This window comes from Aythya fuligula, chromosome 1 (assembly GCF_009819795.1).
Source record: "Aythya fuligula isolate bAytFul2 chromosome 1, bAytFul2.pri, whole genome shotgun sequence".
NCBI lineage: Eukaryota > Metazoa > Chordata > Aves > Anseriformes > Anatidae > Aythya > Aythya fuligula.
Genome location: NC_045559.1, coordinates 179489826 through 179742675, shown reverse-complemented (window position 1 = coordinate 179742675; position 252850 = coordinate 179489826). Strand labels below are relative to the sequence as shown.

Genomic DNA, 252850 nt, shown 5'->3' with positions numbered 1-252850 from the left:
TCCCCGCAGGGCAGCCCCGGGCTGGACGCGCTCTCGGGGCGGCTGCCGGAGCTTCGGGGTGGGCTCACGCGAAGGTTTGACGGGCTGCGCCTCATTTCTGCCCCGTACTTATTTCCCTCCAGGGGAACCCAGTCCGTACCCCCCTCCCCAAGGCTCGTACCCCCTCCCCAAAGCGGTACAGGGTCCGGGACGAGCCCCCGCGACGTGCTGCCCCCCTCTGCCCAGCCCCGAAGCGCCCAGAGGTGCGTCCGAGGCGACACAGAAGCTTTCCATTGAAATTGAGACGTTCCCTCAACCTGGACAAGCGAGTTCAGGGATGGGAGTCCGCTCCTCAAACTGGCAAACGCTGTAGAAAATCTGCCTTGTTTTCGGTAGCAGAGGGCTTTTACCAACAGGCTGGGGGAGCCCCAAAACCCGCACCGTGGCACTCGGTGTCCCCGTCCAGGGCCCGTTCCTCATCCCCCCGAACCAAGGCAGCGAGTGGAAGTGTTATTTAACTGCAGCCCGTTGTGCCTCTACCAATATTTTTTCCAAAAATGCGGAACAATCACTAGGAGGGAGAGGACAAGACTGGACGTAGGCCCACAGCATGCAACTTAGTGCCAGGTCGTACGTCTGCATGCACACGCTGTTATGAAAACACTTCTTAAGGCACGTGATGACACCCAGCTATGTACTCAGCACACGTATGCACATGTGTGGAGTAACTGATCGAATCTGAAAGCATCTTTTTTTGCCATGTTTCTTTCCCCAGATGCCAAACCTGGTTATTACAGGCTGGCTGCGTGGCAGTTCTCAGAGCTGCGTTGCTTTAAAGCCGCTTCTACATTGTCCAAGCCCTGTGGAGGATTCAGCCCACAAGTCTGTATCACTTAGCCCAGAGATTTAAAAACAGTAATAGCAATTATATGTATATATATATATTAATTTTTTTTAATAGCAAAATAGTTCCTGATCAACCTAATAACATGCATGCCACGTTTCAGCTAGGAACAGCTTCATCCCGCAACGTTATCCAGCACCACTGCAGTCGCCCTGCAGCCCAGGCGAGCACCCCGGTGATGAGGAGGAGCAGGGACCACAGGATGCAGGTGTGCATGAGGGGAAGCCATGGCATGTGGCAATCAGGCACCTTTAAAAGGGAGCCAAAGCAAAAGAAGTGCCCGGGAGTACTGAAACATTTTCTCTTACTTTCCTGCCATTGGCATCTGAAAAAATAAAATCTAGGAGCCAGGCTGGCACCCATCCTACTGAAGGAAATGGATTTGTAATCAGGCTTTCTTCAAAGGATTTTTTTTTAGGTCTTGTGCTCATTGCTTCTTTTTTTTTTTTTTCTTTTTTTTTTTTTTTTCCTCTGGTCAGAAATCTAGCTGTTATTCCCTGACCTCTATTGGTATACACAGATGTTGAAAAAAATAGCTTTCCTAAGACACCAACTGGGCCAAGCGGGAAGAAAGCTGCTGTGATGGGCTTTCAGTGAGCCCTGGAGTGTCCTCAGCTCAGCATCCTCATGCAGGGCAAGCACTGCCTTGCTCCCTCTTGGCCCTGCATCACGTTGCCATTGCTCACCTCCCCTTCTCAGAGGGGCCCTCGCTTGTGCCACAGGTCCCACGCCTGCTTGCAGCAGTAAATACAGTTAGAAAACAGCCTGCAGTGAGAGGTGAGGGCTGGCAAGGTGAGGAGCAATAAAGGCAGAGTGTTCACATTGCTGCCTTTGCTCAGCAAGCCAGGCCGAGTGATTCACAGTGTGGCAGGTTTCATTCTGCAAGATGAGCATTGCAGGGGGTTTTGTGTCCCCAGCTGACCACCCGCTGGAAACCCTGCCACAAACCAAATGTCCCATTTGGCTGCTGGAGGGGAGCTTCCTCCTTCCAAAACAGCTCAGCACGGCGCTGGCTCAGTGCAAGAAATTTTACTGCATCTACAAATGACAGCGTTAAGTTTATCTCATCTCCCACAATGCCTAAATGCTGATGGATGCACCACAATTCATTTTGTACTCCCACGGCCCTCCTCCTACACTCCACCTTTTCATTTCTCTCCTCCTACTCCTGCTCCCATTTTCTACTCCTCTACAATGCAATTTCTCCTATCATCCTTAGCATCAACTTGTATTTTTTCAAATGAAAGACCTGAAGATTGCCTTTTATCATCAGTGGAAAAAAGCATAGCCTCTTATTCATATTCTGGGTTCGAGGCAGCCAAAATAAAGGATCTGCACTGTCTTTTTACTACTGTATGTATAATTCACCTTCTGAGGTTTTGATCACATTCAGCAGGAGATTACATGAAGTTGCGAGACTCATATTCTGTGTACAGCTCCCTTCTCTACATGTATGTGCACAGAGAGAGAGCACAGACATTTTAACAGAACAAAAAGCCGTGATGAAGTGTCATTTTTGTGCCTGGTATCACAGGAGCTGTTGTGTTGGGAGAAAGATGGCTTTCAGACAAAGGACTGGGGAGCTCAGCACCTTCCTTTTCCTCCCCCCTCTCTCATCAGTGTCTGATTTTATAGCACATTTTGTAGCATGTGAAAAATGTGTAACCACTAATTCCCCTGAAATTCCCAGGATTTTCAAGGCTCCGTCAGTGGCTGGTGGACCAGTGCAAGCCAGAAGTGATGGGCAGGAGACACTGCTGACCCCATACACCCCAGAAGGGCTGCAGCCCACCTGGATTCAACAGTGACCGTGCCCCAGAGCATTTGGCTAACAGGATAACCAGGCACCACAGAGAGATGCATGTGCAGAAACAGGCTTTGCATCCAGGTCCACTGAGTCCCAGTCCTTAGGCTTGAAAAAAATTCATTCCACCAAATAGTTTCTAGCGTACATGAAGCTACCCAGTCTCTGCTATGTACAGGTAGAAATCCTGGGCAGCAAGAACCACCTCCAGCCAACTTCTGCCTCCTTCACGGAGGCTGGAGGGCTCAGCAGCCATGACCAGGGCAAAAAGTGAGCTGCCAAAGAGGGGCAAAGATGGTACTGAGCTCACCAAGCCAGGAGATGGGGCTGCTGGGGGTGGGCTCCCAAAATCCAGGTACAGACCTAGCAACTGCTCAGGTTGGGCCACTCTAGCTTCAAGGAAATAAATAAATTTTATACATATATAAAACATTTAGCAAAAATAAGTCTGATTTTATTACAAATTGCTAGTACAAATATTTACTGTGCTTTTTTTCCTCCATTCCCTTTGATGTTGCTCTTACCTCTTTCATTCTCATCATCTGCAAAAATACGAAGCAATTAAGATTTGAAGACAAGATTTCATGGAAACAACATTTCTAAGTTTTATTGTTTGCAGGAATTGGAATTTAAATTTCCTTGTGTACGTTGTGTTTTTTTTTTTTCCAGTCAAAGAAAAGAAATAATAATATGACTTTACTGTTTGCTGTGATTAATGCGGCTCAGATTCCTACTGAGCGTGGCTTTAGAAGCATAGAACCATAAGAATATCCTGAGTTGGAAGGGACCCACAAAGATCATTGAGTCCAACTCCTGGCTCCACACAGGACCACCCCAAAATCAGACCACGTGTCTGAGAGCATTGTCCAACACTTCTTGAACTCCAGCAGGCTCAGCACTGTGACTAAGTATTAGTGTTAGGACAAAATCCTATTCACTGAATGAGCTGAAATGAGGTGTACGTTATTGGGGAACGCAAGCTGCTACCACATTTCTTAAGCCAAAGAGGAAGGCAATATCTGATGAATGAAATATCTGACACAAAAACTTCCCTGAGGTCTATGGCAGTCCAGTCTCCCAGGACCCAACATTTCGGTATGCATCATCTCACACCCACGTGCACGCACGCCGAGGTGAAAGACTGAAGTGCAATGTGCCCAAGAAATGATCCTCACCAGGATCAATACAATAAATACCAAAGGTAGCGTCTGAGCAGCTCTATCTGCTTTCAATGTGTCATGTGCAACCACTGGGCGCAATGTAAAAACAGAAGGCAAGAGTTTATCAGGTTTCAGATTCAGCTGAATCACCCGGCCCACCCCTATGCAAAGGCCAATGTGCCTGGAAGTAAACACAGCTCGAGCAGCACGTATGTTTTCCAGGGTGTTGGGTTTCTGTTTTGTCGTAAATACGATCCATTACAATATTCTCCCACATCCTCCAGTCAGTGTTTCAACATTTTCAGGTGCCTTTCTCGTTTGTTGTTTTCCTTTATATATTGCTTGAGGAAAAACTGACTGGCTTCATGTGATAGCTTTTGTATATTAAATAATTTTATTGTGTTTGAGCAACAAACTAAAAACAGGATGTTTGACAGTTACGGTATAATTCAGTGGTTTCTCTTGAGCCTGTGTGAAGGAAAATTCATGGCACAGCACAATGCAATGCTTGACAACTATTTCATCTTCTTTTCCTTTATTTCACTGGAAAAGTGATAGCTACCTGTCATCAACAAGAAAAATAATGTATATTCCAGAATCAGCACAGAGACAGTGGCATAATAAAGGCTCACTCGTAAAAACAATCGTTACTCCATTGTTGAATTCTCGCTTGAAAAGCATATTTGTATCTGCATTACAATGTATCTGCATACAAATCAGTGCATTATGTGTACGCTGCACATATGCATATGCATGGTATCATTATGTACATTTTATACTAGATTTATATAGATGGAAGCATGGGTAGACAATAATAGTAAGACTGTATTTTGACATACATGAATATATTCCTACTCTGCTGGTGACTAAGACATTAAAGAAGGCAGTGTTTGAATGGGATGCTCAATAGGTAAGGTACATCCCATACAAATACTGCCCATGCCATAAATGCAGCGAGGCCAAGGGGCCAGAGCAGAAGAATGACAATCCAAGCAGATGTACTCTCTTGGGGTGAATTCATGGTAGTTCTGCACTTTTGGTTACCTCTGTGAAACCTGTGTAAGTACAGTCTGTCTGTTGCAACCCTGTTCATTAATGGGTTTAAGTGCATTGAGATCTGGTGCTGAAAATGCAAACCTTGCTTAGCCCTGGTCTGCAGGGAGACAATACTGAAACCAGCAAGGTCCCAGCAGCAGGTTCTTCCTAAACTCAGAAGCACGCCCTATACCAGCATGAAAACAGATAGAAAGAGCAACCAGCAGTTTCAGTTTTGCACCTGCCAAGTACTGAAGTGTGAACCTTGACTAGGATCAGATGAGCTGACGCCACATCAGCAGTAATAAGAAGGCAGATGGCAGGAGGTAGCTTGGCTGTTTCTCATCCATGGAGGAGATGGGGATCATCGATGGGCTTTAGGAAGGGGCTCAAGGCAAAGAAGAGCATCAGGTGCAAAGGGGCCCTTCGGATCCACACACCCACACATTACAGAAATGCTGCTGCAGCTGCAGAGAAATCAGCAGTGGCTCCTTGAAAGCCACCCACTTTCACTCTTTGCTCAAGTTGTGGCTACCAACCTCGCTGGCTGCTCAAGCAGCTCATGAGAGAGAAAGAGAAAGAGGGAAAGAGAACAGAAGTGCAGGCTCAGGCAGCACTGTGGACTCTGATTACCTCCTCTTTGATGCTAGGGGATAGGTTCATTGGGGCAGAGGACCCTGCATCCTCCCCAGTGGATGCCAGAGCTGCTGGAAAACAGGAAACATAGTGAAAGGTGAGAAGGGAAAAGGTGAGCAGAGAGAAAAAAGATACAAAAGAAAGGGTGGGGGGAGATAAGGACATCATAAAAAGAAAGCACAACGCAGGGAATAAGCCACAAGAGAGGAAAAGGAAAAGGAAAAAGAAAAAAAAAATAGAAAGGAGGAAAATGACCAAGAAATGAGGAGAGATCAAACTCTGCCAGTCTGTGAAGAAAGAGGATGCAGGATATCAATGTATCAAAGCCCCCCATATTGCAGCTTTTGCAAAATAAAGAACCCACGAGAATACTCCAGGGTGCTGAATGAGCAACGTCGCAGACCACAGGCAAGCTCTGCAGGAGGCTGGCCGGTCTTCATGGGTGCCTCTTACAGGACTCACCCCGGCTACATCCACACACGAAGCAGCAAGTCCTCTCCACAGCCTGCCTTCCAGACATTTATCGGGTAGTAAATAGATTGAGAGCTGGAAGCAATTGTGGAGCTCTGCAGCCTCTGTGCTTATTCGTGCTTTCAGCAAGGCCAAGTATCAACCTCCATCTCTGAGAAGATGAACAAGCCCAAGGATCGCAGAATCACAGAACTGTAGGGGTTGGAAGGGACCTCAAGAGATCATCGGGTCCAACCCCCCTGCCAAGGCAGGCTCCCTAGAGCAGGCTGCCCAGGTAGGCGTCCAGACAGGCCTTGAATATCTCCAGAGAAGGAGACTCCACAACCTCCCTGGGCAGCCTGTCCCAGTGCTCCGTCACCCTCACCGTGAAGAAGTTCTTTCTCATGTTAATGCGGAACTTCCTGGGCTCCATTTTTTGACCATTGCAAGGTCAAAAGGATGAAGATGCCAGGGATCCCAAGGATGATCCCAAGGATGCCAGGGACTCAATGAGGTGATGTATCGGGCAGCCAGCTGCTCTCTCCCTGACCCACCTAAATAAATGGCAAGGCCCCATCAGTATTTCTTGCCAGTATTTTGCCCAGGAGCACTCAGGAGTGATGGCTACTCAGTGTTTAGATAGACACTCAAAGGAGGACTCAGAAGTCAAAATAAAGCGAAGGGACAAAAATGAATTTTAAAGAATTCCTTAACATAAGTGGATTTATTAAAAACTTGAGTCTTGCATCATTTCGTTGTAAAACTGCAATATACATGCAAAATCTGGTGCAGAAAAGCAGGACTGATTATTTTTTTCCACATCTGCCAGATGTGTTTTCCTTTCAGTTGATATCTTTTCTTTTTTTTTTTTTTTTTTTCCCCTCTTTTACTTATACACCTAATCTTTCTCTTTGTCAAACCTCTGGGGCGTGCTTGAGAAGTCACTTTGGAAACAATCAGGGAACACGCTTTTCCCACAAGACTCAACAGCGGTATTCTCTCTGTGCATGAAGCTCACTGCAAATGTAGACAGCATACCTCTATCACAAAACAGAAGAAATGCAGCTCTTGCTGCTGGAAGCACTGTGTGAAGGCTTCAGCACAGCCAGGCACAGCTCCCATCCCATTTGTTCCTGACCAAGCCTTTTCAGCCACTCGTGATGTCAGGAGGCACTGTTCAGACAGATAACAGCAATTTGCATCCCTCTGGATTCTCCTTAACCTCCATAAATAGGGACTTTCTTTGCTGCTTCATCATGTGAACCTAAAGAGTTGTGGTTTGTGTGTTTTCTGTTTGCTTTTTTTTTAATATTAGAACAGGGGTTTCTAGTTAAAAACTTTCAGGACTGCAATGCAATCAGCAGTCTGACCCTGTCTGGACCCTTCCTCCTCAACACCACCATCAGCAGTAGGGCACCCATGGTATGAATCAGGTGTACAGCCTCCTCAAGACCTGAAACCCAGCACAGCAGTAAGTAAACCACTAAAATACATTTCCCAAACCAGGCAGGTTTCCTGCTGCAGCTCTCCAAAAAGCACAGAAGGGTCTCATCCTCTCCAAGGCTGGGAGATGACTTGGTTCATCACTAACAATCTCCATTTGTCACCTTGGAGACTGAACAATGGGCAATAATTGCATTTTACACTTATCTTACAGTGTTGGCTCCTGCATCATTCAGACCCCTTCAATGCACTGATTTTAACCAGTGCTGATCATCTGCAAGCTTAAAGAGAGGGAGAAAGAGCAAAGAGGGTGGCATTCATGCATCTGGCAGAAGTCTCTGCAAAGGGTGGGAAGGAGGCTCAAGAGCAGGCTTATTTGCTGACATAAGAAAAGAAGAAGGACAAAGAAGCCCAAGAAGATGCCATCATATTCCTAAAAGACTATCAAGGTCTGCTAGTTGAGAAGGGTGATCGTAAAACGTACTGTGAGCACACTGAATTTCTTAGCAGCTGAATGGTTATCAACACCTGTAGGCTCCAGACAGCGATTGCCCAGTACTTCTGATTTGCCAAAACCCCTCTCATTTTTGTTAATTTTTCTAGCAGAAATTCAGGAATATATCTTTGTGATACTGCAGTTTGGTAGCACTGGGGGGTTGCATTAGAATCTTTCCCCTCAATTCTCGCTTCTCCAAACACAGGAAACTACCCTATGGCCTGACACAGCCCAGAGGAAAGTCCCTTTGGAAGGAGTGGCCCAGATCACCTCCATCCACTCTCTAGCTTTCAGCGTGATCCAGCTGCAGGTAAGAAAGGAGACTCAATACTTGCTGCTGCCGTGAAAGCAGCAGCCAAAGTAGCTCAGCAGCCAGATGGGTGGCTTGCAAAACGTCAGCTGTGGAGCACTGGCGCATTGATTTCACAACCCTTAATCCCTAATACCAGTGTTGCAGCATGGGTATTGGCGACTCCCCTGTGACTGAACCCAGAATTTTCTTACAGTAGTCATAAAAAAAAATAAAGAAAAAAAAAATAAAACAGCATCTATTTGACAAATTTATGTGAAGTTGTGCAAATGGGTCTTCAAAACCATCTACGTCAATGGATTCTGCCTTTGATATTTTAAGCAAACTCATGTGCCAATGTCAGATGAAATCAGCACATCTCTTCCTCAGTGGGGTTACTGTCTAGCTGACAGCCTGCTGCTTGTGCAACAACATTGGAGCCAGCCACCAAGATGTGCAGCTGAGCAAGGAAGTGGGTAACTACCATGGAGGTAAAAGCAAGGTCAAGACCATGGCTGCAGCAAGTGCAGAGGTAAATGCTAAGCAGAGAAGCGACAAGCATCCAGAAGGGATTTTTCACAAGCATGCTGGCATACTGTCTCGCACAGCTTGTTACGCTCCCATAGATTTCAAGCAAAAGCAGTCTGTGACAAATATTTTGAGAGTGCTTCGCAGAAATCGAAGCTGCGAGATGTTGAATCTTGCACTGGCAGAGCCAAGCACCAAAAGCTTAAAGTGAACTTTTTCCTCTACAGCCTGCACCACAGAAGAGCTTCCTGATTTGCAGAGGCTTTTTACACATCTTGTCACAGGCAACCCTGCTATGAAAAGAGTTACTTGGAAAACTTGCAGAACATGGGCATCATATCTTCCTTGAATTGATTAGGGGGGAATGCAAAAATACTGAAAGTCCTATAAATGACCCAGGGAAGCTGCTGACTGCTCGTGTTGGGCATCGCCTCGTAGCAGACGAAGCGAGGAGCCTGGCAGCTGCTGTGCTCAGCACGGTAGCAGCGCCGCGTTGCTCCCTTGTAGATGATTCACGAGGGCTTGGTGAGGGAAGCAGGCAATTCACAACAGGAATTTCTTCTAATACAGCAAGTTTAGTTAGAAACCAAAAGAGCAATCCGGGCCGTTGGAAGCGATTCAGAAGTGCGATTTTCCTTTTGAGAAGACGACTGCTTTTGTTAGCCATATCACTGCAGGCACAGCAAGAGCATGGGAGAAAAGCCCTAATTCTCAACATAGCGCATGTGGCTCTCACAGAACCTCTGCTCGGCTTCGTTGGGGGAAAATGGAGTTAATTAACTTCTTATGGCAGTAAAACGGGCCTTTGCGGCCTTCTAACAATATCTCCAGGCAAAGGGGAAAGTACCTGCAATCTTCACAGTCATGAGGTGGAAGAGCGGCTTTCAAACCATTTTGGGGCTAGCCAAGGCTTCTGGGGAGCACCCAGCTCCATCCGGCAGTTCAGTGTGTGGGTAAGATTCACCTGCTGTGACTCAGGCATCCGAAACTTGCCATTCACCTTCAGCTCTGCTTGTTGTTGAGGAAGAAAAACAGGTAAAGAAAATTCGCTTATCCAAATCCAGGAGAGACAAGCGGTCCCCTGGTGGTGCCTCTGTCTGTTCTGACTGAAAGGAACAACCTAGAAGAGCTAGCGCTGGCCTGGACACGAGCTACCTTCAAACCTCCACAGCCAAGTGCAAAAACAGCCCAAATTGTAGGCCATACAAATACTTGCAACTTTTTAAATAGCCAAACTGTTTCAATATCCAGGGGTAACCCCAATCCTCTCAGTCTACATAAAACCAGACATCACAGCATGTCAAGGAGCATGTTGGTAAGCTGTGGTTCTGGCTCAAACTTGACAGCAACACAACCGGCCGGACATTGACCAGGAAAGTCCTTCTTCAAAGCAGTATTTAAAAAGTTATCTGCCTTCACAGCTGTCAGTCAACTGGCATTTCTTTAAAGACCTGTCAAATTCTGGATCCAGTCTGCATCACGTATCAATTGATATTTCTGAGGCAACTTCTGTGCTTGACAGCGACATGTTGAGTAGCGCCATTTCTTCAGTTCTGGATGGAAAGCCTTCACATATTGGTAAGTTGTGAGATGACTTGCAGGTGCCCAACAGCAATGAAGACACGGCATTGGCTTTATACAAAAGTAAATCACATGACTGCAGAGAAGAAGTGGCCCTTCCAGTACACAGAGCAGGCTTACAAGAAAGGTGGGGAGGGACTCATTGTCAGGGACAGTAGTGATAAGACAAAGGGGAATGGCTTTAAACTAAAAGAGGATAGGTTTAGATTGGATATTAGGAATAAATTCTTCATTCAGAGGGCGGTGAGGCCCTGGCCCAGTCTGCCCAGAGAAGCTGTGGATGCCCCATTCCTGGAGGTGTTCAAGGCCAGGCTGGATGGGGCTTTGGGCAACTTGGTCTGGTGGGAGGTGTCCCTGCCCATGGCAGTGGGGGTGGAATTAAAGATCTTTAAGGTCCCTTCCAACCCAAACCATTCTGTGATTCTATGAAATGAAACCATGCTATATACAACAATATCTTAACCAGGAAGATCTTCAACTGGAACAACAAACTATCTCCTTTCCTGTGAAATGAATTCACAGCTAAACTTACAATTGTATGTTTGATCGTACTGTGTAATAACAGTATAGGTGGTATTAATAAAATACACTATTATTTAAAAACAGCTGTGTACATTGCTTTGGTTAAAGCTACGTTAATTAGTAATCTGGGAATGCCATGTCAGTATTGAAGCCTTAATAGTTACTTAAAAACTCAAGTGTGAACCTGGACTGGACCGGTGTTCCTGGAAAGGGCAGGAAGATTGTAGTAATTTAGTCATCAGTAATAAATTATTAATCTGGGAGTATTGTTCAACCTCTGCTACTAAATTTACTTTGAAATGCCACGCCAGCGCGGTAGACTTAATAGCAACTTAAAAATAAAGGGGTTGACCTGAAAATGAGCTGGTGTCTGTGGAAAGGAAGAGAAGATTGATCTTAAAGTGTGGTTATAGTCGGTGTCACCTGTAGCCTTCGGAGAGCAGACTGTTCTTGCCTGGAAGAGCTGCAGATGCAGCCAGTTGGTGCTACCAACTCTACAGGGTCAGGTAGGTTTCTCCCTCTCGGATTACCCACTTTACCTGTAAACCTGTTATTATAACAATGATTTGTCTTTGTTAGAAGCTCTGCCATGGGGCTCCCCTTATCTGCTAGCAGAGAAGGGTGATTTCCTATCAGAGGTGGAGACAGGGCAAAGAGCGGCTATGCAACCAGCGGTGGGGAGGAAGGGCAACCAGCCGAGAGGGAACCTCACACAGCAGCAACAGGGGCCAAAACATCCCAGGAATGCACCGACTGCTGTGAGAGGTTCTTTTTTGTTGTTGGTTGGTTGGTTGTTTTTTTCTGGGGTCTTTTCATGAAGACAGGAAGAACTACTTTGAAGCAAAGTGCACAGAAAGGGGCTACAGGCTGAGAATTCAGGGAGATGCCAGCAAGAAGCACTGAGAATGAACTTACAGGAAATGGTGTGAAAGACGGTCTAAAGCATAGAAAGAAATATACACACTAGCAGCGTATGGCTCTTCAAAGAGCTATTTCATTTAAAAGAAGTAAAACCTTTTTGCAAGAATCTTTAGACTCAGGAACAGGAGGATGCACAAGCTGCACAGTCACAAAGGGAAAGATTCAACAAGAGCAGGAGGGGCTTCAGAAGGCAGCTAGCTAGGCTTAGTGCCTGAAACATCATCTTGACTGTGAATGGGAAACCTCACTGCTAGAAGTGAGCTACTGATTCACAAAGCAACGCAGCACCAAGAGGCAGCAGGAGAGGTTCTGAAGCGCAAACCCCATTGTGCTGAACACAGCATCTCGTGGCCGGCTCAGAGCTGTCAGATTGTTCCAGCAGAGCATATTGATAGACTCAGAAAGGCAGAACACAGCCTTGCACATGCCAACCAAGGAACTGCTTGTGGAAATGGAGGAACAATGCTAGGATCAGATGTCAGGTTTCTCATGGAAAAGATATACGTGGGACATGGGCTTGTAGAAGTAAGAATAAACAAGTCACAAAGTCTCTAAAGCAGTGGTCTAGGTCCAGGATGAATATCCTCTGCAAGTCCATCCCCCTAACTGAGTAACACCTGAGGGTATAAACAGGGAATTCATACAAACACTATGAAAAATGAAGCAGAAAGTGTTCTGGGACACCACATGAGCACACTTTGGCACACTCAGAACCACATGCATGGCTGCAGGGATGAACCATAGGCTCACAAAAGCATTGGGTGCTTGTGGAGGTGCTCTTGATTCCTTTTAGGTGATTATTAAATCCAAGCAAGCCTATGTGGCCCTTCCACAGTTACAGAAGGCCCTTTGCCATGTTAAAACACTCTGGCTTGAAACAGCCCTAGCTCACATCAGCCTGCCAGCCCAGCCCCGATAGAGTGACAAATACAGGTTCTTCTCCCTAGGCTAGTTTCTTCCTCCTCAAATATTTTCTCATCCACTGTTCTAAAAAAAAAAAAAATGCACTTAACAGTTAGGTCATCACCTCCTTCACCACCACCAGCACCACTAACTAGGAGAGCCTCTGGTGACTGTGGCAGAGCCACTGGGACAATGCTGCAGCACCAGGGGTCACCAGAGGAGTGGGGCAAACCCACCCACAGCAGAGCAAGCCTTCCACATCAACGCTCACAGTGATGCACAAGTTGCTCTTCATCATATCACACCTACCTCCTTCCAGTCACTGAGAAGTAACTGCATCACGAAGCACCACTTTGCAGCAGTATCCTTCAGGGAGGTGTGTGGCACTGGATCCAGGTCACTTCTGGCCTTTGAGGGATGCCTGCTCTACCGGGATATGGGAGCATCCAAACAGGTACTGGCAGCTCTTCCCAACAGTGCCTTTTCCAGTGGCTGTGAAACCCCACCGAGATGCTGCCACTCACCATGATTCCAGACATGGTTTATTGTGACACAGCAGCTGATAGAGTAGGTGTTGAAAGACAACAGACAACAGGACAGCCGAGAGGACAGGTGGGTCCTGGGGAGCATGGGTTTTCTGTCATCAAGCATCCTTGTCCTGCACTGAGGAGAGCTGTGCAAAGCTATCTGACTACAGGGATGGGCTAAGGACCTCCTCTCTAAGCAGAAAAGAAACAAGTAAAGAGGGGAAGCACCCTAAAACAAATGTATACAGCAGTGAGCAGTAACACCGTGGTGCCCAGGCTTGTGCACAGGTGTCTACGCTCACATCTCCTGCCTCCCTCCACTCATATCCATCCCACAGGGGATGTTCTGTTCCATCTCCCATGCACATCCCACCTCCTCTGTCAGCTTTTTCTGGCTCCCAAGAGGATGGCTATTAAGAATTATAAGGATTATGCTTTATGGAGGCTTCCTCAGATGCTGTCAGCCATGAACAGGGCATTTGTGGCCCTCTGCTCCCACTCAGCTCTGGCCGACAATGGGATTTTGGCACCTTGTCACTCCTCTCTGCAGCCATGGGAACGTGCTCTGTCCTGCCCTGGGAAACATCCCCTGGGATTTGGTTCCTTGCATTCTCCCAGCAAAGAGAAAGTGGCCTCTGGAAACAATGTGTGCCAGTGCCAGCGTATTATGGCCCTTGTACTCGCCGTGAAGTAAACATTGAGGTGGAAGAGTAAGTAAATCACGGACTGAAGAGAAGAATAATCCTTTGTGAGCATTTCCACAAGAGGTTATTGAAACATCAAGCAGACACCATCAGAGCAGCTTAATAAGCTTCAAAATACTCCTGGGAAGTATCCAAGAAGAGTTAAATATACACTGGGTCACTTTATTCGCATCTTGGGTGGGAAGGAGCAGCTACTTGGCCATGCACAGCAATATTAACAGCAGCAGTTAGGCACAGGAAGTCAAGAAGAATACCACAGACATTTTAAATGTGAACAGATAAGTTAGCCACTCTGAAAGCATCATACCTGAGTCAGGGTGTTACTGGAGCACAGGGGACAATGTCACCTTAGGGTGTAGTCCCTTCATCCCTAAGTCCCTTCTTTCTCCGGAGACAAATGTCCCACATCCTCCTGAGAAGCTTCCCCTGGGAAGGAAAAGTCATTTACTGGGACATCGGCTCAAGGGAAAGCCTTCAGACACATGGGGTTGGGGGCTGGAACCAAGAACTGCAGTGCAATTTTAGTGTAATTTCTAATTCGTTAATGCAACTGCAGGAGAGATTTCAAACCTTTAATCACGTAGATCAATCGTGATTAGTAACGATTTGTTGCAGTGGTTTGCGGTGTATTTTCTTGTAATTCAGTTTAAATATAAATCTGCCTTGACAGTTAACGGGTAAAGAAGAGAGCCTGTAAGAATTGTTCCCGTGGGAGCAAAAATCTGGATATTGTAACATTAATTTCCATTGCAAGATGATTTTTAAATAAATCAAAGCAATTGTTCTCACTCAGGTCCTTGCACTGAAGCAGTAGCTGCTTCTCGCCCAGCCACTGAAAAACCCTAGCCCCATTTTTTAAAACAGCCTATTGGGACTAAAAAATTGCTACACAAGCTTTAAAGGAGTGAGTGGCGACCAGCTTGTCATAACACGACATTCATAACACCTTCAGGGAGCAGAACAAACGGTTAAAAGGAAAGTTAGCTGACTCATTCCGCGAGTAGCTGGTGTCAGTCGTAGCAGCTTGGAAGTTAACAGATAAAAATGTTATCACGGACAGCAGTAATATAGCCCTAACGACGACACAGGCTCGCGTGTGTAAAAGAAACCCAATTAACTGCCTTAAATACGTGTGCAATTTGTACTTGGTAGCGATATTCCAGCAGTGTACTGGAGGCCAATTGACAGCTTCTTTAGAAGAAGCCTTGCGCTTTCGTGCCTTCCGCAGGAGAATAATTTTATTTGAAGATATACAGAGACTTCAAAGCGCTGCTCCCTTCTGGTAAGTAGGCCAAATTTTGTATTCAGTCACACTGGTGGTATATATCGAGTTTACAGTAACTCCATTGACTTCATCAGCATAATTAACTGCTGGAACAACTTACCAGCGATGCCGTACGCTCTCCATCGCTGGAAATTATTAAGTCCCAAACGTCTGGCTTGCTTGTTTGTTTTTCTGGGGGAAAAATAATATAATAAAAAACTATGTTCTAGTTGAAGCTAATAAGCCAACTGGCTTGGGCTGCACATGATATCAGATGAGTGGGCTGTATTGCCACACTTGGACTTCACAAGCTATGAGCAAAAGGTCTTGGTGGACGCAGGAGCTCTGTGGTGGCACGGCATGGTGTGGACAGCCTTACCTCCAGCGTCAGTAAATTCATTCAGGGCCACGTTAGCAGAGGGTGAAGCAGACCCGTCCCATAGACGAGCCCTTGGTAGGGACCTTTGAACCAACCCGAGTTAGTCTGAGATGGCCTGGACTCAAAGCATTAGCTCTGCTCCTGCTAGGAGCCAAAACACGCAACCTGATACTCACAGTTCATTTGTCACAATCAGAAGGAAAAAAAAAAAAAAAAATGTTTGAGTGTCTTCCTGCGAGTTTCTAGGCAATTATTCACATATGTCACATGAATTATCAGATACCATGGGGTATTTGTTGATTTGTTATGTTTGGCTTCTGTGCAGAAAAAATCATATGTCACCGTTTGTGGGGGTGAGTAGGTCTCTCAAATGGTTCGGGAGGGTGTAATGTCTTTCCACAGGCCAATTAAAACACGCAACTGCTGCAGAGACTGTCTGAAGGGAGCCACAGAAACTATTCAAATTAGCAGTTGCTCTATATGGCCCAACTGCGAGAATCAGAGTGAGGAAAGGCATGTTAAGAGCAACATTTAATTTTTATCAGAGCTATTTAGTCCTGGGCAGTGTCACCCTGCCGGAGCAGGCTGTGCACGTTACATCCCACACCAGTTACACCAGACCGTAGCAAATTATGGGGGTTGTGCTCATAATAGGATAGGTTTGGAGCCAAAAGACCAACCTAAAGGCTTGTTGCAGTCTCCCAACCCACTGAGCTTCTCTTCTTTAAGGAGAACAAAAAAAAAAAAAAAAAAATAAGAGGGAAAACTTGCTGTAGGATTTTAATTTCTGCCCATATTTCACAGCCTTGGGTAGAAGGTGTTGGCACAAAAAGGAAACAAGCAGAGCCAGGCAGAACTGCAGCCCACGCACAGGTCAGGTTGGTCCAATGAGGAGCCCGGTGCTCTTACAGTACCTGCAGCCTTCCCAAACACCACGGACAGAAGCTGTGGTGGTAGCCCCATAGCTGCATCCAGACCTGCCTCCATAGGTCACCTTCTCCACAACGAATATCTCCTTCATCAGTGTGGGTTTGAGGTAAGGCTGTTTGCCCTTCTCCATGAGGCACTTGCTCTTCTCCAAGCACATACCCCTGGAGCTTCTGTCACCAACAAATTAATAGTTTTAGTTGTTGTTTTTTAAGATTTGGCAAGGATTAATCCAATCTCACCTCCATCTCTGTCCTGCTCAGCCCTTCCATGTCTTTTTAATGGCTACATTCAGTTCCCGTTCACCTGAGGTGTGGAGGAAATCTCGGTGCCTGCCAAAATGAGAATGGGAGGATTATGAAAAGAAAAAAGGCAGGAGTTCCCCTTCTATGTATTTATTTTTTAAACAGCTTCATGCCATTTGCTTTCCCAAGGCAGTGGTTCAAGCAGCCTTCTCTGACCACTCAACTAAATGTTACAAGTAGCACCCAGCAGCACCTGTGACAACCACCACAGATGGGACTGATTTTTCTCCGGGTTGCCTTCCTGGTTTGCTCTGTGTAACTGAATACCCAAGTCCTCTCCAAGTACGGGAGCCACACTGCAGACTGTTGCTCTTGTGTGCCAATTTCAGGTTTTAGTGGATCCCAGAGTGGTCATCAGCAGGGACCCCCCATGCCACAAGCTTCTGCTTTCTTCCTTTCCACATCCTCCTTTCTCCTCCTCCTCCTGGCTACAAGGCAGTGGAAAGTAAATGCTGCTTCTCTTTCCCATCACGGCCAGGAGAGGAGGGGAGCGGGTTTTCCCTTCCCCATTTCCACGTGGTGGTGAGAGCTGATTAACAGGGCTTTCCCCAGGGAAGAGGGAAGAGCAAGTGGGAAAGTACTGGTGCTCACCCCACTGCTGCTGCTGAGTCTCAAAGCACGGGGCTGGATCCTGGTGCAGACAGAGCACAGACACCCCCGTGGTCCCCTAATCAAGCACTACTCCAGCTTTGGTACCTACAGAGCAGTACCTGGGACTGTCCCACCATTCCCATCCCCAAAATGTGGGCTCATGTGCCCTCATATAGCCTCCAAAACTGCAGCTGCATCAACTGTGTCTGGAAGAGTCTTCTGGTGGCCACCGATCCATCTCCAAGTTGGCCATCCTTTCCTCACCTGTCATTTCTTTGGCATCAAACTCTTCCGCTGCCATGACTGCTGCCACCACAGCCTGCTGGGACAAGAGGCACACTGCAGGGCCAAGCATGGGGAATAGAAATTGAGAGAAGCTGCAAGCCAGGGCATCCCAGGGATGGAGTTTTGGCCTGCTCCGATCTCCAAAATAACACCTGAATGAGCCCCAGAGGTGGTTCAGGGAGGGATACAGGCCCCTTCATGACCCAGAATGGTTTAAGTATTCAAGGGCTGGTGATAGCACTAGTGAAAGCTGTCTGCTTGCCCCATGTGCATCTAATTAACTGCCCATCTGGGGGAAGCCTTGCAGAAGGAGAAGCGAAAAGGAACAAGCTATTGCCAACAGCTGGGGTGAATCAAAACGAGCATCACACAGCCTGTTTCAGACTCCAAGTGATGCTACTGCTGAGAGAAACACAATTTCCTTTTAAAATCTTCTGAAAATACAGGGATGGGACTCAAGGATCTGCATCCATGCACCCAAACCCAGTGCTAGACCCAAACATGTCCCTTCAACAGGTCACTGACTTTTCATTGAAAACTTTTCATGGGTTCAAGGCTCAGGGCTTTGTGTTTGTCCTGGATTTCAGGACACCCTTCTCACCACAGTTTTCAATGCAGAAAAGGAACAACTGCGCAGCCCAGCCCAGCCCAGGCAGAGGCTTCAGAAAACCTGCTGTCTGCAGCCCCACGTTTTGTGACAGCAAAATGTCAGGGCTGGGTATTTTAGCTACAGTTTTAGTCAGTCCTATTATCACTGCACTGCAGAAAAACTGCCTGGAGCGGCAGTTACACCAAAACCAAACCCCCGTGTTACACGGCATGCAAGTACCAGAGGATCAGCGCCGTGTGGAGCAGGCTCACCCCCTCCAACACTCCTCCTTGTTGCATGCACAGCCATGAGATTCCCCAGACAAACCAGCCACCACAGATACCACAGGTCTCCCGTAAAGATGTTTCCTCTGGCCATGGTGAGCTTCATGTGAGGCAAGACACGAGCAAAGTCTCCTTCAGCAGGAGCCCAGCAGTGGGGGTGACTCACGTCTGAAATCCCCAGCGTGGGTGTTGGTCGTTTTTCATGCAGGGATTGATGCTGGGACCAACAGCAGCAGTGACAAAGCTCCTGTAAAAGTCAACCAACAGTCAGGCCCCAGATGCCGTCTCCACGACTTCTCCAAGTGAGTAGTAGGACTTGATAGAGTTGAACCCTGTAGGGACAGAAGAGGCACACCAGGCACCTGGAAAGACCACTGAGCTATTTTTGCAACACCAGATCTTCAAAAATTACTAGATAAGGAAAGTAGCCTGGCTTCATTTGTTAACAATTTTCACACTTGCAAATGCTCCTCAAATTAGGTTCTTTCCTCTAAGTAGGGCGAGGACATGAGCTGATCAGCCTCCAAAGTAGCATCCAAAGCTTGCAAATCACTTCTAAGACATCTGCAGGAGTTTTCACTAAGAAGTAGGAGATCATTTGGGACCAGGAGATGGGGAGGTGGACGTTGGGTGGGACCACTGCCTCCTGAAGCATGACAGGAGACCTCTCACATCCTTGCTGCATCCCAGTGGGACACGGGGCAGCCCAGCCACCCACACCAGTGTGCTAGCTTGTGCCCTGGGTGGTTTTGGGCAGCTTTATCCCTCTGGTTAGTAAATCACACAGCTTGTGACAATAGCAAAACCAATTCCATCATGCACCTGGCAGCCACTTTGGCTTTCAGAGCCATTGGAAACCCTAATTTACACCCTCACAAGGCAGATCCTGGCACAGTATCTGGGTCTGGATAGCGCTGCTGGGCATCAATGCCAATCTGATTTAGCACTGCCACACTCCAGCCTGCCTATCTTGTGACTGTCCTAAAACAACCCCATAAAAAATTTGCAATATCAAGTTCCCCTCAGAAGGAAAAAAAATAATATCCAATAATTTAATCAGTGATGTTTTATGGACTTTTTGAACAGAAAACATCCACTGATCATGTTGAAACCAATGCTGCTATGATGTTCATTTATAGCTTAAAATTGGGATAAATTAGAAGTATTTGTTCCATTTTCCTCCTTTTTGTCTGATCACTTGTGAGAAACATGCACGACCAGATTTATACAAACAATTTTGTGTTCCCTGATATCTCTGTCCCCTTGTCCAAGAGACTCGGAGGTTTCTACAGCCAGCTTTTGGTGTGTGCCTACAGCTCCGTTTTTCTCCTTGGAGAGCACCCAGCAAACATCCCCTCTCCAGGGAGGCTTAGAGTGAGTTCACAGTAAAATCTTCATATATGCAAAACAGTAATTTGCCTGAGCAGTCCTTGATTTCAGGGGCTAATCGCCAACCTGAGGAGCAAGCTCACAGCTTTGCCCTGAAATCGGGGCAGCTGTTTTGTTTGCACCTTTTCCCTTATACAGTGAGTGGAGTAGCAAGATTCATCTTATTAAAAATCAGCTCCAAAGAGAAGATTACCTGTTAGTGGTGGGAACCACTGGGCTTTGCAGAGCATCCCCCATCCCAGGAGCACATCTTGGTTGATCTCCCCAAAACTCCACAGGGTGAGCTTTTAGATAATGTGTAGAGGGGAGAGGGAGTTTGCACCCCCGTCTCTAGCTGAGTTGCTTCATACAGCAGGGGGGCAAATTTTTGGTGGGCTAACACTTTGCTGGCTATTGGAGCTGGACCCCGTGAGGAATACGGGGCACTGCTTTTACCACAGGTTTTCCACCCCAGCTGCAAGGCCGGCCTGGGAACGGCGCTGCTCTCCCTCCCCCTGCCTCCCCACTTCCCCAGTGAAATCCGAAAGGCGGCTATTTCTGCCATCGCTGACAAATACTGTCACCTCTCGCTGCCTCCCCTCCCTCATGGGTGACAGGGTGCAGCGCCGGGGACCGTAAATGAATCATCACCGCCCGGCCGCTGCTGCTTTCGGGCCCGGGGGCGGGCGGCAGCAGGGCCACCCACGGCCGGGCAGTTGGGTTTGAGCAGCCCTAAGGCCACAAGGGATGTGAGGGAGGACAGGGCCCGGTCCCTTGGCAGTGTCCCACCTCGTCCCTATCATCGTAAAGGGGGCTTTTTGTATATAGGGAAACCAAGGGGGTGTTTGGCTACCACACCGTTAAGCTTCCCCACACAAGCGCCTTGATCCCATTGCCCTCAGAGCCTTCCTTCCACCTAGGCTGGCCCTGCCGCTTTTTGTTCAGGCTTCCAGCTTTACTTCGGACACAAAATTGAGCACTTTATCGCTCAAGTGACACCCACGAGACTCCTCCCCTGCTCAGATTGCCCGATGCAGTCTGGGCACCTTCGATTTTACCAAAATTTTACTCTTTTTTTGCACAGCCCCGCTCTCATTTCGGGGTGCCACGCGCACCTCTCCCGGTACGCCAGCGCACGCCGCCTCGCTCCTCCACGGGCGATGCATTCCCGAGCACAATCAACCTGATTGTGCTGCTCTGAAACAAGTTTTGGCTTCAGTCTGCCGGGGGAACAGCACAAGGATTTACTATCTAATCCAATAAATCTACACTGACATCTTGTGGAGATCACGGGACCAGAATGCCTGTAGCCACCAAGCACTGTGGTGAGACTCACAGCCTCGCCGCGTCCTGCTGGACACGGGGGGCTCTGAGGGACCTTCGTCCCTCACCCCGCCGTGCTGGGCACCCTGGTCCCACCTCACGGCCTTCCCGAAGGACCTTCAGGCCTGGAGGACGTCCATCTGCAGGCCCTTCAACCTCAGAAGTCATCGCGCTCTGTCCACAAGCAGTCAGGAAGAAGAGTTAAGCCAACTAAACTCACAATCCCGGCTAAAATGAAGCTATTTACTTTTAAATCGTTGCTGATAGCAATGGTGTGGCCCCTCTTTCATAAATGCCATGATGCTTCAGGCTTCACATCAAAGCACGAGCTCCTGAGGAGGAGCTATTTTCATGCTGGAATTTTATTATCTCTGTAAGCATTGGAAGAAAATGGACCTGAGTAGCACTCCAGGAATCCTTTACCACTCCTCTTCATCAAAAAAATATACGGTTTAAGCAATTAAAACATACTGCCTGCAGTTCGGGAACACACTCAAGACTTTCCTCCCTACTCACCCCGTTCATTTTAGCTCCTCTGCCAGGGTCAGAAGGGTTAAATTAAGTCACCTTTATTATAAGAAATCAGGTATAAGAAATTAATTTTTACTTCCAGTACTCAGGGAAGCATTCATCCTTGCAGTCAAGGAGCACGAAGCAGCATCAGTGCTGTTGATTGGTAGGGGTTAACACCAGGAGCTGAAATCCCACCACAGATGAAGCCTTCCAACCAAGCATCATTCCTCCAGCTTCCTTCTAACACCACACTGGGGAGCAAGTGTTTATGCTTGCTCCATAAGTGGTTAAAAAAAAATGAAACTGCTTTACATCTGGATTCTAGCAAACCACTCCTATCGAATAGGCTGGAAAAGACAGAGGGTGCCATCAGATGACAGAGACAAGGGCTGGGTTGGCATATGAGCAAAGCAGGTGGCATCTACACCCACCGTGTTAATGCAGGAAATTCAGCCCTTCGTGGGTCTTTCATCCACTCCCTTTGGGCAAGGAACCAGCCCTGAGAATCCTGGTTTTTCCCAGCCCAACAGGTGAAGTGGCCAGGCTCACACGTACCGTAAGCAGACGTCTGTCTCCAGGAGCATAAGCGCCTAGCAGAGTGAGGGGTGCTGAGAGCAAGAGGCACCTCACGTGGGATAACACACATTTGTGCCCTGAAGACAGCACCGCACAACCTTGTCTGAAGCTCTGAACAAAGCAAGGCTTGTCAGGAGAAGGAGCGCCTGATATTCCTGTGAAAACGAAGCAAACAAACCAAAAACCACCACAGAGTATCTACTCAGTACGCTACCCCAAAACCAGAGCAGCAAACTTCATCCAGCTAAGTACAAGCTAAAAAAAAACAGCTAACCCTAAGTTGCAACCATGTGCTTTGAATTTAAGCTCATTACAATAATCAATTAGGCCACTGAGGGGGCAGGGCAAGATCAGCACTTGGAAAGCAGAGATAAAGAAGCTGAACGGCAGAAATAGGGTGGTAATACATCCCAGGCCTTGAACCGCTTTGTTAACCTTCAGCCCATGGTTTAGTTTTTGATTTGTTTTCTTCTGGTATCCACACTGAAATAGAGAAGGGAACGACCGCACAACCCAGAATAATTACACCACCCTGCCACCACACCTCATCTTCTGGCCAAAGGCAAGCTCACCAGACCCAGTGTCTGTGTGGGTTTGGTTTGGGGCTGGGAACGGGCGCATAGGGGAACAAGCTGTCATGTTTTCAACACACACAGTTTTCGTGATCCACTCTGCTCAGCCAGGCACCGCGTCTCAGCCAGCACCTGGGATCATCAGCTTGCGTCTGGTCACAACCCTACCGACACCAAACCATAATGGCCAGTGTCTGCATTTCCTCTGAGATGGGCAGAAACCCTCTGAAACTGCGCTAGAAAACCCCACCACACCATTGCACCTCTGGCACAACTTTTCTGTGGCTCAGCCAGCCCTACTCAACCAGCGGCTCTCCTACTACGTACCCATTGCAGCTACAGCTCTGTACGGTACAGGGTATGAGGCATGCTGAGGTATGGCATTAGCAGCGCGTTAACATCACCTCAGCTTCACGCATAAAGAAGGAAGTCTGACTGCAGCACGTAACAAATGCTGTTTTGTGTTGGACAGATCCTAATGCCGAATCCATTCAGTTGCACGTAACACCACCCAGCCAGTCAAAGGAGGGAAAAGCAGCCATCGTAAGAAATCCCCAAAAGACTATAGTGAGGGAACCCACGGCTCCAGCACTAGCTCTGTTCTGAACACGCCAGCAGCCAGCTTTTATCCTTTGGGCTGAGAGAAAAATGGTATTTTTTATGCTGGCTTCTAAGTGACAAATCTGTAAGCAATGCCTTAAATTCCTACAAACCTTCCCCTTTGGGACTATCAAGAAGGGCACACCCTTCCCTCCTTCCCCCCCCTCAAAAAATAAAAAAAAAAAAAAAAAAGGACATAAAACTGCTGCCACTTGGGCTCTAACATGCTTTGAGCAGCCCCAATAAGCATACGTACATCCATGCAGCTAGGTCTGATTATTCAAATCCTGTTGCCTAGTATTAACTCCCAAATCTATATTTAAGCACCTAAGTAGGCATTACTACAGCTTTCCAAAGATCCTAAGCACCAAGAGCTCTTGTTAAGAGCTTGTCGAAGGAGTGACCTTCTAACGAATCAGTTTAAACAAAAACATTCACCTTGCTCCCAGTGCTGCAAAATTCAGGGCTTTCATACACAGCTAAAGCTCCCAAACCTCTTCCAGTGAGGGCACAACTTGTGAGGCTGCCCTGTCTTTCGTACCAAAACCCTGGACTGATGCAAAGAAAATACACAGATGGGCTGTTTCTAAAAGCCTGTGGTGAATTCAGTGCCTTGGTTTTAGAAAAAGACTTGAAGCAGAGCAGCATGCAGGCTTTCTGGGTCTCTTCAGGCAGCTCCCAGCATCATTAGCATGTAGGAAGGATGGTATTTATTAAGTAAAATGTAACTTGGCATTGAACTGAAAATTAAAACTATTCTAGGACTGAATGGAAATACTTTGAAATAATTCTTGCTTTCTCCATTCCAAAGCCAGGAAGCCTCTGAAGATTTCCACAGAAATTTGAACCTTGCTGCTCTTACAGTTAAAAAAAAAAAAAAAAATCAAAGAGCTGCTTCTCCCTTCCACGACCCCAGTCTCATCCTTTCCCAGACAAGCAAATTCACATCCTACAGCTTAGCATAACACAGCAACAATACTCTAAGTCATAGAAAAAGGCCAGCTTTTACTTTTTTTCCTTTGGTGCAATTCTGATTTGAAATAGTTTGCATGTGAAGCCAGTATTTTACCTTTGTTCCAAACTTTCCTCCTTCCTGCATCGATTACAAAGAAATACAGGGGAAAAACAAAGACAGGAGCATATTGATAGGGCAAATAACTACCAAAGTAATGGTTGTAAATGGGAGAAAACAAGCAAGAATTCAATGAACAATATTTTTTAAATGAAACAATAAAGATGATTAATGAAAGATGGTATTCCAAATACCATCCAAACACCAGTGTATAATGAGCTACCAAAATGAAACGTTACTGTCTCAGTAACAGCTTTTAAAAATTAAAGCTGTGTCAGGATTTTTGAGCTATGAAAGCATTTCAAGTTTTCAAGAACGTAAAAGATGAACAAACCTGTGAAGATACACATCAAATGGGAAGTGAGTAAGAACTGGAATTAGTCTTAATATATTCTAAGGTCAGAAGATTAGTTTCAAGTTTAAAAGATGATTCTGATAAGCTACATTTTAAACGCACGTTCTATTAGATCTATACTTTTCAGTTCCTTCTTTTGTTCCTAAAAAAGATCTGCATAAGCATGGACACACATGAAAGTATGATCTTTTTTATTTAAAATGCAACTTTCCGGTGACATGACTACTTTGCACCGACAGTATTTCGTTCATTTCATTTTCTTCATGTCAAGTTAAGCACTTTCCCAAGTCTCACATCTCTTGAAGAAATTCCTCCTTTTCGTCAAAATAATTCCGAAACCACTCAATGTGTTCGATCTTCTGTTTAACACTGAGGTATGGGTTTTTTGAAAGCCCGCAGATGACAAGTTCCATGAAGTGGCGAATAGGTCCTTCCTTGGGAAAGTCTTTGAGGTGTTTCTCCAGAAAGATATGTTCGTGAAATTCAGCATCATCATCCATCCCTACCAAAAGGAACACAAAATGACAAAGTCATTATCATAATACAACAGTGAATTTAACAAAATAAAAAAATACAGCCTGTAAATAAACCTTTAATTAGTAAAATTAATGGTTCTGTGCCGTTTAATCCTTTTGCATTAAACAAACCACGAAGTGTAAGAAACTTCAGAATTCTAAGATGTTAATTTCTCCCTCCACACAGAAAACGTCAGCATATATCCTATCCATCTACCATATTATCTCCACTTTGTGCTCCCGTTTACAAGGATATCTAATAGTAACACTGCTGAAGGCTGATGCCAAAAATCAATCTTCTTGAAAAAAAAAAAGTTTGCTCAATACATGAAACCTTTATTCATAAGGTGTATCACCTTTTAGACTCTCAACACTTTTAATAAACTATTTTTAAAAAGAATTGATCGTGTAATTCTACAGAGGGTTGAAGAATACAAACTCATCTTGAATGAAGGAGGCAACTTCCTGAAGTATCTGATACAGAACTGTTACAAAAAACTTGCATGTTCATTGCAAGTCACAGTTTTAGCACTCCAGTGCTACCAAATGGGTAGGGGAAACTGCTTTCCTAATGCTTTTCAAATCTGTGAGCATATTCTGATGCAAAAATGTTGTCTATCACACCAGCTGCTACTTGTAAGTAGTGACCAATGCAAAAAATGTTGCATTCAAAAGCGTTCAGTTGCACAGAAACATAGAACAGGGGATTATTGTAGATCTCTAATCAAATATAGCTCAGATCCTCTGGCAGTTTTTTGTCCTCCATCCTGTGGATTTCAGCTGTAGATGTTCATGTGATGATGCTAGCATACAGGAGAAGACTTAGAGCACAAATTCATTCATATAGAAGAAAAAAAGGTTGCTTCTGCAGTTCCTGAGATTTAATAAAATAAAAAATTAAAAAAAAAAAAAAACACAGAAAAATGGGATTTGCAATTGAAACATTTTCCTTCTGTTAGAGATGTATGAAAATCTTTACTTGATCCTAATCTGCTACGTATTTGTAAATGACACTTGCAACTTTGGGTAAAAATTTATCAGAGAAAACTATTGCACATGAACTCTTCCACACAACAAAAATGGGAAGCCTATGCCACTGATGTACATTTTTTCCCCTATAGTAGCTAAGGTATCATATGTTATTTGCCAACATTAAATCATCAGAATTAAAAATGAGAAAATGAAGCCAGCTCAGTCCTAGGCTTCCTTATATGTTAAAGTTTCTTCAATTTTAGGTGCATAATACTGGGATGGAGAAGACTCTCAACCTGTGTATCGCATTCATTAAGTTTGCATTCTGTCTTTCCTCCATTAGGTAGTGCACTGCCTGAAGGAGCTGGGAAACGCATCTATTTTTCCCTGCACATCTTTCCCAGAAATATGTGCAGTGTCTACCAGTGCCAGCTACACGCCACTCATCCTCTTCGTCTTTGAAAGAGAAAGTGTATTTCTTTCTTCCACAAGCTCTCTCCTGTTTCTGATATGTTAAAAGAAATAAAAAAAGATCACAGCAGCTTCAGAACTTGTATTTCTAAGATGCTTGAAAAGCTACATCTACTTAGAGAAGCACAGAGATGATCTTTTTACCATGCCACCCACACTGACCTTCCCCCAGCCCAGGGAGGTGGAATCTCCCCGTACCTAGATGCTGATGGTTGCGTTCACAAGCTACCATCCTTTCCAGATTTCATGCTTCTGTTGGTCACAAAAATCCAAGAGAAATAAACCAATGAACCCACTGCTGAAAGAATCTGAATAATGCTGCCAGTAAGTGTGGGCTCTTCTGATGCTCTTCTTTTGGACATAAAGGGTAGAGGAAGAGAGTATGTCTAGTTAATAGTTTCTCCAATTTTCATCTCTAATCTAAAGGAAATTAAATCGTTTATAGCCTCACACAAAAATTCAGGTCAGGAGGAACATTACATCATCTGTTGTGATCTCTCATTTGTCAAAGACATGATACATGGTTTGGGGATGAAGTGCTAAGTCCAAATACTTCAGCTAGACCACATGTTTCAGTCCTCAGAAAAGTAAAGCATGCATCACAAAGAGACCACAACTGCCCAAAGCATCAGAGGACGAGACCTCTGGTGGGAACTGATTAGCTGAGATACTTTCGCATGACTGCCCCACTCCCAGCAAGTCACACCTCCTGCTGCAGGGGACGAACAAGCCTGTCCCTCACCCTCTCTTCAGCTGTCCTCAGAAACCTCATTTGAAAGGACGTGCATGGTGGGAGCCTAAAGCAGAGGATTTTCTTTATCAATTTCAAAGCAAAAAGTCACTCTCAACCTCCTATTTCCAATTCCATGTGTACTGCAGAAGAGAAAGTCTAGAAAAATTTCTTTAGCTAACACATTAACCCTTCCAAAGGGTCAGCCTTCCCTTAAAGGCAACATCTCAAATGCAAATAGGGTGTTTTATAGGGTGTCTACTCTTATAGGGTGTCTGGATGACAAATTCTCAGTAAATAGAGGACCAAGTATTTTCTGAGCAAGATAAATCATGCCCTGACAGTAGGCCCCTAGAACAGACCAAAAATAAGCAAAACAATCCCTTCCCCTAAAATGACTGCGTAACATTTGCCACCTCTCTTGGTAAACTGCCCCAACGCTGGGAAAAGCATCTCAGCAGAACAGACAGAGCAGGACCTGGCAATCTTTTGCCTACAAAAGCCATCAGAGGCAAGAGGCAGTAATTTTCTACGACTTCCAATACAGCTATTGCTTATGCTATAACTATCTCTGGCGTACCAGCAGCATTTGTTCCTCAGGATGGGTTGCTAAAGCAAAGCAGCACCAATAACACGTGCTGGCCCTCCTAACCACTGCACTCCTCAGGATTTGAGTCATCGAGGCATGAATACACAGGCATCATTTTAAAAGGTCAGAAATCAACTTCTTCCCCAACTTTTTGCCACGGCAAATGACGGAGTGGAGCTAACCCTGCTAGAAGCAGAAGAGGCAACCAGACAGGAGGAGGAGCGAGAATGATGTTATGCAAGCCATGCTACTGGTTTGCTAATCTGGTAAAAATTAATCAGAGGCAGGAGAAAAGGAAAGAAAAAAAAAAAAAAAAGATAGTTTGCTGCCTAACAGTGACTTCAACTGTATCAGAAAAGGGAAAGAAACGCAGGCAGGAGCTGACAACAGGGCAAGGGGGAAGACTTACTGGCTGCTGCAGCAAGCCAGTAAGTCTAGCCACGTCTTCAGATGTTCCTATTAGGGCCAGACAAGTTTTAAACATCATGACCCTGCCCTGATGCCTCAAAGCTCAGCACAGTGTCTTGGTAAAGCACTCAGACGAGAACACTGGAGATGCTCTGAAGCCAAGAAAAGCAGTTATAAGCTGTCTTCCTTATTTTTCATATTTCATTTAAAACTTTAAAGGCTTTCATAACGCTAGAAGTTGAACACACAAGCTTTCTCAACAGAAAATTTAATTACAGAGACGTTTTCAGAGCCCCTTGCTTCTGCATAAAAGAAAAAAAAAATAATCACACATTTCTTGATGGAGAACAAGCTGAGGTAACATCCTCCTATCGAGGGAGCTCACTGCTACCAAACTGCAGAGCTAACGGTGGGAAGGGGCATCTTTCTTCTGCAGAGCCACTGGCGGTGCGGTGTGTGGAAATAACTGGAAGGAGGTTCTCAAGTTTTCGACTGTACTTGGACGTAGCTGGTCTGAGTACCAGCCTGCGCCAGGACAGAGCTGGCAGCTTGATCGAACCCAATTCACTGCCTTGATATTTCAACCTGAGAGGTGATAGATTTCGGAACGCTCCGCCGGCATTTTCCACATGACCGGTCTTTGTGGACAACTCAGTAAAGATTCCTGTCTAACTATCTGTGAAGGCTCTTTGTCCGCGTGCCATCCCAGCCCAGACAGCACGGTTCCGGCCACGCTGCTCCAAACCAGCGGCCGCCAAAGCCGCCCGGTCCGCTGAGGGCCCCAGACAGCAGGGTTCCAGCCACATTACAACAACAGAAAAACCATCGGCCGCAGCGGTTTTCAGCTTGCAAAAACACGACTGGAATATACTTGGACTTCTACATGACGGGACAGATCGATTCTGGGAGCAGCGATTAAATTCTGTGAAGAAACTGCCAAAATAGGATGAGCATAAATACGAAGAGACAATGAAGCACATTATTCAATTTGCAATTCAGCACAGGACAGATTTTCAAAGACTCCCAGCTTCAGATACTAACCTGTTTTGCTTTCAGTGACTGAATCACTCTCAAGTAGTTCTGTTTGATGTCTTTTTTAAAAAAATAAAGAAAGAAACCACTCAATCTCTCCCTGAAATTATGAAACCCCCATTCCTGAAGCGTACACATGCTTTCTGTAGTCCTTCCTTAACGTGCTCTCTTTTCTCTGCTGGCTTTACTTCAGGGAGGTGGCTTTTTTTGTTTGTTTACTTAGTGGTGGTGGTTGGGGTTTTTTTAATAAATGGAAATAGGATTTTTTTTTTTTTAATGAATGGAAATAGGAGCAAATACAACGCACAAAGATATCTAGTTAAGATAGATGCCCAGAATGAGTGAATATTTAGACTGTTTTTTCCTATGAAACTGATAAACCAGAGAGCAGATGACTGTTTAGCACTCGGCCAGTACTGATACGGAGCTGGCAAACAGCTGACTAGGCTTTGGCTAGTCGCCGTGTCCGAGAACCGCACTGAAGAACAGAATAAGCATTATAAAACCCACGGCAGTCTTGAGAGTCTCCTTCCTCTGCTAGAAGCTTCTTTTTCATAGTAAAAGGTATTACGTAACAGACTTGAATAGCCCTCTGGTGTTGAAAGCACCAGGACAGGGAGGGAGGGAGGGAGAACTCCCGGCACTGGCAGCAGGCAGCCCTCAGATCAGCCAAACCACCTGCAGGACTTCACCTGAGGAGTGCCAGAATGAGTTCAGCTGAAGAATCTCCGACTTGGAACCGTTCGAAAGCTGCATTTGTTTACTATCACATGCATGATTCATCATCCGAAACACTGTGTTAAAACAGTCAAAGTCTCAGAACACACACTAATTCCCCAAAATGATAAATACAGACAAATATTAAAAGTTAACGCTGCCCATACCTGCTTCATTGTCAATTGGAAACTCCCACAGTATTCCCTCTTTTGTCCACTGGATCATCTCCTCAAAACCATTTCGGGGAGGCTGGTCAGTCACTGCTGCAATCTCCTTTGCAAATTCCAGATCCCAAATCGTTGGTGAAGATACTAGAACACAAAAATTTTTTAAAGATCTATCAGCACGCCAAAAATTTCTCGTTGGCTAGCAAAATGTATATCCTTTAGCCTTAACCTTTCCAGAGACCAGTGCTTTCAGTTATGCAAATTTTTCTACCTTAGAGGCCAGCATCACTTTTTTTGTGTGAGAATTGTCTGTTGAAATGAAATTTCATTGAACTAGGAAACATCTAAGAAAACAATTCTGAACCAGTAAAGGACAGTATATTTTTAGGCTCCTCACCCAGAGTAAGATTTTTTCACTTTTTTTTTCTTCTCTTTCTGTCTTCCAGCTTGTATATATAACAAATTCTGAACCTGACTGGTGCATTCTGCTACAGCAACCTTGCTTACTACAGCAGTGCTCAGGTACTTCTCAACTCCACTCTCCTTCAGGAAGACAACTTTAAATCTATAAATGATGGCAACCCCTTCCCCAACCACCCTAGGAGGCCTGATTTCTGTTTCCTGGGCTTGAGAAATCCTGATGTCCTATTTTTCTGTCAGTCCAACAGCACCTTTAGGGATGTATCTAACCTGCTAAATAAATCCGAGTGTATTTTTAAAATCCAAGTGCATTCACATGGCAGCAGTCACTCTCAGGGAGTTCCTGCCCCTCCACCCTCGGAGAACTGGTTATGAGCCCAGACTGAACCGCATCCCTGAAACGAAGGGAACACAAAGGGAACAAGCTGTTACCACAGGACAGGGAGGAACAGCTGGGAGTGCCTTGGGGTGCTGTTTCATGAGCTGGCCTAAGTCCTGCTCCCCTCTGTTTTCTTGTCTTCCCGTTACCAATTCACCCTAATCTCCCCAGGACAGAGATTTTGGTGTGAATTCAAGTGTTACAGTCCATTTGAAGTGGATTATGGCCAATCAGTTATGATTTTACTACTCTTAAGTATTTGAAACGAAGACATAATTTCATTTTTGGCTCCGTGGCTTACAACTCATATTTTAAAAAAATAAAAATCTTCCCTCTCCTTTTAAGAAAACATTCAAAGTGCAAACAGTATTTTTGTATGCTGGAAAGCGTTTTCATTTTTTGCATCAAATCAGAAGATACTTTTTCAAATTACTTCTTACTTAGCAGGGAAAATTGCAGAACTATATTCCCCAGCTGCCTACTTTGATTTGAGGGCTGGAGGCAGGAATAAACAGATAAAAGACAACATGAGAAAATGATACCAGAATTAAATTATTGTCCACATCTTAAATAATACCTTCTAACAATGTGTTGCTAATAAATCTTCTAATAGAGGAGAGATGAAACTTATGTTCTCAAGCTTGCAGTAAAGGTCATAAATAAATGGTATTTTCACCTCTGTGCAACTGAAAATAATACTGAGATTTTACACTAACAGTTATGAACTATTTTTTCAGGATGCCAATTTACTTCATTAACATTCACGTTTTCCAAATAAATATTCATTATGTAACACAGAGCTTGCTTCTCTGTCATTTATAAATAATATTTTAACTCATGATCTCAGCTAACACGAGCCAAGAAAAGTGAAAGCAGATGAATCAAGGTATCATGTATCATGCTGGTATTTCCTGAGATTAAGGCTTCTTTTTTGGGGGAGGGAGTTTGTCAGGCTTAGTCAGTAAGCCATTTAATAAGCTTTCTGGCTTAGAATATATGGTAGATTTCCTCAAGGCTACCTGGAATAAAACAGGGAAATGCCACATAAAAAAGCTGAAAGAACCTTATTTCTTTCTATCTACTTATAAAGCCAATAAAGTCCCATTGCTCTCTTACACCGTTTCTAACAGAACTGGACCATGCAAAAATTTTGTATCTTCACTTTTTATTTGGTGTGACGACCACGTGCCAGCATGTCTACACTGTGCCATGCAAAAAAGAGAGATTAAGCTCTCATCATTTGACCTCAGTAAATTTGTTTCAACTCAAATATCAATTACTTGAGTACCACTTTGGTCTGGATAACTAAAATAAAACAAACAAAAAACAACAACAACAAAAACCCAAATCCTGCAGCATTCACTGTGGTTTTATCTGAAATAGAGACAGATTTTTAAGGAAGTTGACTGCGTTAAAAAAAACAGCAAACTGAATTCCATTTTAATAAGCAACTTTCGTAGTCCACCACAGAGGTGGCTACACTCAGAAAGCTCACAGCTGCTTGAAAATAGGCAAATAGCCCCATGTGACATTTTCCTAGAGAAATCAAATAAACCAATTAGTTTCTCCCTGTAGTTTCAAATCAAAAAAAAAAAAAAAAAAAAAAAAAAGAGAGAGAGAAAACTACTAAGCTGGAAGCTGACAAAAATTAATAATCTTACTCTTGAAACAGAAGAAAAAAAAAAAGAAAAAAAAAAGAGTTCCATTTTCTAAGCTACCAGAGAGGAAGAATGCTATTTCTTTTGCACGTGTTAGCTTTCTATACAGTTCTAAGTCATTACACTGCAATAAAGCATTTTTCCAAAGCATCTCAGGATAGTTTAGAGCAATTAGCGTACCAGAGATTAGTGTAGGAATGCAGTTTCATTGTTCAGAAGGCAAAAGTGAGGGAGAGACTTTAAATTTCTTGCCCATAATCACACACCCTTAGCCAAAACCCAGTCTGTGTTAAAGCTGAGTCATACTTCACGTGTGAAATCCATCCCCCTGATGTGGCAACTGAGACTCTTCCTGCAGAGATATACGGAGGTGGGTCATATCCATTTCACCAGTCTTCTTTTAGTTTAATCTCACAGGAGATTTGGTGTGGATTTTAAGTATTCATGTGTGAAACACTAGCCACAGTAGGTAAAGCAAGGTGTTGTTTGTTGGGCGCTACAGGATCTTTTAAGCAACCCACGTAACACCAGATGAAAGAAGCCCACAAAGCAACCAGGCTTACAGTAGAGTTTGTTTCCACACTGCTTTGGCACAGCCACCTGTAGAGCTAGCTTGTTTCCCTGACACCACAGCCTTGTGTTTCTTTGCCATTAAATGAATTCAAGAAGTTTGCAAAATGAACGAACACACCAACGGAGCCCACATACCTGTTCTCCAGACTGGTTTAAGGCTCTCCAAAGCAATCACAGTGACAAAGAGTTGGTTTTACCCTTCAAAGTTCAGTAAGAGAATGTTCTAATTAATACAGAAAACACCAACGTGTGACCCTGTGTGGAAGTTTTGTTCATTAAAAAGCAGAGTTCCATTAAAGTATATTTTTTACAGGTCTGAAAGCAGGAAGTTAACAGGTCATGAGTCTCTTTCACAACAGTGAATCCCTTGATATTCTAAAAATTCAGAACTTGGCTTCATTGGCTTTTTCATTATTGAATTTCCACTAACCTGTTTTCAGCGCGCTTTCCGTTTCTGGAGGAGCCTTAGTGAATATATTAAGCCTCTTTCCTTCTCTAAGACTTCTATAAACAAAAGAGAAAAACGATATTTAGTATTTCGCAACACTTCACAACACTGCCAGATACAAAATTTAAAAGCACAAAATATTCTTATGATCTAACAGATCTCTGGAGGAAAAAAAAAAAAAGAGAGAGAGAGAGATAGTGACTCTCTTTAAATCCTCAGGCTTTTAACCACAGTGTTTATGATTGGATTATTACTCTGTAACAGAGCTTCCCAGAACATTTCTATGTGAAAGAATGAGCATAAATCAATTATATTCGCAGTCATTTTTCACTTAAATATTTACAAATCTGAATGAAGTTAAACAGTATCAAACTACAGTCCTTAAACAATTTCACAAAGTTGCAACTAAAAAGGAGATTTGGTGATTTGTTTTTTTTTTTCCTGTAAATAATATTGCACAATTCAGGAAGAGAAAAGGCAACAGCGTAATGATACAATTCCTGCTTTCTGACATAAACAGCCTTTTTGGAAGATTACACAGCCACCTCTCGTGCCACATGGCAAACACACAAAACCTGGCTGTATGATATATTCTAAATAGCATCACCCTGGTGCTCTCCTTTCCAAGTATAAAAATATTTTATTCTGACCATCTATTTTTAAACGTATTTATCTCCAGCATTAGCCTATACTAAAAAATAAGGTCAAAAATTCCAAGGGTTCAACAATTAATCAAAATAAATTCTTCTACAAATGGAAACAAAGAGAAAACAATGCCTATACTGTAAAACACTGAACTTCAGAACAAATGATCCTTTTAATCACGCGATCTCCTTTATTAGTGCAGACCTCCACTGAGATTCTAATAGTTCCTACTTTATGTTAACACATATTTATTGCTACCTTGGCAACACCTGCCTTTCTTGACCATAAAAATTTCACCTCTCTGTTTTTACTGCTGATTTCTGATGGCCACAACTACTTCTTGCAAACCTGCTCTTGTCATATTACATTTTACTGATGTAACTACCCTGGATCTATTCCAGCATAGAGCAATCTAATTACACAGCCTTGAAAGAATGTTGATTTAGGATTATATTTTCCTATCTGTGTGTAACTCCCAAAAACATTGGCTGAAGATACAAGCATGGCTTGGAAGAACATTTGTTTTAAAATGACTAGTTCAAATTACTATAAAGCAACATCATCCCGTTCATTGAAACGCACTAATTCCATTTAAACATCTTCTTCCTAACCCGTTCTTTGCATATTATCAATAGATAAGTACACCTGCCAGAATTTCAGAGATGCAGAAGGAAACTTGGGAGTGAAACTGCCACCAGCTTGTTCATTTCAGAGATGTTAAAAAATCTTTTTAAGATTTTTTTTTAAAGTATTGTTCCGAAGGTGAGATGGCTCCTCAGATACCATAAATATAATAAATTTCTCAAATATGAGTGAAATCTGCTTTACTATGCAGTATATTAATAAATGAAAATCTTATCAAAGATACAATATACACTGTGTGAACACGTAGTAGTTCAAGCTTTCAGCATATACTTACAGATCATATTATTTCTATTCTTTCAAACTTGGAAAATCTTTTAATCCAACACCTTAAATCTCAACTATTTCTCAGTCAGTCAAGAATCACAGCTTAATAACAAAATGACTTTCACCTGACTACCAACCCTGTCTGATAATTATCCCTGGATTAAAAATATCTATCTATGGAGCTATTATTCAGCAACTGATAATGAGGGCTGTCCCCTTGCTCCTTAAGCAGTTCATAGCAGAATGAATGGAATGAATGAAAATCCCAGAGCAGAAATATCTAAGCTACCAAGGGCTTGGTCTATAACCTCGTTCCACTTCCTTCTTTCAGCTTCCAACAAAAGCAGCACCTCTTGCTCTTTACATCACAGAAGGATGTTCCTGGTCTTATAACAACAAGTCCCAGGACATACTGCACACCTTCTAACATACCTTAACGGTTTGGTAGCTCAAGAAAAAGGAAGTTAGGCAGAAACATCTCAGCAAGCAGGCAAAGTGATTCTAACAACTGGCCACACACACTTTGAGGTTTTTGCACGTTCTGCATGGCTCAGTGCATAAGCTCCAACTAGTTCCTTGTGGGAAGTCATAATTCTCTGTTTATGAAATACTGAACTAGATGTCTCAGCCAAAAAGGGCAGATTGCTGTACATCTTCGCACCTACAACTTTATGCTTTTTTTTTTTCTTAGTTATGCAAATTCTTTCTTCAGGATTATCCACCCTAAACACAAATTATTCCCTCAGCTTCCAGCCTCTAACCCCAAGAAAAAGGTGTCAATTTGCACGTTCATGATTAAAGTTAATCTCACTAAAAACAGAACCGCAAGAGAAAGAAGACACTGAGAAGGAACGTGATCATGAGCTGCCACGGGAAAATTAAAAGAACGCAGGCATGAAAGCACAGCTTATAGGAGTAAAAAGCACTCCTTAATGAATGAAGAAATAGACGTGCCAGGTAAAAACAGTGGCAGGAGAACTTTATGAAGTAGCCTGAAATCACCATGTAAATTATGAAGTCCATTTTACAGACAGTTATAATATCATGGGCAATCAAGGTAAATAAATAAATAAATAAATAGAAACACTCAAAATCTCTTTAAAACCCCAACAGAGCACACTTTTTTTCTGAACAGAACATTTATCACAGTTTTCCATTAGATGAAAGTAAGACTTCAAAGCACCCATTTCACAAAAAGTTAGCAAAGCGATATAAAATTATATTGTACGTGAGAATTATTTAAACTGGTTAAAACAGAAATGCAATTACCTTTCAGCACCACGCATTTTTTAACGAAATTAAAATCTAGTATCAGAAAGGCATTAATATGTTGATTACCTTGTTAACATTAACCAATGTGTTCTCACAGAAGTTGATTTCAATGTTAACAGCACTTCTTGCAAAATAATTTTAAATTTCCTTTAAAACTTGAAGCATCATGGTACCGTGAATACATGGGACTACATTTAAAATATTCCTCATTAGTAATTTTTTGCACACTCCTCCTCTGGGCAATGGAAGACAACACAACAAAAAATACCTTCTTGAGTCAAAAGAGCGAGATGAGAGTCTCTCAGGCTTGAGTCTTTGCCCATCCTCCTCCATCGCCAAGGAAATGCGATTGGATATCATCACACCTCTCTGAGCTGGTGACTGCCTTTTAATTGACATTTCTGAAATAACATTGCTGGAATTAAAAATGTAAAAGTAAAAAGTCAACAAACTGACACGGGAATGAAGCTTGTCACACGTATCAATCAGAAAATCTACTTTCCATAGGTTTCATAATTATACATTCCTCACCAAATACATCTATTTTTAACTCATCATATACTTAAGTCTTACTCTTTAAAACTATCTCAGTTGTTATATTCTAAGTGAAAAGTGCTATTTTAGCCTACAGTGAGGGCTTTCTTTGAAACTTATTCATTTCCAATTAGAAGAAAATTATCATTTATCTGCACACCCATATTCACAGAGTGTATTAGGTAGGTTTTGCTTAAGTACAAGAGAAACTTCTCTGGATACAAGGAATATCCTGAAATAAGGAAGTAAAAATAACCGATTCTTTTGGAGAGGAGTCAACTCTGCCCAGGGACAGAGCTGTGCTGCTGCAGCCTGAAAAGAAGCTTGCCTTCACACATCAGCTGACACAGGTCAATCATGCCACCCTAATAAGTAGGTCACCTTTCCTGATCCACTGCAATCTGTTGCATTGCATAATCATGTTACAGCACTACCAGGCCACATCTTCCTTCACAATTCTGTAGCCAAAATCACGCAGGAAGAACTAACGCTCCTATCTTTTCCAGTGCACTTTGCAGCACTTGTTCTGAACGTAAGGGATGAAACACACAGACTGCCTGCCCCCTTAAATGTTGTGTCTGTGGGTTGGTAAAGACCGAGGTGGTTATTCCTCCTTTCCTAACTGCTTCCGATAACGTGCAGACATCCAGAACTGCAGTGCTCAAGTTTGAAGACATCAAGGTGGTCTCAAAAAACAAAAACAGGCCGAGTAAAAAACACTGTGTATCCATTTTATGAAAAGCTTTATTAATTCAAACTATGCTTTTGATATCTTAAGTTAAAAGGGATTTTATTAGCAAGAAATACTTCTCCAAAATTGTAAAAGCTAATTGCCACAGCAACGCAATAAGGCTTTGTCTTCAGCGTTAGATGTGGTTTTGAATGGCAGAACAAGAGTAGCACAGCTCTTCAAGTACCTGCTCTGAAAGACAGGCATCCAAAAATAAGCTTTAAATCACTTCATTTTAATCTTAAAGGAAAAACCACCTCTGATGACTTGCGCCTCTCACACTACAAATTGCCCTCCGTAGTGCCTGCTGGCAGCAGCGAGCTGGTGTAAGGCCAGCGTCCCGACACGCTTCCAAGGGTCAGGCAAATGTAAATCCTAAGGTCAGCCCCACGGGGCCCAGCCCAACAGCTCGACTCGGCTGTGCTGTTCCTGTGCTATGGGGGGGATCAGGCTTCTTCCAAGAAGCTCTCCTCATGACAGAACTCGATTTAGTTGGGGTTTTGCATGGGGGGTCATCCTTCTGGACACGCTATGCCACCCATCTATTAGCACATACAGTCGACGGCATCGGATTGCTCATCAGAAAGTCCCAATGTCACCCCAGCCCTGGTACAGGCGCATTATTGGCAGCAATATTCATCACTCCGTAATTAATAGCACCCCTCCGTTCCCTAAAAATAAAACCACAAAGACATTTTCATTGCCTTCTATAATGAAAAACAGCAGGTTATAAATTCATATTCCAGCCCCAAAGTATCTACAGTGGTTGGATGTTGCATGATAAAACCTCAAGCCCCACGATGAGGCTAAGAACCTAAGTTCCCGGATCTCTCTGCTTTCCAGAGATGGGATGAGGCTGAGCCTTTATAACAAACACAGGTCCTCTCTCCATCCTGCTTACCAACTGTTAATTATGACCCTAAAAACAAAGATCCAGGAAGCTCGAGATATATTTTAGACTTAAGCTCCAAATTACTTATCTTTTTTTTTTTTTTTTTACCCAAAACAGGAGCTGAAATTTCAACTTGCGTTGCCATTGGTTTTATTTTGGTATAGAGCTGTTGTAATTTCCACTGCGTGAAACTTCATTCCACACCAAAATAAATAAATTCCTGTGTCATTAATATTTTCCCCTCCTTGTGAACAGGCTGTCCTCGGGACGGCTACAAAACAAGGCAGAGAGACAGCTGTGTACAACAGTGACCTCTGGAGGTCAGGCCACAATACTGGAAAAGAAATAGTACAAATCAAAAGATTTACAAAATATATATTTGATACTCTCAAAAATGGCAATAGAGGTCTCTTTTTTTTTTTTTGCCATTGAGCATTATTTGGTTCTAACACTTATGATGATATCTCATCTTTAAATTTTTTTAAATAAAAGGAATATATATTGGCTTTTATAATTTAATTATATTGAATACAAAAGCTTTATGAAAAGATCAGCAGCCATTATTCTCTTTTTATACAGACATGATTATTTTGTGATAATTCTTATTTGGAAAAAAAAAAAAAAGCAATTGCTTTCTAATATTTTAAAGGCATTTTGTGTGCTTTGTGTGGAGAGAGGTACTTTTGGAAAATGAAGTCATGCCCAAGCAAGACTGAGGGCTACTGGACCTTTTAAATCAACATTTTTAATACTGACCAGAAAGCCAAAAGTACCAAATTAATCTCAGATTCCAGCTAGGAAATGTTGCTGTTAGCCAAGTTTTCAGTCATGACAATCAGCAAGATTTATTTATCTTTCTAGACAACCCATCCACCACTGCTAGTTTCAAAGCATTACCCAACAACTAAGGAAAAAACCTGACTTTTCAGCGTATGTTAAAAAAAAATAAGATATTTTTCAAGGTGGAAACGAGCTAGTTCACAAAGCTGGCTCAGGGAGTCAAAGAAAGTGCCAACTCAAAGCACTGCAAGCCCATCATGACATTCCTCACCAACTAAAAGGCTGTGTGCAAAAGGAAATTTTTGTAACCATAGTGGCATTTGAATGTCTGCGTTTTTCTACCCAAAGCAATCCATCCACAAGATGTTAACCATCTTAACATCTTACCACCTCTACCAACTGCATAGAGCCGCACAAGGCAGGGACTTCAGCTTTTAAATTTCTTCAGAATTTAACAGCACAAAGCCTCTCTGCTTAGACTGTAACTTCCTCGGACGCTTTCATTTTTCCACAGCAGCCGCAGCTGCGTTAGGTCCTTCAGGATAAGCGCAATGGGTGGTTAGAGAGAGACCTCACTGCCAGGAAGCAAAACCACCAAATTTAGAGCGTGTGTATCTTAAGAAAGAGGTGCAGGTGCACATGAGGTTAGCCACCGCACGTATTAGCTTGGTCAGTAACAGCATGACCCTCCAACATCTTCTCTGGAACTGCTGCTGTAATTACACTGAAGCTGACCACCCACAGACTATACCATTATTAAGGCAGTTGTGTACTCTACTCTTCCAAAAACCCCAGGGACAGATATGGAATAACCTCACTGCTAATGACCAGTGTAATGAATATGTTCCTTATACAAAGCACTCCTCATTTGTTATTCTTATATTAGGAAGCGTCTCACATTTTTTGGTAATACTGAACAAAACCAAGAAGAATGCAGAAACGCGTAGATTTTACGTAAAGCATTCAGATCTTTAACCTTCAAAGCTATTCAGTTTGGCTCCAAAAGCCTGTGGAGGGAGAAACTTCTGTCAAGTTCTCAAGGTCTCTCATATTCAGACTGAGAGGAGGTTATGAAAACAGCACACACGCAGCCTTTGGAGATGCCTGTGTATATTACCTAAAAACGTACTTCAACGTAACAGCACGGACTTCACATGCTTGGAGAGAATTTCACTCTGCTCTCCACAACAACCGTTGGTGGAAAAATCCTGAATTCAGGCTAAAAGGGAAACTTGCAAAGCTTCTCCCTTTTTCTTTGACAACCCCTGAAGAACACACACTTTGTTTAAGCGAGTTTTTCACTGAGCATTGTGCTTCCCAATTACTCGATCTATTTGCAACCATCTGTTGTATTCTTCCTCAGTTTTCACTCCCTTAAAACGCAGACATCCGCAGCAAACATCATTAGTTTGTTGGCCACTCTGCTTGCAGTTCATTGATAAACACACAAAGCACAAACAAATCCCTTACAAATCCCTATAACAACCTACGTGGTCCAAACTTAAATCCTGGTTTGGGACAAATTCATTTCCACAGAATAAATTCAACCTAAGCTAATAACCATTCTTGCAGCTCACGCTGCAAAGAGCCATAAATAAAGGCTTCGCATTCTTATTTTGCTGAAGATACAGCTTTCTGTTTAGTTCAGCATTTCATCTGGATTTAATGCCTTATTTTCTGAGTAATTATCTGAATACTAGCCGAAAAAAACAGTCTGTGTTTAGCTGTCGTCCAAAAGAAGAGCAATATGCACAACTGTTTCAATTTCCAAACAAATGTTTCTCATCTGTTTGAAACCCACACTGGAAACGGACTGGAGCCAAGAGATGAGTTTCTTGGGTTGACTGGAAAGTTTTGAAAGGAAGGGTGGGGCTATAAATAGAGTTGCTCTAGGTCAGCTCAGTTCTTCAGAGCTGTCATGAAAATTCACCGGTCCAGACAGAGCGTCTGAAACGTCTACAAGTCCCTCCATTACGTGAAAATTTCTGAAACTAAAAAGAAAAGAAAAAAAAAAGAAGAAGAAGAAGAAAGAAGCCCTTATTTCACTAGTCTATCCAAGAAAATAATTAAATAATGATCCTGCACAGGAAAACAGTTCAATTTCTGCCAAAATTTATGGAGTAAACGAGACCAATGATAACCCCATTATTCATTAATTCCAAGGACAACCTGTCTTTTAGGGCCATCTTTCCAACACAGAATCCAGCCACCTTCAAGATGACGATGCCAAATCAAAACTTCAAGTATGACTGAGAACAGCGTTCAGTATACAGACCGTATGTTAATAGTTCCCCCCTTTCTCTGTTTATCTGTGGTTTCTTCATGTCTTCTTAGTTGTGCAAGTAGTTCTGATTCTGTCTGTTCCTTGCTGCGTGGTAAGGAAGATGCGACTGCAGAAACAGCTTCCACCAGTTCCCGATTCAAAGGTTTGCTTCTGTCAAGAGACACAACAGATATGGAATATAAAAGCATTAAAGCCTAAATATAATAAAAAATGACAATACAGAAATGGCAGTTATGGATGGGGCTTTGGGCAACCTGGTCTAGTGGAAGGTGTCCCTGCCCATGGCAGGGGGTTGGAACTACGTGATCTTTAAGGTCTCTTCCAACCCAAACCATTCTACAATTTACCACAAGCTGCAATTGTATGCTATGTTCCTTCACAAGGTTCTTTTCTGTGTTTGGTAACACCAGCTGATGCTTTATTTTGTCCTAGATAACAACAAAAACAATCTGAAAAAAAAGAAAAGAACATTGGTTAAGAAGCGCATATGTTATACTTTACCGCTGGGCGTCTTCTGCAGGTCCTTGAAACGTGCTACTACTGTCCAGGCCTTCCAGCTTGTCTGTGGCTTGCTTCTTGATCTCTTGCGTTTTTAGCTGTTGAAATTTCTTCTTGGTGGTCACTTCTACTTTCATGTTACCAATGATGTTCAACAACTTCTGCTTTGGTGTTTCTGCTGCACCCTCCGGACTCTTTGATGCCACTTCATTGGTGCTGCCTGTGGAAGTGGTCGATTTGTCCTTCTCTGTAGACAGCACACTGCTAGTGCTGAAGAGTTTCTGAATTTTGCTAGATAATACAGAAAGGTAAATAAATAAACAAATAAATAAACACATCTGAAGTTATGAACAGGCTCCGCAGTTGAATTTTGTAAGCCTACATTAAAAAAAAAAAAAAAACATTATTTACAACTGTCTAGGCCTAATTATGTGCAAACTGAGTACGTTAAGAACATATTAAATGTACTTTTGGTTCTTCAAGTAGGGCTAAAGCCCTTATTTACAACCCTTGGCTATTTATGGCTTCTTCAGAACAAAAAGCATATGAACAACTTTATTCCCTCTACAAACAAACTCTTGATTAATCTAGGAACTTAAACAAAATGTTAAGACTACCCAGAATCCCTACATTTTAACATTGTTGCTGGGTTTATTCCGTGCTAGGTACTATGACCTTATAAATGTAAATTTGCATGAGCCTAGGTTAAAAAAAAAGTAACAAATCGCATGACTATTCAAAAAAAAAAAAATTACTGGTACCTAATACTTAAGTTCATTAGTACTATAGAAAACTCACTGGAACTTTTAAAATATCGCAGTAGAGATCACTGCCACCATGCATAAAAAAAAAAAAAAAAGATTTGGCAACATCAGTGCGTATTCACACCCATGTCCTTTCACACTGATCCTTCACAGAATCACTAAGGTTGGAAAAGCCCTCCAAGATCACCTGGTCCAACCATCCCCCTACCACCACTGTCACCCACTAGACCATGTACCTAAGCATCATGTCCAACCTTTGACCACATCCAACCTTCGCAGTCCTACAAGCATGAAACTTATCAAACCCTACATCGTGCAGCCAGGCACTTGTGCAGCCATACGAGGAACCAGATCCTGCAGTAAAATCACCCGGCTACACGCAAAACAGCTTTTTTGGTTATTTTTCCATCTGGAAGAGCTCCCCTGCCCAGCTGACCACATCTCACCACCGCACAGAAGCCAAAACCAGCACAGTGCAGGTGAGTACAGGAAGCTGGGGCAGCACAGAGCTGCTTAGGATATTGCTGAAACATGGATGCAACTGGATTATTTAGGAAAAAAGTACCATAAAATCCAAAGAACGGCTCTCTTCAACCACATAAAATGAAACCTTTAAATCTTTCAATTCAAAACTGCTTTTTAGGAACCGCCTTCAAGTTAACGAAGAAAGAAAAATGGTTCAAAATACTTCAGCTGACCTACAGCAATTTTGACGTTTTCCCCCATCTCCCCCATATAACTCTCAAAAAAATAACAATAAATAACTAGTATTATCAGAGGGCACCTCAGTATTACTCCAGTCACTCCACACTTGATAAATCACTAAATTCCCAGCGTTAAACCCCAAATCTCACTGTTGCAATGCGGCAGGCTAACAGAGGCATGGTTTTGGGGCCACGCTGGTGAGGATCCCTGCTGCCTGACGGGGCTGCCCTCCGCACACCCTCCCCGAACACCCTCCTTTCCATGCCCTCAGGCTACACAGTGTGTAAAACCACTCAGGGATCCTGCTTACACCGCTGTAAAGCCCTCAGAGCGCAAGACATCCCCCCTACACAACCCCCAACAACCCCAAAAGCCGCCAGATCCCCGCCTTATGGATACAGCGAGGGGCTGCGGCGGCCTGCCCGCGGTCACCCGGCACCCTGCGGGCATTGGGGTCGCGGTGCCCGGCCCGGTACCTGCGAGGCCGCCCGGTGAGGAAGAGGAGGGAGCAGCGGGCGGCTCGCCCGGCCCCGCGGCCCCACATGGCGGCCGCTGCCCGGCCCCGAGCTCCCGGCCCGCGCCGCAGCGCCGCCGGCCGGGAACAGCAGCCCCGAGCCGAGGGTTCCGCCTTGCCCTGTCGCGTTTTTTGTCGCGTTTTGTCCCCAGCACGGCGAGAGCTTGGGAATTGATGGGAAGTTTTTAGTTTTTAAAGCTTTTACACGCTGCAGAGGCGCGGTGTGCTCAGGGAAGGCGCAGTGTTAAGGAGTCGGCAAGACCAGGTGCTTGTAGCGGCTTCTGTCTGCGGCCCTGCCTTTAAAGACTTTGTGGAGGAAAATAGATTCACGTTCATTTATGTCTCTGTTCATGAGCTAACTCTCAATTATTTCCATCACTGAATAGTCATCAAGTTGGCACTGGGATACCGACACCAATCATGCCTCAATGGGAGGATGGCCTACCAACGTCAGATCCCCCATAAGTATACGTTTCTCAATATTTTTGCTAACAGATTATTTAAATTCCAAAAAGTGTCTTTTTTCCTCTTTTTTTTTTTTTTTTTTTAACAATAATGGTATAAACAAATCAAAAAGATAACATCCAGAACAGTACTGCTATGGCATCCCTGCCTATGATCTTTGAGGTCCCTTCCAACCCAAGCCGTTCTGTGGTGACATCTGAAGACCAAGGTCAACCCCTCTGAAGGACAGATGATCTTGTATTTCAGAACATAAGTTGTTTTAAGAGATTTAAAAGTAATTTCATTTACAGCCAGCCTATTGAAGTGCTTCTCAGCTTTCTCCAAAATTTCTGGTGCTGAAAACATTAGATATAAGACCCCAAGCCACTAGTTTCATCCAGTTGTGCACTTGTGGTGTGTAGTGTATTTGTTTCCACATTTGCTTCCTCTGTTTTAGTGCCCAACCCCTGTTTGCTGCTTTGCTTCATAGGGTACATTTCTTCTCAGGTACCCAGGGAAGAGTAAAGGTCCTTTATGCCTCTGGAATGGCTTTTACACCTGTGCTCTCCTACCACATGCATGGCAGATGAGAATCACACTGCTCACATGTATAATGCAGAAAGCACATGCCACAAAGGGAAGGGGAAAAAAGTGACTTTGAGCTTTTTTCTTCCTCAGAATGGGTAGTTTCTGTGAATCAGAGATAATCAAATTTATACCACTGGCCACTTGGACCCACAGAGTAATCTGAAGTCCTAAAAAGAGCAAAGGTATCAATGACACTTTTTTTCTGTGCTCTGTGTGGGCTGCATCACAATTCCAGATCCTCCAGAGATCCCAAATTGCTTTTAACAAACAAATAAACAACCAACAAAAGCTGGATGGTGCTTTCTATATGTTAAAAAATCAGGACCTGACTATCTTCTTTTTCTGGACAAAATCTGTCTACAATTAAAGAATAACTGCATGGCCTTACATGCAGAAGCCATCTTACTTTTTCGTCCTTGTGCAATCCCCATGTGGCACTGTATGGGTTGACCTACCTCTCCAAATAGCCTGGGCAACATCTACTGCAAGGTGCTGGGCAAGTTTTGATGGTCTCGTTTCTGTAGCTTTGGCTGCTATTCCAGGAGGATGCTTCAGAAGAGCTGATGTTCATCCTCCTGGACAGTGAACATTTCCCTAAGCATTAGCAAAGGCAAAATAGTTTTCAGAGAATAAATGGTTTGCCTATGGTTGACGGGAGATGGTGGGCCCAGGAGATAGGCTTGGAGTGTTGGGATCCTGCAGGATGGAAAGCAATGCGTTTTACAAGGAGACCCTTGCATAAAGTACCTTTTGACTGAGCAGAAAGGGGTGCAGGTAACACAAGGAGCCGCATGGTGGCAATGTCCTCATTGCAGTGTGGCATTTCACAGCCCCAAACTCTCCCAGACATGTCAAGTACTTTCACATCTTTCGTAGAGTCCAAACTACAGCCCTTCAAGCCTGGCAGTCTGCCTGAAGTATATGTTTCTGAACAATCATGCTGAAACACCCAAGATCTGATGTTTCAGCTGACAAACAGCAACTGCATTAGGTGTTAGATAATTTTCACCAATTGGATCTTCCAACAGCACTGCAGTCCTATTAAAAACAACAACAAAAAAAATCAACTCACAGCTGAAAATTCCTTGCAATGAAAGAATGATCTCTAAGTGTTTCACATCATTTGAGATGCACAATTATTTTGCTGTCATTAAATGTTTACCACAAATTCAGCAATTATTTCTACACTAAAGCGATAGCCATTCACAATTTGGTAAGCCTGCTCTTCCTTAATAATTGCCATATTCTGAAGAATAGCCCCAAACCATTTAAAAGGACTTTTGACAAGAAGAGAACTGTATGGAAAAATCACCCATACCTGAAGCCTACAATTCATTAAATTGATGGTTAAAAAAAAAAAAAAAAAAAAAAAAAAGTGCATTTAACTTTATGGTGCATTTAACTTTATGGTATTTATAATGCATTTTTGTACAGGTTCAGTGGAGTAAAGTGAGTGGAGTATTAGACCTCATGGTGTTTGCTTAAGGTACTGTATTCCACCTCATATTCCCAAAAATCTAGGAGTATATCTTAAAAGTCACTTGCTGATCTGCAGCAAATTGCTTGCAAATGTCTGTCCATATCCAATATAATGTGCTACAGGTCACTGTCTCTTACATGCAAATAAAGCTAGTTTTTAGCAGACTTCCGAACAGGAACACCCTTTAGGTTGTGTCTCCACAATTATTTGAATATTCAATCCACCTAAATAGGAAGAGGAAAATCCTTTTTATTTTAGTCACTATCAATAGTGTCAGGGTTATCTTTATACCTTTAGATTTAAGACTTTGCACTGTTATGTCTCTTCCTGAAGTATAACATAGCTCCAAACCTCTACCACTTAGTCTTCCAATGCACATGTGAAATTTACCAGGGAATTTGTATTTTAGGAAAGAGATAATAGTCGTTTTTTGACAGAACCGTTATTCAGGAATATAGAATAAAGAATGGCCACAAGTTAATTTCTCTTCTCCTACGTTCCTTGAATGTCGTTGAAAAGTGCATCAAAATCTGCAAACAAGCAGGAGGCAGAAGAAAAAAAACTGCTCTGGTCAGGTTTTTGCTGCTGGATGAATGGCTGTCTTAGCAATTACAGCAATTTTGTGATTCCTAGAGAAATAACTCTGATGTTATTTTAAAGTACTTTAATTCCTAGCTAAATGCTTCTTAAAAAATAGGGAGGGGATTAAAATATGTATATATATATTACTGATATTTTAATTGATAAATTCAGTTATATTGTGCTCAGTAAGCTCAGAGAGAACCCCAAAATCACTTTTTGGGGGGGAGGAAAAAGGAGTTTACAAGAGAATTAGGTGCTATTTGAGCCGAACAGCCTTGGGCTTGAGCACCCCGTGGAGGCACACAGCACCTGAAGAACCAGGCTGGGAGCTGGGTTTCTTTTGGAGGAGAGCAGCAGCAAGGAGCAGCGTGGGGACGATGCTCCGGCCGCTGCAGCCTCCCCCTTGGGCGCAGCGGGATGCACGCACCCCCTGCTGCTCCCTGCTGTTCCCAAGAGACCCCAAAACCCCCTCCCCGAGCCGTGCACGATGCAGAAGCACACAGAGGCGGCGGGGAAGGCCGCACGCCGCCTCCCCTCCGCCAGGGGCACCCCAGGCCGCCGCCGCCGCCGCCTCCCGAGCCCTGCCCGGCCCCGCAGCCCGCCCACCGCTTCCCCGGGGCCGCGGGGGCCCGCGCCGCCTTCCCCCGGCCGCCTTTATAGGGCCAGGGGCGGCGGGGGCGAGCTGCGGTGAGTGCCTCCGCTGGGAGCACGGTGCTGGAGGCCGGGGAGGGAGAAAAAGGCACGGAGCGGGCCGCGGGGGGGTCCCAATGGGCAGCGGTTGGGTGCCGGCTCGGTACCGGGGCTGCGAGGCCCGGCTCGGGCGCTGCGGCTCCTTCGGAAGGGGTCGGGCGGCGGCGCGGCGGCGGGCGCGGGGCTCGCAGCCCCCGGCGGGAGCGGGCGGTGCGCCCCGCTGCCGGAGCGCCAGACCCTTCCCCGGTACAGCGAGCGGGACACCCGGGGAAACCGGGTCACCCCGCTCGCTCCCCGCTTTGTCCGCTTCAGAGCTGGCGGTCTGGGTGCTAAGAAGTGTGTTTGTCTGTGGAGAGGTCATTCCGGCTATTAAAAAGTGCGTTGCTGTGGTGGTGGTGATTGCACGCCACAGCCTGTCATGGCCCAGACCTGGTGTAACTCTGCTGCACGTGGTGCTGGCCTGCGGTGACCTTGAGGGAGTAGAATTACGGCCTGGCTTCCTTCAAAGGAGTGGTGCTGCCTCGTGGTTTTGTCTGCTTAGTGTGTGGGGAAGTCATCTGTGCCTAATGCATCCCGGGCTGGGGGTGGAAGGCTCTGCAGGACCTGCCAAGCTTACCGACACTTCTGTGTTTCCAGGTTTGGAGTTTGGATTTGCTTTAGAAGTAACAGAGCAGTTGTTGCCTCACAATACCTACACACAGGTTTGAATCTGATAGTGTTATTACAAAGAGGACTTCCCTGGAGAGGAGGTACGTGCGTGTCTAATGACAGAGTAGTTTTGACTAAGTCTTCTGAAAGTGCCAGTGTGCTCTTAAGGATCAGGAGAGTAAACTTACCTGACTCTTAAAACTTCTATATTTCTATATGCGTCTTTGTTTTCCCTTTTGCTGAGAAGCTTTTGGTGGGTATCTGTGGGTGATTCGGCATGTGCTCGCTTTGGGGGCTGGCAAAAGCTGATAAGCACTGGCTATGATGCAAGCAGTGTGTGTGTTACTGAAGGCAGGCAACTGTTGCTTCTCTGTGAAGTCCATTCATTCAGAGGCCTTCTTGAAGATCGTTCTTTCTTCTGTTCCTTCTAAGTGAGAAGCAAAACTGCAGAGTGCTGCATGAACTCTAGTGAAGTGTATCAGATAGTGAGGGGAGACTTGGTCCAGGAGCCTCTCTTCTGATTCTGAAATAATATCAAGCTTACAGTGTTGTCAGCAGTGAAACAGTTCAAACCTGTAACCACAATTCAGAAATAGCAAGTGTTAGTGTAATTTATTAAACAGCTACTGTTGCTTTTTTAACCTACTTCATTGATTGATACAACATACCTAAACAGGTCAGGCGTGAAATTGACTGACAGTATTTGGCCTACTGTTTTCTTGAAGCTCACGAATAATAAAGCTGTTCAGAGATAAGATTTTAAGAAAGCCTGTTTGTATGCAGGCCTGTGTCTGCTTGTAAGCAAGTGCCTGTGCTTGTAATCCAGAAGTTGTTTTTTAAAAAATAAAAAAAAATAGTTCACACAATATTTCTTATTATTCTTCCAGTGTGACTTACTGGAAGTTATGTTTCCAGTTAGTATTACTCAAAAATATGTTTTGGGAGGCAGCAGGCTTCAAAAGAAGGATTGCAGTGGGTATAAGAATGGAAAATACTGTTCCCTGATTTACTCTGCTTGAAAATAAGCTTAAGAGTCAATGAGGCACTGACTCATGTGTGAGGCTTTTTAAGACCCATGCAGCTTTTTTGACAGCACTGCCAGCCAAGTGTCTAGCTCAGCAATGTGGTTCTGAAACAGTGGGAGCTCTCTGGCTCAGTGTTCTTACTCCAAATTACTCCAAATGAGCAAGCTTGTCTTAACAGCTCACCCCATGAAATTACCTCGCTGCAAACTTGAAAACAGAATTCTTTTGAATGTTTTACTGGAAACCGTTGCCTTTGTATTTCTGCTTTCCAGCTGCCTTCCTAAGAGATGAGGTATATTTCTTATTTTACTTTATAATGCACTGTTGTGTAGGGACTTGCACTAGGAACATGACAGCCAGACACAATTCTAAGTGTTCATACTCATTTTTTTTTCTATTCGTATCTTCTCGGCGCCACATAGAAATACCTAATGTGCCTGTATCCTGTGTGATGATGAATATAATTTTCTGGGCTTGTGTTCACCATGAGGAGAACAATTCTCTATTTTGCTTTATAGGTGGGGAGCTGAGACAGAGGGGGAAGTACTCCTGCCAGCTAGCCTTGCACACCCGTTGGAGACGCTGTTTCTGTAATCAATAGAAAGGTAATATTCAACAGTGTTCCCTGGAGGTACTCTTTGATTTCATGTGAGAGATCCAGGAAGACTAGAGACTGGAAAGCTCAAATAAACCAAAGCTATGCAGTAATACTTCAGAGGGTTTGCCTAATGTGTCAGAAGTAGTCAAAACACAGGTATGCTACATCTCAGTTTAGTTCTGGGAGCAAGTGTTTTCTGTTACTAGCTGCTTTGAAACGAGTTGAATGGAAGTGAAAGTATACATCTGATGTTTTTGCCTGTCAGTTATTGTTGTAAATTGTGTGTGCTTTGTCCTCTTTTCCCTCAGGAGGAAAACAGATTGACATCTTCCAGGAAACGGGAGCCTTTTCACTCTAGTAACCAAGAAACAAGTGTGAGGCATGAGGATCAACTCTGCTCTTCAGGCTGCTATTGACCTCACAGCAGGAGCTGCAGGTAATGCTGGAGAACACTTAATTGCACTAAACTCCTGAGGGACGATTTTAATACATCAAAATGTTTAAAAGCAAATTCCCATTGCTTAGAGAACGGGGGAAATATCAGCTTCTGTATCTTAAGGATATGGGGGTGAAGCAGGTGACCTCAGCCAGTGGAAGTTGTGCTGTCTCACTGATATTGCCATACTGGTAATGCCCATGGCCAAGGGATGAATGAGTTGTTAATTACCAGGGCAAACAAGTCTTCCTGAGAGTCCAAGCTTCTTCTCAGGGGGAGGTAGGAGGGTTGAAAAAGCTATGTAGAAGCACTAGCAAAGCTTCTGTCTTGAGGGCAGGCTTAGTTCTGGAGGTACTAGTTATAGTTTATCACAAAAGCTTACGTGATGTTCAGAAGAGATTAAATATTGGGATAGAACAGTTAATTTGACAAAGTTTGTACTGAAAAGGTTGCAGGAGGGGTTTATCTAATGTCCTGTTGTAACAGGTTTAAACAAATTGATTTATTTTCTTTTCTTGCCCTTAAAATAGCTGTTACAGTCAGTCCTTTTATGACAGTGCTAATGGTGTTAAGTGCATTCAAGGCTAGTTATCGGAGGTCATTTGTCAGAGTGGAGTTAACCTTACTGCAGTGAGAAAGCAAAGGGAGACAGGCCATACAAACCCCATGTGACACCTTCATAAAGCGTTTGGTCTTCCAACATATTTTGCCCAACGAATACTTGCTTTATTAGCCGTGGCACGATGCCATTGACTAGACAACACCCTGCATCCCTGCGAGGAAAGAAGTGCTTCTGCTGTTATTCCTTCATTCCCTCAAGAAAATCTTTCTGTTAATCTGTTCATTCACATTTTTAGGGGGTTGAGGGAAGGTCTTTTTAAGAAAGTAGCTAACCTGCTCTGTTTTGCAAAGTAACAACTTAATGCGTGAGCAGTTCTTGACAGTTTTGCTGGTGTTCCTTGGTTATTAAATGGGAGATATGATTGCTTTCCCTCTCAGTACATCAGTTTAGGAATGCTGTTTTTAACATCCAGGGCAGTGGAGAAGTCTGACTTTGAGCTGAAGCCTTAGTGTCCTTCCTTGGTTACTGCAAGAGCTGAAAACTAGCTTAGAAATCCATTGCTTGGTGATACACTTCCATGTTGATGTAAACTGCATGCAGGTTTGCCTGTTTTCTTTTTGGCAGTAGAGATTAGAGAATCTCAAAACTTACTGTGCCACTTCTTCTGATACAGTTCCCCTTATTTCAGATAGGGTGGAGGAATTCAGACCTTTTTCAGCATGACTTCATTGTTCCCAAATCAGTGTTCTTGTTCTTTGGTTTTCTTTGCTACTTCTGTTGTAATCAATACTTTTACTGTTCCCTTAGTATTTATTTTCCATGTTCTTTCCACATGCTTGTTCAGTATTGGTTATGTTCATTGGTAGTGCCTGGTGCCGTGTTATTCTTGTGTCTCTGTGCCCTTTAGGAAGTGTAAACCACTACGCAAACAGCTTGTTCCTCAGCACATGCATAACCTGGTTTTACCTTCCTCTCCAGATACAGTCTCAATGAGCTGATAAGTGATGTCATACTGGGGCAAGTAAATTCTGAGCAAGAATAAATAAGTCATCTACCTGCCTGTGGGTCATAGTCCTTTGCCTAGGATCTTAGCAACCTCTGATCACTTCTTTTAAACAGGACTCTCTCCCACCACGCTACTGTTACTGTTAGGAGTACATTTGTCCAAACTTTCAAGCAGGGTTGTTTTTGGCTGGTTTAATTTTACAGACTCTACTTCTGGCTGGAAGAATTTTTTCTCTTAATGTTTGAGATATTAACCAGATATTTGAGATATTAATCTTTACCTTGAGGCTTACAAAGTTCGTTGTACTTTACTAAGCTTCTCATGCCCCCTCTAGAGATGCTGTAAGAAGAGCACTTTCTCTTTTTAGAACAGCTCAACTCCCAATTTTCTTGAGCTTCGGATGCTCAAGGCCATTACTGCTAGTCCTGCACTTCTTCCAACAGCCATTATTTTACTATACGAGATATTTTAGGTCTGCCTTTACACAGGAACCTAACACTTGTTCTGAAGGTTTCTATCTCCCTGACTTCCCTGGAGGTAGTGTTTGCTGTCTTTCCAGAGCTCTGCTCTGCTTTTCATCTGAGGCTGAAGTGACCATTGCTGTCCTGAGCCAGCTACTTCTCTCCTGGTTATCCCTCCCAGACCAAGTAGCTCTTCATGCCTTCTTCTATCACTTGCTCTTCAACTTTATGATTTATCTGGTTGAGTATCAAGTTTCATGGGAGCTGGGTTCCTGAATTCTTCTTAAAGACCTGAAGTATCTCTTTGCAGAGTAACAACAAATGGGTTTGCTAAAAGTAAAATCAAATAAGAATCACTGTGGTTAAACAAGCATTTGCTTAACTCTTAATCTTAGAAGAAAGTTAACTAATCTTAATTGGACACATACGTTTGTTCTTAATTCTTTTTTTTACAGTATCTGGATTTACAGATGGTTATTTCAGATACATAAATGAAAAAACAGCATCTTGTTATCTTGCCCTCTTTAAGGCATTTGCATGCCTACAGTGTTTTAAAGATCAGTTCCTGTATTAGGATGGTTCTTCTCTTTTTAAAAACAAAACCAGATAATGCTCACCTGTCATATGCTTCTTGTTAGGTATCAGTTCCTGACAGATTGCTGTCAGTGTACGCTGATATTTCATACCAAAACAGCGTATCTAACTTTTTCTGCAGGCAACTGAATTGAGTTCAATCTCATGGAAGAGTGTTATGCTGTGGGCTAAGAGGTTATTGACAATACCAATAGAAGTATCTCACAGGTTTTTAGGGTATTGACCTTGCAATTCAGTTTGGAAAAGATAACGGGTTAGGAAACTTTGCCCTCTTGCCCTTTTAAACTTCTCCTATGCTATTCCGGTATCTGGGAATAAATGTAAATAAGAGTCATTCAGACTATTGAAATGAAGGATTTGTATTTGTGGTTATCAATTTTTAAAGTGTTATCAGTTTTAGCACTCTCTGAGCAGTGTTCCTCTCGTCCTGGAGGTGTCTCACCTGATTACAAATCATTATTTGGTTGTAGAATTGGGGGGTGTCCGAACCACTGCATTAAGGAACAAGTGAAAACGCTGCTTAACTCATCGCAAATGACTTCATTGCCGAGGAATACCTCTAATTCAGTAGCTGTCTAAGTGAACTGACTAATTTAGATGCTCACCCTTATTAAGGTGAAAAAATGCTTAATGAGAATCACCTTGCACAGGTGGAACAGCATGTGTGGTGACTGGCCAGCCCTTCGACACAGCGAAGGTGAAGATGCAGACGTTCCCTGACATGTACAAAGGAATTGTCGACTGCTTTGTGAAAACCTACAAACAAGTGGGGTTTCGAGGCTTCTACAAGGGGACCTCGCCAGCACTGGTAGCCAACATCGCAGAGAACTCCGTCCTGTTCATGTGCTACGGGTTTTGCCAGCAAATTGTGAGAAAAATTGTTGGAGTAGACAGGAAAACAAAGCTCAGGTTAGTAAATTAAACCTCTTTTGTGTTCAAAAGGAATAGGGGTTGGGGGGGAAATCATGCAACTGCTACTAGTAAAGATTCCCCAGGTGCAGTTGGTGTTCCAGGCCCCTCTCCATCAATATGCAGCACAGGATGTTTTGGAGTGTAGATCCTTGTGCTAGGATGTGGCCAGCTACTTATCACTGCAGTTGGCTGGTTTCAATGATCACAACTCAACTGAAATGTTGAAGACCTGCAAGGCTTTACCAAAGGAACTGAGTTGCCTAGGTTGCCCTGCCTTTGCAGGGTGGGGAGTGGTTCCTCTTACAGTGAGGTGTACTAAGAGGAAAGGAGGCTGCTTCTTGTACTGTTTGTTTTCTTTGAGTTTCAAAGGCTCAAACATAATGGTCTCTAGACCAGAGGATCCCTTCAGCACAGCGTGTTGTCTACAGCACTGGCAATAAGTGGTTACCTAAAGGACAAGATGCAAGGAAGTATTAAATACTGAGTCCTCTGCCAGCTCGAGCTCATGTTCTTAGATCAGAGGATTTCTTGATCTTGGTGTGATTTTTTTTTTTTTTTTTTTTTTAATCAGTGGCTTTGGATCTCTTGAAGCACTTGTCCACTCTACCCTTGAGTTCTTGTAAGGTCGTGCAGTTTGGCAGGGAGTTCTGTGGGTGACAACTATTATTTCTGTAACTGGACGAGACAGGGAACAGCTGGTCCTTAGCCGCTGTCTCTGTGACACCTGGGATCTTGTAGATCTCTGTTCTGTGCCTCTCCTCCCCACCCAAGACTTGGAGAGCCCACAGACTTGGAGAGCTCCTAAGATCTTCTCTTGAGACTCACTGATGGAGAGATTGCATGTTTAGGGTGGAAGTAGTGCAAAAAATCTTCAAGTAATATATTTCAGTGTACTATTCCACATCCTCAGAGTAAGTACACACTGAGTTTTATTTGAACAAATGGTGTGACTGCAGCACTGAGCAGAGCTGTATTAGGATAAAACACTAAAGGATTTAAGTTTATCTGAAAGATGCTTCCCTTGGTGCTGCTGTCTTCATCTGGACTGTTTTGGGGGCACCTAATGAGGCACATCTGTAAGAGAATTGAGTTGACATGGTTTGCAGTTGTGCCCTGAGTATGGGTGGTCTGTCCAAGACATCACTGCCCATTCTCATTTTGGAAGAGTGAAGAAACACTTGTAGCATGCTGTAGAGAAGGGAAGGAACCGAGGTGGCTGTCCTCCAGCTGTGACAAGAACTATCACTGCCCTTATTGCCTCTGCTGTTTTACAAACTGCTGTGCTGTATGACCCTGAAGCAGAAGGGTGTGAAGTCGCACACTGAGGTGAACCTGAGCATTTTCCTTACCATTACCTAAGCAATTGCTACATTAATTAGTTTTTGCTTTTGGTTAAATTTTCATTAACGTGTTCTAATAAGTGTGGCTTGGGAATAGGTTTTCCTCCTTGTGTTTAGGGTCAGCGTGTGAAGCCTTACAAAACAGTTGCAAAACAACAGTTTTTCCAGTTGAAGGAATAAATGGCACTGGTGCGTGAGTCCAAAAGAAAACAAATAGGAAGAAAAGTGCTAAATTCCACTCCTTTTAATGTCCATTTAATCCAATCAAACTGATTTAACTCCATGCCAAAGTCTAAACTGAGACCACCCAAAGGACAGAAGTGCTAAATTCCTCTTCTTTTAATGCCCATTTAGCCCAACCAAACTGATCTCATCCCATGCCAAAGTCTAAACTGAGCGAACTATTATCCTTGTTCACCTCAAATTGACTTCTTCAGTACGTGACTGGCCATCTTAAGCAGATACTTTCTTTGAAAAACAAGATAAATGCCTCTTACAGATGAAGCAGCAGTGCTAAGAGTGGATGATTTTTGCTCCCGTGCTGTGTGGTCAAAACTTTCCTACCTGGAAAAGTACTGAATTACCCACTTGAGTGAAGAGGGAACAGGCTTAAGGCTCATCACTTGTGCAATGAGGCTTGATACATTAAAGACCAAAGCCTAAGCAGCAGGCCTAGTTAAACTGTTGGATGTAGAATTAAATATCAAGACAAGCAAAAGTAGAAAAGACCTGAATTATGGTGAAGTCTAGTTTTAGGTCTTTACCTCTGTTAGAGCTCTGAAGTCTGATAGCCTCTGATTTTTTCTTTCCTTGAAGGAGAAAAGATTCTGTGCACCCCTCAGCACAAAGCTGAAAGGCACCTTTCCCATATTTTCTTACCCTAATTCCTCAGTGTGTAACTTTTATTACCTTGCTCATCACTTAATGACTGCAGGGCTCATCCACATACTGTATTTTTAACTCTGCCTCGCTCTGTTGTGAGCTCTAGAGCACCTCAGATCCCTGTTACACCCAGCTGTGTGTGCTGCAGGAGGATTGGGTAATCAGTGTTGCTGTTTCCTATTTACTCAGTTGCTGCTCTGCAGACAGTTATTGATTTCCTCCAGTCTGACAGCTCTTTCACTGCAACATCTGAATGACACGGGGCTTGTTTTACGTCACCGCTTCAGTTTCATGATGCTGCTGTGAGGTGAAACGTTGTAGGATTAATCTCTGCTGTAGGTGTGTTTGCAAGATGTGTAAGGTCACCACGAGAAGTCCCTGTTTGTAATGCTGCGGGTTAACACAGATCACACCGCTGTCTTGTTCAGTGGTGTCATCAGTGTCTGCACTATCTCCAGCTCCAGATGTGTGTGAGTTGGACATGAAGATCGGGTGAGCTTTGTCCCTCATCTCCCTGGTCCAAGGAGCTGCCCTTCCCCTTGAGAGCCTTTCCCCTAGGACTGTCTTTGGTTTGATAATGCTTGTGGTACAGGTTCAAGAAGCTGATTGCTGGTGCCGTGGCCCTGCTGTGCTGAAGGCCGGTGCCCAAATACCCTGTGCAGTTTCTCTCTTGCAGTGACCTGCAGAACGCCGCCGCAGGCTCCTTCGCCTCCGCCTTTGCCACCCTGGTCCTCTGCCCCACGGAGCTGGTGAAGTGCCGGCTGCAGGCCATGCATGAAATGCAGCTGTCGGGGAAGATAGTGCAGGGCCACAAGTAAGTATAGTCCCTGTCCCATACCTCTGAATCCCTGCTCTGTGTATTTATTAATTCTGTGCTGGCTCAGCGGTGCCACGTTTGTTGTTAGCCAGAGAAGAGCTGTGACGGGCAGGATCGTAGCACATGCACTAGTAAAAGTGGATGCTGGTGACAGACTCCAGGCAGGATCTTGCTCAGAGTTTTGCTTGAGCCCTGCTGTCTACACACTGGTCTAACTCTGAATTGTTTTGTAATCTTTGCTATTCAGCATCACTAACTGGATCGATCTCTCTACCAGCACAGTTTGGTCAGTAGTGAAGAGCGTTATCCAGAAGGACGGTCCCCTTGGATTTTACCGTGGCTGGTCCAGCACGTTGCTGCGGGAAGTCCCAGGCTATTTCTTCTTCTTCGGAGGGTACGAACTGAGCCGCACGTTCTTTGCCTCTGGGAGATCAAAAGATGAATTAGGTACGGTGCCCGTCCTGCAGGCAGGTTCTGTCGGGCTGTGATGGGGCTTGTAAGGGGGGGGACACATTCCCTTGAGGGTATGCTGATGATGCACAGCAGATATGAAACACTTTTTAAACAAAGGGAACTGGGCATAGGGAATACAAAGATCTGCACTTCGTTTATATGCCGTAATTAATTACTGAAGTCATCCCTTTCTAATGGAGCAGGATATATTGTAAATGGAAAATGCAGTGAGCTAGCAGCAGCATTACAGAACTCATTAAATATCTGACACTGCAGCGTAACACCTCTGAACTACTTCTTTCAGCAGCTCTTCGGAGTGATATTCGAGTCTTCAGCTGTATCACCTTGAAGGGTGTACAAATGCATGCTGACCGTTAGATGTCATTGCAATGACATCTGAGGCTGAAAATCAGACCTTCAAAAAGGAGGAGATGCCAGGATAAAGATCATTTGTCTCCTTCTGAAAGACTGAACAAAGCTACTTTGTCTTGCTGGCATCTAGTATGTCAGCTGCATGTATTCCAAGCTCTTGTTTTTGCGAAACATCTATAAAAATCTGAACTGAAACACAAAATGAAAAACACATTATGAAAAATGACTGACCACAGAAATTCCACTGTAACAAAAAAATCATCTCTGCAGAGGTGATCAGCATCACTGTAACATCACTAAACTGTTTCATAACTAGCACTGGAAAGTGGTTATAAGTGTGAAAGGAGTAGAGTTAATTTAGTTAAAACAGTCACAATATAGCTCCGAGTTGTGTGTTCTTAGCATGGCCAATAAACTAAAAGGCACTCCTTACAACCTTTGAGCCTTTGGCTAGACCTGCAACTTAGCAGTGGCTTAAAATTAACTTAAAGTTTGTGGGGAAGCAGGAATTGCTCTTTTGCCATAAGCAGGGCCCTCTGCCTTCTCCTTGACTTCAGAAATAATGTGATATTTCTGTTGATGAATGTTCTGTGGTGTGCCTAAAATCTTGTTTCTTAACCTTAGGTCCCATTCCCTTGCTGCTAAGTGGAGGTTTTGGAGGTAGCTGTCTGTGGATTGCTGTGTATCCCGTGGACTGTGTTAAATCTAGAATTCAGGTTCTTTCCATGGCTGGAAAGCAGACGGGCTTTATGGGAACGTTTGTAACTGTTGTGAGAACTGAAGGTGAGCATGAAGCATAGCAAGTAAATCTGGGCTCCAGTTCCAAACCTATTTCCTCTGGTTCCAAGAACTGCTTAAGAAATCTTGTCTGTTGATGGTGTGTTAGAGACTGACAAACAGTTTCTAATAGAAATACTGATAATGATGTAGTTTGGAGGTCTTGGAATCCAGAAATTGAGACATTCAGCATTGTGCCATGTCTTTTGGTTCAGGAGACAAAAAATACGGCTAACAGAAGCTCAGTAAGCATTAAAAGCAGATGAATGAATTCCCTGTAATCAAACCTATAAATGAAAATTGAAGGAACCAGTAAAGTTTGGTAGAGAATTTTTCCTTATCTCTAGAAGCTGGTATATGGCTGACAGCAGTTTGGTAAATGAGTCTTAGACTGGCAACTTGGAGCTTCTACCTAAGCATCTCCCCTGGAAAAGGCCTGTACCAGGCTCTGCAGGAGGTGGTGTAAGAATGCAGCTAGCAGCAGACACAGCTCCTGGCCCTGCTATGGGGGAAGCTACTCATCAGAGCAGGAGTCTGGCTTGGGACGCAGCCCCAAAGTGGTTGTGCCCTTCTTTCTGCCAGCTGCTGCGAGCTGTATCCTCCAGTGAGCAATCCTTCTGAAGACCCTGTCACGCCTAAGCTAACTTCAGGTGTTTACATTAGAAGCTTAAAAGACTAAACTCAGGTTGCAACTCGAGATACTCCTGTAGCTACACCCAGTAGCACTCCAGTGAGCTGCTCCAGCAGAGGGTTCAGCTGTGTGCATGCACCTGCCCCTCTCGGCAGCAGCACTGCCTCATCAATATCCTTCAAAGATGAAAGAAGAGCGTTTGGTGCTGATGGGCGTTTTAATAAATGGCTAACCAGGTCTGATTTAATTTCCAGGTGTGCTTGCCTTGTATTCTGGACTGAAGCCAACCATGATCCGTGCATTCCTGGCCAACGGGGCGCTGTTCCTGGCCTACGAGTACAGCCGGAAACTTATGATGAAACAAGTGGATTCGTACTGACGCCTTCTAGCAAACGGAGAACAACCTTTTAAATGATCAAAAAACCTCTAGATCACATCGCGGTCTGAGCAGTGCCAGATCAGTGACCTAATTTTAAGAACTCATTTCCAGTTTAGGATTTGTAATCTTCTAAATTGAAGTGATTTTTATAGAGATGTGTACATGCTGTTTGAGTTGGACCAGCAGGGTCATCTCCAGCTTGCGGATCCTGCACTGGGTATGTTGCATGTCAGAAATGTCTTTTCCTGCCTGTAATGGTGCTAAAAAGACACCTTGACATGTTGGTTTTAATGGTACATGCGGGGGTGTGAGTGAGTTGTTTCAGCTCCTTTTCTAGCTCCCTTTTGCCCTGTGCCTGTCCAGGATCAGTGCAGTTGGTGTCTGACTGCACGCTCTGGGCCTAAAGAGTAGGAAGTGTTCACCCACTTGACCTAGAGCTGAGATACGCCCATATTTGAGATAAAAAAAAAAATGAAATAACTGGTTTTAAGGAGTTCATTTGTAACAATTGTTCTCTAAATCCTTCCAAGAAGTGCTAGAGTATATTAAACACTTAAGAGGAACTGCTGGAAATAGCTGCTGCTTCCAGGTACAAAGCTGTAACTTGCAGGCTTCTGGTCAGGTCACCTTTGTGGGGCTGAAGAGGAGCAGAAGTTCTTGAAGACAACTGACACCAAGGTTTCTGCAGTGTAGAACCGACTAACTGGAGCCCTGCCACATGTGCCACGTGCTGCGTCTCCTCAGCTGAGTGGAAACTGCTCATGTGAACGGACTGTTCGTATTACTGCCAGGCCTGGAGGGCGTGCCTGCTTCTTTTTTGCGTTACTTAATTCAACATGCAGCGTAAGGCCAGTTAGCATAAGCCAAAAATGATATTGTAACGCCTATTTTTCTAGCTGCCCCCTCCATTCTTGAAGTATGATTTTCATGTAAGCGTGCTCTGCCTTGCAAGCAGCAGCCTAGTGCCAGTCCTGGGAGAAGAAAAAGCAAGTCTCAGAGCAATGATGTTCATAACTGAGACCTGGCGTTGTACAGAGGGATGTTGTCTGTGTGGTGTAGCATAGCTGCCCTGGGGGAGGGCACAGACAAGCTGCCCTTGGGGTTTGCAGAGCTCTATAACCCACCAACATCAAAGCTGCACCAAAATGAGCAACTTATTTCTGGGCAAGTTACAGTTGCTGTGATAAATCAGAGCTGAAACAGCTGGGGTTTGTATGTTACAGCTTGTTTCATAGCCCCAGGCAGAGAGAAAAACTTCAGATAGATGAAGATGTCTCAGTATCTACTGCCTCTTGGAGGAAAGCCAGCGTAATCTTAAACTGGCTACTCCACTTCATGGCTATTGCCTGTTTGGAGGGGAGAAAAAGGTGCTGGGTGCAGTTCCCCAACCCCTTCTGGAGCCTTCACGTGCAGCACAGACTGCTCATACACATGTGAAAGAGGCAGCTAAAAGAGTGCACCATGGAAGAGGCTTCAGTGCCTGTTGTAATGATTTACCGTGACTGCCTAGCACTCTAAGGACAGTAGCACTGTGAATAACCCATTCTTTAAAAAGGAGTTTATGCCAAATGTTTGAATAATTCAGGTAGCAGAGTAGGACTTCCGAAGTCCTCAGCCTTCTCCTTCCCAAAGTTGTCTACCCAAGAGTTACACTGCATTTCTGTGTGGTTACAATAGGCATGAGAGGTTAAGGACAGAGTTCATAGCATTGGGATACTGAAATCTATTTCATAGATTTGTCTTTGGTCTTTGCTTTCATTTTTTAAAGCTCAGTTGCAGTTTTTAATACTGAAGTTAAGGCTTCAAGAGAAGCAGGATTTTTTTAAACCCACCTACAGCAAGAGGTTGGTGGCAGAAGCAGGCATGTGTTTTGAGAGTTTACCTTTCAGAGTCAAACTAAGTCATTTTTATAGCTACAGTCACCTGAGCTGTACACACACACCAATTGTTCACCTAAGGACTTTGCAATGTTGGTACAGAAATTTGTTGGAATAAAGTTTGATTCAGCTGACTGCCTGTTTGTGCAATACCACCAAGCTTAGCTAACTGCATACAGGGCAACGGGTGAAATGGGTGTCACCACCCCTCTGAAGGAAAACGGGAGTTCAGGAACCCTTACTGATTCCAAAAATCCCTCACACTTGAAGTGAAAACCACAAGTTGCTGTGAAGCAGCTGTAGATTTCACATACTCTACTATAAAGAAAAGAAAAGCCCTAGTTCAGCCCTTGCTCTGTTGCTTTGTTAGTATGAAAGGTATGAAAGCCAGTTCTAATATTAGGGTTTACCTCAAGACCCTAGCTTGTTGATTAATGTGCTGTAAGAGTAAGGTTCCAGCCAGAGGAACGCTGAGAAGAGACTTGGGTGACCTCAGCTCCAGGGGTGAAGGCTGAGTGGCCACGACCCTGCAGCCAGAGGTTACTGCTGCAGGAAGATCACCAACTGTAGAAAGGGGGGTGTTGGGTTTCTGACATGAGATGCAACAGCTCTTGACAGCTATTTTGCTTATTTCTTCCCCCAGCTGAAATAATGCAGTTCAGTAAAGCACACCGCTCATTTTGCTCTTGCAGCCCTTACTCTTGCCCCATAACCTGCCGAGCTTGCTTCACAGCAGGAAGAAGGTGAACCTGAACTGCCCCGCAGCCGCTCGGAAAGGGCAGCCCGGGGCAGCGCTATCCAGTTGCCAGAGCTAAGCTGAAAGGAACTTGGTCAGCAGCCACTGCCGGCAGCAATAAACGGCCTCATGTTCCAGCCCCAGGGCGGTCGGTCTAGACAAAGGCCTTACCCGCATTCTTCTCAGTCGCCCTCTAGTGACGCTGATGCAGCTTTGGTTTCGCTCCTATAACAAGAGGACTTTTAATAATATAAAAAAAACCCTCCAAGCCAGATTAACACAACCAAGAAACTAACCTCAGGGACTGCTTCACATCAAGGAAGGCTTGAACAGTCTCCAGAGAAAAGCTGCTGGAAACAGAATAAGCATCCTGAAAGTCTTTATGTATAGCTCAGGAGGGGAAGCAGTGAGCAGCTGCAGCATTACCACAGAGCTACAGGAGCACAGACCAAAACCACCCCACCCAGGTCTGGAGGCCAGCCTGGCTGACTGACCCAAGCAGCCTGCACACTCCTGAGCTGATGAGGCCCAGCTGTGCCACCTCAGCAAAGCTTCCACCTGAGAACACTCACCTGCCTGTGCCAGAATCCTTCTCCTCCATCTCCAGCATCCCCTTAATCCTAGGGACCTGCACAGAAACCCTGATGCTAGGGGAAGGTGCCTCAGGCCCTCCAGCAGCACCCCAGCCTGCTGTTCTCCACCCACCAACGTGGTGGGTACTTAGAGACAGCGGTCGAGTAGTAGAGAAGGGATCACCTGTAGGTAAATACCTCTGCACAGATCCAACAGCTCGTTAGCACACCGTGACAGCAGCATTAAGTAATTCTCCAGAGGATTATTGCTCTGCACAACAGAACTTCAGGTCAGTTTATTTGAGAAAGTTGTATCTACATAGAAATACGTTAAGTACAGCACGGGCAGACCACTTCGCGATACCGAAGCAGCAGAACAGTCTTCAGGAAGAGAGACGAGTTGAAGTGTTTTCCTTCTTTCAGCCTTATGGTTCGGCGAAGTTTACCTCTACAGCAAACTTCTCGCTGTAAACTTTCCACGTTTTAGACTTGTGAGGATTATCCAGCTCATTCCTGGGGAGGTAGAGCCTGAAAGAAAGTGATTCAGTAGCACGTTTTAGGCCGTAAGATAGGCTTTTTCTTCAAGACAGTGAAGAAAACTTCACGTTCAGCCCTGGAGTATTAAACATGCCCCAGATCTTAGATTCAGACAGACATGCACGGGGATTTGGATCTGAAGCAGTTTGAGAAACATAACACCAACCTGGCCGTTGGTGGTTTTCCCCCTGCCTAGAGCCCCAAGACAGAAGCTTGTTACAGCAGAATTAACGTTACCTCCAGCTGCAGCCCTTCTCACGGGATGTGTGTGGTAGGTCTAATAACTGGCTTTCCTAACGCCAGGCACTGGATTCAGTACTCAGTCAAGCTCAGCCACGTTCTCCCCTTTCAGTGCTTACTGAATTAATTTCTAGTGATCACCTGAGAGCACCAGCACAGCAGCTTTTGATACAGCCCAGCTGCAGAGCCAAGACAGCAGGTTTCTGTTTCTCCTGCCACTGCTTGGGTCTAACTGGGTACCTGCACCCAGGCTGCACGGTGCATTGCTGGCTCTGGGTATTCTGTTTAGAGTTATGAATACGGATTCATGGCTAACTCCTCATATTTTGATAGGAAGAATTAAATAACAACTGCTTGTCCTATTCCAGTCATAGAAAGAACAGTAGTTATACCTAACTTGCCTGCTGAATTCAAGTTCCAGCCTCTGCCAGGTGTGCTGTAGAGGTTTGAGCAGTTTGTAATACCTTTGGAGTTCCAGTTAATTAACAATACTTCAAGTGCTGGGAAACAGCCCAGTAGATTAAGCCGATTAAGACAAATCTCACATTTAAACCACCTCGCACAGTACAAGCGTGTGCCAACTGCAGGCTCACAAGTTAGGACTGAGGGTCAGAGATGCACACAGAAGCTACGACTGCCTTCATTAGCCAGCTGTTCCAGCTCTCAGCACCACGTTTAGGAACCATCAGCCCTGCTCAGACACAAGAAGTTCCGATCTAAAGGCAGTCACTGTGCTCACTTACCTGTTATTTTCAATAAAGGAAGTGTTGAACCAGAAGAAAAACGGGCAGTTGTCATAGCCTTTTGGAAGATCCTAAAAGGAAAGGATCTGTTTAAGGACTCCATTTGGCAACAGGACTTGTTTTTAGAGACGAGCACCCAACCTGGCTCCAGCAGACTGGTTTACAAAGCTACAGTGACAGAACCAGTACACTTGAGAAGCCCAATATCACACCCAGATCACCATGCTCACTGAATTTGTTTCAGGACTAGGCCGCTCAAACTAAATATGAAAGAGTAAGAGCCCCACGTTAGAAGCAGCAGGTACCCAACAAAGGTGTCTGTTGCTACAGCTGCTACAACGGGGCCACCCCACACAGCAGGAGCCACGGGGGAAGAAACACGTGGCCCCACAGAGCTGAGGTGGCCAAGACCAGCTGCAGTTCGCATTGCTGGCCCTCAAATTCAAGCGCCAGTCTTCACGCCGTTGTACTTACAGAATGGGATTCAAATCTGACTTTCACATCCCCGCTTATCACAGGGCTGTCTTCCAAGCCAATGACTACAGAATCACTGTCAGCGTCAAAGAAGAGCTGGATACAGAACACACAAAACAAAATATTGCGTTTATGAAAAGCTACTGCAGAGACAGAGGCCCAATGGATGGCAATTGGAAGTTACTTATTTGTGGTATAGAAATACAACAGCACTGCTAGAACAGCCACCAACAATTTCAGCTTCTCAGGTCAGAGTGACTGTTAGACATTTAAACAAACTTTTAGGAAGCCTGCTATTACTTTGTAGTATTTCTTCTATGGTTTAACAAAGCTTGGCTGTTTCATCTTAGAATTTACAGCATCCATTTACTAAGGTACTTTTATATCCAGTATCTAACTTCTACAGGACAACAGTTTCAGTCAGCTGAGTCACAGAAGCTGAAAGCTGCCAGTTCCATAGTGTGCTCACCTTGCAGTTTCCTTGTGTTGCACAGACACATTCTAATACAACTTGCTTTCTCATTATTACCTGCACCTTCAAGTCAGTTCCGTTGCCTTTCCCAACTCCTAGGAAGAGGAGGAAAGTGTCGCATTATACCAGAGCACAAAACATCACTTGGAAACAAAGTGGTAATCAAAGCCAAGCGTATCACTCTCCCTGAGAACAGCCTTGTGAGGAAGGCCTTGCTACAGACTTTAGGGAACTCAAGACCTGAAAGCAGCTCAAGCTTGAGTGGCTGAAAGCTGTGTGGAAGTAGCAGAGAATCCTACTGGTGGCTCAGGAACAGCACATGCAGAATACAGTTGCACCAACTGAAGAACAGCATTTTAGGCCCCCTAGCATGTGCTGTACTTCTAGTAGTCAGCCTTTCATCAAGGTTACCAGTACATACATACAGAAAGTTATAACAGGCTGAGAAGTGTTACCCACTAACCCTACGGATATAATTGATTCCCTTCCCAAAAAAACAAGGGAGGCTGCAGGTGAGCCATCGTTTTAGCAGACACCCAGAAAGTGACAGAACACGAGGCAGCTGTACTCCAAAGGTTTGTGGAGTTGGTTTTTGGCTGGTTTTAATCTGTGCTATTTGAATTATCATACCCCAGTAAATCTAAATTTTTAACGTGATTTAGTAAGAGAGACAGAGTACAGAGATCAGCTACCTGTACCACAAAACCATTACGAAATAGAGAAGTGCCCAAATTCAAAAGTTCTTACCATGTATAGAGTAGATTTTGAGGTTTTTTATTTTGAGTTGTCTCTCTGGTGGGAGTTTGAAGTTATACTTGTTTTTCAGGATCTCATAATACCCAACATACCTACTCTGTAATGCAAAAAACCCAAACACATTATGCAGTTAACCCCATACAACCTAAGTCTAGGTAGAAGCAGGATTAAGTAGATCTGCTCCGAGTTCTTTGCTACCTCAAGTCTAAGGCTAACAAGAAATGAGTCTTGTTCTTTCCCTTTCACATTTCAAACAGCTGATTGTTAAAACTCTACACAAGTTCAACACCCGCATTTTTAAATTATTTAAATTTGGTGTTGTAAGAACAATTCTGTACTTTTGAGTTCAGCAAGAAGCAGGGAGCTTTTTTATCATAAGTTTAAACATTCTGCCTCTTAAAAAGCTCCAGGATGCTTCCATTTTGAAGAAGCACATACCGAGAGGTGGCTATACTTCCATTCAGTTTTGTACTGGTAACTACAGTACCTCTACCAACAGCTTCATCTCACAGAATGCAGTGAATTAAGATGAAGACGTGGTCTGAGGCAATAGCACGTTTTGTGTTTCCCTGTGAATGCTATTTTTAGGGGACGCATTCCTCCACCCAACCACAGCAGCACCATAGCCCTCCCCAGGCCAGGCTGCAGCCTCCAGCGCACTGCTGATGAGCAGCCCAGTTGTCTTCTAGGGTCATGCGTTCGTGAGGGTGGTCAAACACTGCAAAAGGTTACCCAGAGAGTTTGGGGGAGATGCTCTAAGTCTAACTGGACATCATCTTGGACAGCCTGCTCTAGCTCACCTTGCTTAAGCAGCAGGGTTGGACTAAATGTGGACTAAACGTGCACTAAATGTGCTCCTTCCAGCCTTAAGAGGATTGTGAACCCAGGTACCAGTCCCATTTCACAATGTCATGGAATTAGTGCAAGGAATTACTTTAACAAGGGAAGGGAGAAGAATGCAATGAACCCTACTAATTGGCAATCTTCCAACCCCTAAAGAATGAGCGCAGGAAGCCCAAGAGTTAAGCATATAGTAGAAACAAGGCAGAACTGGGGCAGCTTCAGTGCTCACAAGGCTAGGATTGGTTTGGCTGCTGTTGCTGGACCTGCTCAGACTTACCTGGGATGGAGTTTCAACGCCTTGAAATTTGGTACTTGTGCTTCTGTCAGTTCTCCTCTCCCCAAAGTAGTCCAAACTTTCCTACACAGAAAGATTTAATTGTTAAGACATTCATCCCACCACCATGCCCCTTCCTGAGCAGTGCATAGCAAACAAACTGGAACCATACCAGTCAACTCTAATAAATGAATACAAGTGAAGATATGCAACAGTTGTTGTGGTATCTTCTAGAAGGAGGCTTTTAACAACAGTATGGAATTACTAGTTAGGAAGTCAGATATATTAACTCTCTCATCCCAAACTGAGAGCTAATAAAGCTCTCAGAAGGAAGAGAGATATATGCATATTAAGCAATTCCTACAGAGCCATATACGCTTCTCAAGGGGCCTGTGGCAGACAAAAACTGAGCATTAGTTTGCATCTCCACAACCCAAGCTCAGAGAACAGCAAGTTACCAAGCTGATATACACTCTGCCCAAGCTACCTAAAGTGATCAGGGCCTTCTGGAACCCAGGTTTTCAGGTCAAGGCCCCACACTCCATATATCAAAGCAGAACACGCATCATTCCTGACTGCAGACTTGCTGGTCTTTCTTCCTTTTCCCCAAAAATATTTGGAAAGGCTTCTTGCAATCAAGAACTGCCTGTGGCCTTGTCTTGACATCTCACACCACTTGGAAGGAGAGTAGGGAGGAGAATTACACAAGACCACTTAAAGAGTGACACTGGCGTTAGTAGGGCATGTTCAGAAGGCACCCATAGCTTAAGATGAGTTGCTCAAGATCCTAGGTCTATTATGCCTCTAAAAGAAGCGCTTCAAAGTTGGCATCCTACATTACCAGTTCTTCCTGATCAAGAGTAGTCTTCAGAGATGAGTTTCCACATTAGCAGGAGTTGCAAAAAATTTTTAAAACGCAGGTTGTTTACACCATGCTTTCTTGTCTGTAGGCTTTTTACAGAGTATTAGGGCATTTCAGCAATTAGTCAGATTCTGAAGAGGGCATTTGGAATATGGAAAGAACCAAAATAAAACTTAGTTTTTACCTTTGCACTCTCAAACTGGTCACTGTCTATTAGCCAAGTACAGACCATTGTTCCAGTTCTACCTGTAGTAAAAGTAGTAAGAGAGATTGAAATGTAAGACTTGGGGGATTATTTGTGAAAAATGAAGTTGTAACTATTAAAACAGAGATAATGGGAGATGGGGGTCACTGGAGTAGTCAAGTGTCAGACTAAAGCACTGGCAACACCAGTTTAAGTCGCAAGAGTTACTTCTCTGCCCCCGTTTTTGCCCAACCCTACTAAGTAGGGCAATAAGACTACTAGCACAGAGGTCCCGGTATTGTCTCGGTATTGAATTCAAGTCTGAGGTCATCACCCCCTCCCTACACTTGTTCTCCAGGTAGCTTCAGTGTTCAGTCTGGGAAATACAGCTTAGGAGGCTTTACAACTGTGGGAAAAACCCTTCTGCAACCATCTGCTTCAAGCCAAGTATCCGTAGAATTTGTAGCAGTAACAGCAGGTGGCTGGAGATGTGGCAGATGTTTGCAGGGTCGTTTGGCTTATTTGCACAGCTATCCATGCACTTCAGCAGCTCCTGAGCTACTGAGGGTTGCAGATAGCACTCATGGACCAGTTCGTGTGCAATAGCTTGCACAAGCCCGCCCCCACGACACTGTATTATGCTTTCTCATGATACCTTGTTTCTTATGCATTTTAAATCAGGATTCAGCAGCACCTAGGCCATTTCCACAGAAATTCAGAAGCCTGAGGTATATTACAGTGCAGGATATTCAGCATGGGTGACTAGGTAGCAGAGCTAGAGCAGCTGCTTAACAATTACTAGTAGCAGCCTTGGTAGCTCCCTGTCCCCAGTCCCTCCTGTCAGGAGTCAGAACAGCAGAATTTGTCAAGTTACCCTAAACCGACTTTATGCCATGGTTTTTAGGACTACACTTTCTTATTCTAATATTTTTAACGTATGTATCATTTGTGGCATGCATGCATTAGACATGACAAGTCTTACCCTTGCCTCCTTTACAGTGAATTGCTATGATGTTCTTTTCATCTTGACTCATCCATTCACGGACACTGGCAGTGAACTTCAGCATGTCCCTAGATAAGAGGAAGATGAGCATGGTCACAGTAAGCACCCACGGAGAGCTACCACAACGCAAGTATTTCTTGCCAAGACTCACTGTATTGTTGGGACATTGTGGTCATCGATGAAAATCCTTTCCACCCTATAGTGGAAGTACTTGGGGTCATAGCCTTTTTCACCTATAAAGAAAATCTGGGAGTTATGCCAGGGAGGGGAATGGGCTTGGAACAGAGTTGGATATGACACAAGACCACCGGTCTAAGCTTATACCAGTGTTTTAAGTACTTTTTAAAAATTACTTTTGATAGAAAGTTCCTGAAGATCTAGTATTGCCACCAACATACCCTAAAGAGACATTTATCTGTTTTTCAGTACAGTCAAGCAACTAAGCATACTTACTGCAGAGATTGTAGACTTTATAATGGTCTGCATGCTTGGTGTCCAGAAATCTTGCAACCTCCTATAGCAATAGTAAGATACAAGTTCAGAGTAGCTGGCGTAACTCCTTATTTCCATGGCCACCTCATTCCCCATCCCCAAGGTGAAGTCAGCGAGTATATTTATGATCAGCTCTTGAACAACAGAGCTTTTCAGCCCAGTAGTTCTGATTCCTATGATTCTTATCTAGTGTAAAAGCACCATGACCAAGTTCCTGGCCCTACATACTTAGGTTTCTAAGACATCAGGCAGAAGAGCTCTGAAAAGGGACTTCATGTCTAATTTAAGATTTAGACATTAGAAGTATTTAATGCAGACATTTGAAGTGTTTTTAATCTGAGTAGATCACTCATATGACTCACACTATTACTGGCCTGGGACAGAATTGATTTGCTTCTGGTAATTTTCCCCAAGAAACAGACATCAGATGACCAGTGAGTCCACAACACAAGATGCATCTCACTTGGCTCAGCTGAGAGACTACAATACAAGCAGTGCAGCACAGTGGAGACCACCATTTAAATATTCCAGCCAGCTAAATCAGCAGGACTAGGGCTGAGTTGGTAATCTAGTCCACATGCAAGATAATGGAAACCTTGAAGTGAAACTGTTCAGAAACACTGACCTTGACAATGAGAGATTTTTACCTTTATAGGGTTCCTGTAGAAAGACTGCTTCCCAGAAGATGGAAATGACATTGCAATAACACGATCTGTGGAGAAGACAGCGATCAGGTGTAATAACAGGGAGACAGACCCTCCCCAAACATAGGCACTACATGACAGAGGGCATGTTATCATGAAGTAACTGACTCCCACCCTAGTTAGGAAAGCCTCCTACCCATTTCCAAGAGGTTTTGTTCTGCATTTTGCATAGCTAGAGCAGGGCACCAGGCCTTCCTGAAGCATAAGCTATCATTAACCAGGCAGCATAGAACTGGAGGCAAACACACTAAATCAATCAACAGCTTCATAGCTCTGGTTCCCTACACCTCAGAAGGATTTCTATACAGCATGTACACCCACCCTACCAGGAGGTTAACCCTTGAGAAGAACAGGGTTAGAAACTGATTTCAAACTCCTAAAGAAAAGGAGTAGGCTTGATTTGAATTCATATTTAAGTTTCAGTAGTCTGCTGAAAGAGTTGTGTTTCATACAAAGCACTCAGTGTTAGCAGGATGTAACATGCTGCAAAATATCATTTGTTGCTACAGGACTTCTACAAACCAGTAATGTAAGTGAGATCCAGATCAAAGCCATCTTTCATATAACGCCTTTTGTTTTCAGAGACCTGTGAAAAAGGAGCAGAGTCAGTCTTCCTAAACACCACCACAAGGCAGCACTTGTTGATTATTCCTAGGAAAAAAAAAAAACATCTGGACTTCCTTAACTTGAAGGAAGGAAGTTAAGGGCAGCGTAACCAGGACTGTTTATTCCTGTGTAAGGGGTTGGGCTTGAAGCTCCAACAATCACTTCAGTGCCCTGCTGGAAGTAACAGAGGCATTTACAATGGATAGGGCTTCGATACAGCTAAGCTATTTTGTTTTCTCCTCAAATAAGTGCCAGAAGCATTAAAAATCTCCAACCTGCCCATGTATGATGGAAAACAGCCTGTGTACCACACAAGCCAGTAATTATCAAATCAAGACACACCACGGTGTCCCAATCCCTGACACACCGGTCTTCCAGGTCAAGGAGCTGCTTGCTCAAGCAGAGGCAGGCATTGCTAGCTACACTGAAATAGAAAGAGTAACCCCAAAACCCTGCCAGAGACACAAAAACAACACGTTGCTTCTGTAGTAGTATTAGTTTCAGACCAACACACTGTGAGCAGTCTTGTTGCTCACTATTGATGGCTTCCTGGAGAGAAAAATAATTAAAAATAACCAGATTTATTACTAGGCCAACTTACCATTCTCCTGGTCACCACTTCAAGCTGCTTCTTTTGGGAGGCCAGGCGAAATATTCTAATTAAGATGACAATTCTCAGAACTCGAAAGAGAGCGACCATTCTAGATGAGGGATTCACCATAAAGAGACATTACTACATTTAGATGCAAAACTTAAAGCTATTTAAAAGTTATTTCAGAGGTAGATAGTTTTGTTTCACTTATTGAACTAGGACCTCCCATGCTGGTTTTGGTAAGAAGGGTGACACAAGGCTTGAAGTATACCATAGTTTTATTGTTAAGGGTTTTGGGGATACAAATTTCAAACACGAAACAAGACTAGGAAGCACCCCTACTTGCTGGAATAGATTTTTCCCAGTATCTCTGCCCAGCAAGCAGTAAGTTCTTTTGACACTGCTACTGTTACTATCCCTACGTTGCTGTTCCTTCAAGCTTATTCTTAAAATGTACTCTTAAAGTGGAACCAGACACGAAAAACAGCTGAAAAGAGAAGCTGAACAAGCCAGACATCATGCCTTGAGTAGGAAACCTGAGAACAGAGCAGTTTATAAGCCTTTTGTTTAATCATTCAGCAACTTGAACAAGTTCTGTTGAGAAACTTTGTACTGCCATTGGACTTTGAATCTGGCAAGATGCTCATGTGAGTAGCTCTACAGAGACAACCTGAGTAGGGGCAGCTGCTTTGGGATACCCTTAGTGAGTAGTGTCAACTACATTTGTTCCTTAAGGAGGTATGAGCATATATTTTAAGGAGCACACACGTGTTTTAGGCCCTGATATACCTAGGTAAGAATACTTAGGTGAATACCTACAGTGAGGGGGGGGAAAAAGTGTTATGGAAGCTTTATTCCATCACCTCTGGTTGAAAACAGAGTACTCTCCACTGATGCAGAGCTTGTCAGAAGCAAGCATGACACAGTTGATCTGCAACCTGGAGGTGAGTTTCAGTTTTCCCCAGCTCACTCCTAGCCCAAGATCACCCTGCTGTTGTTTCAGGAGAGTTGCCTTGAGCAAGCAGCCAGGCAAGGACAAGCCAGCACTGCAGTGAAGACTCCAGAGCCCCTCTCCTCAGCCTGAGCCACCGCTGCAAGAAGTAGCTCTGCAGGATACCAGCAGCTTGCCTCCTGCCCTTCACAGAGCCAGCTAGTTAGGCATTAACTCCCAAACTGATACCCAGCCTTATTCCTCAAGTATCCTTTTGTAAGTCAGCAGACAGCTCATCCCAATCCACACCCAGCTAGACCAGGTCAGGAACAGACACCACATCGCTCCATCAGGGGATGTTACCTCTATGGACTGCCACACAAATTCTCATCCACATAAAAATTGCTCAGCCTAGCTCTTCTGAGATTTAAGTGCCTTAGTTAAATGCTTTACAGCTACTGTTTGCATCTGAATCAAGGGCTGCAAGGAAAGAAGAGTATGAAAAACATGTAGGCTACTAGAAGTTAGAGGATTAGGTGGGAAGGGAAGGCTGTCTTTTCTTCAAAGTCTGATATTTGGCCAGTTCTGAAATACCTTCTAGTGCCAGGTGGTAATGCTTTGGTCTGCACGGAACTAAGAGCCTTTAACAAAAGCGTTATAGAAGGCCTCAAGAGTCGCATGGATGAGACAGTAGGTCTCAGCTGAGTATCTTTTAAGAACATTAAAAAAAAAAAAAAAAAAAAAACACCTTGTGGGATGCTGGGCCTGTACAAAACCCTCTCCAAATTCAGCAGGTACAAGGGATTTGCACACACCAACATCCAGTAGGAAGAATCAATGCAGGATCAGGCTTACTACTAACAGCAGCCCAGGACTCCACAAGGAAAAAAATATTCTTTAGAAAGCTGTGGCCAGAGATATGCCATTCAGCTCAGGCTGGTGTTTAATAAGGGTTAAAGGGAAACAGCCTTTTATGATTCTGGGGCTGCAAATGCAGCTAAAGGAGTCAGAGGTAAACAGAGCTTTCACAGCTCTGCTTCTTGAAACAGAAGTTTGGCTGGCATATTAACAAGTGCTAACATTCCCTTCAAGTTCATCCAACTCTGGGTTCAGTAACTAGACTGAGTTGATTTCTTCTAGAGAAATGTTTCCCACCTCGTACCCACTAAGTTTTGTGGTTTGTTTTTTTAAACACCTCTACTTCTTTCCCTGGTTGCTGCAAGAGTCTCACTGTAATCCAAACTCAGTGCAGATGAGTAGTTGAGAGGTGCATTCCTGTCTCCATCAGGAACAGTTAAATCTTTCTACCCTTTAGAAGCCTTTACTGTAAAATCCTATCAGAGCCACATCTGTGCTCTAGTATGCACTCAGCTAGCTTAGATATGCCCAAGAAAATTCTTAGACTTCTGTCAGGAAGAGAGCTCACACCTACCAGTTGTGGTACCGTTCTTACCTTGGCATCTGATCCGTCGCAGCGAGGTCTGAGAAGGAGTAGGTCAGGTTAATTAACAGAGTGCCCACTACTATGAATGCATCCAAAACATTCAGTTTGGACCGGAAATAGTTCCTGAAGCTGAAACAAAGGAGAGAGTCAGACAAACACTCCTACGGATGGCAACAAATTTTGAAACCCATGTTCAGGAAGGAAAGAGCCTATATAAAGCTACTGCTGGAGACAAGCTCTTCTGAAGCACTTCAGAACACTAAGCACTGAAGACCCACTAAGGAAATACACCAGGTCTACAATGAATGAGTTATAGCAAGAACGGCAGTTTCCAAGTGTTTACTTGTCTCAGAAGCTTTTTACAGGTTAGTCTATACAACGGTAACAGCCAATAAAAGATAACCATAAGTTTAGCCCAAGGGCCAACCACACTCACAGCCCCAAGCTCAAAGTTTTGCTTCCTTACTAGCTTGAGGATTTGCCACACTGCATTCATCTTTGCCAAGGCCTTACCCTGCAACAAACACCCTCATGAGAACATCGACGAGGAAGAAGAGCGCTATAGCCAGGGAAATGCCTTCGAGAATCTCCCTAATGCCCCTTTTCTTCTCAGGGAGAGCCAGATCCATAATCACAACGACAATGTCCACAATGATAAGCACAACTCCAAATACCCTGAAAAAAAAATACAAGTCAACTTGATAAGAAGGAAAGAAATATTGACATTTATAGACTGGAGAGCACAAACCCTGATTTTTTATTTTAAGCTGGTCCAACTGTGGGTTCTCATGCGTGTGTGTATATATAAAATAAAAATAAAATCAAGGCCTGCTTGTATGAAGAGCCAAAGGATTCAAATCACACTTTCTGAAGTGATTTGCGGAGTACAACATCCACATGGAACTGTGTGGTTACTGCAGACTCAGCTGTAGTTATTCACCAGTAATTCCACAGCTATCCAGAAGTGGCACAAACCTGAATACTTTAAGGCATAGAAGCTTCAGCTTGTCCTCCTGCATATTGACCTTCCCTCCCACTTATGAGGGAATGCAGTTCCTTAGAAGTAACTATATTTTAATTCCGTACTTCCCAGGAACAACTGGCTGGAGTCCCTATTGCTTAAGGAGCTCTCCAAGTTCTTGCACTAGAAATAAGGACTACTTCCACCCCTCCCATGTCATTACAAGGCGGATGCTTTACCTGAATCCAAACGACATCACAAATGGGGAAATTTTTCTCCTAATAGTACTGCAAGAGAAGAGAACCAGCATCAAGACAAGGGACTTTTTGCTACAGGTTTAGCTACAATAGCACTGGTACTGATGTTCATTCTTTTGGTTTCAGAGTTCTGTATCCATGATTTAAGAGATTTTTTTCAGTTGCATTCATGAAATATGTTAAGGCAGTATTTGAAGACAACACTTTTGTCATTTGAACAAGAGAATATTTATCAGCTACAAACCCTAGAAACTCAGCAAATTGACAACACTATTCAGTGTCACAGCTCCAGTGACACTACAAGTCTGGCCCAGCGTCCAGTAACAAGCTTCAAGTAGATTCACATAGCATCTATTGATCAAGAGGAAGATTAAAGCATAATCATCTCTTAAAAAGTGTCTTGATCAAGATATCAGTTTATTGTATCAGAAGGAGATGATTTCTCTTCAGGCCTGGGAAAAAGCACCTGTTAACAGATTCACTGTCATCTCTGTGCTCTTAGAGTATGAGGAAGACAAATCCCTCTTCTACCTTTAGAAGAAAATCAGTTTGATCTTTCAGGTCAAAGACCAGTACCTCTTAAATGAGGTACCGCAGCCAAATGCTTCCAGTTTGGAATTCTCTTCAGCCCTAGCAGGGTTGCAGCTAAGGAAGACTACTTGTTGCCTGGTCAGTGTGCTCTAAGCCTTCTGGTTTAAGGCTAGACCTTTGCAGAGCTACATCTCATTAGCTGAATGAATCACTTGAGGCTATACAACAAGAATTAACATAAAAGCCACCACCTGCATACCCCAAGCTCTGATGGTTTAAACAGATTAGTTACCAGCATACTGCCAGTCTGCTAACCTAGGGGTTACTTTACTACCATAAGCACTGAGTTTTCTTTGCCACTTAAAATACCTCCTCCAAATATGTCATTAACAGTAGGACCTACTGAAAAAGTTCTGACACAAGAAGAATCTGCCAGAATTTTGTCAGTACTGCGACATTTGTCCTCCTTCTCTGTTATACACAGTCACTGTACTTCCCTCCCCACCCACCCCATTGGCAATACCACGGTTACAGGAAGTATTAATCAGTTCAATAATGTATATTGCACCCCAGTTATCCTATCTGAGCTACCCTTTTTCCTCTAGGATCGTTTGAGCATTACATTTCACTTGGTACATACACTGAATTAGTGAGTTAACCTTAAGACAAGACCGAGCATCTTTGAAGCAAAGAGGAAGCATCTTGCTGGGCTCACTGAGTTAGCTCACATTTCTCATTATTTCAAGTTTGAAGTCCAAAAATATGAACCAGCAGACACCCACATCTTTAAGCAGGTTGCAGTAGCCACTTTTCCTGTCTAAGTCAAGGATGCAATAGCAGGCCTCATCTTCAAGGCAGCCTAGCACATAGATATTAGGTATAAATGTGAGGAGAACCTGCTAAGGAAAGCACTGCAATAGTTACACTAACAGTCGGTGGTTTTGTCTTCATCCAACAAATCCTGCAGTGTAAATACAGCAGGTACACCAAGACTTCAGCTTCCACAACCTAAGGACAAGCACCTTTATTAGGCACACACTAAAAAGGCTAAATATATAACACACCAATGCTTCAAGAACAGTAAGTCACTAGCGTGTTTAGATAGCTCAATCTTGAAGGCATAATCCTTCCCAGTTGCCCCAGATCCTCATTCACCTCATTCTCTGAGCAGCATTGGTTCTTCTGTGCTCCCCCAGGTTCACTTCTTTGGGAAAGTTCATGCACTGCAGTTTAAACTTGCCATTTTCCATTATCTGATATATTTGTAACTAACTCCTGCACTGAGATTTCATCTCCATAAGCATGAAGCAGCTTCCTGAAGTTGCTTGCTGTTATTATGTACTAGAACAAGTGTCAGTATCAAGTGGTGTAATGCTCTGAGTATCAAGATAAGTATCAAGGCATCAGTAGCAAGATAAGTAAGGCTTATCTCTTACTTCAGCAAGTCATCTGCTTTCTCATTTTGGTTCAGGCATTTTCACTTTTGGGGATAAACAAGGCATTTAGTATTCCATTAGCTTACTTGGAACAGCTGTCCTGTTCATTATCCTCGTCACGACCATCATCAATCTTTATCGTGGGCTCCTCTGCTGTTGGAGAGCTGGCAAAGGGAGAGCACAAGTCACATACCAATACAGGTCTCAGCTTTATACATTGCTACCCTTTGTTATTCCAGAAGCAGTAACATTAACTACTGTCAGCTGAGCAGTGAGAACAGCAACCAGGGCCAGAGCACATGAACAACACCAAGGGAAGAAAGGCTTCCCATATGTTGTTACAGCAGAAACCTTTGGCTTGTGCTGACCTAGCTCCACTTAGCAATCCATCTTTCAAAAGTTTTTCTTTAGGGGAAGGAAAGGAAGATGTTTGTGTTCAGCAACAGGATAAAGGGCTTTGAAGTCAGGCATCCCAGAGTCTACTGAGGCCTTTAGAGTCCAGTCCAGACTCTGGAACTGCTAGAAACATGCATATGCAAAGTTACTTCGCAGAGTCCAGAAAATATTGATGCTGTTACAGTAGACTACTTGTTCAGAGAATGAATGCTTGCTAGGAGAAGCCATAGCACAGAGGTGTTTTTGTGCAGAGCAGGATACCAAACCGGAAACTGCAAGAGCAGGGCAGCAGCTGAGCTAGTGCTGGAGCAGCATTTTTTTCTTGGCAGGGCTGCTTACCATAGCTTCCTTAACAGGGTCTCTTTGGATCAAGATATTTTTTAGCCACCTGAAGAGCCTTGAAGGTCACAGGATGATCCAAATCCAAGAATTTGGATTTTAACCTTCTATATAGAAATACTATGCTACATAATAGCACAGCCACAGTGTTTGCTGTGGCTCTGCCTCTGGCATCATTACTACTTGCGCAGGAGCAACTGTATACAAACTATTTTCCAGCTCCAGTATCCTCACTCTGTTCCTAGAAAGGGAGCAAAGCTCTGTAAATATACAGCTATGCAGTTTTCCTTCTCAGCTGTTCTTACAAGACATTCACTGTGGAGTTATCCACATAGTATAGAGCAGAAATGTTTCACTTATTAAAAGAGGTTTCTGCTGCTACAGCACTTTTGCTGCAGACCACTTGCTTGTCCTTGAAGACACGTGAAAGGCACTGAATGCCAGCTTGTTATCCTCTACTGTGAGAAAAAAGCCCAATAAGAATGAGCAGTAGTAGTGTTTTGGGTTAGGAGGACAATCTTCAGCACATGAAGAAAACAGAAACCAAGGACAAGCACACTGTTTTCACTGTGCTCTCACGCAGTGGTTCAGTTCTGGATAATGCTTTCCTAAGAGAGAGTTTGTTTTACTGAGCACTCTACACCCACCTGTTGCCCAGGCTAAAGCAAGCTCTCTACCACAAGCTACTACATCGAGTCTTTAAACACTAGGGTAGAAGGCAAAGAAGAGGGCATACTAGAAGAACCTAACTTCTACCCACACACTATCCAAAGAGAGCATAAGCTTCTTTAACTACTCACAGCTGAAGAGAACTTGAGACTTGTAAGGATAGCAGAGCCAGACCCTACCTTTAGGATACCTGGACAGTGGCTTCCAGAGGCTAGAAGAAAGCAAGACCTACTGCCCTGTGCTTAACTCTACCAGTGCCTATACTCCTTTAATAAAGTTTTTAACCTGTAAATAAAGATTGTCAAAAAAATTGACTTCTTGTAAGAAGTTAATCACAAGAATATATTTCTCTCATATGTAGCACTCCTCTCAAACAGCAGTATTTTAAGGAAGGAGAAAAAAATGGAAACCATACAGTATATAAACTTCAAGCCTCCTCTTTGCTATGATCAGAGCATCAAGAAACCAGGCAGAAGACTGCACACAGCACACGTGAGCTCCGAGCTCACACACCAATGCAGCTCGTTTCACTCACCTTGAGGCTTCTTTGAGCTCCGACCCTTGTTCGTACCTCACAGTCGTCATTTTGTTTCTGTTGTCGCTCTGCTGGTCTTAGGAGAAACACATCTAAACAGAGAGAGACCCGTACAGGCAACAGTGAGCACCAGCACCTGTGCCTACAAGTAGCTTTCACTGATGTTACTGCAGGACAGGCTCCTGCTTCCTTCCCACCTCTTTTTCCTCACAGAGGAGGAAACACAGCCGTGAGGGAGCGCAGCAGGGATGCCCACAGCCCCCCTGACCTACCTGCACCCCCTCAACCCCAAGGGAGGGATGGAGCCACGGGCACGGTGGGCGAGGGTCTCCTCGCTGAGGGGAGCAGCTCCCCGGGCAGAATATGGCCCCACAGGAGGGGATGGAGGGAGAAAGGGAGGGATAAAAGGAGGGAGGGAGCCCCCCGGGAGCCCCCCGCCGCCCTCACCTCAGCGAAGCCTCCCGCCTCCCCAGCTCAAAGCCGAGCCCGCCCGCGGACTCAGCGGAAAATTGCGTTAAACTTCCTGAGGCTCGGCCTCGCCTCCCCGTCCCCTCTCCTCCTCCGCCCCTTCCCCACTCACCCGCTGAGGCGAGGCCGGGCTCTGGGGGCACGCTCCAGCCCCCCCACACCCCGGATCAAATGGGGCCGGGCCGGGCCCGCCCGCTGCCATGGCGACGGCCCCGCCGCCCGCCTCCCCTCAGCCCCTCCATGGCCGCGGCGAGCCGGGCCCGGCCGCTTCCCCCCCTCCGAGCCCCTCCGGTGCCTCGGGCACCCCCCGGCACGGCCCTAGGAGGGGGCACAGCCCGCGGGGAATGGGGCGAGCTCGGTCCTGCCAGCCCGTCCCGTCAGCCGCTGGCACCCCGTGCCCGCTCCCACACCGTGTCACCCCACACCGTGTCGCCCCACAGCCGCTCGCCCTGCACCGGGTCACCCCACCGCCTGTCACCCACCGCCTGTCATCCCCCGCCGTGTCACCCCACACCGTGTCACCCACCCTTTCCTTCCGAGGCAGGGTTCCTGTAGCGCGCCCAGCAGCAGGGGGAGCTCAAAGAGAGCGATTCGGGTCGGCTTCCGCAGACTGAGGGCTGGCAGGTGTGGCAGGCAGCAGCCCCAGCTGCTCATGGAGCCATTTGGGATGGAAAAGACCTTCAAGATCATCTGGTCCAACCATCCCCTGCCACCAATATCACCCACTAAACCATGTCCCCAGGCACCACGTCCAGCCTCTCCTTGAACACTCCCAGGGACGGTGACTCCACCACCTCCCTGGGCAACCCGTCCCAGTGCCTGACTGCTCTTTCTGAGCAGAAATGTCTCCTCATTGCCAACCTGAGCCTCCCCTGGCACAGCTTGAGGCCATTCCCTCTGGTCCTGTCACTGGTTACCTGTGAGCAGAGGCCGACCCCCAGCTCCCCACCCCTTCCTTTCAGGTAGCTGCAGAGAGCAATGAGGTCTCCCTGAGCCTCCTCTTCCCCAGCCCAAACACCCCCAGCTCCCTCAGCCGCTCCTCACAGGCCTTGTGCTCCAGGCCCTTCACCAGCTTCGTAGCCCTGCTCTGGACACGCTCCAGGGCCTCGATGTCCTCCTTGTAGTGAGGGGCCCAAAACTGAACACAGCACTCAATTATTTTTAAGTTGTTGCCTTTCTAATACATGTTTTATAGCTATAAAAATACCATCAAATACCCCAAAAGCAATAAAACCATTAAGACTTCAAGGTTGATCTGAGTGTCCTGAGAATATGGAGCAGTTTGGACAGCAGACTAAATAGAAAGCTTCCCCTTCAAAATAAAAATAGTAATAATAATAATAATAATAAAAACCTTCTAATTTTTTTCATTTATTGCCCATGATATCACCATAACTTTTGCTTTCAATGCATCTAATCTTATAGCACTGGTGATGCTGTTGTGGATTTGCCAGCTCTGCTGTGTCTCCATGAGTTTCCCAATGGTCAATCTATTTTCTTAAAGCTATAACTTCTGAGGTCAGATGGCTAAAGTAGAAATACCATTTTCTGTTTTAATAAAAATGGTGTTTGAGCTCTCAGCTGGTAGATAAAAATGTAGAAAGATGACCCAAGTTTCATTAAAAAATATATATATAAATAAAAATGTTTTTAAATTAATGACTTGTAAATCATTTTCATTATATTACGCTGTTTAACTCATGATACTGACATTTAAAAGACCCTCAGAATCCAGTCATTATCCCTGGACAATTATTCATGAGTGTAAAATAACAGAATTGTCAACAAAATACAGAAAAGATTGAAACGTTCAGTAAATAATCCAGTTATACTGTGTGAAAGCAGATAAAGAAGGCATATCTCAGAGAGGTGATGGCATATTTTAAATTCCAAAAATAACTGAGAATGGTGGTAAACAGAATCGCATAACTTGGCAGACTTTAAAATAACTAAGTATGGATCATTTATATCTGATACTTTTAAGAGATACCGACAAGAAAAATTATTCAATTTTTATTATGTTTTGGGATAACAGAAATATGGAGATAAGCGGGGGGGATCAATTCTCTGCCAGTTAAACGCAGGTAGATCAGATGACCTTATGATGACAGTCTGTCAGCTTGGCTTTGCTCCCAAACAAAATGAGAGCAGATTAGACAGAGGCTTCCACTAATAAAATAATAAAGAAGCATGGTGATGATGATAATAATGCCAATCAACATGGGATTATGGAAAATAATTCCCGAGAAACTAATTCATACTTTGAAAATGAGCTTATAAGTTTTACTGATAAAATAAAGGTATTTTGTTGCTCCTGTAAGCAACTGTCTGTCTAAAAAAATTGATTAAAGAGGTAGAAGGACACAAAATCAGTCTGGTTCGCATTACTTTGGTGAAAACCCAGCACACTGGTCTTAAAATAACTGTAAAAGGAGAATGATGCTAAAGCAGTTTGTTTCCAGAGAGGTTCTGCAGGGATTGAGAGCAGTCTTATGTTGTTTAATGTTGTGTGGTGTTGTTTTGAACCATGCCCCCAGATAAAAGGCTCGGTGATAAACTCTGCTGCTGACACAAAGAATGGAAAAGTGGACAGAAGAACTGCTGCCTAGCACTGAGAAAACTAATATTTTGTACGTGCAGATGAGTGAGCAAGCTGTATTTACATACATTCACTATCAGTCTCAGTACGCAGGTCCTCAGGATGGTGTTTTTCAGCCCTTGATACCTGAAGGACCATGTAACATCTTTAAAAGAAACCCGTGGTTGACTTACAGACCCACTGACAGTCACCGAGGGACATCAGAACAAGGAATGTGTGTGCGTGTGTCAAAAAGCTCACAAACACTTCTTGATTGACTTTTCACGTGTTGCAAATCACAGTCATCCTGACAGCAATGTTCAACACCATGGCACATCAGACTGAGAGCACCAGTGGCTGTATTGTGAAAACAAGTAACTGAAAACACCTCGAGCAGCAGCAGGGAGTCGCCAGCTGCAGCTGATTGTTGCATGTGGCTCTGTGGCAAAATGCATAACAAGAGCCTTGGCTCCAAAAACAGAAAGATGTTGGGCTGGAAATTTTGCCTGTGTTTTTTACTTGGTTTCTGTGTGTTCTTAGCTCTCTACTTCTGATAGCCACAACTCCAGAAAAAGGAGTGAAGAGCTATGCTGTGAGTAAGAAATTGAAGCAATTCTCATCACACCGGAGTCAAGGAGCTCAAAGATGTCCATCTTTTCAAATAAAAGATAATGGCTGATTTAATAACATTTGATCAGGGCTGGATCTAGAGAAAGGTCTAGGTACCCAGCAGGGGGTGTAGGCAGACTTCAAGCATCAAAATTTTGATCTTAAAATAAATAAATAAATAATTCTTGTATGTCACTTGCCTAACCCTGGAGGAAATTAAATTGTTTAGGCACTTTGCTGTTAGACTGCAGAGACCTTCAGAACCTGCTATTTTGTCCGTGTAGCCTCCGCTGTGCAGCACAATACCCTAGCCAAAGCTCTTTGCAGCTCTATGTGTGTTCTGTATTAGGCTCCTCTGAATTAAATCATCCCAGGAACAGAACTTGTTTTTGCCTTTCCTCCCTCCCCATGCCATCCCTACCCACTAGTGCTCTTCCCTGGGGATGTGCTTGTGTTGTGGTGCCCAGCCTTGCCCAGGACAAACTGTACGCAGCCCCTCGCTCCATGACTCCCCCGGCTTTCCCCCAGCACACACACCCCCCAGCCTAAGCAGCTAACCAGGATTTGGAATCCCAGCAAGAGGCAGGAACATGCCTTGCATTTACTTGGACCTAGCCTTAAGCAGGGAAAAACAAATTTGGCAGAAGAGAGCTTGCAGAGTAAGGCGTCATGAGAACAAAAGTCTAGAGTATGTGACTTGACAGATTCAAGGCAAAAAACAATAATAATTAACAATGTGAGTAATTAAGCAGTGAAAGACCATGTGAAGGTCTGTGGTTGGTTATTCAACACTGAATATTTTACAACAAAACATCTTTTTCTCAAAGAGATGCTCCAGTACAAATGGGAATGAATTAGGTCAGGGGAGTTCTCTGACCTGAGGTAGGTAGATCACACAGATTATCCACATGTTCCCTCTGGCCTTGTGACTAATTCACTTTGGTAAAGCTATTCCTGATGTGAGCGAGATCGGCTTGGACCTGTGCTTGCCCTCAGGAACTTACGAACTAATTATGTTTGTTGTATCAACCCATTAGATACTCATAGGCTTCATACAGACTCGTTAGTTAGACTGAATTATGTCTTTGCTCTTTGAACGTTATCAAAACATTCAGATCTGGCATGTTTCATGGTCTGCCACCATTACTCCTTCTTTGTACGTAGATTTCTGTGGTTATTCCTTGCTAACAAGCCACAGACTTTTAATACATATATTCTGGTTTCGGTTATTTAATATATTGAAACTACAGTGGCTGATGTCATCCTAATGTTTTAAATTTATCATGCTTTTGATGAAACCCTTTATCATTAGATTAAAAAAAAATGTTTCAGACCTCATAAATTAACATTGTCTTAAAAAACTTGGCAGCCCACATTCCTACAGAAGATGAATAGTAGCTCGCACATGGAGAGCCTGAAGGCTGCTGGTACCTCCACACCTGCAGTACCTGCAAAGAAGAAAACAGTTCAGTTGGAAGGGACCTTCAAAGGTCATCTAGTCCAACTGCATGGCCACTTCAGGGCTAGCCAAAAGTTAAAGCATATTATTATTAACAAATGCATCTTGAGTGCTGACAGGCATGGGACATCAACCGCTTCACTAGGAAGCTTGTTCCAATGTGTGACCACCCACACAGTAAATAATTTTTTCCTAAGGAAACTTGGTCTGTGGTCTCCCCCAGTGAGCAGGATGTTCAAGTGGAATGTGACGGAGAGGTACAAAAATAATGGCAAATGCACAAAGCACCTGCTTTCAGTGTAAATGAGCTGTTTTGCTTGGAGCTGGCTCTGGACTACTGCAAATTTTCCTAGGGCACAAGTAAGTAGTCAGATTCTTGCTATGAAAACCTCAAGTCTCTAACTCCTTTGGAGTCTGGGGCAGCTGGCTTGTTTCTTCCTTACTGCTTCAAGAACAAACAAACAACCGGGAACTGGAAGATAAATTTGTCTTGGGAGAGTTTTGAGGTGCCACCAGTCTTCCAGCTGCGGTGTTCAATCAGTCCCTGGAGGGGAGCTGAATGTCCACTCGGTGTCTTCTTCATGTCTTCATCCTGGGCAGCTCTGTCTGGAGGAGCCCAACACACCATGTCTGCAGGAACAGCAAGAGCTGTCCCAGAGCCTCTCTATTCATTCACTTTTATCCACCAGTTTGCATTCTTGCTGTGCTGGCTGTGCGTTTAATGTATGAATAATAGCTTTTTTATGACTGTTATTCAGCACCTACGTACTTTTGCTGGAAGGAAGGAGGAGGAGAGCAGGGTGGGGAGGTTTTGGGTTAATGAAACGGTTATTGTTTGCTGACAAGATCACTGAGTGTCTTATGAAGAGGGAATTTGATCTCCTTCCAAATAACTAAACAGGAATTTGCACTGCAGTATATGTGCGAAGCATGTGTACTCCAGACAAAAAAAAAAAAAAAAAAGGCATTTACAGCCCCATTGCCTAGAGACTTTCAACATCTGTGAGGAAACATTAGTGATCATGCTATCCACATTCTTTATGATGACTTGATTATTTTACCTCAGGGCCAGTGAAGCAGTGCGTGAACACACCCTCGTGCTAGATCCTCCTCACGTGAACTCGGCCCCATGGCAGCCCCTCTCTGGTGCTTCAGATGTTCCTGAAGTGCCTTCAGCCTGTGAAAATAAGTTTACCACAAAACATGCAAGAACCATGTTCCAGCTGACTGGGTTTTTCACTTGCAGACTTCAGTGAGGTTACCACCGGTGGAGAAGAGCGCAAGAGCACTCCAGGCCTCTCGGCTCTTTGTGGGTTCCTGACAGACTGTTTGGTGTTGAGTCCTGCTTCTGCAGTCACATTTTTGCAGTCACATAACATATATGCCCAAGTTGTTCCCCTACTGGGTCAGCAGCTCTACCAACACCTCCAGAGACCAGAGTTGGAAGCCTGGGGCCTGCTGCTCCCTGGCCTTGTGGACACCCATGGCTGCCCACACCATGCCCACACCATGACTCCAGTGCTGCCACCACTGGCCTGGGCCCATCACACGTTGGGGACATGCACATTGGCCACGTAGACAAGAGCATAAATTGGTGCACGGCATCTTAAGCAGTGTCTGGCTTGCTCGAGCTGAGAAAGAAGCACTGTGGCTGGAAGCACAAGAAGAACTAAGCGACACGGCCCCAGGAAACAGCACACAGCTCCCGTGTGCTTGGGGGCTTCCAAAACAGCTTCCAAAACCCGCCTCACAACAGGGGTAGGGAACAAGTGAGAAGAAAAGCACCATTTACATAATCCTTTGGCAGTGAAATGGGTCAGCTGCTCTTGAGGGAGAAGAGGAATGCAGTTTTTAAGAAATAAACAGCATTGCTGTACTTTATAATAGCTGTGCAGTCCTGCTTCACTCGAGAGCAAAGCAGAAGTTTCTGATGGGCTTGCACGCCTTGCTTTTTGGCCCCGCAGTCTCTCCTCTGACCACAGCTCTGTAAAAAGGAGCATTGTCTTTAAAATAATCTGTAACTCCTTGTCCATAACACAAAGGGAGGCACCCATCTGTTGTTGTGTTTTGTTTTGTTTTGTTTTGTTTTTCCCCTCACTTTCACAAATGTCCTTGTTTATGCTAACTAACAAATCTAATGACCCACCTCTGAGGAGAGTTACGCAACTGCAAACCTTCGGAGATTTCAGTCTAACAGCAAATCTTGCTTAATATCCCCGTGTTCACTTCTTGGTTCAAATTTTCAGCTCTTTTGGCATTACAGCTGCACTGTGCTTTTACATATAAACCTGATTAAACGGCAAAAGAAACACTGAACACAAAAGCTGTGTTCATTCCACCTTGCAAGACTTAGTGAAACGAGCCTGGCTGTATTAAATGTGAGATAAAACTCCCACAGGGAGCATTAGTCTGAGTGATTCATATAAACACTTAGACAAGTCAGTCTTGGTTGAGCTTCACAGTCAGATAAGGTGGGTAATGGGGCGCAACCAGCAGAGTCCCTCTATTTTGGAGAGCACCACTGGCAGAAACGTGACCGTTGCTTATTCTTACTGCGAAGCAGCAGGATGAGTATTGGGTAACAGCAGATAAATAAGGGTTTGGGTAAAACTGCGAGTGTATTTTGTGTGGAACTGCCTCGTGCACTGAAATGTCCCTCCGAGCCCTTGATGTGGGCCATCTGGAAAGGAAAAATCTATCCAACCTCTAGAAATACAGCCAGGTTTATTACCACTTTCTTTTGCAGTTGACTTTTAAGGGAGATAATCTTATCAGAAGGAGGTCTGAAGGAAAGGCGAGTTACAGGTATGTGGCTTTAATATATGTTGATAAAGGCATAGACAAAGTTGCTTTTTTTTCCCCCTCCGGTCTTCCCTATCTATTTTTCAGGAGCTGTTGCTCACATCCAGCCTTCCTGTTAGCTTTTTGCCTCCACGCACCTTCTCTGTACTGGGCCTGATTCTGACTGCAGCACCAGCACCCAGCCATAGGGCAGCGTCAATGAGAAGTACCAATGGTCATGGGCTGGGTGAACCATGCTATAATACTCTTCTCCACCATCTGAAAAAAAAAATGCCATGTGCTGGATTGAAAACCTGTGCAACATCTTTTACCAGTGACTTCCACAGGGCTTTTCTTCTCTCTATTTGCTCTGGGCCCTGGCCTGCCTGGCTGTTCAGGCAGCTCCCCTGCCACGGCAGCGCTGCCAGCTCCATAAGCAGCTGCGGTGATGCTCCTAGAGTCGTAGCTGAAACTAAGCAAGCCACTGGGAACATAGATCTGGGTAGCCAAGTTTCTGCAGCACTTCCAGATGTGAAGTGGGGGAGTTGTTTTATGCTGTTTTTCAGGCTCTTTTATTCTTTCTGATATATTTTTTAAAAGCACCCTACTGCGAACACTTTGTACTTGCTTTCAGCTGCATCTTCCCAGTGGTGGCCACTTAGCGTTTTTCTAGCTGAGCCTCTCAGGCTGAAGCCCTGTCTGTGTGCTGGGGCAGGCCAGCAGCAAAGTTTTTTTTTCAATTTTTCAACTAAAATTCGACCAAAACTGTCCCACACCCACTCTGTGCCCACTCCGCAGCTCCCATACTGACAGACCGCTCCATGGACCACAGAGGGGCAATGCCAACACTCACTGAACCAGGAGGCAAAATTCCTGTCAGCTTTGGGGAGCTGGAATAAGAACGATGAGATTTTGGCCAACTGCTTTGGCAAGGAGGCGTTTTTGCTAAGTAACTTCCTGTGTGTGGGGGCACTTGGGAGAGGGGGCAGAGGCTGCTGGAGAGCTGCACCAAGGGTTTATTCCTCCAGGGAAGAGGGAGCTTGGACCAAAGCCTAGGTCCCTGTGTCAGCACGATGCACTGGTGCTTCATCCTCTCCCTAACATGCATTTTTTTTCCCTATTTTTTTCCTGCCTGTAGTTTCAAGCTACCTCCTTAATGAATCCTGGAGAATTAAATGTGATTGTGATGGGGGGATAAGCTGTGAGAGGAATTTCAGAAGCCACACATGCATTTTGTCAACCTTTCTTTTCAGGCGGTAAGAAATGGGTCTGCTGATGCCCTGGTGGCTGCTGCTCCTTCTCCTGGTCAGCTTTGGCTCACCTGCACACAGGTTTTCGGTGCGTATCTCTCAGCTAGAGCCTGTACAGCTTCTCTGCAGCATGCTGGTGGGTTGTCATTTCCAGTCATGTAGAGGTAGGTGCACCTCTACAAAAGACTTGGGCCTGCAAGAGCAGAGCAAAGAGCTGCCTGTGGCTAAAGGAAGGTTACCCTTTTGGTCCTAACAACATAGGGTTTTCACAGCATTATGGGCTGGGCAACTCTCCACACGGCTGTACTGACAGTGCCAAGAATTAAAAACAACATCAAAAAAAAATTTAAAAATATGTTTGATTTTATGGCCAGTAAAAAAATACTCCACTCCGTTTCCTCAGGGAAAACTGCCTTCTTTGTATTCACTGCAGTTCAAAAAGCAGGGAGAGAGGAAAGAGAAGCTAGTCATAGTCTGAGGCAATCTGTTTTCATGTGATGAGCAAATTACTCTTGGGCCAACTGAAGGAGGTACAGAGCTTGGCAAAGAGAGCTAGGTGAGCTCGAGGCTGTCTGCAGCAGGTTCCCATGTGCTTCCAACCTGGAAATCCTCCTCTGTGTAGGAAAACAAACAGGCTGAGGAAAAGGAGAAGGTAGCTCAGCAACTGTGTTTTAGCATGCTCGGCAGCCTGCTGTCCTGGGCAATTGCATGTTTCTCTTATGCCTAGAACTGGTCCTGCTCTGGTATCACTCAAGCCAGCTTGCTCAGAGCAAAATCAGAAAGTAATTCTTGTGCACGCCATTTCTTGGTTGTCTCGGAGGAGATTTTGCTGTTTTCTTGATGTTACTAATGGAGTAGTATCAGCCGCAGACTAGGTTGTTGCTGAAAATGTTTATCCCAGCCAGCCTGAGCCAGATTCTGGTCTTGGTTACAGTAATGCAGCTCTGAAGTTACTCCACTGATCCCAGTAGGCTCACTGCTTTTTAGCTCTTTTATCTTCCAGTTTTACAAGATGTTTCTGTAACCTCACTGGTTTGGCCTGGCTGCAGTGCAAGAACCAGGTTTTTCCCCTCTTATTTCCCTGAGCAGTTTCATAGCCTGCAAAACTCCCTTTGATTTCATTAAATGGTAATCAAGCTGCATGACTTTTGTCCCAAGTAATTTTCTACATATCTGATGATATTCTGCAATGCACAGATCAGTGGTGAGACCACTGGAAAAAACAAAACAAAACAAAAAAAAATCACCCTTTTCCACTGGTTTCGACTCAACAGCCCATGCTGCGAGATTCAGGTATCTTAGGGAGGGGCTACCACTGAATAATCTTGATCCTCAGCAGGGGAGACAGACACTCATTCTCTCACTGCCCCCCTGTTCTTACCAGTGATTGAAGTGTGCTTTTTGGTCTTTCTTTTTTTTTTTTTCTTCTCCATAGGATAAAGATATTTGCCTCCTAGACAACAGTAAATTAAGACAAAGGTTAAAACAGCTTCAAGATTTGCTTTACTTGTATGAACTGCAGCTGAAGGACATTCTGGAGAACACTTACCATAAAACGAAAAGCGGTCTGTTCTCAAGCAACAGGAGCACGCAGCATGAGACGCTTTTACCCACAACCAGTGGAAATTTGATAGTCTATGACCAAGGTACATTTTGCAGTAGCATATGTGGAAACTTCAGCTTGCAGAAATGTTCAGTTCTTCTTTCAGTGCCATATGTATCATATTCTATTTCTGCTGAAAAATTATTTAACCTTTTTTTTTTTTTTTTTTTTTTTTTAATTTTTAAAGCTGATAGTTTTTAAATGCAGTCAGATACATGGGAAGGAGAAGGGCAGACTGGTGGCCTTGGTACCATCAGACTTCCCCTGGGGCTGCAGTCAGCTGGCCCAGATTTAGGCAGCCACCACCCAGGTACAACACAGACATCTGCAGCTGGGCTTGTAGCCCAGGACTCCAGTGCAGAGAGGAAAAGGCAGCTCTCAGCTCTTTTCCATCAGACCTGCCTTAGACATCTGCTGCAGGAAAAGAAGGGTCTTGCTCTTGAAGAGCCCGTTTTCCCACAGTGGCTTACAGGGAGCCCAAAGTGCACAGCTCAGCTGCAGGCCCTGAAAGCTGTTGGGAGGAATCCAGCATCCTTGTTCCTCGGCTCTTCCATCACTTCTGCCGTGCAGCAGCACACGTGCGTGCTCTGTTCCTTGCTGTCACTTTGATAATACAGCACGACTGGAGCTGTGGGCTGTGGCCGAGGTTTTGTCCTGGATGAGCATTACATTGAAAGTCTGAAGCCTTGCTAGAGCCAGTCACGGAGCATAGCCTCTGGTTTTAGAAACTTTAGGCCCCCCAGTCCAGTCCCAAGTACAGCTGAGGTAATCTTCCACATGGAAATTAGCTTTACTGCAAATGATATTAAGGTCTGATATTTGCTCTGGCCCTGCTGGGCTTACTGAGCTTTCCGCAGACTGGCCAAGTGTCCGTGTCCCACATGGCCTCTCGGAGATGTCTCCTCTTGCCTTTGCTTTCCCCCACCTAACGAGCCGATGCCGTTCTGCCCAGACTGCTCTGCGGTGTACAGCAGGAAGAAGACCAAAAACGGCTACTACCGGATCAGGCCCCGAGCAGACAGAGACCCTTTCCTGGTGTACTGTGACATGGCTGACGGCGGTGGCTGGACCGTCATTCAGCGGCGGAGCAACGGCAAAGAGAATTTCAACAGGTGGGTGCCTCGAGGTCGCATCAGCAGTGAGGCCTCCAACTCCCACACTCGGCCCTACCGGTGGCAAAACCCAAGGTTCAAGAAGCAGGATATGCAAGGCAAGACTTTAATTATGGTAACTGTTTGCATTAGGGCAAAGTGCGGGTACGTATTGGTAGAAGGGGGCTGTTTTCAGGATGGATTTATAATGCCTTTTGCATGGCTGGCCTGCATTTGTGTGTGCATATTTGTACAGAACAGAATAGTTCAGTTGGAAGGGACCTACAGATATCACTGAGTCCAACTTCCTGACTGCCTTGGGGCTAACCAAAATTAAAGTGTGTTATAAAGGACATTATCCAAATGCCTCTTGAATGGTGACACCCACGGGGCATCAACCACCTCACCAGGAAGCCTGTTGCACTGTCTGACCACCCTCATGCTACAGATTTTTTTCCTGATATCCAGGCTATTTTGTCATGATAGGAGACAACTGTCTGCCAAAGCCTCCGAATTGGCAGATATCTGCTGCCAGCACATAGGCTGAGGCCCACTGAATCTTTTATCAGTTCTCATATCAGGAATCATGTTCAGCATGATGTAAAATGTATTTCCATATTCAGATCCTTCACAAAGATGCAAAGCTATGGGTCCAAATCAACCTTTCTTTATGCAAAAGCCCAATTATTTATATATTTATACATATTTCCTCCTGGAAATCTCCAGGAGGTGAGGTGCTCAGCTGACACTATAGAGAAGAAATGTCCCCCTGCAGATTAATTCCCTGTTGCAGCACACACACTTGTAGGGCGTGCCCACCATCTCTTAAACAGAGTGCAATTCACTTCCAAAGTACCTCAACTGGCTCTAAGATCTCTACCAGAGAGTGGTAGCTCTCTAGCTGTGGTAGTTCGGCTCTCATCAAAGGTGAATTTATGCCAGTGAAAATTGCCCCGAAGAGTAGCATTGACTGGTAAGTAGGTCAGGCAGAATTAAAATCCCTACTAACAACCTGAGAGAGGGAATAAACACAGGGTTACAAAAACTGGAAATATCAATATGCAGGACATGTAGGCTTATATCAGAGATAGCACATAAATAACAGAGATTTTAAGATAATGAAATGCTGAGGAGAAAGGAACAACCTGAGATTTCTCTTAGAACTATGAAGCCAGAAAATTGTGATAAAAAGTAAGTATGCATCTTAAGTTGGCACATACAAACAGTGATTCTGCAAAGAAGCAGAGGTGAGAGTGGTCAATGAATTAAAAATAGATTTAAGTGGAACTGGAACACAAAGCAGACCCAGATATTTTTCATTCAGCTTCATCTGGAAGCTTTTGTTTGCAGGTTCTGTTCATTTTCTGGTTCTTCACTACATCGCTTTATGTGTCTAAGACTGTGGTATACTTTAGACTGCAACATTAATTTCCAGCCAGGAGTGAAGGTGAATTACGACCTTCCCAAGAACAATATCAGATGCTTTGCTGAAGACAAATATGACAGCTACTGCTTTCCTCTTCCATCTAACTTACTAGGGTTAGCAGGAGAGGGAATAAAGTGTGTCGTACATACTTCTGAGGCAGAGTGACAAATCTCAGCTCAGCTTGTGCTGAATGAGACACTTTTCTAAAAGGACCTAAAAATGCAGCAGAAGATTTACTTGTTACCACAGTTAAATGTCACAAACTGACATTTAATCCTGGCAATCCAGGAGGTTCCTGGAATGCATTGATGACAACTTCCTTCCCCCTTGCCCTCTTCAGGGATCTGCTTTGTTGAGTACCATGGGACAAAGCCCTGGAGGGAAGAGGGGCCCACGAAAGCTGGTTAATATTCAAGGGTCATGTCCTTCAAATTCAGGAGCGATGCATCCCAACAAAGAGGAAGTCAGGCAGGAACACCAGGAGACCTGCATGGATGAAGAAGGAGCTCCTGGCCAAACTTAAACAGAAAAAGGAGGCCTACAATGGAAGGCCTAGAATGGAAGCAAGGACAGATAGCCTGGGAGGGGTACAGAAAAAGTGTCCAAACAGCCAGGGATCAGGTTAGGGAAGCCAAAGATCATTTAGAATTAGTTTGGTCAGGGACAATAAGAAAGGGTTCTGTAGGTGAATCGGTGATAAAAAGAAGACTAGGAAAATTGTGGGCCCTCTCTGGAAGGAGAAAGGAGACCTGGTCACCCAGGATATGGAGAAGGTTGAGGTACTTAATGACTGTTTTGCCTCAGTCTTCCCTGACAAGCTCCAGCCACGTGTCCCAGGCCCAAGAAGGCCAAGACAGGGACTGGAAGAATGATGAACGACCCAGTGTAGGAGAAGATGAGGTTCAAGACCATCTGAGGAACCTGAAGGTGCAGAAGTCCATGGGACCTTATGAGATACCTCTGTGGGTCCTTAAGGAATTGGCAGATGAAGTGGCTAAGCCACTAACCATCCTATTTGAGAAGTCGTGGCAGTCTGGGGAAGGTCCTGCTGACTGGAAGAGGGGAAACACAACCCCCATTTTTAAAAAGGGAAAAAAGGAGGGCCCGGGGAACTACAGGGCAGTGAGTCTCACCTCTATGCCTGTCAAGATCATGGAGCCGATCCTCCTGGAAACTCTGCTAAGAAACATGGAAAATAAGGAGGTGATTGGTGGCAGCCCACATGGCTTCAATAAAGGGTAGATTGTGCCTGACAGATCTGGTGGCCTTTTGTGATGGGGTTGCAGCATTGGTGGCTGGGGGAAGAGCAACTGAGATGGCTCCAGTCATCTACCTGGACATGTGCAAAGCATTTAACTCTACTCCCCATGATATCCTTGTCTCTAAATTGGAGAGTGGCAAGGACATTGGAATTATTTGATCTTTAAGGCCCTTTCCAACCCAAACCCTTCTGTGACTCTGTGACACTTGCTGTTACCCGTGCATGCTGAAACTGATGTTTGTGTCTTCTTCAGGAAGTGGGACGATTACAAACTGGGATTTGGAAAATTCCAAGGCAAGAATGATGAATACTGGCTGGGCAACGACCACATCTATGACCTGCTCACTAGAGGTGCAAGTATTTTCCTTACACAGTTTTCCTTCCGATTTGCATGCGATAGTTGATCTAAAAGGGCTCTGCTCTGTGTTTAGGAGAGAGCTCATTAAAAATTGACCTGGTGGACTGGCATGGGGAAAGACGTTATGCAGTCTATGAAAATTTCCAGCTCAACAATGAGCAGGTAAGAAATGGGGAGAGTGGCGATTTGCTTGTTTTATCTCTGAGGGTGGGGCACCTGAATCTGCACAGCACCAGGCAGCTCCCTGCCATGGGGTGCGGGGAGATCCCATGTCTCCCAGATCTGCTAGTTGTTGAGCTGAGTATTCCTACCAGAACAGGGCCATTTAGCTAAAAATCAGATGGCTTCCAGGCCTTGGAGGAGCAAAATTCCTACAGGAGTTGCCCTAGTTGAACCACGGCCAGTTTGTGAGAGCATCTACTTGGCACATTTTCCTGCAACAGGTGCTGTCAACGAGGCAGGGAAAGCCTTCCAGGTTGTTGTGCAGGGTACCCAGTGAGTATTAATACAATAAAACCTGAATCTCTCAGAAGCAGCAGTAGTAATTGGTAGCCACTTCTGGAAGTTCAAATCCAGTGGTGATCTACGCATGTACCATTAAAGCACGGAGCTAGAAGTCAGCTGTGATTTCAACAAGCATGTCTCTGACAGGGGATACCATGGGGAGAGGAAATCTCAAAAATGAAAGCTGATATAAAGACGTGTTTCACATACTGTTGCAGGACAACTACAGGCTATGGTTTGGCACCTATTCCGGGAACGCCGGCGACGCTCTGTCTGGGGGGAGCAATTTTGTTGACCAGTGGTCAGCCTCGCACAAAGGGATGCAGTTCACCACGTCTGACAAGGATCACGATCGATTCCTGGCAGGCAACTGCGCGTTGGAGAACAAGGGTGGCTGGTGGTTTAACAGGTAGGGAGGATGGCTGAGCCCTTGGGAAGAGGCGTAGGGTGTGGGTGGCTGCACAGCCCAGACACCTTACACGCCTTACAGCACTCGGAGGTTGCTGCGAGCACCTCACCTCACATGGCAAAGTCTGCCACGTTGAGGCCAGCAGGAAAGCAATCTGCTGCTTTCATTGTGAAGCCAAGCAGGTAAGTTGCATTTATTTTAAGAAAATGGGCCGGAATAAAAGTGAAGGAAACTTTTGGCCCCGAAGGAAAAAAGCCTAGTTGAAAATTCTTTGGAAGTGCTTTGGATTATATTCCAAAAAGTTGCACCAGGGGAGTTTTAGGTTAGATGTTAGGAAGAACTTCTTTACCAAAAGGGTTGTGAGGCATTGGAACAGGCTGCCACAGGGAAGTGGTGGAGTCACCATCCCTGGAGGTCTTTAAAAGACATTTAGATGTAAAGCTGAGTGATATGGTTTAGTGGACTTGTTAGTGTTAGGTCAGAGGTTGGACTCGATGATCTTGAGGTCTCTTCCAACCTAGAAAATTCTGTGATTCTGTGAAAGAAAAAAAGTCATAGCCACTGGAAGATAAAGCGTGCACAAATGAATTTGTTATGGAACATGTCTAGGGGATGAGATACCCCTTACTGTTCCTGAGGGTATATTTTCCATACATCATCAGATAGGGTTGTGGGTTCACCAGCCCCGTGTAAACACCCCGGTATCAGGAGTTTTTCCTCTGCTTTAGGGCAGGATGAGCCTCTTCTGTCCTGAGCACAAAAAGTGAAAATGAGTGGACCTATAAAAATGTACATTGATAGTGAGATTCAACTTGATTAAAAGACATCTGCATTTTTAAGTGTTAATATTTAGCTGCCTATACTTGAGTTGACGGCTACCAAATGGCATCACGCACCTCTCTTCAGGTATCTGAATCACATCCCTGGTCGGTGCACTCAACGTAGCCAACAGGTTGAATCATCTGACCAGAGTAGGTGTCTATGTTAGGATGACCTACATGGTCCTCTGGGCTCCATGGATTGTATTAAACAGTTCTCCATAGGCTGTAGTAGGCCTATAGGCTATAGTAGGACCATAACCAGTTCAGTATGGATATATCTAGGTGTCTGGATCTGTCCATGAATCCCACCCCTAGTATTTCTCAATGTATGTTGTGTGAAAATTGCACCTTGCTGTCATGAAGCACCATCTCTCCACGCTAAACAAAACCTCTTTTTTGCCTCCTCCGTGTTGTCACAAGGTGCCACGCCGTGAACCTCAACGGGCGGTACTACAAAACAGGGAGGTACAACGGCTCCCACGACAACGGCATCACCTGGTCGACGTGGCACGGGCCGTGGTACTCGCTCAGATACGTGGCCATGAAAATCCGCGCCCCGTTCTTTGTTGACAGCGAGAGCGGAGACGGCGAGAACAGCCAGGGCGGCTGAGATCTGCTGCTTTGGGAAGTAACGAGTCGTGTGCGTTAATAGCCAGCCCTCTGCTGCTGCCAATTGCCAGAACTGCACTGTGGTAACTGTAGCTGCATCTGCTTCTACTAGCTGAGGCAAAAGTCGCAAGTTTTTGAGCACAGCCAGCCAACAGCCTAATGGAAAATACATGGATCTCAGTCCTGAAATAACCGTGGCTTTCTTTTTTTTAGCAGTTTTGGGACTTTGTTGTAGAGTGTTTATGAAAAGCTTGGACCCTGAATGCTCAAGTGTGTTCTTTTAGCTACCTGTACCCTTCAAGGGCTAAATCTTTCTCATCTTGATTGTAACAACCATCCACGCTACTTCCAAGTAAGGCTGCTTCCAGGGCTGCTTTGGAACAAGCCCCCACAACGTGGACAATGTCCACACGGCATTTCATTGCCTCTGCAGATCCATTTATACAGCACACTGCAACATGCTAATGCAATCAAAGACAGTGCTGCCAACCAAATTTAAGTCCCAGATTTAAATTAGGCAGATTTGACTAAATTTAAGATGAGCACAGATATTCTTAGGAGTTCAAAAAAGGCAGTCATGATTCATTTGTACGTTCTCGTGTCATTTACCAGACTCCTTTGATTTAGTAAAGAAGAAGCAAAGTGGAAAGTGATTGAAACACAAGGCATGCTTCTTTCGCTGTCTCTTCTGAGTGAAACTAAAGAGCAACATAAATAACTGAAAGAAACAGAATACTGAAAAATTATTTTCCACTAGTTAATAACTGCAGTTAAAAATGAACAGTAATATCAGCTTGATGCAAACAATGTAACTACCATGTTGTAGGACAGGTCTGTTTTTTTCTGAATTACAGCAAGTTTTCAACTGATAGTTCCTTTCCATTTAATTGCTTTTAGAAAAATATACGCTGTAATTTGTATTATATAGCTGTAATTGTGAAATAAAAGCATCTGAGTAAGACCTAGTGCCTTCTATCTGTTCTTAAACAGTAGGAAGTTGATCAGAAGTTAGGATGAAAATCTTGAGATAACTCGTAATGGAAGAATTTCATTGCTGTGTTGTTGTCTCTGGTGTTCTTGCACCTGCTCTCCTGCTTTTGATTTCCATGGCTCGAGCTGTCCTGAAGACAATGCAGACCTGAATAGTCGGTGTAAAATTTGATTTGGTTCCTCTGCTTTCTCAAGCAGTTAAGCCCCGTTCTCACTCATTCCCAATGACTGAAAATGAACACCAGTGAGCAACGGGCCCGTGCTCCAGTGAGGTGTGCTCCTACAGCCCATGTCCCGGCGACACTGCGCCGGTGAAGGGCTGGGGAAGCAGGGTAAAGATCACAGCCAGGTGAAACTCACCTCTGTGTGACGGAAATCAGCTGCACTGTGCCCTGTGTTACACTGTGTCTTCCTGGATGTTGTTGTGCCCCACGTTTGATCACTCATTTCTCAGGGGTCTCCTGCGCCGAGGCTCACCACGGCTGTGAGTACGCCTCGCAGTGCTGTAGCTCTGCAGCTGACAGCTCAGTGCTTCAGGGCAAACACGCTGCTCACAGCCACGTTCACCTCAGCACAAGAGTAGTAAGTAAGCTAAGCAGTAAGTGCTTTAGAGGGCTGATTTCCAGCTCATTTAAGTCAATTTAAAGACTGGTTATGTTTGATTAGCTCTGGTCCTCAAGCATGGATGTGTTCTAAAAGGCTTTCAGAGGCACTTCAAGCTGACAATTAATGGGAACACGGCGCTGCTGCTGACCCTGCTGCCTCTCAGCACCCCCAGAGCCAGATCCTGTGCTCTGGCAGCAGCTGGAAAGCGTCACCCACCGAGAAAGCTGCTCCAGCTGCTGAGCCTGGCTCCGGCGGCCAAACGCTGAGGTGCTGGCTCCTCCCTTGGCCCTCCCATCAAAATCAGTCTCCATCTGGGAGAGTTTTCTGAAGGCTGACAGTTCTCTGCCTGAGCCTACCTTCCCTCGTTCCATCCTCCACTGCCAGCACCTTTTCTTTCAGTGACTGTGCCCAGCAGCACTCCCCTTCTCCTTGCAAACTCTCTGAAGAGGCTGAACCCTAACAAACGGCAAGCAAACTCTCTGAGTCATTCTCGCTGGCCCGAGCTCTGTCTCTGTTGTCAACTGGGGCTTCAACCCAGCTCTGAATACTTGCAGCAGTGTGTAATCGCCGATTTTTTAAGCTCTGATTTTAAAGCAGGAAAAAAACAACGTAACATTTGGGCTTCACCTTAAGATTCTCTGGGAATCATCAGACATCAAGCCCCTATCCTTTGTGTTTGCAAACCTGGTGTTCATGAAATAAACGTGCTGTTTGTTGGTTTTGTTCATAATTTATTTTGAGCTTGCTGCAGTAGCATTATTGTCCATTCGTTTACACACACACAAAAATGAAATGCTTAATAAAGGCGAAGACGCTTACAGAAAGGCTGTGGGATGAAACACTTCTCTTCCTGCCTTTTACAGGTGCTGAAATGCTCCAATAACATTTCTGAGGGCTAAAATTTGATCATCAATTTTTGTTGCACTTCCCAATAGCCTGCTCTTTTCTACCCTTTTCCTGGAAATATCTGCACATCACTGTATTTTCTTGGAATAAATACTGGCAGAAAGAAAATATCAGTCTCGAGTAATGAAAAACACCCCCTCAGTGTTAAGTTCTCCCCAAATGTTCAGTGCTCGCACTTTCAGCCGACCACAGCACCACGAGACTTATCTGAACAGTTACAGCCAATCAACACAGTTCAATAATGACCACAAAAATGATGGAAACTGCTCACAACTTGGGGTTTGTGTTTCCTAAATGGGAAAGGATTCACTAATTGGGAGAGACGTTTGAGGATGCTGGACAACGGATCTTTTAGGATACCATTATCTATGAGCATGAGGTTTCCACAAGGTGAAAAAGGCCAGATCAATGGGATTTGTTTTGTAGGATGTATGAAATGTGACTGCTTTATGCAGTAAACCCCCGTGGGTTATTCCCGTGTCATGCCTTCACTGGCACAAGCTTTCCCAGGGTATGACGTGCGTACTGTTAGGTACATACATACAAAAAAATAATTACACGGCAGCACTTTCCAGTAACGAGGAAGGAATGCGTTCCCGCAAGTCAGACTTTGGGAATTCCCTCCTTCTCCAAGCGGAGGGAACACAATTCCCACTGCTCCTTCCCTCGGAAGCCGGCAGGCTCTGCAGATCCTCTCCCGCATGCGCCCCTCCCGCAGGGCTGCACCGAGCCCCTCACTCAGATCACCAGCTTCTCGATGCTTAAAGTACTCGTTTCGTCCTCTTCGTTCGAACCAAAATACCCGGGCAGGTCGATCATCTGTTGCTCTGCCTCGGTTAAACCGAAGGTGGTGTTATCATAAAAGGCAAACTCAGGGTCCAAGGGGAAGCTCTGGCACTTGTCCTTTCGGTACTGGGCTGGGCTGATCGTTAGGCCCCTCTGGTAATTATCTTTGCCAGCTGAGCCCGCTTCCTTCCGCCACTCACCTTTGGGGTTGGGCGAAGGGCCCCGCTTGCCCCGGCCGCCCTCGGGCTTTTCAGCTGCCCTCTCCTGCCCGGCGGGCTGGCGGTCAGCAGTGGGATCTGTTTTCTTCCCCGGGGGACATGCCCTGTGGTGGCACTTGGTGCCGCGGCCCTGCGGCTCGCCGTGGGGCTGATCCAGCTTGTCGCCAGTGGGATGGGCGCTCCTCAGCTTCGGTCGTGCTCTGTCTTCCAGGCCCTGCTCCCACGTTCTGGTCCTGGGGTTGTAAAGAGGGGTCTGCCGGGGGGTGAGGGTGGACATGCTTCTCTCCCTGAAGGGCCTGGCCTTCTTGGTTTCGTGGAAGCTGGCCGTTCTCCTGAACTGCGGGTTCCTGGGGCAGCCCCTCTCCGACGCCTCCCCTCTGCTGTCCTGGTGTTTGAAATGAGCTCTCCTCACCAAGGTCTGCGTGGGGCTCAGCGCGGGATTGGCCTGGGAGAAGGGGAAATCCAGCCTCAGGTTGCAGCCCTCCGCCGGGAATTTGGGCTGAGCAGCCGGATGGTCCAGAAACGGGGACTTGAGCCGAAATTTGTTGGCCGCGGCCTCCTCTGGGTTCTCGGCACTCAGGGGAAGCATTGTGCTGGCACCAACAACCGTGTCCGTCAGGGGGTTCTGAGAGACGTGGTACACCTTGGTGGTCTCGGTCAGGCCCTTCTTCTTCATCTCCTTCAGCTGCTGCTGCGCGAGGCGGTAGCTGAAGATCGGGGGGATTATTTTTTGGGCATTCGGCTGAAAGCTCTCGCTCCCGGAGACCTCATCTTCCTGGGCAAACTGGAGGCTTCGCCTGTAGGTCAGAGGAATGTTAACGGGGGCGTCCCCTCCCTCGGTGAAGCTGTCCCGCTGCTTGCTGCCCTGGCAAATGTTCTCCTCGTCAGAGTTTTTCCGAAAGCCGGGGGAGTGGACGGAGTTGCGGCGCACAGCGGCGCTGCACTTCTGAGCTTTGCAGAGCTTCCTCCACAGGGTGATGAGGACGGTGGCAAAGATGATGAACAAGCACAAGGAGATGCCCGTGATGGTCACTATGTTGTTTGCTTTCTGGTCCTCTCCCGGCTGGACAGAAGGCGGGGTGGAAGGCTTGACAGCTGTAACAAAGAGCACACACGTCTGTCAGCAGAGCTGCACCGTCATCAGCATTTGGGTATTTTAGGATGGCTACTACAAAGCAAAACTAATTAATACAGTACAGTAGGATTTGCTCATTGTAAACGACTTCCTACTGATCACTTTGAACTGGCAGGAACAGATCACTCACTTTAAACCAAGGGACCCGCAGACCTTCCAGATGTAATCGTTACCTTTGCCTGTTCTGCCCTTTCCAGAAGACACTCCTACATTTGTGTAAAATGGGATAATAATACTTGCCCTCCTTTACAAAGTACATCGAGATCTCCTGGTGAGAAGTGCTGCAAAGGGGTAAAAATAACCCTAGTGATGCTAGTCGTCCAGGTATCACTTCAAAATTATTTTTAGTATGGCTTAAGGAAGCGTGAGAATTATTGACTTGTGAGCTCTGCAGTTTGAAGCGAGCACTGGCAGTGGAAGTGGAACTTTTCAGAGCAGCCATCTGGGGGTGCTTCTTCAGCTGCTGCCCGGTGTTGGCCCCCGCAGAGGACAAAAACCTTCCCAATGATCAGAAGGATCCTAACTGAGGTCCTGCTGATGTGGTGCCGTGGGCATTCTGGTATTAGGGCTCTTCTGTTGTGCACTGGAGACTGATCTTCGAAAGGGAACACTCTGCTAAGTGGTAACAGCAACAGCTCAAAGCTTTTCACGGCCCTAGTTAAACCTCTCACCTGTACGTTACACCACATGTGGGTGTCAAGAGACGGTCATAAAGCTGTAAGCTCAAACCAAACCACTTCACAACCTTGCCCCAGTCCCTAGTTTTATCCAGAACCCACAGCTTCCCACCAGGGTTACGGACAGTCTATCAAGTGTGCAGGATGTCTTGCACTGACAAACACAGGCCAGAAGGTCCCAGGCTGCTACAATAACGGGTGAGCCGGAGGCCCATTTCTTTGAGTCAGGGCTGTAAGACGGCCCCAAGACCTTTGAAAAACCCTGCCATGATCCTAAGTTTGATCTTCACGTCACTCTGAGACATCAGTACAAAGAACAATGTCGCTGCCTGTTGAATATTTTCTGAGGGTCCCTAAAACTGACACTCAGCCCAGAGAACAAGGAGCACTGCTGCTCCGAGCTCAAGAGAGAAGGCAGGACCCACATTTGCCCTGTTCAGTAGCGCCGGTGCAGAGCAATTCATTCATTGCTCATCCTTCTCTCAGCCCCCTTTTCTCTCAGTTATTTATCAAGGACCCGGTTTTCTATCTGTAATGCACACTGTGCTACATCACCCGGAGTAGAAAGTTAGCAGCAAGGTTTGAACCTGGATGTAGTTCCCCAGGTTTGCTCCTCTTGCCACCCGACCTCCCGCTGCCCTCGGGCCGTTCCCTGCTTTCCTTTCTTCAGCCATTTGCTCCATCTGCTGGACTGATGGCTGCAGTGAGAGCGGCGCCACAGCCTGCTCCGGGAAGGGGTGGGCAGCTGGGGGAGTTCAATCAACCAGCCACTTCAGGATTTCTTGACCCCTCTGGCAGGTGATACAAGGCACAGAGCAGGAGAGCTCAGTAGCAACTCTAGGAAAACACCACCTAACCCGTGGATTTTCTCCAGTGTCACTCACCTCAGCACTCTGATGGAGATTGGCACAGAAAAGACAGGCGGCCCTAGAGCAGGGTATGAGCTTTAAACTGTGCCCCTAAACATCTGAACTGTTCCTCTCTGCTGACACTTGCAGCTTGGCAATGTAAGCAAACCTGCACAGCCAGCATTTTCTAGTGATGAAAAGCAGCAGAAACCTTAACAAGGATCTGTTAAAACATCTCAAGTGCTGCACGAAAACTGACAAAATGCAAAATCTGCCTCGATGGAATATATTCTGCACAGCCCTGTTTGCCTACCATCCCCACCCCTGCCAGGCTGTGGCACACGAAGGCACTGGAGCCTGTAGATCATTCAGTTTCTGAGCAGGCAGACCTCTGGGCTCTCCCACCAGAGCAAAGAAAATTTGAAAGGTGATTACGAAGCAGCACAGGAAACAGAGAAGTGGCAGAGCAGATTCAGCTGGAAAAAACAGGAGGTCCTGTGCTGGAGACACCGGAGAACTTCTCAGCATCAGCTACTGTCACGAATCCCACCATACCACGCGTTTCAGGAATTACACACATCTAAAGCTCTTTTACAGATAGTCTCAGTGCTGGCAGCAGACTTTTCCACACCTGTTCCAAAGTACACCGAAAATACACGCCTCCTCTAGTTGCAAGCCAGAAAATTACATTTTTAACAGATTTCCACTGCCCGGAATCTTTAACCCGTGATTCAGATTCTGTTCCCCTGGCCCTGAGATCTCTCCCAAACCCTCAGCCATCACAAGGCCGGTGACAGCAGAGCTACGCACCCAGACAATCCTCCAGGGAGCAGGAGGAGGTCTCTCTCGGAGGTCCAGCGCAGCCTGGGTTCGCCGGCGAGGAGGTGAGGCACTCTCGGAAGCGCTCCCGGACTCCATCTCCGCAGGTGACGCTGCAGGGGCTCCAGGGCTGCCACAGGCTCCACGTCTCTGCAAACACACAAGCTCACGGCAATGAGGAACGCGTCCGCCTCCCCCCTAAAGACAAAGAAGGCATCGAACTGTCTCCTCTCATTCAAGAAAAGCAATAGATAACCCAACAACGCAAACTGCAAGACCAAAAGAGCAAGAGGATCCAGGGACCTGCTCCCGTTCCCATCAGTCTGGGGCACAGCTCCCGCTTCTGCTTTCCTCTCCTCGCCCCGCGCGGCACTGCAGGAGCTGCCCGCAACAACAGCGGATGGAAATTAACCCACAAATCTTTTTAACAGCTTCCTAATTTATATATTCATAAAGCCCAATCCCTACCTGACAAATACTGCTTTTACAGCAGAACAGCTCCACTGACTCGAGCGTTAGTTACTCCTGATTTGTGTGATTGGGAAGGGAGGAGAAGCCTACGAGGCCTAATGAAGAGGCAATCCTGCTTTTCCTCTTTGTGATCTTCTTAGCACACAAACGTGTTATTGAGTCGTTCCTCTGACAGCTTTACGGGTCCCTGTTGCTTTATTGCTCATACAGAGGCAATTAACTCCAGATGAAATTTCACAGGTTTATTTGTTTTACTTTAAGCGGAGGCAGGCTCAGGTTCTGATGCCAACTCGGATGCTGTCGTGTTTTAAATGCAATCCCTTTTTTGCTTAGGTCCCATACTCATCCTGTGCTCAGCACTCAAACTTCAGAGCAGTGAGGACCCCGAGATGGAAAGGGACCATCCCTGTGCACACCTGTGACGCTGAAACAGGACAGTAACTTAAAATCCCAAAACAAGGGACGAGTCCAGGTGAAGGACAGGTACCCTGGGAACTGTCTTGTGGGTCAGTCCACTCAACGGCCTGGCTTTAAAACATATCAGGAAGAAAAACAACAGCCCAGTCGCTCCATTTCCCTGCTCGGAGGTAAAACAGAAAATCTGATAAATCACAAAAAGCAAATTAGATTTCTCTTCTTAATAATTTATGGTTGCTACTGCCAACACAGGTCATGATGTTTGATTTTATTAGCTAGTTGCTCTGCTGCTGGGATGCCACAGCGCTGCCCATCAGCGAGCAGTTTGTGATGTTCCAGGACCAGACAGTGCTTGGTGACTGGAAATGGCTTTGGGATTTCACCTTATATTGTCTGCTCTATTCATAGAGTGCTATTACTTTTTAAAGTCCCTAACAACAAATAAATACAGATGTTATTTAATAAATGTCACATTGTAACTGCGTTGGGCCCTGCCCTACAAACTTTTGTGGGCACGCCAGCGTGAAGGAACGTCCCTGCGAGCAGCATGAGAGAACCTGCGGGGCTCCTTGCCCGCACGAAGCCACCCACGTGCCTGGCAGGATGGGGCCCGGAGGTTTTCAGCTGCCAGCCAGGGCTGTAAGGCACGTGCAGGCACGTCAGTGAGGATGCAGGGTGGAGAAGGTCTGCCTGGCCTCGCACACAGCATGGACATCGACAGCCAACCGATCCCTCTTCCAAAAGACCAGCAGCTGGGGGTGTCACGGTGTCCTTCCTGATATCACGACGGACTCCAGCGGTGCCCCCACCCCTGGCAGAGGGAGGCCTGTGAGCTTTAACGTACATTTAGGCTGGGTCATTTTCTAATTTTGATGTCAAACCGATGACGTGCCTGTTGCTCTGAGGCACTTTTCACTGACTTCAGCTTCAGCAGAAGGCGCAGAGTTCCTCAGCTCTTGGCATCCATAGCTCTGGGGCAACGATTGTGCGCCTTCGGCAGCAGGCGAGCAGGAAATGCTCCAGCTCCGTGAAAGAGGAGATTTAAACCCTGCAACCCGCTCTGCAACCTCCTGCAATTACCAGCATGTGAAAGAAAATGAAGCGTAGTTGATTCTCCCCCAAGGAAACGAAATAATTAACCTCCATTTAAGAGAGACAGATCCAAAGCGCCAGGGGAAGAAAGCAGCCAGTACGTACTGCAAAGCAGCTCTAAGAAGTGTCAGCTTTTCTCACAGGCAACTGAGGAATCAATTATCGACGTGAAGATATCTAACTGATGAGTTAAGTTTGGAAGAGCTGGCAGATCTGCCAACGGGAAAGATAAACGCAATTAACTTGTGTTAATTGGTGCTCTGCGTAAGCAGCTCTCCCCAAAATCCTCTGTTTCGGCCTCGGCAGGGCCGTGAGGCTGCGGTGCTGTCCTGCAGCACAGCCGGTGCGGGATGCTCGGCATCACCCTGCCACAGCAGGTAGGTCGAAGCACTCCAAGACCAGTAACGTGGGATAAAATCACTCATTATTTACAGGCCCATGCAAAAACCTGCTAGCCTGGGGGCCTGCAGGCTACGTATAGAAGCTGAGAGCAGTTTCTAGGTCCTGCGAGCAGGCGTGGTGGTGTTTGGGTAAGAGCTGGGAAACAAACTGTCCTTCTCAGCCATCCCGTGCTCCTCCGTTTGCCTGGAAAGAAAGCCCGGGTGCACTGAAACGGTGGCATGCTCCGACAGGTCGCTCATTTGGACAATGAAAGGCCGATCAGCCTCTTGAAAGAAGAAAACCCAGACTCTGCCTGGGCTAATTACAGTCTTTTCCCCACAGACAACTTGAAAAATCGCAGGGGCACTGTCTGAAATCTTTTCTCAGGAGCTCTCCTGGCGAGTCCCCAGCACCCCGTTTGTTCCTCACATGCCGGGGATGCGGAGATGAAGGATTCGCTGCCACAAGCGGAGCAGGCTGGAGCACAAAGCCAGCCTCCCTGCACCAGGCTGCTTCTAAACAAATGCAAGGCAGAAATGGATTGAGGCAACAGAGCTAATTGGTTCCCAGATCCTCGCGCAGATAGCAGGCAGGGCTGATTCACGCCGCCTTCCGCAGGGAGCAAGAGTTTGATGCAAGCCTTGTGCCCACGCCCGGCCCCTAGATACTCCGTACTGCACACGCAGGGACTGCTGCTCCCTCCAGAAAAGCTTTTCCTACCTTCTTTCCCTCTGCTGGCAACAGCTCTGCTTGTGCCCTGTGGACCTTCCCATGTATTTTCTGACAGATAGCAAAAATCAGATGGGAGAGAAGGCAACAAAACTCATCCCCGCTGACAGCAAGCGCAGCAGGCTTCGTTAGGATTTACACCGGGGTTGAAACTGCTCTTGGGAGTGTAACTAAGAACTGTAAGAAAAAAAAATAATTCATTAACACTGGAAATACGAATAAAATGAGCCTGTTTATATGGCATGGCACTACTAATTTTATCAGAGCCATCCCGCCTGACTCCAGCCAGACACCGAGCAGGACGTGGGACATCGTCCTGAGGAGAGCCCAGGTCCCACTGCTGGGGTTGCTCCAATCCCAACCCTGCAAAGCACGGGCTAACGGGTTGAAATGAATGAGGGCAGAGCCACGCTTCTGCTGCTGGCTAAAACGACCCAGCAGAGCTTTCTTTCTCAGACATTCAGCTCATTCAGTCAGACGTGGGGAAAATCTCAGCTGCGCGGCTCCCTCTGAGTCACCTCCGTGCCGAGGTGAACGAGGTGACTCACGGCGCTGTTATTTCTTCACAGGTTCCCCAGCTGCAGTCTACAGAAAGCTCCACGAGCACGGGCTCACGTTTGATAAACGCACTCCCTATGTTGAACAGATTCGCAGCCCTGGAAAACACAGGGTTGGGTTTTTTTTTTTTGGTGATACTTGTTCTGAAGCTGATGGCCCCTGCTGGAAGAGCTGCTGTTCTGGCCTGCCCAGGGTCACCAGAAGCCTTCTCCTTCCTCCTCCAGGCACCAGACAGATTCCTCTTCCACGGGCTGTCCCAAGCCTGCCAGGGATGAGGGATAAAGAGCTGGATCGACGAAGGGTCAGGAAAATAACTGATGCCCGATCTATGGAAAGCAGGTGTTGCAAAATCACCTTTATCTCATCACCTGTGGTTTGGAGGAAGATAATTTTAATGATTTAGGAGCTTTCATCTTTTACAAGGGAGTATCTTTGTTTCATAATGACAGAGCATACGCTAAACAGAGGAAGAGCTGGCGGAGTGACAGGTTTGATATGCAATTGTCAACAGAAAATCATCACTGAGCGGGAATGCATCTGGAGAGATTTCAAAGGGATAAGGGTAATGTTTGGTGCTACACAACGCCTGCCTCGGTGACAGGAAAATAAATAGAAAATCGTTATTGAGACAATATGTCGCTGCTGTGATGGCTCCAGGAGACAGCGCAACTGCACGGAGCAATGTGGGCTCCGTGGCAAGTTAGGACAACTCACAGAAAGTGGAGAAATCAGCCAAATGCAAAACGCAGGCAGAAGGAATAGAGGCTGTACCCGCAGAATAGGCTGCGGAACTGAAAGGTCATGTGCAAGAACAGCTCAAGGCTTTCCAGGGTGAAAGCGACGGCAAAATCAGCTAGGGCATCTGTGGGAGTAAACGCAGAGGAGCAGGAAGCAGGGAGCTCGGTGAGAGTGCTACTGCTCCAACGGCATCAGGGAGGAGGACGGTAGAAGATGACACCCAAACTTGTGTTGTCAAGTAAAAAGGATTGCTAAAAGGAATGGAAATGGGGCCCAAAAGAGCCAGAACATTAATCAAACCCTTTCAATTAAAGCCTCGATCTGTTCAGCTTATCAAACAGAACACTGAGGTTATCTGGGAGGACCGACACAATTTGGATGCGCCAACGCCTTGCGGGGGAAGCCGATGGGTAGCAGACAGCTGCCTCGTCTGGCAGAGAGCAGCAGAGCAAGAGCCCCTCGCTGCAGGCTGAAGCTAGATGAGCTTCGTTAAGAAACGCACCTCGTTTCCTTTGCCCTGCCACAGGGCTCAGGAAAATCCCTCCTGCAGCCCCCAAAGGCCACGGAGGTTCAGGAGGTTCGCCCTGCTTCGGGCTGCCGCGCTCCACCCCAAACACCCCGCTCCTCTCGGTGCTGCCTGGGGGCTTTGAAGTCTCACGGATACGGCCGCGGAGGCAGACGTGCTGCTAATTAATTTCGGGTTGACATTTTCTTTACGGCGACGTGGTGTCGCTTTCATCGGCTCCATCGACGTGACACTTCCAACTTGCCAGCTGTTGACTTGAAGGCGTTCTCCACGAGCAGCCTGACTCCTTTCGGCTGCCGCTGCGGGGATGGGGCTAACGTGCAGCTCCGGGAAACAAAGCGACTCGCGGGCGTTGCTCAAGGTGGATTGCAACAATTAAAACCAGGCAAAGATCGGGCGCAGAAGCGTAGCTGTGTCATATCCTACTTATTCATCTGTCAGGGCAATTAGCTAGATAGTATCTGCGTGCCATATAAATACCACCCAAGCACAGAGAAAGAAAGAGAGTTCTCTCTTCCTTTTTCCTGGAGAATTATCTCGATGAAGGAAGCGTGCTTTCATTTTTAGGTGGACTTCCCTGTGCCAAAGACCGAGAGTGCCAACGGACAACACAGAGATGGAAAGTTAAGCTGCAGAGAAGAACTACGTACCCGGCTTGGCATGTGCTGAAAACAGAGGTCATTCCTAGTACAGAGCGTTAATTAAAGAGCTCACAACGTCAGAATTAATGAAGTAGCACAAACCACACAACGCTAGAAACCTAGTTTAGGTAGGCTGTGTCTGGCCCACATCCTGTGCTCTTGGTCTCCTGATCATCCCACTCAGAGGTGCAAGGACCCTGTTTTGGCTCGAGCTGCACTTCCTCTGCAGGAAGCCCAGGGTGGGGATGCGCAGAACACATCTCCAGCCTTTCAACCCAAGCTCTTTGAAGCGTGCCCATGGGAGAGACTAATTCATAACCTAGGGATGCAAGCCTGCTCCAGGACTTCAGAGCATTTACTTTTCTCTTCCAGGATGTGGGCAACACAACCTAAGCCAACCCCAATCCCCTCATGCACACGCAGCCCATCCCTTGCTACAGTTTCCTACAAACCAGAGGACATTTGGCTCCTCTGCTTCCTCTGCCATGCTACGGTGCTTTGAAGACCCCGCCAAACCACGGACTACTACCCCCAAGAGCCCATGAGGCTACACCTATGTAAGTTGTAGAGATAAAAAATAAAACAGGACTGAGAAATGGGCTCAAGTTCTGTCTTGTGACCACCTTTAACTATGATCAGTCCTACTCCTGGACGTGGTGTTGGCTTCTGCCAACCAGCCCTCTCCCAGAGCATGCCTGGACACAGCCAAAGGACTCCACAGACCACACAGACTCTGTCCCCACATGGCAGGTTGTATGAATCTAATATTTTCTTGGAAGAAAAGAGCTTAGCTCTATGGATGTGACCCACAGTGTGGCAGGTGGCCTTATGGGTCAGGAAATGCACTGTGGCCTGTTTTAAGCAGCAGCAGCAGAAACATGGCTTGAAAAGCTGCTGCAAAGCCCCTCCAGCTGCCCAACAGACACAGGAGTGTCTTTCGCTACGGCCAACTCTTGATTCATGTCATCAAAATTTGTCTATCTAGCAGGTAGGATTCTAAACTCCCACAGCAAACAGGGTAGAGCCAGGAAGGAATTCAGCCAGGCAAGGATTCAGCCCCTGTATCTTCTCTGCCCATCTCCGGATGGGATGAATCACCCCTGGGAGATGTCTGCCTCTCTCAACTAAACAGCGAGGCAGCTACTTCGTGTTGGACATTGGGCTTCTAGACAGTTAAATGCAGTACAGATGTCTCCAGTGGGCCAGATCTACTGTGGTAGCTACTTAAATCACTCAGAAAGCCAAGTTTCAGCTTTACTGGAACTAGATAAATCCATCATTCAAAAGGTCCCAAGCAGTTTGGGTTGGTACTTAGCCTTAAATTTACGTAGTTTTGAGCTATCACTGTGCCATTTGCTACCAAACGTCCTTGTGTACACCTCTAAACAAGTCTACTCCATTTTGCTCCCATCTGTATATGCCTTTACAATTATTTTTGCCAGTGCAGAAGACCCAAAAGGCAGTTATTCAATAAGAGACACTACAATCAAACTGATTTATCGCTACCCATGCTGGCTGGGAAGAGTGCTGATTCCTGCTAAAAGAAAACAAACGTCGGTACAAACCCATATTCCTTTGGATCATCATACACTCCTTAACTCTGGGTGGGAAATGGCTTCGGTTTGAGAAATTATAGAGGTCAAAGCAGTATTTGTTCTTCCCCACGTCAAACAAAGTGCAGTTAAATTCTGTCCTGTTGTCTCCTGGGTGAAGGATGTTCTCATAGAGCCAAGATGTTCTTAGAGTGGGATGCCTGAGAGCCTCTTTATAGACGACGATTTTGCCACCGCCAGACGTGCACGGCGGCGAGACGACGAAGACCTGAAGCAAAGTTCTGCACACCGCTTCTGGTGCCACAACCAGTCTGTACCCGAATTTGTGGAGGAGATCTATGGGTCCCATGGAGGCAATAAGGGAACGTGTCGCTGATGATTTCAGTAAGACGGTGATGTAAGGTTCTTGACCAAGAGGCGGGCAATCAAACTCGACCCACTGGGAGCTGGACAGCAGGATTCCTTTGCTAGTTCTGACGCCCAGCATCTCGTCAGAGCTGACTCTCCCTAGTTCATACAGGGCACTGGTGAAGATCACCTCCAGCGACACCGCCGTCTTGTTCACGGCACACAGGTGCTCGTTTGTAAAAAGCCCAACCTGAAGGGAGCTTCCAGGCAGCTCCGAGGTCCTGTTCAAGTCGATGTGAAATACCGGCCACTCCACGCGGAGGGTGGGCGCTCCTCCACTCACAGCAGCACTGCTATTACCGCTGGGAGAGCCCATCCTGAACAAAAAGTCCCCGGCACTCATGAAATAGAAACACTCAAACTCTACCATCCCCTGGGACTGGTTGACGGGAAGCTGTTTTCTTGCGATGATCTCGTTGGTGCTGGCATCCAGCAAGAGGATGGAGAGGTTCTCTGCCGTCACATTCCCACCGCCGTGGTGCCGATATTCCACAGACACCGTGTCGTTGCTGAAGGCTACATGACCCGGGCGCTCCAACAGGAGGTACTCTGCCTCACCCAGCACTGAAAGGAAAACAGCGTTAAAAAACAGAGGCACAACTGATTGCTTACGTAACTCACAGAAGAAAATACATATTTATAAAGTGGGTATTTAAGAAATCGCGCTCAAACTTTTAAAAGGGAATCAGATCACCAAAAAAAAAAGTTGTAACTAGAGCAATTAAAGCTCTTTGTGCAGGGATGTGATTTGGAACGGCTCAAAGTTCACTGTAGCAACACGCTCAGGAAGGTTAAAAACGAGGCTTCAAAAAAAAAAAAAAAAAGAAGCATTCACAGAAAACGTCATTTCGAGGGATAGACCATGCAAATCTCAACTTCTTTCACTCATAGATTCCTAAAGCCCACTTCACAGGGGCCAGCTGTTCTACTTATTTTAGCAAAAGCAAAAAAGCAGTAGTTTCTTAATACAGAAACATGAAAAATGTCCCTCAAATTAAATAAAATAGAAAGTCTGCATGATGCTTTTTGAAGCCTCTTCTCTTGCTCTGTCTTATGAATCTTTCATTTTGCTCATTTGCATCACAGAGACACTTGAGTGAAAGAGCTGAAAATAACAGTGATGGTGACTGCAGCACTTTTCTTGTCTCAGATGTGGTGCAACATGTCTAAATGACATCACTTCATTATAAATGGCACCGGCTTTTTGAACGCACTTCTTGCATGACCATGTTTGTGCAGGTTGCCAAATTATCCCGAGACATGCTGTAACTAGTGGGGATAGATGATATCTGAAGCACTGGATTGAGAAGATCACATTTCTCTTCTCAGCTCAGCTAGCTTTTCTGCATTGCTTGAAACTTAAGGATTTCAGACGTAGAAAGGTTACCCGAAAAATGGGAGCTGCATACATTTACTCCAGATACAGAACGTGCTGTGAGACATCTTTATGTAATAAATCGTCTGGAAAAAGGCTTCTGAGTCTTGGATGGAAGGTGCTATCTATCCGGAAGACTTCAGTTGAAGCAATACTTCAGTAAGAAGTATCGACTAACAATACTTTGACTTGTTCAATCTGTTACATCTGTCTTCAGATTACCTCTCAGAAAGCTGTGCTGGAAAAACACTGCAAGTGCCAAGGCAAGCACTCAGCATTTGGGAGCAGCAGGACTCATCTCACAGAATACAAGACAACTACCACTGCAAGCTTCAATTTGACTTCGTCCCCTTGGATTCACTTTCCTGTCAGCAGAGAAAATTTTCAGGAAGCAATTCATCTGAGCAGCTGTAGCCATATACATCAGCCTGCACCAGAGCAGCCTATTACTCTTCGCCAGCTGCAACAGGCGACTAAAATAACCAGCTCCAACCACATCCCTGATGTCTGAAGGAAGGTTGTAGGCACGGCCTTACACATATAAATCATGTGTATGCCCTTACATACATGTGCTGTAAGTTGGCCTTTCATTTGCATGAGTCAATACCATTTTTTTCCACAAGATCCTGCTTCGTTTGGCAGATGGATGGTGCCCGTTACCAGAGGGTTCTTTTAGTCTCGTCCTTCCATGGGTGGCCCCATGTATTATTGACTGCACGCCATCCCAAATCCATCCTGATAAGACAGAATTATTCACTTCCCCCATGGACTCTTCTGTTGTGCTCCTATCATAGTGTATGGGTATATTAGAAATATTTTGTCCCTGCAATGGCCCTGAAAGATGAGGAAATGTCACCATCCTTTAGTGTGTTAGGAACCAGGGCACAGACACAAAGGTGAAAACTTGTCAAATATCAACTCAACAACTACCTGGGCCTCTCCGAACTACCTGGCCTTTCTCACTTCTGTGCTGGGCGGGCGGCTGAGCACTGGCCCAGGCTGCCCAGAGAGGCTGTGGGGGCTCCTCCTGGCAGAGCGGCACAAGGCGCCTGCACGGGGTTGGAGCAGAGGGCCTCCAGAGGTTCCTCACAACCTCAACAATTCAACTCCAGCAAGTTCTCACCCTTCTTGCTCACCTCCAGCACACCAGCAAGGGGAGCAGAGAGCACAGAACAAGCACCTCCAGGGCCTGACATTACAAACACGGGGAAAGCTGCTGCCCTGGGCAGCACAGTTGTTTGGCAAGAGGAGCCAAAGGGAGCTGGAGCATGCTCCACCCCGCAGAGAGGTTTGTTGTTAACTCATCTGCAAGGACTTACATATGGACCAAGTCTGACCACATCCTCATACAGGCAAGAAAATGCATGTTCCAGAGCCTCGTGAGCTCTCTAACATGAAGTTCCCACGCCTGCACTAGAGTTTCCAAGCGAAATGGTTGCAAGTTGCTGGGTTTTTCTCTCTCTGAACGTGGGCAAAATGATGCATTTCTCTACAAAGGAATTGGCCAGATTCAACTTGGCTGAGATGTAATAAGGGAAAAAGAAATCAGGCCATGGCAAAAACCCAGCGTGAAAAATTTCAACTTCAGGCTTCAGATTTTCAACAAAATCCCTGATGTGATAGTAATGAAAAGCACTGATGTTTACACCTACCATTCTCCTCTCCTTACTCAGTTGCGCTATTTTTTATTTGACCTGGCCCACACCAGCAGAAATAACAGCGCTGTGTGCGCGTGTGGGAGGACTGGAGAGAGGCCAGCGGACTGCCATGTAGCTCCCATCCACCCTAATATGGGTCACTTGGGAAGTGAGGGAAGTGAACATTCCTGCAGGATGCTGTTCCAGCACTGCAGAGCTCTGCCTGGCACCCCTCAGGTCACAGCACCCCTTCTCCCCTCGTTGTTTAATAACACAACTTCACGCTCACAGGTGGCCCACGTGGCAGTTTTCCACAATGCTCCACAAGTCGCCAGCCAGAAGCAGGCAGCTTCCACCGCGTGCTCCTTCAGCTGCCCTCCAGCCTCCTGTGTGTGCACGGCTCTGTCACAAGCCAAAACTTGGTCCCGGTTGTTTGGGCAGCCAGTCAGGGGCAGCTTTCAGTGCGTTTGTATATTTTCGGTTGCCATTACAATGGTCTCTCAGTGAATGGAGTCTGGCTGTGGCGCCAACAACCTGCCAGAGGAGCCTTTGCAAGAGCTCCCTCTTCAAAAGATCAAAAGGAAAATCCTTGTTTTTCTTCTGAAGAGTGAGAATTATTATTTGAGGGTGCTGTTCTGATATTTATTTATTTTTAATTGTGTTCAAGCCAGCTTGGGTTGTGATGTTGGCTTGTCAGCCATCAGCACAACAGAGCTACGAAGAACAAACACATCAGAAAAACTGATAAGAAATGAGAATACCGAATACTGGTTTGTTGTATGCTAGAACCTTTTTTTTTTTTTGTTTGTAGCATTACAGTGATTTTCCACAATATACTTGTTCAAACACAGTATTGGTGTAACATTTAGAAGAATATGAGGGAAATAGTTCTCTAAACAGTATGTACACGTGATACTCAAAGATGTGTACTCTTTGGAAGTTATTTTCAGAATTAGGGACTAGCTTTTCACTGGAAATAAGGGAAAAGATGATGCACCTGAAGCTTGCAACAGAGATTTAGCTCTTTAACTGCACCTTTTAATTACTCACTGTGCCACTCTCTATAAAGTTCCCAAACAATAGCTCTTACCTGTGAGTCAACTAGCTGTGAGTGCCTGCAGGACTGGCTCACCAAGAAGCCGTGGATATTGCAATCATTCACCTCACTTTCTGGATTAAGTGAATTCAAAACTTATCTTCACTGCGTTACCCACTCGGAGCACTGTTCTTAACTTAGCTAGCTAACTTTGTTTTATTAAAGCAACACGTGGTACTAAAAGCCACAGACAAGAGTTTCCATTTCTACTAGACTTGAGCTCATCTAAGAGAGGCCAATTCTAGGTTCCTGATAGTGTTCAGTGACCCCTTGTTCTAGAGTGGAGATGGAGCAAGAACAGAGGTACAGGTAGCTGAGCGTATTTTCTCACGTACACAGGAAAAGCAAACTGCACACATTCTTGGTCCATTTCTTTCCATAACACCTTCTTTTAAATTATGAATGTAAATTTTGAAAACGTATTTACAAATTAAGAGTCCCATTTTCAGCATTTCTAAATCACTGTGCAGTAAGGAGTTGATTATCTTTGCAAACCTACCTTCTACTTAGTACGTTCTTGGAAAAGATAGATGCCCTGCCTGGGATTCCCCTCAGACTTGTAGCTGTCTAAGCTAAACGAGGTGTTTAATCTCCCTTGACAGCTGAAGGAGAGAAGGAGCTGCTTTCTCAACCCACACATCTCGCACTGCAGGTGGGTTGGAGCTGCCCTCAAGATGTGCCATTTTGTGACTCAAACAACAGCGACTGCTTCAGACTAGCTGCCTCATTGTACATGACTGAAATTGAATGGGTATGAATCCCATCCCTTGGCTTCTTACGTGGTCAGAGGAGAGAACACCTCGCTGTTCTCAAAAGTTCTCTGAGTTGACAGCTTAGGTCCATCAGATGGGGTCTCACACAGTCAGAGGAAGTTGCCTGCACTGTAGATGTTTCCACAGGTCCCTTTTATAGTTAACGGAGAGGAACGGGCAGCTGTATGTTGTGGTTCCTCCCACCCCAGTACAGACACCTAAAATAGTCCTGGCTTCCAAGATACACGTTAAATGTTACGGAATACAAGTCTCAAAAGAGAGCACAGCTCCTGTTACTGCTTCTGACACAGCCAGCCCCTTGATGATGCGCACAGAAATGTGCTCGTTTATCTTGTTTACTTCTCTGAGCAAATTCACAGCAGGAAAGGTTCCTGCTAGATCCAAAGGGGCAGCTTATGCAAGCCGAGCTGTCTTTTCCACCTACATTATTGCACAAGACCTCGACTATATTCTGTGCAATGGTGGCTTGTGGGACATTTTATTTCAGCAGATACCCTGCAAACAACACTGTCCAAAACCACTTTGTGAATATGCATCTCACAGTTTTCCCTTGAAAGCCCTAGTACTCACCGTAGTCACAGAGCACCACTAACAACAGATTTGAAAAATCTTTCAGCATCTGTTTCATTCTGACCAGTAGGATCCCAGGTCCTTTTACTCCTCATGTCCTTCTTCAGCTCCGAAGTGCAGGCACTTTTTTCAGGAACACCTGAAAGTTTAAAAAATTCAGCTGTGTTGACCTTGCTTCATAAAATCCAAGAAGAAAGACATCCCACCAGTAAGAAAAAAAAAAAAAAAAAACCTACACCATTAATTAACAGTTTTCTCTCATTTACCTAACCATTATTAATACTGGATCGATAGATAAGCACAACTCCAATTTATTTTACATTTTCCCTCTTGAAATGTCAAGTCCTGAGACAGAACAGTAAGGACCTGTCACAACAATTTACCTTTGCACTGCAGTAACTGCTGCTGTGCATGTCTTACATTAAGATCAACACCCACAACTGCAAAGTATTTTATACAAAATGTAACTCTGACCTCAACACCTGTAGATACTGAGGGTTTATTGCTGCTACACAATTCAAACTGCCCTGTTTTTTGGGTCTAGTAATATTATTTAGTTATCTCACAGGCTCTGTAAAAGATCTGTAACTGCTTTTCATGTCATTCAGACTGATCTGCTGGAGAGAGTGCTAACTTCCAACTTTCCCTCCATCATTTTTTTAAGTTTACATTCTACATAGCATTGGTTATGCCAACGAAAATAGAGAACCTTTTGAAAAAGGTTTCACAATTTTATTTCAATGTGCTTTAAACCAGTCGTTACGAGTCTCATAGCAATCATATAAAACGGGCTGGAAGCAGAATGACAGCAGCAAAACCAACAGTTTGCTCCAGAAACAGAAGCAAGAGAGAATCTAAAAAGAGAAGATTGAGCTCAAAGGAGTCCTTCTCAAAATACGAGAATTGCTCTCTTTTGTATTGTACAGGAGTGTCTGAAAGTAAGCCTTACTGTGCTTACCGCCACTCAAACATGCAAGAAAATTCTTGTTCAGTTTACAACCCAATTTTATGAGAGAAAACTGGCACTGGAGCACGCGTAAGTTAGGAGAGAAAAAAAAACTGCAGAACATAAACATAAAACGCAAGAAGTGGGCGTGACAAAGATCAGGTATGTTTTCAGGAATCACAAAAATAATGAGATATTTCAACAATAACATCGAGTTATTGACCTAAGGGTTGTTGACCTAAGATTCAGCCATTGTGCTATCTGAAAGCTTTTTAAATTGTTTTAGCTTCTTCACCCATCTTCTCTGTGCCAATTCTCTCTCCGGTTTCTCACAGACACTTAATTCAAGTGGTTGGAGAGTAATATCTAAGAAAAGATTAACAGGAGTATGCACAGCCTTGCCCAGCAGAGGCCCATTACAATAATAGCTGTACGTATTTACTGGGGAATCATCACCACCTGGCCCAGGAACTTGACAGGGCTCCAGAACGATTTAGGCAGTGACGCCGACACCCCAAACACCCTCAGTTTCATTCCCTGTGCTGTAAATTACAGGAAGACAAACCTCGTGGCTCCAGCCAGGGGCAGGCTGATGGCAGAGAGTGGTGGAGGGCCAGCCTGCTCCTAGGGGCTGCTGCTCCCTGCGTACCTCCTGAAGGGCTCCTGAGCTGGATCTCCTCTGTGGCACGCGGCACCGGCTACCGGAGAGAGACGTGGTGTCGTGGCGGAGGCTTGATAGGCTGGTGGTCCTAGGATTTAACCATTATTAACCATCATTAACCATTAATTGGGCATTTAAAGGAAAAAAAAAAAAAAAAGAAAAAAGAAACAAAGAATAACAGTGATCCAAGAAAGAAAAAGCAGGTTTAAAAAAAATATTCGCAAGAGATGCTTTGGCCAACGGCATAATCACTCAAGGAAAACAGTAAGTAAGTTATATGGCACTGCTTGTAACAGAACTGAACTAGAGAAGGGAAATAAAAATGCTTTATGGGCAGTAATCACAATGGTGCTGGATGCCTTAGTGGGTCCTTTCCATCTCTGTTTTTCTTAGCCGCATATTCTTCAGATGTCTTTTACAAATATTGGTTTTAGACAATCACACGGCATCGGGTAAAATTCAAATCATCTTAATCCGAGCCTAATGAGAGACACAAAGCTAGGGAAGAAGGAATACATCCCAGGGAAGAAAGAAGGAAGATTGAGCAGGAGAATACTCCTGAGATAGCTGCCATACATTTTAATTTGCGCGTGTCAAGCTGACAGATGGAAACGCAGCATGGTTCATTAGACGGGGCACCGGAGTGAGGCGCAGGAGACCTGACTTCTGTTCCTATTTCTGCCACTGTCAGATGTATGATATTAGCAAATCGCATCATTAATCCGCCCCCCCTCCTCATCCCCTCTCTCCTGCTCTGTGTTTTTAGCAGAACTTTTCAGGAGAGGCTCCTTCTAAGCCAGTTTGCGGACACAGCCCAGCACCGGGGCCTGTGGGCATTTCATGAACCGGACCCCAACCCTTCTTCCCTTCTCCCCTTTCATCTATGTTATCTTGGTTGGCTTAGGAAAAGGCTCTGGCGGGCAGTGCAGGCAACACCCAAGCTGCAACTGGAGCATTTGAAACGGCACCAAAACTAACTTCCATCAGGTGCCTCGCCAAGCCCAGCCCGGGGCTACTTCTCCCTCTGCAGTCACTGGATGCAGCTGGAGCCCCCTGACTTTCCAACCTGGCTGAGGCTCCCCCGAACAAAGCCATGGTTAACATGCATGCACGAAGTCTCCCTGAGTTTTTACACCTTTGCCAGCTGATTTCTAATAGCAGCTTTTGACCTAAGAACTGCCCACCCATTTCTAGCATAGCATTCCTCCTCTCCTTCCCCTCTTTCTATCTCCTTGTGTCTGCTCCTCTCCAGTTTTCTCTCCCTCCACCCTGTTTGGTGCAAACGCTACACTAAGCTTGGTTCACATCTCTTCCCCTTCAGCCACCTTCTTCCTACAATTCTTCCCTTTTTTTTTTTTTTCCCTTCTCAAAAACATCCCACTTCTTCACCTCCTGCCCCCAGCTCTATTGTTGTTCCCCTTCCAGCACCCGCAGAAAATCCTGCCTTTCAAGGCAGACAATGTATCTGAAGTGGTTTCTACGCTATGCAGATCTTTTACCTCGAGTTCATTAACTTGATGAGATGAGCAGCGATTGAACAGAGGCGGCTCTCAGGCTTTGAATAATTGGCTTTTTTAATTTATTACTTTGGTGGACAAGCGGGGACTAAGGCTCTATTGTGTGAGATGCAGCAGGCACACGGCAGCAGAAGAAGATGCTTTCTGTTCCACCAGACGGTATAATGGGCTAACTGGAAATGGAAGACTTCCTCTGCAAAGTGGATTGGAAAGGACAGATAAGGAGAGGATGAGCCATAAAGGGCCTTGGGAATGAAGACCAAGGGGCTCGTGTGTGAAGTAAATGACGCAGGAAAACTTCGAGTCCCTGCTCTGCAACAGATTTCCTGTATGGTCTTGGTCTCATCACTTAGCTTTCCTCTGGCTCTTCACTGGAAATAGCACTTCACTGCCTGGTACAGGTATTTTGAGATGAAATCCACCAGGAACTGTGAGGCTTGTAGGCACTGCAGTGTCAGGAGCCACGTCAGAACCAAAAATACAATTTTATTTATAACATTTTTTTCTTCCCCAAATAAAGAAGTAATAGGACAGGTTATATACTGACTTAGTGCCACACACATTCACCTATTCAAATAATACCCCTATTTCTCTAGGTCACTAAAATTAATTATTCTGTACTCATTCTGGACAGTCCACAAGTTTTACAACAACAACAACACCGATTGGATTTATGACTTCCAGTAGGTTTTCCAGCAGTATCAAAGGCCACAGAACAGATCTGACGTTTCACAAACCAGTCAGCTCCTCAGGGTGCCACGACCCGCTGGTTTAGCACAGCTAACCAGTTCCTAGCTCCATCAATGCATCACTCAGCAACCATTCCCCGTTCACTGAGCAGAGGAGAGGCTGCAGTTAATAAGGGACCGTCAGGAATCAATCAGCTACCCCATGAACAAGACTACAAATGCATTGGAGCCTGTATCTCACCCTGACCCTGGGTACCCTCGGCCCTCCTCATTGCCAAGCCCCTGTAATGGGTTTTACGAGGGGTTTACAATTTATAAACATTTTGCAGTCACATTTGCAACCTTGAATTTGCACAACTGGGGTTACGCATGAGAGAGGCAGGCAGTCAAACAGCAACTCCAGTCCTGAAAGTCCCTAAATCCTCCCTACGCTTCCCTCGGGGAAGTGGCCAAGCAGCACCAGCAGCGAGGAAGAAGCGTGTATCCGCAACATTTCTGTGAATTTACGGTATTTTATCTGTCCGTCAGCAAAGAGATTAATTATTTTTGCTCGCCGCGCTGCGAGATGAGGCGGCTATTGAAGCCCTACCACCTGCTGGGAAGTTCAGCGCTGCTCATCTCCTCCTCCACCTCCCCACATGAAAGCGGGAGCCCCTCAGGTGCGCGTCACGTTTCATCCCAATCGCCTTATCCCAAATCCAGTCGCTGCTGACCACTCGCAGCGGTCACGGCCCAAACGGTGCCAATTCCTCCCGGGGAGGGATGGGGTTGAGGGAGAAGAGCACGGTACCTGTGTGTGCTGCCTGCCTCAGCGGGGATTTGGGCTGCCATCCTCACAGGCACCTTCCCTTCCTATTTACACATCAGACGGTTTCACGTCGCTGCCGGATAATGGCTTTATTAAAATCACGCGTCTACATTCGCCAGGCTGGATCTGACAGCGCTAGATCTCCCTGCGTGCAGGGGAGCGAATAATTAGCTGCTAAAGCCTGTTTTCATCGATATTTTAGGGCTGGTGTGACAAAATCCCAGCCCCTACTGAGGACGGCTCAGCAAGCCAAGAGCTGGCCAGCAATGCCCAGCCCCTGAAACTGGAGGGCTACAGCGGAGCGAACACACGGACGGGGTTTACTTTGGAAAACGTGCGGCGAAAATAAGTTTATTAAGCATAAGGAGGCTTGGGGGAAGATGTCCGAGCGGTTAACAAGGAACGCACAGAAATTAAACACGTTAAGATACCTCATACACACCTCGTGGGGTAAGGGGCGAGCGCAGCCGTCTGCTCTCTGCATTTTCCCGTTTGATTAATTAATCATTAATATAATTTTCACGCTTAGGTGACGTTTTTCTGGTAAACCCGACCCCCGCAGAAGTTTACCTTGAGGAGCGGAGCAGCGGGCGCGGTGGCGACGCAGCCGAAATGCCGAGGAATCCGCTCGGGACGCCCTGCAGCCAGCCGCCTCCGGGGCTTCCCAGCGATCCCATACGAAGGCTTTTTTTTTTAATTCATTTATTTTTTTGCCTGAGGTGGTGGTGGTGGCGGCGAAGGGCAGGAGGGCTGCGAGCCTCCCTCCCTCCTTCCCTCCCTCCCTCGGCCGGCGGGGCCGGGGTAAATGGCGCTGCGGCTGGCGGCGGCCGCCGTGCGGGGGCAGCCCGCGCCCCTGGCGGTGAGGCGAGGCGAGGCGAGGCGAGGCTGCCGGGGCCGCCCCGCACCGCCCCGGCCCTGCCCGCCCCAAGCCGGGCTCTGGAGGCTCCCCCCTGGCCGGAGCCGTCCCGCTGAGGGCCGCCCTCAGCCCGCCCCAAGCCGGGTGTGGCGGCCCCGGGTCCCGCTGAGGCGCTCGGCCCGGCCTCGTGGCCGCGTTTTGTGAGGGGGCTGCGTGAGGCAGGGAGGCTCCGTGTCTGGGGTGCACCTCTCCTTGTTGCAGGGCACCCCCATAAGCTCCGTGCCCTTCTGCCCCATCCCTCTCTGCTCAGAGTTTGAACTGAGGGCCCCAAATGATCTCACCACAGGGACCAGCTGCTTCCAGTGCCCGTTTGCAGCCAAAGTTTGCGTATGGGTGGGTGTTGCTCCCATCCAGCCTGCACGAGTAATGCTTGGGGACTGTTCTGACAGGACACGCTGGTACAGAATGAAATCATCCTCTTGTTTAAAGACTTCTACATGAAAATAATCCATTTATTTTTGCACAAAGTTATGCGTTTATCTCAAGCCACTATCATATTCATTTCCCAGACGTGTAGCCTGTGACTTAAATACATACCTACGGGTACTATCCCCTCACACTTGTAAAACTACAGAAGCGTTTGAAGAGGCACTTACATTGGCTGTTGTGTAAAAAAATCTTCCCCGTTTCAGTAATTGAGCATGGACATGGCATAAAGATTCAAGAGGAAGTAATTTTCAACTTTCTGTGTCCAAAATTCAAACCGAGCCGTTGTTCCTAGTTAACGTCTGTCATCTATACGACCTAGAAAATAAAAACTTCCATAAAATACGAGTCTCCCTGCCTCACCTGAACGCTGAACCAAGCAGCAGGTTACAGCCAGCAGCCTGTATTAGGCTCCGTCGCCCCCTGCCTTCTCACTTTCCCTCGGTTTTGATCAAGGCACGCTCAATATTTTTTCCATATGCTGGCTGCCGTCTGCGGTGCTTGAAGCATCCAAGGCAGACTGCCACCTGCAGTACTGGCAAACACATTCAGAGCAGCACTTGCCGACGAGCTTGGAATATATTCAGGAAGGGAAAGAGTAAATTCTTCGTGTGCCACGCCGATTTTTCAGGATGTCTTTAAACATCTTGATTCGAATAAACCAAATCGTTAATATTCCCTCTTATTCATTCATTTATTTGTTTAACACAGGTGTGTGCAGTTTTTTAACTTGCTTTCTAATTCAGCCTTTCTGCTGTCTGTAAATTTTGTTTGATGTTTCAGGGGAGAAGGAATATGCATGTGTGTGCAGCCAGTCTAATAGAAAGGTCACAGCATTTCACCATCAGAAGGACACCGCAGAGCATGGGACTGCTTGGTTTGTGCCATGTCCTGTGATTATATCGTTCAACCCCTTTGAACACCGAGGAGCTCCCTGTGTCTGCTCCTGGTTTGTGTGAGAAGCCTGGCAGCAGGAATTCAGCTGCAAACAGTACCACTGGGGAGGAATGGTCATGCCAGAAGCTCATTTCATATTGATTGTTTAAGATACCAAGATGGTTCTGGGTTTGTTTTGAATGAAATTGGTAATAAATCATGCTTGCTAGTAAAGAAAATAATACTATAAAGAGATTACTGATGATAAGGAAGTAGAGCAGAGGAAGCACGTTGCTAATGACTCCCTGCTCTGAAAGTTCCTCTGAATTTCCAGGACTGAAACTCAAGTCTCACTTGCTGCCTATGCTTAACATCTGAAAAAAATTTATGTTGGTGAGTGTTTTGCCGGGCTTTTTTCCTCTATGAACACACTTTTAAAAAATTTAGTCACTAAAAAAAAAGTCATTCCTCCATTGTAATACAAAGGAGAAAATAAATTTACAAAGCGGGAAAGAGCCTGAAACATGCAGCAAAATGCTTTATTCATATTGCATTCATATTTGCACTTACTATACTGCCTTTGATCCAAGGGTTTTAAAGTATTGTACAAGTTATATGTGTTCTTTGTTTTCTACTCCTGATGAAAAAGGCTTCACTTGTTCTCATTTTTCTGCCAGAGTAAACTGAGATTATTCTTAAAATGTAAAGCCAGAAATGAGATCAAGACTGCAACTCGGGTCACAGTGTTGCGTCTTCATGTCTGCTTTAGACCCATCTCCCCTTTGTGTCAACATTTCCAAAAGGGGATACAGTCCAAAAATAGTGATTAAAAAACACAGATCATCCCTATGATTACATGATAGAAATTGTAAAGAACCCAGAGAACAGAAGGATGAGCACAGGATAAATACACAGAGTACATTATTAAACCCTTTGAAGCATACTGGATTGTGTTTGCACATAACACACCTGCTGTGATGCTAGGGACTAAGATCTGTCTTTGTTAACACGCCATCCAAATTTCATCAAGAACATATTTTTCATTAAAATACTTCGGCAGAGCTGATCTCTGAGGCATCTGGTTAGCAGCAGATAAAAATGTCTGGTTCCTTGCCATTCAAGTTGGTTTCCCCGGAGAGAGAGAAACTAATAACAGAAGGGACAGGAGAAGGAGGGAGCAAATGAATACTCATTCAGCCCAGAACCATAAAGTTGAGAATAAAATGAATTTAGACACCAAAGGATGCAAAGAGAAAGTGACCTTTAATTGCTTATCTGCAGCATTAGCAGCAGGTGTGATAAGCAACAGGGAGAGCACAAAGTGATGATGCTCGAGCATCCATCGGGCTGCCTGACTGAAACGTTCAAGGCAGTCGTCACGGAAAGGTCAGGCAGGGAAAACAATCCTGGCCTGTTAAAACAGGATCACCTGTCCTCCAGCTGCAGGGAAAATGTTTGCACGTGTAGCTACGGGCAGTGGGCAGCTGTCCTGATGGATGCCAGGGAAAAATTCCACCCATGAGCTGAACATTGCCGCTCATCATCCAGAAATCACTGACCGCAGGGTTGGACTGAGTGGTACAGGGAGAGTGGCTGGGCCAGATCCATCAGGTAGGCTCCTACCACCAGCTGAAACACTGCTACCTGGTTTTACCAAAGCCAAATTAAAGGTGTTTAGGTTAGGAGCACCACCATCAGCTTGGCAGTGTTGGTTTTCAGTGGGCATAGGCTGCTGTGATGGTTTTCATCCTTTTGTCAGAACAATTTGGTTGAGAAGAAAATGTCTTTTTTTTTTTTTTTTTCCTTTGGCATAAACCCAAGATCGTGTACTAGCACATTTTGACTGCACACCACCAGACCGGAGAGCAGCACGGCTGGCTACCAAAACTCTGCCATGCGTAGGGGGAAGAGATGTGACATGGTGTGTGTGTTTTCCATCTGAGCAAAATACGCTGAAAGTCGCTTGTTGTGGATATTAAAGTGACCTCAAGCTTCCTAGTGGGAGTTCTAATAATATCCGAGCTCAGGAAGTGAACCATGCAAACAAGACAAATCTCTATCTGCCCTCATCCACACTAACAAAGGAGAATTAATTGTAAAACCCCAAAGTGGTGCTGGCTCCGATACAAGCTAGTAATCTGTCATGAATGAAGAAGGTAAGGTCCGAAACAGTAGTGTAAATGTTTGATGGTTCAGGGGGAAACTTCAGAAGGCTGGAAGCAGTGGGAAGCCGAAGCATGTCTATTTGGAAATGAGAACTCTAAATTACTCAAGAAAATGTCTCAAGCTATCAAAAATAAAATAAAAAATAATGATAAATAAAAAAAGGTTGCACTGGTTAAAAAACCTTCATTCTTGGCTAGAGAACTGACTCAAACACTGGTAATTTAACTATAGAAAGCATTTCAATTGTATAAAAATAATGAGAAGAAAGGCAAAATTTACATGAATTGGAAGAAATCAGATGCATAAATCTGGTAAAGAACTCAAACGAAAACGAGACCTGCAGGCAGCAGTGCTGAGTGATAAAGGTTTGCCTGATTTTAATGTGTATCTTAAATGAAAGAATGGCAAAAGTCCTATTTGTGAAAGAACTGACTTGTCAATTGGAATGCAAAAGAAACACAGATGTTCAATAAATATTTCTGTTCTGTTTTGAGGGGAAAACAGATGATAGAGACATATTCCAAATACTTCTTGTTCCAATACAAATCCAAGAACATAAAATAAGAGCAGCTCAAGGTACAGCAATTTAAAATCAGCAGGTCTGGATAAACTTGCCTCCAACAATTAGTAACATGGGTTTTCCAATCAATCAGCCTGGAAACGTCTGTGGAAGTTTCAGACCACTGGAAGAATACTCACGTGTGGGGTTTTATTTTGGTGAGTTTGCAGCTACACAGCAGCCTGGGCTGGTACAAACCTGACGGCCTTACAGCAAATACAGGGATAATGATGGAAAAGCTGGTGATAAAAAAGGGGAGGACCACTGCCAATGCCAATTGACAAAGATTGGTAGAAAAGGTGTTTTAGATAAAATTATGTTTGGTGAATAAAGGCAGGGATGTTTTGATGTAATAATGTTTGCATTTCCATAGATCATTTGGCTTGACATTTCCACCGAGGAAATTTCTGCGAAATTTGCACAGCGTACATTAAAGGGATTAAATGTTGACTGACTGGTCTCAAAATGTCATTTTAATGTGTCATCTTCATACGAGACGTGTTTACCTAAAGATCTAAGTGTGGATTTAGCAATTTAAAACTTCTGTCAGAGACCTAAAAGAGGACGTAACATTGTGCCTTCTCAAGTTTTCGGATGAAACACAAATTGGGAGGATAAAACACAAATTGGTAGTGACCAATGGCAGGTCAATACCACTGAGCGAGCACACTAAGCTTTAGCAAGCAATACAGATTTTAAAGCATCTCCCTTAAAATTACATATCCAGGAACACAGAACATGCTTTACAGGACGTGCAGCTCCCTCCTGGGCACTCATTACATTAAAGGGATTTGGGGATCCCGCTCTCGTTAACTAAACACGAGCTCCCACTGCCACATCCAGTTTGTTTGTGTGGCTGCTCACAGGTTTTGAGCAGAGAAAGATGTCGGTTTACTTTTTTTTTTTTGCCACTATCCCACCTAAAAGTATTATGACCAAGCGCAAGATATATGAACTGGGTCAAACCACTCTGAGGAAACAAAACTTGTAGGAAAATTGGGGAGAGTAGTTTTCATTCTGATACAGGATCAATGATGAGGTTCTCAAGTGAAATACAGTGAGAACTTTTCTAAGAGCAATAGGCTTCACTTGAAGGACAACCAAGGAGGAAGCACATTTTCAGGAAAGCTTCTGTAAATTGCCAGCCATCCTGCAGGGCAGGCTTCAGCACGCTAAGCCCCAAAACTATCCACCTATGCTGTTTGTTAATAATCCCGCTGTGGTTTGGGCTCAGAGATTTTATACTGAGCTGAAGAAAAAGTCTAGCTTTAATTGGGAATGGGAGCTGCAGAGCATATAGCCTAATGCAGCTCGTGCAGGGCACCACCCTCAAACCCCACTTTCCCTCTTTTTTAAGGTCCCCATGGGGGTGAGAGCCCACCAAGAGGCTGCAGCCTGACTCACGCTTGCATCTACACAGAAGAAAATAAAATGTAGTGGGCAGAAGGACTCCAAATGGTTTATTTTTACAGGGAAACACACGTGCGATAGCAGATTCAATAAATATAACATCTAGTCCCTGGAAGCTGAAGCTAAACAAGCTCTGATTATGTGTGCTGAGAGCATTTTTACTACAGGTAACAGTCACTGGAAAAAGCTGCCAAGAGTTGTGGGGTTTCCCAGAAACCAAGGCCTCTTGTTCGTGAAAGAGGAGCTCAAGCACAAATTAACGAAGGGAAGTGCTACAGCTTTGGGTACCCAAGAGGTCAAGACAGACGGTCAGAGTTTCTTCTGGCCTTGTAACCTATGAATGGATCACTGTCCCAGCAGGAAACTAAACTAAAATAAAAAATCCTTATCTTGGGCTTTCCCAAAACACTGCGGGAAAAACAATAGGAAAGCAGAAAGATCAAAGCCGGTCGCTTTGCATCACTTATGTCTCGTTTAGTATTTCTGCTGAAAAGACCAAAACATTTTGGGATCTTACTGCAGACCACTTTTTAAGCTCTTCCTTGCCGCCAGAGCCCAGCCCTACCTGAGGCACCTCTTCGCAGAGCTGGTCAGCGTCTGCTTCCAAGGAAGGCTGGGTGTGAAGGCAGTGGGAGTTTTGCCCTTCCCGTTTAATGGGTGGATCAGACCACAAGATCTTTGCAATTTAAGGACACGCCTCAAATTCCCCATCGGATTTTAAGTGAAACTCAGGGGAATCGTGCCACACACACATGCAGCTGCCGAGTCTGGCTGAGAGCAGGAGGCAGTGTCAAATGCTGTCACGTTTAGGCAACATTTGAAATGAATTCTACCTAAATTAAATCACGAAATTACCACAATACAAACGCCAAAGCAGCAACAGACAAATTTATTCAGTGTGGCTGTGCTGCCTTTATAGTCCCTCCCATCAGGGAGTGCCCTCACACGGCGTGTACCCTCCTGCTAACTTTTTGGTTAAAATAACAAGTCCTGCCTTTGAGTTTCCGGGAGTATTCTGCCCATGTGAATGGAGGGGCACAGGAGCGCCGATTTCTTTGTTTGACTGCTGACTTCAAAGTACAAATTGTGAAACAGCGTTTAGATTAGATTACATCAGTCTCCTCCTTTACTCACTCCCTTGAGATCATTCTGCCATTTAAGTGAAAACATCCAAGTATATAAAAAGTGAATTAAACAATGCAAAACGTCTGGATGCTCTGAGCTCTTAGGCTAAAAGTAGAAGCAAAAAGCTAAGTTCAGAGAGGGGTCATGAATATTCTGGCAGCACCAGCCCCTTTTACCTTCAGCTTGCTCTCAGTCACTGCTGTGAGCACAGCAGAGCAGGGATTAACGTCCTTGTCCTCTGCAGGAATCTGAAGTTACAGCATTTACAATCCAGAGGGAAAGAGGAAACCCCAAATCATACCTAGCCTTTGGCTCGGAGCTGGGATGTGAAGCAAGCTGGCTTCTATCAGGCTTACCTCTCAGGAGTGTGCGCTAACCAGCAGGCTCTGGGGTTTTCTGAAACTGAGGACTCCCCACTCTCTCTCAAAGTTTTAGTCTTTTATTATTAATTATTATTTTTAAATACTTGAATAATACTTGAATTCCAATCCAGAAAGAAAAATTGCTCTCAAGCCTGCTGGCCAGGACACCTACCTGGGAGGTATGCCACTTGGGCTCTGCTCCAAAAAGTCTTTAAGTATCTCCTTAAAGTAAAGACAAACATCACCAACAGGCATGCCTGTTATATCCTCTTAGCACATGTACTCGCAGCTTTCTTGGGACAACAAAATGAGAGTTTAAATCTTAGTATCAGAGAATCATTTTGGTTAGAATAGACCTCTAAAATCAGTTAGTCCACTTGTTAATCCAGCACTGAGAAGTCCACCACTAAACCATGCCACTAAGCTCTACAGCTACAGGTTCCTCATAAGACCTGTTCTGTAGAAGAGAGCAGATGAAGACCTGAAACGTGAGTTTCTCACATTTCACTTAAATCCCTGAAGCAGCGAGAATTAGGATGAAATGGGAACTGCTAAAATAGGAGGAACAATGTTCCGAATGAAGGCACCCCAGCTTTTAGGGAGCAGGAAACTTCCTGGTGGCAGCAGGCTCCTGCTGGCTCCCACTAGGGCCTTCACCAAATTGGTGCCAACACTTCCACTAATTTTACAACACACAGACTTAGATCCTTTGGACAAACCATAAAGGCTGTTAGAAAAGCTGAACATCGATGAGTTCAGCTAATCACTATACAACCAGGAGCAATTATTAAAGATACACTTCTAAAGGATTTCCAAATCCGCATACCTACACAGGTATATAACACTCCAGAAAAAAGTCTGCCCTTCAGAAGCACAGTTCAGATCAGATCCATGCTTCCATAGGCTGGGCATAAAGTGATTGTTCCTGAAAACAAAGGCAAAGGAGAAGCGGAAAAGATGTACAGATTCCTGAGCAGCCTTCTTTTCCTGCCAGGGGCATAAAAAAAGCCTGTGTTTTCAAATGAAAAGCATAATCATCGTTTAAGACCACTCCATAAAGGGGTGAGGGCTTTTTGAATGGAGCTCTGTTACCAGCCTCTGTTCAAAGGACTGCATCGTTGGACACCCTGGCAAAGCGAGGCAGTGCTCACATATCATAGTATGACACAAACGTCCTAGGAACAATCAAAACATGTAAGAAAACGAGATTCATACAAGCACCTTCTGTACTAAGCTGTAGTCTCCTCTCTTCCATAATCCTGCATCGATACAGTCAATAGTGTTTTTTTTTTTTTTTTTTTTTGTTAGTAGTAGCAGTGGAAACAGGACTGGGCACTGACAACTTCGGACAATCTGATGTGCTACCCCGATATCACACACCCATGAATAATGCCACTATACTCGTTCTGCCAGCAGCTGGCTCACTGTGGGTATCAGATACGTGATTTCTGTGGTCTATCAGCTGGGAAAACACATTTAAATGTGTTCAAGGCCTTTCCAATGCCAGCACAGGGTGTATGTCTGGGTCTGACTCTGACTTCACGAGGGAGCCAGTCTGTGCTTCCACAGACATCTACAGTTCTGTGATTTTAGCCTCTGCTAGGTCACAGGCTACTAAGCAACAGAACCAGGGCATTTTAGCTGTGTTTAATTCTATCTTTTAATTTTAAATTGATCCTGACTTCTACCCTTCTGGGTACAAATGACACAGCAAAAACATGTCATAGAAACATCAAGGTTGAAAAAAAAAAAAAAAACAAAAACAAAAAAACAAAAACAAAAAAAAAAAAACACAAAACAAAAAAAACAAAAAAAAAAAAAACAGAACCACAAGATTTTGATTTGTAGAAGTGCTAAAGCTGCCCAAAAACATTTAGGAAGAAAAAACTCACAGAACAGTCTATTTAAGAAAAATCTTTTAATTTTTATTACTTTCTGGCAGTCATTTTCTCTTCACGTTTAAATTTTAAACCAGCTCTACGATCTGGCTTCTAGATTTCTTCCCTACAGGAAGAAAAAAACATCAAGGAAAATCTTGGGAAGAAAACACTCAAGAAGGTACCATCATTCTTAATACATCGTATTGTTATTGCTTAATTAAGATACTGAAATGCTCTGTGTTGGAGCAACAGAGGCTGGAAGTTTACAGTTGGCATTTCCTTTCTGTCTTTGTGCTTGCTGGCAGAAGACATGCCCCCTTGTGGGGAGAGGTTCAGGCCCACAAACCACTGCTCTCCCCTTGGCAGGTTTGGGCATCACACAAGAGAAACAGCTCTCACAAACCAGCTTTTTGCTTCAGCATTTCTCGATTTCCAGTCCTTTCTTAGACAGATGCTGCCTGAAGTGCCTCGCATAGACCTCTTCTGTGGGTTGTGGGGAGGATGAAGGAAAGCAGCGGGCCATACGGCTCCTGGACAGATGATACTAGATGGTTAACACAGCAAGAATGGTGTGGAATAGTTCTTCCAGCTGCGCCAAATCCTTTAGTTCTAGCCACTTTCATTAAACAGAGGAAAACCACCCTAAAGAAAGCACTGCAGAAAAAAGTTTGCTAGTGACAAAAAGAAGAGGATACAATTCTCTAGATCTAAATGCACATTGGACAGATCAAAAGCATCAGCACTGTAGGGATCTCCACGCTGAACCCATTATTCCCAGGTTCTTAACCCTGTTTGAGCTACGGTAACAAACAGCTCTGACATTTTCAGGCTGCTAAACAAACACACACCTTTCTCACCTTTTTTGTAACGCTGATTTGGCTTTACAGCCACAATGCTGTCGCATGTATGTTGTCCTTGCCCATAATTTAATTAATTTTGTCATTTAGTAAAACTGGTCATTTAAAAAGCTGAAAATTTAACTGGTATGGATCATAAACATCCCCTGACCATTATTACCATGACAGATTTTCAAGTAATAGAACAACTCCACTGGAGTTATGAAAGCTGAGGCCATCAAATTGCATTCAGTCTGAACACAGGGTGAGGAAAACCACACAAAAAGATAACTCGTGACTACTAAACATGGGGCGATAAGTCTTCCTCTTCCCTTCAGTATTGAAAGCGCATTAATTTTGGCATACGAGGCACGAGCAAAAAGAACCGTCTCTCCAAAACAGTAACAGGCTGATGAAGCCTGATCTTTCATTAAAGCACAAGACAAAAACCAAGCACATTAAAGCTTTACCAGCTGAGTCTGGTAAAGTGACAGGAGGCTACTACACCGCACGACGTAGAGAGAGGACAGAGAAAGTGCACCCAAAGTGCAGCACAATGAGACAGGAAGGGAGATGGCAAAGAAAGAGAAGGGAGGAAGTCTGCACTAACAATGCTTCTATCTGAGATATTAGAGTAAGACATGACAAAACGCACAGTGTTTTCTAGATTCACATAACATCTGTTAATCTCTGCTGCAGCAGGTTCTTTCTGTCTCAAAGCATAAAGAATCCCAAGGTCCTCTCAGAATACTTCACTTCAGGGAGCAGGGGTTACGCTACACCGTTTTGTTCCTTATACCTCGGTGCACACCAAAGTCACTATTCTTATTGCTACAGATGCATCTGTCTGCTTTGCTGCTCTAGACATAAATAAACTGAAATTGGAGTAGGCAATAACCTATGTTCTGGGTGCCGACGTTCAAGGCAGGCTACAGGGGTATTCTCTCCACTTTCACTTGCGTGGAATCCTCATCTCATTTTTCTTGAAATGAGAAGTTACAGAGCACATCAAATAAGACTTGAAACACGAGCTAGCCAGCTTGAGACAATTACTATGTTTCTGACCTAATGATTCCTATTTCCTTTTGGTTCCGCATAAGATGATTCGTTCAGCACTTGAAATACCTGAGAACTGTAAAGCATTGCAATGTTCATCACCGTTGCAGTTGACAAAAAGTAAAAATTTTTTTGAAGTCAGTTGTGGCAAGGGTTTTGCCCTCTGCTCTCATGTTCAACTGAGACATAGCAGCTGTACACAAACTACATTAGCTTTGTGTTAGAAATAAATTTGGGTAGAATCTCAAGCCTTCCACTGAATCATCTCTGCAGAGATGGCCCATCTTTTCAGCGAGAAGCAGCCTAAAGAAAGCAGAAGATTTGTTGCATTAGTTGAGGACAACTTGATAACGAAGGTGTTATTAAACACAACAGTTATTGATTACCTTTCTTTGGCTAAGAGAACGGACATCCCCACCAGCTTTGCAAACTCATCAGCTGTGAGAGAACCTTTTTCAGATACCTACCAAAAACAAACACACAAATAAACAAGGGCATTAAAATAGCAACTCAGTCAGGCCTAGCCTTGTAAAGCGATAAATTGATAGCGTCTCTCTTGTGAAGACAAGTCTGTTTGCATTAAAATAAAATTAGCTCATAGACAGCAGTATTCTGTAACAATTAGTATGGTTGAGCTGTGTAAATACTAAGTGATTCTGCAGACAGTTAAGCTCAAGTGAGGAAATAAAAGCCAGCAGGGCAGGACAGGCCATCCATTTAGAAATTCAAGTCATCTCAAAGAGGTGGGGAATTTGAGTTGATTTAACACATCTAAACTGGCTGCATTAAATCCCAAAACATTAGGGCTCCACCCTGTATTATGGCCTACTAGTGGGATCAGTAAAAGCCACCATCACATTCAGATAACAGAAAAGACAGGTTCAGTCTTGGCACTCAAAACTTTGGTTCTACTGTCTCAATCATGCTAGTTAATACGTGCTAAAATGAAACCTTCTCACGCAGGTTGGCATGTGGACACTAAAAATACAAAATGTTAATTCCAGGATTATTACTGCATTGAATTTCCCTATATAAACGTTTGATTTATTAGCTACAAATTATTTCTTCTATTTCTCCACTGATTAAAGCAAATTTATATCCACATGTAGTTGCCATTTCCTGCTTCCCACATAACCAGCTGGGGAGGGATTCGCTCTGCGTCATTCCGAGCACTCCCTGAGCAGCAGTAATCCTTTTGCAGAAACTCAGATCGAATTAGTCCTGACTTCAGATTTTATGACCAGAAATGATTGAATTTGAGTACTGGAAGTCAGCTCTACAATTTAATATGGCATGTGGGTCATTAACTGTTTTTCCTTCCCAAACCACCACTCTCATCAAGAGTGACTTTGGCTTCCATCGACTTCCATGGCATTTCCTGTCTTCACCAGCCGTTCTAAACCACACCACTCTCCTCTCTGAAATCCTGTGACTTCCTTTCATTTTTATTTCTCAGAAGTTTCAAGTTTCTGCACATTACAATTTAAGCACAGGGAGCTTTTGGCCACTATTCTGATCTCATCTTCCCTTTCCCTTATGGGCTAGCCTTCCTCACTCTAAGCCTCTCCCTTCCATTTTTCTATGAAGTCAAAGCCCCATGTTACGAAAATAAAAGAAAAAAGGCACCTCATTAATAAATCCACCATCTGTTGCTTTTTGTGGTTGACCTCATTTGTTAAGAAAAGGCCCTTCCTTTCCTTTCCAAGTGATAAGCCCTCTTTACTGAAGGCAAGAAATTAATTTGAAAAAAATACATATTTAAAAAAACTGAAATGGACTAGGTATTTTTCTGTAAATGTAACAAAATAAATTGAAAAAATTAACATATATTGAAATATTTAAGTGTTTTAATTTTGATAAATTAAGAAGGTATTTTTAGACAGGTATAAACATTCTTATCAAAAAGATCTTTTGGTAAGAGTGTTCTAACAGTACCAAACACAAAGCTACACTGAAGAGTCCACTTGATTTATCAAGTGAGAAGATGCCTGTGATAGCTCTACTTTTTCTTCTTTGACTGCCCAAGTCAAAGTCCTTTTTGACTTGTGTTTAACTTTAAATACACCCAATCATCCTTCATTCAGCTTTGTGAAAAACAAATTCACATCCCACTGGAAAATACATGGGAAAATCATCATATTAATGGGACAGCAGCACTTTAAAGTCAAGACATGCAAGACCAGAAATGTTTACCACCCTTAGCAATCTATGCTATTTTTTTAGTCCCGACGAAGCCAGCTTAATTCTATATGTACTACTCTGACTGAGTGCTCTTCACAGCAAACTTAGTATAAAGTGTTACACATGCAATGTGCTATTTTACAAAACAAACCCAAACCAAACAACCAGCTATATCAACATTTAAGAGCTACTTTCACTGCCTTTAAGCACACCGTGTACAGAGACTGAAGTCCACTTTTGTTAACTGACATGCTTAACATACACCATTAATTTTATTCTACAGCACAAGAGATCTGGAGGAAGGTCAAAGGTTAATGAAGTTTGAGAAGAGATGGAGAAGTGTTTTATTCCTTAAGGAGAAAGCAGTGACTAAGGCTACTGCCTGCACAGCATTTTGAAGATGAGAAGTGCTATTTAAGTATTACTGTTAGAAGATTTTGGAAGTGCAGTATTTTGTATTTTAAAACCTCAAAAGGAGATCCTGTATCTTACATTTTTATACCTAATGTATTTAAGTATCCCCAGCACAGCCTGAACACTGAAGGAAGTGAAGTTCACATACTGTCTCTAAAGCAGAAGCTACCATTTCCTCTTCGTTGTGAGACTGGAGCTCAAGCACCATCACACCACTGTCAAATATCCGAAGCCTAAAATCAGAAGAGTCAAAGTAACTAAAAGCTCTGCACATTACTTATGGTCACACAGTTATAACCACATTCAAAAAGAAAAAAAAACCTGTAAAACGAACTTAAAGTTAAAAGCATCTTCAAAGTCTGAATAGACAGGCAAGAGCTGGGCATATGCCTGGTGTTGTTAAACACTTTTCCCAATCTCAAAAGACGTCATAGAATTGTTTGTGCTGCAAGGCACAATCTGATTCCTACCCCATGCCACAGGCAGAACACCTTCCACTTCATTCAACCTGGCCTTGAACACTTCCAGGGATGGGGAACTATGTTGATAGGCAATATCAACAAAGGAGTACATAAATGGTTTGATACAGAGCAATCATTAAATCATGCTATTTCATTCATACTGCTACATATTCTATATATCCATAGCAGACAAAGTGAAAGATGGTTAAGAATTAATATTTTAACACAGAAGGGATGTTGCTGCATTAAGCAGCTCCTGGATGACTGTTTAAAAAAAATAGCTACTGCAGGTAAAGTATTAAGCCTGACTTGTGAGCACCATGTTTTATAAATATATCTGTAAATCTCTTACCTTAGTGGTAATTTCAGGGACTCCAGCATCTTACAAGCATTTACTAAATCTTCAGGTGAGAGCAACTAAAAATAGTAAAACATTTATTCACAGCTTGAAATTCCAGTATCAGCAAAACAGTTACAACAACTACAGCTGTCATATACACCAGATCACATAATTTTGTTCTTTTTTTTTTTTCTTTTATACTGTTTTCTGTTCTTGGCTTCTACACTCCTTCTTGATCCTTTGCTATGTTTTCTGTAATACTCCTTCTTGCCCATTTGCAGAGAAAAATTGATGCATTTTGGAAAAAAAAAAAAAAAAAAACAACCCTATTCTTTGGTATTCTCTGTCCTTACAGTTTTCCTTCTAGATAAAGATGGATCGTTCCTTTTATTTGGTATTATAAAATGCAGCATACATTATGACAACCTACAGAGAACACAACCGTTACACAGAAGAAAGAGAAAGGAAAATGGTGAAAATTCCTTGTTTTAATGAAGGGCTTATCACTTTGTGTTGTTAGAAAGGTAGAGCGAGCAATCGGTAGGGAATACTATTGCACTTTTTCTTCAATTATGTCATCAAGGAAGTACATTTTACAAAATATTTAAGACAAATCAACTTCTCACCTCTAATCCTCGTGCACGATTTACCAGACAGTACACTTCTGTGAGCGACATGATTCCTCCTCTCTCCTGTGTAAGTACAAGACTGGTAAGAGAAATAGTATTAATCTGGTAAACACAGTATCTTAACTTGCTTTTGAGTGATCAAGCAGCTAAAACAGGAGGTAAATGATGGCCTTTAATGAGAAAGCTACAATACCACATATTTCTAGCATTAATTTGTTAGGTGGTATCTTTCTCTAATTGTTTTAAAATATAATTGATACTATATCAAGAAACTGAGAGTTACTTTGATTTACCATAAAGAATAAGTCACAGGAACAAAGAATTTCAATATATTAAATCTATCAATCAACTTAGTTTTTACTTTTCAGATAGTTTTTCTGATCATAGCAGAAAGCACATTTCTTTCACAAAGCATACTATTTGCTTCTTAAGAGACTACATGTAGACTTCGAAGTTTCAAAAGGAAATCAAGCTTTTTGGCAGTAATCTTGAACTCTGAGCTTCAAATAAATTAAAATATGATGCATTACTAAGAGAAAATAAGTATAGAATTTTTAAGCAGTTTGAAGAATGACTGCTTATCTTTTCAAAGTTACCATTTCTTTCTAAAAAGAATAATATTCTGTGGGAAGACAAAGGCTGTTCAAACAGAAAAGACTGCTGATGTGATTTACTAGATACCACCAGCATTTCATGAATTAGAAGCCAAGCTGCCATTACTCCGAACAAAAATTCTTACACTTAAATTTTCTCTTTTGGAAAGAGGATATACATTCCTTTCATAAATACTGAATACACAAGGCTGGGCTGCTAACTCTGAGCCTTTAAAAAGAGTCACTGTAATACACCCAAAACATATTTACATCCAAATTCAGCAACACACAGAAAACACTTGTGCAAAATTAGGTACTTTACCTCTAATGGTGTCTGCAGCATTCCAGCTAGTTGTTTCGCCAGTTGCATGTGGTAATGGGTACCAGATCCATGCGTTTCCCTAGTGACTGGATTAGCTATACCCATACTCAGCAGGTATGATTTGAACCTAATGGTCTAAACAAATAAATAAAAGTACATCAGCTAGTGTGTGATTCTCATTTTTAAAACACTTTGATTGTATTACTATAAGACAGTTTCAGAGAGTAAATCCAAGCAGTTTACTACCGATAAAGTCAATTACTAGCAAAGTGAAGGCAATGTTAATACAATTTATATTGTAACAAGCAGAAAACTCATCATTCTCTATGCAAAGGCAGCAAAATCTTTGTTTAACAAAAAAGGGTCAAAATAAATACTAACATCAAACACTGAAGTCTCTTTAACTAGAATTTAAAAGGAAAAGTATTCAATTATTCTTTATTAACATAGAATTTATTAAAAGGATTGTTTTTGCTTTGCATAGGAACATTTCTGTTGATTCTAGAAACAAAATTCATTTACCTCATCCTCGGTGATGTCACCTTGCTTTTCTTTAATCTTATTAGCTATTGACTTGGATAACTCCACCATTTCCTTAGCCTATTAAGGAAGACACAGATACATGTAAATCAACTTTCAGCTCAGAAAAAACATGTTTAAAAACGAGAAAACAAGAATAAGTCTACATAAGACTAAGTCACATGTGCCATACCTTCTCCATTAGTTTACTAAGGTCCTCAAAAGCCTGAAATGATAAAACAAGACATTCCAGATCAGTATCATTACAGAGTTCAGCTTCACAGATACTGTGAGCTGCTTTTGTACACCTGTTTGAGCTAATTGTAAGAGCTGCTACCCCTATAGATTAGTATGTTATGTGATAGTTTATATATACTTCCTTGATGTATGGAAACTTTGTTTCATACAGGTCTACAAATCAAAATGATACAATCCATAAACAACAAATACTGCAAGAAAACAAAAATCAAGTAACTGTACACTTTTCTACTGTGAACATTAGATCATTATGATTTATAAAGCCCATACAACAGGAAGGAACAGTGAGATATTGAGGTTGGTTTTCTTCAACCAGTTAATCCTCAGAAATATCTATTGTTTCTGGACAACAGCTAGCCAGCTGTAAAGCTACAGAAAAAAATCCTCCTGACAAGACAGTTTTGCTTTGAGTAGATGCTATCAAGTCAGTAAGAAAGTTTGTAGTTCCTTTAAAATAAGCAAGGAAGAGGATACATTCTTTCACATCTACAGAAGAGACACATCTATACCTAAGAGACAAAGTGTCTGAAAACATGTCAACATCTTTTCATTTATGTACCTTATACAAAGGAACAGTGATGCTCCCATAACAAACAAAACCAGTTAAAATAAGTGAAATAATGCCCATGAGACCATCAGATTTATATAATTTAAGATTAAAATACTTCTGAAAATTCTAGTTGTTGGACCTAGAAAGCAAGATACATGCTTAAGTAAAAACTAATCTGTACATTTTGTAGTCTGAGAAATGTTACTGTTTTCACAATACTATGTAATAAACTGGACACTCATTGTAAGACCATAAAGACTTCAAGTCTGTTAAGCTTAGCAAACGGCAATGGTCTCAAATACAACAAATTACAACTATCTGCAAAGGGCATTTTCAGGCTTGAATAAAACATAAAAGCAAGCGGAAAGTACAGTAAAAGTTAAAAGCTTCAGTAATGATAACCAACTGGCATTAAAAAAATAAATAAAAACAGTGCATTTCAACCAAAAGAAGTTAACAAATACATTTAAGCTATTTAAGAGCAACTCTCATTTCTGCCAGCCTCAGCAACACTGAGCCTTCAGCCCAGATCTCAAGCACATGACAACCTGCCTGGGTGGTGAACCTTTCCAAACCACCTTTTCTGAACAACTGGTGTGGGAAAAGCTCAAGAGCCTTTTCAAGTAAAGCTTGCCTGACAGCAGCGCCCCATCTCTCCAGCCACAAATAAAGAAGGTTGTTCAGTTACAGTACATCAAATGACAACAGATGCATCTTGCCAACAATTTCTAGCCAGTGCTTCTGTGCAATTTAGTATCTTCCTAGCTCTTTCTGACTAATCCCCCACTAGAGAGACAAGTTCTAGCAGAACTTCTGCAGTAACACTGTATTGTTCCCACTTACATTTAGGCACCTGACTCAGAAGCTGGTTGGTTTGAGACTCCCCAGAAGAGAAAGAGATGACTCTGGGAAGGGACAGATTTGGATTTCATCCAAATCCCTCCTAATGGTGCAAGTGACTGATTTCAACAGTCTAGCCTCTTAACGCTTGGTACCTCTGTTCCGTATCCAAAATTAAGTGGAATATTTCTTCTTGCATCCCAACCTGCCAAATACAGTGATTTACACTAGACTTCCCGATCTTTAGTGTAATTTAGGTCCTTCTACTGTGCTTGTATATGATATTAAACTTTTCTAAAAAGGCATTTCCCAGCTTTTTTCTAATCTCTACAATGTGCATGAAAACACTGCTGATCAAAAGCACCCTTGATTTAGCTAAATAAACAGCATGCTGTGTCTGACTCCTCCCCCGGCTGACTCACGAGGGCAGGCCTGGAAACAAAGGGGAATGTGCACACACCTAACAGGAACTTCCTCAGATAAACAAAAGGCTAAAGAACCGGATTCTTATCAGCGGCGAACAGCAGATGCAGGAAGCCTTTTCCTGGAAGCCAGGGCACCATTTTTTAAAATTAAGTCATCTATAACATTTAAAGCTGGAGGAAGGCAGGATTTTACCAGTCATGACTTTCCTCCGTTCATACAACGCTTACAAATGGATTTCTTTTACTCTCTGAAAAAGCTATGAACGGAAAAAATAACCAGACAATACTGTTTGAACTATACAGGCACACATACAACCACAATGCCTTTTGAACTGCACACAGGACTTCATTCACTATGTTGTTCTTCATAAAAAAATGCTAGGACTATCTGAAACTGCATGTTGCCTGCAAACTGCTATATATATTTTCTTATACGTCAGAATAGCAAATGCCTTTTTTATCGTGCCATGCTGAATCCCATGAAGCTTCACCACAAAATCCATCTGTTGTAGACAGTTTGCGAGCACTTCTCCATCACTCTACCTATCAATCTCCGTTAACAAGACAGAACCAGACTATTTCTGAGGATATTGCTCCCAGATACATGTGAGAGATCTTCAGCGATGAAGATTAATGGATTCTGTTGTCCATCAGTATTGGCATCTGGAATTCAGTTACTGTTTTATTTCAGGGAAAAAGGACAGTCTCCATCTAGCCCACGCACTTTGCATAGATACTTGTAACATCTCGCTGGCGCCTCAACTACTGAGCACTTTGCTATAATTACAAACCTAAGTCTAACATTTAAAAAGTGAATATTTGTATGATGAAAACATAACTGCACCACACTTATGTGCTCTTAGTTCAGCATGTTCTTCTTACTGCGTATTAAATTTTCAACTGAAACCAACCTTACCTGTACAAACAGAAAAAGACACTCGTAATAGTCTCTGTCTGTAGCTGCCTCTGTGTTCTGCTTCTCCTGATGAAAAACTCACTGAACTCAGATTTCTAATTCTATCAGAACTAATTTCATAAACACTCAGCAGTATTTCCAAACAACAATCTTCTGGAAATGACTGTTTACATGAAATACCTCATATATTGTGAAAACCCCATAAAAAAAAATAATGTTAAAATATATACTCCTAGTCAATTCAGATTTCTCACAAAAACAATAGTCTCAGCTGTCCCTAAAAGAAAGTGTGAATAAATGTAAATAGCTCAGACAGGTGGCTGACCTTGAAACTACAGTAGTATTTACCTCGGAAATGTTTTTGTCAGTCTCTTTTCTTTTTTCTTCTAATTTCCTTTCGATCCCTACAATTCCTATAGCCCTTGTTCTTCCTGCCTGCAAAAGAAAATAATGTAAAGAATCAAAATAGGAAACGCTAAGTTTTCTCATCCGCCTCAGTGTGTAAAAGCTTGTATAAGACAGAAATATTCCTCCAAGGAGTTGACACCATGCATACAATAATTCATGTATTTCTTGACAGTACATTTTTAAATCAGACTCAAAAATTAAACAATATGCGTAAAGCAAGTATGAACTTGCTGTAGTATAAACAGATAATTATTATATTTATTATATTAAAGCTATTAATTTGAATATGCTTAATAGCACAATCTTGACTGAGCATTCCAGTTCATCCCAATTAAAGCCTCCCAAGTCCATGTGAACATCTATACTACACACCATGGAAATGCAGGAGTGCATCTAAACATGATTACCTCAAGAAACTGAGTCTGAAGAAACATAGCCACAGAAACACAATGCTAAATGCAGTCTAATTTGCCTTGCTGCGATGCATCAGCATGGAGGCGATGGTGAACTTTTTATTTAATGCTAAATGTTTTCAAAAGGATGGCACTTACGTAGTACTAGTGTCAGCCCTCAAATCTGACTGCAAATCTTAGCATAAGCGTTAATGACTTGCTGTTACCCAGCAAGAAGAGAAAGCAAGGCATTTTCATTATGTGATTTGTGGCAGGGGGTACAAGCTTCCCCATCAGTCTATGAAATGTGACAATCACATTTCATTGAAAAGCTTTGAGCTCTTCAATGGATGAGGAAACTGCCTCAATAGGGGCTATACTTACAAAGGAGGACATACATGATTTGACATTGAGCAATCATTAAGTCATCCTATTTCATCCATAGGACTACATATGCTATGTATTCATATATACAGCATGCTCATATAGAAAAAACATCCACATGTTTATTGATTTTTAACCTAGAAGTATGCAGACAAATATAAAAAAAGGTAATCTAACATATGACAAAGATTCTCCATAATAACGATTGTCAAATTAGAATATAAATGTGTTTAAATCACAGGTTCTAAACAATTATGTATATTTTTTATGTCCTGTATTTGACAGGTGCAGTATATGGGGGTGGCATTAACTGGAAACAAGTTTACATACAGATAACAATTTCAAACTAAACAAATTGACATGTGACATGCAGAAGGATGTTAGAAGCTCTGCACATACCTGTGGACCCTTGGCAACCTGAAAGGTCTGACCAGTAGGCATGTTCTCCCATCTCCTTTGGGTGATTTCTTCTGAGAATCGTCTATAGAACTGCAAACATTGAAGAATGACAACAGATGTTTCATGAACTATGCAGAGTATGTCTGGGTATTTTAGCCAGATTTTAGCTTGATTTGTCTCCCAGATGAATCAAATTTCACAGTAAGATGAAGTATACTAACACCTACATGTCCGCACTACAACATTACCGTGAATTCTTGAAAATTGGAAAGGAAAGGTGTAGTTCCTATTGCAGTTGCAAACTTCCATGAGTACTTCCCTTGTAAAATACTTTTTCAGATATTTAAAGTGTTCCAAAACACACTAAAGCTAAAAATGACAATGTTTATTCAAAGGCCTGCTTTGAAAAGGAAGGAAAGCTAATCAATCCAATTTTTATTGATCTGTTAACTTAGTATGAAGGCAGGTGTAACTGATGTACCTAGTTATTTGTTTAATGTTAATACTACCAGGAGGCATTAGTTGATTAGCTGAACTGGCAGTGCTGACCACTGAGCAAAATCTAGAGAAAAGTCTGATCTTATAGTTGTTCAAAGTTCACAGGCAGGTATTCTGAAGTCATAAAGAAAAGACTGCTACTGGTATGCTAGGTCACCATCTTCAAATAAGAACATTCACATTAAAATAAAATTATGATTAGGCAAAACACCTATGCAATTCAAATTATGCATAAATCCACACTTGTCCTAAATAAAAGCAAGTCTGATGAAGCAAATGCATTTACAAGACCTTTACAACTAATTCAACTTAACTCATATTCTGCAGCAAAATTGTATGTTTTTTTTTCACCTTTCCAAGTCAAAACCTTGTCTTGAGCAAGGATTCTATACTGTGAAATTTCTTTACAGAGGACAATTCCTTTTTTTAAAAATAAGGAAAATACTTTTTAATGTCTATTATATTGTTTTTCAGAATGCTAAAAGCGTTTGAGATTAGGTGTAGGTAAAAAAAAATAACAAAATGAAACAAAGCTATGAGGCAACCAAAATCTTACAGCAATAAAATAAGAGATGATTAAGTTGCTTGGTTCCTATTCAGTAGAGTGTTAGATAAAAAGAAACATCTTTGACTTTGTTAAACATGGCAGAGCCATCATTTTGGAAAATATTGTGTTCAATTTAAAACATAATATAGGAAGTATAGGATTTTATTAAAACTATTAAAGTAAGGATGAAGCCTAACAGTACCTCCTGACATTTTTGGAACTCTATCTGTGTTATTTAACCAAAGCATAGAATCCTGAAGGCTCATAGTGTTTGTCTTCAAAAAGGATGTATTGAAAAAGCTCCACCTCAAAAGTCAACATGGAAAGATCATGGAAAATTATCACAAATATAACACAGCAAGAGGAGAAAGGCACGTCCAAAGATCTGATGTACTGGGCTTGTGTGCTACAAACCTTACCTCGATCTGCCCATGTTCTTTGAAAGAAAGTTTGATGTAGGAATATTTGCTGCTTTGGAACGGACCAGGCTCTTTGTTTGAGGAAGCAGGATGAAGATGAACTACTATTTTGGCACTAAAAAAAAAAAAAAAAAAAAAGTTAAAAGAGAATAAGCAGCTTTTTCTATTACCAAAAAAAAAAAAAAAAAAAAAACAACAACAAAAAAAAAACACCTTTTTCTATAAATTAGTAAGTTAACCATTTAATCAAAATCTGTACCAGCTTTATCTCACGTACGAACTGATGGACGTCAAATTCTGCTTTATGTTTGCACATCAACATTTAAATATTTTGCCTCATTTAAATACCTTGCATACATAAAAACTCCTGTAGCCTCAAAAGCAACATTTCACAAATTTTAAATGTGGACACCATCAATTCTCAAGAATTAAATGCAGCAGATCTTCAGATTGCAAACAAGAATTTCTGACAATGTTATTTAAGGTAAAAACTAATTATCAAGCAGTGCATTTGATTTGGCTTTTGCCTTGCAATAATTACTGCCAAAATAAACTATCTTTGTCACAGGAAAATGGAAGGTCTCAATATTATGTTTAATCTGCCTAGCTTGTATACACCACTTGCAAACACTGTATGTGAATTTGTCCAAAACCAACATTCAAAGCTAATGTGCATGGGAATAACAGTCTAAAATGACATCTATCACCAAAACAAACCTTGAGATAGCATTAGTTTAGGAATATACTAGGCCACTGTCACAGCATGGCTGCAAGTCTGCCATTCCAATTTCATTTTACAGACTTTTTTTGTAGGTCTTTGACTTCTCTGGCATAAGTAAATTACCTGATCTGTTCAGGGTACCCCCTGGATATTATCATATTCTATTTATCTGACTGCATCTATTCATCTGGCTGCAAGCAGATGTCAGCTACATAATGTCTCCAGTTAATCTTTCTTGCAAAACTTCTTCACACATGTAACATATTGAAGTAGTTACCCAACTGAGGGGAAACACTAATTACTTCTAACCATCCCTAGCAGATCCAAGCTCAAAACCAATCGTATGGTCATGTAAAGTTATAGAGTATGGGATCTGGCAGGGTTGCTATCCCCAACCAGTTCTATAAATGTGGTATAAATGACTAAAATTAGCTTTCAAATTTAGATTCAGCAACATCACTGTGACGTTGATGACTACTCAAACGAAACAGCAAGGTAGAATACCTACTTCAGGGATTACAAGACAGTTATTTAACAACTTGTATGAAACATTGCGTTGTCATCACTTTTTTATGCATTTGAAGTGAGTGGCTGTCAATCTGTAAACTCAGGTTAAAAATGGAACCCACCATGCATTACTACATAACATGTGACTAATTGCTCATCTGAGAAAAAGCAGAATGTTTATCACCTTACCTTTTTCCTATCCCAGCTGCTTGCTCTTCAATAAAGACAACCTGAGACAGAGGTATAGCAATGCAGCATTCCTAGAATAATCAATGCAAACACAAGAGAAATCAAAGCCATATCCTGACTATTCATTCTCTTACATGAAGTGTTCTCTTCTCCAATTTCACAAACAGTACAGATTTTTGCAGGTGCTGCCAGAGACACACCAGATGAAATATGTTGGTAAGAACAAAAACTACCTGGTAAGGAGAAATATGAATAGAAAAAATATAAACTGGAAGCAAAGTTCTAGATGACCAAAATAAATTTAAGTGTAAATGATTTTAGACATTTCTGGCTAGATTTATAAAAGCCTCAGAAATCTAGCAAAATTTCAGTATCCGAGTTCAAATTTCAAACACTAAAATTTCTACACAACAGTGGCTTATCCATGTTGTTGCACAGTCCTCACAGGTGCTCAAAATATTTGTACTGATGTTACTTTGGGAGCCAAAATGCTACCCAAACCCACCAGTCTTCTCAGTACTGAATGTCTAAAAGACAGATTACCCTTTGAGTAGTGATACACCAGTTAGGAATGTCTCCATCTACCCCATCCTCACAAACTTAGTCTCAACACATATTTATTGAGCTGTGCTTTAGACAAAACAAAGCAGAGCAAGAAACAAGACTGTAACCACCTGTGGGAGACCAACCTACCCAGGCTAAACTTTTCTTACATGTTTTTGAGACAGAAGTTGCTCAAGGGAGCAATTCAAAGCATCTAATGATGTGCCTGGTCCTGTTTTGGTGAATATTCTTTGATGAATGTCTTCTTTCACACGACAGCTTGGTAATTGACAGCCACTCAGAATGCCAGAAACATGGGTTAGGTTCCCTCTTTCAGTCTCTCTTCCATCTGACACATGACTGTCCCTAACACCAGGTTATAGTAAACACTGTTATGGGGTCCTCTCAATCCCTACTACCAAAATTGTTCTTTGCATGGAACAATTAAATGCACATGAAATTGGAACTTAGGAAAAGTATACATGCAGGAACTCCTCCTAATGAGTAAATCTCACTGGGAAAAAAAATATGGGTTGTACTTCCTATTATAGCAACTCTTAATATTTAGATATTAGCTAATATTTAGATTCTTCTGTGGCTCCAGAGTTAGCCACTAGTATAGCAATTTGTAAAATGAACACAACTCCAGATACTTTAAATATAGGCAAAAAAACCACTTCTGTAACAAAATAAGTTTCTGAAAAAGAGACCAATTACATATAATACCTCTGTTTTTAAAGTGATTCACTCATTTAGTTCACAGCCAGAAAGTTAAAAGCTTACTCTAATACAAGGACTTTGAATCACCCCTTCCTTCCCAGTGTCCCTCTTCCCAAGAAGCAATACTACATGAGAGGTGAGTTAAAAATGCTGTGGATAGATGAAATAAGAGAGTTATTTGGATACAATAACATCCAGTGTTGATGTTATGTTTGATTTTATGATTGGTAATGCTGTGCAAAGCTGGCTATGTAACAAACTTAAAAGAACTTCATAATTTTTCTTTTGGAAGTCACTTTTTTTTCCTCTATATTTTTCAACTGTAGATGGCATGTAACAACAGCAGCTATAAAACACAGGTGTTTTTATAAAAAGTTGTGCAGTGCCAACCTAACAAGAAGCAGCCCCCATTTATTAGTAGATTGCTGATACAGTAAGCAGGGACTCTCTACAAATTTATTCTCAGTAAGCTAGCTAAGGTTTCTCAGGCTGATGTATCACAGTGGAGCTTAGCCAACAAATCACCATGAAAATAAAAGGGCATTGTGCTACACATTTCACTCCTAAAAGCTTGAGAAAGAATCAGCTTCATTTCATAGAATCATAGAATATCCTGAGTTGGAAGGGACCCTTAAGGATCATCAAGTCCAACTCTTGACACCGCACAGGTCTACCCAAAAGTTCAGACCATGTGCCTAAGTTCACAGTCCAATCTCTTCTTAAATTCAGACAGGCTCGGTGCAGTGACCACTTCCCTGGGGAGCCTGTTCCAGTGTGTGACCACCCTCTCTGTGAAGAACCCCCTCCTGACGTCCAGCCTAAATTTCCCCTGCCTCAGCTTAACCCCGTTCCCGCGGGTCCTGTCACTAGTGTTAATGGAGAAAAGGTCTCCTGCCTCTCGACACCCCCTTACGAGGAAGTTGTAGACTGTGATGAGGTCTCCCCTCAGCCTCCTCTTCTCCAGGCTGTACAGGCCCAGTGACCTCAGCCGTTCCTCGTACGTCTTCCCCTCCAGGCCTTTCACCATCTTCGTAGCCCTCCTCTGGACACTTTCCAACAGTTTCATGTCCTTTTTATACTGTGGTGCCCAGAACTGCACACAGTACTCGAGGTGAGGCCGCACCAGCGCAGAGTAGAGCGGGACAATCACCTCCCTTGACCTACTAGCGATGCCGTGCTTGATGCACCCCAGGATACGATTGGCCCTCCTGGCTGCCAGGGCACACTGCTGGCTCATATTCAACTTGCTGTCTACCATGACCCCCAGATCCCTCTCTTCTAGGCTGCTCTCCAACGTCTCATCGCCCAGTCTGTACGTGCAGCCAGGGTTTCCCCATCCCAGGTGCAGGACCCGGCACTTGCTCTTACTGAACTTCATGCGGTTGGTGATCGCCCAGCTCTCCAACCTATCCAGATCCCTCTGCAAGGCCTTTACGCCCTCATTTGAGTCCACAACTCCTCCAACTTTGGTGTCATCAGCAAACTTGCTCAAAATACCCTCTATTCCTACATCCAGATCGTTTATAAAAATATTGAAAAGTACCGGCCCTAAAATGGAGCCTTGAGGGACCCCACTGGTGACCGCCCGCCAGCCTGACGCAGCTCCATTTACCATAACCCTTTGGGCCCTGCCCGTTAGCCAATTGCTCACCCATGTACCATAGATTTTATTTTAAAAATAAAATCCCCCTGCATGACAACCTGTCACAGAAAGATGCTAATGAAGAAATAAGGGGTGAATAGATAGTTTAAAACATGTATATTAACTCACACTGACTGTTCCAAAAAAAAAAAAATATGTTAATTTATTTAGCTATTGTTTAAAAAATAGCTCATGACCCAGACAATCAACCCCTGACTTGCTTAACAGTTAATACCAACCTGGGTACAAGGTCTCAAAATAACGCATTTTGAAAAATTTCAATTATGAATAGGTCTGCTTTTCCTGCAAACAATCCCAGCAGGGGAAAAAAATGTTACTTTGCCAAAATTCAGAACATGCTTGGTGACCACATGCATAGAAGGCTCTGGTAGCTCCCTGCTCTGGAGCAAGGATGTGATAATTGGTAGGGAATGGCCCTACCATTGAGTGCAGAGGCACTGCAGCAACTCTTGCCAAAAGGTAGCTCACCGGAGTATAACACACGTTTGAAAAGTTCTCATCTGTGCATGCTCTGTCTAGATTTTGGCTTTCGTGGCTAAAGTTTCTAAAAGACTGTGTCCAAGACAAACATAATTCAAGCTGGTTCTGAGAAGGACTTCTTCAACTGCAACTGTAAGGTGGTATACATTGCTCCAGTCTATGCTTAGAGCTTCTTACTTGTCTGTTTTTCATACCCATTTCTAGTCTAGGAACTCAGGCTGTGGCTCCAACAGCAGTATTACTCCGCAGTTCTAACACTGCCGTTTAACCTCTAAATTGGTTTTCCATAGAAGTACAGACAGACGTATTGGATTATTGAATAGATGGTTCAGCACAACAAGAGGCAGTTGGAAAGATAAGACCTGTAAAAACTAATACTGCCCCCAAATAATTCCTATCATCAAACCATGGTCTGGGGCTATCTGCTGGGACCAGAAGACAGGAAACCTTGTACTTGGAAATGCAGTGAGGAAAAAAGGGCCTTGCTAGACCAGGAGCATGGGTGAAGCATTCTGCGTGACATTTTCACCTTCATTATCAAAACCAACAATTTCTAGTACACAGTGCAAGACTCTTCTACTCTATTTGTGTGCCATTAAAGAAGAAAAAGTTATATGACTTGTTTCCACCCCTCCTCATCTCTGCATGCAATTTAATTATAGCAGCATTGGGTGAAAGAACATTTCTGGTACATAACTGTCTTTCCACTGCGAACCAAAAAATGGGACTATATGTGTAAGATAAAACATACACAGAAGGTGCAAAAATTTGTGTATGGTGGTTTTTCATTGCAAGCTACCAGTTGCTTATTATGAAATTTACAATTAATTGACATGCAAGAGACAACAGTAGGACTTACATGGTTCTTCTGATCCCTCCAAAGCAGTCTGTGTGTACTAAGCAGTAACACTCCACTCTCAAATTTCACCTAAACAAGAGAAATAAAACAGGTCAAAAAACATTTTTAACCACTACATTGCATAAACAATGAACTTGGAAACATTACACATTAGGACAACATCAGAATCAGATACAACAAGCCATTATTTTCAGAACAGTTTGTTTTTTTTTTCCAGAAAACACAATAAATTATGTTAATGGAAAAAATAGAAAAAAGTAGTATAAAGGGAGTATATGAATATACACAAGCTTCCTTTTTCAACTGCATAAACTTTCCCCCCGGAAATCCTGAAGGATCCTCCCTCCATATGCCATGCAAGATATACAAACATCCCTAATTATCGTATTTTTAAAAGGGCTTTTGGCTTTGGAACACTATTTGCTGACAGAGACAGCAGAAGCTCTGCAAAAACAAAAGCAACCTAGTAAGAACAAGCTGGGGCCGGCCTGAAATCCTCTGGCCTACCATTTAGGAGCCTTTCTTCCTGTTTTATTGCTGAGAAGTGATTGTATTTATTAGTAGGAAATCAATATTTGGGAAAAATATGGGTACGCTGTGAGTCTCCCCCAGCAGCTGCCTGTAGCCCCACAGCCCCTCATCCCCTCACTTAGGAGCTCCTGAAAGCTCCGAGCCCCGCCGGTGCCCGCACCCCCCGGGCTCGGCCTCCCCATGGCCGGGTGCCCGGGACCGGGCGGCCTCCATCACCTTCTCCTCCCCGTCGTAGAGGCGCACACCGCGCTGCTGCACCACCAGCGTCTCCCCCAGCTCCAGCAGCCCGCTGCTCCAGCAGAACCGATCCATGGCGGCCAAAACTCCCTTCCCCTCCCGAGGGGAGCCTCCCGGGGATCAGCCCAAGCCGAAGAACCGAGCGAGCAGAGCCACCCTTCACGTAGCACCCCCTAACGGCGCCCTGAGGCGCGGCCGCCATTTTAGGAGGGCGGTGGCGCAGCTCCCCCTGGCGGCGTCTTCGGCCGCGGCCGCCATCTTAGGGCGGCGGCGGGAGGGGCGGGCGGCCATTGGCGCGTTCAAGCCCCGCGGCGGGCGGTTCAAACGGCGCGGCGGCCATGGCGGCACGGCTTCCCCCCAGCCGCAGGGCAGAGCCCGCCTTCAGAGGTAAGGCTGAGGGAGAAGTGCACCTCTCAGGGGTCGATTCCTTCCTCTGTGTGCCTGGGGTGCTCTGTTTTTTTATTTTGTTTCCTGTGGGGCTCGGGGTTTTTCTCCTTGTGGGGAGGTGGAGGTGTGAGGGCTGCTTGGAGGTGCCCAGGCGGTGGTGGTTCCTCACGGCAGCTTCTTGCCCCGTCAGAGAAATATGTGTAAGGTTTTGGTGTTGTTCTGCCTGCAGAAGAGGAGGCTCGGGGTGACCTTATCGCACTCTACAGTACCTTAAAGGAGGCTGTAGCGAGGTGGGGGTTGGTCTGTTCTCCCACGTACCTGGTGACAGGATGAGGGGGAATGGGCTGAAGCTGTGCCAGGGGAGTTTTAGGTTGGATGTTAGGAAGAACTTCTTTACCGAAAGGGTTGTGAGGCATTGGAATGGGCTGCCCAGGGAAGTGGTGGAGTCACCATCCCTGGAGGTCTTTAAAAGACGTTTAGATGTAGAGCTTAGGGATATGGTTTAGTGGGGACTGATTAGTGTTAGGTCAGAGGCTGGGCTTGGTGATCCTGGAGGTCTCTTCCAGCCTAGGTGGTTCTGTGGCTCTCCCTGTGGCCGATGGAGGAGGTAGGTGGCACACTAGAATCAGTGCTTCTTCCTGAGGGAGATGTATGTCATGTCCAGGCACAATTCACTTTACAAAAGCACAGCCTGAGCTCCAGGAGGGGCACCTTGCACATCCCACTGCACTAAGCATGTAAACAGTCTTTTAAATATTTGTTCAAATTATTTGCTGCTTTGTATTTTTCTGTTCTGTTCTTTAGTGCAGGGCATTAACAGGAGAACACTTCTTGAAAAAAGGCTGCAGGCTTTAATTCATCTTAAATATTCTTTTAAACGGTAAAAGCAATTGAAACAGCTTTAGGCTTATTACGAGCCAAACAGAAGCTGGATCCTAGTGCAAATGCTCAGTTACAAATAGCACATTGCTCTCCATCTGAAATTAACCTGAAATTAAGAAGCAGAATGCTTGCTGTGGCAGCCTTCACGCATGTCTACAGACGTTCTTGACAGAGACATCTCTGCAGGACTTGCCTCTGCAAGCTCCTTTCCTTCTTCCTAACTTAGACACCTAGGTCTCAGTCTGTTCTACTGGCTGTGTGTCTACTGGCTTTGGTGTGTCAGGGCATGAGAAAACTTGCCCTTTTCAGCTCTCCCATGCAAGGAGGAGGCTCTGAGGACAATTACCACATTCTGTGGGATGACAATTTTTATTGTTATTATTTTGAAACCCGAGATTGCTCAGTTGAGTGCTTAATTCTTTTCTTGCCTTACAGGGTTAACATTGGGGTCTCAAAGACAGTATTTTAACAGCTTTTACTGTCTGAATTTCAGTAATGCAGAAATGTCACAGTGCTGAGGGAACATGTTGATGGAGATTTCTGAAGTATGAAACATCCAGACTGACATTGTGGGTGCTTCGGTTCTGCTTTGGGCAGGATCATCCTATTCCAGCTGCTTCCAGCAAGCCAAGGTCATGTGTGGAGATAAGGGCTCTAAAATTTACAGATCAGCGATGTAGACTTGTGAAGGGCTGACAGTCTGCTCCGTAGTCAACCAGCAAGAAGATGGGAAATAGCATCTTGGTCTGGGATGACTTTCTGCATTAAGGCAGTGGGGGCTGGCTTAAGGCCTTTTCAAGATCATTTTACACTGTAATTAATTCCCATGCTTGGTCTGTAAGACAAGGAAGTGATTTTACACCTGGCCAGATGGGTTCGTGTGCGTGTCTTTCACATCTGTTAATATTTTGATGCTTTCTTAACTACACATTTTCGTAACTCTTCCAGTTTTCGAAGAGGCATTACCACTGTAGATGAAAATGTACTAGAATGTAATACGATTTCTTTTTAAACCCACTAGAACAGAGAAGACAAAAAGTTGAAGAATATCTGTCAAGAAAAAAGTCTTTTTCTGGCGTGCCCATTCAAGAAAACAAGGCACCGATCAGGTACTGTTACTGTCTGGTGTAGCTTCTGTTCCTTTAGGAGGTGGCGTGGTTGGTGGGAAAGGTGTGAGCAGCAGTACTTACAGCAAAGCTCAATCAAAAGGTGAGACCATGTAACAAGACTGGTGAACACCTGGATTGCTGAAAGTCCTTTTATTGGCAGCAAGCACTGACAGGTTTTGTTAAACAAGTGCGTTGTCTTAATAGATGCAACCTGGGAAGTGTGTCACTTGCTCCACTGGAGACTAAGACAGAACAGGACACCTGCATGGCAGAAGTCTTATTTCAGATGCCAATTTACTATTTGCCTCTACGACCTACCTTCTACAAACACCTTTTTTCTGTTTTTCTACTCAGGTTATGCAGCATGTGTTCACAATCCAGTTGATCTAGTTTCAGTATATTTTGTAGCTATTACTTTACATTTGCTCTTAGCAGAAACTATTATTGTAATAGAACCCAGGCTGTGTGATGGCCAGTAGATAGGCACAACTTTCTATACAAAGAATGCAGACGCCTATCATCCAGTATTAGTACTTCTTGTTATTGACTTGTTATATTGTTATTATATTTAATCTTGCTTTCTGAAGCTGGGACATTCATTATCAGACCTCCCAATAAGAAAGAAAAGCTTCTTTAGAGAAGGTGGTGTTGTGAAGTACAGAGGATTCTAGCTCCAACAGTACTTTATGGTATAGCTTTGTCACATCAATATTTTTGCAAGTGGTAAATTTAATTTCGAAACGTATTCCTCTCTAAATGGAAAGTGTTGTTCATCATTTTGTGTGCTTGAAGTGTTAAGGTCCTGTAGTGGTCAACAGCACACGGAACTTCTTGGTAGTACAAATCTAACTGAGCAGTGACCTTTGAATATAACATACACATAAATGGCAAGGATAAATATCATCTGTCAAATACCTGCTCCATGTAGCTGGAAAAGGCAAGTGTTTTGATATTGTAAAAAACTGTCTTGCTTTAGAAAACCAGTGCTGACTACTTTAATTGTGACAATAATTTTGGTGTAGTTCTATCTACTTTACTACTTTTCCTTGCTTTCCGTTTCTTCTCTGGCGATGAAGCTCCAGGGTTTTTCATGGCCTTCAGTTAACTCATTGTTCAGAGCCACCGTGCTTGTGACTATGCCTAATGCTTTTATTTTGCAGTTATTTCCCTTTTTGATGCTGTTACTGTTCCACAGTGTAGACTGGCCATCTATGTTGACGTATTTTTATTCAGACTCAACTCAAATGGCCTGGCCTCATTATTGCAGTAGCTGAGCTTCAGCTTCCATCTGCAGGCAGCCGTTCCTCCGTCCACTTCAACTGCAGCAGGAAATTTGACCTTCTGTAGCAGATGCATCATGCCACACAGATTGGTGCTCATCCCTAAACATGTGAATGGCACCTGCAGTAAATGTGGTCTGTTATCTTTCCTTCCCTGCCTCGGTTAGCCAGCTCTCTGTGGTGCACAAGGGGATGTTTTGCAGTCTGAGCCATGACCGGTGCTTGCTTAGCATTTGTCTTTACTGAGGGAAGAGCACATTCTGAACAGAAATGCTTCTCCTGTAGACTGCCTTCTGGACCATATGAACTTACTTTAAAAAATACATTCTTCTGTTACATTGCAGGATGGTTGAAGTTTTATTTTTTGTTTCTTAAGCAGTAGCGGAACTAGGCGAGCAGTCAGCAATAAACTGCAAGACAAAAACCTGTCAGCATCTCCAAAGCCAGAAATGGTAAGTCTTTGATACTCAAATACTGATGGCTCTCTGTTTCTGTGTCTGCAACATTCCACTCACTTAAACCACATTTAAGATACCTGACTTCCAGAACATGAAAGTTTTGCATGTGCAGAGGTGTGTTTAGTTAAGCCTTTATTCAGTGGCAGCTTAATACTTGCTTTTTAGAGAGCTGCCGTGGGGCTGCATGTAATGGATCGTTCTGGTATTCAGTTTGTACCTGACCGGAGGAGGGATTATTGCCAGTAATGATTTAATTTTGTCACCTTTTCTTGGGACTCTTGGAATTTTTCATATGCATTTTCAGCCTTCGGGGATGTTATGTAAAATCTGAGCAAAATCTTCTGCCAGCAGATGATTCATATAGTATGCTTGGTTACTTTAAAAACAAACAAAAACCAAAACAAAACACTGTTAAACACGTGGTTTGTCAGTTGTAATGCAGTCGGAAGTAGATGCTGAATATCTAATGTGAGTGCACATTAGATATCATTTTGTTTAAGATATTGATATTAATGATGTCATTAGATATCATTTTGTTTAAGTTTTCCAGAATTAAGGTGTATGTGGCTGTGCTGCTAGAAATAGCAGATTCTTCTCCAGACCTGTCATCATGAGAAGGGTAAAATAAAACTCGACACAAAGCCAGTATTCGTGTTAGATTGTTTTCAGTTTGGCATCTCAAAGACTTGAGAAACCTACCATTATTTGAAGAGAAAAGCAAAAAGCTTAAAATCTCAGAACTGAGTGTTGGAAAAAATTTCAAATGTGAGCACTTTCCAAAGTGTGAAATTTTTTTTTAGAAATTTCTCGAAGAGGGGTATTTTGGTCCATTTTAATGTGTTGTGATTTTTAAACATGACTTAAATTACAGGGATTTCATGTAGTATAAAATAAATAAATAGCAGCGCTTGTATTTGAGAACTAGTTACTGGCCTGGCCAAGCCCCAACTTCTAATCCTGAATGACTGATCGGAGAATGAGATGCAGAACAGTTCTTACAGTCAAGGATATTTCATTAAAGAAGAATAACAGCTTCTGTAGACTTCTCTGTGCTATTCATGTTGTTTGTGTTTGTTTTTTTTCCCTTGCTTTTGAATCTTTCACTATGCCATAAGCTTCCATTTGGACAATGCTGTATTAGTTGCTGTAGAGTAACTTCTTTGGAGGAAGAGACCAGATCCCATTTCACATTCTCCTCTGCTAGAGGTCATGAGGTGTAAAACTCAAGCGTCCATTTTTATCCCCAGCATCCTACATCTCAATGTAACAAATTCTCCCTCCTTTGGTAGCATGTCCTAATGACCTAATTAAAGGTTTTACCCACTACGTGGTGTCAGTCAGCAATCCATGCTAAGGGGAGGAATGGTGCTGCCATTAAGGGATGGGTTATTCAAACTGAGATATTTGTTCGCAGCTTATCACTCTCTTGGAAGGCAGTTTTGGCAGTTAAAAGCTGTCAGTTGCTTTAAAGGAATTCTCTTTCTGTAAGAGGAGTTTAGCCCTTGGGTTGGGCCCCCTTACTCCCAAGCAGACTTTAAAAGAATCCTTATTGGATTTTGGGATGTGAATTCTGGAATAATAGTTGACAAATGTTCTACTTTGGTGTGCATGTATACACTAATTGTATAAATACTGCCTCCTTTACATTGGCATTTACTGCTAAATACTCTATTCCTGTAAACAAGTGAAAGTCTCTTAGAAACATGAGTAATACGTAGCATGAACATGCATCTAACGTCTCTATGGATGTGCTTTTCACTTCAGGAGGATAAAGAGAATGCTAATAAACTTTCATGGGACCAAGCAAGTACAACTTCAGAAGAAAATGTTGTTTTAAAATCTAGTGTGATAACACTGGCATCCGGGACAAGCTATGATGGTGAAGATCTTACTTCCAAGGATAAAGTCACTGAAATAAAATCACAGCACGTAACACTTACCAAGTCCTTCTTGTATATAAAAAGCATAAAAGAGAAGCAGCTGATTGCAGAAAAGCAGAATTCAAATGTCAGCCTAACAAAGAAACCGGTGCTTGGTACGTATCGTGGCAAAGTTATCCAATCCAAGATAAACTCCTTCCGAAAAGCACCAAAAAGTGAAGGGGAAAAGAGTTCTTTGCCAGACAAGAAAATTGTTACTTCTACCACCAAGCCAGCAGTGAAAGCTTTGTCCACAAGCAACTGCGATGTAGTGCTGAAGACCATCAAAGTCACAAATTATTCTAATTCTGTGAAACCTAATGGTGTAGTGCCAAAGAAAGGAACGACCCAAAAAACGATTGGAAGGGGACCACAGCCACTGAAGGCTGCTTCGAACAGTTCTGACCGTGGAGTAGTAGGAGTGAAGAAACCTGTGGATTGCCGTGAAGATGCAAAACCAGAAGCCCCAGCAAAAGCAGTTTCAGTTCTTCCTGGCATGAAGACAGGGCAGGATTCTAAAATTAATGGCAACAGGAAATCTGTTTTGCTGAAAGAGTCAGCAGAAGAGAGAAGGTAACTGAATAGTCACCGTGTTATAGCTTGATCTCGTGAGGTGTTCACACCTGCTTTCCAAGAACTTGTTAATTTTCAGTGAAGAAATAATAAATAAATTACTTCTTGCTGTAGATGCACTGAAAGTTAAGAACTGAGTGTTTGAACTTGATGCTGAAAGGTGGCAGACCAGAACTGTAGACCTAATAGTGTGAAATTAGGATTCAGACTAATTGCAGTAGCTCTCCAGGCTTACAGCTTGTATTTATGCAGTTAGAAAGTTCAATATTGTTTGCACTCTGGTTTTTAGGCAAACTGTTCTGACAATCTTGAGCATGATGGATGCTTCTGTAAATTAATTGCCCCTGCACAGCAGTGCTTTTAAAAATAAAAAATGCTGCAAGATGTATATAGAAGTGAGAGTGTCTGTGAACTCGAGGAGAGCACTTTCCAATTAAATATTTTTCAGCTTGGTGAATGCTGCCTAGATGATAGGGTAAAGATTCCTAAATTTAGAAGTTATTCGGCGTTTTTGGTAGAGCTCCTTGGAAAAAGTTGCATTTACCAAAAGCCTCTGATTGTAGGGTGATGGGGTTGAAATGAAACTTCTATGAACTGAATTACACTTATGCACGATTTTCAGGTTTTATAGGCTCTGTGACAGGGTCATCTTATGCTGGTCTCAATGTTTTGTGTCTTTAGAGAGTCTTGTTCTAGTTTTTCTGCTCTGAACTGGGTGATGGAGATTACAGAAGACAGGCAACAGACCAATGAATCAGGGGTGGTTTTTACCCTCTAAAAATCAGGGTCTATAGCCAAAGACTCTTGTTGCTGCTGAAAAGGGAGAGATGAAAGAATCCGGACTTGTCAAGTACCTGAAGTAGGTGGGGTGATGTGCATGGTTCTGAAATTTCTGTGCAGATCAAAATGGCAACGATATGCCTTTTAGGATTAAAGGGGGAGGATTAGAGGAGCATTTGGATACTCCCCACAAAGTATGTCTTTGTATGATTTACCCAATTAATGTCAGTTAATGCAAAAATCTAATTTCTGTTTCACTACCACTAATAATGTTCTTAAATGCAGAATTCGCCTGGCTGAATGGAGGGCATCCAGAGGAAAAGTGATGAAGAGGCCACCTATATCCGTGGTTCTGGAAACCCGGCTTAAGAGTGAAGAGCAGGAATTTTCTTCTGCTGGCGGTTCCTTAGATCACGCATTACACAGTGAAAAAGTCAACAAGACTCTTGCGGAATGTCTGCAGTTATCTGAGCAGGTGTTCAATCTCTTGCCTACCAATTCTACTTATGTAGGCCCCTACAGCATGAAAATCCTATGGACATGATGATGGACCTGTGAATCAGATGCAGGGGGTTAACTGCTCCCCAAATTAAGCAAGATCATAGTTTTTGCTGACAAATGAAAAAAAACAACAAACAGTTGTTGCTCAACTTCACTAACTCATTGAACTACCAATGAGATGAGGCAATAATGGTAAAATAATAAATTAGAAGAGATATTAAGTAATGAGAGTAGCTATGAAGTCAGTCATCTGAAACATGTTTGCATTTGCACAAACTTGTCTGGATTCTGAAAGTCTTTTTAAAGTAGTTCTGAAACTATCTATGGACTAGTCAGCATTGGATGTAAAAGGGATGGTATAAATGGTTCTCATCCAGAAGAATAGCTGAATGACAGTTGTGCTCAAGTTCATGGTTCAGTTTTGTAAATGCTTGCTATCTTCAACTTTCAGGGTCGCTCTTGAAAAAAAACAACTATTTAGGTCAAAACTGGATAAAAAACACAGTGCCTAGGGATGTTCACTGTGTTTGATTCTCTTCTGTCATGTCGCTTTTAGGGATGTGAAGGCGATAAAGTACGTGCCATGTTGCAAGATCTGATACAGAGCACTCCTGGGGCTAAAAAACTTGCAAAATACTGGATCTGCTGGATGCATCTTGAACGGACAGGCCCTCCTGAAAAGCTTGTTGCTGTCTATGAGGAGGCTATTTTGGCAGGAGCAATGGTGAGCAACTTGTTGTGTAGTCTGAGATGAACAAACAAAAAGGCGTGAAAGTATAGAGCATGTAAAATACAGGTACTGCTGATTTCAATAAATGCTTGTATGATAAGGAAGTCATCTGAACCATCTGAATGCACAGATTTGAATTTGGTTTGCTCTGTAACTGTAGATCCTAACTGCTTTCAAGAAGAAAGGTTTAGGATCATTAAAGTATCTTATGATGTTCTGCCTAAAGCAATAAAGGATTGAGACTTCTGCTATTACTAGAAACCCCAAACAGAACTTAATTTTACATTGTTGATCAGCTTAGTTCCTTTGCTTTATTACCAGCAAGATATCAGGGCATCAAATACAGCTTTAGGGCACCCAATACAGAAAACACAGGATTAATTTTTGTTCTGAGTTATGTTTGAACAGCATTACAGGGTTTTGAACATTGTGTAGGATGCACCACTTTAACTTAAGCCAAGTAAGTTGAAATAGTAAATAATTTTGGAACTGTTTTCTAAAATAAAACTTCTTTTTCCAGCCTAAAGATGAACTACGACGCATGCTAATAGATATTATGAAAAATACCGAAAGCCTGATTAAGTGTGAGGATGGTAAGTTTCAGTATTTTATTGTAGCTAAATGCCTGGCTTGACTGGCAACACAAATTAACCGCTTACACTATTTATGCTTATACCAGATTCTTTTATGGAAGCTTCTCTGTGATCATTCTGTACTTAATATGAAAATAACCTTGTCTAAAATCATCCCTTTTGACTGTGGGCATGTTAAGATGGGTAGTGGAGATGCTTTTATATTCAAACTTCCTGCTTAAGCTCTCTCAAATCAACACTGTGCAGCCTTTTTAGCCTGAGTATCAAATAGTAAATTAAAAAAAAAAAAAGATATTGTGAGCTAAAAGTCAGTTGCTTCTTTGTGCAAGCTGTTTCAATAGCAGATGCTCAGTCTTGCTACGGCATAGCATTGGTTACTTTCATTCTTCTGTAAAACTTCACGGATACAGAGATCTCCCTAAAAATATTACCTTCTCTTTAGTTGTAACTACTCACAGCTGTACTTTCTTCAATATTTTATTTTCAGGGAGTGCTGTGATAGAAGCTCAGACAGAAGCAGAGGAGGTCAGCAAGATAGAAGCTCAGATAGAGACAGAGGAGGTCAGCAAGGAACCCAATTCATCTCTCGAGCAGGTTCAGGAGACCTTCAAGAGTCTCAACTGTGATGACCAGAAAGCAGAGAGTGATGATAAGAAGGCAGAGACTGGCAATGAAGTGACCAAAAAAGAAGAAATAGAAGAAGAAATAGACTTGAAACCAGAAGGAGAGATCTTGCCAAAAAAGAACAAGAAGCACAAAGCGAAAGCGCGTACAAAAAACAAAGGAAAACGCGAAACAGAAGAGCAGAATGAAGATGGGGTGAAAGAGCTAGCCCAAGCAGTTAATTCTCCTGAGAAGAAGAATGACACAACTTCCATGATGAGATGCAACCCACCTACCACACCATACCTGGACAGGTAAGATTACAGAAGGTAACTCTGGAAAGTTTGCAGTACCTGGGGCAACAGTAAGTTTGGCCATTTTGAAACAGGGAGGCACTGCTTCTGTGAGTTAAAAGCACTTGAGAAGTTAAGTTTGTAGGATTGCTTCTTGTTCCTTCAAAAAATATAGTCTTTTAAAGTTTCCTTGAATTCAAATGAAACGCTTGGCTTTGAAATGCCTCAATGCAGGGTAATCAAATATCTTTGTTCTACATAAAGAGAAGTTTGGTGCCTCTATTCTGTCCTTTCTCAAATATGAATGTGTTTGTATGTCAAAAAGTGCGGAGAAAGTAAACAAGATGCAACTGTCATGTAAAAATTATCTTAACTGTCTCTTGATGCAAGAATCTGGATGGTAATCCTAGGATAAAACAGGTAACAGTTGAATTCTCCTTTTCTACAAAGTTCCGTTTGAGATAACAGACTCCAGGAAGTTGTGCTCAGTTTTGGAATGTGTTGAAGCTGGGCTCCTAGCAGCTGTCTGCTGTCCCTGACAAGGGGAACAGTAGTTTTCTGATGGAACTGTGTGTGTTGGGGGGGAATCCTCCTTTAGAAACTTCTCAGGAGTTTTACCAGATTAAAATATTTTGCCAAGAAAAGAGTTGTATGTCCAGCTTTAACTGCATGGATAGGAAAGGGTTTGTTTGCTGTTTCCTTTGTCTATGGGAACATGGAAGTATTGAACAGGGGTAATGACCTGTTCCTGCTAGATGAGTTTGTATGATTGTGTGCCTGCATTAAATAACATTTTAATTTTCTTAAGTGCGAAGCTGCACCATGAGGCAACTGACTCCAGTGTTAAAGACCTGAAAATCGTGACCCCTTTGCGATATTCCCTACGCATTCGGGAGAAGATGTCCAAGTCCTTAGATACTCCTAAAGATAAAGATTCATGCATCTCTTCGTTTGAACAACTGGGAGAACTGGAACCCAAAGATGCTGCACTTCTCCACAACCAGAACAATGAGCTGAAGGAAGAAACCGTTGAAGTGGAAGAGTAAAACTCAGTATCAACACTACATGGGAGGGACAGATCCTTTGGATCCTTTTTAAGGAAGCTTGGGTGGGATTTTATATGTATTTTTAGCAGCTTCAAGAGAGGTGGTATCTAAAACTTGGGAGGGCTTAGGATGAAATCTGACTGAGTCACTAAACTTCTAAATGTGTATTCTGTGCTTTCAAACTCTTGTGGTAAATATATTGGTCTGTTCTGGTACTTACAAACGTCAGGGTCATCATGTTAAATATGACTGACGTTATTTACTGAATTAAGAATTAGATTTAACACACTTCATATCGCATCTCAGTGATTGTAATATAATATCAACTGTTTTCCTGTTACAATTCCTATAAATATTTAGAATTGCATATTCTAACTTGTAGTTTAAGGAACAAAAATAACTTAGGAATTCCAGTAGGGCAGTATCTACTACAGCAGCATTTAGTTTTGAAAACTGAAACCAGATTGTAAGGTAGGTGTACAACTAGCTTGAACTGCGGTATCCATTTTTACGGGGTATTTCAACGAAACTGAGTATAATCCCATTAACTAAAGGGATTATTCACGATCAGTTAATCTACTTTAGATGGGGCCCGATACACTAATTACTACGTGACTGTTATAATATTGGTTTGCTTTGGTCTGTAATATGGCAGATTTACTAAACTAATCAACTGAGTTGTATTTGTTCTTTGTTTTGGGGCTTTGGTTTAGAAACTAATTGTGGAACGTGTCTACAGTCCTGAGACTGGATTCCTGAAAATTAAAATCACAGACTTGGAGAATGGTTTGGGGTGGTAGTGCCATTAACAATCATTTAGCTCCAACCCCAGAGCAGGGGCACCTCCCACTAGACCAGGTTGTTCAAAGCCCCTTGAAACCTGGCCTTGAACAACCAGGGATATCCATATTGTCTCTAGGTAACCTGTTCCAGTAGTGCCTCATCAGCCTCACAGTGAGGAACTTTTCCTTATATCTAGTCTAAATCTCCCCTCTTTTAGTTTAAAGCCATTCTTCCTTGTCCTATCACTATACTCCCTGACAAAGAGTCCCTCTTTGGTACTGGAAGGCTGCTATAAGGTCTCCCCAGAGCCTTCTCTTCTTCAGGATGAGTAACCCCAACTCCTGTCTTTGTAGGTGAGGTGCTCCAGCCCTCAGATCATCTTTGTCACCCTCCTCTGGTCCATGTTCTTATGTTGGGGGCCCTAGAGCTGAACACAGTACTCCAGGTGGGGTCTCATGAGAGCGGAATAGAGGGTGACAATCATCTTCTTTGGCCTAATGGTTGTGCTTCTTCCCATGCAGCCTAGGATATTGTTGGCTTTCTGGGCCGCAAGTGCGTGCTGCTGGCTCATTTCAAGCTTTTCATCCACCAGAATCCCCAGCTCCTTCTCAGGACTGCTCTCAGTCCATTCTCTGCCCAGCCTGTATTTGTGCTTGCCCAGGTGCAGCACCCTGCACTTGGCCTTGCCGAACCTAATCAGGTTCACACAGGCCCACCTCTGAAGCCCGTCCAGGTCCCTCCAGATGGCATCCCTCCCCTCCAACGTGTCACTCAGCTTGGTGTCATCAGCAAGCTTGCTGAGGGCACACTCGATCCCACTGTCCGTGTTGCCAGCACAGTACTGGTCCCAGTACTGACCCCTGAGGAATGTCACTTGTCATTGGTCTCCACCTGGACGTCAAGCTGTTGACCACAACTCAGCGTGACCATCCAGCCCATTCCTTACCTGCCAGGTGGTCCATCTGTCAAATCCACATCTCTCCAAATTAGAGACCAGGATGTCATATGGGATGGCATCAAATGCTTTGGAAAAGTCCAGATAGATTACTTGAGTAAATTATATTTTAGTCAATTATTTTAGTTGAATTTTGAAAGTGAGCTGTCAAAGCAAAATGTCATGAAATGTTTCACAGTTAGCCTTCAGTCCTAAAAAAAGGTCTGTATTTTATAGTAGGGCCTTCTATTTGCAGAAAAGACACTTCTGTTCATTCCAAGCCTGGGTTCTTGTTAGATGTGTGCTGTCGCACTACATTTTCTTCAGAGACCTCTCCTGATCACACAGGGAAATCCAAGCACCCACTGAGGGATCTTCGTGACTGCAGGGTGTGCTGCTGAAGCAGACAGTGCCCAGTTTTTCATTTACTTATTTATTCCCTCCATTCTGAGTCTTTTGGCTTTTATGCAACAGACTCCGAGGAGACTCTGAAGGCACCAGCGGGGGGGGCGGTGCTGTTTGGGGCACCTCATTACCAACCAACGCCGGGTCTCAGCCCCCCGCCTTGCTCCGAGGAGCTCTCCGGTCCCACCCCACACCATAGACCCCAACACCCCACAGACCAGACCCCAAATCCCCACACCTCAGCCCCCGACCCCCCACCCTCCGCCGCGGCCGGGCCCCGCCTTGCCCGGGCGGCTCCGCCTCAGAGGCTGGGATCGGGGCCGGGGCCGGGGCCTCTCCCAGAGCCCGCCCGCGGCCATTTCGCCGCTCGTCCCCTCACGGCCCGGCCCTGGCCCCAACCCTGCTACAGGGACCGGCCGCAGCTCCGCCTGGTCCCCTGGGGGCTCCTCGGGTCCCCTGGAGGCTTCTCGGGTCCCCTGGGGGCTCAGGTTCCCCCTCACCCAAGCAGCGAAGCCGTGACCGCAGGTACTGAAACCACCGGGAACCCCCAGGGTGCCCTGAGATGCTCCTCTCGGAAACGATCCATCAAGGCGTTGAGCTGTGAGTGCTGCCGTGTATGCAAAGTGATATTTGAAACATAGAAAGCTGAAAATACCTACATTTTAAATAAACCACCCGCTCTGTGCATCTACTAGTTGTAGGGGTCCTTGCATGCATGCACCACCAGCCTTGCACAAGCCAGTTTCTTGCTGGTTTGGGTGAGAATCGATGCTGAAAGCCTGAAGTTTATCGTGTCCATTCTTGTGCCTGTATGTTTTGTGTGCCATTATCTGTGGAAGCACAGGGAACAAAAAGATTTGTTTTGAATTGAATTTCCTGAAGCGTTCATCAGTCATGATAGCAGCGATGAGAGCTGTGTTACGATAATGCTGAGCAGTTGTAGGTACCAATATACCACATTTATCCTCTGCCCTTGTTTTTTTTCTCACGCAGATTGTATTAACAAATGTCAAAAAAAAAAGTGGATCAAGTTCATGACAAAATTTAGAAGATAATCTTATAAAGGGGAATGTTTGAAAAGAAGCGTTGAACCTAAGTTTGTACAGAATGGAAGGATACGAAGTGCTGAAAGTATTAGGGGAGGGATCCTTCGGGAGAGCTCTCCTCGTTCATCACAAAATTACTGACCAGAAGTATGCAATGAAGGAAATAAGACTTCCTATGGTAGGTGTTAACACACGCATCACCTCCCCATCCACTTTAAAACATAACTCTCAATACAGTTTGGAAACTCTGAATGCCTTTGCTGAGAGTTCAGTTTATTAGGCATCTGCATGGTGTATAGCTGGGCTGCACCTGTGTCTGATTTGATATGCATAATAATAGTAAAATCTGTTCTGTTTCAGAAAACGTGATAGGATTAAACTCTTGTTCCCCTGATGTATTTGACTGGATTCCCATCAACTTCACTAGAATCTAGATTTCATCATACCTGATGAAGAAATTAGCCTTATGTTACTGTTGGAAAGCAGTTACTCAGGTTACCCGCTCTGCATTTAGGTAACCAAAAAAATCACAAAATGGGAGGCACTGACTTTATTGAGGCTGAAACTAAGCTAATACCTGGGCACTTGGTTTTATGCTGAGTTCATACAGTATAGCTGTCAGCTGTTCCAAAATCAGTGTGTGCTGTTTAGTTGTTACATAGTTCTATGCTGTTAAAATAGGAAATCATTAACTGAACTAGGAAGACACCCAGGAAGAAGTCTTTAATTAATAATACCCCTTGTGCTAAAAATGATGGAGTTTTCAAGTTTCTAAAAGACTTTTTAAAATAACTGAAAAAAAGTAACTTGAAGAACAATTCTGAAAAGAAATGAGGTCCATCGTGTATATATGTGAAAATCTACAAGAGTAACCTTTATATAAATGTACATTTCATTTCAGTCTTCATCTGATGTAGAGAACTCTAGGAAGGAAGCTATTCTTTTGGCTAAAATGAAGCACCCAAATATTGTTGCCTATAAGGAATCATTTGAAGGTAAATAAAACAATTTAAAGTATCTGTATTTGTTTATAAGTTGCGTACTCTTCAGGGATCAGTGTGTTTTTTTTTTTGTTTTGTTTATCATAAATGTTGTAAACAAAGCACATGTTTATAATACATATTTATTATACATGTAATTCATAATATATAGCATGTATTTGGAGCTTTATAGTAAAGATAATATAATTATCATGTTCATTAAATTACTAATTATTCTTAAATTACCTAAAATTTAGCTGATGGACATCTGTATATAGTGATGGAATATTGTGATGATGGAGATTTAATGGAAAAGATTAAGCACCAAAGAGGAAAGTTGTTCCCTGAAGACATGGTAAGAAATAGTTTTGAAACAAGGACCTAGGAATCCTTCATGTAAACTGAAGCACACTCTGTCACAGAAAACAAGCCATAGATATACAGACACCTTAAATGAAACAAGGTACTTATAGATAGGAGAGAAACATTACTACTTGATAACTTCCAGCAGAACAAGGTAAGTACTGGACTGTAAAAGGAGTAAGAAAAAAATTGCTGTCTGTATGTGAGAAATGCACAGGCTGTTAAAAATGCAGACAGGTTTAAATGCATAAATTTACGCAATCAAGTAAAAATTTAACACAAACCAGCCAGCATTTAGAGCCCATTAAGAGGTACTGCAAATTGGAAGCAAATAAGACCCTCCGATGAGATAAATGAAAATAACCAGGAGACTAAATAAAATATGTAGCAGTTAAACGTTTGAAGCATTCAGCATGCATGAACTCCTTTTATCAGAGAAGCTATAAAGTTACTTCACAGAAGGTTCAAAGTTACACCGTAGTGATTGGAAATGACTTCCTGTAGTTTAGAAGCATCATCTCAGTTCAAATGAAAAGAGCAGAATCCTCACCTACTGTAATACTTAGATTGTCTGAGTATCTCTAGGAACTTTATTTTGTAAATTTAAACATAATACGTTTCATTTTAGAAATAATCTATTATCTCAGTGCAAGCCTTTTAATCTGCTTATTTGCTATGAAATTGTAATTGTCATGATTATAATTAGACATATTAGAACAAGTTCAGAGGAGGGCCACGAGGCTGATCAAAGGGCTGGAGAGCCTCTCCTTTGAAGACAGCCTGAGGGAGTTGGGGTTGTTCAGCCTGGAGAAGAGAAGGCTCCAGGGAGACCTTATAGCGGCCTTCCAGTACCTAAAGGGGACTACAGGAAAGGTGGGGAGGGACTCCTTGTCAGGGGGTGTAGTGGTAGGACAGGGAGGAATGGTTTCAAACTAAAGAGGGTAGGTTTAGATTAGATAAAAGTAAGAAATTCTTTACTCAAGGTAGTGAGGCCCTGGCACAGGCTGCCCAGAGAAGCTGTGGCTGCCCCATCCCTGGAGGTGCTCAAGGCCAGGCTGGATGGGGCTTTGGGCAACCTGGGCTGGTGGGAGGGGTCCCTGCCCATGGCAGGGGGGTGGGACCAGGTGGGCTTTAAGGTCCCTTCCAACCCAAACCATTCTGTGATAATGACCATCAGAGAGTGAGTCCCTAGCTTTGTTATTGTTACATATTATTAGATTTTTCAAGATGCAGTAAGCATTCCTTCTGCCATGTGAAATTACACTTTACCTTAAAGAATTCAGTCTTCCGTGGTAACCAGAGGACACTGTGCTGGAGTTACTTCTAACTCCCAGGTATTCTGAACATGCCTTTTTGTTTTGTTTTGTTTTTTAAATCTATGAGTGAAGTAATCATTACATACAGTATTGAACCATTATAACTCTCCATTACTCTTTTCAGATCCTTCACTGGTTTGTGCAGATGTGCCTGGGTGTGAAACACATTCACGATAAACGTGTGTTGCACAGGGATATCAAATCCAAGGTGAAGTGCGCAGGTTTTTTTTGCCGTTTACAAGCTCCTCTGCATGCAAATGTTCAAATCCCTCTTTCATAATTTCCTGTTACTGCTACACGCTATATTCTCCATTTGAACTAGAGAATATTAAGTAGATGAAATTGCTGGGTGTATGGAATGATGGAACGTTGTGGCCTTAAACATCACCAAAGTATAGCTATACCCTTCATATCCACACTGCTGAGAGCACCAATTGCTGGTGGCAGGCTGCAGGTAACTTAAAACAATAACAGAAGCATGAAAAATGTGTATGGAGTACGCAGTTTGTAAATATCTTGCTTTTCTTTATTTTTTTTTCTTACTATTTCCTAGCAACAAGATAGAAATTCAGAAGAAACTGTGTCCTTAGGGTTCTGAGTGCAGCAGTGAGATTAAGGCATTTCTAAGGTCTGATTCTTTCTTTGCTAATGCTTTGGGCCTGTATTACTGTTCCATTTGCCTTTAAACAAAGCGTAGTTCTTAACTTTTTTTTTCTAGGAGTACTAGGTGAAGCAAGTAAAAGGAAATATCAAAGATCAGAAATTATTATCTGCTCCTTTTCTTTGTATGCAAACTGCAGAAACATTTCCTAGAAAAACAGATACCTAAGTGTGTAAAACTGTTCTTCTGTTGAAATGCAGAACATCTTCCTCACCCAAAATGGAAAAGTAAAACTGGGGGATTTTGGATCTGCACGTCTTCTTGCACAGTATGTGGATATCTCCACTGATCTCAGTGGTGTAAAGTTTTTTTTTTAATCATATATAAGTAGTACAGAATGTTTTAAGGCATTACTTTTCATGTGACTTTTCTTTGTCGTTTCAATAGTCCAGGGGCATATGCTTGCACATATGTGGGAACCCCTTATTACGTACCTCCAGAAATCTGGGAAAGCATGCCATACAACAACAAAAGGTATTTGTGTGTTCAGGGGTCACAAATAATGCCTGACTGACTTACATCTTTTTTATTGTTATTTAAATCTGGCTATGTAGCCGATCTGTATTTGGTCTGGATAAAGCATTGAATTGAGCAAGGGGTAACTTGATTTTTTTTTTTTTTTTTTTGCGGGGGTGGCACTACTTGCTTGCTGTGGAAGAACACGATGGTTTCCCAGCAGGAGAATGCTTACTGGCAGGGGCCAGAATTCCAGCTCTCGGAATTAGGATCCTGTGGCTGCCATCTGTTGTTTAGGGCCATGTAGCACAAAGGCTTTGTAGTACAGAAAGAGATAAATATCACCAAAGCAAATTGCTTAGGAGACGTTCTGGGAATGAGAAGTCTGTTACAATTGTATGGCAGTCACCCTTATTTACTTTAGGGTAGGTTAAAATAAGCAAGATTCTTTCCACTGGAGAGGCTAAGCACATTGTTGTATTGACTTTTATGATTATTTACATTTATTTTAGTTTACTTAATTCCCTTATGCACACATAGTGAATTTCACTTTTGCTGGGCTGTTTTATTTGCTATTAAATTTCAATTTTTGGCTCCAATTTTCTCTCATCTTTCTCTGTGCCTACAGCGATATATGGTCTCTGGGATGCATTCTGTACGAGCTGTGCACTCTTACACATCCAGTAAGTATGGCTTTCTTGCTATTAGAGCACTGTTGGAATTCCTAAAACTTCAAATAGCAGTTAATTGTACTTTGATGGGTTCACAGCCAATTACATATTTGACTGATGTATTTGTTGCTGCTGCTTATGAAAGAGGGAAGCACTGCTCTGCCCTTCTCAACCCTTCTCTGTTACGTGCCTTCTGTGTTTCAGCAGCTCATGGATCTGTTGAACCCTTTGGTGAAACAATCATTCTCCTAAATTTTTAGAAAATACGTTTTTTCTTTCTTGCTAGCTTGGTTTCCTTCAATATCAGTGAGGTGATCTGGGGCTTACTAAGTCCAGTGGGTGCCGGACTGGTTCGAGATACCTGTGGGGACGTTGGAAAAAGCATTGCATTTTATGGGATCAAGGTGATCCCAGAAGATGGAGGCAAGGACACTGAAAATCTCTGTTAAGAAGCATATATCGTATGCAACTATAGCAAAATATTAATAAGTAGTAAGCAGTTTGCTGCTTCACATCAGTGATTGATTGATATACCTGTTGCTTATTCAGGCAAATCAAACAAGTCACTGTTGTACTGGGACAGAGAGAAGCTGGAAATATGGTTCTGTAGGTCAGTCATTTCTGGGACACTTGTGTTTCCATCATTGATGCCGTGCTTCCTATGTGGTAATTTCCTCTGGCTCCTATATACAGACACATGGCGAAGATGAGGGGCCTTATCAGGATATGTTGTTTTGGCAAGAAAAAGGGGCTGTCCTAATTTAAGGTCATTCTGTCTTACTTTTTTGTAAGCAGCGGTTTCATTTCATCAAGTTACTACTGTACCTTGAAATCCTGTGTGTTAGCCAAGGATTTTCTACAGCTGCAGCTGCTAGCAGGACAAGAGTTTAGGAGTTCATACTGCATGTGACTGAGTAATAAGGACATGTGCATGGACGTGTGGTACCCTGAGTATGTCTGTGGCAGTGTGACAGCTATTTAGGCAGTGCTTAGAGCTGGGGTATCAAGGAGTGGAGCATCTTTTCCTTTTTGGCAGCAGTGAAGTGTTACGTACTTGTTTTTATGCAACGGTCCTACCTGTTCTTGCATAGCCTGTCAGAGGTGATATAAAAGGCTGCTGCACACCATGAATGCTCGGCTGCAGAGCCAATGGGGTCTACCATAAGAACGCTCTTTGTGCATGGAGAGAGAAGTTCTCAGCTGTTTTAGCTCAGGTTGTTGCTGTCTGGTTTTAGCTGTCCCCACTGATAACTCCAGTTGTCCAGTGACTTGTGCCTGACAGCAGTAACTCCTGGCTGAAGGCTGGTAACAGCTGGGAAAAGTAGCTATCTCATACTCATATCTAAGCTATCTCATACAGATAGGCAAGAGTAGTAGTAAACCCTTCATTCTTACCAGTTCTTATTCATTCTTATTACTTGCAAGAAGTATTGTGATCACAATATAAAGTTTCAACTAAAACCAGATTTTTTCATTCAAAAATATGAAGGAGTTACTGATGTGTTCACACAGGGTCATTGTTCCACATCTCTGAATTACGGGCCTGAAATTCTCAAATTGGGATCTAAATCAGTGTGGTTATAGAGAGCCTACGTAGATGCATACCACATGTTTTTGTATAATAAATATTAAAGGTGCTCTGAAATCACATCAGTTTCTTCTTACCTTATTCTTAAACTCTGTGCTCTAATATTCATTTATTTTTAACACAGTTTCAAGCAAAAAGCTGGAAACACCTCATCCTAAAGATCTGCAGAGGATCCTACAATCCACTACCATGTCACTATTCCTATGAACTTCAATATTTAATAAAACAGATGTTTAAGAGAAATCCCAAGGATCGTCCATCAGCCAGTACGATTCTTAAAAGGAGTTGCTTGGCCAAATTTATCAAAAACTGTTTGCCTCCTGAGGTATGGTATAATGTTTGTCTCTGGATTTGAACAGTAGTATCTACGTTTTTAGATACTAAATCGATCTATTTTGTAATTTGGTAGTGTATATATAACAAAAATGTTCTATTGTGTAGGTCCTATGCTAAAAGCTGTAAATACATTTGTAGGAAGGGTTTGCTTTAAAAAGAAAAGTTGAGTATTGACCTGATGCTGCTGAAATTAGACACTGTTTGCTGTCACAATTCTGTTGTATAGTAAGTCCATTTTTAACAAATAACATATACAGTAACTAGAGAAAGATTAAAATGGTCCTGTACTGGTGTCTTTACATACCCATTCCAGGTGGCAGATGAATTCAAGCAGACATTAAAGGAAACCAGGAAACATGAAGGCACGGCACTGAGACCACAAGGTAAGTCAGCAACCTTTTTCTTGATACAGGAATGATAAAAAGCCTAAGAATTGTAAGATCTTAATTACAACTATAAAACATTAACATTGTATGCTGCAATCAAATTTTAATTATTTCAAAATGTAACATTCTTGAACTTGTATGGAAAATGCTTGAAGGGTGTATGTTGCATTCCAACATGAGGCTTCATATTAGAAGGCTTTTAATGGGGCATAGCTGAGTGCTGTACATCATTAGCTTCCCTCCACCAGAAATACAGTGCAGAGCTACAATACATACATTTTTAAATTTTAGAGTTCTGCTAGAATTAAGCTATCAATTTTAAAATGAGAAAAACTTGTAGTTATTCCATCTATTTTAAATGACAGAGCTTTCTTTTCCAGAATATGGTGAAACAAGTTATTTTTCCTACAATTTAATTTTTATAGAGGATTTGGGATTTTTTGTTCTGCATAAATTTAACTACACCCAAAATTGTAACAACCACATGTTTGCAGTACTATTTTACTGCAGAAAGGTTCAGAGGAAATGAATAGTACAGGGACTCCCTGTTGAGGATGAGATACATTGACATGAGCGTGAAGAAGCTTTCACATAATTTTCATCACCTGGTTCAGTGGTAATGATGCCATACCTCTCAAACATCACTTTACCATGGAGGTTTGCCAAATGTACTAACTCCTGTGTCTGTCCCTTAATGTGTCAGGTAGCGTTACGGCTGGTGGAAGCTCAAATAAGAAAGAAAGTAAGGTGAGTATGCAGATATAAATATGAAATTTACATTTTAGCAATTTAAAATGTTCTGTATTATAGGGAAAAAAAAAAAAAAAAGCATTTTGAAAACTTAGTAGGCTAAACCAAACCATCTAGTATGTCAGCTGTCATCTGCACTCAAAATTGCAAAGTTCCGCTGCAGTTTCAATTTCACACCTTTGTAACATTTTGATGTTTTCCACGTTTAGCTGAGTTCCAAAGTGGATTTTGTTATAGACCTGTCAAAAATAAATAAATAAAAACACCTCTCTTGTTTTTGTAAATTTTGGGATACTGCATAAAATAGTGTATTTTCTTTGCTTTTGGGACACATTTTGAACAGGCTGCTGTAGAAACAGTCCAGTCTGGACATAATTCTCACAATTCTCAGATTTTAGTGCCCATGTGAGATTCCAGGTGAAGGGAAGTAAGTCACAGGTGACCAAGAAATCACTTATGGATAGATTGTAGCACAGCCTGTCCCAGCCAAATTGAGTATATTTTTCAAAATATGTTGCCAGGAGGGCTATTTTTTTTTTCTTTTAATGGACTTGTCAATCTGAGAATCTTAATATTTGGGTGCATCTTGTTTTCTCTTGGAATATGACTCATTTATCTTGATTCTGCTACTATTTTCAATTGTTTAGGAAAAAAAAAAAACACTACATTTGTGCTTTGCTTCATAAACAGAGTGTGTCAAGAAAGGGAAACAGCATGAAGTGTGTAATAATAGATGTAGCACTTGCCATTGCCTTCATGGTGTCAGCAGTTTAGTTTTCAGATCCTTAGGCCAGCTCTCTTGTAGCAAAACTAAAATAATTAATGCCATGCCAATAGTACTGCTTTGTTTTTCTGGACGGCAAAGATAAAGATTAATGTGGTCCTTATTCTTTTAAAGCAAAGCAAAGATGAAAGCAGCAAGCATAGCAACTTGAAAAGTGAAAATATTTCTAAGGATTTGAATAAATGCACAAAGGAGCAAAGGAAAACTGATGCAGAGGGTAAGTCTTACAGTTTTAAGGCTTATGAATGTCGCTCTATGTAGTGACATTTAAATGTCATTGATCCAGCCATTTAAACAGGTAAAGCATACAAGCCTGCATCTCTATAAAACCATGCCACTGCCTACTACGTCTGGAATTAATATATTGTCTCCTACCACTCATCTGAGATTTAAAAGTAATATTAATCTTGGCCAAACTATTTTAAAAAATATTGTTTGAAAACATTTGGTATGGAGTAAATGCATGGGGTTATTCTACACCATTTTTACTGAATTTAATAAAAGGGATTCTGACTTATACCCATAGAATCAAACATGAAGTGCTGTACTCTTAGTTTGAACAGACAGTGAAAAACAGGTTAGATGCTGGTTATCATCTTGTTGCAATTACAGCAGAAACTTCTGAAGTCCTCCCAGGAATTACTGATTCATCACATCCCCAGAGGAGAAAATGGGAAAAGAGGTCATTTAATACCGTAGTGGATGTCCTGGAAAATGCTTCCTTGCTTTCTGCCAGTTTTACATCTGAAGACGTTAAAAGTAAGATTTAATTAAATGTGTCTTTATGCATTTTTAATTTAAGTAATATCAGTACTTCTTCACGAATTCTAAAAGCCAGAGAATTACAGATAATATTTAAAATGATGTAAAAATATTTTTAAAATATTCTACTAACCAACACTCCAGAAGTCCACTGTGATGAAGATACATTTGACACTAACAATTTCTTAGTGGTCTTGGGTGACAGGAGGGCTGCAAAGGCAGAGATAATGTTAGCAACCCTAAAACTGTAATCATCGATAAAAAGTTATGCTACCAACCCTCCTCTTTACATGCCATTTGTCAGTGTAATCCTGAAGATACCATGCAAAATTAATTTGATGCAGAATGCAGCTGCTGGTCTTTCAAATACAGCACTCTGTTGGGAGCATGTAACATCTCTGCCTCTACTTCTGTAGTCACTTAATGTACAGATAATGCCAATGACAAGAACAACTAATGATGTGCCTCAGATGTGAGGCAGAGATTTGTCCTTCTTCTGTACTAACAGCTTTTAACAGGAACATTTAATATGGGATTTCCTCTGACAAATGTCACAGGTTTAAACTGACCCCTACCATATTAGATTGTTAGAAAAATTTCATTTGATTTTGGAGATGTGTTCTAAGTAAATGTGTATACATACATGCTAGTGAAATAAGTCATACAGATTTGAGTAATCAGATGAGATAGGAGATGCAAGTGTTACATGCTGATAATATCCAGGGCAGTGAAAGAAGACAGAAAAATGCATGTATTTAGATATTCTGCCATTAAAAGGCACAAAAATGGCCACAGGCTCCTTTTTGTGAGCTTCTTAGAGTCACCAAATAAGCTTGCAGAGACTCTGGCTCCTCACATGAGGTCTTGGTTTCTGCTGGCTCCCTCAGAACAGAAGTTGCAATGTTACATTCTGTAATTTTCTTTGCTCTAGATGTCAAATGAAGTATGTTAGAAGAGGCCAGTGGTGCTAACAGGCTGCAACTTTTCTTCCTTTCTTCCTTTTTTTTTTTTTTTTTTCTTAAATGTGCTCTTTGCAATCCGTGCTGCTAATGCAATTTCATCTAAGAAGTATTTATTAATGATTTTATACCTAGATGGCTCTGTTATAAACTACAGTGAAAATAAGCCACGTAAACAGTGGAACAAGGAAACACCTCAGACCCTGATGAACTTTCTCAGTAACGCAGAAATCAGCTTAGCATTTAAAACATACACAATTTATAAAGCAGGTAAATCCCCAAACGGTTTTGTAAATATGTTTATCAATAGAGACTTATTTTTCTAAGATATGTAGGCCCTATGCATGGAGATTGTGTGTTCATGTCACAACAGACTGGTTTTTGTTTGTTTGTTTATGGAATGAAAAGTGGACTTGGGGAAAACAAAAAAAAAAAAAAAAGGGAAATCCAAACCAAGAATTCCTGAGTGATTGTACATCTCCAGTCTTTGTACATCTCTTTATGAAGGACTTTTACTTACGGCTTGAAGACTGAATGAGTTTGTCACTTACAGCAGAGACAGCAGAGCCATACAGTCTCCATCCTGCTAACTGGCACAGTGTGTGTGTTAGGAAGGTGCAATAACGGGGCTGTAACCCCTCCAGGTAATCCACCATCACTGAGTCAGTACTGCCCTATTTTAAAGACAGGATGGTAAGATGGCATGGCAAAAGGTAATTGTAGTCTGTAGATATGCATAGCTGCAGTCATAAATAATTGGTGTCTGCCTCAATTTTGTTATTAGTTATCTCCCCAGTTAGGTAATAGCTTGTACTGGAATTTGCAAAAAAATGAAGATAAATTTGAAAGACACCTGTTTATATGTCTAATTTTATTTTTCTAAAATTAAGGATTTTGGTGACGCTTATTTTTATCATTTCAAAGCTTCTGAAAATACATTAAGAGGTCCACTTGCTGATGAAACTGAAGCATCAGAAGCATCTGATACGGTAGATGGGGAACATGAAGCTATTGTCATAGATCCTGAGAGACTTGAGCCTAGATCTGATGAAGATGACACGTATGTCCAAATAACATCCTTTTATTTTTCTTTTCTTTGGTTCCTTAAAGTGAGTTTTCAAAAAAAAAAAAAAAATCCCCTTGAAAAAAGGCAGTATTTTTCGCAATTCATCTCTCTGTTAAATAATGGTATCAAATGTTACTAAATTTTAATATCTTAAATACTTTCTTTGCTACATTTATAGTTATTGATGACGTTGAGATTAAACAGGTTACTTGTTATTAGCAGATTATTTTTGCTGGTGACTTTGCAAAAATGAAAGTATGAGATGAAATTAGATCCACAGTAATGTGCAAACCCTTCTTTCATGAAACGTCTTTGTACTCTGACCTTGAAATCAGATAAGCAACAGCAAAACCACTCACTAGTGGTATGTTTGCTGTATCTGTGTATTAACTTTCCTACTCTTTCATGCACAGTGCAATAAAATCACTTTTGAACCTACTTATTGAAGACATATTTGTACAGACTTTTCAACTTGTATGTTCTGCTTATGTGACCTATTTTTCCTGCTTTTGAAAAAGCAAAGTATGTCAACATGTTCTGAACAGAAATGCTCTATTTTACAGATGTGTGTATCTTTGGGGGGTGGGAATTAGGATCTCAAAACCTTAGTCTATGTCATTGTTTATTTTGGTGGCACTGGGACATGAACTGCTTAAGTACGTTACTGCAGTTCAACTGCAAGCCATTAATATCAACACATACATAGTTTCTTGGTGTATGATTCTTTGCTCCTGGTAAAAACTTATGTGGTTAAATTCAAAATGGAACCCCTGCTGGCTCCTTAACTGCAGTAGTGCAGGAAATAATCCTCTTCCACTGAGATTTTCAACAGTATTTCTCCTAGTTATTGTGTAATTTAAATATATATATATATATTTCTTTATGAAGTCGGATTATTTTGCAAAGTAACATTTTGAAATCTGTTTTTAGGGACTTTGAGGAAGATGACCCAGATTGGGTGTCAGAACTGGAAATGGTATTGAAGCACAGTGACTGAAAAACTTACGTTTGGAATTTTTTCTACAATAATGAAAGTTAGGCTTACCAATATGTATAATCCAGGTTGTATTTGTTGATAATAGTTGTAGTTATTAATAAAATGTTCTTAGTAAAAAAAAAAACTGTGTGCAGGTTTTCTGTATGGCAAACTAAGGGGAGGGATGAATAATAAATAACCTTTCTAGCTAGAACACTTGCAAATAACAAAAAAGTAGATATTAAATATATTTGGAGTTGGTAATAGCTTCGTAGAAATGTTCAGTCAAAACCATTAGTGCTAACAGCATTGTTTTAATTGCCTTCTTTGTCTTATTTCAAAGAGGTGATGTGACAGTTGTGCATGAAGTTTTTCTTTCTGACAATGTCTTGAAATACTGCATAGCAGGAATAACTGATTTTGTCTGAAGGGCATTTTATGGAAAACATTTAGCTATGCTAATTATTTGAGGCATAGTTCATGCAGCTATTAGTCCTCTGACAATACCTGAGGGTGAACTTTTGGCTTCAATGACAAGATTTTTATATATGCCATTTGCATGTGTGGAAGAAACCTCATTTGTTCACTAAAAAGGGCAATTTTCCCCATTTTGATAAGGAGATAAACTTCTGCGGAACGCATTATGTGTAATTTAAATTTAATGGTGCTATTTTGGCTGGCTGTTGGCTACTAAATAGTGATGAGAAGCCTGACAGGGAAGTGTAGACATGACCCCAGTACAGTTCTCCCTGGGAGGTGCTTCTGGACTGTGTTAAATAATACTGGAGAAAAATGAATACGAAAAGCTTTAGAAAATGTCAAGATGTGGAACAGGGCTGTTATTTCTCCTGCGTTGCTCACACCCAAAGCCCCTCACAGCGGGGCAATGCAGCCTCCTCCTCCCGGAGGGGTGCGAGGGCAGTGCCACAGACGCCACACCCCGCCGAGGGCAGGGCAGCCGGGGAAGGCTGCTCATCTTTCATCTTCCTCCTCCTCCTCTTCCTCGGGCTGGCCTCGGGGGCTCCGGAGGCGGCGGCCACACGCAGGTACCGCGTCCCCCTGCCCGCGCCTCGCCTCAGGGAGGCCCCGGCCATGGCCGCCCCCCCGGTGCGCGGCGTCGCCATGGCGACGGTGCCACAGCAGGGCGGGAAGGGGCCCGGGCCGCGGAGATGGCTTCACGCAGGCCGAGGTGGTCTGCTACCGAGCCTGGCTTTCCTTCCTGACAGGAAAAGGGCAGTGTGCCACCAAATCTTCCTGGTTAAAACTTAGTCCGGCTAACAAGAACAGTTTTGGGGTGTGCGTGTGTATTAGCACTCTAAGCTTGCTTGCGGATAGGTTGTGAATACCCAGTGGTAATGACCTAGAATACTTGGTCTTTTCTACCAAAGTTCAACAAGAAACACACTGTAATTTTATGTTTTCCATTAAGAGAACAAGTGTGCAACATCATTAACTTCAATAAATAACGTCAAACTTCCCAGAATCATAGAATCGTAAAGGTTGCAAAAGACCTCCAAGAATAATACCATACCATAACACCGTAATAATACCACACCGTAATACTTTTGCTGCCTTCTCATTTTTTAATTTTAGGGTGTGCTAGGACAATGTTTCATGCTTTCCTTTATGAGACACTCAAACTTGCTGCTTAAGTTCAGATCCACGATAATTTGCAGTCTTCCAGGAGATGACATGTTGAGGACGAATCTGCATCATTGATAAAAATGTGATAAAAATGTGAGGAAAAAATACAGTCATTAAAAGTAGTTTCTATTTCAGTAGACAAACTCAGATGTTTTAGCACTGACTACATGCAATACTAATCTGGGGACTCTTTTGTTCTAGCCACTGTTTTAAGATAAAGACATCATGGACAAATATGAAATCCTTAAGAAAATTGGAGAAGGATCTTACGGCAAAATATTCTTGGCAAAAGGAAAAGTGGATAATGAACAATGTGTCATCAAAGAGATTGATTTAACTAAGGTAAAACAACAAAACCTGGATGATAACAATAGTTATTTACAGAATTATGACAACTGCATTTAGCTAATCTATGAGTTTAGGTGTCACATTTGTAGTTGCATCTTGATGACATAAACTTTCCAAAGACTGTACTCTTTGACTGACTAATTTTAAAAACATAGACTAAATATGTGATTTTATATTAACAGTTTTTTTTTTTTCAAAGCTTTACCTAGCATACATGACACTACCTGATTTAAGCTTTATAACAGATGATTCAAGTACATCAAAACTTACTACTGAAATAACAAGCCATGATTTTGTGACACTTTTCTCTAAACTCTCCTTTTTTTTTTTTTTTTTAAAGTTCATATTTTCAGGTATGAGTAATACACAGCAGTCTTTCTGATTCTCATTTATGTGTAAGGCATTTTGATTCATTTCATCTAATCTGAAGTGTCCGTTCTGTAGTTGTCATTATCTCAGCTACATGGCTTAATTCCCTTTCTTTGAGAACAAGGGATGCTGTTTGCTGTTTTAGACTTCTGTTTCAGAAGAAGGTGAATTGGTCCATAAGCTTCATGTTTCTTTCTGTGGGCTATAAAGGTAGGTTAGGGTAGCTAGCTTGGGTAATCAGAGTAATGCCACTCCTAGATCTAGTTCCAAAAAGACATGCAGTTAAACTCCATATGATTTCAGTACAGGGAATTCAGCAGTCAATTTCAGTGAGTGTCTACATGCTTGTGACAGCTCTTACACTCTGTGTTGCACTAGTGAACTTCAGATGTATGAGAGAATCATAACAGAAGCATGAATTTTTATGTGTCAGTTCTAGGAAAAGCTACATAACCTTCAGATTCAAACCCAGAAAAATTGATATGCTAGTAATGACAACTAAATAAAAAATGGTTTCTCTGTGTTCAGGACCAGTAATTTGGTTATTTCTAATCTCATATTTTGATGTGTGCAAAATAGAAAAATTTAAATTAATAGAGTGTTATTACTTATCCAAGTTGTTTAAGAACCAAGAGGTGGTTACAGAAAATTCTGACTTCAAAGTAGTATGATTTTTCTTATGCGGTAGAGTGTGTCTTTCTAGTATGTGGTATGTCATTTATATAGTTGATTGTGTGTGTCTTTATTTTCACCTTTTGATTTTTGAATCTTTAAGGATTACATTTCAAAATTATTTCTTAAGAATGAGAGTAAGAAACTTACTTTTGTAAATGAAAGAGGACATTTTAATAGAATTGTCCAGTATATTTACAAACATACGCTGCAAATGTATGTACATCATATGTTCTAGTATTTCTGCATCACCTTGGCACAATTTGACAGCTATTTTTGAAGTGACTTAAATGCATCATTGCTAGCATGTAGTTCCTTAATTCTTTGTAGATGCCTGTGAAAGAAAAAGAAGCCTCACAGAAAGAAGTCATTCTTCTGGCCAAGATGAAGCATGCAAATATAGTAACCTTCTTTGCTTCTTTGCAAGGTTTACTTTTAACATTTTTGTTTTATTTGCGACTATAGGAGTGAAAGGCAGCAGAAACTAGTTTGTTCGTATTGCCCAACCATAAACCTATCCCCAGCACCTTACTTATCAGTGGGGCTAGGTGCCGACTCCTAAAAATGAACACAAGGTACCAGGTTCAGTCAGTACTTTATTTCTCCTTGTGGGTGGGTGGGACCAAAAGTACTGTGAAGCAAACACTAGATCCTGAGGTGTTTGCATTGCCTCCCTTGAACTTTAATCTTGACCTTCAACAGAGGTCCAGAGTTTTGTGAAACCTTCTCAGGAGCTGCAATAGAAGAAGAGAGCTTTTGAGCACAGCAGGAAATAGGAGATAAAATTAATGAGAAACTAGGAAAAATAGGAAAATAGGAAATAAAACATATCTTGGGGTATCAGTAAGGTTGCAGAAAAGGTTTGGCTTGGACTTTGGGAATGAGGGAGGGAGTGGAGTGGCTTTCCAGCACAGGTTCATGCAGGATTTTGGAGGGCCTGTGAAGCAAAGGTGAAGGCTAGTGTCCATAGAGAGCATGCAATTAATGTATGTTTCAGGTGAAATTTAATAATTTATTGCTGTATTAATGAGGAATAAAGGAATAAAGGAAAGAAATACTTTTCCTTTCAGAAAACAACAAGCTGTATATCGTGATGGAATACTGCGATGGTGGAGATTTAATGAAGCGGATAAATATGCAGCATGGAGTACTGTTTGATGAGGACCAGGTGAAAGAAGTTACCTTTAGAGGAAAGGATGGTTTATGTAAAACACATTGAATTATGCAGTGCTTGCTACTGTTTCTTTTCTGACCTTTTATAAAAACTGAACGTTATAAAGAAACTGATAGTTTTAGTGGGAATTTAGAGTTTCCTTTTAGACTTGTTTAAGATCTTAAATTAATTTATTGACAGTATTTTGATGCCAATTATATTCTTTCCATTGCTCCTTCTGTACTGGAGGCACTTTTTCTTAGTAGTATACCTGCTTAGCCAGAACAGCTTTATTTTTACTTTTACAAGGTGTTTTAGAGGTGTTAGGGGATGTATTATATATGAATTTTTCATTCTTTTCTGCTATTTACATCATAGTATATCATGATTTATACTAGTCAGTGGTAAATCTCTCATTCATTTTATTTGGGTCAAGAATTCTCTGATGCCATTTAAATTGTTTAACTGACACAGAGAAACAAGGCCAGGATTCTGACTGCTTTTGGAGCATGTTCACAGGTATTTCAGTTTGTAAATAGGCGCATGTGAGAGGTATTGCAGTTCTCAGAAACAGAATTTCCTACTAGTCCTTCACTTATTCCTTCATCTTTTAACTAACTTTAGCTTTCCGAAGGAAATCTTCTCTTATATGTTGGACTTAGTATTCGGAACGCTAAGGATATTTAATTTTGTGCAGTTTTTCACTTTTGCAGTTGCAATGAAAACTTACCTAGATACTAGACAGACAATATCTAACGTGTTAGTGGAAATCTACTCTAAAGCATAGAAGTGGGAAAAAAAAGAAAAAAGGAAATTTTGTGACGTTTTTTCTCGCTTCAGTAGGAAAAGAGAAACTCCTTAGTGTAGAAGTCAGTTGAAAGTGAATTACTGGTTCAGCAGTGGTGAATTTTATGATCCAATTGGGAGTCATAATAAAGGCAGAGAGAACATGAGAGAAAATAAAAAGAGGACAAAATCACAGATCACGAAAAGACAAAACAGGGAACCAACACACAAAAAAACCTTGCCGAGACAGAATGTGGCATATCCAAAGAAAGACAAAGGAATTACAGACAAAAGAAAGGATCATAGAAACTAAAGATGCATCTGACAATCAAGAACAGAGAGCAAAAAATTTAACATAACCTTGTTAAAAAATCTTTATATTTTCAAGTGTATGCCTAAGAAAGTCTAATTTATGACATCAGCCCTATTCAGGAAATCATCTGTGAAATGTTAAGCATTACTAGATAGAAGATTATTACTTGAATTAAAATTTTCCATGATCATCAATTGTCCTTAAGATAGGAGTGTGTAAGCACATCTTACTTTTGTTTCTGAATTAAGTCCAGCAGCCCTTATTCAATAAATCACGTATATCTGGAATTGAATACATGCTTAAGAGTTGTCCTGGGGCAAGGATGAACTGTTGTGATTACTTACTATCACAAGTTTCTTCATACCTACATTGTTTAATCACATTTCAGACCTTCATCCTCTATTTCTTCTTTCCCAGATCACATTTGGTATGATTACAAATATTATAAATGCATGACTTACACTGCTGAGGATTAAGACACCACCCATTTATGGCTTGTTTTTTGAACTAATTTCTAAATAATGGTCTAGTGTTCTTAACTCTTTGACATGATTCTTCAGTCCTTGCTTCAGTCTTGTCATAGTGAAAACTTCACTGGGATACAGAAAGTGGGAATAGGTATTTATTTTCATTTAGTTCCCTGATAGTACTGAGAAAGGAAAGTAAAACTATGGCATTCATTTTACTCATACAAAAATATTGTTTCCTACTATTCCATGGTGTGTGTGATTGACATGTTTTAGATTTTGTAGTTGTCTTTGTTGTACATATTTCATTAAAATGTCCTGCTGGAGATTAGAGCCATGCAAATGTATCTACATGTATATATCAAATTTATCAGATACCTATTCCTTTTGTCTTTCACCGCAGATTTTGAGTTGGTTTGTGCAGATCTCCTTGGGCCTGAAGCATATTCACGACAGGAAGATTTTACACAGAGATGTAAAAGCACAGGTAGTAAAACTAGAACTGGAAGGGGGGTGATTTTATCATGTCAAAAGACTTGAGAAGCTGTGCCATGTTTAATTTTTGCACACCAGTTTCTTCTTTGTTTGCAGAACATTTTTCTTAGCAATAATGGAAGGATAGCAAAGCTTGGGGACTTTGGCATAGCAAGACAGTTGACCAAGTAAGCACCTCTTTCATTAGTCTATGATCTACACCAAATGTACCTATTTCTGAATGTTCAGAATGCAACCTGAATGTGCAAATTGTTTGTGGGCTGTGCTTGGTCTAGGATATCAGGGGTCTGTCACTATATGTTTTTTCTGGTATCCTAAAATGTGCCATCCTGAACATAACCACAGATCCTTGTAACTGGACTCTTGGTAGAGGGTCTTTCCCTCAATCTTTTCCTGTTCCTTATGGAACTGACATTGAGAAACTCTGGAGGTGCAACTGTTTTTGCAGTGCTTGGTAATCACTTCTGGTGCTTCATGAAAAGAAAAAGCAGTGAACAGCATTAAATGTTTGGAAATAGTGTAAGAAAAGAGTTTGTTCAGGTCGTACTATTTCGTTTCTTAGTATGTTCTTCAAAACTGTGCCTATACTAAAAAAAAACAACAAACAAACAAACCAAAAAAGGCCAGAACCCATTCTTCCCTGGCCCTTAGAGTAAATGATATGTCACGGCTTGCATCCCTCTGGCTAAACTTCTGCCAAAGAGAAGTCTTTTCTTTATTGGCTCTGGGGACAAGGTTGGCCTAACCTACAAAGTGGCCAGACATTGTCTAGGAGAGTGCTTTTTGACATGGTCAAAACATGCCTAACATGCTAACAAAAGGACAATGCTTGAACTTGATCTCTTTTTGAGCTTCTTGATATCTGTGACCTTGGCAGGATCTCATGGCAATGAAGTTCCACGGTTTGTGGAAATGTAATTTCCTCTGATGATCATTTTGCAGATTGTCCTTCTATTGTCAGTTCTTCTCAGTTGCTTTGTACTCCACCTGCTGCAATTCACTTGTTGCATCTTTCCCTATCCCCAAATTAAATTAATCCAAGCTGAATCACATTCCTGTCTACACAATAAAGACTTTAACCAGCATAGACAATTTATGCACTCTCTTCAGACTTACTTAACTATGTACTGGTATAAAATACCTTAATGCATTCTTCAGGTGAATGTACAGCATAGGTAATTTCTGTCAAGGCCCCATCAGGTTGCTTTGGAATGAGGCCTAGATAACGTTGAAAGTTTGGTGGTGCATCAGAGCTGGGAAGTTTTGCTGAAAGTAAACCTCAGAATGTGAATGTGCAAGTCTGGGCATTTTGAGGAGTATTTAATAGGTATCTGGGACTTCAGAAACAAAAATATTTGGAGCTTGAATGTACTTTTTCACATGTAACAAGTGAATTAGTTTTCTCAGTCCCTCTTCCTCCCATCCCCTGTGATACACAAAGGCATTTTCATTGCCATTCTCCACTTCCGAATTACAGATAGTGCCCAATACTTTTATTTTCTGTTAGGTATCCTTGACAGCTCTGGCAGTCAGATTTCATATCCTCAATAAGGAGGGTGACATTCAGCTTTTATTGACACCTGCTGTAGAGTGAGAGGAATCACTCTGTGATTCTTTTTCTCTCCACTGACTTCCCAGTGACCCTTGATGACATCCACAGTGTAAATAACTAAAAGCAAGTGAAATGAATCCAACAAGTTTTTTATATTTGCTATACCTACATTACAAGTCAGCAGCAAAGATGGAAATAGAATTCATTTACTCCTGCTTTAGTTTCTGGACAGTTGTTCCTCCTTCCACAGTTTCTAGCTTGCATGACTGACTGGCACCTACGATCTTATTTCAATTAGTATGTTGGAGGCTTCTAATACTTTGAGGTGTGGTTGACAGCTTTCAGAATTATGTGTTAATGATCATCGTTCCTTGCAAATGTTGATTGCAATGCTGGTGAAAAGTGGGGAAAAGAGAATTCTCATGATTTCTGTTGAAATGCAAACACTGTTAAGATAGTTGGTCATTTTTACACAGAAATGGGAAGTACTTTAGTCTTTCTTTGGTTGTTTCATTATTCAATTATGCTATTATTCAACTATTTTGAGAGCAGAAATAAAAACCCTCACGGGCTCTTAACTCAATTGCTTGCAGACTTTTTCAACGTGTAAACCTTTTTATTCACTGTATTTCATCAGCACTATGGAGTTTGCCTATACCTGTGTAGGGACCCCTTATTATCTGTCACCTGAGATCTGTGAAAATCGACCGTATAACAATAAAACGTGAGTCTCTCAGTTTTCATTATATTCTTGTTCATGAGGGCGTGCAGGCACAAGAGAACTTAACGTAAATGATGTCATGGTTTAAATCTGTATTTCTGCAGGGCACCAGGAATTTCACATGCATCAGCTAGAGGTAGCTTTGCTCTTCAATCCTGCTAGGAATATTAAGCAGGCATCGTTTATATCCTGTGCCTCTTCCAATAATAATAATAGTACCTGGTTAGGTACTGTAGAAACATTGGTGCCACAACAAAAAAAAAGAAATCTAAGGTTTTCTTTTCACTGCATACTAAGAAATGTCAAAAGTTGGACCAATATTAATCTTCATTGGAATGATGCTAGTAAATTTGAGAGCTGAAAAAAAAATTGATTACATCTATGAAAATATTATAGGCTTTTCCTGAAACCTGAATTCCTTTTATTTACAGAGATATTTGGTCTCTTGGCTGTGTGCTCTATGAGCTATGTGCACTAAAGCATCCTGTAAGTATCTTAGAATCAGATCAATATCATATTATTGAAAATAGAGTGAACAGCCTGGAATATATGTAGTTATAACAATATTCATAGACAGCTACTAGTATTATTTTCAATTTACTTCTTGATATTAAAGAATGCCAGTGTTTAATATTTTGTATTGAATTTTTTGAGCAAACTATAATACAATATATTATATTGTATTTCTAGAATTTTTATGTGTATATTATAAGTCTGTCGAACATATATTTACTCTTAAATAAGTACTATACTTTCTGAAAAGGCAGATGGAAAGAATTAAAGCTGTACTTCAAGGCTTTAGGCACATCATTTTATTCATTTCTATTTGAAAACACCAATCTGTACTCGCTAAAGAGTTTGAAACCTACATTTCCCCGGAGAGCATTTCAAGTCTCAAGAAACATTTTCCTAGAGGTCGTATTTTGTTTGGAAGCACATTCATGTCAAAAGATAACTGAGATAGCATCTTTAGGAAGCTGTGCTGTCCTCTGTATGATCTAAGCCTCAAGTAATCCTCAGCCTGTGAATGTGGAGAAGGGAGCGAAGCAGAGACTAATCCCAACAACAGGAAAAGGGTCGGATTCCTGGGCCCAATCGAAGCTGACCTGGGCATCAATGTGATCAAAGCTGGCAGAGCAGCACTGGCAGGGAGAGCAGTTGTGCTGAGCTGAGAACAAGGGAGGAATATTCCAGATTTCACAAAGTGAGAAAAAAATCATAATTTCTTCTTATGAATATTAGCTATTCTATTTCATATTGCTGCCTTTTTTTTTTTTTTAAATTTGAAGGCAGGAACTAGATGCTGATGTAGAAGGGAAATGCAAGAGCAAATTTGGGTTACAACACCTTCAAATTATCTAAGTAAATACAATGATAATTTTAGAAAACTGTTGCTTTCAAAATTAGTTTTGCCTGTCTTAGGCCCTAAAAATTAGATTGATGCTGATGTATTAAGAGATCGTCTGACCAGAGAGGACTGAGTCAGCTGAGTGGCATCAGTTGTTAAAAATCAGGTTGTATCCTGGATCCTGAGAGAACACAGACTACAGAGGCTAAGTTGTGGGAACCGAGGTTTTAAAGGTGAACCCTCTGCAAGCAGTATGTATGTGCGTCTCTGCTGAACAGCTTTTGGCAAAAATCATGATGTTTAATTCTGGAAAAAGTGTGTCTGTGTTATTGTATGACACTGTACGACATGTGACACTATGAAAAACCTCTTCCAAGTGCCAAAGCTATCAGACCTGCTGAGTCATGGAGCTTAAACTAGGAGAACGTAACCAGCAAGTACAATCAGAGAGTGGTTCTGTTAATCTCCCACAGCAAACTATGGATAGGGAGAAATTGTTTGTGAAGAGATTGCATAGCACAGGGTTTCTGTCCACAAGTACCCTTTTCAAATTTGGGTGTTTAGTTCATCATTTCCAACCAGCAGTACTTATTGTCCTCTTTCTGTTGTTTTCATTGATTAAGTTTGAAGGCAGTAGCTTGCACCAGCTCGTGCTGAAGATTTGCAGAGGATATTTTCAGCCCGTGTCTCCCAAATATTCGTATGATCTGAGGGCGTTAATTTCCCAGTTGTTTAAAGTATCTCCAAGAGATCGACCATCGGTGAATTCTATTTTGAGGAAGCCCTTCTTGCAGAAGCTTGTTCTCAGATTTTTGCCCCCTGAGGTGAGTGCCTTGTACGGCTGCTTGCCAAGAGAGTGTATTGTGTTATAAACAGTTCTATCTGGTACTTTTTTGTTGATAGTTAACACAGGAAGAACTCAGTCTCACTTTGATAAATAGAAGAAAGCCTTCAGCATCACAGCCTGGAGCCAAGCTGATACAAGGTAAAGATAATATTTAATGATTTTAACACTGGTTCTACACTAACGTTTGCTAGTTGTGATATACTCAATGGTGATAACTTTCTCCAATAGTCTTTGCTGCACATTTGGATACAAGAGCTTCAGAAAAATTTGGAAATTAAAAAAAAAAAAAAAAGGAGAGAACTGAAATCTTGTAGAAAGCACAGAAGGTAACTTGCTAATCTTTTATTTTTAAAAAGAATGTAAGCTTCAAAAAAGGAGAGTGCAAGACCGAGTTCCTTCAGAATCTGGAATGGTGGCGCCTGTTGAGACACAGGGATTCTTTCAAAGAAATGAATGGAAACCATCAGGAGGGCAGCAGCCTCAGGTAGAGTGCATCCACATTGCTGATAACATTGAATTATCTTAGAAGGCAAATTCCTGCTGTTAGAAGAGGTCCTTTAGAAGGCTTCTTTAAGATACATTAAATCCAACCTAATGCCTACACCAGGTCAGTGGAGACAGTTAAGGACTCCAGAAGTCTCAGAAGAGGTGTTTTAGAAAGCCTAAGTGGGAAACACAGAGTTTAGGCTGCTTCAGCCTGGTCCTTTGTAACAAAAGCAGTCAGGCACGCTTTGCATTTATGTTTACACACAGGCAAATTAACTTTGGGCTTGCATTTCTGCTATAAAATATCAGCTATAATATCTGCTATACCGATTCTTTTATGTCACACCTCCTGAGGGCCCATTCGTGGGCAAAACCAGTGGTGCCCAGTGCCCTCGTTTCAGATACGATTGAAACAAACTGGGATAAAACCTTACAGCTTCCTTGTGAGGAAGCCCCAATTCCTCACAATGACCTGTGTCCCTCCCTCATTTTCTACCTCATTGTTTCCTCAGGCTGTGTGCTATCTCCAGCCTCTTACTTGGTATCACTTCCCACCTTCAAGAGTGTGTAGCACTCTCGTGGGTGCTGACAAACTAGAGCAAAGCACAGTTGGGATCCGGGAGCTCCCAGCAGTAATTGCACGCTGCAGTTAGGGTAGATTAGCCGATGGTAGAGATCTGTGGAATTCCCAGAACTGCAGCCCTTGAGCAGTCACTTAGATGCCTGAGGACAGTGCTGGCCCAATGCAGAACTTGGTTTTCCTCATAGTTCCATTTGTGCATTTCCATGCAAGTGCAGAGATGCTGGCTGAGTTTCCTTTCATCGTGCTCTGCTGTAATCAGAGGCAGAATTTGTCCACAGTGTTTTGATCTGCCAGACATGCAGTAATGTTATCAGTGAACATATTATCACATGTTCCCACAGTCTTTCATCATCCAAATGAAGAAAACAGGTTGTTTTTTTTTTTCAGGGTAGTGGGAATATTTGCGTATTCATGCTTCAAGTGTCATGCTTTGAATGAGCTGCTTCAGGGTTCACAGAATCACAGAATATTTGAGACTGGAAGGGAACCCTAGAGGTCATCTTGTCCATGTCTCTGCCCAAGCAGGGACACCCAAAGCCACTTGCCCAGGACCACGGCTATATGACTTTTGAAGATCCCCAAGAACTGAGATTCCACAACCCTCACAGTAAAAAATGTTTTGCTTATTTTTAGCTGGAACTTGCTGTGTTTCACTTTGTGCCTTGACCTGCTGCAATACTTTGCCTAACACGACCCAGGATACCGTTAGCCTTTTCTTGCCACAAGTTTTCATGTTCAGCTTGTCCACCAGCACCCACAGGCCCTCTTCCTTGCTGGGCGCCCCCAGCCTGTGCTGATGCCTGGGGTTGTTCCTCCCCAGGTGCAGGACTTTGCACTTCCCCTTGCTGAACTCCAGGAGGTTCCTGTCAGCCCATTTCTCCAGCCTGCTGAGGTCCCTCTGGACGACAGCATGACCCTTGGCATGTCAGCCACTCTCCCCAGGTTTTTGTCATCAGCATCTTGCTGAAAGCACACTGCCCCATCACCCAGATCGTTACCAGAGATGTGAAGCAGGATTGGGCCCAGTATTGACCCCTGGGGTACGCTGCCAGTTACTGGCCTCCAGCTGGGCTTTGCAACATGATCGCCTCTGGAGCCAGCCAGTTTTCAACCTACTTCTCTGCTCATCCAGCCCACACTTCATCAGCTTCTCTATGAGGATCTTTTGGGAGACGGCATCAGAAAGTAGTGGAGAGAAGGCCGGCAGTTCCCACTGCTCTCCCTTTGTCTTCCAAGCTGCTCATTTCCTTGTAGAAGGCCATCAGGTCAGTCAAGCATGACCTTCCCTTTGTGAATCCGTGCTGACTACTCCTGAACACCTTCTTGTCTTTTACGTGTCTGGAAATGGTTTCCAGGACAGTGGGGCCTGTAGTTTCATGAGTCCCCCTTCCTGCCCTTTTTGAAGATAAGATTGGCATCTGCTTTCCTCTCACAGGTGCCATAATCAGTCAAAGCCAATAATAGACGGTGGCTTCGCAATGACATTTGCCAGCTGCCTCAGCACTGGTGGGTACATCCCATCAGGGCCAGTGGACTTACTTCTGTCCAATTTGCTCTTGTATTCTCTACCCTGAACCTCTTCCACCAGGGGTATATCTTCTTTGCTGCAGACTTTCTTGGAGGGGAGAAAGAGTGCAAGCTTCGTTGCTCATGGTTCTCAACCCTCTTATTTAGATGGTCTGACTTGTTTCCCCTACTGCTCGAGATTGCCGTACTTCTGGATACCGTACTCTAAAACTTCATTCAGGGAGGGACAACACGTACACTCCCTGAAATTCCCTCTTCCTTGGGATCATTACTGGCAGTAGAAAATTTTCTTCTATAAATATGAATCTATATTGTGCTGGACTATATAATCTATATAATCTGGACTATGCTGTAGGTAGATGAGCTTATTTTCAGTGTTTCTAAGGAGCAATAACTAATGTATTTACCATCTAAGGAAGGGATACCGAGCTGATTTTAATTTATGCAAGAAAAATAAGCAATATTCTGCATTTTGCTCATACACCACGTAGTAATTTTTAGTCTCCCACCATGGAAATGTTTGTGGATGTCATACTGCAGTTCTATTTTGTCGTGCAGCAGCAGCTAGACAATCACCTTTCTCTTCATTGTTCTTATGAGATGGAAAAGACAGCCTTGTCACAAAGCAGAAATACAGGAATGTCTCATCACAGTAAGGACTTGGAGGAATCAAAGGCAAGCTCCCACAGGCACATAATCAAAGAGTTTATGCACGAGCACAGTGCTTCCCTGAAAGCAGCAGTCTGCATGTTTATGGCCCACAACTACATCCCAGGTTGCTCTCGCTGTCACATGTCAAAATAAAGCTCTCCTGGAATTAACTCAGTGCTTTGGGCTTCAGAACGATGGCGTGGCTCAAGGGCAACCAAGGTGCAGGGTACAAAGCCCCGCGCTGACTGACTCACACAGCGTGGGCTGCTGCTTCACCACAGGAGCTGATGGAACAGGGGAAAAGGGAGAGACCACAGTAAGATTAAACACACTCTGTATGTAGTAAATTAGGAAGTTTCTGCTTTATTTGAGAAAAGGCTTGGAGAACATAACACTAACTCTACTGTAGACAGCCTGTATTACCATGCAGCTCATCATGGGGAGGACAGGAAATAGTTCACACTGGTACTGATACAAATGAATATGGGGCAATTAACATTCTTTATTGTATTTTTAGCCACAGAGCTCCAGATTTAAGATGGCAGAAAGGCCAGAAAATATCAGAGCGCATGGCCATTACGGTCATTACTATGATAAACTTGACAACCTGCAGAGGAAACGTAATGCACATTATGACCTTTCTCACATCAGCCAAAGAGTTGAGGAATACTATAAACAAAAAGGACAAGTTGCACCTCCACCCCCCCCACCTGACGGGTAAACCTTTCTCACTATTTATTAGTAGTGAACAGTCCTGCACGTTTGGAGTTATCAGCCTTCCCGATTAACTCATTCAGTATAATTCCTTCTCTGCTTGTTCTTTGATAATTTTTTTTACTTAAGTTTATTGGACAGTGTAACTCCTCTTTCTGTTCTGAATGCATTTTCCTGATGTTTGAAATTTTATTATCAAAATGTCTCCCCAATCTCAGCGTTTCACTAGATGTGGAGTAAAACTCAAGATAAGCAGTGTCTTTCCTTCCCACCAGCATCAGAAAGATCTAAAGAGCAAAAGCTGTTCTGTACTTCAGGGAACAGAGTAGGAGGCAGGCCACGCAAATGTTGTCTTCCTGCAGAGCTTACATTTTGGTTTCAGATATAAAGGCATGTTCTCCAGCAGTCTGTGTACTTTAAAGCCTTTCTTTTACAAAGCAGAGGTAGAATCTTTTATTTTTACTTTTGAGATTGTCTGTCCATTCCACGATTTATCAATATTTTGAGAATCAGGAAAAATAACTTTATTTTCACTAACAGTCTCACGTACTATTTATCAAATAGAAGGTGAAGAAGAGCTTTGCACTTCAGTAGACTAATGTAACCAAAATAATAGCAAGGGGAATGGCCCGAGTCAGTATGTTTTCTGTTTGTTATTTTACTGTTGGTCCATATTTATACAAATTTGATCTATCCATCCATACTTATGTAGTACAAACACAGCTGGTAGAGAATTATTTGTGCAGAAGATAGAAGCTGTGAAATAAAATATAGTATGTGAACATCGCTTTCTTCTCTCAGGCCTGCAGAATATCTTCAAAGGCGTTTTGAAGCCCAGCAGTACAAGATTAAAGTGGAAAAACAGCTGGTTAGTAAGTACTGAACCATAGAACAAAATCTGTGAAAGAAAGTGATTGAAAATCCTGAAGATGAATTGATGTCTTTCCAACAGACTGTGGCACTGTCAGATAGAAAGCTCTGCTCTGGTGGGTCTGTTATCTGCTCTACAATGGTCATCTTGAGGTTTTATTTTCTAGTATCAAACTATAGCATTGTAAAATTCTACTGTGACTCTTACCTGCAAAAATACACGCTTGTCATACATCACTCTTCAGGGGAAGAGGAAAAGTGAACTGAATAGGCCCTGATGAAAGGGATTCGAAATGAAAATTCCTTTGCTCTGGGATTTATTTGTACACCTACAGGGACTGCGGCCATCCTCTGCTGACCCATATCATGACCAAATGCAGCAGCAGAAAATAATGGAAGAGCATCTCAAATTGCATCATCAGGACATGTCTAGAAAGAATGAAATGAAAGAACAGGTAAATAAAATATTTCCCCGAGTTGCTCAAAGCTGTTTTCTTACACTTCTTGACAATAGTGTTCTTTACGTGAGATTTTATTTTTTTCCATTGGACCACTAGGAAAATATAAGCTCTGTGCTCATCTGGTTCCATCTTGCAGAAGCCAGTGAGGACTTGCACAAAAGCTGACCTCCAGAATCGTTTTAAAATCTAGAAAATCTAAATCTAGATACATGGAAATAAATCTATTTATAAACAAACAAACAAACAAATCTAAATACATTAAAATCGAAATACATGGAAACATGTAAATACATTTAATCCTCTTATCTTTGATTTATAAAAAAAAAAAAGTCAGAATAAATATATTAGCTTTTAACATAATGGTCAGACTTTGGAGTAGGAACATACTCATCATGCACACATTATTCAAAGGCTGCTGCTCCTTAATTCTACAAAGTCTGTACTAAATTTTATAAAAATGAGATTTTATGGATTTGTCCATTTGTACCATATGCAAAATGGGACAGACTGTCTTGTAAGCAGTAACAGAAATGTCTTTAACAAAAGACTGTTTTCCAGCCACATTTGAAGTTTTTTCTTCAGAGCACAGAAATGATGAATCTTCTTCAACAGAAGACTGCCAAATTCTGTTTTATTTTGGGGAGGAGGTTGCAATACAATAAATGGTTTATAATTTTTTTTTGTCCTACTATTTTCCAGTCCTCTCTTTTATGATTGTGAATTTGGAGTCATTACTCAGACTATCCTTAGTTTATTCTTGGAATTGACTATTTTAGGTGTAACTAGACAGAAAATCCAGCATAAAACATTCAGAAAAGCTTCAAAAGGGTTAAAGTCTGGAACAGTTATAACTCCTAAATCTCCTGTTAATAGGAAGTATCAAGCAATCTTTAAAATTGGCAGTAGTGGACACTGATCCTTTTTTCTCACACATACACAGTTTGATATCCATGGAATATTTTGTTCAGCTAGTGCTGTTTCTGTATGTCTTTCTAATAACTATGTGTTCTACCTTACTGTTGTTTAATAGGAGTACCTGAAGCAGTTACAGAAAATTCGGGAAGAATACCACAGCAATATAAAAGAATTCAGATTCAGAGCAGGAATACTCCAGGTAGCAAAGCTCAAACATGCATGCAGTCATTTTTCCTTCTCTTTTTTAAGGTAGTACGCTTAATTAATAATTGAAATGAACATTTTATAAACCTGTTCCCTAGGACAATCAAAAAATACAAGACAAAACCTATCTGGTGAGGCAAGGGAAAGCTGAGAACCCGTCTGAAACCACAGATACAGCTGGAACAAAAGAATCACTTGAGGTATCTCGTAGTCTAAACAAAACGTTTTATGCATGGCCTTTGATTCATTCTGCAAGAGTCCTGAAAAATGCTAAAGCTTAAATCTTACCTGATGTTTGCGCCACATCTGAAAATCTTCCTAGGTTCCTTTCTTGAATAGCCTGGAAACTTTATTGGGATGAGCTCTGATTTGTTTTGGTAATTGCTTTTTCCCCTATACTTATTGGGAGGTACTTTTGCTTCTTTTCCTTTTGTGGTGTATTTGTTTTCCTTGATTTCTGAGTGAAGTAAAGAAGCCACTCAGAGTGCAGACCTGCAGGAGAATCCTGTGCAGGAGATACGGTAAGCACGAGCTCAGAGTAGAACATGAGTACTTTTCCTGTAAGGATCCTATGTAGGGTGTATGTTACAATCCAGTTTTGTGTGGACTCCTTACTTAAACAGAAGATTGGGAGAAGCAGGAGGAGGAAACAGAACTAAAGATTTCAGCTACAGGAATCCATCATTTCTTTGTCATCAAATACTACCAACACAGGCACTGGAATGGATTTTCAGCATTGTTCCACTTTTACTTTAAAATGCTGGTGTGATGAAAACCAGATGAGGTTTCCAGACCACATGGAGTTCTGCAGCAACAAGTCTGCTTCTCCTCAAGTGAAAAGAATGAAAGCTTCAGCTTCTTAAAATTTATTTCAGTGTGCAAAATGCCAGCTTATTCTGAAAGGAAAACAATGCTGAGCTAGCTAATAGGATTCTTCAGGCAGAATTTGCTTCATGTAGTGCAGGATTTCCTGCACTGCTCAGCAGCAAGGGGCAGACCTCCACATAAACTGGTGACAGACATTGCTACCCTGCTGCAGCTGGAACTTGTGCCAAAGCTGCCAATATAAGTAGGATACTCTTCAGTGATATTCATGGATCCTGGAGCTGGCTTTTACTAAAATTACACCACACATCATTCGGTGGGATAAGCTGCACTGTACACCATCAAAGCCGCAACTGGACAGAAGTGTTATTCCCATGGGAAAAGCATAATAATAAATAAAAGAAAAGGTTTTATACCTGTTTGATGTCACCTGTTTGATGTCACTTAATTCATGGGCAGTCCACCTACTGGAGAAAGTGCATAGATGTTTCCAAAAAGTACAACCTGTGAATTGTGGCTTCACCTGAGGTTGAGGACGTGTCCTCATAGCAGGAGGTCACTGAAGGAGCTGTATGCAATTATTTACTTTGCTTTTATGTGGCATGTTCTAACACAGAGCGCAGGAATATGCAGAAGGTAATTAAATAGCTTTTAGGTGTTAACCAGCAAACAGGATAATATGAAACATGGCTAGACTTTGTACGGGTATAGGTTTCAATTACAACCTTGATCTTCATCACTCCCAAAGTCTGCTGGAATGAAATCAGCCTGAGTCATCTTGCATATGATCATAGAAAAGAAAAGATGCATTGTTTCTGGACACAGTACTGTATCCTCGAAACATGTTTTTGAAAAATTAGAGGTTGCACTTTGTGCAAGGTTTCCTGTTTTTCTGCTAGATAAGCCAGAATTATGTCTTTCAGTATCAGAATCTAAATAAGGCAATGAATGAACTATTCTTATTGATATATATAAAAGGAAATCAATGGTAACATTTATTACTAAAAAGAGTCTTTTTATATAGGGTATATACACATACTGGTTCCAAAGTGTACATTTTAAAGTTGCTGATTTTTTTTTCTCTACCTCCAGAAAGTGGAAGAAAAGTTTAAACAAGTCAGACTCCAGGATAAGCAAGGTCAAAACATTTTAGAGAAGGAATATAGCACAAAGGTATCCATACTTACTATTTTTTATTTGTGTGTGTGTGGTTTTTATCCCCCATTTTCTTCCTAAATCTGTACGTTTCAAACGATTCTGTTATGCCACAGTAGCTCTGGAAATCAAGTTATTTAAGAGTCAGATAAGAGTGCTGGTCTACTGCTGTTTGCTGAAAGTTTCTGTGACAGGATAGAATCATTAAGAAAAGAAACGTATAGCAGAGCTTTTCTGGTCATTTGAGGAAGGCTCCCTCTAAATCTTCTCAGGCAGTAATCAATCCCCACTTACTCAACTTTATATCAAACTCTAAGTGAAGCCACTGTTAATTTCTTAATATATTTTGTAAAACTTTCTTCTCTATCATGCTTCTAAATTGTAAAAGGGGCTGGGAATTGAATGGAAATGCAGATAAGATATTAGGAAATATTCTGATAAGATAATAAGACAATAACATAATTCTGAAGTGGTCCAAGGGTGTTTTGTGAAATTCTGCAGTGAAGCAGTGCAGTATTCAAATATTAATAATGGCTGGGAACCAACTGTACGAACCAACTCCGTGTATTGCAAGGATTTGAATGAAATGATTATCAAAGGCATCTTTTCTTAAAATGTTCCAGCCTTCTCTAGTGGATGCAGTCATTTGAAAATATCCATAAGGTGTACCTCAGAGCAATCTATTTTTGTCCTGTTTGTTCAACTTATCTTGTTTGATAGAAGAAAATTGAAGTTATTTTAATAGAAAAATAATTTCCAAGTTCCATTTAAATTCCATGTCATCTGTGTACATTTAATTAAATGTTTTTATTTAATAGCCTATCTTAATGAAGTGTCTGAATTTTCTTCAGGGAGGAATAAAGTTTGAAATTAATTTAGATGAATGTGTTCCTAAGGAAGACAACGTTCAAGAAGCAGAGGTAGGCTTTGGTTATATTCAAAGCATTTTATTTCTTCAGTAATCTGAAACCATGACAGTAGCTTCGTGAGGTCAGGTTTAACTGTTTATATTACTGTCACCCTCTACCTGTGTTATAATGAAGCTGCACCTTGAGGCTTTGTTGACATATTGCATATATCTGACTTTCTGCGAGGAGATAATTGCTTGAGAAATTGGATGGTATCTGGGTCAATCTTTCACATGAGAAGTGGTGCAGATATTTTAATTTTGTAAATTGGGCTGAGGGGGAAAACACATCTCAAAAGTGCATTAGTCTGCAAATGCCAGATTTGATTTGTGAATTTAGTACATTTCTTTGAGTATTTTCTGAAATGATAATGGCCACTTCTACAATTATTAGCTACACTGCTTTTAAAAATGTGGTGATTACTTCTTGAAAATGAGAACTTACTACACTTTTATAGAAAACTTAACTCTGCAAAATCCATATCAGTTTATATATGCTAGAAAACTACAGATGTGAATCAGTCTATACCAGTGAACACTACAAAACCAGAAATTCCTGTGAGGGCTCTCTTGTGCTTGAAGCTTATGCATGTAACAGACCAAAAGGAGCAAGCAAGACCAGTATCCTCTGGCAGGGTATAAACTACGCAAGTCCAAGGTCAGAACCTGAGTCTTCTCAGGCTATTCCTTCTGGTGCTGCTTCATTTTCAGAATAGGTCAAAACTGCGGGAGTGACCATGGCCAAGACACATGCAGGATTTATACTATCAGTAGGAACAGCATTAATAAAGCTGTGCAAGAAGAAAGTATCATTGCAGAGAAATGAGACCATAATTTAACTTTCTGGCTGTTATAGTTTCTGGGGAGAACCTGACAACGTTATCATGCTATCCATGGCTCAGAAAGGGGATTTTTCAACTGAGCAGAGGGTTTCTCTGGTGAAGTACACAATTGTTATTCAAAATTATTCTCTAAGCCTATTACATTTGTTTTGTTTTCATTCAGGTGTCATTCTCTTTGGCTTGCATGAGGCTTTTTACATCCTTTCTGGGGAACGTTTGGTTGTCTTACAGTAATACAACGAAGTTCCTGCCCATTCTTTGACTGAAATACCCTCCTCCCCAATAACACTAAAAGCTTGGCTTGGTAATTGTGTTATTTCAATAGTACATTAGCACGGCTGTTTCTTCTTACTAGGATTATATCACAAAGCAAGAATATTATTGTCATGAACCAGATGTTATTTGGAAATAATGGAAGTGAGTTATTGTCCTGTATATGTTTTCTCCTTCTATTGTTTTTTCAGATACAAGATAAAGTCAATGAGATGTTGACTTCCGTGGATGGGCAGAATCTTAAGGAGAAGTTGGTGGAAGTTTATGAAGATCCCATGGATGGGGCTTTGGAAGAACTTTCTGGATACCAAACAGGTATTTTTTAGGAAAATGTGATACTTAGGATTAATCCTGAAAATTAGTTAAGAGTAAGGCAAATTCAGTAACTGTAGGTTATATCAAATTTGTCTGATGTTTCTCTCTCATTATAATATCTTATAATCAACACAATTCCACTGAAATCTATTTTTAAAAAATGAAATAACTTTGCCTTTTCTTCCCCTCAGAGTCCAGTGATGCAGGTGATACTGAAGAAAGCAGGAAGCAGTGGCAAACTGGAACCCCCCAGACACTACTGAATTTTTTAGCCAATGCTGATGTCACATCTGTACATCCTATGGCTGAAAATGAATTTTGTAAGAAAGTTTTATGTTTTGCAGTGAGTTATGTTGGGGAGCTACTAAAATTCAGCCAGACTACTACATACTTTTGCAAACAGTTCCATACCAGAACATTCACATGATCGACAGGCATTTAATTAGAAGGACTTTTATCTGAAGCACTCTGTGGTCTCGGTAACAGGCTGAAAACGCCTGTCAATGCAACTAAACACCACCGCTTCCTTGGGCCTTGAGCTGATGATACACAAGACCCAGGCAGTCTGTGGCCAGCCAGCCAAGAACATGGTGGAGTTCTGGCTTCCCACACCACCCGTTAGCTTTGCTGCACAGACACAAGTGCACCCTCACACAGGTCTGGCCGTGGTGATGCTCCTTCTCTGGAGGTGAATTGCTTGTTTTCTGACAGTGCCAGGCAGCTCCAGTGACTGGGGGCTGGGAACAAGGGGCTCCAGTATTCCCCCATTCTCCCAGTACCCCAAACACACAAGAACAACATGAATTTTTTTGCATGGATAGTCAAGACAAAGCAGAGTATTGTTAGTATGTCACTTCTTGTTCATTTTGCCTTAGATGATGAACATTGGGAGCAAGAAAAACAGGAACTTCTGATTTTTTTTCAGCCCTAAGAAGCCACTGAATTTGTGAATAAGGACAGCTCAATGAAGCTGCACTTGTCTATTCCAGGCCTAATATGCTTATTACTTGAGCATTAGAACTGGCATTAAGAAGTTTTTAGTGACAAATAGTCTAGACTATTTTTTTTCCCTCCACAGTATCAATCAGATCAAATACTTTTTTTTTTTTTTTTAAAAAAAAAAAGAGAAAATATTCCACAAGGGACAAAAATCAGGTTCTAGCATTACACAAAAGGAAGAAATCAGTGTCCGTATTAGAAAGTCTAATTCTAGCAGAATTGCCAAGCCACAGTGATGGTTTATTGATCTGAAAACCTTCCTGTTCTTCAGCTGACCGTGTCATTCTGCCTGAAGACATCACAGAAAACAGGAAGCAATGGAAACAAACAGCACCTGGGACACTCCTGAGTATCTTAGCAAAAGCAGAGCTGTCTAATGCCTCCTTCATCCAGCTTGAAGAAGAAACAGGTAGGATGTCCATTACTGCCAATATTACAAGGTTTTCTTTATCTTTTTATTTATCTATTATATCTATTAAAATACCACGCTCCCTCAACACCCAGTTCTGCCCTGTTACTCCAGCTGACATTGTGAAACACATTTGTACCCAAACGGACAGGTTGCTAGTGGATTACACACAGCGTTTAGCCATTAGGTACTAAAACAACAACTCTTGTCATTGTTCTCCCGCCTTTCATGTTGAGGTTGCCTTTCAGTCTTTGAAAATGAGAACTTCTAAGGAATCACAGCTGCTGCCTTCAAGCAGCAATTTTCAGTCTTTCCCAAACAGTAGTCCCTTAAGTTTTCCACTGAAAGTGCAGGTCCGTGGATTAGGAACTTGAATCTACCAGCATCAGATTTACCTTTTCTTACCCTTTATAGTTTTGTGGTTGCAGCCTACAAACATGCGAGGTTCCACTGAACAGAAGTTATAAACCACTGACTAAAACACGTGTGATCAAGTCAGTTATGCACGATACTTACATCGTTGGTCACTGGGGAAAAAAAATCAAGCATTTACTTATTTTCTATTACTTTACATACACCTTTATAATTATTTTATATATAATAATTTATGTTTTATATATATAATTATTATAATACATGTGTAATACAAATAAAGGAATGTTCTCTCCCTTTCCAGAAGGGAAATTAACCCTGTCACCAAAAGAAAGCAAGGAAAATGACTCAGAATCATGCTCCAGTGTTGCTGTTGATGATGGCAGACTTGAGCCAAGATCAGATGATGAGGACACGTAAGTCAAGCGCTTCAACAGAAAAAGCTATACACATGAAATGACTGGATGCATTGCCTAAAGCTTTTCTCCTCAGTTCTTTTAAATTCATAAATGAAGACAAATTGTTTTACAGTCTGCTGATCTGATTTTCAATTCTCTAATTTGTCAAATGCCAATGCTGACATTAAAAATGTTATGCAGAATTGTTAACATGGCTCTGCAACTGTTTTTTTTTTTTTAACCTTATAAATATAGGTAAACAATCAGAGATGGGTGAAGAAGCAGTTCATATTTTGTGTGTGGTTTGCATATTCTTTACGACACATTAAAAAAAATCTTGAAGGCTTTTAACTAGAAATGCTTGTAACAGATACATAGAATTAATAAAACTTTGTTTCAAATTTTCAGGAATTTTGAAGATTCTGAAGACGAACTGAGACATGATCTGGAAGAATCTCTGGAAAAAGTGGTAACTGCTCCAACAGAGAGAACAATAGAGTCTTCCATGCTTTCAATAAATAGAGGTCAAACACATGAAGAAAAGATGAGCTTACCTAGCAAACAGTTTGGAAAAGCTAATGATGATTTAGAAAATAACTGTGAGTCACTTAGTATTGACACAAATAATTAAAAAGTCAAGCAAGAAGCAACAGCTAGGTAGAGTACCAGCATGGTTACTGTTTCAGACCATTAATATCCTTGAAATTTTAACTGCAGCAGTGACAAAATTAGAAAAAAAAAACAGGTAGCTGACATCAAATGCCAAGTAAACCAACTACTTTTCAACACTTAAAAAACAATTAAAATTGAAAGGGTTTTTGCCATTTTTTTAGAAGGAAAAAAATAATCAGGCTAATTTTAGATGTCTACTATTTGAAAAACTGTGATCCAGATTAAAATGCACTTTTCTTTCTTGTTCTAAACTACCTGGGACATCTCTGACAACACTTGTTTGGACAAATTTCTGACTGCATACTCTTTAACCATTTTTGTATCACGTTTCCTACTCTGTATTTTATTTCTGTAGATAGATCAACATCCTGTTTTAAGAAGCTTTAACAGCTTCTAATAATCTGAGTACCACTAATGAAGCTTTGTAATTCCAATAGTTTAATTTGCATAGCACAGACTGCACACAGTACTTCCAACTATTGAGCAGTTTTATACAGTAGGAGTAAAAGGTTTTACTAGCACCATGAGAATCACGTGTTCCCCAGTTCCTAACATAGAACAGGGTTCCAATGGTTGAACAATGAGTTCTTCCAAACAGTGTCATTAATTCAGATGAAGTTTAAATAAAGGGGAAAAAAAACACATTCTGAAGTGATTTCAGTAGCGTTCTGCACTTCTTAGTTTGCTATGCAACATAAAATACTGCTGTGATGGCTCAAAGTCTCCACTTTTGCTGTGAAAGCAGATGTTTTTAATATGTTTACTTTCTTCTCTTTTATAATGAGCAGTAGCTTAGAGCTTCAAAGTTCTTATTTGCATACCATCTAATTGTGTTCTCTAATCTAGACCCTTCTATTCCCAAGGAACAGAAAACTTCAGAATAGGGCTAGAAAAATATCATTTATCCTACTGTAAAAGGACACAAGGTAATAGCTAATGTGAGGAGGATAGACAAGTGCAATTATTATGTGTAGCAAAAAAGCAAGCAAGCAAATACCATAGGACTGATCTAGAGGAATCGCTGTAGGTGATGAAATCTCATTCAAGCCCATTTGAGAACCAGCTAATTAACTGCTAGAAAAAAAAACAAAAACTTCTGGGTACAAAAGCAATCAAACAAAAACATTGATTTAAAAGTAGGTAAAGCATCATGAAATGTGTAGAGACTCACTGAAAACAAAATATTAAAAGATTTTATAGATGTAGCTCTGTTACCCAGAAAAGCACTGTGAATTCAGAAGGTTTTGCAGCTCACTGTACTGTACACATGACAGCGTACTGTCACAGAGTCAACACAACATTTTCAGATGCATTTATTTCCCAGTGAAGTATTTCCCAGCAAAAGATTTCTATTACATAAAGCAGATATCCTGACAGAAAGAAAAAAAAACTCTTTATTGAATGGGACCCAGGAATCATAAATTACGTATATTTACATGTACAGGTCATACCTGGTCAAATATAAAAAGACAGTTTTACTCATACGCATTTTTATTCACGCACATTTATTTAAACAATGGCTCCACAGATAGTAGGAATGTCTCTTCAAAATGCCGGTCAGAAAACCTGTACACAGAGCGGCGAGCATTTTCTCTGATCTCCAACCTTTTTTCAGGAGCCAAAGAAAGGATATAAGCCATTTTCTCAGCGTAATTGTCCTCGTTTTCTGCTAGGAAGCCTGTAATACGTCCTTCATAGGGTACCACAATATCTAATTTGGGGCCTCCAGAATTGTGAGCCAGGATAACTGTGCCAGCTGCCATGCATTCAACCACTCCTGTGAAAGATACAAAACATGCCGATGTGAATGGGGACATCACAGACTTCAGCTTCTGACTGTGCACTGCAAATTTAAAACTGCAATAAAACTCTCCTAGAAGTTACTACAGGCTGGAGTTTTACATCAGTTTGAAAAATATGGCGTAAATGTAACTGAAATAAGTTTCCCTTAAACATAAAATTGAAACTAGAAATCAGATGTAACTGGTTAATTTGGGGTTCTTGTAGCACACGTGATCTATAAGAGATACATTATATGGTGATAAAGAGCTAGATCCCAAAATGAATGTAAAGATGAGGACAGAAAGTAGTTCTGTGGCAGAACACTGCAAAGCTGGACTGAAAACAAACCTGCTTTTGTGGCTTAGTGGCAGCCGCAAAAAATAATTACAAAACAGAGCTGAACGTAGCTGCATTCATTTTCTCAGTCAGATTGAATGTTTTTAAGATTTAGAAAGATAATCTGAGAGAAAGGCTGATTGGACTCGTATCAGTTGGATGATATTCAAGCAGAAGCTCAATGTTTTGCAAATAAACACATCTTTACAGCTTCTGACAAGATTTGCACGTTTGTCCTGCCAAATTATCACAGCGTTTGTATTCTTAATGGTAGAAACTTTAATGAGATGGCTATTTGACAGAAAGTTTTGCTCAGTTAGAAGCAGCAAGATAGGAATAGCACACAATATATACATCAATCCTTCCTCTGTGGTTCCAAGTAAGAGCTCAATCACTTTAATTACTGATTGTTCTCAGTGCTGATTTGATTTTTATTAAGTTCCACTAGCTCAAATATTACCCATTGTAGATTATGCTCTAAAGTTTCAGATTTCATAAAGGTATAAATCCATTGGAGATTATTGTCAAATCGTGCTGAAATTCAAAAGCACAGTGCAACCGTATCGCTTTTTTTTGGGGGGGATAAGCTTTTATGGGGGCTCAAATCTCAGAAATCATTATTTCTATTCTGTAGCAGTTGCTACAGCCTTCTGAGGCGCCGCAGGGTACAGACAGCTCTACCTCTGCAAGATCACCACCAGGGCCTTGGGCAGCTGCTTGCTGTGCACGCCTCCGTGCTCAGACACTACCCCAAAGAGTCTTAGCCACACGGTGAAACCCTCCCCAGCTGTGTTCTAACCTCTAAGACAAGCAGCTGAAAAATGAGCAGAGATACTGACCGATCCCAAAGTGCTCGTTCCACATGGTGTGCAGGCCGATGGTGGCCTCGGCCAGGTGTTTCTTTAACTCTTCGAAGGGAATGTTTACTCTGAACATCACGTTGGCACTAACCCCCAGCTCTTCACAGAGACGTTTCAGGTTATTTACACGCTCCTCATCTTGCTGGTTACGGCAGCCTCCGATTAAAATAAGCTTGAGTGATGGCTGCTGCCCCGGTCTCTTCTCTTTCAGCAGCTTGGCGAAGGCTCTGATTTGCAGAGGATGATCTTTCTCAGGCCTGAACTGGCTGACGGAGACGATGGAACATTCAGCAGTGCTCTTTTCCTCTTCCAGAGGAATATCCAGGAAGGTCTGAACGTCGCACGGCGGATACACCACGCTCGTGCAAGCCCCAGTTCTCCAGATGGAAAGGATGTGGTTGAGCGTCCAGGAGGAATTAACCATAACCACGTCGCTGCAGGAACCCACCAGCCCATACAAGAACGCGAACAAGTAGTAGTAGACGAGTTTGAATCTGCTGATGAGCGGGTTGTTTGTGATGAAGGCTGCGTTGTTAAACCTCGTGTCCTGGTTCCTGACCACCGACAGCATATCGGTGCTGATGGTGGGATAGTGCACGTAACACCCGACGCGACAGCCTCCTAAATACTTAAAGAGGGGGAGCGTGAAGGCGTAACCCATCGAGTCAATATAAATGTCAGGAACGCACTTCAGAAGAGCTTCCCAGCCAAGGAACACAGAGCCCAAGCTTTGTCCCAGCAAAGTGAAGTGAGGATAAAGAGAAGCTTCCACGAGGTAGCGTTTTTCTAGAAACACAAACTTCACGGGATGAGTTAATTTAATGTTGAATCTTCTGAAAGCACCTTCTACTATTTCTTCTGCAGTGGCATCTCTGTCACCAGTGTAAACAACACACGTTATGTTTTTGTACCTGTAAGAGTAAAGAAAAAGAATTTCACAAGTTCTCATCAAATTTTGTAACATGGAACTAAAACATTATTCATTCAAAATTAATACGAAAGTATGCACAAAACAAACATCTGGCCTAGCTCTGAAATGATTTTGATTTAACTAAATTGATTCTATGAATTCTTTCCCTTATATTTCTATTTTATTTTTTTCTGATCTACAGTAAAGCATGATGGATGAAGACTGTGGTTTTTTTTTAGAGTACAAGATAAAGGAGCTCAGTATTAATCAATATCAGACTTAAGAGTGCCTTGCGCTATGTTAGGAGATGTCCATCTAGAGTACAGCATGAACAAAATGCAGAAGGCTGCAAAATTCAGAAGGCTGTGCAAAGCCAGGGGTTGTGTCCGTGCTAATATCCACTTCAGATATTAACTTTGTCTCTTGCAACAAGAGGTGAGTATCAAAACTAGAACCTGTGTACAGGTAACTGATGTGTCCCTAAAAGTCCCATACTGGTACCAAAAAAAACGATGCAAGAGGAGGGGTTTGGCCTAGGAGGAAAGAAGTGACAGGTGCTGCAGCTGTGCAGAAGACAGAGGACAGAATAAAATCTAGGCAGAGTGCTGAAGCCAGAAGGTGCAACCAGGTGAAACAGAGATCTAAAAAAAACCTTTAGGGCCCGTACATTAACGATACCCATTTAAATATGCAAAAACAACACAATTTGCATAAAGAACACCTCAAGAAGCTGAGCGTGAAACGTGGTATTTGACAGACGTGTGCTTACTTTTTCTGGAGCGTCCTTACGGCACACCACAAGACCCTCTCCCCTCCACCTCCTGCGTTGCAGTAGGGGTGAAAAAACCCCACCAGCACGGGCCGCTGCCCGTCCCTCCCCGCCGGGCCGAGCCGCCGCTTCCTCGCCTGCAGCCAGAGCCGCGCGCCCCACAGCAGCACCGCCACGCACAGGCACAGAGCGCCGCTCAGAAACAACGCCGGCACCAGCAGCGAGCACAGCAACCTGAAACGAGTCAGAAAGCATTAAACCGAGGAGTTCAATAATTAATTGTTGCATAGAAGAGACACAGTGCGGTGACAGGATGAGGGGGAATGGGCTAAAGTTGCGCCAGGGGAGGTTTAGGTTGGGTATTGGGAAAAACTTTTTCATGGAAAGGGTTGTGAGGCATTGGGATGGGCTGCCCAGGGAAGTGGTGGAGTCACCATCCCTGGAGGTCTTTAAAAGACATTTAGATCTAGAACTGAGTGATATGGTTTAGTGGGGACTGCTAGCGTTAGGTCAGAGGTTGGACTCGATGATCTTGAGGTCTCTTCCAACCTAGGTGATTCTGTAGAGAGATGGGCTTATGGGGCGATAACTGGAGTTAGATCGTTGATATCGGTAGCTCATTTCAACAAGTATGACAAAAGTAGGTTGTTTGGGGATTTTTTTTTCCAATTATCAATTCTGTATTATTAATAGTAGATATTTGTGCACATATATGTGGTATATATATTATCAGGGCGATAAGCTGACATACACAGACGTTATATTATAGGATATACACCCACATACGCACCACATAAAGGCACATAAAGATATATAGAAGGCATATAAAGGCTGCAAAGCAGCAAACAGCCCTTAAACAGCCTTTTTAGAGCCTCCCTCAGCCGAGCCGGCCCCGTGAGGCCCTGCATTAACGCAGAGCGGCTCTGCCTGCCCTCAGGACAGGGCCCAGCACCCCGCCATTCCCCTCCCCGGGCTCCCGTCTCTCAGGCGGCTGAGGGCGGCCCCGGCCCGGGCCCCACTCCCCTCAGAGGAGCCACGACCCCCTCCCCCCCTACCTGCCCGTCCCGCCCGCCACCATCTTGTGGCGTCCTGACGGAAGAGAAGGCAGTCCCGGGGGCGGGGCCAAGCGGGCGGTGCCTCTCTCCCATTGGCTCCCCGCGGGAGATGGACAGGCAGGGAGGCGGGGCATAGAATGGGAGCCTGAGGGGAGGGAAAAAAAGGCAGAGGGGGGTGGTGGGGGCAACGGGAGGGGGTGCTGTTTGTGGGGCCCGCGGGGGTGCTGCTGGATCTCGGGATTTTACCTCCCCTTCCGTTTTGTCCCCACTGAGGGATACTCACACGCCGGAGGGGCGGTGTAGGGATGAGCTGGGCTGTGCTGCTTTTCCAAACGCTGCTGCTGTTGCTGCTGCGTCGTGCAGCGCCTAAAATGGCCGCCCGGGGAGCGGGGTGAGAAACCCAGCGTGTGTCCCCTCACCGTGTGCGGGGTGAGGCTGCCGAGAGCTAGGTGAGGGGGAGTGTTTACACAGTGTGGTCGTGGCTGCCAGAACCTGAAGGGAAGGGGTGGGGAGCTGGGTGTTGGCCTCTTCTCAAAGGTAACCAGTGACAGGACCAGGGGGAATGGCCTCAAGTTGTGCCAGGAGAGGTTCAGGTTGGCGATGAGGAGACATTTCTGCTCAGAAAGAGCAGTCAGGCACTGGGACGGGTTGCCCAGGGAGGTGGTGGAGTCACCGTCCCTGGGGGTGTTCAAGGAGAGGCTGGACGTGGTGCTTGAGGACATGGTTGAGTGGGTGACACTGGTGGTAGGGGATGGTTGGACCAGGTGATCTTGGAGGGCTTGTCTAACCTTAGCGATTCTGTAGTTCTAACATTGATCTGCTGTCATGTAGGTAGGCATTTACTTCTCTTCCCATCATCTCCTTAAAATTATGGGGCATATCTGATGCAGATAAGTCTGTCTCCAGCCTCTCACAGAGCTGATTTATCCAAAATTTGAAGGTATTGCAAACATGCGCTACCTCTCCCAAACCCTGATTTTTCAGTCTTGTTGAGGCTGAAGCGCTCTCTTCCATGTCATAGCCCTTGGTGCGTTTTGAGGTCTTGGGGCTGTTTGGGATGCTTGTAAAGGTCCTCCTAGTGGCTTCCTGATCAGCAAATGTTGTAGGGCCCAGAGTTTATTCAGCCATTGCTACAGTCTGAAGCCAAGAGACAAAGCCTCTGCTGTGGTGGAAGTGGGAAGAGCTGAGTGTAAGTAATGATTAATTGGTGCTTACAGGGAGCCTCCACGTGGGGATCAAAGTTGGGAACAAGTCAAACCCTGAAAGTTAAGGTTGTAGTAGGACTGTACTTTTTTCAAGGGCCTTTATTTGAGCAGTTACATTGGAACAGTTGTATTGGGAAGGCCAGCAAGAGTGACGTGACATATCATTTCTGACCCAACAGTTCGCATACGTTGGGTGCAACAGTCACTGGTTTCTCCCCCTTAATCTTCTCCTCTTCCCCAACAGACCAGCTGCCTGAGAAGCATGTCAGATGTTTGCAGAAGGGACCTGTGCTGGATTCACACCTCTCAACTTGAGACACATTTCTTGCAATGTCAACATTTGAAGCTAACTGCCCGGGTTCAGAGAAGAGGCATGGTTCTTCTAGGGAGCAAGCAGCCCGGTCTGTTTTAGATGATGAAAATTGTGTGTCTCTCCACTGAAAAGGACTTGAAAAGGAGCTTATGGCCACTCCCTTGGAAGGTATGAGTCTTAGACTGAGTTTATTTATGAAACTGATGGATCACAAGTTAGCCACAGCTTAATTAAGATGAGACTGAATGAGTTCTGATTAGCAAGTAAAAAAAGAGGTAGCCATCTACATACCATTTTGTTGCCAGAGCCATACATGGCAGATGCCGTGTTTTGAATTTAACTTGCTGTTCAGTCATCAGACACCTTTGCCTTCATATGGCTAGAAAAGTGAAACTTGTTCTTTCCAGTCAAGGCTCATTGCAAGGTTAGTGGTAGTGGGGAGGAGAAGTGAGGATTGATCCCACAGAGCTCCCAGCACAAGGCGTATCATTTCTTCAGGGATTCCTAAGTGTCGGGAGCATGTTTTAGCTTGAGCCCAACAAAATATTTTGCTTTTCCTGAAATGGTATAATCACTTTTTTGTGAGTTCCCAAAATCTCCTGTTAAGGAATGCATATGTTTGTGCATTTTGGCAAATGGAAGAAAAAGACTGATCTCCGCAGGCACAGCAGAAACAGCTGCCATGTAGCAGCAAACTGAATTTGCAGTGCGTGAACTTTTCCAGCAGGGAGAGCCTCAGAGTTTGTTCAGGGAGCCGGACAGCCAGGCATGCTTTGTGCACAGCATCGCCACTGTGGGACGTCGGTCTGGCACTTCCCAGAAAAATTGAAATTTTTGCACGGATGCAGATCAACTGGCCAGCTTTAGCGCTACAAAGCCTCTACAGACACGTAATTTTCCTGGTGACAGTTCAAGAGCAAAGTATTCATAGAACTGTTTGTGTCTTGCTTTTGCTCCCAAGGCAAACAACAGATAGGCCAGAGGAGTTGTTTTGGCAGGAGAAGCTCTCTCTGATGATTTATTATTTTTTTTTTGAAACTTCATGGCCCTTTTTCTTATAATGTGCACTTATTTCTTGACGGGTACTTCCATGTGGAATAATCCAGGAAACACCATGTCAGCGCTCAGCCGCCCGCCCAGCACAGAAGTGCTGCCTGGTGCTCAGAGGGAGCCTCCTGCCTGCCCCTTGATGCCCACTGCCCCTGGCCTGGCGCTGGGCACCCCTGAGCAGAGCCTGGCTGCGGCCTCTTTGCCCCCTCCCTGCGGGGATTCCCAGCCCTGGGGGAGATCCCCCTGAGCCTCCTCTTCTCCAGGCTGAGCAGTCCCAGCTCTCCCGGCCTCTGCTCACAGGAGAGGTGCTCTGCTCCTCTGCTCTGCTGATCTGTTCTATTTTTTCTGTAGTCCTTATAGTGGTAATTAAAGACAAGCTGTATTAAAACTTCCAAAGTTTTTATTTTGTTAGCTTTTTTTTTTTTTTTTTTAATCACAGGGTATTCAGCTTTTGATGTGAGCACTGTGAAAGCCATGTTGCTGACAGCCTTACAGACTGCAAAGGATGCCTTTAATGTGTGAATATCCAGCGCAGACTAACTGGGTTGTCATCACTTCACAACTTCCCCACCTTAATGCATACGTAGCAGCAGATACTGGGTGAATACGTTTAAGGTATTGCCAATAACGTCAGCAAGAGCAGTGCTGAGCTGCCTTTAGCATTCCTGCTCCAGCAGGGGGAATGCTATTAAACATCTTGTCTGTAGAAATTCCACGTGGCTGACAGGCCAAAGAAATGAAACGAGCCTTGTCATGACGTTGGCTTTGTTCTCACCTGCTCAGAGATGTACCGAGTTTTTCATCTTTTGCAGCCTCTGTAAGCACTTTTGTCTTGTTTTAATTGCTTTCCTGATTAAGGTCCTCACTCTGAAGGAAGATCAGTGCAAACAAGTAAGCAGTGTTCAAAACAAACAGCAGAATCCACTCACAATGCATTCTCCTCAAGCCTGTGAGGCATTGGAGGTAGTTTTTAAGTACATTTTTGTAACTCTCATTCAGAGTGAGTGCTCCACATACAAGAAAGTTGCTAAAATGAGACCACTGGCAAGTAATAAACACAAAGAAACTGGATTAATATTGTGTAAGGACATTCATATGACAGTCATGTGGTTTTTTTATACCTTCTTGTACAGTCAGTTACTTTCTTTCTGGAGTACACCCTGTGTGGTACCGCGTTTCTCATACAAGTTTCTCTCTCGTAGCTGCCAAAATGCTGGGGACTGTTTTTAGCAGGAGGAGTCTTGTATCGTTCGTACACACAGTAAGTTTCTCCTTTTTTTTTGCACGTTTGTTATGTTAGGTTGTGAAATGTTGTGAAATGTTCTTCGTTGCATAGTAACAGGAGGCAGAAATAAAGTTGTACTGAACATCCATGAAGCAAAAAAACAAGTATTGGAAATAAATTGTGGCATATATACATTTAGGGCAAAACACCATGGGGTTGTTTTTACTGATACGTTATAATATTAAAGTTGCTAACTACAAACAATTCTAGGATTTTGTTTTTCTGTCAGCTTTGCTTTTTAGCTAGATGTTCCAGGGCGTGGATGCCTGCACTGTGTGTTTGTGAGCAAAAACTGCCCTTTTTAAAATTTTTTTTTGACAGAAGCAATGGAGAATTGCAAAAACATTAAGTATTAAGCAGCTTGAATCTACAGAGAATTTTTGCAAGAGTTCCTATGAAATACCTTTATTTGCATCACCAGGAAACTTCCAGCTGCTGGAACCCACCGGTTTTGATTAATAGAAAATTATTTTCACACAAGTTGTCCCAGTTGGACAAGGACCGTGTAGGAAAACAAATCGATTCCACTGTTGGAGTTCAGTTCTGTACATTGGGCCAGTGTTTTAACTTCCCATGGCCTCCTGTCAGTTCTCCTAAACAGCCAGCAGCAGGAAAAATGTCTGACATTTTCAGGGCAGGTGAAGGAAACGTTCCAGCAACTCAGAGCACAGGCAGAAATGAGCTGGTAACTGTCGTAGCCCTACCAGTGACATCCCTGAGCTTGCAAAGGGATACGGGGGCTCGCTTTAAGTCCCAGCCTTTCCAGCTGGAAGTTTTGGGTTCCTGAGGGGCCGTGAGCATTTCTGAGTGTCTGTGATAGCAGACCTAACCCCCCATCTCTTTCCTCCCCCATTTACGCAGATATTAATGTCTCTGTGGCCATATGCACCTAGTCAGGATGTGAAGGAGATCGTGAAGGATCCTCTCTCTCACAGCAGTACCTTAAATTATATCTGTTAAAATTCATCTATGAAACTTATCAACTGAAAAGAAAATCAACAATCAACTTACATGTGTTTAAATCAACTATGAAACCACTCAGGAAGATGCACAGCTTCACTGAGTCGCTATTTATTTATCTTTTCAGCCCTATCATCAGACCTTAAAGGGTTCACAGACTGAAGAACTAATACCCTGCCCTGGCTTGTTCAGGATGTGTTTGTGCACATGCGTTTGTGTGCACGTCCCTCTGCCTGGTTCAGGGGGCAGGGGGGAGAACTGTTTGGGTGCAAACCCAAACTGTTTCATGCGGATCCAGGACGAGTCAGGATTTGCATTCTGTGCTCATGTCTGGCTCGTTGGCACGGATCAGGGAAGAGAAAATAGCCAGAAACTGGCTGCCGAGCGGGACAGAAGAGAATTACAGGAGAAGTGCAGGCACTGTGCCTTGCCACCTCCTCTGACCTTTTTCTGTGCTGGGGATAAAGGAAGTTTGAAGGGGTGGCAATTTTCCCATGGCGCAGATTCAGAGATTCTCTTCTGGGGAGTGAACTAGGGCTGCTTAAAAGTCCTTCCCTGACGCGGCACCTTTTCTTTCAACGAGCAGAGGTAAGAGGAGGGAATAATAAATCAATTGACCCTGAATTTCCATGGATTGGCATCTATGCTTCCTAGGAATTGAGGGCAGTGAATAAATCTCAGCAGGTTGCCTGGCAACTCCCAGGACGGTTACCTTCTTTTACACCGAGCTGCAGAACACATCAGTTTTGCCTAAAAGTGTCCTTGGAGGAAACATCCTTTTTCTGTAGAGCAGACTGAGGTGAACCCTGGAAATGACAAGGTGGCTGAGAGCTGGGAACACCATCCATCTCGCTGCCTGAAAGCGTTTTGTGTCAAAACGAGCTCCCAGGAGCTCTTTTATTTTTTTTAGGACTCAAACATGTTCAGTTTCCTCTGGGTGCTCACGCAGTCAATAAGCACCACTTCCACAGGCAGTTTTGAAGAGCCAAGTGCATATACCACGGAAAACAACCTGAGAAACGCTGTGCGCATTTCAAAGCAGGGTTTTAACTGCGCCTTTCAGTCCAGGTGTTACATCTTTCAGATACATTTTTTTTTTTTTGTAAACAGAAAGAGGTTTGCTCCGTTGCTGTTTCCTTCAGATGTTTTTTGAAGCATGTGTTTGAGTTGAAGAGAGAGCTTAAAATCAGTAGCGGTTGCCTTGCTGTGTGACATCCCTCCCTCAGTGCCACATTATCTATGACTTTTCCACCTCTGTTCTTCCTCGCTGTGTCTCATAGGCCGCCACTTGATGGAATTATCATCAGATAATTACAGAATTATCAGATATTCCAGCAGAAAAAAAAGTAACAGCAAGCATCTCTTCATCTTGATCTTCCCTCATAGTGTCTATGAGCCTCTGCAGCGGGTCAGCGTCGCTCTATCGAGGCCAAGGCTACGTGTTCTCATGGTCACCTGTGGAAGCACAAATTGTCCACTGATAGGAGCCGTGACCTCCCTGCCTGGGGCTGCTGACCGCGAGCTGGCAGCACGCTCACGCCGGGCATTAGACCTGGGCGGTGCAGTGTTGCTCCTGGCCCTGAAGAGCAAACAGGAGTTTTGCAGGAGGACAGCATAAATAGGTTAGCTAAACAGCAGCTCACGTGTTATGGTTTGGACCTCCCGATGCCCCTGTGTGCCTGTAGTGTCCTCATCAGAAGTTGCCCTCTTCGCTTCTCGCCTGCCGGGGCGCAGGGAGCCAGACGGAGGGCTGGCAGCTCTCTGATCTCCAGTTCGAGGAGAAAAAGCTGCCCAAGGGCAGAGCTGCAGTGTGGGAGGCTCCAAAACGAGCAGGGCCCCTGTGCTGGCCTGGCTGGGCTGTGGCAGAGCCCCGGCCTCACAGGCAGGCTGTCCGGGTCACACTGCAGCCCTGTCATCGTGATCCCCTGCCAGCAGGGTCACCTGGGGTCTGAGAGGTCCCCAAACCCTCTTGTGTTTCTCTACCCAGTAACAGCAACCAGCCCACAGGGATGGTTCTTTCTTCGTTCTTGGTTCTTTTCACTTCTTTCTTGAAGTGAAGGTGATGAAACGAGCTCCTATTCAAAGGCTGAGCAGTTGGACTTGGGATTAAACGCCAGCTGCAGAACCAGAAATACAGGCTCAAATCCAAGTTGGTTTCTTATCCCCTCTCCCTCTCCTTTCCTTTATTTTATTAATGCTTTACAAATATGATGTGCTTTGTGTTCTTTACACAGTGTCAGGCGGCTCATCAAGCTGAAATCTCAGCCTGTCAAACGTGACCACAAGAAGGACTGGAAATAAGTGCTGGGAAGGAACTAATAAGTACATTAAATTGTGGGCTCCACCGTCAGGGACAGATTTAGAGGATGTTAATAGAGATGAATGGCACTGAAGATGTAGGCTTACATTCCTGATCTGTACAGGGGAAAAATTAATTGAAGATTTGAGAGGACCTGCAACAAGGTCAACAGTAGCTTACTTCAAAACAAAACAAAACAATAAACCCCTCAGCCTTCCCAGTTACTTAAATCACAGTTCAGAGACTCAGTATTTATTCCAAACAAATGTAGAAGGTATTTTTAAAAACCCACAAAAAAATCTAGGATATTTACGAAACAAAACTAGAATTGAGAACTTGAGGCTTATTTCTAAATGTAGAGAGCCAAGCGAGCTGGCAAAAGCTATGATCTTTAGCAGTGACTGATACAGTTCACGGGTACTAAACAGGTCTTCTTGTCGTCTCAAATTAGCCTTCGAAAATTGCTCCTTTTGTAGTGTTATCCATTCTCAAGCTCTATTTAAAAAAATTGCAGTCGAGGTGGAAAAAATGCAGGTTCTTTTTCTCTGTGTGGAGTTGAGAAAGGCTTTTGCTTGAATTTTACAACCAAAACCAGGCTCTGAGCTGGGTGCAGCACAGACAACATCAGAATGGAGAGCAGTGGGAGCACAGCAGTGCAAATCCTGGGTTTGTAGTTCTGCCACGCTCGTGCCACCTCCACCTGACGAGGTGCCACACGCCTGCTACACGACCGAATGTTGCTGGGGAGCGGGACTGGAATTAATTCAGCCCGATGGCAACTGTTCTTTGCACTCTGACCCAAAAGGTGTGCCTTTTCCGGGGGTAATATGATCAGCCTGGTAGTTTCCAGGCACTTGAAAACAAATTCCTGCAGTATAAATACAGATAACAGAAATGATCATGCTGAAATCAACGCTGCTAAAAGCAGACAAAGTACCAAGTCCACACAATTTGCGGTCGTGAAGGAGCCGCGGAGTGAAAAAATGAGGCTGCGGTTTTGGGTCCTGCCACAAAAGAGATTCACCGCCGAGTCCTGCCGGTTGAGAGCAAACAACCGTTTTTAAATATTTAGAGAAGATTGAGTCTGCTTCCTGAAAAGCTGGAGCCAAAGTCTGAGCTGATCTGATTTGCAATGAGGTCATCAACTCTTAAGCAATTTTATTCATGGCAGGTAGGAATTTGATTCCTTGTTTTTCAGAGTTTTGGAAGGTTTCCTTTTTTTCCTTACAGCCTGAGAAATGCTATTACATGTGATCACGCTTCCTTACCTGTTGAGAGGAATCTGAATACCATTGACCCTATAGAAATACCTGATGGCTGCCAGCCTTCCTAGGACATTGTAGCCAAGGAGGTGTCTTTCTCATTTCATGGCTCAAAACTGCAAGCAAATGCCATTGAAGAGGGAAAGTTGACTAGTTTTTTCCCTCTTAAATTATAAAAAGGTCTTTTTTTCTTTCTTTTTTTTTTTTTTTCTCCTGTAATAACAGTGTCAGTTCAGAAAAGTCAAGGATGTGGCTGTGCACCATGAATGTGAGCAAGCTTCTGTTGAGCTTTCAGCTGCAGCTGTTGCTTCGGCCGGCCGAAAGTGGCTGCTGGGCAAGAGCAGGGGCTTGCTTGAAGAAGTGGTGCACACATTTAATCAGTACTCCTCTTTTGGCTTAAAGAGGGTGCAGAGGGAGGAGAAATCGTTGGGTTTCACACTCTGGCTGGGTTGTAATGTTTGTAGGAGCTTTGCATCTGATGAGGAGAGTAGAAAAGTGTTATTTTTACATTCAAAGGCAGACTGGCTTTCTAGTTTAGTGTAAATACTGAAGCCTGTCTTTACACTTTATGCTGTTCAGGTATCTGAACCAGTTCCTCTTGTCTGCCCGTCAGGTGAAGGCAATATGACCCCCTTACCTCCAGGCCACTGATTTTTAACTTGCTCCCAAGCTTCTCATCTTTCGAGGCATTGTTAAGAACATTTTAACATGCTTGCTTTGGACAAGGAGGCAGGGGGATTAGGCACAGGACAAGTCATCCTATAAAGCCAGGGATGAATGCACCCAGGAAGCGTAATTTACACAAAGACATGTACTTTTTGTGGGTTTAATACGTTCTCTGGTGGTAGCAAGTAGCATAAAGGGGAAAACATGTTTTATGAGCTGAGTTTTATGAGCTTTAAGTCAAAGGGATTTAATCTTCTTGGTATGTTCTGTATTTTCTTGAATGACAATGAAAATATCTCCTCCAGCATTAGCAGAGCTGCAAAAGCAGCAGCCAGATTTTGTATTTGCCATCTAAATCCCATCCTACCACTCCTGAGTGATTTTTTCCTGGTAAAGCTCCTCACCTGTGCAACATCTAGCCTCCAACCAGGGCACCTTGTTGTTACCAGGTGAGACAGGCAACAGCTCCTTCCTTCCTTCAGCCCTCAGTAAAATGTTAGCAGCTGACACAGTTAGCATCAGCTCCAAAGGGGCAATTAATGGAGCCAGAATGGGGAAAACAATTTGTGTGGGTAACTCCAAGCAGCTGCCTTGCTCCTCCAGCAGATGTAGCTGCCCTCAGGGTGCTACCTCACATCCCTCTGAACTGGCTTCTGGGCCACAAGAGTTGTGGAGAGGGTGGGATTGGGCAGGGCCTCTGAGCTTTCAGCCTGCTCTGTTAAGGTACTTTGAAATTGGGTTTTGTTTTACAAGATGCTTGGGTGTTTCTGCTTTGTGAATGGCAGTGCTTGTCCAAGAGCTGCTGCTGGTTACTCAGTTGCATGGGTTTCAGTCACCATTGCCACGGATCTCTGCTGGAGCCTACTAAATGTGATGCTCCACATCAGTCAGCTGTGTTGAAATACATCTTATACCCCATTCATCTGAAGAGCTATAGGAAACTGTCCTCTCCTCCCAACAAAATAATTCTTTTTAATGTAGGTAAATACCTTGTAAAAGTATATATATATATATTTATATATAAATACCTTGTAAAGGTGTTCAAAACACAGCCTGGTGTGCTTCTCCTCCAGCTCCAAGTCAGCATTCAGCACTGCTGAAGGAGGAGGACCGTGAGGGCATTAAGTAAGAACTTGTTTCCACTACTAGGAACAAGCAAAGAGATTTTTACCTTAGAATTGCTCAGAAGTTGGATGGACGAGAGGAGGCGGGGAGAAGACTTACTAAATATCTCTTTATTCCTTCAGCTGAAGTTAAACCTCAACCTAGGGTGAACCTCAGACAGCAAGCTTCATCACATGATATCTCATGAATATTAGTCACTTGTAGCAACGTGCCAGGTAGGGGTTTGGGCTATTTTGAATAATAAAGATACTGTCTGAGGTGAGTGGACTGAGTTTTTACCTTAGAGCTGGCCAGAAACTGCAATTTGTGTTCCCTAAGATATTCTAGAATTTGAATTTTCCATTATTTGGAACAGAAATTAGCTCTAGTGCTCAGAGCTGAGTTTCTTAGTATCTTTGATTTGGGATCGGAGCGTTGGTTTGCCTTAGAAAGACAAAAAATAGACTCTTAGCTTGAGTGTGTGTCTTTAATGAGTAGATGTAGCCCTAGTACTTGAAGATGTGGTAATGAAATATCAATTATATTTCACATAAGTCAAACTGTAGGATTTTCAGTTTGTTGTTTCAAAGCCAGTTAAAGTCAGAAAGGTGAAATATTTTGAAGAATTAAAGGCAACTTTTAAGAAAAGTGTCCCAACTGAAGTCAGCTGCCTTTTTAACCAGTTTTATTGGTAAATGCAGAACAGATGCTTTACGCCTTGTAGCGTGGTGGTAAAACTGTTAGTATTTAAGATCTGAGCAGTCTGGAAAAGGGAAAGTTCCTTTTGAGTAAAAGCCAGCAGCCTGTGATGGTTTCCAGCCCCCACTTCTGAGATAAGGTAATACCGTACGTGACCCTGCTAGAGGCTCCTCCGAGAGCCACCTCCACGCTGCCAGCTGGGCGACTGACAAATTGCTTGGGGACCCCACCTCCCAGGCACGGTCCCGAGGATGGTCACCTGGCTTTGTTAACATGGGAGTGATTTTTTCTTGACCTCTTTCCTTTTTTTTTGAAACGTTATATGGGTTGGGTCTCTGCAGTCACTTGGGAGGGAACGGGGAGCGGAGAGGGAGCTTCTGTAGGGTGTTCCCTCACTGACCTCGTAGCTAACGAAGCTTCTCTTGAACCTGTCCTAAATTGTACTGGCATCATCACATGCTTGTAAAGCTCTTTTGAAGTGCCATTTCTCAAAACGTTTTCAAATTCACTTTTCTTTTTCCAGTTTAATGTTATCCCTCTTCTTGTGTATTAAGGCAGTGACACACAGTCATGCTATAATGGTATTTTGGTTTTCATTTCGTTGGCAGAAGACCTTCCTTTTCTAAAGAGGATTCTGAACTCTCAACTGTTGCGTGGTGTGAGCAGGGGTGTGAGAGATGTCAAGGGAAAAAAGTAAAAGGAATGTGACTTCATCCTGCCAGACAGCTGGAGTGCCATGTGTGTCCTCAGGTTTCTTTGCCGTGACTGAGCTGTGCCGAGACTTCGATCCTGTGTGCTGGTCTCTGCATGGGAGTACGTTTAGTGATTTATTTTCTTTTCAAATCCAAGCATTTCTGATAAAAAAAAAATAAAGTAATTATTTTAAGGCCTGCCTGCACAGTGAGGTCAGTGCATAGTCGGGGGATGTGATTTGCTGACACACTGACTGTATGGTGTAGTTTCCCTTCATGGCCAGTCTTTAGGTGCCTGTTTAGGGGTGCCTTTAGAAGTGGACTGCACTGCTGGATGCTCAGGGAACTCGAGGTCCCGCTCACCAGGTTAGAACAGCGCTGTGAATTTGGGGCAGGCAGCCCCAGGGAAATGCATCCAGCTTGGCTCTAAACACTTCTAGCGATGGTGCCTATCGTATGGCTGTCTAATTAGACATTCCTGGAACTGATGAAAGGATCTAAGGGGTTTGCCAGAGGGAATACTTTTTTTTTTTTATTTTAGTTTTTCTTTTTTTCTCTTCTTCATGGCATTAATTGCTGGTTTAGCTTTCTGTTTGTTTGTTTATTTTTAGTTAAGCTTGGGGATGGTAAAGAGCTGCGCTTTAAAAGGCGTCAGTTTTGCACTCAGTCTTTTTCTTTTCCCTTTTGAAACCAGGAACGACTGTCCTTGTGCCCTAAATAAATGAAAGACCTTCAGCCTAGGAATCTTAGCTATCATAAGCATGCTTAAAGTGTTAGCGGGGACCATTTCCTGGATAAAAATCCAAAAAATCCCAGGTCACTTCATGGAAAAGGGAAGCGGAGTAGCAGCATTGCTCTTTGCAGGAGCTGTGGTTGTGCCCGTGGCCACAAGGAGCTAATGCCTGGGTGTCTGAGTTAATTATGCACCGGCTGGCTGCACACAGGTCATGTTTGAGCAGCTTGTGAAAGGCAGCCTTGGCTGAGCTGCCCGCGACGCCGTGCGCAAAGCTGAGCGGCGCTGACTGCGGTTTGGTAAGCACAAGGGCTGCCAATTGGTGGGGAGCGTTTGGGCTGGCAGGCCGAGGAGGTAGCTGAGTGCAGCGTACACAAAGATCACAGGTTACATCTGGGATTTCATTAGGAATGCCTAATGAGCACGCTGATGAGGCGGGCAGAGCTCCCCAGGCCGTTGCAGCTGAAAGAAGAGTTGCTGATAAGGCACGCTGCCTAACTGCTCTCCTAAAGCTTTCCTTTGGCGTTGCAATATTTAAAGCCTGCAAAGATAATGGAGAGGAAAGGGGAGAGTAAAATAAGAAGGGAACTGTCCTGCTTAGCTACTTTAAACAACAAAAACATAACCCTGGTGTCTATTCGTAAGCGGCAGGCAGCTCGTGATGTGCCTGAACTACTGATTATCGGTGAAAAACCCAGAGCAGGATCTCCGGTAGAAGCAAGCAGTAACTTGCAGAAAGAAGAGAAAGTTTTGCAAAGTAACTCCATGGGGATGCCAGAAGTCAATACAATTGAAAGACAGGTCAGTGAGCTGTTGCTTGTGTTGGGAGGGAAGAGATGATGCCGAACTGGAGAATTTTAAACCAAGCATGTTGGACATGGGTTGTATATTAATGTGCTCAAACCTTCTTTATCTAAATTATTTCCATCCCCAGCATGCATCTGTGTCCTGTAACAAGTAGTACAGAAATGCCAAGTCCTCTTGAGAGCCTCTGAAATTAATCTTTGAAAGCAAATGTTAATAATGAGGTATGCTATATTGGCTAATGAGCATTTTTCCAGCTCCACCTCTAGTAATACGGAGTGGTGATTCTTACTGAGGAAACATTTCTCCTCTTGAGCTGTGACTGCTTGAGTAGTTTGACATCAGCTAGTGCTGGGTTATTCCCTGGAATTTTAGAAACTTTAAGAGGTCATAATTGTAGGTAAGTAGTTTATTTATAACTAGTAAGTGGATACTAACAGAAATTCTCGATAATATACCTGTGGCAACATTTTATTTCGTTTGTAATTCAGAGTTGTAGTTTTGGAGGTTGGCTGCTATGGAAAAGAGGTTTAGAAAGATAAGCGCTGATAAAAACTTTATGAGGTTTATTACTTAAATAAGAGGTTTTGCTGTTTAAAAGTTTATATTACAAATTATAATAATGTAATTTGGATCAGTGGATGTTTAAGGAAAACAACCTGTCAGAATAAATAAAGTGTTCTTTGAAAATGTGTATATTAGAATGGCTTAAATAATTAGTGTCAGACTGGGATGAAACAACAGCGAGAGCAGGCCAACTATATGTGAAGGCTTTGCCTGTCTCTACTTCTCACACTATAAATGTTTGCTACAAAGCAGTCATGACATAAATTACTTTGTTCTGCCAAAAGATCTCTTTTCTGTATTCAGTTTGCTGGAATATATTGGGTTGCTCATATCGGAGCAGTGAAGAACACCACAAGGAGTTTTGCTTTAATTCTACATTAGAAACTATCCATTTATGACAAGGCTTTCCTCTTTCTCACTGAACCTAGTATGGTTTATATAGCTCTCTTTAGTTTAAAAACACTTTTTTAGGTCTCTAGGGCTTAATAAATATGGCATATATGGGTATCATTTCAGTAACACTGGGTGCAAGCACGTAAGCTGTGTCAGAACTAGATACTGACACTAATAGGGCTTCACATGTTGATCTCCCTGAGGCATGGAGGGGGAAGAGGGGAGGAAGACCAACCATTTATGACCTGATGCAGCTAAACAGAATGTGCTGACAAGATGGATGGACGGGCTGAGCTGAGATTTGTTCAGGAGGATGAGAGCTGAATTTCTGCCTCCGGCCCACTCAGAAATGACGCTGTTAGAGGCATGAAATTGAAGAGTCTGGACCTTTGACGTTCCCAAGGCTGTTCTGTCCTCATTTTGTTGTTTGCTGGCAGCCTATAACAAACTGGGAAAACATCTGAAGTATTTAATTACTAGTATGTGGCTTCTCGGTTGTGCGTTACTGCCTGCCTGAATCCAAAGCCGTGAATCAGCAGCTTGTGAAAGAGCAAAGCAGGGAAGGTAAAGCAGTGACAGATAAGGTAATTCTTCGGCAGTTGTGCACTTCAAGGGAGGAGGGCAATAGCTGGTTTCAGCCTGCGGATGTGTGGGGGAAAGAGCAGCTCAAAACCTTCAGAGACACCAGGTGAGAGGCTGAGATCTGGCATTTGTGGGCAAGAAGATGGGGAGAATCAGAGGGGAATTTGCTCAGTGGGCCGAGCCCCGTTTCCCTGCCAGCTGACTGCCTGGCATCGTGATGAGGCTCTTGAACTTTAGGATATGAAAGTTGGTGTCACATTTGGGAGACTGAGGGTTTTACACCAGCATTTGGGAGGTGGCTGCACCTCCCTGGCAGGGGAGGTGAGGGGGAAAGGGAAGACAAGGTGACACGTGCTGGTCACCATGTGTGAGGGAGGGCCTTGCCCAGTGCTGTGTGGGTTTTTGTTGTCTTTTTTTTCATCCACTTAAGCAGTTTTCCTCTGGTGTATTCTGTAGCCCTTCACCACTGTGTTGAACCCTTGGCCTTTGTACTTCTGAACGGGAGTACCCAAAAGAAGCAGCTCGTTTTTGGGGATGTTGGTTAGCCTGGGCTTCCGAGGGCCATTTTGCCCCACCAGCTGCACAGGCCACGGGCAGCAGCCGCCTCTTCCCCTGGACCTGCCACCGACCTGTGGACACCACAGGGCAAATTGCTGCACATCACGCTGTGACTCGAGACTTGGGCACTCCCAATCCAGCAGTGTCACCCTGCTCTGCTCCACCTCCTCGCTCTCCCAAGAAGTTATTCCAGCCCCGCGGCATGTTCTTGTTCAATGATCTTCCTGCCAGGGGAACAGAGCCTCTGGCCTCTTCCTGCTGCCCCCAGGCCCAGATTTTCTCCAGGGCAGCCACAGAGACTCGATTCCTGCCTGAGACAGCAAGGAGGGCAGCTCATGACACCGATGGGTTTGTTCTGAAATCCTTGTCCTGGGAGCTGGGATCAGACTTACTCATGGTTTCAGATGCTGCTTGGTCAGAGCTGCCTGCTGTAGATGGGAATAGTTTCACCTCTGGCATTTCCTTTAAAGCCATCTCCAACTATTGCTGCTTTTCTTCCAATAGGTCCCCATTTAACTTTCTTCCCTTCTTTAAAAATCATTTTTCTATTTAAGGGCTGTTGCTTAAACGATCTTCACAGCTCAACTTTCATGAGATTTTCTTAGTTTTCAGCCCAGATCCTCCCTCTGTTTTGTTTTTTTTTTTGAGTGGCAACTTTTATGTGCAAAACAGGGGAGGGAAATAATTGTCCTAATTTCATGTTTTCATTATTTACATAATTTTCACATAGTCATTGTAAAAATATGCCGGAGTCCCGTAGAGCAAACAGACCTTGTGTACACGTCCCCTTAAAAGTAAGCAGGCCTCCTTTGGCATGTTAGGCAAAAAGCGTTGGTCACTGCAGCCAGTTTGCTGAGATTCAGACACGCAGACAGATGACTTTTCTTTGATTCATTCAGATTTCTGGGCAGAAGCAAGCAGGAGGGGTGATCCCTGGTAAGTGTCAGGCACCAGGATTAACCAGATGCCGTTCTCTTTGTGGTGGTGAGCTTTGCGTGGTGACTTTGGCCCCGGTGATGTTACCTGGCTGTCCCAGCTTGGGCTGTGTTGGAGGTGGTGTCTCTGATAGTCTCCTAGGTGCCATTTAATGTACAGCTGTTAGCTGCTACCAAGAAACCCTCTTTTGAAACTTAGTGCGTGCCTGAGGAAGACTACATGCTGTATGTAGGAATGTGCGCATTTCTGCATGCCTGCTGGCCAGCTCCTTACGTGAACCTGCTGTTTTCCTCTCATCTGGTGTAGAAACACCCCTTCGCATAGATATGCCCATAGATAGGGCTGTGCTCCTTCTCCTGGGAGCATTTTTTAAAACAGAAAAAAATACTGAAGACTTTCTAGATACTGCATTTGAATATGTACACATTTTTGTTTGTTTTTTTTTGGAGAGGGGGAGATTCTCAAATTATTTTGATTTTTTTTAAAGGGCATTCGTGTATATATATATATGTATTTGCATCTACTTCCCCTCTATTTTTGTCCTTTTTAATAAAAAAAAAATGTGTATAAGGATGTTTTCTCTTGCAGAGCACAAATGCCAGTTTTTGTCAAATAATGAACAAAATATCGCCTATTCTTCTAAATGCTGGTGCATCTTTTAATCCAAAACATCAATTGATGGCCAAGTTTTGATGTTCCTATGACTAAAAATACATCGAAATAGTAAAATCAGGCCTTGCTTTTATGTTTTTCTGAAGACCGTGTGCCAGTAAATACTCTTTAATCGCTTCATTTAATTTGAATCACTTTTATTTCAGTAGGCACATAGGAAAATGGAGATGCTTAGTGAGCGTGGGGTAGGGGAGATGCAGAGAAGGACCCAAGAGCTGTGGTGCTGCCTGTTTTCCGTCTGCAGGTTGCTCCCAGAAGCATGTTGGATAGGAGCAGGCGAGGAGGCTGTGTGTCTCGCCCTGCTCTTCCTCAGTTTCATCAAAGAATGAGGAACACAAATGCCTTTGTACGAGGAAAAGCAAATGCATGCAGCGAGCTCCTGTAGCACGCATGAGGCTTTTTGCTTTGCTGGGTGTTCGTGAAGATAAGAGCTTCTCCCTGTGACCAAAATCTCATGGGAGCTGGAGATAGGGAAGAGGAGACAAAGGACAGTATTGAAATAGGCTTCTCCAAGTAGACATGAACAAAAACGAATGTTTAAGGTTATGCAGCATTTGAAATAAAGTCTGTGAGAGACAGTCTTCCTTTTCAAACGGGTTTTCTTCCCCATATATGATGCCGTATTATTTTTAAACTGTGAGGGCACAAATAAGAAGAAATAAGCATGGAATTATCTTTTCTGCCCTTAAATAGGGACCATTAATCATTTGTATTTTGTTTTGAAGGGGGGGGGCTGGCTGCATCTTTACATTTACGTTGAGGATTTCAGTAACTTCTGGCGAGGAAAGTGCAAGGAGAGAGGGACTGCCAGGTGTGCAGGAGTAAAAGGGACACAGGAGCTAAAATATGCACATAACTCTTCCCCAGCATCCCTGGAGCGTAGCCTTGAGGCTACAAGCAGAGAGGGAAGGGGGCACAGAGGGTGGGCTCATGCCAGGATAGTGAGGGGCTGCCTCACTTATTATTAGTTATCTTGAGGTCATGCCCGACCAGGTTGTGCTGGACCTGGTGACATTAAAGCAGGAGTCCTGGTGGACACCAAGCTGTATGTGACCCTTGCTGCTAAGAAGACTGATGGCTCTGGGCTGAGTTAGGTGGAGTGTTGCCAGCAGGTTGAGGGAGGTGATCCTTCCCTTCTGCTCAGTGCTGGTGAGGCCGCACCTGGAGTGCTGGGTCCGGGTCTGGGCTCCCCAGTACAAGAGAGACATGGACGTGATGGAAAGGGTTCAATGGAGGGCCTGGAGCACCTTTCCTGTGAGCAGAGGCCGGGAGAGCTGGGACTGCTCAGCCTGGAGAAGAGGAGGCTCAGGGGGATCTCCCCCAGGGCTGGGAATCCCCGCAGGGAGGGGGCAAAGAGGCCGCAGCCAGGCTCTGTTCAGGGATGGCCAGCGCCAGGCCAGGGGCAGTGGGCACCAAGGGGCAGGCAGGAGGCTCCCTCTGAGCACCAGGCAGCACTTCTGTGCTGGGCGGGCGGCTGAGCACTGGCCCAGGCTGCCCAGAGAGGCTGTGGGGGCTCCTCCTGGCAGAGTGGCACAAGGCGCCTGCACGGGGCCCTGGGCACCCTGCGCTGGGGGCCTGCTGGAGCAGGGCTTGGGGACGGGGCCTCCAGAGCTCCCTGACAGCCTCAGCCCTGCTGTGGTGCTGTGAACTGAGCTTGTACCACTAACGGGAGTCAAGCCTGAAGACTCGATTACTTTCAGTTTTTATTTAGAGGCCTCCATAAATGTCCATGGCAAAGGCTCAGGGAACTGTTGTGTAGAGCAGGAGGCGATGGGCTCATCAGGAAACCCATTTCTGCCTTCACCTGAAGGTGAGATTCAGAGGAGTGCTGCATGGACGTGTGACTGAAGCGGTGGCCTCTGTCTGTTTACCAGCACTTCTGTTTTCCCAGGGAGTATTCTCCTCCAGTTCTAATAAATACAGTACAGAGAAGACTGAAAGCAAATTTCTTAGTTTTAATTTTTGCCGTTTTGGTCGTGACCCAGACATCATTATTCCCAAGCTCTCTAAGCATGAAACAAAATCAAGTTAATGAATTTTGAATGTTGCGTGAAATGAACTGGGAGCAGTCTAGTGTTAATAAGCAGCCTAAATGCTTCTTGTTTGTGCTGCTGTACTCAGGAGAAAGTTTTTTTTTTTTTTTTTTTTTTCTCTTTAGTAGAAAGAAGACGCATATTGTGTTATTAAGCAGTGGAGAGCCCTTCACAAGCAAGTTAATAGATTTGTCACAACTTCCATCTAAAACTTTAGGAGATAAATTTGCCTTACGTCCCAAACAAGAATTTTAAAATTCTTTGCATGAAACCTGAAGATCTTGGGCTTGTCCCTCCCCTTCTAAGTCCTCCCCATTGCTTGGTGTCAGTGATGTCCTTTGATGACGGAGAGTTGTGCTCTCATTACCTCTTCCGTGAGAAGCATCGCCTTTATAATTTTGATTAATATTGCATTTTTCAATTGAATTGAGTGCACTGAACTGTAGAATTGCAGTATTGTGGGCCATGATTTGACTAATGGATAATCCACTTCAGGCTAATCTCCTCCAGTAATGGCTGTGACATTCGGAAAATTGGTGTTGGATCAAAGCAGCGAGCTCTTGGAGCTCAATATCTGATCTTTGTTAGGTACCTCACAGCGAGGAAGGTGAAACTAAACTATAGTGGAAGCATCTGCATACATATGTCTTTTTAAAATCTTTGTGAGTAGATTTTAAATTCTAAGATCTGTATATTTGCAGACAATCCAGACCCTTGTGTGTACACCTATGGTGCTGCAGGTATCATGCAACTGGTCCTGCCTGGTTTCAGGCTCCAGCAATTCCTGAATCTGTTTTCTGTTGGCATATTATTTTGTTTTGGTAGTGGCTTGGCCAAAATGTTGGCTTCTGATGTCTGTGGAGAGATGTTCAGTGTGCGCTCTCCTGTGACCCTTTGTGCCGGTGGCAGTCTGCTGTGAAGAGCAGAGCTCGGGCTGCACGACAGGAGCACACAAGTTATAAATGATTGGGTTGGAAATGTGGGTATTTCTAAAATTGCTGCTCAAGGGAAGTGTCAGAGGCCTGATTCATACTGCATAGCTAACTGGTAGTGTAGTCAAAGTGCAAGTTAACATCATGAAACATTTCAGTGGAAGTAGACTGCTTTGAGGGCTTATGAAGAACATGGCTGCTTTTACAATGATAAAGGTACATTTTACTTTTATTTTTCTCTTTAGGCTTTGTCCGACACTGATTCCCCTCCTAGCTGTGCACTGGAACCTACAATGAAACAGCATTTTGCTTTTGACAACATGGGCTACGAGGAGAGCTTTGAAACCCTGCCCTCGCCATCTTCCCAGGAGCGCACTGTTGCAGTCAGGGTTGTGGGGATGACTTGCCAGTCCTGCGTGCAGTCAGTAGAAGGACGAATTTCCAAGGTGAAGGGCGTCGTGAGCATTAAAGTCTCCCTTGAACAGAATAATGCCCTAGTAAAGTACCTGCAGTCAGAAATAAGCCCGGAACAGATTTGCCAGGAAATTCATGACATGGGTTTTGACGCTAATGTCGCAGAAAAGAGGTTGACACCGGCATCTGTAAGTTTACCGTGCTCGAGGGAAGCGGTAATAAAGCTTCGGATAGAAGGCATGACGTGCCAGTCCTGTGTCACCAGCATCGAGGGAAAGATGAAGAAGCTGCATGGTGTGGCAAAAATCAAGGTGTCGCTCGCTAACCAGGAGGCAATCATTGCTTACCAGCCTTACATCATTCAGCCCGAGGAACTCAAGAGCCATATCAGCAGCCTGGGGTACGACTGCACCATTAAGAGTAAATCAGCACCTTTGAAGCTCAGTGTGCTTGATCTTGGGCGCCTGCAGAGCGCAGACCCCAAGGAGACACCGGCGAGTCTTGAGAGTGATGGGTTGGAGCCACAGGCTGCCAGGATGGGTGGCACAGCGACCGTGGCTGTGCAGATAGAAGGCATGCACTGCAAGTCCTGTGTCAGAAACATCGAAGGAAACATATCCTCTCTTCCAGGCGTGCAAAGTATTAACGTGTCTTTGGAGCGTAAATGTGCTGTTGTACGGTACAGCCCAAATTTAATTACCCTGTCAGCTCTGCAGCGAGCTATTGAGTCCCTTCCACCTGGAAACTTTAAAGTGCGCCTCCCTAATGATTCAGAAGCAAATAACCAACCATCTCCACCGCCTGCTTTGCCGTGTGGTCTCGCTGGAGAGCCGCTGGACGACACGACGTGCACGGCTGTTATTAGGATCGATGGTATGACCTGCAATTCCTGTGTGCAGTCCATAGAAGGGACGATATCGCAGAGACAAGGTGTGCAGCACGTAGCAGTTTCTTTAGCTGGCAAGACTGGGACCATACGTTATGATCCAGCTGTCACAAATGGAGAAGACTTGAGAGCTGCCATAGAAGACATGGGGTTTGATGCGTCTGTGCTAACAGGTAACTGTGTCCTAATCTGTTGATTTTTATTCTTGAGTACTTTATCCAAGAGCTAAGCCTTGCTTTCAGCAAAGTAAGTGCCGAGATGCATGTACATGTACCCTTTGGTGGGAAGCAGGCAGTGCTTTTACATGTCAGCTGCAGCACAGTTTGTACACTTCATACATGTGCCCAATGTTTAAGAAGTTGCTATGGTGTGTAATCTCTCTGGTGAATTTCAAAAGCAGCAATATTTACTTGCTTCAGCTCAGAACAGATTTCCTTTCAGATACAGATGTAGTTTACCTGGAATGAGTTGGTTTAATCCCAATTTCCCCACTCCTGTGAGCTTTTCTTGTGTGTCCAATCCCTCTGAATCTATGCAACAGCTATGAATGAGGAGTCCATATATGACATTTAATTATGATTTGTTTCAGAACTTGTAGGAGAGTGCCAGATCTATCTCTGGAAAAAGAGGGGAGCTCCTGTGTTTAACACATTCAGAGGCAGCTCTTGCTCCTTTATACAAATACTCTGCCTGAGAGATCTGGTTTGTGAGTGCAGCTGGAAGGGTTAGTTGTTGGGTGTCTGTAATCTGGCAAAGAACAAAGATGATCACAGTGGGCCTGAGTGTGTGGAGGTCTGAGCGCTGCAAATCTCCCGTTACTCATTTTGCAGTACTTGCATGATAAACATTGTGCCAGAAAGAGAAACCTGTTGAGAAACTCGTCCTTTTCCCTGGTAGAGATGAAGTGCTATGAGCTCTGTGTAGAAGGCAGCAAGGACAAAGTGACTGTGAGGCTGGGCTGTGTTCTCTGTGCTGGATCAGAATCACAGAATTGTTGGGGTTGGAAGGGACCTCGAAAGATCATCGGGTCCAACCCCCCTGCCCATGTAGGTTCCTTAGAGCAGGCTGCCCAGGTAGGCGTCCAGATGGGCCTTGAATATCTCCAGAGAAGGAGACTCCAAAACCTCCCTGGGCAGCCTGTCCCAGTGCTCCGTCACCCTCACCGTGCAGAAGTTCTTCCACATGTTGGTGCGGAACTTCCTGGGCTCCATTTTGTGGCCATTGCCCCTTGTCCTGTCCCCACAAACCACTGAAAAGAGGTTGGCTAAATCCCTCTGCCTCCCACACTTCAGGTATTTATACACATTGATGAGATCCCCTCTCAGTCTTCTCTTCTCCAGGCTGAACAGCCCCAGGTCTCTCAGCCTTTCCTCACAGGGAAGCTGCTCCAGGCCTCATATCATCTTTGTGGCCTTCTGCTGGACTCTTTCCAGGAGATCCCTGTCTTTTTTGTACTGGGGAGCCCAGAAAACACTCTAGATCCCAATAGATGTTTATTGAGCAGAGGTAACTGTCAGGTCTAGACATTGAAATAGGAAGGAGCCATTTGCCATCTGAAAGTGGAAAAAGAGCTGTGTAGTAGCAATCTACATCATTTCCATGAAGAAACCATAATTGCCGTATCACCTTTCAAACAACTGAGACTTTGCATGACTGATAAATACGGCCTGCTTGTAGTTTTGTGTCATCGTATCACGCTTCAGCTAGTGTTTGTTCACTTTACTGTGTGTTTATTCAAGATACTGGCACGGGAGAACACAAGCATCGGCCTGGCGCCAGCGATGCTGCGGTGCAGCCTCAAGCTCTGGAGTCTCCTCACCAGGATCGTGCCTCAGATCCTCTTCTGCAGGGTCCTCACCTCGACGGGCCAAACCAGCCCGGTGAAGCCAAGAAGTGTTTTTTACAAATCACTGGCATGACCTGTGCGTCGTGCGTGTCTGCCATCGAAAGGAAACTGCAGAAGGAAGACGGTAATAAATGTGACATTCCTCTCGTGAGTCTGGGTGGGTCTAGTGGTTGGAGGAGGTATTCAGGGGCTGTGGTAGAACATCTTGAGGTTGCACAGACTTCGTGTTCTTTGTTAGTGCTAATGTAACCATGTCGCTGTTTAACTATCCCGCTGCACTGGTGGACCTATGGACGTAGTTGTTTTGCAACAGGAAGCTGTTGTTATATGATGGACATTTCAAATAAGGCTCAAGACAAGAGCAGAGACATTGTTCCCATTGTGTTCTCAGGGCCTTACTGCTTTACAGAGCAATCCACCTCTTCCAGAGCTGTCTGACACATTTGTGATGTGAAACTTATTCTTCAGCATACATTTGCACAAGCAAGTACAAATAAATGTGTGGCTCCAGTGCCTGGGTAATTGGTTGAGGCACAGCAAGGCTTATTAAGTTCTAACTCTGCATTCTGGAGCTACCTCTGCCCTGACCATACAGAACATGAACAGATGAGCCTTTGTATTGTCTGCTGCAATGCATGTTGGCATGATTTAGGAAAGCTTTGCTTATAGATTTCTGTGCACCCAGTCTCCCAGTGATGCTCACTGCAATAGTAACAAATCAGGAAACAACTACCACCTCAGGTCAGTTTTGTTTTTTGATTTTAAGTCTAGATTTTTTTTTTTTTAAATAAAAGGCCGAACATTGTGCAGTGGAATTTGTTTAGGGCTTTCCAAACTCAGAGTCCAGGGTAGAGCTTGTAGCAAACGGTGTAGAAATTGCTTATGGTCTTTCTTTTTGTTTCATTAGACCATAGCAAGACTCATCTTTTTTTTCTAGTGTACCCGTTGCAACTCCTGTCGTTGCTAAAGGGAACTGTGTTATGGTCACATCTCAGTAAAATCTCTGCTGCTGTGACCAGGGAACAACACTAGAAGGAGGCAGAGAGAGAGCACTAGACATAAAAAGACTCTAAGCTGTTACAGCCCACATCAGAAATCACTTGTAATATTTTATTTTTCTTCCTCTCAAAGGAACTATGTTATCTAACCTTTTTTATTATTGCCACTACAGGAATTGTTTCAGTGTTGGTAGCCCTGATGGCAGGTAAAGCAGAGATAAAATACAAGCCAGAGTTCATACAGCCTCTTGAAATTGCACAGCTGATCCAGAATTTGGGTTTTGAGGCTACTGTCATAGAAGATCATGCAGAAACAGAAGGAAATGTGGAGCTTCTTGTAAGTAATGTATACTTGAAACTGTATGTTGGTTTTGGAAATATCAGCTTTGGAAGAAGCAGCTTCTTATAAACACTTCGTTTAAGGAGTTGTTGCCTCAGTGGGTCAGTTCTGTCAGGTGACACCAATTTTCCTTAACTTGATTTTCTCTTTTCAGCAATTATCTTAGAAGGACCTGTCCAAAGGGGCTGAAAAAAAAATAATTAATAGTTGTATGTAAAAAATAGGCTTTTGTTAACAAGAGGAAATGAAACGGATGGAACAGGAAATGTCTATCATCAAATATGTGATGAGAATGTCAGGGGGTTTGTAGAAGAGGCCTGAGAAGGTTGGGTAATATTAGTAAATTGTTCATGCTGAGGACAGATTCTTCAAAAGTCTTTTTATTCTCTGACATACAGCTATTGTAAGAAAGATAACAACAGTCTGCAGTTATGCTAATAGATCAGAAAAAGGGAACATCTCTTACTGAAGCTACCAGGAAATTTCAGTAAACTAGCTGGTTGCAGAAATTTACAATAAAAGTGGACAGTTATATTCTCAGCTTTGTTTCCTTTAAGATAGCTTTATAAACTCTTCATTCTGAGGGCTTGGGTCACTACCAGCAGAGTTTGAACAGTCATTAGTGTTTTCTTAAAAAGAAAAATAATGGTCTTCCTTGAACACTGAAACCTGCATCAATAATGCTAAAGCTAATTAACTTCTGTACTGGTCCTTCTTAACACTGACAGTGAGAAGAGGCTGCTCTTGATTTCAAAGACTGCAAACTGTTCCTAAAATTGTGTTTTCTTCAGATTACAGGGATGACTTGTGCTTCGTGTGTTCACAACATTGAATCCAAACTTATGAGAACAAACGGCATATTCTACGCCTCAGTTGCACTGGCTACTTGCAAAGCTCACATCCAGTTTGATCCTGAAATTACAGGACCTCGAGACATTATAAAAATAATTGAGGTAGGTGGGCTTTAGAAAAAAAAATAATATATGAACAGTTATAAGTTGAAGCTAAAAAGAAAATAAAACAGCTGATATTTGGGAAGTGTTGCTGACTTTTGCAGATAATGTATGGTGTTTGCTGTACGTGTACGGTCTTGCCTATGTGGTGAAGCTGCTGTGCTTCACAGAATTGCATAGCATCCCAGGCTGTTGCTCTAAAAACACCCTCCAAAAATTATCATAAAAACCCAGACTTTTTAAATCTCTATCTGGTGTAAGTGTCTCTATATCCATTCTGGCTGTTCTGTATGTGGAATCGTGTGTCGCCAGTTTCCAGTTGTTTCAGTGAAGTGTTGTTACATCAGAAGAAACTACGACTTTCTCTTGTCACTGGAAGAGACTGTAAAGGGAGTTTTGTAACAGCAGGGAGCTAAACCCTGTTCATACCATGAGTATTAAACATCTCTGTATACACTGGCATTTATTCCCATAATAATTCAGAGAGAAGCTGTTTAAACCAAAACAGGATGTGATACAGCCTGTAAAGGAAAAAAATCCTGGCTTATCAGTAACCGCAGAGATCATAAAATCTGCCGTTATCATGGCCCAGGTGCCAAAGGTGACAAAGCTTTTTCTTTTGTTTTGGCAGAAGGGGAAGAGAACTTGTTGTATGAGCCACACACAGAAAGTAGTCAGGAGAACAGCAGAGACTGTCTTCCTCTCATATACTTGAGAGTACTTGTTCAGAAAAAGCTCTTTGTCTGTATAGCTGATGTGGCAGCAGTGGTTAATGTGTAAGTAGTAGGCTGCTCAGGCTGGTAGAGTAGTTCTGTGAAGTACATTTTGCCACAGGAGCATCTGATAATGCAGCTCTTGAGTTCAATTTTTTTTTTTTGAGGGTTGTCGGGGAGTGGTTTCACTGCAGCAGCTCACCTAAGTGTCAGGCAGAACTGGCTTTTTGCACCTTTGCTTTGTCCTGCGGTTAGCTTTGCAGGTTAAAACTGAATCTGGTAGTCCCTGTTTTCTACTTCAGGTGTATCTATGAACTGTACTGTTAACAAGTTGAATCACAGAATCGCAGACTGGTTTGGGTTGGAAGCCCACCCAGTCCCAACCCCCTGCCATGGGCAGGGACACCTCCCACCAGCCCAGGTTGCCCAAAGCCCCATCCAGCCTGGCCTTGAGCACCTCCAGGGATGGGGCAGCCACAGCTCCTCTGGGCAGCCTGTGCCAGGGCCTCACCACCCTCATAGTAAAGAATTTCTTCCTAATGTCTAATCTAAATCTACCATTTTTAGTTCAGAGCCATTCCCCCTCATCCTCTCACTCCCCAACGAAGAGTCCCTCCTTATCCCACCGTCAGGCACTGTAAGGTCTCCCCCCGAGCCTTCTCTTCTCCAGGCTGAACAACCCCAACTCCCTCAGTCTGTCTTCATAGGAGAGGTGCTCCAGCCCTCTGATCATCTCAAGTCCTCCTCTGGACTTGTTCTAATGCATCCGTGCTAGCAAGGTTTACTAGCCCAGAGGCTTGTATACATTTTTCCCTTCCTTTGTGGTGTTTTCTGTTTCTCATACCAGTGGGGAGGAAAGTGTGTAAAATTGCTTTGAAGAGGAGGACAGCAGAATTCCAGCTATGGGAGCTGCCTGTGCCTAAGAAGCCAGGATACTGACTGCATCATGATTTTGTCTGTGTGTAGATAACAAAAGTCCTTTATAGGCCATGTTTTGAGTCCTGGCTGATATATGATCTCACATTGGCAGGATCTGAAAATAAATAAGAAAATGGCATTTATTAAATATGGAACAGTGTCCTTTTCTGACATTTCTTCTAAAAGTAGTGTCATTTAAGTATGTTATGAGTAATATCGTTAGTTTAATCAAAGCTAACTCATCTTCCCTCCCCTTTTAATAAAAAGGAAATTGGCTTTCATGCTTCTGTGTCTAGAAGAGTTCCAAATGCACATAACTTGGATCATAAAAAAGAAATACAGCAGTAAGTATTTCTCTTCCTCTCTCAGTAATGAGTGCATGTAGATCATCTCTTGTAATTCACCATCCTCACTTTCCCCAGTTAATTTAGCTTATCCTTGTATAAAGCATATTTAATTTTATGATTTGCTATTCGGTTCAGATACTTTTATTACTTTGATTAGCCTCAGTTTTTAACAGATAAAGCTCTGTACATTTATATATGTAGGAGACACTAAAGTTGTCCTGAAGTGCTGGATCTTTCCCAAATATCCTGAAGCTTTGTGTTAGCACAGCACTAATACCCTCGCTCTGCACCATCATGGTGTTTGGCCTGGGTATTATGGGGTGTGCCATGGCCGGGGATTTACAGCTTCTACTTTTCAGGTGGAGGAAGTCTTTCTTGTGCAGCCTAGTGTTTGGTATCCCTGTCTTAATCCTAATGATTTATATGCTAATACCTGACGGCGGACACCATGGGTCTATGGTGCTGGAACAGAATCTCATTCCTGGATTATCTATATTAAATCTTCTCTTCTTTGTCCTGTGCACTTTTGTTCAGGTATGTCCAGAATATTTCCTAGGGGGTTGTTTTTTATTCATCTCCCATTTACATAATCTGATCTGATAAAGACAGGAGACTGGAAGGGTTTAATGGATTATACCTTCACTCTTCTCTGTACCACCTACATAGACTTAAGCAGGACTTTTCTGCAAAATGCCAATTCTGTAATTGCTCACAGCGCTTACTCCTGCCACAGTTTTGCCAGTTGCATTTCTAAGAGGGGAAAGTAATGTAAAACCAAATAAATACCTGATTGGTTGCAAACTGGTTGGGTAACTCTAGATAAATCACTTCAACTTCTGTGCTTAGTTTATTTTGCATTTCTAGCAAAAGGGTGGTATTTAGCTGGCAGAGCTGTTCAGAGAGCAAGGAAGGGCGAGTGAGGGGATGACAAGGGAATCAACCTCCAAGTAGATGACTTGACTGAAGTTGCAACATATAGCTCACACGGGACAGCAATCCCTTCCCTTATCTACTGCATGTTCATAATTCTATTATAATAGGTGGTATTATGTGCTCCTTGCTTTCACTGCTGTGATCTTAACGTGAGTTTGTCCACGCTTACGCCAACAGTTTCTTGGTGGATGGTATTTTTACCTACAAGCTTACAAATCCCTGAAGCACAAGACAGCCAATATGGATGTGCTCATCGTACTGGCCACGACGATTGCTTATGTGTATTCCTGTGTGATCCTGATGGTGGCCATCATTGAAAAGGCAGAGAAAAGTCCTGTCACTTTCTTTGACACTCCTCCAATGCTGTTTGTATTCATTGCCCTTGGGAGATGGCTCGAACACATAGCAAAGGTAACTCATCTCCACAGAAAATGCCGTGCTTTTATAATGAGAATAGAATAAAACTATTCAGATCAATTTTGGAGTCAGATGTTTCTGATATTTGTGGTACTGTGGTCATTTAAAGTTCATGTATCATCGTGTTCAGTAGGCATCAGCATTTATACATCTCAGTATGTCTTAATCATGTGTCTCTGTTTCTTAGAGTAAGACCTCAGAAGCTCTTGCTAAACTTATATCTCTTCAAGCCACGGAAGCCACTGTGGTGACTCTTGGACCTGACCACTCTATCATCAGGTATTCATGAACCGAAAAAGCTCAGCCTAGGCTTGATGAGTTCATGTGAAAGCATTATTCTTTTGAAGCTGTTGGCCTAAACGATCTGTCTTGTTCTACTTGTGTCTTTTGCAGGGAGGAGCAAGTAGCTGTTGAACTGGTTCAGAGGGGTGATATTGTAAAAGTTGTTCCTGGTGGAAAGTTCCCTGTGGATGGAAAGGTGATTGAAGGCAGTTCTATGGCGGATGAGTCTCTCATTACTGGTAATTTCCCTTTAACTTACTCAGGGATGTGAAATCTGCTGTAACTTTTTCATACAAGAAAAGAAAACAGCCCCAAACCAAAAGGTGTTGTCTGAATAACCTCCTAGCTTAATGAACTCTGTGGCTGGGCTTTGTGAGCTTCAGTCTAAATCCTGTCTGCACGCACCCTTAAAAAAAAAAAAAAAAACAAACACAAAGCATCTCAGCTCAATTCAGTGACTTTTACTGATGTATTGATGGGATGGATGGAAGCTAAACACTGTTGTCATTATTCCAGAGATATGTTAGCAGTTTCCCCAGGAATATATTTGCAGAGGTGGTACCTTTTTAGAAGTAACTTCTAAAGGGCAGTAGAGACATACAGCTGAAATTCTGGGTTGTATGTGCATGGACATCAGACAGGGCTTCCAAGAGGGACTGCCAAGTGAGCAAGGAGAGAGAAAGCAAACCTCACACCTTGGGGCTCATTAAGGGTCATGGGACTTACTCATAATTTTTGAAAATTTCATTTCTTTTTGTTAATTAAGGATTTATTTGATTGTGTAATTTTTATAAATAACTTAAAGGGTCTGTAACTTCTACATTGTCATTGGCTTGCTTGATGTAGTTATGTATTTCTTTGCCTAGGGAGGAGGGGACACCCTTAATTTTAGGAGAACCAGTCATCGCTTGCCTTAAGAACAGAAAATAAAGGTTTTGTAGAGATTCTTGAAAAGACAACGTGAGAGTAGGAGCTTTGCCGCAGAGACAACTTTTGTAGTCTTTGAAAATTGAGGGTGGAAGAAATGGAGACAATGTCCAAACTCCCATGGCTGTACAAAATATCAGTTGGAGAAATTCATAGAGGTTCCTTTTAAGATCAGTTTGTTCCTGGCCCTTTTGAGGGATGGCATGCTGGAGGGTTAGGATTAAGGAAATTTAAGCTTCTTCCTCCATTATTGGTCTCACAAAAGGTCAGGACAAGTTGTAGCTCAGAGGTTCAGAGCAAAATGGCAAAGAGGGATTCTCATAATCCAGGTGTTCGGGCTCTCTTGTTCTGGGGAAAGGTGTAGGATTTCCGTCCACCCCCAGCTTCTACAGTTGCTGGTGACTACCACACCAAGCAGTGCGGTGTTTTTCCAGGCAGCTTGCTGGATTTGTTAGAGGACTGATCAACTTTGTTGTGCTTTTGAAGATTAAACTGATTATTGTCCAGTTAATCAAATAAAGCCTTGCCCAAATTCCTTCACTAATTAAGTGATTTAATAAAAAGCTGGGAAGGTAATGAGATGACTGATGCTTTATCTGCAGGGATAGTAATGCTAATTTTTTTTTTTTGGTTGAGGAAAGGAAAGAATGAAGCATAAGATCTAGTTTCTGGCCCATTTGCTAAGCAGAATCACAGAAAACAGAGGTGACTGAGCCATCTGGTTGTTGTACACGACTTCCACATTCTGTGGTTTGAGGAGCTGTGCTGCGTCTTCTTGTTCACAGTCTCCAGGTTACGTGATTTTTTGGCACTTTGCTGGTGCCAATTCACAGTTTTTTATAAACATAATATACACAGAAAATGTATCCTAAATCTTTTCTGTTACTTTAATAGCCTGTGTTTTGGGTGCCACAAAATTAGCTATCTTCTCTCACAGTGACCCTGTCCATTTGGCTGTTTATTTTGTGATGCATTTCTTAGCCAAGATACTCAGAAATATTACTTCCCCTCCCACGTGTCTCAAAGTTCCAGTGAAGGCATGAGAAACCATGGCCTATTTTAGGAAAATCTGGGCACTGGCGTTTGTAGGCTGTAGGGGATTATGTTTCTGGAGGTCAGAGAATGAGAGCCCTAGATCTCAGGCAGGCTGAAAAGGAAGAGCCAGAGACGTCTGCTAAGGCATTTGCTGCAAAAATAAACCCAGAAAAAGGTTTATAGAAGTATGACACCACTTATACATAGCTTCAGAAGACAAAAACAAGATGTGACTTCATGTCATTATTGTTCAGCATGCTGATTTTGCTAGCATGCAATGTGCTGTGTGCTAATGGACTAAATTCAGTGTCATTAGAGGTGCTTGCACTGGTCTGGCACATCTGTTCTTACTCTTTCTGTCCAGGGGAAGCCATGCCAGTCACCAAAAAGCCTGGGAGCACGGTGATCGCTGGGTCTATAAATGCGCATGGCTCAGTTCTTGTTAACGCAACCCATGTTGGTAACGATACCACCCTAGCACAGATCGTGAAATTGGTGGAAGAAGCTCAGATGTCAAAGGTAAAAGTAATAGAAAGTAAGCCTTATTCACAGATTTTGATTAAATTAGAAAAAATATCCCATATTCTGACATATTTACGCATTCAGCAAACTGCTGTTTTTCCAGACTTCAAAAAAAGAATCAGATAAAGACTATTGCTTTCATGAATTCTGCATATTTGTGTTTTGATCATAAACATGCAAATCTCTCTCTTTCTTTTTGTAGGCACCTATCCAGCAACTGGCAGATAGGTTTAGTGGATATTTTGTTCCATTTATCATCATTATTTCTACAGTGACCTTGTTAGTATGGATCACAATTGGTTTTATAAAGTTTGATATCATTCAGAAATATTTTCCTGTAAGTAATTTCGTTAAGAGTTGGATTTTGTTGTTAGTGAAGTCTCCCAATGAAATTAATGTACCTTTGGTGTGTAGGGTTTGATGTTGTTTTTGTACAGTGTGGTGTTTTCTACACAGAGTAGATAATTAAACTAATTAAAATATATTTGCAGGTATAAATATAGCTGTGCTTTTAGCCCTTATTTCTGCATGGGGTTCTCACAAACTGAAACTACTGGTATTTCTTCTGTAATAAACATTATCTATAACTGTATTGAAAGGAACTGAGCTGTTCCTATCATGCTTGAAATATTGTTTGAACATCCTTTTCCATGGCAGATAGTGGGTTTGGTGTTAGAAGGAAGGTGATCTCTTATATTTTCGATGTATATTTGCTATGCTCGGCAACTGTGGCAATCCATGCACCTGGATGTAGGGTTCTCCTTTGGTAAATCATGAAGGGAAGGCCAGGAAGCTACACAATCATCCATGAGCCTGAAAAGAGAGTCACTCTGTCAAACCACTTAATGTAAGGGGTAATTCTGCTGTGTTGCTTCAATAGGTGGTGTCCAACAGAAAGTCCTGAAGCATATGTGTGCTTGAGCAGCAAGAAAGCCACAAAATGCTGCCATAAACAATTCATAATATTGATGTTTCTCTACCATTACAGTAACAATAATAGATTGTTTTCCTATCCTGGAGGTTTCTGGGTAAATGTGTGTTGGTTTTTTTTTGAAGTGAATATGAATGCACATGTGTGTTATCTTCTATCAGCAAACATGCATCTCTTTGTTGTTTGTTTTTTTCTTTTTTTTTTTTTCCCCCCCCCCTCTCTTGCAGAATCAGAACAAAGACGTTACAAAAGCTGAACTGATACTGCGGTTTGCATTTCAAACCTCAATCACCGTGCTGAGCATTGCATGCCCCTGTTCTTTAGGCTTGGCTACCCCAACAGCTGTGATGGTGGGCACAGGAGTTGCTGCGCAGAACGGTATTCTCATCAAAGGGGGAAAGCCCCTGGAAATGGCACACAAGGTTAATGCTTCATTTGTACTTCTGTAGCTTACCCAGCTGTTGCAACATAGAAAACTGATGAAAAGAGGAGGAGGAAAAAGGATTTGACATGTCCAAAGCCAGTAAGAAGAAGATGGGTTTAAACTATGTTATGGGAGACTGGATTAGACATAAACGGAATAACTTAAGTGAAAGGGATAAGTAAGAATAAGTTAATCAGACTGATAATTATTGTTCTTACTGGACATGATAAAATTGTGATATGAGAGATCAGAAGGCTCTTTACAAGGCTCTGCAAAATAAAAAAGCAACAAATACAAAAGTAACGGCAAAATGGAACAACTACAAAAGAAAAGAAACATGAAAAATACTCTAATTAATTTTGTTTTAGCTTTTTTTTTTTTTTTTTTTTCGTTTGAATTTTTGGATTACAGGGAAAAGTTGGGTCAGGGCTTGGAAAATTAGGTGGCCTGTTGGATTCTGCAGGGTTGATGGGCTGGAATAGCTGAGAATGGAAATGGTGCTGACTTTAGGGGTTTTGGTTTATGTGTTTCTCCGTGCTGTGTTTATTTTTCAAGATTAGAATTTAGCTTTGATTTTTGGTGTATGTGGGGCCGTGTTTCTTGGTTCTTTGCTGATTCCTCAAGACCCACAGGGCTGGCTAACCAGTGATTGCTGAATTTGGTGAGGTTGGCTTTGATTAGATCATTGTTTCTTGAATTTGTTGCAGTTTCTTGAATTCTCTCCCACCCGCTCTATCTCCAAACAACTTTGAATCCTCTTTCCTAAATGCTACTGCTAATTATTTGGAACAGGAGTTGTAAAAGCCCTCCTTGTATTGCATACCTTGTGGTAAAAGTGAGTAAGGTGCCATTACATGAATCCTGCATGAGAATACATACACACAAAGTGCAAGTCCTGCAGTGAGTGTGTTGTCTGAGATCCTGATACAGGTACAGCATGGTACTGTAGCTGTATGGGCAATGAATAAGAAGGCATGAGGAGTCCTGCACAGACAGTTCACAGTACAGGAATCCCTGACTTTTGTAGGTTTATTCATTGTGGTTTGGTTACACTAATCTGATTATTGATCTCTTGCCTGCATTTATGTGCCTAAAGCATGCAAACATTCCTACGATCACACAGCTTAGGTAGTAACTGTGGTTTCTTTTTTGCAGATCAAGACCGTGATGTTTGATAAAACTGGGACCATCACCTGTGGAGTTCCTAAAGTGATGAGGGTGCTTCTGCTGGGAGACACAGCTGTGCTCTCTCTGAAGAAGGTCCTGGCAGTGGTTGGCACTGCAGAAGCCAGCAGCGAGCATCCTTTAGGAGTAGCAGTGACTAAATACTGCAAAGAGGTACTGAGCCTTTCTGTTTCACCTCAGGGTTGAAGAGATCTACATGAATGCAGCGATGTTGTGTGAAATGAGCAAGTTCCAGAGGGACAGGCCTCTCTGAAAAGTAACAGGCTGAAAAGCTGGCGGATTTTATGATTGTGCATCTTACTCTGAGTGATACCTAGAAGGCATATTCTAAGCTTTGGCTTTCTGGTAATTCTATGGAGTCCTCAGGCAAGATCTTACGAAGTTTTCCCAGAAATAACAGGGGGAAAAAAAAGGATTACGGAATATATGCAGGAAGAATGCTTATGTTTAAAATAGCATCGTGAAGCAAATATATATGGTGACATTTCACATATTACCTGGTTGTAGTAGTCACTTCTGTTAGTCATTTGCTTATCTGAATAGCTCAAGCAAACAGCTTTAAACCAAACATGAATGCTGTCCTGTGATATGTGTGAATTTCACAAATTAATAGATTGCTCACGTTTTCACAAATTGTGCAGATCCGTAGAGGTCGCTTACATATCGCGTGTGTTCATCAAGTATTTCAGGAAGAATGAAGGTACAAATAGAAACCAACATAGGAAACCTGCTTTAAAAATAACCAGCTTCTTGCTGCTAAGAGAAGTCACTGGGCTTTTTGTGATTAGTTGATGAATCTGAAACTTACTAATGATAGATCTTTCAGTGGTGAAATTTAGAAGTTAACATGTAAATTTAGAAGGAAAAATAGAGTGTAGGTAGTGATTCAATTGCCTCCTTTATATATAACATTTTCTGTTTCCAAATTTGTCTTAGTTTCCCTGATACTTAAGTCATTATCACATGCACCAATTATTACTGGCTTATGGTTATATGAATTCAAATGCTGTACTGTTTGCAGGTATTCTTACCATGTGCCTTATCATCTCGACATTGTAATGAGGTCACTGAAAGGTACACACAGTTCTGACTTTGAGAGCTAAGCCAGAATAACTTGGTTATAAATGAATGGATTGGAAAAAAAACAACCCTATAGGGTTCTGATAATTCATTTTCTCATCTTGAAGGTACTCACTGGCTTCTCCTTCACTCCACAAAAACAAAACAAAACAAAAAAACAGTTTCCTTAGTAGAATCATCCACCAGGTCAGCAGATCACAGGGATTAGATGCAGTTTTTCACTGTCCTTATATGTGTTTGTGTATATACATAAGAGCTGATGCCACACAGCCACTTGTCTGTGAAGCTAATTAGAAGTTGCCTCTTTTCAGAGGCTGTATGGCTTGCTGTAGTATTTCTTTTTAGTTCCTAATCTTGGCTGAGGTCATGAACCAACACTGTAACCTCTTTGCCTTTGAAAACCCCAGCACATCTAGGACATCCTTGTTTTAATTTCTGCTCTATGCCGCCTTAAGTCTTTGTCAAGAGGAGGAATGAGGTCTCTTTTTGGTGGGAGTTGTCTAATATTTGTACCACGCGCTGACTGACAGTGAACTCTGCTTACATCTGCAGGAGCTTGGCACCCAGAGCCTGGGCTACTGCACCAACTTCCAGGCGGTCCCAGGCTGTGGCATCAGCTGTAAAGTTGGCGGCGTTGAGGCTGTCCTGGGCATGGCCGAGGAGGGGCTGGGTGAGCTGGATGCTAACAGGAGCGGGGACAGCAGCGTTCCTCTGGAAGATAACGCACTGATCGCGCTCCCTGAATCAGAAGGTACTTCTGCCCAAGGGCTAATGAATCCTGCCAGACTAGGAACAGCAGAAGGATGGAGAGAGAGACAAAGAATATGAGGGACAAAAATAAGCCTTTATGAAAACTTGAACTCTCTTCTCCCCTACTCTCAATTGCTCTGGAATTCAGAAACCTAATTAAGGATCTGGATGCTACAGTGCTGAGTACTCCAAAAGTCTGCACAATACCTAGGCAATAAGCCATAGTCAGCAAGGTCCCTTTAGGACAGAAGAATGGTCCATCAGAGAGCAAAGTTTGACAATTAGCATGATCTTCTTACTTGGAGCAATTACCTTTAACATACGTTATCTTATTGCTACATTTATGTCCTACCTTTTAGTTCTGTAATAACTTGGACCTTTTGTTTTCTGTTTCAATATCTCTCAAGGCACTTAATTAAAAAAAAATAATCAGCAGGTGCACAATAAAAGTTTCAGTGCGTAATGTTTTTGATTTAGCCAACAAATTTATTTTTGTTTCAGGCTCTGTGAAAGGCACTTTGATCTTTGTTATTGTACGAGAGAAAGAATACATGTTGAAAGCCTTCTTTAAGAAGCTCATCAGTTCTCTGAAGACTGTGTCTCTTCTGACCTTTTTGAGAAAGCTATTAGAAGAATTAAATAAAATAAGAACTTTAATCATCAGAACTGTGCCATGTGTGAATGGTGTTGATGTAATAGCTTCTCTCTGTCTTCAGATGGCTTTTGTGAAGTTGGATTGACTTCTTAATGAAGAGCTCTCCATACTGTTTCATTGTTTGTTAGAACAAAACTACTTTTTTTGTTACCAAAAATAGCCTTTATATTTGAAAGAAGTTGTTAGTTGTGAGAACAATGGGGCGTGACATTTAGGAAATGTGCACGCTGCGCTTATCCAGAAAAACAATGCGAACTCACAGAGGCAAATATGTGCAAATGCTTCCATTAAGTTCATGACACAGTTCTGTGTATAAACAGGCTCAGAAGTGAGTCTTGAAGGAGGAAAGTTTTGTGAGGCTGTCAGCAGGTAGTGGCTATGCGTTTGGGTTTGGCCACGACAGCAGCACTTCAAATAAGCCTCATTTCATTCGATAAGCCCCCAGATGAAGTGTCTAGGATGTGGCCATTCCCAGTCAAAGACTCACACAAAAGAAAACCTCTGCAGAGTGTTTCAATAGCTAGTGCAGCCTGAAACTGTCGTTCTCAAACATAATGTCTCTGGCATGTCTCCTTTTTGTAAGTCTCTCATTTTTCTTTTCTCTCTCCACGAAGGTCCGTCAGCTTCCCACGTGTACTCGGTGCTGATTGGAAATCGCGAGTGGATGCGGCGAAATGGCTTGCACATCGCAAATGATGTAAATGATGCAATGACAGACCACGAAACCAAAGGACAGACTGCCGTATTAGTGGCTATAGATGGTAACTGCTGTTCTTTGGAGAGACTTAATCAATGTCAAATGATTCTACCATGGAAAGGATAAAAACAAAGTGAACCAAGTCATTGGTAACTTAGTGTCAAGCGACTACTACTACTTATTATTATTACTTCCAGTATTTATATAATAATACAATATATATATATACTATATATAATGATACAATTATGATATTATATCACAGTAACTTATAATGTTATAAATAATATTTGCTTTCAGTGTTTAAAGATCTTGTTGGGTAATTTTTAATTTAAATTTTCATTTCTGAACCTCCTGCTTCCAAAAAGCAGTGCTGGTGCAGGGTGTGCAACCACAAACTGATGTCCCACCCAGACTTTACATCACTTAAGGATTTCAGGTTGACCCATTGCATTACTGATCTCAAAGTACTTCATGAATAAACGTGGGAGATCATTAGATTGTTCAAGTATAAAAGAAATGCTAGATCAGACTAAATGAGTTTTTCCAGAGGGCTTCTGCTCTGTGCCACACAGAAAGGGATCCTAGACAACACCTTGATACGAGAAGCTGCTGTAATGGTGATAGATTGCCAGTGCACCTGTGATCTTGATTTGGGGCCTCTGAATTAATCAGTGAATAAATAATCTTGATGTGCACACAGAGTAATTTTCAGAGGCCTTTGCATGTCTCCACTGGGGCTCTGTCAGGGTCCAGCAAAATCAAATGCTGAAAATCAGGACCCTTGGAGTTCCTGTTGTTGGTAGTGATAGTGACCGGGGAAACTGGGGACTGAAACCTTGTTAAGGCTTTACTTTTGAAAAAGTAAGCATGGGATTTTTGTAAGTCACGTGCAGTCACACAGCATGGGATTTTTGTAAGTCATGTGAAGAAAACACAGAAATGCCTTTCAGTCGATGTGTTGGAAGTTGGGCACAGCATTCCTGTAGAGAAGTAATTAATTGTGATAGAGATCCAACCCTGAAAGATTAGGGGATATAAAAACAAATGCACTGCTTCCTGGAGGAATAGCTTCAGCACCTGACCTGGGCACAAAACATTCTCTGGCCCTCAATCATATTTGTCCAGGCCATAAAACCTATCAGTCGGGCATGTTTAAAAGCCACCCCCTTATTTTCCCCTATTTTCCCCTTCTTCCTGGTCCAGGAGTTTTATCAAAGGAGCCTATTGTTAGATCTGGAACAGATAAAAGAGAGGTGTGTGTGTGTGTAAGAAAGGGGCCATAGCTTAGAAAACTTCAGATGGTGGTTCAGGCTTCTGAAAGCCAATCCTGCTCAGAAAATGTTGCTTTACAAGCCACCGTGGTGTGATGGAGGGAAAGTCCTACACTTTTGTTGCCCCTTTGCTGCCCAAAGCTGTTTTTAACGCAGGATGTCTCTTTGTGAAGGTGCCCTGTGTGGAATGATTGCCATAGCAGACACTGTCAAGCAGGAGGCAGCCCTTGCTGTGCACACGCTGAAAAACATGGGAATAGACGTGGTGCTGATAACAGGAGACAACAGAAAAACTGCAAAAGCCATTGCTACTCAGGTACCTTTTTGCATTTAAAAAAAAAATGTGTGATGGGCTTCCAAGGATCTGCTCGTTCCAGTGGGTTGGGAGTAAGCAGAGTTTCCCTGGATGTGTTAAAGAAAGGTTAACGTCTGTTGAACTGGACTGAAAATCAGGTGGAGTTGTAAAGTCCAGTGACTGCACTAAGACCTCAGTGAAGACAAGCATTCAGTGCTGTCCCCAGTAAGGGAAGTTGGGATCTGGAAGTTGGGATCGTATTTTAATTCCCTCTTTCATCTTTGCGTTCAGTTGTTTTCAAGTGCTTCCCCACCCCACCTTTCTTTGTTACGGGAAGAAGTTTTTCAGAAATGGACCTTGATTTATGGCTGCGGGCACCCAGGTGAAGTTTTCAAAGGAGCTTACTCTATGCCAACCCACGTTTTCACTGAAATTTTGTCACTTACTTCCTTTCCAATGGAAAAATGGGGAGCTACTTTTCAAATGTTACTTTTTGAAACATAAAAGGTAACTTCTACCTCTTGTAGTGAAAAGCTGATCTCTACCTGATGAAGCAGCCTGACCAGGGGTGTTGTCACGGCCCTCTTTAGTACACCCACCTCTGTTCTGTTCTCCAACTGCAGCACTAAGCTATTGGTTAAGCATCTCCAGGTTAGTTGAGGTGTGGACAGGTAAATTTATCCAGCCATCTACTTTATTTTCAGTTTCCCTGAGACTTGCATATTTAGGTTGATGTGTGTTTTCCCTAGTGTAAGTGCCTGATGACTCTGACATGTGCCAAGGGCAGTGTGTGGTTTGCCCGCCTCTCTGTGGTAATGATGAAGGGGACTGTAATCAATCCCTTTTTTACACTAAAAACATGTTGGTCATCAGCTTTCTGTGCCACTTGCAAGTGTGGCCTTGACCAGAATTAGTTTGGGTGTTTGTTTTTCCCTAAAAACAGCAGGTGGCCTTTCCTTTTGGCGTGAAGCATGTCACCAACAAGCACGCGTTTCTTTCTTTGTACGTAGGTTGGGATCAAAAAAGTCTTCGCTGAGGTTCTTCCTTCTCACAAGGTTGCAAAAGTCCAGGAGCTCCAAAACGAGAGGCGGAAGGTTGCAATGGTTGGTGACGGAGTCAATGATTCCCCTGCACTAGCCAGGGCTGACATTGGAATTGCGATTGGAACGGGCACCGACGTTGCCATTGAAGCAGCAGACGTTGTTCTCATCCGAGTGAGCACTACGGTTTTGACCTGGCTTCTTTCATCACTTTGTTGCTCTTCTTTTTAGCTCGGTGTTCTGAAGACTGCGTGTGGAAACCTTTCGATGCTTTTCTGTCTTGCAGAACAACTTGCTAGATGTTGTTGCCAGTATTCACTTATCAAAGAGAACAGTACGAAGGATACGGATAAATCTGATTCTTGCCTTAATCTATAATCTGCTTGGAATACCAATAGCAGCAGGTGAGTGGCTGCTGGAGCTCAGCCTGAGGAAGACAGCAGCAGTGCTCAGCTCTGTGGTGTCTCTTGCAGGATTTCCTGCTCAAGGAACTGAAAAGAGGTTCCTGAAGCATCTAAGCCTTGGCAGAGGGAGGGAGGACAAAATATATACGTTTATAGATGTTTATGTTGGTAGAAGTCTATATTCTCCCAATTTTAAGCTCTTATGAGTGAATTCTTATATGTTAAAAAAAAATAAAAAAATAAAAAAGCTCTTATTTTACATAGCAGTACTTGGGGATCAGTTTTAGTATATTTTAAACCACCTCTCATGAGAGAGATCATCCCACTTCTTGGTGCTCGCTCTTTTATTCAGCCTGAACTGCACATTTTCTCTCATACTGTTTAGATTCTCCGTGCTTCTGTCAGACATCTTCTCATGCTCCAAATTCCAACTTAAAACTTACTTTTAGCAGTTCTCTTTTTCTTTGTCAGTAAGTTCTCCCTCGTTTGCCTGGCTGTTGCTTTGTCTTTCTATCGCTTTTGCTTTTTTCATATGTGCAGAAGGGACAAATAGGCTTACCTTGTGGCTGCAGTCTTGTAGCTGAATCTGTGCAAAGCCCAGCCCTTGCAACTGAAGGGAAATATTTAAAACTAAGTAAATACATGTTTATCTGGTTGTATTTCTAGAGGTCTCAATAAGTCACGTTGCTCTGTTCTGTGATACGCAGGGACAAGCTGCCCTGGCTGACGTCTGTATGCTCTTTTGCTAGGTGTGTTCATGCCCGTCGGCCTCGTGCTTCAGCCTTGGATGGGATCAGCTGCGATGGCAGCCTCCTCTGTGTCCGTCGTGCTGTCCTCCCTGCAGCTGAAATGGCAAGTGGGCTTACACTGAGCAACTGGGGGGCTGTCAGCAGCTCAAACGAGACAGTAGTTTGGGCTTTGTATACCTAAAAACACCTGACAGCCCTTTAGCACGGGGCTGTTCTGTCTAATTCTTGGCTCCAAAAGAGATGGATGTCACTATCATGAACACACCCAGACTTAAGACTATATTGAGTCTTTAATTATCAGCTGAAGTACTGAGTGGATGCCACAAGGGCAGCTGTGTTGGAGACTGTGAACCAAGTTCAGTACCAAGGGAGGTAATGATTGGTGCTGTTCTTGCTGTGGATATCAACCGAACAAATAATTCAAATGAGAGTTCTCCATAAAGTAGCAGTAAATGATTTTTGAAAGACTTGCACCTGCTTTTATTACTTAGTCTTTTTAATTTAGCCAAGGAGAAAAAGAAGCAAAGTATGTTTATTCTTTTGGCCCTTGCAGCTGGTGAAAGCATCCTGCTTTTCTTTTATTGGAAGTGAGTGACTGTTTGAAATGTAACAAGATTTTTCAAATTCTATTAAATTTTATTCTACATTTTTTGGGTGCAGTTGCAATGGACCTAGTTTTAAGAGCTTTGTGAACACGCATCTTTTTAAAATCAAAATTTTTAGAGTTTCTGAAATTAGTCCAAACCATCAAATGTTTCTACTGTAGCTTGGGCCTTTTGTAGTGTACAGTGCAGTGCCAACTAATGTAGGAAATCTGTTACTGCATCATGATTCTGATCCTGTGAATGCTCAGTGAGATCACAGTCTCGAATAAAAACCTCATTTTGAGACACCTTCTCGTTTACTGTTTGAACTGTCGTAATGCCATGTGATCACCACTCTTAGCCATTAATATTTTGTATGAAGTGCAGATAGCAAACTTCTCAGGTTATGAGAAGTTTCTGACTTATTGTAATGCCAAAGTCACTTCCACACATTGACCTCTTGATATTAAATGTCTTTTCTCTCTCTCTTCTTAGTTATAAGAAGCCAGACACAGAAAGTTACGAGGCACAAGCTCAAGGCCGCATGAAGCCACTGACTCCTTCCCAAATCAGTGTTCACATCGGGATGGATGATAGGAGGAGGGATTCATCCAGACCCGCTCCCTGGGATCAGATCAGTCAAGTCTCTCTCTCTTCTTTGACTTCAGACAAGCTGCCCAGACGTAATGGCTTTTTTGAGGAGGAAGGGGACAAGTGGTCGCTGCTCATGAACGGCAGAGATGAAGAGCAGTACATCTGAAGCACCGTGTTCTTAGTGCTGCAGGAAACATCCCAGTGACGAGAGGAGCTGAGTTATGCCATCAAGATCTTCAAGGTTATAAGCGAAGTTGTTCCTTCAGCTCACAAAACGACTGCAACTCAGTCTGGTGTTGAGTTGTATGGGTTGTGGATTCCTTCAGGCCACCAGTTACGTCCAGTCACTGAAAGAATCTGGGGCTCTGTAGTGAACTGGCTCCTTTGCACACAGCAAATACTGAAATAATGTAAAATTTCAGAGTTTAATGGAGTTTCTCTCTTCTGGACTGCTTGCTGGGCACCAAATTTCATACTTTTCACTGTTTTTAACTTTATTCTTTCAAGAGTACGTGAAGCAAAAATATTTTTCAGAGCTTCCAAGTACTAATTTCTCTGTCCAAGTGAAAATATCCGTGGCATAAAGAGCTCTGTGGTTGGAAGCTGTATTTTTAAGCAGAATCCTAACTAGTCACACTACTGTGAGAGCACTTTATACTTAGGATTCGTGTGCATCTTATTGGACCAAAAATGCTTCAGTGTTTCACTGACTGCGTTTACAGATATTCCTGTTTGGGACAAACTCCTTAAAGTCACTAGGAATATTCCGTTCTTAATGCAATTCCTGGTCCAAGTTAGTGCAGCAGTTTCCTGTGGATACCTTGCAGAATCCTTTGACATCCTGGACAATTGGACAGTCGGCTTGTTCTTCCCTCGGACTGGGTGAAGAATTTTTCAGCGTGAGTGGCTGAAAGCAGGACTAGGTCTGATGTCGGTGTGACTCCAGCATGGCTGGATGGAGCAAGTTCGTTGCATGTTAAGACCAGTTTGTGTGTTGATTAAAATGGAGTCAAAAGGTTAAATGGGACGTGGTGGAAAAGCAGCCTTAAAATGCAGGACTTCTACTTAACTGCAGTGTAATTTACTGTTTCTGATGACAGAAGGGCTTGAGCTAAAAAGATCTGCAATAGCTTGAATTTGAATGCAAATGGGTTTTCATGTTTTGAATTGGTTTTAATTTTCATCTTTTCTCTAGTTTAATAAGAAATGAAGGTGCTGAACAAATGTTTTTCACTTTAACATCTTTACCAAAGCTGGCAGTAACTTTGTCACTCTGAATGTCACATTTTACCCTTAACACCTTTTGGGATCAGTCAGGGCAATCGACTGCTTCAGTGCGCTGAATCTGGTCCCGTGGTGCTGTGCTGCTGGACTGTGGGACTCTGAAGCAAGCAGACCAGAGTTTTATGATCTGGTTTAAGAGGTGAAAGAACAGAAATTACTGTGCTGAGCAATGTGAAGTAAGCATTTAATTTCACTGACTTACATATAGGACTGTTTCCCGTGGGGGTTCAAATCCTGCTCCTCTTAATGGTTTTTGTTTTACAAGTCAGGAAGAAGGCTCTTCCTAAAGCATCAGGCAGGTCTTCCTGTTCTCTCTTCCTCTTAATATTATGTTTGAGCTGTCCTCGGAAAACATCAACAGCATTGCCTTAAATATAATTACGAATCTGTTTTAAAACTGTAAAATGTCCTTATATGCAGAGATTACTTTCACAGCGTGCACTTTTCAAACATGCCACAGGTGCCTACGGATGGCCCTGTGGGGAAGGTGGTCTACTGGTTCACTACGTTGTGTTTTCTTACCAGTGCTTACAGTAAAAAATTGGTGTTTTGTTTTTTTTTTTTCAAACAAACAAAGCCTGCGTGTCTTGGTTTTTGTTGTTGTTGGATTTTGGAGGGGTGCACCAAAAATAAAGTGATAGACCGCAGCAGAACCAAGGCTTACTTGATTAAATTGTTGACTTGATCACCGCTTTCTGGAACTTCAGACCAGTCTGCCGGCTAGATTAGTCTTCTGCTTATTAATGCAACACGTCTGAAAGATAGTTTAAGCCAAAAATCACGTTATACACACATCCAAAATTATGGTGATGGGTAAGAGATTTTGTGGCTGATTAGATTGACTGCTTTGAGATCTAGTTCAGGCAGAGTAAGCAGAAAAAAAGACAATTACTCCGTGCATTGAGGCAGGTAAGGTTGTAAGCATGCTGAAGGGTGGAATTAGAATCCCAAATCATCCTGAGAAATCGGACAGGACTGACAAATGTTGCAGAGAGGACAGAGAGGAATTAAAGGTCAGCCTGGCAGGAGAAAAGGTCAAGTGGTTGTCTTGTGCTTGTTTTGTGACCCGTTCTAGCAGCGCTGTGGTGCTGTAAAGTGGACACATACACAGAGGTGCGTAAAGGTTGTCACCTACATGACATAAAACAACTGTTCGGCTCTGGTGAGGGATCAGCTGGAGCTGCAGCTCTGGTTTTGTATGCCACGCTTGTTAGGAAATGTTGTAGACGGTTCAGAAAAGAGCAACAAGACTTAGGAGAAGTCTAGAAAACATGCGAACATAAGGACCTGAGAATAAGAAACGTAAGCAGGTAAGCCCTCAGCTCAGTGCCCTGGCTGCTCACCCATACACCTCACACCTCCCTTTTCCCAGGATTAAACATTCTGATGGATTGGGGAGCACAGAGAGGCTTTTCAAATCCCAATTGTTGTCTTCAGTGTCTAAATTCTGCACATTCCCCTGGCGTGACTCAGGTGCTGCAGATCTGAGCCTAAACATTGATTTATCTGATGATAAACCAACACACAGGAATGTCACAGCCGTGCTGCAGGGGTGACATTATTTTCTCTAAATCTTTGCTGCTGTCTAGTTATTTTGCCTTGGAAAAAGTAGTGAGTCTTTGCCTGTATATATTTATAGATATATTTATTAACACAGAAGACACTTAGAGGGTAAGTTGCTGTTGCTTTGGTTTCCATGGGATTCTTAGTGCAGCAGATCCGTAGTGTTTCAGTGATGGTTTCCAACCATTTTCCTCCTCTTGCTATTGTTTTACATAACAATGTTGGTGCCCCGAGTTCAGGGAAAAGAAGCGATTCCCTTGGTGTGATCTCAGTTCTGTGCAGGCTGATCGCATCCTCTGCGTGACTAAACAGTCTTAGAGAGATGGGATTCTCTCTGAATGGGCTCGTGCGTGAGGAAAACAAATGAGTAGGCGGCGAAATAATACGGTGGAGTGCAGGATGGTAAATGAGATAACGCTGAGATGTCCGGTTTAATTTCCTCTACTAAGACACCACCCCCAAGCATGCTGTTTTTCAGTGGAAACCATCTGAGAGCCACAACAAAAGAAGTGAAGGGCAAAGCATCCTGCTTGTATGCGAGTCCCAGACAGGTACAAAGGCAGGAGGAGGGAGATGATTCCTCTCCTTGTCTCGAGTTCAAAGCACCGGGGCTTTGCAGGCAAGCACAGCCCAGCTGCAGGCTCTCTGAGCAATGATCTGATTTTCATGAGCTGTTCATGCACAAAAGGATCATT

The 252850-nt window shown here is 43.1% G+C and overlaps 11 protein-coding genes across 19 annotated transcripts; 6 read left to right on the top strand and 5 right to left on the bottom strand.

The window, feature by feature from the left end:
* Positions 1 to 25059: 25059 nt before the first annotated feature.
* On the bottom strand, positions 25060 to 44521 carry MRPS31 (mitochondrial ribosomal protein S31). Its single transcript, XM_032206329.1, has 7 exons — positions 44454 to 44521; positions 42512 to 42799; positions 42002 to 42160; positions 37059 to 37205; positions 33947 to 34020; positions 30487 to 30630; positions 25060 to 25387 (listed from the first exon to the last, which is right to left on the bottom strand). The coding sequence occupies exons 1-7, from the start codon at positions 44519 to 44521 to the stop codon at positions 25176 to 25178; spliced, it is 1092 nt and encodes a 363-aa protein (XP_032062220.1). The 3' UTR covers positions 25060 to 25175.
* A 3688-nt stretch (positions 44522 to 48209) lies between these two features.
* Positions 48210 to 62179, top strand: SLC25A15 (solute carrier family 25 member 15). The gene is made up of 9 exons (XM_032207579.1): positions 48210 to 48272; positions 48912 to 49024; positions 50467 to 50553; positions 50855 to 50982; positions 54256 to 54514; positions 57416 to 57553; positions 57834 to 58003; positions 59006 to 59164; positions 60044 to 62179. The coding sequence occupies exons 4-9, from the start codon at positions 50928 to 50930 to the stop codon at positions 60166 to 60168; spliced, it is 906 nt and encodes a 301-aa protein (XP_032063470.1). The 5' UTR covers positions 48210 to 48272; positions 48912 to 49024; positions 50467 to 50553; positions 50855 to 50927; the 3' UTR covers positions 60169 to 62179.
* Positions 62180 to 63616: 1437 nt separating this feature from the next.
* Positions 63617 to 80657, bottom strand: LOC116501988 (phosphatidylinositol 3,4,5-trisphosphate 3-phosphatase TPTE2-like). 6 transcript variants are annotated; one of them, XM_032207658.1, is made up of 19 exons: positions 80629 to 80657; positions 79635 to 79726; positions 77782 to 77859; positions 75711 to 75758; positions 75024 to 75185; positions 74520 to 74639; positions 72145 to 72244; positions 71460 to 71523; positions 70881 to 70945; positions 70195 to 70255; positions 69893 to 69974; positions 69721 to 69809; positions 68739 to 68800; positions 67696 to 67776; positions 66567 to 66672; positions 65817 to 65914; positions 65348 to 65443; positions 64874 to 64944; positions 63617 to 63881 (listed from the first exon to the last, which is right to left on the bottom strand). In XM_032207658.1, exons 2-19 carry the CDS (start codon positions 79682 to 79684, stop codon positions 63779 to 63781), a joined length of 1536 nt encoding a protein of 511 aa, XP_032063549.1. In that variant the 5' UTR covers positions 79685 to 79726; positions 80629 to 80657; the 3' UTR covers positions 63617 to 63778. The 6 variants fall into 6 exon arrangements, with proteins under 6 accessions (XP_032063549.1, XP_032063547.1, XP_032063551.1 ...); XM_032207656.1 differs by having other exon boundaries at positions 80585 to 80648; XM_032207660.1 differs by lacking the exon at positions 80629 to 80657 and adding an exon at positions 80528 to 80559.
* A 6445-nt stretch (positions 80658 to 87102) lies between these two features.
* Positions 87103 to 97819, top strand: LOC116495672 (fibrinogen-like protein 1). Of its 2 annotated transcripts, none has more exons than XM_032198329.1 (9): positions 87103 to 87219; positions 87495 to 87553; positions 88783 to 88867; positions 90215 to 90425; positions 91335 to 91494; positions 94414 to 94511; positions 94592 to 94680; positions 95241 to 95431; positions 96673 to 97819. In XM_032198329.1, exons 3-9 carry the CDS (start codon positions 88793 to 88795, stop codon positions 96860 to 96862), a joined length of 1014 nt encoding a protein of 337 aa, XP_032054220.1. In that variant the 5' UTR covers positions 87103 to 87219; positions 87495 to 87553; positions 88783 to 88792; the 3' UTR covers positions 96863 to 97819. The 2 variants fall into 2 exon arrangements, with proteins under 2 accessions (XP_032054220.1, XP_032054228.1); XM_032198337.1 differs by lacking the exon at positions 87103 to 87219 and adding an exon at positions 87270 to 87326.
* Positions 97820 to 99174: 1355 nt separating this feature from the next.
* Positions 99175 to 116908, bottom strand: THSD1 (thrombospondin type 1 domain containing 1). The gene is made up of 4 exons (XM_032198317.1): positions 116812 to 116908; positions 110965 to 111924; positions 103838 to 103996; positions 99175 to 101462 (listed from the first exon to the last, which is right to left on the bottom strand). The coding sequence occupies exons 1-4, from the start codon at positions 116867 to 116869 to the stop codon at positions 100102 to 100104; spliced, it is 2538 nt and encodes an 845-aa protein (XP_032054208.1). The 5' UTR covers positions 116870 to 116908; the 3' UTR covers positions 99175 to 100101.
* A 14265-nt stretch (positions 116909 to 131173) lies between these two features.
* Positions 131174 to 151128, bottom strand: VPS36 (vacuolar protein sorting 36 homolog). Its single transcript, XM_032195111.1, has 14 exons — positions 150969 to 151128; positions 150222 to 150290; positions 145957 to 146027; positions 144540 to 144654; positions 143076 to 143165; positions 141841 to 141927; positions 138697 to 138729; positions 138507 to 138584; positions 137985 to 138119; positions 137067 to 137132; positions 136453 to 136517; positions 135788 to 135872; positions 133431 to 133507; positions 131174 to 133347 (listed from the first exon to the last, which is right to left on the bottom strand). The coding sequence occupies exons 1-14, from the start codon at positions 151062 to 151064 to the stop codon at positions 133254 to 133256; spliced, it is 1161 nt and encodes a 386-aa protein (XP_032051002.1). The 5' UTR covers positions 151065 to 151128; the 3' UTR covers positions 131174 to 133253.
* Positions 151129 to 151313: 185 nt separating this feature from the next.
* CKAP2 (cytoskeleton associated protein 2) lies at positions 151314 to 162815 on the top strand. Of its 2 annotated transcripts, none has more exons than XM_032207559.1 (9): positions 151314 to 151376; positions 153280 to 153367; positions 155027 to 155099; positions 156870 to 157597; positions 158663 to 158852; positions 159435 to 159602; positions 160129 to 160201; positions 160689 to 161118; positions 161906 to 162815. In XM_032207559.1, exons 1-9 carry the CDS (start codon positions 151328 to 151330, stop codon positions 162141 to 162143), a joined length of 2037 nt encoding a protein of 678 aa, XP_032063450.1. In that variant the 5' UTR covers positions 151314 to 151327; the 3' UTR covers positions 162144 to 162815. The 2 variants fall into 2 exon arrangements, with proteins under 2 accessions (XP_032063450.1, XP_032063449.1); XM_032207558.1 differs by having other exon boundaries at positions 155024 to 155099.
* Positions 162816 to 164647: 1832 nt separating this feature from the next.
* Positions 164648 to 177490, top strand: NEK3 (NIMA related kinase 3). 2 transcript variants are annotated; one of them, XM_032208164.1, is made up of 16 exons: positions 164648 to 164865; positions 165259 to 165489; positions 166213 to 166306; positions 166549 to 166646; positions 168095 to 168178; positions 168832 to 168899; positions 169019 to 169105; positions 169716 to 169770; positions 171471 to 171671; positions 171996 to 172065; positions 172772 to 172815; positions 173717 to 173819; positions 174215 to 174361; positions 175459 to 175593; positions 176248 to 176383; positions 177320 to 177490. In XM_032208164.1, exons 2-16 carry the CDS (start codon positions 165373 to 165375, stop codon positions 177384 to 177386), a joined length of 1506 nt encoding a protein of 501 aa, XP_032064055.1. In that variant the 5' UTR covers positions 164648 to 164865; positions 165259 to 165372; the 3' UTR covers positions 177387 to 177490. The 2 variants fall into 2 exon arrangements, with proteins under 2 accessions (XP_032064055.1, XP_032064054.1); XM_032208163.1 differs by having other exon boundaries at positions 174209 to 174361.
* An 873-nt stretch (positions 177491 to 178363) lies between these two features.
* Positions 178364 to 201756, top strand: NEK5 (NIMA related kinase 5). The gene is made up of 23 exons (XM_032207805.1): positions 178364 to 178411; positions 179211 to 179351; positions 180729 to 180825; positions 181469 to 181566; positions 183521 to 183604; positions 183709 to 183779; positions 185802 to 185888; positions 186317 to 186371; positions 187857 to 188057; positions 188146 to 188218; positions 188437 to 188564; positions 191845 to 192044; positions 192843 to 192909; positions 193247 to 193366; positions 194403 to 194486; positions 194590 to 194691; positions 196409 to 196489; positions 197323 to 197391; positions 198685 to 198808; positions 199000 to 199128; positions 200079 to 200216; positions 200920 to 201004; positions 201395 to 201756. The coding sequence occupies exons 2-23, from the start codon at positions 179235 to 179237 to the stop codon at positions 201615 to 201617; spliced, it is 2433 nt and encodes an 810-aa protein (XP_032063696.1). The 5' UTR covers positions 178364 to 178411; positions 179211 to 179234; the 3' UTR covers positions 201618 to 201756.
* Positions 201757 to 202954: 1198 nt separating this feature from the next.
* ALG11 (ALG11 alpha-1,2-mannosyltransferase) lies at positions 202955 to 207408 on the bottom strand. Its single transcript, XM_032207806.1, has 4 exons — positions 207371 to 207408; positions 206316 to 206549; positions 204616 to 205547; positions 202955 to 203435 (listed from the first exon to the last, which is right to left on the bottom strand). Exons 1-4 carry the CDS (start codon positions 207391 to 207393, stop codon positions 203164 to 203166), a joined length of 1461 nt encoding a protein of 486 aa, XP_032063697.1. The 5' UTR covers positions 207394 to 207408; the 3' UTR covers positions 202955 to 203163.
* Positions 207409 to 220177: 12769 nt separating this feature from the next.
* On the top strand, positions 220178 to 250205 carry ATP7B (ATPase copper transporting beta). The gene is made up of 21 exons (XM_032207927.1): positions 220178 to 220439; positions 227361 to 228588; positions 230155 to 230385; positions 231433 to 231596; positions 232391 to 232552; positions 234451 to 234527; positions 234890 to 235064; positions 235641 to 235874; positions 236068 to 236159; positions 236274 to 236401; positions 238489 to 238643; positions 238849 to 238983; positions 239805 to 239999; positions 241157 to 241339; positions 242819 to 243017; positions 244286 to 244432; positions 245816 to 245958; positions 246948 to 247151; positions 247264 to 247381; positions 248131 to 248233; positions 249210 to 250205. Exons 1-21 carry the CDS (start codon positions 220191 to 220193, stop codon positions 249472 to 249474), a joined length of 4587 nt encoding a protein of 1528 aa, XP_032063818.1. The 5' UTR covers positions 220178 to 220190; the 3' UTR covers positions 249475 to 250205.
* Positions 250206 to 252850: the final 2645 nt, after the last annotated feature.

What these genes read in the sequence shown, in the direction of transcription:
- MRPS31 (XM_032206329.1), bottom strand. Translation starts at nt 44,521, where the DNA reads ATGTGGGGCCGCGGGGCCGGGCGAGCCGCCCGCTGCTCCCTCCTCTTC. An exon ending in GGGGGAACTATTAACATACG is followed by an intron (nt 37,206 to 42,001) that starts GTCTGTATACTG and finishes TTTTAATTCCAG; the next exon opens with CAATGTTATTTCAGAAATGT. An exon ending in TCCAATTGACAATGAAGCAG is followed by an intron (nt 25,388 to 30,486) that starts GTATGGGCAGCG and finishes TCCTTTTGGTAG; the next exon opens with GGATGGATGATGATGCTGAA.
- SLC25A15 (XM_032207579.1), top strand. Translation starts at nt 50,928, where the DNA reads ATGAGGATCAACTCTGCTCTTCAGGCTGCTATTGACCTCACAGCAGGA. An exon ending in CCTCACAGCAGGAGCTGCAG is followed by an intron (nt 50,983 to 54,255) that starts GTAATGCTGGAG and finishes CACCTTGCACAG; the next exon opens with GTGGAACAGCATGTGTGGTG. An exon ending in GACAGGAAAACAAAGCTCAG is followed by an intron (nt 54,515 to 57,415) that starts GTTAGTAAATTA and finishes TCTCTCTTGCAG; the next exon opens with TGACCTGCAGAACGCCGCCG.
- LOC116501988 (XM_032207658.1), bottom strand. Translation starts at nt 79,684, where the DNA reads ATGACGACTGTGAGGTACGAACAAGGGTCGGAGCTCAAAGAAGCCTCA. An exon ending in GAACAGGACAGCTGTTCCAA is followed by an intron (nt 75,759 to 77,781) that starts GTAAGCTAATGG and finishes CTTCTCTTGCAG; the next exon opens with TACTATTAGGAGAAAAATTT. An exon ending in GCGACGGATCAGATGCCAAG is followed by an intron (nt 72,245 to 74,519) that starts GTAAGAACGGTA and finishes TCCCTCATCTAG; the next exon opens with AATGGTCGCTCTCTTTCGAG.
- LOC116495672 (XM_032198329.1), top strand. Translation starts at nt 88,793, where the DNA reads ATGGGTCTGCTGATGCCCTGGTGGCTGCTGCTCCTTCTCCTGGTCAGC. An exon ending in TCCAGCTCAACAATGAGCAG is followed by an intron (nt 94,681 to 95,240) that starts GTAAGAAATGGG and finishes ATACTGTTGCAG; the next exon opens with GACAACTACAGGCTATGGTT. An exon ending in GGTGGCTGGTGGTTTAACAG is followed by an intron (nt 95,432 to 96,672) that starts GTAGGGAGGATG and finishes TGTTGTCACAAG; the next exon opens with GTGCCACGCCGTGAACCTCA.
- THSD1 (XM_032198317.1), bottom strand. Translation starts at nt 116,869, where the DNA reads ATGAAACAGATGCTGAAAGATTTTTCAAATCTGTTGTTAGTGGTGCTC. An exon ending in AGTGGTGCTCTGTGACTACG is followed by an intron (nt 111,925 to 116,811) that starts GTGAGTACTAGG and finishes TTTTCCTTTCAG; the next exon opens with TGCTGGGTGAGGCAGAGTAC. An exon ending in GATGATCCAAAGGAATATGG is followed by an intron (nt 103,997 to 110,964) that starts GTTTGTACCGAC and finishes GTGTGTTTGCAG; the next exon opens with AGACGTGGAGCCTGTGGCAG.
- VPS36 (XM_032195111.1), bottom strand. Translation starts at nt 151,064, where the DNA reads ATGGATCGGTTCTGCTGGAGCAGCGGGCTGCTGGAGCTGGGGGAGACG. An exon ending in GTGACATCACCGAGGATGAG is followed by an intron (nt 138,120 to 138,506) that starts GTAAATGAATTT and finishes TTATTTGTTTAG; the next exon opens with ACCATTAGGTTCAAATCATA. An exon ending in TCCCTGAAATTACCACTAAG is followed by an intron (nt 135,873 to 136,452) that starts GTAAGAGATTTA and finishes TTCTGATTTTAG; the next exon opens with GCTTCGGATATTTGACAGTG.
- CKAP2 (XM_032207558.1), top strand. Translation starts at nt 151,328, where the DNA reads ATGGCGGCACGGCTTCCCCCCAGCCGCAGGGCAGAGCCCGCCTTCAGA. An exon ending in GAAAACAAGGCACCGATCAG is followed by an intron (nt 153,368 to 155,023) that starts GTACTGTTACTG and finishes TTGTTTCTTAAG; the next exon opens with CAGTAGCGGAACTAGGCGAG. An exon ending in CTATTTTGGCAGGAGCAATG is followed by an intron (nt 159,603 to 160,128) that starts GTGAGCAACTTG and finishes TTCTTTTTCCAG; the next exon opens with CCTAAAGATGAACTACGACG.
- NEK3 (XM_032208163.1), top strand. Translation starts at nt 165,373, where the DNA reads ATGGAAGGATACGAAGTGCTGAAAGTATTAGGGGAGGGATCCTTCGGG. An exon ending in AAAACTGTTTGCCTCCTGAG is followed by an intron (nt 171,672 to 171,995) that starts GTATGGTATAAT and finishes TACCCATTCCAG; the next exon opens with GTGGCAGATGAATTCAAGCA. An exon ending in CAAATAAGAAAGAAAGTAAG is followed by an intron (nt 172,816 to 173,716) that starts GTGAGTATGCAG and finishes ATTCTTTTAAAG; the next exon opens with CAAAGCAAAGATGAAAGCAG.
- NEK5 (XM_032207805.1), top strand. Translation starts at nt 179,235, where the DNA reads ATGGACAAATATGAAATCCTTAAGAAAATTGGAGAAGGATCTTACGGC. An exon ending in CTTCTTTGCTTCTTTGCAAG is followed by an intron (nt 180,826 to 181,468) that starts GTTTACTTTTAA and finishes TTTTCCTTTCAG; the next exon opens with AAAACAACAAGCTGTATATC. An exon ending in ATAGCAAGACAGTTGACCAA is followed by an intron (nt 183,780 to 185,801) that starts GTAAGCACCTCT and finishes GTATTTCATCAG; the next exon opens with CACTATGGAGTTTGCCTATA.
- ALG11 (XM_032207806.1), bottom strand. Translation starts at nt 207,393, where the DNA reads ATGGTGGCGGGCGGGACGGGCAG. An exon ending in GTGGCGGGCGGGACGGGCAG is followed by an intron (nt 206,550 to 207,370) that starts GTAGGGGGGGAG and finishes GACTCGTTTCAG; the next exon opens with GTTGCTGTGCTCGCTGCTGG. An exon ending in GAACGAGCACTTTGGGATCG is followed by an intron (nt 203,436 to 204,615) that starts GTCAGTATCTCT and finishes TATCTTTCACAG; the next exon opens with GAGTGGTTGAATGCATGGCA.
- ATP7B (XM_032207927.1), top strand. Translation starts at nt 220,191, where the DNA reads ATGGAGAGGAAAGGGGAGAGTAAAATAAGAAGGGAACTGTCCTGCTTA. An exon ending in TCAATACAATTGAAAGACAG is followed by an intron (nt 220,440 to 227,360) that starts GTCAGTGAGCTG and finishes TTTTCTCTTTAG; the next exon opens with GCTTTGTCCGACACTGATTC. An exon ending in CAGACGTTGTTCTCATCCGA is followed by an intron (nt 247,152 to 247,263) that starts GTGAGCACTACG and finishes TCTGTCTTGCAG; the next exon opens with AACAACTTGCTAGATGTTGT.